Source organism: Chenopodium quinoa, unplaced genomic scaffold (assembly GCF_001683475.1).
Source record: "Chenopodium quinoa cultivar QQ74 unplaced genomic scaffold, ASM168347v1, whole genome shotgun sequence".
NCBI lineage: Eukaryota > Viridiplantae > Streptophyta > Magnoliopsida > Caryophyllales > Amaranthaceae > Chenopodium > Chenopodium quinoa.
In genome coordinates, this window is record NW_018744878.1 from 5,050,064 (window position 1) to 5,314,820 (window position 264,757).

Below are 264,757 nucleotides of genomic sequence, written 5' to 3' on the forward strand. Positions count from 1 at the left end.
TGATTTTAATTTCTATGTTTTTGTTGTTTAATTATCTGGGGATTCTGAAAATAGTGTTATTTTGGTGAATCTGATAGTGGAAGTGAGACTTGATTTGGATTATAAGGGAAGTTTATTGATTAAGCTAATAATTGGACTGATCTTATTATTCTTAATTAAGGAGCTTTAAACTCGAGTTTTCGAGCTCGTATCGCCTGATATTTTCTTGTTCGATCACTATACAAATCATGTTTAAGGGGTTTAAGTCTTTTGTCTACCCTAGCAACATAATTTGACAACTTTGGTAATGTAACCGTGAAAATTGTTTATGCCCTGATAATGCTATATTACCATTTTTTGGGTTCATTATTTGATCTATATGTTGTATGAGTTATATCCTTGCTTTTTTTTTTTTTGGTGCAGGTTATATTCGATTTCCGATTCTTGGCACTTCTTGCTATTGCAGGATCACTAGCTGGTTCAGTCCTATGTTTCATGAATGTAATTTTCTTTCTACCTTTCTTATACACTTTTAGGATCATGTAAAATCTTTATGGTGGATGAACTCATTCGACGAAATAATGAATGAAACATAGAGTACATTTGATGTCTGCAGGGTTGTGTTTATGTTTGGGAAGCATATAAAGTGTATTGGTCATCCTGTCTTAAAGGAGTTCACACTGGAAATATGGTTCTTCGATTGGTTGAAGCTATTGGTGAGAGATTTTTTTCCCCTGTATACTACTGCTCTTCTTAATAAGAACTTATTTCTTATTTCTTCTTTCCTGTTTATTGTCCTGCAGGCTATTGTCGGCCTTAAGATCATATATTAAGATTCTATTATTTTTAATTTCTTGACGTTCTTGGTATGCAGATGTCTATCTAGCTGGAACTGTTATGTTGGTGTTTGCTATGGGTTTATATGGATTATTCATCAGTAATTCCTCTTCCGATCTGCCTCCTGATGCTGATCGGGCTCTGAATGGCTCATCTTTGTTTGGAATGTTCGCTCTGAAGGTGATTGCAAATTGAAAACTCCTATTCCTTTTGTTTTCTTTTCAAATAACTTAAAATGTAACTAGGGTGGACTAATGCAAGGAAACATATATATACTACTTTGTTCCAGAGCTAAGCTAAGCTTATATAGAAGGAAGATCATGGAGGGAGCTAAATAAGTAAGGGGGGATCGGAGGGGGGATATATAGATGAGTATGTGTGGCTCTCGAGTCTAAGATATGTGAACTGTAGGACAAGGGGAGTACAGCTTAATACATCTAAAGCATATATGTATGCCTCAAAATGAATAGATGAGTACATCTAAAGCATATATGTATGCCTCAAAATGAATAGATGAGTAGGTTTGGCTCAAAATGGTGACAATATGTGAACTCTGGAACAAGGGGAGTACAGCTTAATACATCTAGAGCATGTATATATGCCTCGAAATGAATTGATCATCTCTCAAATTCCTTTATCATGTACTCATGTGATTGATTAGATGGAGCTGCTTCTTACAAAAACATTTTTGCATCTTTCTTCATTGCTGTTCATAAGCATGGCTGAACTTACAATGCTTTCTACAATTTAAATTTCAGGAGAGACCTCAGTGGATGAAAATTAGCTCCCTTGATGAGCTGAAAACAAAAGTTGGACACGTTATTGTGATGATTCTCATTGTAAAGATGTTTGAAAGGAGCAAAATGGTGACAATAGCCACCGGCTTGGATCTGCTGAGTTATGCTTTCTGTATTTTCCTGTCGTCTGCTTCGTTGTACATCCTTCACAATCTGCACAGGCCTGATGAACATGGCCATGACATCCCTGCTTAATAGATGGAATTGTTCATGGATTATTTTCAACTTCTGAGATAAAAAGAAAAGGCAGAGGAAAAAGGCAGATGCGTTTGCCGGGAGTCGAACCCGGGTCTATTGCTTGGAAGGCAATTATCCTAACCGTTGGACTACAAACGCTTGTTGTATACCTATGCTTGTATAATGCTATGTTTTATAACACATCAAATTTCTGTATCTTTATGATTCTTATCTACCTTGATGTGGAGTAATAAAGATTAGAGATGACACACGTATTGTTCGGAAAAAAGGTTCGAGCCATATTTATGTAGATTTGACATACGAAGTATATAGTTTTAAATCTTTTGATTTAGGCATATCTTATTGTTACGGGGTCAATTTCCTCATTAATGCAAGTAACAATAGATGTTTGATCTTTGTATTGATCATTTTGTTTTTAAAGGTAAGAATAAAATATTAAGAAGCCCATTTCTTCACCAAAAAAAAAAAAAAAAAAAAAAAAAAAAAAAGCCCAAAGTTAGATGTTTGATTATTCAGTGTGTTCCACTATAAAATAAATAAATAAAATTAGAAAATAATTTATAATGCAGAAATAATTATATAATGTTAGAAAATAATTTATAATATTTCAATAAAATTAGAGATTCATACATTTAGATTAAGTACTACGTACTTTGTATCATACTTAGGATATTATGCTAGTCAAATAATCACTAGTCTAATATTATGTTATTATAAGAGGTATTTGATTTCTAAACAAACATAGAAGAGTTTTACTGGTATGATGCTTTTGACAGTAGTGAGAATGTGGTTTGGAGAGTTCGAGAAAGGTTGGGATCATGGATTAGATGAGCAAGGGGAGAAGGTTCTTATATAATTATACAAGGCCTTGAGCCTAAAAGCAAACTCGTCTAATTAATGTGTCAACGTTTTCTAAATAGCTCAACCATACATAGTTTTAGGACTTGCTGCATACGAGTATCATTTAAAAGTAGAAATAATTAATAGTTTGTTTGAAATTTTTGCGTTGATTGTTGTCAAAGACATAGACAATAGATGCACAAAATATGCTTCTAACACGATTATCAAATTTTGAGATCTTGGTCCCCAAGAGAGCAAGAAAGCTCACTAGAGAATTTTGCATTAGTTGGTAAGGAAAACTACTGAAAATACGTAGAATTATAAGAAGTCCACATTTTAACAACTCCACATTCTACAATGATTAATTTGTAGGCAAGACATTCCCATTTTCCATTTTCTCTGTGATTTCCTCTGTTTCAGCCTGAGGTCTCAAACTTGCAGCATCCTCTGCTTCGATTTTCTTCCTCTTTAGCAGCTCGACGACCCCTTGAAGAGAGGCATCAACATCCTCACTTCTCATAAGTTCCTCGGCAACTTCAGCAGGAGTTGCATTTACAACTTCCAATAGTCCTTTGATCTCTCCAAACAGCGGATGGTTGCCAGTAACTAGGAGATAATTATAGGCTAAGACTTTGAAGCCCTCCATAGTAAGATAGGACATGTGAATGTGCATATCCATACGACCAGGCTGTAATAAAGCTGGTTCAAGCCTTTCCTTGTGATTTGTGGTGAATATGATCAACCTCTCATCTCCGCAACAAGACCACAATCCATCAGCAAAGTTCAGCAATGCAGCCAGCGACATCTGCAGTAACAAACAGCAGTTAGTAAAAAAAAAATCATACAAGGCTACTGTCAACTGTGTCAAGTATGCTGAAAACATTATTTTTTTTGTCATATACATGAAACTATCCTAACAAATCGATTATGATTTATGTTTCACAGGGGTTATGAATAGATTAAGTCCAAGTTGAACATGCAAAAACCATGTAAGATATATCAAAAAAATCAGAGAGGAGAAACTGAAAACAACAAACCTCAGGCTTCTTTATGGCCTTCTTCAGAGAGTCCTCATATCCTTGATACATAGTGTGGTATAATTCTCGTCTTGGAAGCTCTCCAGTGCAATCGATATCCTCAATAACGATAATAGTTTTACTTGGTATAACACGCAACAGCTGTCTCAAGCTAGAGTCCTGCATCCGTCTCAGTTGCAAATCATAGATGACAAATTTGAGATAGTTAGCCATAGCAGCTATCAGACTCGACTTGCCAGTACCCGGAGGACCATACAGTAAGTAGCCTCGTTTCCAGGGCTTCCCTACCCTCTTATAAAACTCCTTTCTCCTCACAAATCTGTCTAAATCATCCATTATCGCCTTCTTCAACTCGAGATCCATAGCCAAATTCTCAAACTTAAAGGGATGAACCATATTGACTGATTGCTTGCTACTTGAGCCACCAGGCATACCATAATATTCTGAATTACCATCAAATAGTTTCAAGTGTTTCTCCTCGCGAACAACTTCTTTTGATGCCTCCACAACATATGGCAAGTAATCAGTACAAACCTTTTTCTTATGTTCTCTGTCAAATATCAATGAGAAGCAGGAATTTTCTTGATGATGACTACGTGATCGACCTGATCGTTTGTCGTGTACAAGAACAGGATCACTTTGATCATCAGCCGATGAATTAGCCTTGCAACTAAAAATCCATTTCAGATGTATTCCTTCAAAAGTCTCAGAGAATGTGACTCCTTCAGCAAGCTTGAAGTTCATAGTCTCTTCAGTGTGCCCTTTGCTCACCTAAAAGGACCAAAATTAATTTCATTTCAAGATTGTTTAAAACTAAACAACACTAACATCTTGTTCACTCCCCCTTATAAAAATAATATTAAGTAAAAATAATTTCAATTTAGCAAAAATAATTTTACTTCACTAAAAATAAATTAAGTTCAGCAAATATAACTTTGTTTCAGTAAAAAAAAATCAGTTCAACAAAAATAAGGTTAAGTGAACGGGACCTGAGATTGGATTAAGGCGTTCAACCAAGCTAGCTACTAAGATTGAATTACTTAACTTGTTTAAAAGTTAAGTTGCAACTAACCATATATATATATATATGCATGAACATTATTTATTAGCAATTGGCTCATTACAAAATAACCCTCACTATTTCACCAACTATACTTTATACTGCAATAGTTTAGGCCTACAAATAAAGCCGTATCCATACCCACAAAATAGTGTCGGACTTTAGTAAAAGCAGGTATTTGGGCGTTTTTCCTTAGTCAAGCTCTGGTTTTGTTCTAAAATTACTCCATCCCTTTTTTTTTTGTAATTGTATTGGTTAGGAATAGATGAAAGGAGTGAAATTATTAAATACTCCACGTGTTCCATAATAATCACAATCACGACACTTTTTTTTACTGTACATCTATTTCATAATAAATCCAACATTTTCTTATTTGGTAATAACTCACTACTACTTTATAAGTATTTTTTTTTTACCCCTACCAACCCCATGTACAGTAACACACACTTTTTTTATTCATTATTTCTTTCTCTTAATCACAATTAAGTAAATCACCACTAAGGGCGTGTTCTCATTTAGTGAACTGAGCTGAAGTGAAGTGAATATTTTATAAGAGAAAGAATTTCAACGTATGAGAACAGACCCTAAGTAACTATACTTAATATTACAACTTTACGAGTATAAAATTCACTTTTTAGTACCTTACTTATAATTCTCCTAAAACTTCTTATGAAACAAAGGGAGTACATTTTAATATGAATTTACAGATCTATATTACTACTTATTTTGGATGTGACTTGTTTGGGTCCAATTTATCTAATTGGGCCTAGTCATGTATTTGGGTCCAATTATCTTATTGGGCCTGGTCACTAAATGACTTCATATTTCAAGGTCAAGGCCCGAGCCTCCAATCAAGCCAAGTCAACCAAGAGTCCTTTGGTCCGAATTGCCATGGTCAGCCCATGACCATTTAAAGGCCCAATTGCTCTCCTCTCATCAGGGGCAAAGGTATAAAGTGTTCAATTCATTCATTTGTAGATAACAACACAACAAAGCCTCAAGCATCAAATCTCTTGCATAGCTTTCTCTCTCTAAACACTGTTTGACTTCGGCATCGGAGGGGTCTTCCTCGGATCCACCCCCGAGGCCAGTTTACGTGTTTTAGTTGTGCAGGAAACCTTCGGCCCAACATCAATTGGACCGGACCAGTCTTCAGCCACTTCAGCGGGCCTTCGGCAAGACCCCATTGTTTTCATCCGAAACATGACTTATTATTAAGGAAACTATTTTTTCCATTAAAAAAAAAATACCTTAAGCACATTGGCAGAGTCACTAAGCTTGTTGCAAAGGTAGATCTGACAAGCTTGAAAAACTTGGTTATTAGTGAAATCATTAGCAACTTCTTCAATGATGAGCTTAAAAACATCTGGAGGAGGAGGTTGTTTTGGTGAGAACCATTGTTTGAAAATGTCAGAAATGTATTGTTGTACAAGTAGTGGAACAAACTGATAAAATGCTTGTTGAACCAAAGTGAAGGTTGCACTCAGTGAAGCATATGTTGAAAACAGTGATGCTCCGCTTGGTAACCCCATTCTTCTTCTCTCTCCTCCTACAAACTCCATTCTTTTTCTTCTAAACAAACCAGTGTTTTTTTTTTTAAGAGAAGTAAAGGTATAATTGTGGTATAGTACGAGTAGCAGACTAGCAGTTCATTGGTTTAAGACATTTATTTATAAAAAGTAGATAGGGACGAGAAAGGAAATTCCAAGGATATTTACATTCGGTCTTTATTTATCTATTTTTTTTTAAGTGTAAGACTTATGAGGTAAGGGTCTGTTCTCTTTCGTTGAAATTCAGTTCAGTTCTGTTCAGCTTAATTCAGTTCAGTTTAGTTCAGTTCAGTTCAGCTCTTAATTTACGTCTAATGATATTCCTAATGATATAAAGCCAAATTTCATTCTTTTAAGCTCTTATTACAACAACGACAACAACAATAATAATAATAATAATAATAATAATATTAACAATAATAATAATAATAATAATAATAATCAATAAGTAATAAATAATAATAATAATAATCATCAATAAATAATAATAATAATAATAAAAACTATAATAATTGAAATAATAATACTAATAATAATAAGGAAAATTTGCCAAAAATAATACCACCTTTCACTCATCTTCCAATAATGGAACCACCTTTGATTTATTTCAAAATAAAACCACCTTTGACACCACTCTTCCAATAATGGAACGGTTTACTGGTAACCGGCTAATAATTTGGTGTAGGTGGAAGTCAATGCTTGACTTGTATTCCCCCCTAAAGAAGCCTACGTGGCAGTAATTAATCCTAACTACCTCCTCTTTCCCTCTTTAATTTAATTTCCCTCCCTCTCACAGTCTCTCTCCTCTTTCATTTCACTTCTCTGTTACTCCATTGAAGTAGACATTCAACCACATTTCATCATCATAATTGACTGCCATTAATCGCCCATTTTTGCTTGATAAGGAAGGTAGAGTTGATTGCAGTACGAAAGTGGCAAGCTTGGCTTCTTTATTTGCGCAAAAAAGGTACGATTTTTTCCTCTTCTTGTATTGAAACAATGTCGAATTGCAATGTGGTGCATTGATTGTTGAACTGTGAGTTAGACGCGTTTGATTTTGACTGTACTGTGATCCAATTTAAGTGTATGTGGTATTTTCGTGTTTGAATTTAGGGAATTTCATATGAATAGCATGAACATTGAATTGTGATTGATTTCTGGGTTAGGGTTCATGATGGGGTTAATTGCTGAGTTGTTGTTGATCTTGTTGCATTTGTTAGTAATTTTGGTTGAATTTCCTGTTTATTTATTCCTAAATATGTTGTATAATTCTAGGTTGCAATGAGCACGTTCTTTGACAATGTTACAATAAGGTTTTGGCATGGTGGTAGTTTTAAGCATCAAGATAATGGGGAATTGGTGTATGTGGGTGGTAAGGGTAGGAATATCAAGGTAGATACAGATTTGTTGTGTTACTGGGAGTTATTCGAATTTGCTAATCAGTGTGGGTACATTACTGTGGATGGGTTTTATTACCTAGTTTCTGGTTTAAGTTTGGAGAATGGTTTGAGGAAAATAGAGGGGGATGAAGAAGTGGTGGAGTTGATTAAAATTGCAAATGAATATAGGCATGTTGATGTGTATTTCTTGCACAATGAGAATGTAGTGTGCAATCCTATTCAAAGGGAGGAGGGAGTTGGGAAAGATGGAGAATCTTTACCAAAATCTACCCCATCCCAAATTACAGATAAAGTACATGAAACCCCCCAGCCAAAGTCAACAAGAGGAAAAAAATGACCCCACAGAAGGGACCACAAACAAAGCTTCTCACACCCCTCAGGATGAGCCCTAGAAAACATAAAGATAAAGATGCTGCCACATCATCAAAAACAGATTCAACCACATGCAAAAAAGCACCATACTCTCTTTCTTATCAACATTTGACTGACCCAACTACCACATTAAAACCCTTAGAACCAAATCTCAGTGACAAACAAGTTGCACCCCCCTTAAAACCCCCTTCTGAAGTTCCAATAGGGGAGAATCTCTCTCAGAACCTTTCTCTTAACCTCTCTCAGTTTCCTAACATAGAGTTTGTCTCCACTACTGATTTGCCAAATGCTGACTCAAACTTTGTTGATGATTATGATTGGGAGGACAATAGAGGAGATAGCCCTTTGAGGTGGATTGAGTTGTTGAGTGGTTTTGAGTCAAGTGATGGGGAAGATCCAACTTATGTACCAGAGATTAATTTAGGGGAAGATGATAATGATTTAGGGGAAGATATTGGAAGAGACAAAGAAAAGGAGGGTGAATTTGATTTTGGTAGCTTAGATCTTGAAGTAGAGCCAACTGATGAACTTGAGGGGACTGACTTCATTGCTCCTGAATCTGATGAGAGTGATGATGAGCTGAGAGAAGCAAGGGAAAGAGTTAAATCTTGTAACTCTAAGTTATTTGAAGTAGCAGTACAGTTGCAAAAGGAAGCAAGTGAGGGAAATCTTGGAGAGAAACCTAGTTCTGTACCCACAACATCAGAACCTGGTGGTAATTCTGATTTAGATGATGATGACATTCACACACCAACTGGAAGTGATGATGAGTATGCTGAACCCAACAAGGTTGTAAAGGGGGAGTTAATCAAGGGGGACACAGATTTCAGTAAGTTTACATGGAGAGTGGGGCAGAGGTTTGCTAACAGGACAGATTTTAAGGATGTTGTTAGTAAGTATGCTGTGCTACAAGGGAGAGATGTCAGATATGTCATAAGCAACAAAGGCAAACATAGGTTAGGAGTCAAATGTGTTGCAAATTGTCCTTTCTACCTGTACTGCTCTCTGCATACTAGGGAAGCAACTTGGATAGTGAAGAGAGTAGTAGATTCCCATACCTGCCATAGAAATATGAACAAAAATAGGCAACTGAAATCCACTTGGGTTGCAAGGCAGCTTCTTGATGTGTTCAAAGCAAGGCCACATTGGCCTGCAAAGGAGATAGTAGAAACTGTAAGAAGAGCTTACAGAGTAATTGTTACCCCAAACTTTGCTTACAAGGTCAAGTACCATGCACATAGGATGCTTCATGGCTCCATGAAGGAGCATTACATGAAGGTTGAAAGGTACATAAAGGCAGTGCAACTGGCTAGCCCTGAAAGTGTAGTGGAGTTGGTTGTTGCTCCTTAAAAAAACACATCTACCCCAGTATTTAAGAGATTGTTTACTTGTTTTGATGGTGTGAAGGAAGGTTGGAAAGTTGGATGTAGGAAAGTCATTTGTGTGGATGCTGCATTTCTGAAGACCTTCTTAGGTGGGCAGATTATGACTGCAGTTTCAAGGGACCCTAATGAACAAATGTTCCCAATTTGTTGGGCAGCTGTGGAAGGGGAGAATACTCTGTCATGGGAATGGTTCTTCACCCATCTGAAGACATGCCTTGACTTAGGAGATGGAACAGGAATTGCAATAATCTCAGATGAGCACCAGGTACAAAACTCATGTTATATAATTTGGTTTATGTCAGTTACAAGTTCATTTTGTCATTATATATGTCAATGCTGCTTTTGAATTCCATTGCTTTATTGTTTGTTGTTTGTGTGTAGGCTATCTTAAGTGCTGCTGCTTCTGTACTTCCCAAAGCAGTGCACAGGCACTGTGCACGCCATATTTTTGCACATTGGCATAGGACTTACAAAGGGGAAGAAATGAAGCTACAATTCTGGAAGATTGCCAAAGCATATAACTTGGCTGATTTCAATGAGTACATTGATGAATTAACTGAGATGAATGAAGAAGCAGCCCTAGCATTTAGGAGGTACAACCCTAATTTTTTCTGTAGAGCTTACTTAGATGCATCCATCAAAACAAATGCAATAACTAACAACATGGCTGAAACATTCAATGCCTATATAATCAATGCTAGGACTAAACACTTAATTCACATGCTAGAGGATATTAAGGTAGCAATGATGCAGAGATTAGTGAAGAAGAGAAAAGAAATGGAGAAATGGAGGTCTGTCCTATGCCCTAGAATACAAGCTAGACTAGACAAAGAAAAGGAGAAGGCTGCAAACTGTGAAGTGATGCCTTCTTCTGACAGCATGTTCAATGTCATATATTATACAGATCAGGTTAATGTTGATTTAGTATCTAGGACTTGTAGTTGTAGAAAATGGAATATGGTAGGCATACCTTGCAAACATGTCATAGCTTGCATTTACTTCCAGAATAAAGAAGCTGAGGATTATGTTGATGAATGCTATAGGGTTGAGACTTATGTCAAAGCATATAGTGGTATAATTCCTCCTTGTGAAGGAGAAAGGTATTGTCCAAGGGTACCTTGCAACTTGGACCCTCCCCCCATAAAGATTGGTCCTGGCAGGCCTAGGAAGAACAGAATCAAACACCCCCAAGAAAATCCTAAGAAGCCAGGATCACTAAGTAGATCAGGCATTGAGATGACATGCACCCTATGTAAATCAAAGGGTCATAATAAAAGGGGTTGCCCTAATAAAGGATCATCTGCAGCAACTGAACCAGCACCTAAGAAAGCCAGAGGGAGGCCAAGAATTGAAGCTTCTATGCCAGAAGAACAACCCTCTCAGATGGCTTCTTCATCAACTCCTGCAACAGTTGCTACTGCAACACCATCCTCTGCCCATCACAATACACCTGTACTACCAACTGCACTAGGCAAAGGGGGGAGAATGATTCTTGGAGGTCAGGGTGCTAAATCTGCAGGCACAGGTAGAGGAAGGGGAAGGGGTGATACTGGGAGTGAGTCTGGTGCTGCTACCACTTGAAGCCTTGGCAGGGGAAGAGGTAGAGGAAGGGGAAGGGGTGCTGCTGGGAGTGAATCTAGTGTTGCTACTACTTCAGGTGCTTCCAAGGGAAGGGGTATAGGAAGGGCAAGGGGAAGAGGCAAAAATCAAACACCTGTAGGAGTTGGTGTCCTGTTTGGTGCAGATGGTACTCCATTGGTATGTCTTGTTATTTTGTTGTGCTCATTTGCTCAGTTTAATTTTTTTTTTCTTCCAAATTTCAATTCTGATATATATTTCTTGTATTGGTGACATGGTCCATATACCAGAGGGAGGACAAGAGGAAGCACACAGTCAAGCCAAAGATCCACCATTGACCACCAAACACAATGAAGCATCTCAATTAGCCCCACTATTAGCTAACTACTGTTTACTAGACTGTCTCTGTAATATTTCTGACTGTTTTTAGAAGTTTTTTTGGAACTTAAGAACTTTAACTTTAACTTTGTAAGTGTGGTGTTTAAATAAGGGCACCATTTGGATTTGGATCATAATTAAGTAATTTCAATCTTTTGTGAAGTTATGCTGCCAAGTGTTGAGGTTTTCTTGATTTTATTTTTTCCAATTCCAATTGCAACCTTATACAAAACTTGTGAAACCTTTTATGCAAAATAAAACTTTCTCATTCTCATTCCATAAAAACCATCCCATTACAAACTCATGCATGTCAAACCTATACTGCATAACTAAGATACATAAACAACAACAAACACAATCCATGAAACAAACAAAGCCATGTACAGATTTCTCTCATTCCTTGAACAATTCATTATCTCAGACTTCATTTGAAACACCTCGTTCTTCATGTCTTTAAGTTCCTCCTCCAAATTTTGTTTCTTCAACTGCAACTTCTTAATTTTCTCATCTCTGATTTTTTGTTCAACCTCCATCTCTAACAACAAAGTATCTTTCTCTGACAATTTCATCTGCTGCTCCTCCATATCAATTTGCTCATTCACCCATTTAAAGAACTCTCATTGTGTATCCTACACAGTACAACAATCGTACTCAATTTGCTCAACATACAAGTAATTAACTTATCATTAGTTAAAGTACGTAACTAAACTAGTTAAATTAGGAAACTTACTGGCCATAAAGGGCAACCATAGAATTTCATCCCCAAATTTGGCCCATTTCTGACAGTCTTGATAAGGGCTTCCCTTCCACAATCACATCGAATTTTTGAACTTCCACCCCTTTTGCTGGTGGAAGAACACCCTGATGTGTACGAATTTCTCTTTCTTGATGCCGTTGGGGTGAAGTATATGACCTTAGATGAGAAATTCAGGCAGAGGAAGCCAAGAGTGATACAGGGAAACAGAAAATTGAAAGGGAATGGTGTAATCGATTAGAAGGGGGATTAATTATTAAATTAAGGGAACATAACATAACGGTCATATGCCACGTCACCAGTTCACCTTCAGAATCCGGTCACCAAAGTAAACCGTTCCATTATTGGAAGAGTGGTGTCAAAGGTGGTTTTATTTTGAAATAAATCAAAGGTGGTTCCATTATTGGAAGATGAGTGAAAGGTGGTTTTATTTTTGGCAAATTTTCCTAATAATAATCAATAAATAATAATAATAATCATCAATAAATAATAATAATAATAATAATAATAATAATAATAATAATAACAATAATAATAATAATAATAATAATAATCAATAAATAATAATAATAATAATAATAATAATAATAATAATAATAATAATTCAGTTCAGTTCAGCTGAGTTTAGTTAATCGGAACATGCCCTAAAACTTACCTTGACTTCTTTATCACAAGAATATTAGGGGTCATAGGGGGTTAGTAGTAGTAAGTATAGGCCCACGCCTAATATATTCCATTTCGATATCACTTACAATATAAAAATTTATACCATCCCTTACTCTGTTCCACTTTCTCACTTTTCCACGTCATCTTTACCACAATATAATATAATTTCTCCAAAATTCATCTCACTCGTAATGCAAAAAAAATTTACCACCACACTTTCTCTCTCTTATTTATATTAATAATACACTTAATTTAATTATAATTATATTTCATTTTATTTTTGGAAATAACTAATTAGTGTTTGTAAAGTTAATTAAATAAAATAAGCAATTTAGGTAGTAAAAAGCGAATTCAAAAAAATATATAGAATTATATCAATATGGGTGTCTATGTGTAGTCTTGAAAAATTATGAACAATGTAATTTTTTCATAATTTTTTACTTTATAATTTTTTCTTAAAATGCAATTGAAAAAAAAAACATGATAACCAGGCCACATGGCGTGACCGGGTTGGTTCATGTTTCACGGGGACCAAAACAAATGTTTACCATGGAATGGTATATACCATCAAATGGTATAGTTTTATACCACCAATGTAGTAAAATATTGCAGGTTTTTGATGAGTTTATACACCGTAATATAAAATTGTACCACGAGTGTTGATGCTCTAATAGTAGGAATATCACATAGTTTTAGGAGATTTGTATAGAGTGGCGACAAGAGGAGATTTTATATTCTCACTTCGGTTTTTATTAGGTGCCCCATAGTGACATGACACGCATGCTGGTGCAAAATTTAATCAATAATATATTTAATTATCAATAATTATAAACGATAACAATTGATGATTGAATACTAATGATCTAATCATTGAGACAATTCTAACAAGTACTTATAAGACTATAATTTTTCTTATATATAAATCACAAACATTAATCAAATGCGCTCAAATGAATATTGCCAGAATTTGCTAATGTGGCACATAAAAAAAATGGAGGGAGTAAAGTGTAGTTAACACAGAAATACTAAAAAAAATAGTGTAAGTGAGTCCTTACCAAATAAGGAAATGTAGCATTTATTATGATGAAATGGATGAAAAAAAAGTGTTGCGACTATTACTAAACGGATGGAGTATTTTATATTGTGATTATTCCAGCGAGATTTCTTATCAAGAAACAAGGAAAGAGGAAAAGAGTATTTTTTTTATTACACCGTTATTGTTGATTTTATACTGTTTTCGCCATTTGATATGATCCATACCTAATAGCGGTTCATCACGCCTCGATTAGTAGTCTTAGATCACACGACGAGGCTAAAAAATGGATTCCTTATTGCTCTATAATATAGGTGATCATTGGACAAGCCGACCAGGACCCAAAAAATTAGACCACTTCTCGGGATAGGCCTGATCGGGCCAAGCTTCGGGTCGAATTTTATGTGCTCAAACCCGCCCAAAAAGGTCGGGTTGTGTGGGCTTTTCAGGCCATTTTTCAGGCCAAAAAAAAACAACAAAACTTGTATAAAAACGCATTCCCAAACGGCAAAACCTATTCGAAAATAAAAGGAAAAATCTGCCCAAAATCCGCCTAAAATTGGGTCGGTCCGAGCTTACTTTGATCCGCTTTACTTTATTCTTACTTTTCTCTCTCCCTCTGTTCATTAGCATTTTGATGATCATTTTAATCCCATCAATGATAATTTTTTCTCACTATTCTCTACTTACCACACCATTATCTCTTACATTAACTAATACCCACCTATATTTCTCCATAGTTCATCGAATTTTTATTTCCTTACTTACCTTATGGGACCCACATAGTTACTAACTTAGTACTCTGTAATAATCCTTATAATGGTCATCTTATGAGAAAATTTTGTTTTTTGCTCATTGAGTAAGTCATTTTTTAAAAAATATTTCACCTATATTTTGTTCATGAGTTTTTTTTGTTTTTTGTTTTTTTTTTAAAAAAAAAATAAATTGTTGAATGTGCTCTTAGAAACCGTTTGGTTGGTAGAGGCGCAATTTCTATCTTACTTCTGGAATACATGGTACACCAGGTTTGTAAAATTCATGTTATTTTGATGTTATCTTCTTATTATTTCAATTTATATATAATGTTATGTATGTTATTTCGCCTTTTTTCTCATACATCTTCCTCCCACTCACTCTCTCTTAATCTTAGCTACTATACTCTAACTCGAAATCACACACTTTTTCTCTCCTCTCTTCTTTCAATTTTATGGGTTTACCAGAAATCAACCTTCCACATGCACTCTCCTTCTTATCTACTCCAACTCAAAATCAATCACATTTTTCTCTTTCCTCTTTTCTTCTTCCAATTTTTTGGGTTTCTTTGAAATCAATGGATTTGAAGCCATTATAGGGTTCAAATGTCTTCATGTCTAGAAATTTAGTACCACTTGATGTGTTCGATTCTCTTCATGATGCCATAAAACTCAACGCTGCTAATGTTATTTTGATGTGAAATTATTATTTCAATTTATACATATGTTATTTTTTCATAAATACCTGTTATTATTTTAGGTAAATTATAATAGCATGAGCCGAGGTTTAACTAAATAAAAAAATAACATATCGTTGTAACAAAATAACATAAATATTTAAGCAAAATAACATAAAGTGTAGGCAAAATAACTCAAATGTATAGTGTATGGAGTACCATGATCCATAGTATTCCAGGAGTATATGATGTGTCTATTTTATACAGTATTTTACCCCGTCCATTGGTCATAATTAGTAGTGTTTTTGGCTCTTTAGAGCCACTTTTATTACTAATTGGTGTTTTATAGTGTTTTTGTAGATTTGGTTGACTTTTGCAGGGATTTATACTTTTGGAGTATTTTTCTGAGATATTTTGGAGCAATCACGAACATTGGAGAAGCACAACCAGAGTTTATAGCCTAGGGCCGGTTAGAGCCATCGAGCCGGTGATTAAGGGCTTGGTATGTGTGATACCGGGGCATTTGGACCGAGTATTCAAGACCCAAAGAGGAAACCCAGATTGGCCCGAAAAATTGGAGCCCAATCGTAGTCCAAATAGTGGCCCAAGAGAGCCGCCCGGCCAAAAAGGCTGGCGCTCGGCCGGGCGGGAGAAGCAAAGGTCGGCGCCCGGCCAAAGAGGCTGGCGCCCGGAGGCGCGCCTGGCCGGGCGAGGGAAGCAAAGGCTGGCGCCCGATCGGGCGCGTGTTTTTGTTAGGAGACGATTGGCGTCGTTTAAGTTTGTTTTAATTTAGGATTTTTACGGAGTATAAATACTTCTCCGTAAAACGAATTTAGTACTTCTTTTTTTACCTTCTCTTTACTCTTTCTTAATTTTTCTGAGACTTTCTCTCTCTAACTCTTTTCTCTCTCCTCTAAAACTCTTAGTATTATTTTCTCTCTATATAACTCTTGGTTTAATTTCAGTAATTTATTCTCTTTCTTTGATCATGTCTCCTCTAATTGTCTTGATTAGTTTAGTTTTAATTATGTGTGAGTAGTTTTATTTCTAGGGTTTATGGGGATCCATAAATAATATGAAGGGATAACTTATTATTGTTAATTGTCAATGTTAGATTAATTTCCTATTGATTGATTTAATGCTCTGTGACTAGATTTGCGCAGATCTTTTATGCATGAGTTTGGCAATATTGATTCGAGATTCGACAGATGAGAATTGATGTTTAGGTCTAGTTTCAATAGGCAGGTTAATTTATAAATGGTTAGGTCGAGATGCGAAAGATGAGATTTAATACCGGTAAATTAATTGTGTGATTATAATACGTAGCGAAAACCCTTTATAATCTGATTAATATTTGCATTGATGAATGATTATTATATTTTACCCTGGAAATATTATTTATTGGTGAACCTATGCCCTAGAACCTTTTATATATTATTTTCTCTTTATTCTTGATCTCCGTAGTTTAGTTTATTATTCAAATATAAATATTGGTTACCTCATAATCTAGATTATAATAGTTAATTAGGAATAGAAAGATCCGTTTCTCTGTGGATTCGACTATACTTCCCTATCTACATTAGTTAGAGGATTTAGGTATTACTTCTGATTTGGGGATACGATTTTGCCCTGTCAATATATAAGACTAACTGGATAGAGGGGAAAGGAAAAGACATTTATAAAGGGAATGAGAGAAAAAGGAAAATATCTTACGTTGTTATTAATATTTTTTTTTTAAAAGAATGAGAATCAAGTTTTTAATACCACTATATATACAACAATCATTATTCTTCTCCACCATTACGATTCCATGTTTAGTGGAGTTGGTGGGGAACTCATCTTGTGACATTGAGGTCAGAAGTTCGAGCCCACCAACTATAAAATGCTTGAAAATAGGGGAGATTTTCCTATGGGCTGACTTAGCCTGTGAGAGGTGAGTAAGGTGACTCGTAGTACAAGCATACCAAGGTGTAGTGGATACACAAGTTAGACTTAGACCTATGATTTTGGCGCCATTTCTACAGTTTCCCTTCAAAGTAGGTCCACTCTCTCTCTCTCTCCTCTCTCACACTTCCCCATTTTATTTAACCAAACCCCTAATTATATCTCCAAACTTTCCATGAATTCCACCAATTAGGGTTTTCAATCGAAGTTCACATTCTTCAATTGACAATCCTCAATGTCTGAACGACGTGCTAAACGCCCAAAAATCGTTAGGTTTGTTCTTTCATTCTTCTCAATTTTGCCTTTTTTTGTTCAGTAATTTGTTCATTTAGCATAATTCTAGGGTTTCTAAGTTTCTAATTCCAGCATTTTGATTTTTCAAGCGTATGCACAGTCATAATTCACATCACTGAGTCATAATTTTGAAGGATTATTATTTGATTTCAAATTTTCAAAATTTTAAATTTTCAGAGGGGAAGATGATTATTTGCCTGGAAATATTACTAAGATTGAGCTTCATAATTTCATGACCTTTGAGGATGTGACTTGTACGCCTTATTCGCGTTTAAACCTAGTGATCGGTCCGAACGGGTCCGGTAAAAGCTCAATTGTGTGTGCTATTGCACTTGGTCTTGGTGGTGATCCTCAGGTCTGTTCATTCTAACCAATTCTACAAGAATGCTGCTCTTTTCTGCTGTAATGTTAATAAATACTCGTATTTGTAATTTGTCCGTGTACAATACTCAACCCCGTCCCTAAATTTTAGACCACATTGTAAGGGAAGTATGTTTTTGTAGTTACTTGGGAGAGCGGGAAGTGTTGGAGCATATGTAAAGCGGGGAGAGGAATCTGGATACATCAAGATCACTTTGAGAGGCGAGTCTAGGGATGAGCGGATTGTCATCACTCGTAAAATTGACACAAGCAACAAGTCTGAGTGGCTGTTGAATGGTAAGGTGATGCTTTAAATGCTTGATTTGATTGTTGATACTTGGAAAATTAGTTGTTTATGTTAGTTTAAAGTACGTTTCATGGGCATCCTTTGCATATACCACGGAGTATTGTTTTGGCTTGCTTATCACCCCCCAAATCCGCTGTGACTGCTTTGTATATGTTTTCTCTCGTAGCTCTTGGCAATAAGGCTGTGTTATATTTACTATCTAGACTTTAAAGCCCTACTTTTCATGAGATTCTTGTTATCCTGTTGCTGTAGATGAAAAGGCATTGTCTTTTCTTCCATTTATGGAAATAATACTATTTCATTTTCCAGCTTCCCTTATCATGCATTCATGCTGTAAAGGAAGTTTATTCCTTGGGGTTGTTGCAAAACAAAACTGGTATGATGCATGTTTGTCACAAGAGAACATAAAATAATTTTAACAGCAAACAAAGAGTACATATTTGTCAGGGTCTTTTTTCTTTTAAATTTCTCCAAACTGTTTATTTTGACTCTTTGAGTTCCCTACCCTGTTCTTGTTGCAAACTCCATTTGGAAGGCAAGGGTTTATCTTAAAGTGATGACATTTAGGGAAGAATAATAATAATTACATGCTCCAAAACTAAAGGCCAGGTTTGGCTATTTTTCTAGGTAATTGCTTGCTTTCCCTGTTTGAATTTAGTTACATAACCTATGAAGAATTTTCGCCATAATTCCCTATGCCCAACAAAGTAGTGACTTGAGACATAAGGATCTCATCCATGCAAGTGTCTGCTTCTACTTGTTGCAAGCTTGCAACTTGTTAGATCTGTATAGTACAAGGCAAAGTAGTTCCTTTTAAAGTTTAATTTTGGCAAGCAATGCTTTTCTGATTACTTGCTGGCATCAGATTTCTTTCTCTTATCTGAGTGTTGTCCTGATTTTAAAGTAGGGGCTTCTCGGCTTCTGGCCTTTTGACATATAAGGTCCTTCATGGGCAACAAATTTAAAAGATTCCTCCTTAATATTTTTCCCGGTCTTTTCTTAGTATTCATGTGTCATCCTACAATCATTATTTTATTTAATTTATACATGCTTTTAGCCTTTGTGAACGTGCTTGGATGATATTTAGCATGATATTTAGCAAGATAAACTTGATAAGTATTAGTTTTGTGCATTTATTTTATTGCTTGATATTTTTGACTTGAGCTTACAGTGCCTCATGTAAGCTGTGCTTCTTATTAAGTAAGAGATTCAATCAAAGAAGCTGTACGCAAATAGAATTTGCTTTTTTTTTTTGTTCAATTCTACGGCAACAAAAACAACATTAAGAGCTTTAGTCCTAAAGAATAGGCTACACGTACCCTAGAAATGCAGAAAGTGATTTTTATTTATTTTTTCCCCAAAACATGTTTTTATCATTTTATACGCAGAGAGCAACTGAGAAAATGAAATTTCTGTTTTGTGTCTGTGAACCTATGGGAATTAACTGTGAATGCTGATGCAATATGTTTTGGTTGTAGGCAACATGGCAGCAAAGAAAGATGTTATTGAAGTTGTTCAAAAATTCAATATCCAAGTTAATAATTTGACTCAGGTGTGTCTTCATTTTAGAGTAATCTACATGCTTATATTTGATGCTTGGAGATTTATAAAATCTAGTTATGTTGAAAGTTTCTTTATTGTCAAAAAATCCTAGCAGACAAGTTCATCTAGTTATTTCCTTTCCACTTCTACCAGCATTTCCCTAGTGCTTGTACATGTCCTCATTTCTGCTGATGACTTCATTGGTCAGTCCTTGTTTCACACTGTCATGGCTTAGGGTTTACCAAATGAGTAGACTCAAGTTCAGATTTGTTGATGTACTTGTAGGGAGAGGTTTCAGCAATCTTTAAGGGGAAAGCCTTGTCCGTGCAGGAGTATATGATCATGCACAGGTCCATGTGTTTTGGGCTTTGACTTTGTTTTGTCCATATGTTAAGTTACTGGCCTTCCTTTAGTAAAGTGTAGAAACCCCCTTGGTGGCTTGGTGTCCTGATATAATTGTCAATACCTATCAAAATATTAAGTTAGGATTCCTGGAATCTAGCTCCTGTTTTCATTGTGCACAATATTGCTAAGTGCTGATGAAGAAAATGACACACATTTCTGATTCATCCTCAGAAACAACTTATATTCAATGATTTTGAAAGACATCCTTTTACCTTGCTCTCACTTCATGGCTCACATTCTAGTGGTAGCAGATATATGGCCTTTGCTTTTGAACTACAATGAGTTTAATTTTAAATTTTTCTTTAGTGACAATCAACTAGAAATTGGGCCCTATACTAGGCCTGATTGGTTGGTGATAGGGTCACATGCATCTTGACTCCTCAGGATTCGGAGTGTTGGACCTCCCCAACAATGGGCATCATGCTGGTTTGTTGTTGTATTTTGTATTATAAATGGCTATGTGAGGTGCGAAGCGAGCTAAGAGGCCACCTTTGATGTGAAGCATATAATGGAAACATTGAGTCAGAAATTGTTAATAATAAATATCAAGAAGCATGTGATTATTGGTTTTCTGGCTGTCTCTTTAACTTGAAGTCAATACAAGACTAATCTATCCTACTCGCCTTTTCATCATCTGTTCCTGTTATGCATATTCTTTTACTTTTTTTTCACTCTTCTGCTTGTCTGTTTTTAACTGTTGTTGCATCTAACCCCCCCGTTTTTTTTTTTTTTTTTTTTTTTTTTGGTGGTGTCATGTTGGTGGGCTTCACAGTTTCTACCACAAGACAAAGTGTGTGAGTTTGCCAAGTTAAGTCCTGTTGACCTGTTACGTGCAACAGAAAATGCTATTGGTGATCCTCAACTAGCAATACAACATGATGCTCTTATAGAGAAAAGTAGTCAGCTGGGAAGACTCCAAAGAGTAAGGTTTTGGTCTAATTTACTGGAGATGATAATCTCTTATAGTGTTGTCATTTAATCAACAACTACCTATTCTGTTATAGGCTGTTGATGGGAATAAAGTGACATTAAACCAACTTAAGGCTCAACATGCTGAACAAGAAAGAGATGTTGAACGTGTTCGTCAGAGACAAGACCTTTTAGCTCAGGTTCACATTTTCTGATTGGTATTTAGGGCCAGGAAGACATTGTTTACCTTTTTGTATCCTTTCTATAATGGCTTTTTTCTTAAATTACTTGTAGGTTGATTTGTTGAAGAAAAAATTACCTTGGTTGAAGTATGATCAGAACAAGGCTGAATATCTTGAAGCTAAAAAGCAGGTTGATGATGCTAATAAGAAATATGATGAAGCTGCAAAGATCTTGAATGATCTCCAACAACCTATTAAGTAATTTTCTAGTCTTAATATTTTTTATTTGATTGTCACTTAAGTTTTTACACTAATATACCCATTGATTTCTTACTATGCCAACATCTTGGTCAATACTTGACCAGACACCAACCTAGCTCATGTACCTTGTGGGTGGGCTCATGTTGAGTTGTTGCCCATTTTATTCGTGCCATTGAGTACTCCCTCTATTATTATTATTATTATTATTATTATTATTATTATTATTATTATTATTATTATTATTATTATTATTATTATTATTATTAAAGTGTCCAATTGGAACTTTTTGCAGTATAACTTCATCCGGTTTGACAATTTTTTTTAATATAAGAAAAAATACAGTTGTGTGAGTACTTGTTAGAATTGTCTCAATGAATAAATTATTTATATTCAATGTTGTAATCTATTTATAAATAAAGATATGATTGGTCAAAATTTTGCATCAGCATGTTCCAACGGGGCACTAAAAAAACAGGTTTTATTATTGTTTAGTATTTCTGAAATAATTATTGGTTTGATCTTATTAATTTTGAGTCTTATAACTACTGCTTTTGAATGTTTTCTTGTGTTATAGTCTAAAAATTACTAGAACAAAGTCTTGTATTGGTTTTAAGATTCTTTTGCAATTTTTAAACAATGACTAAGTAATAAAATCACTACTTTATTGAATAAACTAGTTTTTAGCCCATGCATAATAATCTTTTTGTCTATATATATGTATTAAGATTTGTTATTTAAATAAAAAGCTTTTGTAAATATAAATTGTATTTTTTTTAGTAAATTAAAATGTAATACTACAAACATAACTGTAATGCAATATATTCTTAATGGGAAAAAATGCATCATATCATATATAAACTTAAGTAATACAAATTGTATCAGGTGGAAAGATACAAATGAAAATTGGTCATTTTTTTTGGAGATTGAAAACGTTTGGGAGGGTATTTTTTTTTCCCCCTAAAATTAGCTTGCTTAATGTAAAATTATGATTAGAAAATGAAATTTGAAACATAGAATTAAAATCCAATAGTTCGCAAATTTGCACTCTAAAAAAAAAAAAACAAAATCCAACAACCAATAAAATAATAGTATCAAAAACTTGAAAATCCACAAATTTTATTTTCCAAATTGTTAAAGTTGGATAAATAGATTCAACCAACTGCTATATACAAAGTAGTACTACGTATTTAAGAATTTTGGCTCTATGAAATGTTGGAATTTTTTTAAAAAATTACACATGATTGATTTTGCAAAAGTAGTATTCACCAATTTTAAAGACCTAACCAATATTCAATATTTATAGAATAATAACATTTTGTCATAAATTTTGTGTACTCCATATAAATTATTCAATTTATCACAATATTTATAATTGAGATAAAAATTGTAAAATTGCAAATTGGAAAGAAAAAAAAAGAAAACGAGGGAGTTGAACTTGGAGAAAACAAACCTTTTGTGACAAATTTGATGAAAGTATGAAACCTGAGACATAATTTGGCCAAATAGTCTTACAAAACTATGAAATCGACTTATATGTGTAAGGTTTTTTTAAAATCAAATTAGAGAAGTAAGAAGGAAGGAAATCAACACAATTGCGGTGAAAGGTTATATAATTCGTATTAGACAAATTGGAAGGAAAATAGATTTTAGACATGAAATTAAAATGGGGAAAGGAAGAGAATTTATCATTTTGGACGAGAATTAGAATTTGGTAACTATAATAGGAGTAAGCATTGAAAGAGTACGATTGTTCAAGAAAATAGGAAACTATATGATGAAATGACATGAATGAAAAGGTTTCTTGTAAAGTAATAAAAAATTATAAAAATATTTAACTACAAATGGATGTTATGGAAATGCCACACGGCACTTTGTATGACCTGCAAAAGTTCTTGTTTTAAAATATTAGTATAGATTTGGAAGTATATGTGCTAGTGTAATGCATTATTATTATGTTGAAAATATTTTTAACTCATCCATCCAAAATTTCAAATCATCTTAATGCCCAAGTATGATATTGTAATGGTCTATATGAAAGATTGCACGCCAAGGTTTCTATGTAATATAGAAGGCAGTATGGCTTACGATATGCTCAATTGTTTTTCCCACTGCTTGCATACTTTAGCATTGTGTGTATGGTTTAAGTTTGTGAATCTAGAAACTTTTACTACCTCTATTTGTTTATGCTCTACTTAGTTATTGGCCTTATTGCAGATATGCAAATTAAGAGTTTTTTTGAAAAAGGTGAGTGGGCATATTTTACACAGTAGGATAAAGTAAGAGGTTGGAAAAATACCGGTGGGGGCAAGCATAAGGTGAGTAAAGTAAGAGAGTGTGTATGGAAAAGCATAATTATTGTGGGGAAAAAGGGGTAATATGGTAATACCACTAGTGTATTTGGGGAGTTATGGTTAGTACAAAATATGAAAATTGAAATTTGCAAAACATGTAAAGCTACATGGCTTATGCATTGAAGGTCATATGGTTTTCATATCTCTTGATTTGTCTATGTGAGGTATTTGGAGACATCATACAGTCTTATATATTTGATATTAATGAGCACTGATTGTATCGTAGTGCTTTGACATTGATACTTGACAGTATCCAACATAATTGAAATTTTTAGCTTCTTTCCCACTTATTAAACAGTTCACCTCTTAATTGGCAATTATAATAATTTCAGAAAGCAGAAGGAGGAAAAAGCACTGCAAGACTCAAAGTGGAAAAAATTGGAGGATATTTTGAGTAAGAAGTCCGAAAAGTGCAAGAAACTTCAGGAGAATGAAACTCATTGGGTTGTGTTTCTTTCCTATCTTTCTTGTCATTTGGTACTTCATTAATGTCCTATCTTTCTCAATATCCATTTTGGACAATTCTAGGGAGTCAAAGTATCTGGAGTGTACAAGGACATGGAAAAACTGAAGAGGGATGAAGAATCACGTCAACAAAGAATGTTGGAAGCTAAAGAGCAGCTTGCAGCTGCTGAACTGGAACTGGCAAACTTGCCACCTTATAAACTTCCAAAGGATGAGTTTGTATGTTATGCAGTTTTTTTAGCTGCTTTTTTATATGCAATATGCTATATAAGTCTCAATTATATTGCATGCAATCCTTCCCAAACCTTTTATATGGTAGTATGAATTTAAATTTGTCCTTTTTGCTATCATTCATTTTCTTTCAGTAATCTGTTTCTCTTTTTGCGTAGCTCTTATTGTGTGGATGAGTGTATATTTGTATGTTTTCATTCATTCTTTATTCTTCTTTCTCTTCCTTTCTTAGCAAACTTTTTTATTAGGATATTTGTAATATATTAGTTCTTGCTATAATTCAGGAAAGGTTGGAGGCCAAAATTGTAGAACTTGAAGACAGTGCAAGGGAGGTTATGCAGCAAAAGACTGATATTGGTAAAATTTTATCTGAACACAAAAAAAAACGGATACAGTTGGTTGACAGGTATATATTTCTGTACATGCCTTATTTGGATTTGATTATGTAGCATTTCATTCTCAGATACAGAATGGTTGCAGGTTAAAAGATATGGAAAATAGAAATTACAAGCTCCTGAATGAGCTGAAAAATAGTGGAGCAGACAGGATTTACGAAGCTCATCGTTGGTTGCAAGAACATCGTGATCAACTGAAGAGAGAGGTTTATGGACCTGTTCTGCTTGAGGTATGTATGCTTTGCTGGGCCTCATTGCAAGATTATGAATTATCCCTGTTAGCAAGCTTGCATCTTCAAAATTTCTGTAAATGAGTGCTAATTTTGCTCAACATGTTGAACTTAGGGGCTTTATTATTTGGACTAACACTATCGAATAGCCAAAGCTTTGACTTATTGGAAATTGCTAAAGATCACTTTAAAGAAATAGGCCCTTCATTGGGGGCTTTACAGCCTCATTTTTTATGGCATGCCTCTATCTGTAAAGCAATACAGTTCAGAACTTGTAGGCATGGACATAGATACTTTTTCTTAGATCGACTGTCTGACCTGCCTCTTATATATTAAGTTGATCATGTGACATATAACTACTCCAAAAGAAATGATTGAACTTTAAACATCATTTGAGGATAAGTTAGTTGTGAATTTGTCCATTTTGCTCTGTCTTCAACTTTGTACCCTGATTTTAATATTATTCATTTGGACGGAGTATAAAGCCTGGTGATGAAGCATTTTGTGCATACATTCAAACTTCTAATAAGGAATTATGCATTTTAGAGACTTGACATTGCCACATGTGTGTTTTTTTCCTTTCTCCTTCAGGTCTGGTTAAGATTTTCCAGATGATGTGATTTTCTTTGTTGTGGAGGCCATGGCTCTCAAATCTCACTAGTTATACCTTTGTTACTGTTATTTGAATGCAACTAGCAGCAAGTTACAGATATAATGCAATGAAATGATGCTTGAGTTATACATGGATTATACATTTTAGATGATGACATTTTGAAAGTAATTATCGTCTATGCTGTGTGATTGTAGGTTACTGTCAAGGATCAATCTCATGCTGATTACTTGGGAGGCCAAGTTCCATATTACATATGGAAGGTATGTTTAGTCTCATTGCCCTCAACATAAGAAAATGTAGAAATGAGTTTGGGGAAAATGTTGATAATTTTTTGTTAGGTGCAATAATTTTTTTTTTTTTTTTCTATTGCCTCGTTTGCACGATTGCACGTGCATAAGATAAATGTGGCAGTGATGTGTATGTCTTGATGGATGTGTGGCCATACAAGAAAGGAGGTTGACTGGTTGAGGAATGAGATAATTAGGAAGAAAGTATGGGTTACATGCATTGAATACACTATAAGGGAGAATTACTTAAGGTGGTTTGTTCATGTAAAAAGGAGACCAAGTGAGAGCCTGCAAAGTGGCAATGCATTGGGATCGCGTGAGGTAGAGGCATATCTAAGAACATTTGGAAGAGGGTAATTGAAAGTGATAGTACGTTGGGGATTAAGGAAAATATGGTATTAGATAGATCGGAGTGGAGGGAGAAATTTCACGTTTATTTATATATACGTGGGCTACATGAACCAAAAGTGATTATTTCGTGTAGTCATCGACAAAAATCTTCCTCTGTACCATAGATCAACATTGCTCTTATGGCACTCTTGTAGTATTTTCCCTTCAACTCTAAGAAAATGCTTTGGTCACATAACACTCCCGTGGCCGCTCTCCATTTACAACACCCGACTTAATCGTATGGGCTACGTCTTGATCAATGTCACCCCGACTTAAAACATTCTTTCATGATCAAGTCTTTCCATCCAAACTCACCACGTCATCACTATCCCCCTCTGAGTACTAAAGCGGCATATCAAATATTGAGTCTTACTCCGACTTAGCTTGAACCCTCCAGATTCCAACCTTTGCCTCCATTGCTCCAATTTGACATTAACCTCATCTTTAGTTTCAACCACCAAAACGATATCATCCACAAACAACATACACTATGGAACCTCATTTTAAATTGGTCTAGTTACTTCATCTAGAACCGTTGCAAAAAGAAAAGGGCTTAATGCACACCGTCGATGCAATCCAATTGTAATAAGAAAATCTTTTGTCAACCCCCACGGGTCCTCACATTTGTTGACACATTCCGTTACATATCCTTAACCAGGTCCACATACCTTTGTGGGATACCTTTCTTCAACATTGCCCACCAAAGCACCTCTCTTGGCACCTTGTCATATGCTTTATCTAAATCAATAAAGACCATATCTTTATCAGTATTTACTTTTATTATTTGTTCAACTCGTGTTTTCAAACTCTACTTATTTAATTTTCTAAGATAATCTCAAAGCTTTATGTATTGTATTCACATAAATTTCTTTTTTTTTTTGTACCCTTTACAATTCTTTTAACACCTTTTTGTTTCACTCTTGTCTCATTTTCAATTAATTATCTTGCTATGCTCTATTTTCTCTACGAACATCTTATGACGATTCATGTTAGCCGACCCCAATAATATTGGGAGTAAGGCTTTGTTGTTGTTGTTGCCTCTTTATATTGGACGTCATGGCTTTGGGTTCGATGGTAACAAAGGAACCCACAAAAAAAGTTCAGATCTAACACCATGATAAAATTTAATGTTTATAATGAGAACTTGAGAAGTGAAGGGGAGCAGGGGAAGAAGGCAAAGTTTCTTCAAGTAATTTTAGAATGTTTTAGTATTGGTTTAGACACAGTTTAGTATTTTGGAAAATTGCTCTTGTGGAATGCTTTCTCTGCATGTATTCAGTGCTTTAGGGTAGAATAGAACTCAAAAGTTTGTTTCAACAGATATATCTTTGTCCGTTTTCCTTTGAGCATTGCATAAAACTAGCTAGCTGGTGTTCATTAATATCTTGATCGGGATTAGTGAAACTTTTTCCTTCCTCTTCTGTTAGAAGATATGCTGCCTTCTAATCATTTTTTTTTGTGTTATTTTTACTACATGATTAATTGAGCTTAATGTTTTCTGGTAATAAATAATGTTTTTGATATGTACTGTCCTCGTATTTATGAGTGGTTTCTTATAAATGTTCTTCATCTCTAAGCTCAATTTTCTTATGCTTAAACACATGGAGGCTGTGTTACTCCAGCACCTGCCTTGGCCATGGGTGTCGCGTGTCGACACGGCACGACCCTTGACATGGTTCCGGGAAAGTGTTGACTCGGGAATCGGAAAAGTGTCTGAAACAAGTGTCGCCGATTTCAGATATTTAAGATTTGTAATTTAAAATTTTAGGGTTTAGTTCAAAAATCTACCAAAATTTCGTGAATTGCTGAATTGCAGGACACATACAGACAATAAAAGTATAGGGCTTTTGGTCACCTGAAAATTTCGATTTCACCGATGTTTTTTCCGGCACATTTAACAGATTGCCGGCGAGTTGTGGTTGCCATTCGTGGTGGCTGGTTGTTGAATGAAAGAACAAAGAAGTGTTTGCAAAAATAAGTGACATGCCGCCTTTGAAATTTGAAAGAGAAGAGAAAGAGGGGTTTGAAGCATGCATCTGATTTAATGGAGGAGAGAGAAGATAGAAAGATAAGACCATAGTTTGAAACAGTGTTTTGGAATTTGTAACAGAAGAATGCGTAGAAAGAGAAGAAAGGAAACAAAAGAAGACTAAAAAAAGTGTATTGGAATATGTTTAGACTTTAGATGTTCCCCATGTATTACTCCGTATTATTTTTTTATTTAATTTTTATTTTTTGACTTTTATCTATTTTTTATTTTTAAGTGTCGGATTAAATTTTTTAGGACAATTTATACAGTAGCCGTATCCTAAATATTAGCCAAGACACTCCCTTTACCGTGTCGAAGTGTCGACACTTATAGACGAGTCCAAGTAACATTGCATGGAGGTATATATGCTTGTATGTGGCAATAAAGCTTGTTGTTCAAGTTTTAAATTTGAATATCTTGCACATTCTACAGTGTGATCCATACTTTGATTTGCTGTAGAGTCCATCCTTGTATTTTCCTATATAGAACTAGACAGTGCAAAATTATCACAGTTTAGCTAATTTGTTAAGTTATCTTTGCATTTGTCTGCTTCAGCTGTAGTTTACTTCAGTATTCTTGCTTTCCAACCTCTTGTCTTTCAGAAAGTGTAAACACCTAATCTCTTTTGCCTTTTGCTTTGACATTGTAGTCTTTCATCACTCAAGATCCTAATGATCGGGACTTTTTGGTGAAACACATGAAATCATTTGATGTCCCAATTCTAAATTATGTTCAAACTGAAGGACAAAGTAGAGATCCCCCTCGAATATCTGAAGAGGTATGTGCTTTGAAGGCTGTAGTTTTTTTCTACACTGAGATGCTAGAGTTTCTACCTCTTTTTATTGTTTTCTTATGATTTGGCAGATGCGTAAGCTTGGGATACATGCTAGGCTTGACCAAATTTTTGATGCTCCAGCTGCTGTCAAGGAGGTTTTGATTAGTCAGTTTAACCTTGATAACTCAGTATGCTTGCTGCCCCTCATGTTTGACCTTTTTTTTTTTTTTTCGCGATCTAAGCATAGGATGTTATTTTTTTTTTATAATTTTGATTTTAGCATTATTTTTATGTGTTATTGGTACTTCCAATTCAATTCCTTAACATCATTCACAATTTTCCAGTACATTGGTACTGTGGAAACTGATCGAAGGGCAGATGAGGTTGAAAAGCTGAAAATAATGGATTTTTGGACCCCACTTAACCACTATATCTGGTCCAGATCTAGATATAGTGATTATGTGTCTGCTAGTGTGATGCCAGTTTCAAGATCTAAACTTCTTTCATGCGGTAAGTTTATGCTTTTGAATGCTTATCATGCGTTTGATGGTTCAGATCACTTAGACTACATTGAATCATGCTTGCAGGTTCAGACAATTCAGAAATTGAGAGTCTTAGGTCCAAGATAATTGAGCTTGAACAGACAATCAATGAATACGACAGCCAATCTAAATCTCTGCAGTCTGAGCTAAGCCAGATCGAAAATGAAGCTTCTAAATATCACAAACAGCGGGTATAGCTGTTATGCTTGAACAAAGTGGAAATTATCTAGTGTTTTCTCTTTTTCTGAGGAGTATTAAGTCTTACCTAGGATCCTTTGCAGGAGGAAGTAACAGAGAGGGTAAATATTGAGAAGAGGAGGAGGAAGGTTCTGGAAAACATCATTAGTAAGCATTCCTTAATTATATTTGCTTACAAGACCTTGTCTGGCAGTCAACATGTATAATATAGCTTTTCTATGATAAATTGTGGTCTAGATCAGAAGAAGTGTCGTGTGAACAACATTGAGAAGGAGGGGGATGTTGATAGTCAGATTGCCAGCCTTTTTGATCAAGCTGTAAATTTGAATATCCAGCGGTTTCATAACGCGATGGAGATTAAGGTGAAACTCTCTTTTGTTGATTTAGACATTTAGTATCATGGATCCCAAGCTTTTTTTTTTCTTTATAATTAATTTCTCTGTTTTCTCTTACCGCTTTTCAGAATTCACTTATGGAGGCTCTTTTAAACAAATGGAGTCTTGCTGAAAAACGGCTCTCTGCATTTGAAATTGATGTAAAGGTAGTTATTCCTTTAATTATTTTCAATCAAGTTTAATAATGTACTTATAATGTCTGATTAGGTAGACTCATGCCCTTCTTGTGCTTTGATTTGAATATTTAAGTAAACATGTATTTGCCTGATGGTTTTGGCAAAAGGGGCCTGCAGTCCAGGAAAGAAAATTTGAGAGCCTAGTATCCTGCTTCAGTGTTCTGGGGGAACCATAATTAATTATAATAGTCCCTGTTGATTACCGATAGAGATTTAGAGAACAATAAATATTATAATTGGTGATTTCTATATTGTGAGTGTCCTTTAAAATACAAATACCTAAGTAGCCGATCTCTGTTTTTCTTTCCTGTGATTCTCATATCTATGTTTTGATAACGTTACTCACAATGCAGTTCTATAGCATCTCAGTTAATTTTTACTATTTGTGCATCTTGGGTGTTTTCTTGCTGACCTTTTATTTTCCATCCTTTACTTTTCATATGTAGTAATTCCTTGCTCCCATCCTGTCGGTGTTTTTTTTTTTTTTTTTTTTTTTTTTTTTTTTTAAAAAATTTTAATTTTTTTTTTAATTTTTATATTTCTTAGTTACGTGGAAGTTGAATCTACTAAGGTACCTATATGGACATCTCTGTTACATATATACCCATGCACATGAAGTTTATGATTTGGGAATGAGCTCCTTAATTTATATTAGTAATTTGAAAGCTAAAATTAGTAAAGCTAAAATTAGTAAGCTAAAGCGTGATTGCTGTGATGAGTTGAACTTTTCCTGAGTGCTGGCTTCTCTGTCTTGCTTAAGAAGTTCTGTGCAAATTTAGTTCTTTCGGATGACATTCCTAATTTTTGTTTCTAATAAAGTGTTCAGTTCTAAATCTCTAATTCTACCATGACCGTCTTTCTTTCTGATCTATTCTATTTGATGAAGAATGATCTATGAGATTATGTGATCATGGAACAATATTTTAAAATTTGTATACTTGAACTTGCTGCGCATGCTTGTTTTTCCAGACCTGGCTGTGTCATGCTTTTTCTTTCCCAGCGATATATTTATACATACTATGCTAGGCAGTTTGGTTTTATTGTATTTTATGTTATCAACTCTTGTAAAATCTTAACTGTGCTATTCTTCCTTAGATACAAGAATCTGAAATGGAAATTAAGCATCAAGAGAGATCTGCTGTGGAAGCAAGCATGCATGTGCAGCAATGTATGTGTAATTAGCCCTCTAACTTGTTTGTTCTTTTATTGCCAAATCCTGGATGTGTATGTTTCCTATATTTTCTGATAGTAATGGAAATGATGTTTTCATTTCTGACTTTCTGTTAAAGTTTTAATTTGTTTACCATACCTGTTTTCATGCATTATGAAAAAGAGTTGTAAGGTAACCTATTTATGTCCTTTCTAGTGTATGTATTTTGGTTGTAGAAAGCTGAAACTGTTTGTTGCTCATTTTATTGGATTTTTTTTACTCAAGAAAAAGTACTAAGTTTTAATTTATTTGCTGTGAACCTGAAGATTACTTATCAGTTGGCTTTGGGAGATGATGGACCAGAACAATGTAGCATTTTAAATCTAGGTCTTATAATAGGTTGTCTGCCTAGTACAGGTTGTCTCAACCTAAATCCCAAATTTGATGACCTGAATCAGTCTGTGAATGAATGAAGCTATCATTGATCTGTTTACAATAATAATTTAATTAGCATCAGAGACTCATCCCCAATACAATAGACGTCTTATCTGAAAATGATTTGACCCAAATGGACTTGATCCATACCAAATCAAATAGCCTGCTTGCCACCTTTATAAACATCTAACCTCTTCGTAAACTATCGTGCTGGGATCTTCTATATAGGGGGCTCTTATTGATGTTGTTGATATAGAAAAATACAATGTGGCTTTTTCCTGTTGATTGCCTCACTAGATTTATAGTAAAAGGCCAACCTCAAATGTGATATCAAAGATCAAACAAATCTAAGATGTGTCACTGCTTAAATTAAGTCAAGGTCCTTTATTGTGAAATTGAGAGCCATACCCTGACATGAGAAGAACTGTATGATTTGGTAAAAGTGTTCCAACTTGGTGGTAGAGGTCTGAAGGATGTGTTGAAGGTATTAGTTCAAATTCCTCACATATAAAGGCTGGGCCAATTCTTCTCTTTCTTTCAGTAGTTGATCTCCCAAATTTTGTTCCAGGGGTTTTATACCGTTCAGATGTTATCCCTTCAAGTGTGTTATTTCTGTTTCTGTTTGTCCTTATTTTGGTCTTCTAGTCATATTTCATTTTCTTAAATTTTTGTTTTAGGCCAACTTGTATTTTCAGACTTTAATACGTTAAATCTAGGGTTATCTATAGGGGTTTGTGATTTTCTTTAATCTCTGCTACTGTTTGTGAGTGATTGAGATTATAGACTTTGTAGTTTTGTAAAAGTGTTAATTTCCTTTTCCTCTCTTCACTAATCAGGTAAAAAAGAAGTGGAACGGCACAAGGAGCGACTTACAGATGCCAAGAAATATGCTGAATCTATTGCAAAGATCACTCCTGAAATTAAAGAGGCCTTTGTTAAGGTTGGTTTTTTTTTATACATTTATTTTTGTTTCAACTCTAACAGTGTGCCTTCCCTTAGTTAACTAGAATACATTTTCGTCTGAGGTAGAGGTGATCATGAGCAAAATTGGGCTTTTCAGGATAGAATTTTGAGTGGTGCCAGATTTTGTGTCATTACCATAATGGTCCAAATTGGCTGGTTGGGGCAGACCTAGAACTGAGTGTAGGATAAATTTTCCTGGCAATTAATTTCAGCAGTGCATGTAGATTTCTGAATCTTGAGTTGTTGGACACCTGCATATCCCTGAGGATGGGTTTGCTTTTAAGTCTGGGGTATCAGATTTCTTTATGCCATTAGGCTGCATGTAAGCTCTCTTGAATGCACATGTCCCAGTGTATTAGATTTATGCCTTTTTTGTGCTGCTAGTGATGTTGGCTTTCTTTTATCCACCGGACTAACTAACTGTACAAAATTAATGTGGAAACCAAATATATTTCTTCAAAGATTAATGAAACATTTTACTATGCATTGGTTGGGTTGTTTACCTTTACTGACTCAATTCCTTTTTGCAATTTTTAGTGTATTTTCCACATTTTCTATCATGTCAGCATAACGTTATTTACCCTGATTTAAACAGCTTTTTTTAGCAGAAGGGAGCTTTGCTAATGTTGTTTCAAGAAAAAAGTGGTATTTCATAAATAAAATTTGTAATGGCCTTGGAGATTTAGGGTTAAGGTCTTAAGGCTGTCCACATTTAGCTTCCTAGGCTCTTTTGCTTGAGGGCTAATTAATTGTCTTACGTTTTCCTTCTGTTGCATCAGTTTTAGAGGAGCTGTTGATTGACGCCTTGGATTAATCTCCAGGTCACCCTTTTTAAATAGTTGATTAGCAGTGGCGGATCCAGGAATCCTAACCAGGGGTGCACTGGACAATTAAAAAAACAATTTAACATTGTTGTAAAGTTATATAATATAATCAGCAAAACAAACTATGTTAAATTTTGGATATAATGCGTTGTGTAGTCGTATAATAATTAACAATCAAATTCAAAGATTTATATTCTAGATATCGATTATGATTATACTGTGATAAACTTTCCACAATTCAATCTATTTATTTATAATTTTGTACGTCAAATTAATGTTATACATGAATTTCTATGGAAAACTTTGGTATAAATTTTTCTTGTGCACGTATGCTAATGTAAAACTTTGACTCAAAATATCTTTAATAATAAAAATTATAACAATTGGATGTAAATAAATTTTTCATTGAGACGATTCCAACAAGTACCTACATGGCTATATATTATGTATAAATCACAAACATTAGTCAAACTGAATTAGATGAATTTTGCAAAAAGTCAAAACGTTTCGTTTACTTAAGCACATATGCCGCACGATATTTTAATATTCATTTTAGTGTAAATTTTCATACTAATATAAACAAGATATAATAATGGCCAAATAAATGCAATAAATATTATGCAATGAAAATTAGAAGAATGTCATCGAATATAATGGAGAGAGTATTTCATATTAATAAGGAGTGTTTATAAAAGCTGTGAAAATTGAAAAAAGAAATTTATCATGAAAAGATAGTAGAGTAATAGCTTATCCTTTTGTTGATGAAAGTGGAAATTCATTTGGGTTAAAAGCAAAAAAAAAAAGGGAGCTATGGGGTCTTGAACCACTGACTTCTAGTACAACACAATTCACCATATTGCTCCCTTACCTGAAGCAATGCTGAAGGTACTAAATATAAGTATGGATTATAATCTTTATATAAATATAATTGACGCTTTTTTCAGAATTTTTTTTTTTTTTTATACCGTGGGGGTAGCACGTGCCCCCCAGGCATCAACGTGGATCAGCCACTGTTGATTAGCCTTTCATATCTCGATATGTTTTACATGATATTTATATCTGTTAGGGATGGGATAACATATGTATTGCTACTTTCTATTAGAAATAATTCAGTAGTATAATTATGGTTCATTCTTTTGATAAGGTTGCAATTATTGAATAAGCTTGTAATTGAGAAGGTAAAGAGAGTAAAATGAGAGGGTTGGTGTTCAATTGATAGAGGGGAAGAGGATTCTGACTGAGGAAGCCCTATTTTTGCCCTTGATTATTGCAAGATAAATTGACTCATTCTCTTATGTTCTTTAATTATCCTGTTGGATCAAGCAGCTAGCTTTAGCTCCATTTTATCCAAGAGCTTTCCTAGTTTTCATTTTAGTCCTTACATCTGAATAGAGAACACTACTTGACTGCTACCAAGTGCAAATTTAGGTAGCTAAATCCTTTCTTTACTTCTGTTTTGAAGAGTCAAATAATATAACCTGAATACACAAGTAGTTTTGGTTACAGCTTCAATTCTCGAAGAACCTAAATTTCCTGGCAGAGTTTAAGGCTGGCAGTCTTCAGGTCTGTTGATAGTCATTTGGTTATGCCTATTTCATAATCACTCAGCTTCTTGAAGAAAGAGCTCATCCCTAATCTTATGATTCGCGATCCTCATTCCCAGAATTTGATCCTATTATGTGGATTCCCTGGAGTCGTGATGTTTAGATTCTCCATCACCCAGAGCTGTTAAACAACATTATGCTGAGAGAGTGAATCTTAAATTTGCCCCAGCTCTGATTCAATATTGATAGTTTTACATGCTTTAGCAAATTAGCACATGCATCCACTAGCTTTTGCTTTCATTGCTTTTTCCTGGGGTATATTTGTCCTCTGTAAATGTTTTTTTTTTTTTTTTTTTTTTTTTTTTTTTTTTTTTTTTTTTTTTTTGCTTGATTTAAGAAATAGCTATATAACTTTACGTAATATTGATGATATTTCGATATAAGCTTATAAAGTTTCTGCCAAACTCTCAACATGCTTAATCTATAAGAACTCTATATAGATTTCATTGATTTGAAACATATCCTCATATGTTGCATACATGCATTTTTCCCTGCCTTCAGATGCCTAGTACTATTGAGGAACTTGAGGCTGCTATTCAAGATAATTTGGATCAAGCTAGTTCCATTCTCTTGCTCAATCAAAATGTTTTGGCAGAGTATGAAATGCGGCAAAGAAAGGTAATGCCTTCCATAGATTACATCGAACATTCATCTGGTTGCACTTATATTAAATTTTAATTGTGTGCTTTTATCCATGGCAGATTGAAGCTTTGGAAAGAACACTTGAAGAGGAAGAATATGGACTCAGGACCCTCTTGGCTGAAATAGATGCCTTGAAGGTAGTTCTCTTTTACTGAAATTTCAGCCATAAGCTGGCCTACTTGCTCACTAATCATTCTTTTATCTCTAGTTCTCTCTAGCATGAACTTGTAGCTGACAACCATAATCTTTTGGCTTCAGGCTAGTTGGCTTCCAACATTGCAGAATCTTGTTTCTCAGATCAATGGAACATTTGGTCATAATTTCCAGGAGATGGCTGTTGCTGGAGAAGTATCATTAGGTATCAACTGAGATGTCTGTCTTGAATTGAAGATATTTAGTGGTAGAGAGAATGGTTGTCTATTTTGATAGTCTGATAAATCTTTTATGCATTATTAGATGAGCGTGACATGGACTTTGGAGCATACGGTATAGTTATAAAAGTAAAGTTCAGGTAACTACTTTCAAACTTGTCTTGCCTTAATGCTATCTGTTGGACATGCTTTCAGTATAACCTTTAAAGTGTGTTTCTCTGCACTTCTTTCCTCTGGGTATTTCTTGTTCACTGGGCACCAGGGTCCAGGGAAGATACTAGAGAGCAAGAGGATGACACTTGGACAGTGTGACAAGTCTCTAAACAAACTCTTGAGTTCAGCTCGAGTTATTTGCTGTGGACCCAAACAACTACAATTTCCACTATGTACTTGAAGAGCCTCGCAGTTGCTGAGAAATTAGTCGTTAAAGAAATACTTATGAAGTTGTATTACTGTAAAGATATGCATGGGTTAGTGTGAGCTTAAATTTTATGGCTTGTGTTGCTTATATTTGAAATCCTTACATGGTAAAGACTACAAATAATACTGGGGACCTCCAATAATTCGCAAATTTTTGTCACATATAAAGTCAATAAGACCACTGCTGACAAATAACAAGCATAAGTGGAGAGTAGTCATTGGGAATGATGCACATGGTCATTATTAAAGTTGCCACACGTCCATACTCACTACTTTATTGTTTGTGACACCATATTTTTTAAGTTTATTGTGTGTGTGCAGAGATGATATTTACGAATAAAAATAAGGGTCAGAGCTCTATCTCAAAACACATCTGTAGTACGAAGTAGTTTTTATGATGTTTTCAGTTTCCACTAATCTCAGTGGAAGAGCATAATGCTTGTGCTTGTATGACTTTCCTTCTAATAGTGTTCTATCTGATGAATTGCTGTTTCGGGAATGCTTTTGAAATGGTGTGGGGGAAGCAGGGATGGTTTTGTAAAAGCCTAAGAATCTAAATAAAAGATAACTTTTTTTTTTTTTGACAGGAAAAGGATGTCTTTTTCTACTATTCTATTTATATATCTCCTTTCTGACCATTAATCCGTATTGAAAGTTTTGAAACCGCATTTATTTTGATATTATGCCAATTTAATTAATTCCTTGTGTTTGTTAGGCAAACTGGACAACTTCAAGTCCTTAGTGCTCATCATCAATCTGGAGGGGTACTTCATCTATCCAAGTTATTTCCATGAGTACCACATTTAAACACTGTATACCTTATGGCACCTTGTATTTGTACATGCAGGAGCGTTCAGTTTCAACCATATTGTACCTTGTTTCTCTACAAGATCTTACTATATGCCCCTTTAGAGTAGTAGATGAAATTAATCAAGGTAATTTCTGCTATCGAACTTCAAGAATTTATTGATCTAACAAATATTTTCCCTTTAGAGTAGTTGATGAAATTAATCAAGGTGATTTCTGCTATCTAATTTCAAGAATTCACTGATCTAATTAATAATTTCTTAACTTTGTTCCTGTTCTACTCCAGGAATGGACCCCATCAATGAAAGAAAGATGTTTCAGCAGTTGGTGAGAGCTGCTAGTCAACCTAATACACCACAGTAAGTTTATTTGTTTTTACCAAGTTTCTTCTCTGACATGGCTATATGGCTTTGGTTAATTATTTTGTTGCGGAATAATATGGAAAAGTTGCATCTGTTTGCTTGCTAGACTTCTTGTAATGGAGTTGTCATGGTCATTTGTGCCTTCTGAGTTTAGAGTTTTAGTGGGAAGTTACGTCTCTGTTATGATAGTAGTTCTATCTAGTTTAGTGTAATCTGTACTATGGCATGTGGTTATTTTTAGGCTGCACTAATGGCTTTTACTAGCTGCACGTCTGCACGACGTATCAGCAGACTGGTTTCACATGCCTTTTCCCTGTCTTGGTTGGTTGGCAGTACTAGAAGGGGTATTTCATGTGGACATGGGAGGTTAAACCATCTAAGCAGAGGATATAATGCTTTATTTTGTAGAAATGCAACATTTTATTAGGCTCCTTCCCATGAAACTTTTCGATCATCACTGGAAAGTACGGTTTCCTGTCTCTACTTCTGATATCCACCGTATAGTCAACTTAGCTAGTGACTCCATTTTGAGATTATTTTAATATGGAATTGCTTTGAGGCTAAGTGGCAAACCAAAATAGGTGTTGTGACTTTAGGCAATTTATCAAGAAGCATGTCTTGATCAAACTATTAAAACAACCCTCCTCCTTAGTTCCTTATGAAATCTGTCAGACACAGTTCAAGGTGAGCTTCAATGGAATTCCTGTAGCACTCTCATACAACTATGGCCAATTTTCACTATTCATGAGTTATGATAATAAGTGAGGTATATACGAGGTAGGTAGACAGATTTATTATTGAATTTTAGAGGGTCCAGTATTAGCACTATCTGAGATGAAGATATGCAGTAACTTCTGCAAAGTCCTTGGAGATATGCTGCAAAATATGATACCAAAGGAAAATCAAGTTCATCTGATGATTTTCTAGCCTTCTCAATTTACCATCTATGAACCTACTGTACTGTATTTTGTAATTCAGTAGTATATTGCATAACTTGCTGCTGGCACACTTCGATGCTTATCTGCCTCTTATGGACTTTCTATTTTTGTTTTTGCGTGACAATTCTAGATAACTGCGGCTTTCCTTCACAGGTGTTTTTTGCTTACACCCAAATTGCTGCCTGACCTAGAGTATAGTGATGCATGTAGCGTCCTGAATATCATGAATGGACCATATATTGAGGGGCCTGCTAAAGGTTAGTATCCATCAGATAGAGCAATGTAGAATCATTTCATTTACTGGCTGTTCAAGCTGAAGATTTTTTTTCCCTCTGCTTTTAGTGTGGAGCAAGGGAGAAAGTTGGCGTACAATCATATCTCAACTTGGCCAAGCTCAATGCTGAAAAGATCTATGTTCACTGTACTTGTGGCTAACGATGCAGATCAACTCCTATGAAGGTTTTGGTTTTCCTTTTGGGACATAGATCATATAATTGCTTCAGGCAAAATGTTTCATTAAGTTCTCAATGCAAACATATTTATGTAATTTGAAGAACTATGATCACACATTTAAGCTGTAAACAGACCCTAAAAGCACATCTTTATGCTTGATTTGTAAGTTCAATGATGATGAGTAGCCTCTAAAATTTACTCATTAAAATCCTTGCTTTACAGTTGCTAAGGGAGTTTTATCTCAAAGTAGAAGTTTATTCTTGTGTAGTTTCTAATTACAACCCCTCCTTTTGAAGATATGATGAGTACTTCTATATCTTTTAACTTATTGGCAAAGATCTTGCACTTCGAAGCTATACATGAGCCACAATCAAACTATTTTCATTTAAGAGTCCAAAACTACAAAGCGTTTTCACTAGTTAAGTACCAACCGTGAATACAAAATTACAATAATAATTCGTCAGCCTGCTAGTGAACATCCATGTCACTGAAGAATTCTGATTCATACGATGTCTTTTCAGTCCCGAATTCCTCATCCTTGAAGTGCTGCTTCTAAATTTATTGAAGAGCTCCAAAAATTCACGTAGCAAATGTAGAAAGTAGTAAAACAAAATTTACACTAGGCTGTCTTAAGCATTTGAAGGAAGCTTATAATCAAGCATCTCCCTAATGTTTAACCGAACAGATGGTCCCATAGATGAGCTGATATGGGCACTTTTCCAGTATACCCCCTTAGCCCCGGATGGCTTATTGGTCTCCACTGATTTCTGGAACATAATAACGAAAGGTTAAAATTTTTTGACATAAGGTACATGTTTAACAGTGATGGATTGAAAGATCAAAGTACATACAATAGTGGCAAGCAAGTTTATGAGAAGATCCTCCTCCTCGAAGTCTAACTTTCCAAAGGGAATGTGAACGATTCCTGTTTTATCAACTCTAAACTCCACCTTCCCTTTCTTGAATTCCTCCACTGCCTGGAAGATCATAGAGCACAACAATTTAGTTTTCAGTCTCACTATTTCCACAGCGTCATGTCCAGCTCAAAAACCCCTCCCTCAAAGTATCCTCCCCGCTTTCTATGTTAGCAATGAATTTTTTTTCTTTTTCTATATTAAGGTGCAGGGAGCGGGCAGATGCCACTGGCCAACAATGCAAAGGAGTCCAGGATGAAACATCTATTTATTTCCTTGAATATAAGTTAATAGGGCACAATTGTTTTACCTGAGCTACGTTTGGTGTGACTGTACCAGCTTTTGGAGTTGGCATGAGCCCTCGTGGCCCCAGAATCCTTCCTAGACTGGCAACCTACGGCAAATACCAAAGCAGATAAGTTTAGGAGCTCTGAATTAGAGTGGGGAAGAGGGAGGCAAAAAGACAATCTTTCGAATAGCTCTGAAGTCTATCTTGACCAATCAATTTGATCAAAACATCATACTCAGAAGCCATCAAGCATGAAGCACAAAAGAGATTCAGTAGCAGAGTTCTGGCATATTTCACACATAATGACAGAAATCAACAGAAAAAGAGCATCACCTTAGCCATCATGTCAGATGTTGCAATCAATTTATCGAAGTCCATGAAACCCCCCTTTATCTGTTCTATTAGTTCTTCTCCACCAACTATATCTGCTCCCGCAGCTTTGGCTTCATCAATTTTATCACCTGCCATTACATACATCTGGGATGAGATGAAAATCTTTGAGAAACTCTAAGTAGAAGCACAAGGAAAGAAATTAATAAAAGCTCTGTCCAACTCAAAACTATCCTCTTACTTCCCAGATGAAAATGCCCCAATCTAGGGAAGGTCTGACATCCTATCACTCTTTAACTTCTTTCTCATTTAGTGAATAGAATTTTCCAAATGTTTCTACAAGCTGATGTTGACATTAACTAGCATCATACTCTGTAATTCATATAATTGATGTCTACAGCCTATATAAATTCTCTTTTCCCACAAGTACAATCCTCTTATTTTTGAGTATCTTGATTATTTGTGTACAGCAATAACAATAGTCCACAACATAACTGCAAGAAGGCCTAAAGTCGAACATAACTCCTAAAATCCAACTCTTCAATCTACCACACAACCGTTTGGGCAACTTTACGGGGGATAATAATTGTTCTGCATATATTTACTCTTCTAGCTCCCCTTATATGTTGATAATAGCTTTTTACAAAGTCTTTGTAGCCCATGCTACTACACAGGTACCATCCACACCAAGTAAAATCAGCATAAAATGCACTCTACCTTTCATAAGCAACTAAAACAGATGAATCCCAACAAATCATTATAATTAATACCTTGGGCAAGCACAGCTATTTTAACAGTTTTTCCAGTTCCCTTGGGCAAACTCACCTGTGTAAAACTACCTTTTAGAATACAAACTTACATAATAAATATAAAAAAAATCCAAAACTTAAAAGGAGATAATCAAGGGACGACAGTGGTTATCTTGGAGACATACAGTTGCTCTCAGCTGTTGATCATTGTATTTAGGATCAAGATTCAAGCGAAAGTGGGCCTCAGCAGTCTCTACAAACTTTGTAGATGACATTTGCTTCATCAATGATATCGCCGTCTTCAAGTCATATTCTTGCTTGATTTCTCTGAGCTTTTGAGTCTCTAAGAACCTCTTTGACCTCGTCTGACAATTAATCAAATAAATATCAGTACATAATTGATAGAAGTCCAACCCTAAATGATCCAATGAACTAACATATTAAACATCCATCTGATACAGGGCATACAATCCCTATGAAGGAAAACTCATTCATATAGACTGATACTAGGCATCTTTTCTAGAAGGAAACAACCACATAATACTCAATCCTATTAGACAAGCATTGAGAATTGAATCCCCACCTCATGATTGAAAGGTCAGAGGTTCGGACCGCCACCATGACTAAGGTTTTATACTCCGAACCCGAATTGTGCTTATATAACACTCAACTTCTTTTCAGCCAGAAAGTACTAATCACAATCCACTACATTCAAAGAGTAGCCTCATATACTCATACAGATGCAATTAAAAAGAGATTTGGAGGGAAAATCACCCAATTATAAATATATATAACAGCAAATGAAGCATATTTAGAGACATAAAATTATCAATGAATGCACTTAAATTCTAAGAAATTTCAGAAAAGTCTAAGATACCCAGAAAGCAGAGTTAATCATTAAGCACATAATTCACCAATTTCAAACTTAAAACAAAGAGAAGAAAAGAGAAAAATGATACTCGTACTCGATTAAGAAAAGAAAAAAAACTCAATTATAAATTATACAATGACAAATGAAGCACAAATAGAGACATAACTAATCACATTAATTTTCTAAGAAATTCCAGAAAACAGAATTAATCACTAAGCATAAAATTCACCAATTTCGAAAATAAAAAGAAAGCAGAAAAGAGAAAATTGATACTCTGTCTCTCTTCAAGGGCAAAGCAGCCTTTCCCTTCTTAGGCTTTGAAGGCAGAGGCTGAGGCAAAGTCGCAACACCGCCACCCTCTCCGTCCTCTTCCGACGAGTCAGCAACAACAGCTTCCGCCGCAACAGCCGCAACAACATGAAAATTACCAAATTTGGGTGAATTTTTGTGGGAATTGAAATCAACCCACTTGAGACATCTTCTTTCCCTTTGATTGAGAGAGAAATTGAGAAAAAGGGGTTTAGAGTGGGTCTGAAAAGAGGGGTAAAAGGCGAGGTCTTGCTGGTAATGGCAGGAGGAAGAGGCGTAACAGAGGGTTAGAGATGGTGGTGCAACAGAAGCCATTGTTGCTCGCAGAAAAGAGAGTGATGGAAGTGCAAAGAAAGGAGAGTGAATTGGCTATCCAAATAATAATCAGATAAGAAGAAAGGAAGAGATACTAGAGAGAGAAAATGACAAAGGGTGAGGATGAGAGGAACACACTTGGATTGTAGAGAAAGATTGAGGTGATTATAGCTTTTGGAATGAAAACCTCTTTCTTTTTGGGTATGAGGATTGAGGATACATAAACCCATAAACTAAATATGGGCCAAATGTGCAAAGAGTAGCCACACATTAGGTCGTCTCATAAGTTATAACCAATTAACCATATGTTGTGATTTCGTGACTCTTGACTGCAATTTAATTCTTTTAAACGGTTAATGTAACTTCTAAACGGTCATTGAAATGACTGAACCCATACTTGGAGCTCTCTCAACCTAAGGTTGAAAGCGTGGATTATAGCTTGTAAATCATTATCGGGTTAACTTTGTAGACCTAATGTTCTAAATTAACTATATAACTCTTGGTGACACCACATACATTCACTTTAGATTTGGAAAATTTGCAGCATTAGCTCTGAATGAAGGGTCATAAGCCTTTGATTTTGCACAATTTTTTTACTTTTCGAGCCCATAAATAAATAAGGTTGGGATGTTTCCTAAGGACCCCGCAAGACCATAGGAGCTCATTGAACAGAACTCATTCATGTAAACTTGTAGCATGTAGGTCTATTATTTAGTCTGTTATGGTTCCAAACCAACGTCAACGTTTATGACCAGGGGAAAAGGGGAAACCCCATGCGTTTAGTTCAAGTACAAAAAAGAATTTTGAAATTAGTGTGAAAGCGTGGATTATAGCCTTCAATTTAAGATGATTTTTGACATTTTCTAAACGTGGCAAGGATAGAGGTCGGGGCGTTTCCATGGTTCCTATGAGACCCCAACATACCATTTTGGGTGGCTCGAATCTTATGTTGCAACGTTGGACTATAATTGCAACGGACTTCCAAAATAGCTACAAAAATGAATCGAATCCATTCTCAAAACTCAGTAGACCTACTGATAAGCCTGCTATGGTTAGATTTACTAAAAATAAATTAGTTGACTCCTCAAAATGACCATATTCGGCTTGAACCGGCAGCTCACAGTCGTATTTAGATCGGAAAACCCGAAAGAGGCGTGTGGGAATGTGGGATGGCCTTTACTAAACAACGGCTTGCATTGTTTGGGTGTGGCAATTAGTTGTTATTATGTGCCCCACTTTATAGCTAACATAATGCATAATGGTTGGCCTTTTCACTCTTTTATTTTTTCTGTTACTTCTTCTAAACCACACCTTTCTTTCTTGCTCCAAATCCCCTGTCTTCTCACTCACTCAAACAGTCAAACTCTCTAAAAACATACCATCACTTTGAAGCTCACCCAAATATCTTCAAGAGAGAGATGGCAACCATGGTTGTTCTCTCTCTCCTTCCTTCTCACTCCTCTCCATTATTCCCACATCATAAATTTCAAACTCACCATAATTTTCCATCCATTAAACACCTCTCTATCACCTACACCCCACCAAAATTCTCACTCACCCGCCTCGAAAGACACCGCCTTTCATCAACCCAAATATTTTCTAGTGGTGGTGGTGATGGAGGAATTCACGGAGGAGGTGGTGGTGGAAGTGGTGGTGGTGGTGGTGGAGATGGTGGCGATGGAGATGCAGGGGAGAGAAACAGAGCAGAAGCAATTCTTGCTCTTGCAGAGGTAGGGAGGTCATTGGAAAGCTTGCCTAAAGACTTATCAATGGCGGTTGAAGCCGGTCGGATACCGGGTTCGATTCTTCGTCGTTACTTTGAGCTTGAGAAGTCTCCAATTTTCCGGTGGTTGCTTCAGTTTGGTGGGTTTAAAGAAAGGTTGCTTGCTGATGATCTTTTCTTGACTAAAGTTGGCATTGAATGTGGTATTGGAATGTTTACTAAGGTTGGCATTCTAAATTACATTATTTTCATGTGGATTTATTTCATGTAAATGGGATTTTTTGAAAATTAGAAAGTACATAATATATTTATTTGCATCCATAAATCTTCGTACAAAGTACTAAATGAAGCTAAACATGTTCCTATTTTTGGAGTTTTAAAGTAGTCATGTCATCGTGTGGATGTATTTTTTTGGTCATGGGCACATATATTAACTCGTTAGTTACACTTACACATTAGTATTTTAAATGACTAGGCTTTAAGTGACACATAACATGAAATAACTTATAAGTATTGTTAATTAGTATAATTTCGATATAATGACTGTTATGACTTCAAGTCACTGAAATTATATTGATTTTTTCTGATCTATAGACAGCTGCAGAATTGGAGAAACGTAAGGAAAATTTTAAAAAGGAATTGGACTTTGTTACAGCTGATGTGGTATGGATGCTAAAACTTTCAATTCTGTTTACATTTTTGGGAAACAGCTTAATTGCGTAGTAGATAACACATGAATCAAATTGTGTTTGCTGTTAGATAATGGCTCTGGTTGCAGATTTCCTGCTTGTATGGCTTCCTGCACCCACAGTCTCTTTACGACCTGCACTTGCACGCAGTGTAGGACCTGTGGCGAAGTTTTTCTATGGGTGCCCTGACAACGCATTTCAGGTTAATTTAACATAAGCTATAAAATATATATCCAGGCTAGTAACAATATTTTTGTATCAGTATAAATTGACATTCTGAGTCCTACTGCACACAGGTTGCTGTTGCAGGAACTACATACTCAATTCTACAGAGAATTGGTGCTCTCGCGGTATGTTGGCAGCTCATCATAATCAGTATACTTTGTACATACATGGCCTGATCCGCCTTCTAACTAGCAGATCGAACACATTATGATCTTATAATCAATGATTTTGTTTGTTTTGCAGCGAAATGGAGCAAAACTTTTTGCTGTTGGAGCCACATCGTCTGTGGTTAGTTCAATTCATTAGTTACCAATTATACACCTTCTAGAGTTCTAGACTTCTAGTAACATCATTTTGAAACAAGATCAATAAGATTTCACATAGTTTTCAACTAAATTTAACCAATTGTATATACTTTTTCAGATTGGTACAGGAGTTACAAATCTGCTGTTAAATGCAAGGAAGACTATTGATAAAACCTTTACGACTGATGGAGAAGACATTCCAATGCTGGCAACCAGCATAGCCTACGGTGTATATTTATCAGTATCTGCCAACCTTAGGTAACACAGACAATATCCCGAAATTCATATTGGATCAACACATAGTTGTGTCATACAATATAGTCAATAATCTTGTCTCCTTATCTTTATAGGTACCAAATCATAGCAGGAGTAATCGAACAAAGAATTCTGGAGCCATTCCTACATGATCAAAAGCTTATATTAAGCGCGGTCTGCTTTGCAGTACGGACAGGAAACACATTTTTAGGCTCATTGATGTAAGATCATTAGTACTTAAAACATTTTTTCATAGTATATAGAGTTGATTATATATTCTTTCCTAACTCGATCTCTTTCTCTAATGTATTCCTTGTTATGTCATTGGTGATAGGTGGGTGGATTTTGCTCGATTCATTGGAGTTCAAAGGACACGCGAATAGTTAACATTTGAGCCATGGATCATTTTTTGATCTTGATCCTAGGCTAATTTTTGCTTATTGTTTCGATGGCCTTGATCATCTTTCATTAGCAAATAGTTATTTCTTCCTATTTCTCTTGAATTGTAGGATGCAATAGTTCATTCTAGCATTGTAGATTTGCCCTATTCGATCTTGAACTGGAGATCAGTCAAGCTTTTGATTGTATAGTATTAGTGTATTCAGACTTGTTATACAATCCCCGAGTTCTTTTTATATTCGGGTAGTAATAAGCTTTGTAATGTTTCTTGAATTTTTGTATTGAATTACATGCGAAGTTTTTGGCCCTTCATAATATGATCAACAAGAATTAAGAAGTAACCATACATCTATGATTTAACTCTCAAATATATCTCAAATAATACTCACTTATCTGAACTCCTTTTAGTTTCTTTGATCATGAAATTTGTAATATTATCATATTTATTACGAGACTTAGCTTGGATGTTGTACTAATACGACAATTACAACAAAAGGCTAAGGCTAGAATATTCAATTCGTGTTAAAAATAGTTTAAGGAGGTTCAAAAAAAATATACATTAGCTAAGGTTTCGATGTTTCTATACATAGCTTCATCAATCATTAATGTGCACAAGACAAGTACTACCTCCGTTAACTATTATTTGCAACAAAGGAATATTTGATATCTCACAAATAATACCTCTTTGTTGCAAATAATAGTTAACGGAGGTAAAACTAATTTTTGCTTTAATTCTTTAAGTTAGCATGATCCTAATACCTTAAAGTCTTAAATAAACATTAGGTCACTTATACCTTAAAATGATATCACATTCTTGTAAATCCGTAGAGTTCCTATAGGTCACTTATCTGGTGATAGGGAAATGAAGATGATATATGTGGTTCGCACGTTTTTGTTAATATCATTTTAGAAAGTATAAAATTTGCCATTGTATTATAGGTTGTGAACAATAATCAAATAAGTTTTTTTTAAAAGCAAAGAATTGAAAGATAATTTAATAAAAAAAAATATACTAGTAGTTTACATGTAAACCCTAATTTAGGAATTGATTTTGGTATATATATTGTGAGAGCACAATTCTCTATACGCTCCCAACATAAATGTGTGCTAAAATCAATTCTTTTGCCTCTGTAAATCTGTAATTTAGAATAAATTAAAAGTTAGGTTAAGAAATAAAAAAAGTGAAGAAAAATTGGGAAGAAAAAAACTTGGTAGGAGAGAGAGTGTAGTAGTAATTGTTGCAGAGATGAAAACAAAGGGAAGTTCAAAGCAGAGGATCAACAACTTTGAATTACTCGACCAAGATATTCTCTGTGTTGTCTTCGCTTTCCTCGACCTCTTCGATATCGTTCGCTGCTCTGTCGTCTGCAAATCATGGTTTTTTTTTTTTAATTTCACTTTCATTCTTTTTATACCCAATTTCATCTCTTTTCTGGGGTCCAATTCATTTATATGTTGGTGTTTTTACCTAATTATGTGGGAATTCTTCAGTTTCTGTTGATTTTTATATGAATTTTCGATGAAAGTTTAATTCTTTTGTTTTTTTTTTGTTTTGTTATTTATGATTGAATTTGATTAATTGAAATGAATGAATGGGTATGTTGTTTTGAATCTTGGAGTTGCCTTAAAAGTTTAATTCTTTTGTTTTTTTTTTTTTTTTTTTTTTTTTTTTTTTTTTTTTTTTTTGTGTTTTGTTATTTATGATTGAATTTGATTAATTGAAATGAATGAATGGGTATGTTGTTTTGAATCTTGGAGTTGCCTTAATTATTGGTAGTTTGATTGTTCTTACAAGTATTAATTTTAGCCCAATTTCATCGAAAAATTGATTACTTTGTAATTTTTGTGTAATTAAGTAAAATAAATGATGAAGCAAATGGTTGTTTCTCTTGAGTTTTTTCTTGAACTTTCCTTAGCTGTGAATATGATAGGATAACATATTTTGCAGTACTTTATTTTTTATTGTTAAATGTCGAGGATCATCAATTCATGGATACTGGATATCACAATCCACGTTTAAATAACCCGAATTTTCATCATCTGACTTGTACTGCTCAAGTTAGTATTCAAAGCGTCAAGTTTGTCTAGGTTCACCGCTGTTACGGGTACTGGTTGGAGTGTTGAATTATTATGTTGTATTTGAGTGTCCCAAGGGTCAGACATGGTTATAATGTTGTGGAATGTAGTTTTCAAATAATCGAGGTCAATAAGTCGTATGTGCCCAATGTGGCTAGTTGCTCTTGCTGTCACACTGTTCTTAATGTTGTGGAATAAAAATAGATACTTAGTTTCTTATTGGGTTATGAACACTGAATACATTTCACCACAAGCATGCTTCGCGTAGTAACTTTTGGAATTGTGTGTGTATGTGTGGGTGGGTTTGTATTAGTATATCTTTAACTGATTGATACTGAACTAGCTTTTACTCATTTGCTGAAGGCATCTTATCATAAGCAAATCAAGATTAATGCATTCATTGTACCTTAAGCAATGGAGTAATGAGGCCTCCAGCTCGTCAATTGATGTGGCGAAATCATTGAACATGGTACTTGAGGATCTGGCAACACGGCGTCATAGGTCTGCTCTTGTTGATGGTTCTTTTATTGTTGATCAATGGAAAGGTCATACATCCGGGTAAAGTCATCCATCTCTCCTTATAATTCATTCCTTGTTACTGAATATATATTTCCTGTAAGACCCATCATGAAAATTTGTTGATGATTGAGTTAAAATGCTTCCTTAACCGAAAGGGAATAATAAACTGTCTTGCATCTTCATTGGGTGGTAGATGCTCTATTCATTAATATGATTAGATGCAATGTCTTTGTCTCACACTTTTGGATTTTCTCTACAAAGGACACTAATTTTTATCATTTACGCATTTAGGATTGACAAATGCCGTATGAAGATGGGTTTGATCCTGACTGGTGGAGGTGACAAGGTATTGTTCCCTTAGTCATATTGCACTTTGCTCACATTCTATTATGGTCACAGATGTAATTATGGTGACTATCATCACAATCTAACGATTTTGACTGGAGTGATTAATTCCTTTGTGTAGCTTTTCGCTTAGTATCTTCTTTCCTTGGATGCTTCCTTACTTTTACAGCTTACAGACTACTTACTTTCTTTTCTTTTAACGCCAGTTTATGCGTCTATGGTCATCAGCAAATTACAAATGCTTGGAAGAGTACTCTCTCTCTGATTTGGGTCCGCTAGTTGACTTTGATTTTGATGAAAGCAAGGTAAAGTAGAAGACTAGATGTGCAGTTATGCTTTAACCAGTGGCCAAAGTCAATGTTGTCAAGTAATTCATTAAGAGGCCACTGAACTTAAGTAGTGCTATAATCACGCAGTAGGTTCTCACCTTCTGTTGTTTTCTTTTCCCCTGTTGTAGAATCTAGTTTCTGTCGGTTATACATATATTTGTTGACATATATATCTTTAATTTACAAGTTTGTGACCTCTTCAAATCCTCACCATATTTTTATAGGTTGTTGGTTTGGCTGGGACCCGTATATGTATATGGAGGCGCCATGGAAACCGTAGTATATTTCCTTCACGTGAAGGCACATTCACAAAGGGCTTATGTATGAGGTAGGCTGTGCCCTCTGATTGATAATTTATATTTTTGTTTTTAGTTGGCTAAGGCATGCCCTTTTTAATTTCTATCTGATGATGAAAGAAATCTAAGGTCTTATCATGTATAATTGGAATTGTGTTATTTTCATAATGACCACTGACCAGTTTCTAGAATCCAGGTGCATTTTAAATCTATAATTGTTTGCTTAAAATCTAGTTTTAGGCGATCTCTTGGACTAATTGCTAAATTCTACATTACTACTATTGCACTATTTGGATGACTTTCATGCTGAGAAAACTTGATAATACATATACATACATACATACATACATACATACATACATACATACATACATACATACATTAAAATGAAAAGGATGTGAAGGATTTTATGTGCATAAAATTTTCACTAAATGTGCATATTTTTTGAATAAAATGTGCAAAAAAAATCTGACCGAAATTGAATGTGCATATTTTTTGCGCATAATGTGCATAAGTTCTCGTTTTTCCAGAAATTGCAAAAAAAGTATCAGGTCAAAGATCAAATATGCACATTTTGTAGAAAGTATATGCACATTTAGTTCAAAATAAATGCATATTTCATCCTTCTCATTCTTCTCATTATAAGATCCTTCTTAATGGATCTCAACCCTATATATATATTTTTTGCGCATAAATGCATATTACTATAGCTCTAGTGTTTGAACTCTTTGAAGCATGTTTTGACCATTGCCTCTAGAATTTAGCTTAAATGTCATATACTTGTACATATCAGTGACTGCTAGGAATTTTTCTGTAATCTACTTATGGCTTGAGCCCTGAAAATTGCTTTAATAACTAGGCAACAAGAGATAGGAAATAACCTGTTGCTCATCTATGACTAATATGAGTTTGTTTCTTTTTTAACTGATGAGTCTATGTTTAGTGTCAGTAATGTTAAGAAATCCCATTATTTCATGATTAGTTGTGCATTTCATGCTTGCTGTTAGTTGTAATTGTGTGATGAATCAACGAGGCTGAAATTCTCAAAATATTTTCAGCTATTTTATATATGCAGCTTTGTTGTGCTGTGCAAGCAACTCAGTGCTTGACTGCAAGTGAGGTCCTTTTTTCAAAGGTGTCAATTGTCGCAAATAATGGTGATACAAACTTATGTTGAGTATTCTTAAAATTCTTGTAAATGAAAGGGAATTTTTTTTTTTCTTGTAATGTATATTCTTTTTCCGAAATGTATCCAATACTATTCTTCACACTTTTATAGCTTTTCTTTGTGGTCCTTACGTGTGTTATTATATTGTGTTCATGAAGGTACATGGATCCAGAGGCTATGGTTGGATGCGCGGATGGCACAGTTAGGGTATTTGACATGTATAGTAAAAGTTGTTCTCGAATAATCCGGTAATTTGACCCATGCTCCCTCCAGTATTTTTTAAATTTTCTCATAAGAAGTATACAGTTAGTCTAAGTGACATACATCAATTTTGCCTCCATTCAGTTCTGACCTAAAGTCCTCAACATAGCAAAAGTTTGAACCTTGATGCAGCGTCCTTTTTCAGGAAATCAACCGGACATTTCCAACCAAAATTATAATTTACAGCTGTAATTTTTACTTTTGCAATGTTTTTTATGTCAGATTGTTCTTCTACAGTGTCACTGGCTGTTACTTTGAGATCTTTGGTGTTGTCTTCTATACCCTCCAGGGGGTAGAGAATGTTATATACAATAAACTTCTCATCATTTTTCTTTTGGCTATCACCTTTTCTTGAAATTGAAATTTCTGCAACTAACTTTGTTCTTGATCTGCAGAATGCATGCTTCTCAAGTAAATTGTTTGGCTGTGGGAGAGGACCAGTTGGTTCTGAGCGGCTCATCTAATGGAAACATAACTGCATATGGTCTATTGTCTGATCAGCGAGTTGCTAGTTTACAGCCACCCAATCTTAGAGGAGGTTTGATTTTGTCTTCCTTCTATACTGTGATTAGTGTGATTAATCACGAAATTTGGAAGATTATTAGCATGAAGGAAGGCTTGTTGTTAAAATATTGGTCTTGATGGGAAAAAGATCCTTTAGTGTTGTCATTTTCCTCTACCTTTTTTACAGTAATCGTAAATTTTTGAGATGGTATACTTTCGTCCCTAAATAACAGACCACATCTGCTTTGGAGTCCTGTATTACGGAAAATAGCTGAGGGCGGTTCAAATAAGGCAATGTAAGCTTAATTAATTTAAGTTTAGGGCTACTAAGGGCTACCCAATTGTAAATTCACAACTACTATAAGTTCTTAAGTTAGTGAATTCACAACTACTATAAGTTCTTAAGTTAGATAGTTAATACAGGAAAACTCAGGTGTCTAAAATCCATAATTATCTGTCACAATTTAATTATTTATTTTCCACCTTACCCATGTAATCTTTCTCTGGAATTGTTATGAGGTGCCTAAGGGTAATGAGGGATTGTTGATCTTCCGAACTTTATAATGGCCTATCATTTTGGGATGAAAATAGATGAGAAATGTTGCTTTTTTTTATGGGACAAAGGAGTTTAATATAGCCTCAAAGTACGATTAATTAATGCTATATATTGCTCACCAGGTATACATACCTTGTGCTACAATCCCCCTTCTCATTTGGTTTTTGCTGGATCATCGAATGGTTATGCAGCTTGTTGGGACCTTAGGTATTGCTTTCCTAGCTCTGTCAATTTTCCTAGATTAGCAACTTATTTCAGTTTGATGTAATTATAACCTGCTCACTAAATTGTAGGAAAATGCAATCACTGTGGAATTTACGGGTGAGCCCTAACGCAATCTATTCAATGCAACATCTCCGACATGACAAATTGACACTGGTTGTTGGTGGCGTTGATGGTGTTCTGAGAATTCTGGATCAGAATACCGGTGAGATCCTCACAAAGTGTGTAATGGACCAAAGCAACCCCAAACTGACTTCAACAAGAAGCTTGTACGGTTCAGTTGAAAGAAGGAAGGTGAAGAGATTAACTGAAAATGCTATCATTGGTCTTATTCCTGTCACTGCTCGGCCACCCGTAAAATGCTTAGCCGTGGGAATGGGAAAAGTTGTCACCGTTCATAGTACAGAGTACATCAGAATGTGGAAGTTCAACGTGTAAAGTGGAAATTTATGGTACATATGATTTTTGTTCCCTTTCTTCCTCTTGTGCAGTAGTAGTCTCGGCCTAGGAGATCATGTAATCTTGAATCTTATTCACAATTTTTTGCAAGGATTCGCCTTGAATGGCTGAATCATTAGAAAACAAATTCAGAATGTAGCTGAAAGGCAGAAATGATATCAGATGTTGCCTCTTCATTTTCAGTGCTCATTGCTCAGGTCTAATAATGTTTCCTCTATAGCAAATGAAACCTACCTTGTGTATTTGGGTGTATATATATGTATGATCATCATTTACCAATGTGTAAAACGCCAAAGTTGTGAACAAGACGTACATTACACTTTATTGTGCATGGCGTGCACGCGCTGGCTGTATTGACGAGATCCAATGGTACCCTATGTTCACTGAGGAGTGAGGACATAGGGGTACTCAAACTAGTTCTAGAATCATCTCGAAATCACAAGGTGGAGATCAAATAGAACTCGTTGCATTAATCATTGTACTTTCCATTAAATTTTTTATTCATTTTCTTGTAAATTCTAAACAGTACTCGTCGAGGTTGTTGGTAACTTTTTGTTTTAGAAAATATATTTTTAAACTAAAATAATCTTTTCCAAATCCGTGAATATTGCAAATTGAAAATTTTAACCTATCTAGTTCATATGTCGATTTGATTGCAAAACACGTTACTCCTATTAAATCTGGTTCCTATTCCTATATTGATTTGATTAAATAACACATTTTTATGTCAATTACTTTGGTTAGAATTTTTTACAATATCTAAGATATAAGATCAATTAGACAATTATTCAATTTGGTAATACTTTGTAAAAAATAAAAGATAGAAAATTAAAAATAAAATGGGTAAGAATATATTCTTCAGCCCAAACAAAAAAGCCCAATCTAATCAATATAACGCTCCTACGACACTCTCACTATCTTTAGTTCAAGCTTCTTCCCCAAATTCTTCCCAATTTCACAAACCCTAACCCTAGAACTCCAATTCTCACCCAAATCTCCCAATCAAGAATCCAAAAATGGTGTGCATTAGGAAAGCAACAGTCGACGATCTTCTCCAGATGCAAGCTTGCAATCTCCTTTGTTTACCAGAAAACTACCAGATGAAATACTACCTCTACCACATCCTTTCATGGCCGCAACTTCTGTATGTTGCTGAAGATTACAACGGCAAAATCGTTGGTTATGTGTTAGCGAAAATGGAGGAAGAAAGCTCGGAATGCCATGGACATATCACTTCACTGGCTGTTCTTCGAACTCATCGCAAATTAGGGTTAGCGACGAAGCTAATGTCGGCTGCTCAAGCTGCAATGGAACATGTTTATGGTTCTGAGTATGTTTCTCTTCATGTTAGGAAGAGTAATCGTGCTGCTTTTAGGTTGTATACTGAAACTTTGGGTTACAAGATTCATGATATTGAGGCTAAGTATTATGCTGATGGGGAGGATGCTTATGATATGAGGAAGCAATTGAAGGCGAAATCGGGACACGGGCACGGTCACGGTCATGGGCATGGGCATCATCATCATGGTGGAGAATGCTGCTCTGGTGGTGGTGGTGGTGGTGGACGTAGTATCGAGGCGGGGAAGGCGACCGGTAGCCTTCAGACGGCGGAGTGAGCTTACGAGGTAATAATGGTATTGTTTTTGTTGGTGATCATGTTGAAAAGAGTATTGGTGAATGCCAACATATTTTGGTTGTAATAATACTGTTGAAGGTTTCTTATGATCATGTGATTAATGTTACAATTATTGTGTTATTGTACTTCAAATTGTGGTTTATGAAAGGTTATTGATTGATTTTACATCTATTATGTTGATGATGCTTGTAGAATTATGAAATTTTGGTTGTTGGTTCAATTGGCTATTGATTTGAGTAATTGGTTTTCATATGTTATCTTTAGTAAGGTTCTTTGTGGGGGTATTTGGTTCAAATATTGGAAATGGAACGGTAAGAAAACAAGGGTGCTAATGAATCATTAAACTCTTACCTTTCCAATTGTTTGGTTTAATCGTGGAAATGAATCACTTAAAGTTGTGTGTTTGAGGCGGATAGTGGTAATTGATACCATAGGTTGTAGAGTAGTAACAATTCGGTGGAAACTATTACCTCTAAGTAAGGTACCTCCTAACCAAACACTCAATAACGGTTATAGTTATTGAATCCGTTTCTTGACAAAACAATGCTTTCATTAAACATGCTCTTTGAGTGGTTTGAATTGTGATTAGGAATATATGATGTAGGTTCTTGTGCATTGTGTGGCCATGTAGTTGCTTTTTTTATTTGGTGTAGTAATTGGTATCAAGTATTATTTCTGTTTGAATTTTGTGTTTATATGAGTGTTCAGTGTTTGTTGATTGTTCAATCGTACAAGGTTAACACATACACTGGGTGTACACACTATCACCAGGTTTCAGTAAGGATGATGTTCCCTTTCTAAACACATTTTGTTTTATTGTCATGGTAGTGGATTGCTTCTGCTAATTTTCTGTTGGGGAGAACATCTTCATTCACCTGATTCACGCCATTTTGCTTTTATCGCTCTCAATTTCAGCACTTGGGACAATTTGGGTATCATCATTTTATCGTTTTACACTTTCACCCTTAATTTCATAACCCCTTTCCCCCAACATCATTTTTTCTTTATGTGTACGTTAATGTCAAGAAATCAAAGTCAAAATTCTGAGTGTTTGTAGCTTTGGGATCTTCTTTTTATTAGTGGTGGGATTAGGGTTGATTGAAAAATTTAAAGAGCATTTGATGAAGGTGGCAGTAATGGCTGCGTCGGCTGCGTCATGCAGCTAACGGTGTTGGGTGAAAGTGTGGTGGTTGACAATGGTTGAAATGCCAAAGTGGTTGGCATGATGAGCATTAGTGATTACTGATTAGTGTGACTATATGCATCAAAATGTGATTATATTAGCCTATCGAAGATACTATTATATTAATGACGAGGTTGTGAGTTTGCATTAAGAGTTGAACTGTGAATTTATGTGTACCTGAGTTTTATTAGACTAAAGAGTGACTGCATGATTATAATAATGAGAGTATATGTATTAAAGAGTGACTATATTTTTTTTTATTATGTGTCTAGGCTAAGTCATTATAGTACGGAATAGTGACTATACGATTACAGTGTTTTGAGTGACTATGTCACTACAATCAAATCAGATCAAATCGTGAACATGATAATAAAATGTTGACTATATTACAGTGGGACGGCTACTGGCTACATGGATCAAAGATTGATTATATTTGTATTATATCATTATAATTGTGATTATCTAAATAATTGAAGAAGTAAGTCTTTTGCAATAACATTCATGATAGACTTTGGTTTCATTGTATTTATCCTCTTTGCCTTAATTTCCCTTATTGTATGTCAAAATTAGTCGTCGTTTGAATTATACCTAAACTTGCATTTGAATCGAACATGCCCTTATTCAGTTATTTGAGCACCTATTGTGGATGATGAAAAGAGTTGGTTCTACATTTCTACTCTCTGATTAGTCTCTTTTGAACCCTTGATAATTTTACAAGTGGTGCTCACTGTTCAGAAATTTCAAAGTACTTTTGGCTTCATTTCTGAACGATTCTGTACATTCTACTTGGTTTTATTTACATTAAGTTGCCATTGGTACCAGCATGAAGTAGCTTCATGCTTCACGTTTCAAAACTCCTCAAAGATCCAGGCGTCTAGATTTCTCTCATGAAGTATGTAATCTTGTCAACTCCATTTGACTGTTGCAACTCCTTTCATTATTTTTGAATTATGCATTTTCCTAAGCCTTTTAGCTAATTAAAACTGGTTCGTGATTGGGTAAATTAACACTTGAATTAAGATAATCCGTATATTGTTTGACTTGATGAGTCAAAATAAGTTGAACAAAACACCTCCTAAAGTTTTCTAAATAAAATCTATTAATATAAGTGATCTTATTATCGATCTCAAGTTTCATCCCTCCGGGAGAGACTTGGACAGTTTACATGTTTGGTCTAGAACAGGTTTGGGGGAGAATCATTATCCTAGTGAGGTTTCTTCGTATGTATTGATGGATAATCTAAAAATATAAGGCACCGTTTAACTCTGTCTCAAAAAAAAAAAAAAAAAAAAGTTTCATCCCTCAAGATTCAAGAACAAATAAGGTAGTAACTTGTACAATCATTTAGGTTTTTTTTTTTTTTTTTTTTTTTTTTTTTTTTTTTTTTTTAAACATACGGAGCTATTTTTTGTGGACAAATGTAAGTTCAAAAATCTGAAATACTTATATGTAACAGAATTAACATTTAATTAAACTGACCCTTTGTATGGAGGACCATAAACAAGTCTTAAAACTAATCATAATAACATACGCTATGATCTTTGCAACTTCCCATGCCATCCAAAGCCATGTACCATATAATAAGAATCCAAAAATAGTATAATCCACCAAGTACATTATGGATGTTAATTTAATTTAAGCAAGACAAAGTTACGTTTGTTTTTTAATACAAATTAGTGAGACAAACTTGACCTAACTAGTTAATCAAATTATAAATAGTTAGCTTTATTTTTCAAAAATAAACATTTTTCGATTATATTTTAAACGTAACATTTTATATTTTGCACTATTTGCACACTCCTTTTACTGTCTTTTGTGATTTATATATACTTAAGGTAAAAATATAGTTATATAATGGAGTTTGGTTAGATTCGTCTCAGTTTTTTTAAAAACTTTTTTTTTGAAAGATCGTCTCAATTAAAACTTTTAAAGTAACAACTTTTTATAAATTTACTTATAAAACATAAATTTTTGTTAACAAGCATCAAAACTCCAACATAATTTTACTTATAATTATACCGCGATATTAATGGAATGCATTTCATTAAATATGCCAATAATATTAATGGAGTATCTCTTGGTAAAGGAAAAGAAAAATAAATTATTCACTACAAAGGTACTTTTTTTTTTTTTAGCTTTGTAGCATTGTTAAATGGAATCAAAGTGGGGGACTTTTCTTTGATACATTTGGCATATTTGCCCCAAATTTTCAAAAGAAAAAGAAGTCACTAAATTAAATAAATAAATACTTTGTTCACAAGTCACAATCATCCTACTCAGCCATTTCCCTACCACATTCACTATGATTTGTATGTATGGTAGTTGCTGCACTAGAATTAGCTCAGATTCAATCTATAATCCTTTTGTGATCATTTATGACAAAATATATAGTACTATCCCACCAATTGAATCCACATATTTTACTAGTTTCAAATCTTAGAACTATTATCATCTTGTTACCAAATTTATAGAATCATTATTATCTATTTCGACTCAATTATGTATATGTCAACTAGCTCAAATGATAATTATCAAGAATTAATATTTAATTTTCCGTACTTGGAATTAAGATCAAAGCATCTACTCCGTATTATGTATGTCTTCTCCTATGAAGGAATGTATTGTGCGTTTATTATGTTTTAATAACATTAGAAATGGCTAATAAAGAATTGGTCAACATATTACATACACAAGAAAGAAAAAGGAGGTTTTTTTTTTTCTTTGGAGTTGGAATTGGAATTCTAAAATAATTAATGTCATCAAAATTCAAAGAAGTACAAAGTAAAAAACATTGTTCAACATTAACTCTTAGCAACTATATGATGAAATTTCTTGTCCTTTGTTTATAGGTTATTGATAACATATGACGTACGGAATATAATAAATAACAAAATCAAAATCAATAAATAGTAAGAGCAATTAATCGTAGACAACCATTCCATTCAGAACAAGGTTTGAATATGATTATCAAAAAAAAAAAAAAAAAAAAAAAAAAAGGTTTGAATGTTCAAATACATGTAACCTTATTTAATTACCTTAAAATACTTGTGATTAATACTACAATAATGGTTGTTCCACATGTAACTTTCGCATTAACATTATTGATTAAGACCAAAAAATTCTTATATGTACAAAAAAGAATTCCTAAAAAAAAAATATACAAGGGGAAGAAATAATTAAAATTAGTCAAACTACCTAACTATATTAAATTATCAATTAAACAACCCATTTGCAACAAGCTCCCTTGTTTAATGTTTACTCACATGCTTGATGTTTCACCATCAAATATGAATCTCAAAGATTGACAAAAATATTTAGTGGGAAAAGCTTCCAATAATAAACTTACTTCGTCTCAGAATTGAATATTGCATCATTTGGACTTGTACACTATTCACACGTTAAAAATATGTTCATATCCACCTGTTACGTTGTCTATCATCGTGTTGATCTATTGAAACGATGAGGAACTCTTGGTGTTGGAGCAGCTACATCTCGACCAGATTTGATTAATTCTAATCTTTCAGATATTGTCTTATCAAACAGCCTGTTCTCTGGATTCTCAGCATAGCATACGAAGTAACAGCTCACACAAGCATGAGGCAATGCCATTGCTATCCTTGTCTGAATTAATTAAACAAAAAGGGTTTAATTATTAATTTGGTTCATTATATTTGATCTTTAAAGCAAATAATATAAGTGTCTGTTAGTTGAATTTATTTATTCAACTACAACAAGCATGAATTAAAAAAATTAGGTGAATCGGGGTATAGTTGTTTTTTAATAATGAAGTTTGTTGTTTTCGATTAACTTTTTAATAACTAAATAGAACTAGACTTAACTGTTTGTCGCGGATTGATAATGATCTTCACTCGATACTTACGATTTAAAACTGAATTATACTTCATTTTAAATGTCGTATAAAATCTTATGGTAGGGCCTAACGGTGATATAAAGAAGACTCTTAAAAGTTTATATATTTAATTGGTTAGTTGGCTACCCTAAAAGGTGGCATGAACTTGCAGCATGATTAAAGAATGTAGTACTAGTGAACTTTTGATAGTAAAAGACAATGGTATGCATAAAAAGATTAAAAACATAATACTAAGGTAGGTAAAAGGTATAAAGACTAGTACTAACCATGAGGTAACCAACATAGAAGGCCAAGAGGGAGAGGGTGGCTGTGTAGCCTTGGTGCACTTGATGAGTCCACGCCGCCACCATTATCACGCAGACTGAGCCACTGCATACACCGGAGAGGAAGCAAACCGCGCTTATGATATCCGAATCAACTATTTCTTCCATCCCTTGCCTCTCAAAGGCTGCCCAAGTATCTATTGATGACTTGGTAAAGTTTTTACCATAAGCAGCAATCTACAAGGAAGTTGATAATATAAGTGTTAGTTAAGTGGTTAGATATAATAACATGTAATTGGGGGATTTTCTTTTTTATATAATTGAGTCATTATCAATCCAATAATGTCTAATGTATGTATCATTGAATAAATAAAAAACATATAATGAATAAGTCCAAGTGCCAAATTAGCTTAAGAAAATTTATCATTTTGAGCAACAAACAAGTAGTTGTTGTGTAAGCATAAGATTATGCCATTTACAAGGATAACATAATTATGAGGCGTTACGCTTGTTCTATAGTCACAAGTTAGAAAAGAGGCTTAATCTCATAAATGCATAGAAAATGGCATTGAACAAATGTCCAATATAAGCAAATTGGTGTGATTGTCTTACCAATAAGTTTCAAATTGAACAAGCAAATGCCTAATTAAGTCTCATGAAGTAACAATTAGGTGAGAACTATTTAAGAATAAGGAAATTACCTGAACATAGGCCCAACCATTGCCATATCTAAAGATAGAGTTCATGATGTTCAAGCAACAATGAGCACAAGAGAACATGAATTCATCCTCCCCCTCGACAAGATTCAACCCTCGCGATATGATCCTCAAGGCTTCGATTGTAGGAACGAAGAGTGAACCGAGACAAGCACTCCCAAGATTCCTAGTGAGTGCTCTATGGAAGCAAAAATGAGTGCTAGACTGCATTCCTCTAAGGTAATACAGAGCAATTACTCTGCTTACTGTCAAATTCGCCACATTTCTCATGACCTCAGTAGTCCAAGCTAAGCTCAAAACTAGTCCTATTATAACCAATGGTGTCAAATAAAAATTCAATGATCCAATCACAGCCAGTATCCAAAGAGACATCCACAAGAACCCGGCGACAAGCATATAGTATGTAGGATGATTTAAGTCATGAAATTTCGATACTGGTTCGAGTGATTTTATCAAGACTTTGGTAGCAAAACCTGTTCTTTGAGTAACCCAACAAGAATATAAACCATTCCCAATAGCAAATGCAATAAGGGCAGCTCCACAAGCATCAGTAGTAGGCTTTTGGAAACAAATAAGGAGAATTCCAGCTGAAAATGACATAGCAAAACTACTCCATAATATGAAATGGATCATAAATTGAGGCCAAACCCTAACAGCTTTTTGCCATAAAAATGCCAAAACAATGCTCAAAAAAGATGCAGCTTCAACTTGAGGCAAATAATGCTTCAATATATCTTGCTCTTTTCTTCTAAATGATCCACCTCTAAGAAACCCTTCAATTGCTTTGTATATTAGAAATCCAACCAACCCAATTGCTGCTATTTTGTGAACCACAAATAGAAATAGAGATATTTTGTTGGTGTACCCTCTTGAGTTCAATGAAACTACTGATTGCTGAAATTAATCCCAAAAAAAAAAAAAAAAACCTCATTAAGAAAAAGACAATAACAAGACGTATGTCCATCTAATAATAAAAATTCTTAGTTGTTCTCGTGTACACGTCCCCCTAAGTGTACCTTAGGGGAAACTAGCCCCAAACGACTAAAATAACGATACCTTTGATACACCTAACTCTAGTATGCTCGAAAACATACTAATTTAATTAATCAACATAAAATAAACAAAATGGAAGTTACTACTAGACATTTAAGAAAAGAGAGGAAGATAAATTAATTACTTGAGGAGTTGGGGTGGTGGTAGGAATAAATCGAGGTTGCGACGAAGGAGGAGGAGGAGGAGGATGAACACTAGGAGGAATATGAACATTCGGAGGAGGAGGATGAGGATGATGAAGAGAACGAGGAATTGGTGGTGTTGTTAATGGAGTTCTTAAATTTCCATTAATAACAACTCTTAAAGGATTAGTAGGATTTAATGTTCTTAACATTGAAGCATTAAAATTTGTATTATGTGGGTTATTTGTTTCAAACATTTTTTCTTCATTACCACCTTTCTCAATATTTTTTCCTCCCATTTCCCCTGTTTCCTCCTCTGTTTCTCTCTCCTCCTTTGATTCCTGCCACCAAAACAAACAAACAAAAAAAAAAGTCAGTCTAGTTTAATACTGTAACAATATGATAGGGTCGGCTACATGAACCAACATTTTATCTCGACTAGTCGTCGAGAATAATAAAAAGGAAAGAAATGGTGATTACATGAAAAGCTCCCATGGATGGATGCTTGAATTTTGGAGTGAGAAAGAAGGATGGGATAGGAGAAGGAAGTCGTTATTAGAAACGTTTTTTTTTTTAATTTGTTGTTGTTGTAAGAATATTTGGGTGTTAAATTTTGAAGAGGATAGTATTTTAATTTAATTTGTTGTTAAAGTTTTTTATTTTTATTTTGTGTAACACCATGTAGAAGTGGACAAAACGTAGGACGCCACGTGGTGTTAAGGTGAGTTTTTGCTTTTATTTACCACGCTCTAAGGTGGCGCGTTTAGTCAATTTTGTGCACGGTCAATTTTTTGTAATCAACGCTGTCAATTTTGTTGTGCTACTATATCTAAGCTTCTAGGTTGCTTCTGTTAGATGGTGTGGTTGCTCTATAAACATATGGGAGGAGCTCATGAGCATATTTCGAAAGGGTGAAATTTTCACTAAGGGCGTGTACTAATGGACTGAAATCAACTGAACTGAATTGAATTAAACTACTAAGCTAAATTGAACTGAATATTTTATAAGAGAAGCATATTAGGAGCTGAACTGAACTAAATTGAAAATAAACGCATGAGAACAGGCCCTAAAACGTTTGGTTAGACCGTTGAAGAATAGGATTTAAATATCGATTTCATTAATTGTATACTTTTTACATTATTATGGTTGTACGGTCGTAATTAATTTTTTTTTTTTTGAAAGAAAGAAGGTCGTAATTAATATTGAGAGACCTATATAAATTGAAAAAAAATGAAGAAATTCTAATTATTAAGCATAAGATTGGATCGAACTATCAAAGGTGACCTCTTAAGAAATACGGAGTATTTTAAATGAATAACAATGTTTTTAACCGTATGAAATTCAACATGTGGAATAAATTTATGTAAAGGTTATTATATTGTGCTCAAACTTTTTAATTTTTTTGTTATGCTTCAACTTAAGGTTATTACTTATTCCTTATCACTTTACGCATTATAGGTTATAGGTCCACATAAGCAAAATTCAACTTTACCTTGAAAAAAGAGTAGAAACAAAAATTAAAAAGGGAAAGGAAAAAAAAACAAAAACAAAACAAAAAGAGGTGGGATTATGGGAAGAAAGAGAGAGAAAGTGGAAAGAAGTTGGAAACATAATATGCTTGTAGTGCGCGTGGCATCATGCGAATACGGAATACCCTCACTTAGAGAAGATACGGTACAGGCGCGTGCAGCATTTATATGGTGCACTCCATATGATTGATGATTAATCAGATGGCTGAGATTCAATCATAGGCTAAACAAAGCCACGCATACAATAATTACGTAAAGCACAAAAGGTCAAAAGTTGGCAGTGGACCCCACATCAGCAAAAAGTCTAAATCAATTAACAGTTTGGATATGCTCTTACATAAGCTCAAATTTAGATAAAATAAAAATGATGAGCTACATTTATTTATTTATTTAAACCATGTGACTTTGCTATTAACTTTATTATTGGGCCCAAACTGTCTAACTGACATAGGCCCACGGCCCAAAAACTGATGACTGAACAGAGTAGAGGGAATAAAACATTGTTAATGGCCTAATGGGATGTGCAGGTGTTGGAAAACGTGCTGATGCTACAACGGTCACCTGCATAATGTAGGATAATCCAAGTAATCTGGCCATATTGAGTGCTTAAATAGGTTAATTATGCTAAAACTTGAAGGAATTGTATAAATTATGATTAGAAAATAAAGGTACATTACATCAAAAACAAACGACAAAATTTGGACTCAATAAAAAAAAAAAATTTAAAAAAAAGGCAAAAATCACTTCTTTTAACCACCAGATTAAACTCTGAAGGCAGTGAGAGTTGGAGAAAGTAGCAGGCGAGTTGAATCGAGAAGGAAATGATAACACACGCTATTTTTCCGAGTTGTATGATGATATAACCCAGCTCCAAAAACTTCATTTACATGTTATATGATGACTATGATCTTCAATCCTTGACAAGTTGTTTCATAAATCATCGCCAAAGCTAGCTCGCCTATTCCTTCTTACTGCCTGATTGTTCTAGTGATGTTTTAACAATGCTAAGGTGTCCACCATCCTTGCAAGCCACTGTGGCTGCTTTTACTTCGTTGCAGTAATTAATGAATTTGCTTACATCCTGGTTGAGCACAAGAGACAAGGTATGCGAGTTGAGTGACAGTAATTAGAAAATACAATTTTATAAGATTTTGAGGGTCATTTCATTGAGCATGGCCACATAGAAAATATTTCACACGAGACTATGAGAGCATTTATTCCCTTGTAGTTACAAATCTTACAATCCTACAAGTGCGACAAATATTGTTTAATAGGTAATGGAAATATATCTTCAACTATAGTGTGGGAAGTAATACTTCCTAAAAAGTACAAATCTCTATGTTCTAGCCAACCATAACTCCGCATTCATCCATTTTCTAGAAATTTAACTTTCCATTTTTTTGTCAACCAAACACACACTTGAACAAACATCTAAAGCATTCTAAATGTTTCAATGGTGTTTCAAAAACAACTTTTTTTTTAAAATGAAAAGGGAAAATGGAAGACAATCCAAATATGAAAGTGATAAGACTTGCCTATAAATGATTCTGCAATATACAAATGCAAGAAAGTAAATTCTTAACAGTAAAGCTCTGAAAACTGTATAGGATAATTGGCTTGCAACTCTTTACTTGAACACTGATTATGCAGCAAAAGTGTTGTACTAAAGAAAAAAGAGAGAAGCGACTCTACATATTAATCAAAATTATCCATGATGCTTGCCTCTTTTCCATCAACATATCAGATAAAGTTATGGTACCAATTAATGAATAACCAAGCAAAAGCATGATTAGCTTCATAGTGAAGATAGAAAGGCAATACATCTAACAGGAGGAAGCAATACTTCCAAGGAATCCCTATTTTGTCAAGCAGTTCTTCCTAGGAGCCTGGCATCTAAAAGGAATAGCCGAAAGTAGTGTAAATCCCTATAGATACCCTCAAAAGTGATTATCACGGTCTACTGGAAGTGAAAAACATTTCAGGGCTAATAGGCATAGCCTAATAGAGTAAAATAAATTAGCACGCCACTCTACAGATCCAATAATCCCTCTGTTGTAACATTTACCAATCAACACAAGCAAAACTCAGCTTCCTAATTAAGTATCATCAATCTTAGGACCTTGCGAAATATTAAAGCCTTAAAAAAAAAACATCTACTACTTGAATGTCCACCGGAGTTGAAAACTGTGGTGGGTTTCTTCAAAAATTTTAATTACAGGACAGACAAGTCACAATCATGAAAGACAAAAGCAGATGTAGCGAAAACATATGACCTAGTTGGTGCACGTTCGATTGTACCAAATACTAAAAGATGAGCCCTCTGCCATCAAACAAAATAGGTGAGCAAACTTGTACAATTACACCATTGAACACCCCATGTGATTATTTTTATCATTAATAACTACTAACAATGTCGATTTATAGCTAATAGTGTAACTACTACACTACAGCTCAAGCAAGCACCTTTCCCTGAGCTCAATTTCATCACAATTTTCACAAAAATTATGAGAAAGGTACACCCTTTGTCCCACAATGTTCACCGAACCACGCAAGATTACGAATCGAGCAAACATTGTGCAAGTGACAGGATGATTAGTATCTTTGTTTTGGAAATCTTATCATATAACACCAAGTCGCCAATTGCTAAACATATAAATTGAATATGATATGTTATCATAGAATAAGAATATAATAAACAATGAGATTCAATCAATCAAACAACCCAGCAACACCCCACAAGAAAATTTTGCACAATCAATCATAAACCCTAAAAAAATTGCCCATTCAAAACAAAATTAAGTAATCAATTAAACAATAGCAAGGGTAAAATTACAATACCCGACTATCATCCATTTCCTTGGTGAGCTTCGACGGCTTAATTGCTCTCTTCCCTGAAATTCAACCACGGAAATTAGGGTTTAAGAAAGCAGGTTTAATGGCGTTTGAAGAGAGAGAAAATGGGGTTTAATTGAATTACCTTTGCGAATGTGAGAAGCTTTGCCATGTCGACTAGGAGGAGCAGCCTTCTTCTTCGATTGACCTTTGAACATGTTCGCCTTTTGCGTCATCTTCTACTGCTTGATTTCTGCAACTCTAGCCCTAATTTCACAATCTCAAGAGTCAAAATTCTTAATTAGGGTTTTTCTGCAAAATCGTTGTTTTGGTTTGTGAGTCTACAATCTCGAGTTTTGTTTCATTGGGTTGGGAAAGGTTAGGTTAGCCCTGAGCCCTGGCTGGGACACAAACCCACAATCCACCAAAATAGAGTTTTCAACTACCGTTATTAACCTTTTTTTTTTTTTTTTTTGAAATAATCCGTTGTTAACCCATTAACGTTATTAGTTTTGGTACTATGCAATACACGAATTTATATGTCTATTATTTAAATTTTTTAATAGAATTTTTAAAAAATAATTAGAGCATTCTGGAAAGAATTTTTTTCACAAAATCATGCAAGTGTCCCCTTCGGACTTTGGTGATTACTTTAATATATATTATACTACGTAGATATATGTTATACCAATTGGTTGTTGGTGTAGTGGTGATTGGGACTACACTTGGTAGGGGGGACTCGTGTTCGATCCCTCGCAACAACAATCGGGAGTGAACTGGAACCTAACCACCCAGAAAATTGATCCCCGACCAGAAAGATAGTGGGGTTAATAGTTTATTAAAAAATAATGAATGTGAGAGGAGAGATATAAAATAAAAAGTAGGGGTTTGGGTGAGGACCGTGAGAGGAGAGAGATATAATATTTTAATGTAACTTTTTGCAAAAAAAAAAATAAAATAAAATTGTAACACTTATTAAAACACGGCCGGATTTGATAAGTATAACACTTAAAAAAATACGGAGAGAGTATTCAATATGGGTAGATCTTCTTGAAGTACCTAAAATAGTTTTTATTATTATTATTATTATTATTATTATTATTAGGATACCTAAAATAGTATATGGGTACTAATATGAACTCATCCTCCAAATTTGAGTGAACTTTGTTCATAATTGGTCTCTCTCTTATAAGGGGGTGTTTGATTTATGAGTTGGTATGAGTTTGGATTTAAAAATGAGTTTATGTTGAAATTGATTTGGAACTAAATAGTTACCACATATTGCGTACTTAATAAATATTTTTAAATCCCATAATTTGAGATTTGAGGTATGAGTTTTACATTTAAAAGTCTTATAATTTGTTATGTACACCGAGGTGTACAATATACCCAGGGTCATTTGCTCATTAAATCAGCAAATGAGCTAATAATATTTCTACTCATTTGTTGGTTGAATGAGCCAATGACCCGAGTGTATGGTACACCCGGTTGTACATAATAGACTCTTTCAAACAAACACGAGATATGAATTTAAGTTTCTATAAACTTATACCTTAACCAAAATTTCATTAACCAAACACCCCCCATTAGAATACATATATTTTATTAATGTTGAATGTTTTTGGCAATTCTAAATTGACTAGGGATTCTTACGCGCTCGATGCGCACAAATAGCAAGTCCTTTAAGGAAAATTATTATCGGTAGTCTTTATGCCTTATGCATATTTGCATGGTATTTTATTATATCTATTTGCATAGTAATCTTTAAGTACTTATTGATGAGACGAATTGAATAAATGAAACAAGTCATCATATAATTAAATACTTTGTAGAAAATTATTGAGGATATATTTTAGGAAGATATATTTGTTTCTATCTTTTATATTGTTTCCTTATTTCTAGTAACCTAATTAAGGTAACACTAGGAATAAGAGTTGTATATATACGTTTTACCCCGATTAATGAAGGTTAAGCCGTGTGTTTCCGTAATTCTACATGGTATCGGAGCAAGGTTAATTTTTTTCTCTGTTTTTCCTCTGTGTGTTCGACAATGTCTGGGGAGCCTCCATTGCCTCCTACCAAAATTGAATCTAATTCCCCGTTTTACCTTGGACCGCAAGATCGGCCCGGGAATTAAATTACATCACAACGACTCAAGCTTGATAATTTTCATGAGTGGGCACATGCTGTACGAATTTCTCTGTCTTCCCGGAGGAAATTCGGCTTTCTTGATGGAAGCATCACCTCCTTCTCACCGCCGTGTACGAAGGACAATTGGGTTACAATTCACTGTATGCTTGTTTCTTGGCTTATGAACACCATTGATCCCGAGGTAAAATCCATGCTTTCTCAATATGATAATGCCAAGAAATTGTGGGATGATTTACATGAGCGATTTTGTTTAGTTAATGGTCCGAGAATACAGCAAATTAAATCGGATATTAATCGCTGTGAACAATTAAGAAATATGTCAGTGGCCGTGTATTATAGCAAATTGGCAGTGTTGTGGGATGAACTTGATAAATTAGAACCTTTAATTGCTTGCAATTGTGGAAAGTGCACATGTAATGTAGGTCGTCAACATGCTGATCGGCGTGATGGAGATCGCCTCCAGCAGTTCCTGCTCGGTTTATATTCCGAGTACTATGCGTCTGTTAGGTCCAATTTGCTAGCTCAGGACCCCCTGCCCTCCTTGCTTAGGGCGTTTCAACAGGTGGCTCAAGAAGAGAAGGTGCGGGGTATCTCTCGCCAGAAGGAGGAGGCCCCTGCTCTCGGGTTTGCTGTTCGTACGAGTGCTGGAAGAGGCCGTGGTGGAGTTTCTGACCGCCAGTTGCCTGTGTGTGAAAAGTGTAAAAAGGTGGGACATGAAACCTCGAAGTGTTGGTCCTATAAAAATTGCAATTTCTGTAAAAAGCGTGGGCATGAGGAAACTCGATGCTATGACAAGTATGGGTGGCCGAAAGGTGCTGCTAGCAGCCAGGGGGGGCAGCCACCTGCTGGTCGTGGTCGCGGGGGTCCGGTGAAGGCCAACGCGGTTGTTGGTGGTAGTTCAAGCTCGGTTGATTCGGGTACTTTTGCCTCGGGTCGTTTATTCTCAAGTGAACAGTGGAAAGCGATTACGGGATTGATGGGTAACGCAACAATTTCCGATAATCGGTTGAGTGGTAAGATTGATGAAACCTCTTGGATTATTGACACTGGGGCTACTCATCACGTGACCGGAGAAAAACATTGGCTTTTTGATACAAAAAGCTTTGAATGTCCGGTTGGTTTGCCTAATGGGGACACGGTGTTGGCATCTCTTATTGGCTCTGTGTGTATATCGGACAAGATTACTCTCACCGGAGTACTCTATATTCCTAATTTGAGTTGTAACTTAGTTTCTGTTTCGCAACTCAATGATGATCTTAATTGTACAGTCCAATTTAACTCTTATATTTGTGCTATAAAGGACCAAACGAAGGAGCTGATTGGAACGGGAACTAGGAGGGACGGATTGTATTACTTTAGCAAAACGGATTTGGTGCATCATGTGAGCGTTGCAAATTCAGAGTTGGAGTTGTGGCATCGTCGTATGGGTCATCCTTCCGAGAAAGTAGTTAAGTTGTTTCCCACAGTTAGTAATAAAGCTTGTTTAGATAAAGGATGTGAAGTATGTATGCGTGCTAAGCATCCTAGAAATAGTTTTCCTCTGAGTGATAATAAAGCATCTAGAATTTTTGAGAAAATTCATTGTGATTTGTGGGGCCCGTATAGACATGTTTCCTCATGCGGAGCTTGTTATTTTTTGACAATAGTTGACGATTATTCTAGAGCTGTATGGATTTATTTATTGAATGATAAAACAGAGGTTTTTCGTATGATTTTGATGTTTGTTGCTATGGTAGATAGACAGTTCTCTCAAACCATAAAAATTGTGCAAAGTGATAATGGTACAGAGTTTAATTGTTTGCGTGATTTCTTTGATACTACGGGTATTATTTTTCAAACTTCTTGTGTGGGAACTTCGCAACAAAACGGGAGGGTTGAGAGAAAACATAAACATATTTTGTCTGTTGGGAGAGCTTTGAGATTTCAAGCCAAATTACCCATTTATTTTTGGGGTGAGTGCGTTCTTGCTGCAGCTCACCTTATTAACCGCACTCCCACTCCGTTGCTACAAAATAAAACTCCATTCAAAATTTTATATGATAAACCCCCTATGTTTGATGCCATTTGTATTTTTGGGTGTTTATGCTTTGCACATAATCAGAAAACTAATGGAGATAAGTTTGCTAGTAGAAGTCGAAAGTATGTTTTTGTGGGTTATCCTTTTGGGAAGAAAGGGTGGCGTTTGTATGACCTTGAATCTAAGGTATTTTTTGTGTCTCGGGATGTTAAGTTTGTTGAAAATGTGTTCCCATTTGCTACTCCCGAGGATGTAAATATTGAGCCCCATATGTTTGATTCGGGTCACGAAGTTCATGATGATTTTGTTGAATTTGAGGATTCTCAAATTGATGAGGGGATTCGTGGCAAAGTATGTGATAATGTGGGTGGCTCGGGGTTAGACCCGCAGGTGAATCCCGCGGGCGCGGGTTCGGCAGCCACTCCTACTGCCAGCCCGCAGGTCCAGCCCGCGGGCGCGGGGTCTTCATTTGTCCAGCAGCACGACGCTGCTGCCACTCCACAGCACGTGGAGCAGCCCGTGTTGCTGGACGATGTTGCTGCCACTCCACAGCCCGTGGAGCAGCCTCGTGATGACAGCAGTAGCGCAGGGGCAGCTGCTCCCTTGGGGCGCGGGTTCCGAGAAAAGTTTTTGAATGTTCGACATCGAGATTTTGTGACTCACTCCGTTTTTGCTAACAATCCGGCTCTCTCTACTCCGTCTTCCAACACTCCTTCAGGTACTCCGTATCCTTTAGCACATTATATAAATTGTGACAAGTTTTCCGTGAATTATTGTAAGTTTTTAGCAGCTATTGTTGGTGGTCATGATCCGAAATCTTTTAAAGAGGCCATGAAACATGAAGGTTGGAGGAAATATATGCAAGAGGAGATAAGAGCTTTGGAAGATAATGGTACATGGACCTTAGTGCATCTTCCCCCCGGTAAACGTGCACTAGGGAGTCAATGGGTGTTTAAGACAAAATATTTGTCTAATGGTGATATTGAGCGTTTCAAATCTCGGCTAGTTGTTTTTGGCAATCATGAGCAGGAAGGCATAGATTATGGTGAAACATTTGCTCCAGTTGCAAAGATGACTACGGTTCGAGCTTTTCTTGCAATTGCAGCATCCAAGAATTGGGAACTTCATCAAATGGATGTGCATAATGCTTTCTTGCATGGTGATCTAAATGAAGAGGTATACATGAAATTACCTCCCGGGTTTGAAAGTGAGGATCCTACTTTAGTGTGTCGCCTGGATAAGTCCTTGTATGGGTTGAAGCAAGCACCGAGGTGTTGGTTTGCAAAGTTAACTGCGGCTTTGAAAGGGTATGGTTTCATTCAATCTTACTCGGATTATTCCCTTTTTACGTGTACAAAAGGCACCGTTCAGATTAATGTCTTAGTATATGTTGATGATCTTATAATTTCTGGTAATCATTCCGCTGCATTAGTTGGTTTCAAGGCGTATCTGAGTGATTGTTTCAAAATGAAGGATCTAGGTCCTTTGAAATATTTTTTGGGCATAGAAGTTGCTCGTAGTGCTTCAGGTTTATTTTTGTGTCAACGAAAATATACGTTGGATATCATTTCTGAAGCAGGTTTGTTAGGGGAAAAGCCGAGTGGTTTTCCCATGGAGCAAAACCACAAGCTCGGTCGTGCCACAGGTGCGTTTCTTGAGGATCCGGAGGCATATCGTAGGTTGGTTGGTCGTTTGATTTATCTAGGGGTCACTAGACCTGATCTAGCATACTCCGTTCATATTTTGTCTCAATTTATGAAAGAGCCACGCATTGAGCATTGGGAAGCAGCTCTTAGAGTTGTTCGTTATTTGAAAGGCACCCCGGGTCAGGGTATTTTGTTGAGTGCTACTAGTTATCTTACTTTGGAAGGTTGGTGTGATGCAGATTGGGCGGCGTGTCCTCTTACCCGTCGTTCTATCACAGGTTGGTTGATATTTTTAGGCCATTCTCCTATCTCTTGGAAGACTAAAAAGCAACCAACAGTGGCGACTTCGTCTTGTGATGCCGAGTACAGGTCTATGTATGCAGCTACTTGTGAGCTCAAGTGGCTTAAGGGTTTGTTGCTAAGTTTGGGTGTCCATCATCCTAAGCCAATCAAGTTATTTTGTGACAGTCAATCTGCTTTGCACATTGCAAAGAATCCGGTCTTCCATGAAAGGACCAAACATATTGAAGTTGATTGTCACTTTGTGTGAGATGCAATTATAGACGGCTTAATTTCTCCATCGTATGTTCCTACGACTACTCAATTGGCCGACATATTCATGAAGGCTCTTGGGAAGTCTCAGTTTGATGGTGTTTTGTCCAAGTTGGGCACTTTTGATCCTAGTGCTCCAACTTGAGGGGGGGTATTGAGGATATATTTTAGGAAGATATATTTGTTTCTATCTTTTATATTGTTTCCTTATTTCTAGTAACCTAGTTAAGGTAACACTAGGAATAAGAGTTGTATATATATGTTTTACCCCGATTAATGAAGGTTAAGCCGTGTGTTTCCGTAATTCTACAAAAATGGAGAATTTTAAAAATGGTTTAGATAGATATATATTTAAATAAATACAGCTAATTAATCAATTTTTATGATTCAAAAGACAATTTTAAGTCGTTTGAATTCAAAGGGAGTAAATATGTAAAAGAACGTTTTTAGGGATATAAATGTTCACGCACTATTCATAAGAGTTTTTTTAAAAACTTTTTATAAAGTGAGATAAATATCCAAGCGAGTTTTTTTTAAAAGCTTTTTATAAGGTAGAGAAAAGGATATTAACATTGACAAATTTTTTATTTATTTATTTTTTTTTTTCACAAGATCATTGACAATAAACTAATTGTTTGATTTGTTTCAATTGAAAATCATATTATTGATACTTCAATATGACAACGTTTCTTTTAATAATGTGTGTAGGATAAATTTGAGTGGGAAAGCTTGATTTAGTGGACCACACTATAGTGTAGTTTACACCTTATAAATATAATATGACAACTAATGAGCTTAAGTTTTCAGCAAAATTAAAGTAATAATAATTTTGTTACTTTTTCATCAATAATGCAAATTTCCATCAAACAATATGAACACTTTTTTTTTTGGTGAGACAATATATGAACATGTGTTTACTCATATGAACATATTTAAGACATTATATAAACCTTTTTTTTTTTTTTTTGTTTGTATGCACATCAGGTCATCAACACATTTTTTTTTTTTGGTGTTCTACCCAGGTCAACAACACATGTGTTTACAAACAATTTAAAATAAATTAAAACTCCCTAACAAACGGTTTCTTTATACAGAGTAATAGTATTCATAATTTTTTTTATTTTTATTTTTTATTGTTGACATATTCATAATTGCATACAAGTACTTGCTACGCCTACCATTATATGAAATACTTCGTATTAACACCAACACCATAATGTCAATTCACAAGTCATATAGTTAATACGGAGTAAACAACGGAGTACGAGTAGTAGATTTGTATTCAGTATGTATTTAATTATTTTTAAACATCATACTACATACAACTTCTTCTTATTATATATTTTATATGCAAATGTATTGACTTGTTATACATAAAAGTCAATGATTTTCATATAAAACTACTTGTATAATATATTATCGAATATAAAATAATAATAAAATAAAATTCATTATTTAATCATTTCCTCTCTATATAAGTAGTCAAATCCGACTTAACCCCAAAACCCAAATCCCAAAATAAAGTTGATACAAAACTAAAGAGAGAAATTAAGATAAAAAAATAAATAAATAAAAAATGTGTGGGATATTTGGGTACATAAACTACAATGTTAATAGGAAGAGTAGGGATGTCAATGGGGCGGGGCAGGGCAGATGTTAGCCTTCCCATCCCCACCTAATATTTTCATCCCCATTCCCGCGGCGGGTTCAATTTTCATCCTCATCCCCGCCTCACCGGGTACAACTCCAAAACCATCCCTGCCCCACCCCCACTTGGATATCCATCCCCACCTAACCCCCACCAAAGACCCGCCTAATCCCCACCCAAAATCCACCTAATATCCGTATCTCAAAATACACAATCTTACATAATTAATACGAATTATACATAAAACATTTTATACACATTTTTGTGTTATAATATAAGTGTCGTACAAAGTATTATAATTAATATTGTATTTCATGTAATTATTTTATAAATAGAATATAAGTATGTAATTTTGTTTTAAAAGATATATAGATGTGGGTATGAGGTGGGGATGGGGCGGGTACGAAGTGGGGCGGGTGGGGCAGGGCGGGGATGGGGCGGGTACAACTTAAAATCCACCCCCGCCCCATTACCCATGGCGAGTATGGTTTTTATCCCCATTCCCACCCCACCACCCGCCAAACCGAGACCCATCCCCGCCCCATTGGGGCGGAGATGGGGTGGGTCTCCTACTTGACCCGCCCCATTGACATCCCTAAGGAAGAGGTCTTACATTCTTCAACTTCTTTTGAATGCTCTGCGTCGTTTGGAATATCGTGGTTATGATTCAGCTGGCCTTTCCTTTGATTCTTCTTCATCTCTTCAACATTATAATTCTAATAAAAATGGAGGCATATTAATAAGTTCTTGTCTTAATCCTTTCCCATTAGTTTTTCGCAATCAAGGCAATGTTGATGCACTCGTTAAATCCGTTTATGAAGGTATTATCATTTTTCCTACCCATTTCGTTTTAATATATAATTGAAATTTGGATAAGTTATACGATAACTGATGATGACTTAAGCTCGAGTTATTGTATTGTTTATGATGCGAATTTGACTGCTTAAACTATATGTTTAAATCACAATAGCTTATATTTAATTAAGCTAGTCAATTTTTAAAATTCTAGGCTTAACTTGGCTAACAAGTTATAAAAATAATACTCGGTTGAATAGGTCAACTCCCTCGGTTTATGACTCTTTTTAGTCTTTTAGCTAGAAATTTTCAAGTTCCAGCTACAAAAATTCAAGTTCATGTTATACCATTTACATTATATTGATCAATGGTATTATTTTATTATTTAGATAAGTAATGTTTTAGTGCCATATAAGATATAATTGTACTTGCTAGTTGCTACGAGAACATATTACTAGTATATGTAGATCCATCCTACTAAGATTATCTCATATTTTATAGCTTTTATGGTCTATTTTCTTCAGCTTATTTTCAGTTCAGTTCAGTTTCCAATTTCCTTCACTCATAAAAAGTTCAGTTCACTTCAGTCTTCAGACCTTATACTTCGTAGTTTTATGAGCTAAGTTAAAAAGTGGCCGGTTATCCGGCCGGTATGGTCAATAATCCTAAGTTTTGGATTAAATTAGTTTTATTGATCATATGAATCAGAGTGGTTTAATTTAATCATGATATATTAAGTACTTGATTTAGGGCAGAGATCACATGGAATGGCGAAACTTAACCAACCAAAAGCTAAATAAACAATTCAAGTTCACATGATGCATGATTTCATGCACTAGCATTATTTATCTTATTAATTGTTAAGTACCACAGGATAGTGAAGTATTATACTCGTGTATTGCTCCACTAATACTATAACAATATATGGTCATCAATTATTTCCTGACTCTTATCTTGAAAAACAAACAAGATCATCAAATTCATCATCCATCCACCACCTTGATCGTGTTGTTTCTGTTTCTATCAATTTACTACAATATCTCAGTTTAGATTTTTTTAAAATCATATCTGGATTTAGATTTAGTTGTTGCAATACTAGTTTTTCACGTTAATAGTTTGAATCATTATTCAATTTACAATTAATGTGATAATTTTTTGAGAATGGGAAATTGAAGTATGAGTATATGTCAAAATAAAAATTCAAAGTTAATAATGAAGATGGTGAAAATTTTTGAGTATAAGTCAAAATGAGCAATTTCATAATTTACTCTTGTTCAAAGTCTTACCCATAATTCCATTAAGCTAAGAAAAGCTAAAATTTATTTATGACCGGCCATATTAATTGTTCAATGTACACTAATTACACTACTGGATAAGACTTGATTTTTTTTTTTTTTTTTTGAATAAAACGGATGGGCAATAATATTAATTAAATCAAGTTACATCAAGATCCGCAATAGCCACAACACCATGCGGATAAGACTTGAATTTGAAACTTTTGCAATTTGATTAGGGGGTGCTTTTCATACGTCCACTCAATTTCAGATATTTGGCCATTTCAGAATAATTGACATATTACCATAAATTTAAAAGAATATCACTATCATTAAATGTATTTACCTTGCTTACCATGATCTTTTAGCCTTCTAGGCCTCTCAAACTCTTACGTGTCTCATTTTAATCAGAAACGATTCCCCTTTATGATTTAACAATGTACTTCGTAATAAAAGTACCCAAATTCGGATTAGATTTGATTAGTCGGAAACTCATGACTTATTAAATGATATGGATCAAAGCACGGAAAGGGATATTAGCAATTAGGGTAAACCTAATCCAATAAAGATGTGATCTTTTCGACTAAAACAAGAAGAAAAGCAACGTAAATTTTAGCAACGTTGACTCGAACTAACTCACATTTTTCATATTTTCTTAAACTCAATCAATCTCTCTATTCTCATTAATAAAACAAATATTTATAGGCATAAAATCCCATGCCTTATAGGATAAACAAATCTAAAAAATAAAATTAAATCCGAACACTCTAACAATATCTTCTAACAAGATAAATCTAATCTATCTAATATATATATATATAAAGGGGAGTTTTTTCCCGAGTTTTTAGAGAGCAATGTAGAATTTAATTTTCTTAGCGCACCACGTAAGACTATAAATAGTTGTAGCCAATCAAATAAGAGATTATTATTTTCTTTTTGAATTAAATAATTCAAATGCCATGTAAGAAAAATTGGCGAATGTGATTTTTTAATTTAATTTAATTAAATATAAAATATTATATTTTGATATTAGGAATTTTATTTAAATATGTAACAAATTTTAGCACATAAATAAAAGAAAAAATGTTTTAAAAAATTCAAACAAACCGTGCATCGCACGGACTTTGTCACCTATATTTAATTTTAATTTCTTTTAGAATTAAATAATTCAAATGTCACATAAGCAAAATTGGCCAATGAGATTTTTAATTTTAAATTAATTAAATATTATCTTTTAATTTTAGGAATTTTATCTAAATATATAATAAATTTTAGCTCATAAATACAAAAAAAAAAAAAAAAAAAAATCAAACAAATCGTGCACATGAGTTTCTTCTAGTATTATCCTAAGTAAATCATATGAATACGATAAAATAAATCCTAAAGAAAATAAATCAAGAATCTTAAATTATTAATACTTGATTCGCATCATTAAATCACTGTAAATCTATAATTCTATAAAGAGTATGAAATCTAAACCGTCTAATTCATGGGTCCATGTCAATTACATATCCATGCTACATACCAAGTTTGAACATTTTTAGTAAGCCAAATTCATATTCCATTCCCTTAGAATTTTCCCAATCTATAAACCTCAAAAATCAGTTAAAATTCCCAGGAAATTACTGTTCATATTATAGTCAAAAAGTCAAAATTGACATCCCTTCTTCTTCTTCTTCATTCCTTTCTCTCTCCTCTGTATACAAATATCCTTCGATCTCCGACCAATTCCTTGATAAGAGAACCGGAATTCACGAACAAATCAAAGAATAATGTGTGGGATCTTTGCATATTTGAACTTCAATGTTAACAGAGAAAGACGTTACATTGTTGAAGTTCTCTTCAACGGATTACGGCGTTTGGAGTATCGAGGTTATGATTCCGCCGGGATTTCAATTGATTCTTCTCTTTCTTCTGACATTTCATCAACTCTCTCTCCTTCTCCCCTCGTTTTTCGTCAAGAGGGCAACATTGAATCCCTCGTTAAATCCGTCTATCAAGGTTAAATTTTTCACATTTTTCTACTGTTCTGAATTCTGGGTTTTTCTGGGTTTGAGGATTTTTCTGGGAATTTCATTTGTTTTGGGTGTTTTGAATTGTGGGAATTTCTGGGTTTGATTGAATTTCATCAGTTTCTACTCTTGAGTATTAGTGTAACGTTTTTTTTTTTTTTATGGGATTTTATTTTTTAAAAATTCTATAGATCATGATCAGGAATTTAGATCATAAAATTATGAATTCAATTGGGTTGTTTGGGGTTTTAGTGGTTTATGATCTTTTAGAATGTTTAAGTTTATTGTATGACAATTATGATGGTTGTTTTAGCAATTGAATCTTGTTATGATCATATGCTGCTGTTCTGTGCAGTGTGCTTTATTATATGGTGCTGAAAATGCAAGTATTAGGGTATATTGAAATTGTTGCTTTAATCATGTGATTCTACACAATGCAATAGTACACAATAGATGCTACAAGCTTATTAATTAAGTCCATTGCGTTTCTATTGGTGCTTCCGGTTTCGGTTTGCAACATCTTTACTGGAGTGTTAATAACTAATGAACATGCACGTCTTACTCCGGTCAGGATGTGAACTTTTAACATAGCGGGGCTACTGATGCTGTTGTTTATTGTGTGTGGGAAAGAACCTCATGACTAAAGAGCCTCATGGGGTTTGGGGATGAGGGTGTGGGGCATTAAGAATTATGAGCTGAGCGGGATCATGTAATAATTCGATGAAATATGCATATTGTAAATTTGTAACTGATAGTAGATTTGCTTGTTACAGAGGTTGCAGCCACAGAGTTGAACCTAGAGGAGTCATTTTCTGTTCATGCTGGAATTGCCCACACTCGATGGGCAACTCATGGCGAGCCTGCACCAAGAAATAGTCATCCACAGACCTCTGGTCCTGAAAATGAGTTTGTGGTTGTTCATAATGGGGTTATTACTAATTATGAGGTTTGTTTGAATTTTTTCTCAAGGGTCCTCTTTGTACTTTACCATTGATTTTAAAATTGCAAATATTTTATGCTTCGTTTTACATATGCTTCATGCTTTATATAAGCTATCACCTCATGTTCATAAAGTTTTGCCAAGCTCAACATTTAGCTTATTAAAGTTTCTTTACCGCCTTTAAATGTCTGAAAATGGATCAACAATGCCAATAGCTTAATCTTTTTTGCGGGGAAATTCCATACAGTCGACAATAATTACTACAGAGGCTATTTTTTTGTGACCTTGTTAGGGATTGATATAAGCTAATTTTATTTTATAAGAAACGTGTAAAAGTAACTATCTGTTTGGTAGGTTTAGTTGTTTCTTCTTGTTACCAATGCTTACTGACTGCTTTCCTTTGCATGTTTAGGTATTGAAAGAAACTCTAGTTCGACATGGTTTTACATTCGAATCTGATACTGATACTGAAGTAATACCGAAGCTTGCTAAGTATGTTTATGACAAAGCAAATGAAGGAGAAGGTATTTATTTCTTTTTAGGTTGATGATGGTATGGTGATGCTATACTCGCCACTGTTTTAATTTCATTTCAATATGATAGAGTTATTCCCAGCCTTATAATTTGAGACTCTTGATAATGAATTGTATTTGAATGTTCTTACTTCATAGGATTGATTTATCATAACTTTCTTCTTTTCCATTATTTTGGGCATGGAGATGTTGCTAACAGAATGGGGTGAAATCAGGGAGGCCATGCATAAAATATCAATATCTTTTAGAAACTATGCATCTCTTAATTGTGTGATTTTTAATCATCCTTCCTTTTCACTTCTTCCCCGTTTCTGGTAAATAGATGATTTAAATCTTAGACTATGATCCCCTTAAATTTTTAAAAAAAAGTTATATACTTAAATTTGAGGCATTAAGTTTTTCTAATAAACTAATGACTTGAAGTTATCATATTCCATTTTTCGTTTCGCAGCAGAGAACAAAATCTCATTCAGTGATGTTGTCCTTGAGGTTATGCGGCATCTTGATGGTGCTTATGCACTAATATTTAAAAGCAGACATTATCCAAATGAGTTGATTGCTTGCAAACGTGGTGGCCCATTGCTTATTGGTGTTAAAGTAAGTTAAAAATGCAATTTTGTTGTGTTTAACGGTTTGACTTTACCAATTTCTACACATGTTTAACCAAGTTCTACACATGTCTCTGTGTTGTTAATGTCATGGAGCAATTGACCATATAGATTCCCAATATCGTGCGTTATGGTAAGTATAAGAGGCAAGTGTGTCTGCAATATTTTGCAGATTTTTGTCGTCGTTGATACTAAGAAAATCATGAGAATGCCATGGGGAATTAATTGAGCGCAGAGATCATATAAGGATATAACTCATACACTTAAGTATTTTTTGAAGTAATAAATACTACTACCAAGATTTTTTATTACGAATTATAGGCTTGGTATAACTTACCTAAAAAGGGTATGATTTATTAAGGATTTAGACCAGTTAGAAGATTGGAAATCTAAGGGAATCAAGGATACCATTCCCCTTGATTTATTAATCAATAAAAAACTGGCATTTTCATCCCCAGCTCCCCACTTTTAAGTTTTAAATAGATGATGATCTTGTTTGATGTTTGATGAGCTTCATGTTTTATATTTTGAATTGCTTATAATGTCCTGTCATTTGTTGTCTTGACATCGGAGTCCACCATGCTCTATAATCATATCTTCTACCTTATATCTTGAAGTTTGAATTCAGTAAGAAGTCTTATTATTAAAATTAATAAAATTATAAATACAAGGTAGTAGGCTTTGCTTCTCTATTATGGAAGTTGTGCTGGAAGTTTTACCGTTTCAAACAGATACTATGCATTGTGAACGAATTTCATGGTTTCCATTTGCCAACTTGCAATATTATATTTACTGTCTGGCAGATAGACGTTTTGGCTTCACTTGAAAATTTGGTCTTCCATATCTACGTGTCCTAGGAAATTAGTTTGACATGAGTGACGATTAGTGCCAGACTTCTTCTGGTGTATGGAAATTGCTCTATCAGTATTTTAAAAAACCCCTCTTGCTGCTTTGTGAAGGTTTCCAATTGCAAGTTTGTATGCATACTTGCTTCAGCTTCATTTTTTTTCGATGTCGCTGGCTATTTGTTTGGGGTTTATTGTTACTCTCACAACAATCTCTGTATGTAACCATTGTTGGTGGAGTGTCAAATTTGAACCCATAAATTTTATTTTATTTGATAAGGACTTTTAATCATGTTGGGAGTTATTCAGCCTATCTTTTGGTAGGTAGAATCAGTGATTGCGTAGATTTGTGGATTTTCTTTGATAATTTCTCCTGATGCTACAATTATCTGCGATTAACACTTATTCAGGAACTAACAGAAGATGTGAGTGCTGGAGCATCATTTCCTGACTTCAAAATTTTGAGGAATGGGCAGCCAAAAGAACTTTTTATCTCAAGTGATCCTAATGCTCTTGTTGAGCACACAAAGAAGGTTTTGGTTATTGAGGATGGTGAAGTAGTTCATATAAAGGTAATTCTGTGGTTATTTTATATGATGTTCAAGTGCTATATAGTTACTAGGGAAAGCATGCGTTTTCACCACTTTAAGTGTCTAGTGCTAGAGCTTTCTCGAATTCTCGGTCATTTTGAAATTTTGAACTTGATTATCCGTTTGAAATGCCCTAATGAACATCTCAAGGAAAGAGGACCTTGAAGGGTCTAGATAATGTGCATGTTGTTAGAGGACATCTCTGGTAATGAAGAAATACTTTCAAGAGGTCCAAGATAATGATTTTTTCTGTCTTTCAGCTTCATGAACAAAGTTTGGACCTCTATAATGTATGTCTAGGCAGGGGATGTAGACAAAGAAGTCATTAACATTTCTTAATCTTGATTGAACATTGATTCTTTTATTTGGCAATGGTTAATTTTTGGCTCAGTGAATTGGTTCAAGATAAAGTTAAATATGTATTGTTTCAGGATGGAGGGGTGACAATTCTCAAATTTGAAAATGAGAAAGGGAAGAGTAGTGGCACTCTCTGTCGACCTTCTTCTGTGCAACGGGCGCTTTCCATTCTTGAGATGGAAGTTGAACAAATAAACAAAGGAAAATATGAACATTATATGCAAAAAGAGATTCATGAACAACCAGAGTCCTTGAGAACAACAATGAGGGGAAGACTTATTCGTGGAGGTTCTTGCAAAGCGAAGTCTGTACTGTTGGGTGGAATCAAAGATCATTTAAAAACTATCAGGAGAAGTAGGCGTATCCTTTTTATTGGATGTGGTACAAGTTACAATGCCGCTCTAGCCGCAAGGCCCATTTTAGAAGAACTTTCTGGTTTGTGTATATGGTGCTTTGTGCATTTAGTTACTCCTCTGAACTGTTTTATCAATCTGTGACCATACCTCTTTGTTTCTCAGGGATTCCTGTTACAATGGAAATTGCTAGTGATCTGGTTGATAGGCAGGGGCCAATATATAGGGAAGATACAGCTGTCTTTGTCAGCCAGTCTGGTGAAACTGCCGATACCTTGCAAGCCCTGGAATACGCGTTAGAAAATGGGGCACTATGTGTTGGTATAACAAATACAGTTGGCAGTGCAATTGCGAGAAACACACATTGTGGTGTGCATATAAATGCTGGTGCTGAAATTGGTGTGGCAAGTACTAAGGTATTTTCATGTCTCTACTATCTGATTTCAGCAAGTAGTTGCTCTGTTTTCTTCTTTGCATCTGATTGCCAAAGTTATCATGATGAGCAGGCGTATACAAGTCAAATTGCTGTGATGGCTATGTTAGCTCTAGCTATTGCTGATGACACAATCTCTAATCAAGGCAGAAGAGAAGCTATTATCGAAGGTTTATATGAATTGCCAAGTACGTTATAATTCCTCTCTCTATTAAAATGATTCTTTTGTGAGTCTTTTGGGAAGTTTCCCTATCACTTGTCAGTGCTGTCATCAGCAGAATCCATCCTGATTTGTTTCTTTTACCACATTTACTACCTGTTCACCATGTATTATTGTGTAAAAGTTTTTTTTGTGTATTGCAGGTCGGGTAAAAGAGGTACTTCAACTAGACCAAGAAATGGAGGAGCTTGCTCAACTACTTATTCATGAGCAGTCTCTCCTTGTTTTTGGAAGAGGTTACAACTATGCAACAGCTTTAGAAGGTGCTTTGAAAGTAAAGGAGGTCTCTCTGATGCACAGTGAAGGAATGCTTGCTGGGGAAATGAAGCATGGTCCTTTGGCTCTTGTTGACGAAAACCTTCCTATTGTTGTGATTGCTACTCGTGATGCTTGCTTCAGGTTAGTCTTCAAGCTTTTCAAAAGATAGGTTACCAACTGAATTCCTATCCCTCCCCCCCCCCCCTTCTCTCTCTTTTTGTGCTACGGTGCTGAAGTTCTATAATATATTCTGTTGGTCGAATATCTTCCTACAGCAAGCAACAGTCAGTAATCCAGCAACTTCATGCTCGCAAAGGTCGTCTGATCGTGTTGTGCTCCAAAGGTGATGCAGCAGCTGTCTCCCTAGGTGGCTCATGTCGTGTAATTGAAGTTCCTCAGGTTTCAGATTGCCTTCAGCCTGTGATCAACATCATTCCATTACAGGTATGTAAATGGATCATTTGACTTTGAGTGAATAGTTGTGAAATTTGAGTATAATTTAATAAGGATTGCCTAGCCTGAAAGTCATTACTTTCTTGAATTAATACCGCTCTATACAACAACTCCTCTCCGCCCATCCCTTCTCCCAGGGTGTGGTTTTATCATCTTTGTATCCCACGTGTATATACCATTCTTATTAATATATATAGTGTAATTGACATCGAATGCTTTCTTTGGAAATTGTGGTTCTACAGTATTTGAAATGTATAGCTAGTTCAAACATACTAGCCAGGATCATGATAAAATGTTTTCTGAAATTGTTTTGTTTGTTACAATCTTATTGAACTTGAGAATGTTTAATAATTTTGTTGACACTATATTGTATCTTCCTTGCAGCTGTTAGCTTATCACCTGACAGTGTTACGAGGCTTTAATGTTGATCAACCTCGAAATTTGGCAAAAAGTGTGACAACGCAGTAGTTAGAATTTGTATAGAAAGTGGCTCCAATATGTTCCTTGTTTAGTGAATGTTTAGAGTCTTTCCTGACAGTGACCATGTAAGTTCTGTTCTGATGCACTATAATATGTTAGCTTGAATGTAAAATCTGAGAATATGTTTTTCCCAATGTTGTCTGTATTCTTTCCAACTCTCATTTCTAAGGTTAAGTAGCTTAAGTTGGTTCTCAGCAGTGTACATGTGTGACTTTTCCTGTGTGAGAACTGGATAACATAGTTTCATTAGTTTGTTCTTGTCATCTGATATCTTTTGGGCATTTTCTTATTTTATGAAATTCTTCTAGATTTTTCATTCCAGGTTAGTGCAAGATGTTTCGTCGTCCGCATCTTCAAGGCTTTTTTTTTAACAAACTAATCATGTTCTTCACAGCATCAAATGTAATGAATGATTGTTATCAAGAGTATTAATTGTTCTCCTTTATAATCCTTGTATAGTGATTGAATCTTACATATATCCCATACGGCCATACCCCTACAACCATCAAGCAATCTTTCCTGATCACTTTCAAATTGAATCCAATTATCCATAGTGAAATGGAGATAGAAAGGTATTTACTATTTTCGGTGGTGGGTTTTTGAACAATTTAACTTCCTTTGAGATAAAACACTGAATTGGTTTCAATAATTTCTTTTATGAAAAAAAAATTACTTTATGAATAGCCATGATCAGGGATTGGGATGAAAAAAAAAATTATTTTCTCGAATAGGCATGATTAGGGGATTGAGATGGAAGAGATGTATGGTTTTTCTATTTAAAAAATATTTTCTTGAATTGACATGATTTTGGGATTGGGATGGAAAGAATGTATGATTTTTATTTTATTTATTTTTATAATTAAGCAAGATAGACTACACAAAAGAGAAAAGACCATTGAAGAGCTGTATGATAAATTATTGTTAAATATGGTGTTCTGGCAAATGCAACATACTCCTGCAGTCTTACTAGCTGTGCACGAACCGAAATCAAGAGCATCTTCATTACCTTAATGACACAAAACTCGTTTCTTCGATCATACCTTCTAACAGAATCTGGTCTGACAAATTCTCAAAACAGAATGAAGTGGTAATGACAGTAGCTTTACGAGTTCTGGTAAGCTGTATGTGACAGAACGATGGATTGATATGTCTTATGAGTTAACACAGTTTTTGCAACGATTTCGTGTATATGCACAAGATCTGGCATTTTTATAGCTTGAGCGTATTTGATTCGTTACATCAGTAAGTAACTAGCAAGACTTAGTACAATAACGAGAAAATGTCAAAAGATTGATGATTCTTACCAAAAACTTCTTATCATAACAATTTGTTGCAAGTATTTGTTTATGTAAGGATTAAATATCTAAGGTAAGCCAACTTCTAACCTCTAAGCAACAAACTTGCCATGCATCTATACTACCACACCAAGAACTTATGCTTCTTAGTTATTCCATGCTCCCATCCAGGGCCCAGGGGTGACGCCATTCGCGGGGCTGGCGGAGACCTTCCCCCCACCCCAAACACACACACTTAACTCCAAAGCCACAACTATTATCATAATTGGCTGCTAGGGTTGTTCATATTGCACTTTGATAAATTCGGTTCAAGAATTGAAAATTGTGATATGCTTATGATCATGTTAGGAATGAATTCTAATCGTTGATATCTTTTGAAATTTAAGGGTTTATAATTTATATTATACGCCTGTCATTAATCATTCACCTATATGGAGTATGGGCTATGTTTTGTTACATTAACTAGTACTTGTAGAGTTGTAGTCTTGTAGACTCTCATACATTGTACTCATACTTCCTCTTTCTTTTAAGTTTAGCTGTATCACTTTTTTAAACATAAAGTTTTAAATTTGTTGCATTATTTTCCTTATTAGTTAAATAAATTCACAATCTATCTTCTATCCCACGAGTCCATTCTTTTATTCTCTCTATAACAGTCATCTCTAAAAAATTCTTTAAGAGTCTGCAATTTGCAAAGTGATGCAACTTAAAGCAACTTAAAACACGAACAAAATACGGAATACATTTTTTTTTTTTTTTTTTTTTTTTTTTTTTGGGTATACGAAAGACAAAACGGTTGCTCAACTAATTTCCTCCAAAGTACTAGTAGAGAATAAATTAAAGTTAGCATAGGAATCACCGAAGATTTGGGATGCTGCTGACTAGAAATTTATTTCTCTTTTTCTCTCTCTCCTCCATTGAAGCCCAACTCTGAATTCTCCATTGAAGCAGTTTCTAAGCTTTCTCACCTCCATTGAACCAGCTTTTGTGGTAAGATTTTATGAATTATCGAATATTAATTTCACAATCTAGGGTTTTGTTTCACACTGTCGTTAATTTTGATTTTCAGTATAATCAATTTAGGGCTCTTCTAAGCTGGATTATTGAATCATTGTTATACTCCGTAGTATTTACTCAAGTTATGAAAGATTATAACAAGATAAGAGGTTAATTAGTAAAATATTGATTTGATTTTGATTTTTAGTTAATTAAAGAAATTTATGCTCAATTTTATGTTATTTTCTCTTTATTATCACTACTTTCATTGAATGTACCTAATTGTGCAATTGAATTTAGATTTTTTAGGTTTGGCATTGTGTTCTTCTAATTTGATTGAGAATTCGTGGTACAAATCGAATAAATCAGCAAATTTCTACGAATTTTGAATCTGAGAAATGATGATTTTGTTCTGTAGAATGCGAATTAGATAGTAGCTTGAGTAATGTAGTGTGTTGTGAACTTGTGATAGTCATTTTTTGAGTTGCATTTGGTAAATCTTAAGTTATGATATTGTGCTAGTTTTTGACAAAAGTATATTTCTCCAGAAATTTTTGCTTGCTCATTGAATTGGTTGTGAAGAGAATGCAATGGAGCTTCCATTGTCGCGATATCAGAATATATCCTTAGGACAGATCCTAGATAGTTCTTCTTCATCAGCTTTTGATTCCAAAGCCTTTTTCTTTTCCGGTTCTCAATTATATTGGACTAACGGTAGAAAACGAAGCACATCCTTTTCTCCATTACGGTGCTCTTTGGTGAAGCAGACTTTACGCCCCAAACCCAATTATAAACCTTCAAAACCCCATGAAGATACTGAAGAAAAGACCAACATTAAGCATACAAAGGAAAATAAATTTTCTTTTGGTCTATGTGATCAAATAGAGAAATTAGTTTTTAAACGACGGTATCAAGAAGCTCTTGAGCTGTTTGATTTTTTGGAGATTGAGGATGGTCATGGAGTCACTAGTAGCACTTATGATAGCTTGGTGAATGCATGCATTGGAGCAAAATCAATTAAAGGGGTAAAAAGGGTAACTAATCACATGTTTAATAATGGGTTTGTCCCAGATCAATATATGAGCAATAGGGTGTTGTTGATGCATGTGAGATGTAATATGTTAATGGACGCACGTATACTTTTTGACGAAATGCCTCAGAGAAACTTGGTTTCGTGGAATATAATGATTGCCGGGTTAGTGGATGTAGGAGATTATGTTGAGGCTTATCGATTGTTTCTTACGATGTGGTCAGAATATTCTGAGGCTGACTCACGAACTTTTGCTACTATGATTCGGGCAACTGCAGGTTTGGGGTTGTTATATCCGGGAAGACAATTGCATTCATGTGTATTGAAAATGGGTGTTAGTGATGATATTTTTGTAGCTTGTGCATTGATTGATATGTATAGTAAGTGTGGGAGCATTGAGGATGCTCAATTTGTCTTTGATGCAATGCCACAAAAGACTACTGTTGGGTGGAACACGATTATTGCAGGCTATGCACTTCATGGTTATAGTGAGGAAGCTTTAAGTTTGTATTATGAAATGCAAGATGCTAATGTTCCTATGGACCATTTTACATTTTCGATTGTTGTAAGGATATGCGCTAGGCTGGGGTCACTTGAACATGCAAAACAAGCTCATGCAAGTTTAGTTCGTCATGGATTTAGCTTAGATACAGTAGCTAATACAACCCTTATAGACTTGTATAGCAAATGGGGGAGGATAGAAGATGCTCGAAATGTTTTTGATAGAATGCCCTGCAAAAACCTCATATCATGGAATGCTCTAATTGCTGGATATGCCAATCATGGTAGAGGAGAAGATGCAGTTGAGTTGTTTGACAAAATGCTTTGTGAAGGAATGAGACCTAACCATGTTACATTTCTTGCTGTTTTATCTGCATGCAGTAATTTAGGCTTGTCAGATCGTGGGTGGGATATTTTTTACTCAATGGACAGCATACATAACATCAATCCAAGGGCAATGCATTATGCATGTATGATAGAGCTATTAGGCCGGGAGGGGCTCTTGGATGAAGCTTTGGCTTTGATAAGAAATGCACCCTTTGAGCCCACAATGAATATGTGGGCGGCGTTGCTAACTGCTTGCAGGATCCACAAGAACTTAGAGCTTGGGGTTTTTGCTGCGGAGAAACTTTATGGAATGGGACCAGAAAAGCTTAGCAACTATATTGTTCTTTTGAATATATACAACAACATGGGGAAGATGGAGGAAGCTGCTTCTGTCATTCATAACTTAAAGCAAAAAGGTTTAAGATTACTACCGTCGTGTACTTGGATTGAAATAAAGAAACAGTCACATGCGTTTTGTTCTGGTGATAAGTCACATGCTCAGACAAAGGAGATATACCAGTATTTGGATGGTTTGCTTGTGGAGATCTCGAAACATGGGTATGTTCCTGAAAATAGATATTTGCTTCCAGACGTAGATGAGAAAGAAGAGCATATGCTTTTGTACCATAGTGAAAAGTTGGCTGTGACTTTTGGGCTTATGAATACTCCTGATTATGTCCCACTTCAACTTGTTCAGAGCCATCGGATATGCCACGATTGTCATAATGCACTTAAGCTGATATCAAAAGTCAAAGATCGTGAGATTGTTGTGAGAGACGCTAGCAAATTTCACCATTTTAAGAATGGTAGTTGCTCGTGTGGGGATTATTGGTAAATACGTTATACGTATACTCCCTCTTTTGGAGGACTGTAATTTGTATCACTTCATTTTTTATATTGTTTCACATCATAATATTATTATGAATCAATAATCATAATTTTAGGCATTTAGAGAAAATTAGCACTATAGTTTTGGTAGCTATACTTTTAGCTTATATTTTCGGATGTCAACAATAATGTAGCACTACAGAGTATGATTTTTTATTTATATAATGGAGTTCTTGATCTTAGTTCTTTCTGAAGCTCTGTTTCAAATTTGATTCTTTTTTATAGGATATAGGTTTAGGTGAATGGCCGTTTGGTTACTATTGGATTCATATGCAGTTTCTTCAAGATTCTAGACGCAACTAGATTACTTTCTTTATTTAATTTAGCACATATGCTTTACTTATAATTTTGAGTGATAATATAACTTGGAACTGTACTGAAAATCTCCAACTGAGAAGAGGAGATTGATGATTGTCAGGAACTTCCTGTTGTACAAAGTACTTAATTGCATTTATATGCTCCTTAACACTGTAGACAGAATCTTACCGTGTATCATTTGTTATAAATTTTCCTGTTGATTTTATTGATACTTAGTTGCAATTTTGTATATTGAAAAGTGAATTTGATCTTTGTTGGATTGGTTAATGATAACATAGTTATTATTTTTAATGTATATTTTGAAGTCATTATGAATTTCAGATGATTGTGCAACATTCACATTGGAGGGCTTACAAAAAAGATGACCAGATACTGTTATTGCTTATCAAGGTACTTCTGGTTTGTCACTACTTAGGTTATGTTTCAATTTAGTGTACACATCTATACTTATAGACTGAGTAGAAATCCACATTTGTTGCTTTTGGATTTTGTATCCATTGATGCTTTTAAAGTTCAGTTGATGATTGTTCATCACCAGACTTTACTCTTCCCAAAACTTGCTCTCTCATTTTGGTTCAGCGTGCTTATCTTATACAGTACATTGGATAGCATGAGTTTCAGTGTCTTTCCTTTAGCACACACAGAGTACTTGTAATCTTCTGCTGGAAGTGTTCATAAAAGGAGACTTTGCTAGACGAAATAAATATCTGATCTAAATACTAAAATTCTATTGTTTAGAATTGGAAGTTATCTTATAACACTTCTCACTACCTCTTCTTTGAGACAGTGCTTTCATCTGGACACTGTAAATGCAGTTTCAGAACTGCAGAAAGCATATCTTGTTAGTTTCGCACTTTCATCTACCTCTCATGTTTTCTCACCATTTGTTGACAAAGCCTGTAAGTGCTTAGATGGTTTCTCCTTGTTTCAAGTTTGGCTCATTGTAGATACTGCGTAGCTGATAGGTCAAAATATAAGATTTTCTAGGTACATGAAGTTAGTAGTAATGTGGTATACATAGTTGGCAGTTTGGCATTAGTTTAAATGTCTTTTCTAATTACAAATGATTCTCTTTTACAGATTGGCTGGAGGTAGAGAACATAAAAGGAAGTCGTATTTGAAAAAAGGTAGTTTATACAGGGTAGATAACTTTTTTGTAAGTGCTGAATGTTGTGTTAGAATTTTTTTTGTTCTTCACACTGCTGATTTAATGAGGAATTTTGTGTTTCTTGAGTGGCCAAAGGCACCAAAATTACAAGAGATACTGAGAGAATGTCAAAACATACTGTCCCTTGGTGTCTTTAGCCATTAAATGAAGGTCTATGGTAAAGCATTGCCCTTGTTTAAATATCCTTACCATTTCCCAAGTGTAAGAAACCAAAGTTATCGGTCTAAAATGACCTCTCTCAATTCTCTTGTGGTTTCCCAAATTTCCTTTCCATATCTATCTCATCCTCTCTCTTCACTTAGAATTCCCTTCATCTCTTCTTCTCCCAGCTCTTGCACCTCTTCTCTGCAGGTATAGTGTCTTCAAATTTTCATTCTTTATTAAATTGATTTTCTCCTTGTGCTTTTATTGCTGTAGTTTCTGCAAGCTTAAAGATTTAAAAAAAAAGGTATTAACCGTGAATTATGGTGCAAATTTATGAATTGTACTTCACATTGAATTTCAATTTTGTGTACTGCCACTTCTCTCTCTCTTTTATAGTGTTTCTTGTGTATTACATTATCACTTCATTTAAAGGTTTATTGGTAATTGCTGTTGCTCTGGTCTGAATTCTTATATTCATTGTTCACAATTCATGATTTCAGTTCTAATTACTGCTACTAGTTTAAGCTCAGTTCTAATTTATGTAATCTTTGACAAATTTGCTAATTAGGTCTCTCTCCCCTACAATATGAGGCTTTGTAATTCTTTGTTGTGTTTATTTGTTCTATCTTTGAGTTTTTGAAACTACATGTTGCTACATAATGGCTTAGTTTATCATTATTTCAACAATTTTGATGTTATGTACTTTCAATTGCTCTGAGTTGTATATGTTATGTACTTTCAATTGCTCTGAGTTGTATACTTGTATGGAATGATGTTTCCAATTTTCAAAGTACTTTTTGATTTAAGGCATTATATGGAATTCATCTTGCAAGTTACAATGATTTATGCTCAAATCTATTTGAATTTTGGGAAGGTGCAGTTAATATGATTGATAGGAGATGGGTAGGCCCAAATGAAGAATGGAGTTTCCTGGTGATATCTGCAACTTACGGAGCTCTTCAATTCTATAAGGGATACTCGTACTGTAATCAGGCTGCTCTGGTATAGTGCCTTGAAATTGGTTGGCTCATACTACTTACTCCGTATTCCATAATTGAAGTTGCTCTAACCCCTTGAATTTTTCACATTGATATGATGCACACACAATCTTCTGTTTTTTCCTTGATCATACAGTTCGCAGATCTTGAGTTTAGCAATTTAGATTAATTCAGGTTGGGGAGAAATAATGCCCTCTTGAGCTGGAAACGTGGACGGTCAGTTCTAAGCCGATGAAGGGGCTAAACCTCAAAACCTGATGTTTGGACTGCCATGGTGGCATCACCAAAAAATTTCACCTATCTTCAAGTCATAATGTTATCATGTAAAGTAGCTAGCCTAAAACCTGAGTTAACTTGCCAATTTGAAATTTACGTATGATTCAAATCTCCTTTTTTTTTTTTTTGAATAGTGATCCAAATCTCCACTGTTTTTTTTTTTTTTTTTTTTTTTTTTTTTTTTTTTTTTTGGCTGCAATGCTGTGGGCGCCTAGGGTCCGGCAGGAGGAAGACTTTTGAGGGCTCCTTTACTTCTATTTGCTTCCGGTCATTAGGATAGGATGTGGTGAATTTGGAGTTGTATGAAATAATTCATTCTACTGCAGGATTCTTCTGTGTAAAGAACAAATTGACTGGCTGATTTGTTTGTAGTATATTACATTGGGAAATTTACCCTAGTCTCAAAGAATGTAGTAAAGATATTGAACGGATGACCAAAAATCATTTGGATGTAAAAGAATTAGCTAGTACTCGTCGTGCTTGAATATTAAATTAGGTGTAGCTCATATAAACTGTAGTACTGTACAATGTGATGTTTTAATGGCCACCAACAACAATTTTGGACCAAAAAAAAAAAAAAAAAGAAATACAATTCCTTAGGAATAATCTAGAGAAAAAAACAAAAGATATTAATACATTTTGGTTCTTGAAGTATTAGGTAGAGGTGTTCCAGAAAGGAAGTGTGAGATCAATGAAAGTCCCCTTAATGGTTGAAAGCTTGGCACTTGATGGCCTGCTCCTCTTACTGTTGCAAATGTCAAATTCCCTTCATATACTTGTGTGTATCCACCAACCTGACCAACACGAATACGATTATTAATATTGAATATAATGTCCCTTTACAAATTGCGTTGCCATTAAATAATACTCCGGTGTCTTCAGTAACTAATCCGTCATTTATAGCCTAATCATTTGTTGTTTCAGTATTGATCGCAATTTAGTACATACTATAAAGATCCATAACCTTAACTAAATCCGCCATATTTTTTTTCAATCTAATACGATAGTAAGAGTTAAAATATGAATAATATTCACCTCTCCCTTGATGAACCAAGGATGCCATTTAGTCTTGATTTGAAGTCCCATTTTATTTAAGGATTCCCTTGTTGATGTAACTGGTATCCTTCCATCTGTGTCACCACTGCATTATATTCACAGTTTATAATGTTTGATTAGACCAAATCGGTGCACAAATCATGCTTCAACAACAATCCATAGTTATTGGCAATTATAACATTAAATATAACAACCACCAAAAATCAAGTAAATTAATTTGTTTCTTGTTAAATGTACCCTACATTATTTGAAAAGATTGATTGATAATTGTGACCAAATTGGAAGACTTGTACTTGTAACATTCCAATGGCAGTAAGCTTGCAAGATAAATTAATCGAATTGATGTGATTTTGAGTCCGGTCTTTGACAGAGTAAAGAGCAGTAAAAGGTCTTTGTTTTTTCTCTTAACCTTTGGCCCCATTTAAAAAGAAAATATGAACAAAAGTAAACTTCTGCACTAAGGATCATGATGATCATTATTGCACCATTCATCACTTCAAAGTTCAAATAAGGAGTTTTAGTGGTTCGAGTTGAGTCAAGTTAGGATTCTAGGATGTAAGTAATTAAGTCATTATAAGCCAATTTCTTATATCTCAGGAATAATTAGAAATGTTGTATTAATCAGAAGCACATACTCGTAGATGCATATAATAATAGTATGGATGGTGGTTAACTGATATTATGAATTTTACATTGATTTCACGAGTTCACTTTAAATATTTAGGTCATGATTTCTAACCTAAAACAAATGATTCACAAATGTTGTTAGACATGTGCAGGTCCATTTTCTAGCAAAATTGTCACAACGATAAAAAGTAAATATAATGATATCATAAAAAATGATGGTTAGATCACTATAATAATCCTAATAATAAAGATTGGATTTTTACCTATAAATCCACACTCGAAGGTTCTTAGCCATTAGCTCCTTTAGAATTGGGATAATTGTTGATGGACTGTCTGCCCAATTATTAATAACCGCACTGAAAAAAAAATCATTGTTACCAATTTAAGTGAAAATGAGTTACTGATTATTACTGTGTACAACATTGCAAAATGATAACATTAATCACTTTCTAAAGCAATATCTAAATTAATGCTCAAGTCTTTCTTTTAGATGTGTATGTATTCATAACAACAAAAAGTTTTAATCTTAGTTGGCTCATTAATAATTTAATATGTTAATAATAGTGACTGTGAATTGATACAAAGGTTAAGGTATACACGATTGTACAACAATAATATGTGGTTGTTTATAATTGATCATTTATCTAACTAATATCGTGATTTGTAACAAATGTGTACTCGTATTATTACTCCGTACTTCAATATATATAGTCGATGTTTTCAATTAATAAAATTATTTAAAGATTAACATACCTGCAAGGTTGCCAATCATAATAAAGATTGGTCACATTTGCATGAAGAGCCTTTTGGACTTCAGGATTATTCATATAAGCCGTCACATAATGATCACTGCATGGATCCAATTCATGCTGCACACGAAAATAAACTATTAAGTTATGTTCGTATCCTCGTATCAAAAAACTAAACGTGATAATAAAGTAATGGTCAGAATTGAATCTCAAATTCGTGAAATGCCATTGTGACCATCTTTCCCACACAAGGGAAGGATTTCGTAGCAAGTCGTTTTATTATTGACAATTTGATTGAGATACATGATTAAGAATGAGATTAATTAATACGATGAACTTACAGTGAGTTTCTTGGGTTTGAGAGTAAGATTAGTGGAGTGGCACACAGGAGCATAGATGTTGTAAACGTCTAGGTATTGAATATCAATCTCAACTTGATCAGCAGCTGAATTGCATTTTAAACTCTGGTTGCTGGTATTTGGAGTAAAATTGCAATGCCCCATTATATCATTTCGTACTTGGTCCGATATTATAGCATGTGTCCAAAAATACTCGTACATTGCCTTCAAATCTGTTTCATCATTTATCACTGCGTTTCCAATCTACATTGAAAAATTTAAATTAGGGTTAATAAGTTCATATAAGTAAAACCACATGGTCCTTAAACTATGTAAATAAAATAAAAATATACGTAACTTTAATTTTGCAAAATTAAAGTAGTAAAAACTTTTATTCCAATCTTCTGAATAAATTCCAAAAACCAATCCCAAAATTAGACATCCAAAGATGTGGCCATTAAATATTTCACATGTAATATTAGCTAAATGTCAGAGAATTTTGCTAGTGGAATTGAAAAAGGCATCTGAACTTTGTATTTAAGTCAAACACTTAATTATCGTATACTCCAAATATACTTCGTATAAATTATAAGTAGGAAATGCAAACACATGGTCTAACTTCAGAGCTTTTTATGTCAATTATAGAATAATTAAGGCCAAAATTCCAATTATTGGTGATACACTACTATATAGTCTTATCATGTCCTGTTTCTATTAGGCACCTTGTTTGTATACACTCATTATTAGAATATACCACAACATGTGTCGAGCATCTCATATCACATAAAAATCAACTTCGTTAATGGGAGATTATTGTTTAATTTTTATACATAAAGTTGTTAACAATTCAATTCGATACACCTGTTTTATAAAAGAACTACATAAGATAGATGAAATCATATAAATGTGGTAAACATACGTAATCATAAGTGTGCTCGAGAGAGAGAGAGTAGGAAAAGAAACATACAATGATGCCCTTGAGGTTGATCATTGAACTTTTAGGCTTGGTGTTGTGTTGAAGAATAGCATGAGCAAGCTGAGGAACATAATGTCCAGCATAACTTTCACCAGAAATGTAAAAATCTCTGCCTTTGTACTCAGGAAATCTCTCAAACCAATTCAATAAAAATACATAATTATCTTCAGCTGTTTTAGTATCTCCATTTGTATCATAATCTGATGTTGTATTCGAGTAAGAAAATCCAACTCCAACAGGGGATTCCAAGAACAAAACATTTGCAACTACATACACAAATTTTACGCGAAAATATTAGTTTTTTTTTTCGGGTTTTAAGTGGTAATTAATCAAATTTGGAGACAAAAATTAGGATAAAATTATTAATTACCATGATTCCATGCAAATTTGTTCCTATATAATGTTTTGCCGTTACTTCTAACTCGGAATGGTCCTAACTCTTCCATAGCTCCATAAGCCAAAGATGAACAACCAGGACCTGCAAAATTTAAATTCACTTAATTAATCAATCAATGAAAACTTGATTAGTACAATCCTTTGTAATTTCACCTATAAATTGGACCATGTTACTTCTTCAATAAAGAGTTAGGGCATGTTCTCATTGACTGAACTGAACTGAATTGAATTGAACTGAAATAAATATTTTATAAGAGAAGGAAATTAGAAGTTGAACTGAACTGAACTGAATTGAACTGAACTGAGCTGAGCTGAACTGAACTGAACTGAATTTCAACGTATGAGAACAGACGATTAGTTGATACTTCATCTCAATCCTCCAACGGTTAATTACAACTCCAAATTACATTTAAATTTAGTTTTCCATGGCTATATCGCCACGTCTTTTCTTTTATATATGTCTATATGACATGTTTAAAGAACTTAATCATAAACCAATACTATAAAGTACTCTGTACTATTTTAGAAAAAATGACAAAAAAAAAATTGACATTGTTATGAACAAATGGATATGTTATTTGTCACTAATGTCTATTAATACTAATATTATACTTCTATTTAAATGGATCACATTTATCAACTCCTCGCAATAAAAAAAATTTAATCATATGAAAAACAAAAATTATGAAAACATATCCATGCAATATTCCGTAGCAATTTGCAGCACTACATTTAATTATGTATACATATAAATACTTGGTATAAAAAATTATGGTCAAGGTGAGTTATTTGAACAATATAAAAAAAGAAATAATTAAGATAATGAAGGATGAAGCAAGAAACAAGTGTTAAAACTGCAGGGAATGAATGAATTTTAGGATTAAAATCAGTATTATAACCATTTTGTTTTCTGAAATTTGATTCTTATTAATGTTGCTGTTTACAATAATTCAGAGAACGGTGGAAGAATATTTTTAATAATAATAAAATAACTACCTTGAAACGGTGTATTTTTTTATTGAAAAAATTAAGGTAAGTAATAATGATAGAGGAAGTTGTTGGTTAAATTTAGGGTATCTTCTGATTTACTGAAAATAACTTAACTGAACTGAATAGAATTGAAATGAATTGTTTATGAGAGAAGGAAATTAGGAAGTGAAATGAACTAAACTTATTAGAGCTAAACTGAATTAAGCTGAACATAATAGGCCCTCTCTCAAATGACCGTTCAGAAAATCTTACAAGTATAAATATCCTCAGATTATTTTTATTTGTTTTTGTTAAAAATAATACCCTAATTTTTTAATTTTTTTTTTTTTTGACAAAATATCCTTATTACTTATACATAGACAATTATTTATATATTTGCGCGTAGGCCATACAAATTTGTCCATGTCCTAAATCATTAGTCTAGCCTGTAATTATAAAAATGTCACTATATAATAATTCCAAGTTATTTTTGTGCTCAACATATTCGAAAAGTAGGGACCAAGCCTACACACAAACACATGCAATATCTATCAATTGAATTGGCTACATAATATCAATGAAATGTAATGCTTCTAGTATAAGAGACAATGATGCTACGAATTTAAATCTAAGTGCTTGTTTGATTGACATCAAATTTAACAAACATAATTTTGCTTTGCGTTACGCAACAACGAAGGAAACTGCCTTCCTTACTACATTCCCTACAACAAATTAAATCGAATTGAACATTAATACTCTTTTACTGGTAAAGTCGTAGTCATCAGTTTTAGAGAAATAATATGTAAATATGTTAAATTATAACTTACTATGTAAACGAACAAATAATATCCTAATACAAGATAGGGACGAAGAATTACAATATATGTTACTCAATAGGTTTATTCTAATGATAATTGATGATTCAATTAGTGACGTGTATGCTATTATGCATGTCTAGTAGAGTAGTAGCAACTAGCAATTTTCTAACCTAAAAAATAAAATTATTATTTTTAATTAGAAGGGAAAAAAAATAATAATAAAAGGATAAATGGTGTACAGATGGTACAAACTGATAAGATAAACACAGAAGCAAACAAATCGAGATTACTACCCGAGAATCGAGCCTTTGTTTGTTCCGCAAATAATGGTAATTAAATTACTAATTAGCTACTGCATTTTTGTTCAAGGTCAAAGAATTTAGTTAATTAAAACAAACTCCAAATCATATTAATACAGTATATTCCCTTAGTAATAAAAATAACAATCCCTCTCAAGTTTGAGATATATGACCAAATATGCAATTTAATTTAATGTACTTCGTATTTAAGAAGAGAAATGAAACAAATAATAATTCGAGTTGAATTAACTTGTTTATATGTCAATATGTCATATATGATCATTAAGAAAGTAACATTAATAAGTATTAGATTAGTACATTGTGAGTATTATAAACTATTATACGTAAATTAATTTTCAATTAGCTTAATTATGTTCAATTTTGAAATGAAATTAAAACAAGTGATGTATTGTCGATTTTCATTATATCAAACAAAATAAAATAAAATTAATAATACCTTATCTCTTCAGCTATTCCATAAAGGGAAAGAAAAGAAAAAAAAACAGTGTAAAGGGAGTGAACTTTCTACTCAATTAAAGGCCTCATACACCTTTTGCATTAACAAAACACAAAGTTCACACCTTCACAATTACTGACCTACAGTTTTGCAAAAATTAACCAATAATTACGCGAGTTCTTGGCCTAGTGTCAAAGACGAATAAACTATTTAATTAATTACATACACGAATATTATATCAATTCTCTTTTTATAATTTGTAATGTCTTTACTGACCGATAAAAAAAAATTAAAAAAAAAATCGAATATAATACATTAAGTAATAAAAATACTCAAAAACAGAATGAAACAGAACTAGAATATAATGTTATAGTGATTAATTAGGGAGTAAAATTAAAGGAATGAATGAATTACCTCCATTAAGCCAAAGAAGAAGAGGCAAAGAAGTGTGATTAGTAGGAGCTTCAACAAAATAATAATAAAAAGCTTTTCCAGCTTTTTTATCAATTGTAACATAACCACCATATTGTGAGAAATTCACTGGTGGTTGTCCTGGAAGCTTCACTATTCTATCCCTTTCCTTCTGATGATCACGACGACTACGACGAATATGGTGCTGATGATGGTGTTGTTTGTGGTGTTCATGGTGGCGTTTATCAACTATACCATCCATTAGCATTGTATCATAAGGTTGCTTGTTAATTTCATTAAACTCTTCATTGTTGTTATGGTATTTGGTCTTGTATAATTTGCTAAGTTGCACATTTTGTGACTTTGCATTTGTAATAAATGGTAATAAAAATAATAATGTTGAAATTATAAGAAAAATTGTTGGTTTTTTTTGGTTTATTTCTTCCATTTTTTTGGTTTGGAAGAGAAGTAAAGCTAGGAAGAGTTTAGTTGGAAGTGAAAATTTAATATCAAATGAGATTATATAAAGGGTATATATTGAGGGGATTTTGGTTAATTATTATTATGGAATTATTTAAAAATAAAGAAAAGTCCAAAAAAAAATTAAATAATTATAATAATTGATAAATCCCTAAAAATGTGGATTCTGAAACATTGTTAATGGGCAGTGGACCAATAATTTTCTCTCTCATGGGCTCATTTTCTGTGATCATCTTCGCTCTGAGTGTGTATATGGGCTTTTTTTGTTTTTATTTTTGTATTTTTTTTATAGGGAGAATTTAAATTTATTGGTTTTATTTTATTTTAGTTTTCTTTAAGATTTGTCACATAATGTATTGGTAGATCTAGTGTAATTTGAGCTTCTTAGATTCATCCTGAAAATAAACTAATAAGCATCAAATCCAAAATTAAATCTAATTTGCTCGTAATCTTTGAAAAATTAAATAAATTCTGCTACAGATTATTTTTGTTTGGATTATAGAAGTTAAAACTTTTTAATTTTGTGTGTATATGGTTTAATTTTATGCTATTGGAAATCATTGTCTTTTGAAGATTATTAGCACAACATTAATCTCCATAGTATATACATATATTCCAACCAAATTCTAGCATAAAACATTAAAACGGTTTTGTGTCATGTATGAGTCATAAAATATCACTGAACATTCCTTAGAAACTTCTAAAAGTTTTTTTGTTTTTATTAATAAAATATCACATGGCAACTACAAATGTGATGAATTAGATTTATAAATTTGAGTTAAGCTAGATAATAATGAATTTTATCATTAAAACTACAATATAAATGTTGATTTCATCTTGCACTAAGAATTGCACATTACTAGGATGATCCTTTATAGCATTTGAAAAATTAAACTTGGTGTACACTCGCTATATGTTCTCACATATTTCTCTATCAATGAACAATAATCCTTTAAAACTAACAAAAATAAATAGTATAATGAAATGGTTGAGCATAATTCCTCTATAATTTATGAGTAATTTCGTACCTCCAAAAGTTTATTTTTTTTTGTTTTTTTTGAACATCAAAAGAGAAATAATGAAAAATTGAGCATAATTTCATAGAAACATGTGGGCTAATCACATGCATGGGGACAATAAAATGGCCCCAATTAAGGATTAGTACATGTTAAAATCACACAATTAAGTCAACATCATCAACATCACCATCACATCAACAGCCCATCATTTTATTTTCTTATTTCTCTCAATTCAACAAATCTTGCAGCCTCGTGAACCTGATTATGGTCAACGGTGAGAGAAATTATACCTGTTTTTTTACAGCACACAAACATACATACTATTTTGACCCACAATGTATGTTTACAGCTTCAAACATACTCGTGATCGTACCAACTTGTACCATTAATTAGGGAAATATTGCTCATTTAACAATTGATTATGTTTATTATGAGTTTGTTTAGTCTTGATAACTAGATTGCGTTATATGTCAACTATCTTACTCCGTGTTTGGTTAAAAGGTTGAACATAAATTAGAACCCTCGCATTATATAAAACAATCATTTTATACATGTATAATATTATCAATTAAGTTATTTTTGTAAAAAAACAAAAAAAATTGTTTTGTTATGAACGGAATATATTGTATTAGAAGTCAGTATACTTATTTGGTTAAAATGTTGAGTGTGATTTAGCTACATTCTCAACGTAAATTAATATTTGACATGCATTAAGTTGAAAATTTTATCGATTTACCTAATGATTAACATTTAATTCTCCGTATTGGCCTATAGCAATCCTTTGAGAAAAGGATTATACATGTTAGTTACTATTACAATATTACTCGTATCAAATTAGGAAACTGAAAATTAGAGGTAATTGCATAGGACAAAAAAAAACAATTTAAAAAAAAAAAAAATCTTCCTTAAGAAAGTTCAATTAATTTGTATGATCTGAAAAAAAACATATTGTATTTGTCGCACATATCTTTGAGACACCAATTAACTGACAAGAATAAACCAATTAAAAATCTTATGGGCTTTGCTCCTTAATATTTTATTATGGGCCTAAGGCACTTAAGTGGTTCCGGCTCGGCCCACGAAAGTCCAATTAAAAAGTATCTGAAATTGACAGATTTGAACTGTCGTAGCACATTCTTCGTATGTTTGAGACATAAATAGATTGAAACACTTGTAATGTTTTTTTTTTTTTGATAAAAAAACACTTGTAATGTTTTGGTTAAAACATTACAAATAAAATGGGAGCTACAAGCCTACAAGGTTATAATTTAGGATTGATAACTCTAATTTTAACTCTAAGTATTTATAAAATCAATTAAGGTTAGCAGTGCATAATAGTGAAATACTTAACAATAATTTGTTATTCATTACAGTAAATTGTACCCAATTTTATCGCAGTATTACATATCGTAAATAAAATTCAATGTTGAATAATAAAAGTTTTAAAATCAATATAATTTTTTATGAAGTTTATAAATTTTTGAATGATTTTTTTGTTTTCTTAAAATATAGTTAAGTAAAAAATTTCAAATAATTAATAATCTGAATTTTATAAAATATTTATTTAAATAATATATTTTACTATAATTAATTAGCCATATCTGTATCTTCTATCTTACCAACAACCGTATTGCATACCTGTTTCGTATCCGTACTCGATCCCGTATTGGCGTACCCGTAGTATTTCTTTTACCATGGGTACCTCTAATATCATTTTAGCCGTACTTGTACCAAATACGCAATTTACACCCGTGTTTTATGAGTAATAAGTACATTGATATATAGTTTCATTATATTTTCAAATAACTTTCTTAAAACTTTGATTTAAATTTGATTAATTTTTGAATGTTTTTTTTTGTTTACTTAAAATGTACATCGTATTTTATAAAATATTTTACATAATTATCAACTTCTATTATTTTCTTACATACATTATATTAAAAAACATTGAAACAAAAATATCGAAGGATTCACTTTTACTTTTGACAAGAAGAAAAAGGATTTACTTATTATGACTCGTATCAAAATAGTATTACTTACATATTCTATATATCAAATTTCACCCTAAGTATTTAGTAAATTATAAAAATTATAAAATATATTTATAATTTTATATTATATCATTATATATAATATTTTGATTTTGTTGATATACTAAGGGGCAAAAAATTATGTTTAGAAATTTTTAGTTAACTAATTTTTTTAATTATGTTTTTAGTCATAGGAATGTCCTACATTTAATATACAATCAATAATACTCCGTATCTTTTATTAAAATGTAATATAACCTTGACTAAAATAAGTAGGATATAATTAGTTAAACTAGTGTTTGGCCCAGGGTATTTGTATCAAAATTATTATTAAAGAGATTGAAAGAATTTTTTTACTGTCGAAAATTATAATATTACAATAACAATAATAAATAGTTTTGAATGATTTTCCTTTTATTTCTAATATGTATTTATATATTTATGTGCATAGATTGAACAACATTAGCTTATAGGTTGAATGGTAATAAGTTGGTCTTCATTCAATGAGGTCTTGTGTTCAATACAGTACATAATAAATAAGTGATGAAAAGAACGGTGCGTAATTGTAAAAAGATGACCACAAAAAATCGTTGAAAATAGAAGTAACACAAAAATTTACTATTTTTGTATGTAGTAATATTCTTTTATTTATAATCATTTAAAAATTTTAAATGATTACATAATGGCCAAATAAATTTTAACAACGTCGTAATTCAAATTATTTTAGTATATACGTAGTATATATTATTGGTTTAAATAAGATTACTAAATTATACAAGTATATGATTATTTATTGTTGTCAAATATGATTGAAATTTATTTAGGTAAATATAATTTCTTGATCCAAAAAATATATTTCTAAGATTTTATAGGAAATAAAAAGATGCAAGATACATACACTATTAAAATTGCTTTATTATGATTGTAAAATAAATGAGTGGGAAAATTTTCAAATTTGCTTCGTAGCCACTAAAAAATATTAAGTACCACTTTATCAATGGAGTATAATGCTTGGTGTGACTTACTTTTGTATTTCTTAGTTTGAAATATTGACTCGTAATAGAATTATAACTAATCAATAATTCAATATCCGCAATTATTTTAGAGTAATGAAAAGTGTTTTGAATAAAAGTTTAGGAACGATTTCCTTAAATATTGCTGAAATCAAAATTAATTCCTACTTTGCATTGTTTTAAAAATTTATTCCCTGAATGGTGTCCACGTAGGATTGGATATTAGCTTTGTTTTTTTTTTTTTTTTTTGTTATGAGTAGAACCGCAATTAATATAGCGGTTTTACATGTATTTTGAACCAATATTGCTAATTTGGTATTGGCGTTTCTTTTTGCAAGTTTGTTAGCCATCCCACCGATAATCTGATATAATCTCACCATTTACACTGCAAGTTTTTTTAACAGCCCTACAGCAAAAAATTACAAAGAAAAACAGGAAGAACAAAAAAGTACATGAAATTGGAGTTCTTGAGGTTGAATGCTGAGGTATTCCCTTAAATTCATAATGGTGTGAAATTACCCAGAAAATAAAAACAAAATTACAATTAAAAGTTGGGTTTAGAGAGAGGAAGAACCTAACAGAGAAGATCAAAGAAAACTTGATGTTTACAGAATGAAAGTAGAGGAGAGAGAAAATAGGAAGATAGAGATTTTTTTTTTGTATAGGGCCCAATTTTAAGTTTTATCACCATTATAATCGTATTTTACTACTACAGCAGTATACTAGATTACTAGTCATCTAGTATCATGTAAATCATTAAATGTAAAAATAAAAAAAAAAGGGCTAATATCCACATAAACAAACAAAACAAAACAAAAAAATTAATAAAACAAAGCTATCTCCAATTCTACATGGACACTATTCAGGGAATAAGTTTTTTAAACGACCCAAATTAGGAATTAATTTTGATTTAAACAATTTCTAAGGAAATCGTTCAAAGTTTAGAGCGAGCATGCCGAGCAACCCAAGATGCTATATAAAACACATTTTCAAAACTCTAGCATAACTAAATGAGTTCTTTTGGTAACTTTCTACCAACCTTCCTAACATATGCTAAATGCTTTTGCTTGGCAACTATGGCAAGCCAAGCATCAAAAATCAGTACACGAAATTCTTAACACTCCTTTCTTTGTCATTAATTTAGTCATGGATTAGAAGCGTGTTTTATCATAATTTTATTCAATTTTTGAACAAAATTAGTAAAATTAATAAAAAAAAAAGATAGAGACGTGTTTGATGACAACTAAAAAAAACATTCTTACACACTTTGCTACACAACTAAGATAACCACAATTTGACTAATCCACCTTAAAATAGAGACTATATAAAACAAAACATTTTGCACAAACTTTCACACAATTTTCCAAAATTCTCCATTTTTATTAATTGAATTCAAAAATCCAACTTTTTTATTTTTAATTCTTCAAATTTCCACCCGAAAGATTTGAGCTTTCTTGTGAAATTGGGTGAATTTTCTATGGTATTGTTCACCAAGAGATCAACCAAATTTCCTCGAAAATCAGACCCAAAACTGGATAATTCTCAATCAGTTGCTTTGAAATCTTTCCAATCTTACTTATCAGAGAGCTTGAATCGATTGCTCTCTGATAAAAGATATGGATCTCTCTCCTGGTTCATCCCCTGTTTCAAATTTTTACAGGATAAAAACAGAGCATTTGCAAAATTGGTGAAAGATTTAGACTACCCACTTTCAAAATGGAAGGGAAATTTAGCCGAAGATTATCTTTCACATACTTTGAACATGTTAGATGCTTTGAATTCAATCAGTTCATCGATTTCTCATCTGGGTATTTCTCGTCTTACTCTCTGTCATGCTGTAAGTTTAATCCCAAATTCTCCCTCTTCAGCTCTTCATCATTTAAAACCAATCAAACCCAGAAAATTTGAGGCTGGGAATTGCAAGAAAAAGGGTGTTGAAAGCTTCAATTGTGACAAAGAAAGGGTGATTTATGAAGCTATGGTGAAATCAAAAGGGATTGATTTGGCAATTTCTAGGGTTTGTTTATGTGGGTTAAGTGAAGGAAGTGAGGATCATCTGGGTTTGTTGAATTCTGCAGAATTTGAGGGTTTTGATTTGGGGTTTGCTGAAAATTTGATGGTTAAAGAGATTGAAGAGGTAAATGTTGCAGTAAAAGAGATTGAAGCTGATTTGATTGAAGGAATAAGTTGCAGTAAAAAGAAGTTGGATGCAGAGGAATTGAAGAAGATGTTAGGGAAACTTGAGAATTTACTGGAATTGGTTAATAAAGAGGTTAATTGCTTCTTCTCTGAGGTTTTGGCTAAGAGAAGTGAGTTAATTGATTGTCTTAGGCTTTCAAAAAGTAGTAGTTAGGGTTAATTTTTCTTGTATAATGTCTAGAAATCAATAAAGAATAATGTTTAGTAAAAACAAGTGTTTTTTTTTTTCTTTGTATCAATGTATAGTTGCTTGCCTCAAAGTTTGTTAAGTAGTTTGAGAGGTTTGAGTATATTGTTTCATGAAAATTGTAGCGACCTTGGTGAATTGTACATGTCAATCTAGTTCAACTTTGTAGGTTAGACTCATTTGGAGTGAGGGGAGGAAGAAAATATCAACTCCTAAAGAACTCCAGTGTAGAATTTAGGTCCAGGGTTGCTAAGTAAAGAAGTGTAGTGTTTGTACTTTGTAGTAAAGAATGTTTTGTGAAAAATATTGTAATGCAGTATATGCATAAAGTTAATGAAATTTCGATTGCAAAGAGTCCAAAGTTTTTGCTTTCAGTGTTCATACAGGTTACTTGAGTTCGATTGCAAAGTTCTGCACATGTACATTTAACCATCATACTCCACCATGAATGGGATTCTGGATTGCTGTTTTTTTTTATGATATTCACTTAAAAAGACACAAGTTTAGTGACACACTAATATATCATTCACATAGGCTTTGATAAAGCTCTTTCTGTACGACATACAGATAGCTCTTCATCTGTAGAGGAGTAGACTATTCGATACTAGAAGTAGTTAACTAAATATTTACAACTTATTTAATATATGATGTCAAGTTGTCGACTAAGTGCCAATAGATATCCGGCTGGCTATAATATATTACCAAAATGTGCTATATCTGGTGCCAATTTGAGCAGCAGCTAGCAATGAGGCAGAGAAAGATGATCAAGGAGAAGCTGCTGGACTTCCACAGTCGCTCTCTGTTGCTTTCCTCTTTCGAATGCTGTCACATGGTGGCTTGAATGTAAGAAACAACAAAGATTTTATATTAAGTGTAGAGAAGTAATCTATGAAATCTTATGAAATTTGGGGAACAGAAAAGTACCCTAGGTGCAAGGTAACATCTGTATCTGTTTTGTCGTATTCACTGTTGCAGATTGCATCTGAACCTGAAGTAGCATTTGTCTCAGAGGAAACCTTTGCTGCTATGGGATAGTACTCAAGATACATAGGTTCCGGACGGTCAGATGGTGTATGAAATCCTCTAAGTTCAGCAATCTACATATCAGACAAAAGCAGAGTTAACACTGATTTAATCAGCACAGTAAAACTTGATCCGTGAGGATTAGAAAAGAAAGTTACTTGTCTGCGTAGACTCTCATTCTCTAGCATGGCCCTGTGCTCCTAGATTACAAGGTAAAATCCGCGTCATTAGTCTCAAGAAGAACACATCATGAACCACGCATAAAGGCCACCATCATACATCAAACAGAAAATTCTAACTTCAAATTTGTATTGGTTTTTTAATCAGCATCAAATACTAACAAATTTTCAGCTACTGTGAAGTACCTGTACGCGTGAATGCTCTAGTTGATCCATCAGTAATTGGTCCTGCAGTAGAAAGTGTTCACAGAAATTTCTATTGATGTAGGCGCGTGTCAAACAATAATACAAGTAGCCTCAAATAGAAGACAGAGATAAACAAAAGGCACCACAAAACTAAAGCCACCTTCTTAGCTTTTATGGACAGTAGGCTTTCATTGAGTTGCTTTTCCAGCTGCTGCAATTCTTTCATGCTCAAGCCTGACAAATCTTTACCCAGCAACCTCCTGTAAATTGATAATGGTTTTTACTAACTCAAGTGATTTAAGTTTACAATAGTATAGCACAGGCTAGAATCAATGACAAGTTCAAGGAAATATACATTTGTTTCACTTGGAGCCTAGATATTTCATCTTTCAGACTATCAATCTCCTTCAAATCTTCGATCTGCTAATAAGAGCATAGTTCGATAAGAAAGGCTTGCTTATACAAAATAGGCTAACGACTGTGCAGTTGGCCATAAACAACCACCGTTGTCCAGATACTTTAACATTATCCATCCCTACTGTCTCAAGATAATATTCGAAGGCTCTACTAGTAAAAGATGTCAAACTATGCAACAGAAAGAAAGGGAGAAATCTTTTTAATCATCAGTTAAGTATCAATGTAATGTCATCCCTGAGAACTAAAAACAGAATTCGAGTTTCAGACCCCTATACCTGAAGCTTTGGTTTTCCTACTGAAACATCAGAAGTTTCCAGAGCATTCTTGTACCTTGCAATTGTTCTCTTCATGCTGCACATAATGAAACATAAGTACAAAACACTTGAACACATAACAAAAAGCAGAAGTTGTAGCAATAATTAAACATTAAGCATTAATTCAGATCAGAAGTGCATATTCTGCTACTCACCTCAGTTATAACTATATAAGTGATCAATTACAGTGCTCAGCCCATATATATGTGGTGTTAATCTCCCCAAATCAAGGTTAGTAGAATAGTATTACTATTTGTTATTGTAAGAAAGAAAAAAAAGATGGACTTGAAAGTCCAATTGTGGCAGAAGGTTTGTAATAAACCTTCACTTTGGTGTATTGAGTTTTGTGGACTAAAAGTCCAATAGATGGCAGAAGGTTTAATGTGGAATAGTAATCCACATTAAATAATGGTCGGCAGTGCAAGTATACATGGATGTTCTAAATAATGGTCGGCAGTGCAAGTATACATGGATGTTCTTGCATTTGTATTGTGCGTGTATGAGAAGACACACAACCGAGCAAGGTGAAGCTAGCTAATGAGAGTAGAAGCAGTGAGTGCATCTCAAGACGAAGGAGAGCACTATTGACATCAACTCTTCCCAACTTTTTTTTCAATATACAAACATTATATCTATGGTATAATTTTGTGAAAGTTTATGGTATAACATTTCATACGTCATACCCGTATTCAAGTAATTAATGATTTTTCACAACAAATGTACATGTAAAAGTGCAATTGAAATGAATTAGCCACCATGTAAATAAAGCATAACTAAAATAAAAGTTTAAAGCACTTTTTTCACACTAAAGCTTTGCTTCTTCAAAATGACAAGGCTAATTGTGTGGACTCACATGCATGGTTCAATTTCAGCCACACCACATAGGAGTGCTCAAAAACCACACCACACCACACCATCCCGGTTCGAGGTTTAAAGGGGCAAAATATGTTAGGAGTATATTTACAAACTTTTAAACTAAGGGTAATGCTATCTTATAAGCATTTAATATCCTTCATTTTTTGGTAATAAGTTGGAAATTTATCGATAATTCACGAGTAAATCGGTGTAATAAATGTTTATTTATTGTCTATTCTTTCCACTTTTAAGGGATGCATATATCTTTTTCCTTAAAATAAATTTCGATTTTTTTTATTTTTATTTTTATCATTACGAATATTAAATTTATGCTTCCTAATTTTTTACTCATTTATGACATGCTTCGTATGATACACATGCTTAGTTACTAATTATGCTATTTCACCTAATATGGTAAATAATCATGCACTTCAACAAAAAAGGTATGCAATTAACTTCACTTTCTTAGAAAGAAGAAAAGATAAAAAAAAATACATAAATGCTTTACTTTTTAATATTTTTTTCTTATTTATAATTTTTGCACCAAAATATAATCGTGCAAGGAAAGGAGTAGAAGAGTCTTTCCGGGGCTTAAAATTAAATAGTGGATATTTTTAGAAATAGCTTTGCAATTCAACCCAAAAATAGGAAGTTTATTCGTACAAAAAATTAAAAGCAATGGAAAAGAAGAAAACACAAAATTTGTTTTTACTATTCAAATTTTGACGATCAAAACAAGTTGAATGTTCTAACTTGTTATTAATTTCAAGGAAATTACTTGGAAAAAAACAAGACTAGCAGTCAACAAGGTCAAACAAATTAAACATGACATGCAATGGAAAATAGAAAACACATAATTTTCTACCGACAAACGACAATCAAACTTAAAAATCAAACATTTGTAATAATAATCCCAGAAATTTCAACATGCAACATACTAAAGATAACATTTTTCTTATTCTTAAATAAAAAAGCTCCCTTTTTTAGTGTTTTTGGATAAAATATAAATTATATATTCAAGATAAATTATCTAAAAAAAAATTTAAAAAAAAATTAAAGAGAAGAAGATTAATTAATAATTACCTAGAGCTAGAAAACTCAAAGAGTCTTCCAGTACTAGAGAAGATGATAAGAGCAACCTCAGCATCACAAAGAACAGCAAGTTCATGAGCTTTTTTAAGCAACCCAGAACGACGTTTTGAGAATGTAACTTGTCTGCTATTTGCATTTTCGATCTTCTTAATTTCAATCTTACCACGACCCATTTCAATTCAACAAAAACCCAGAAATACCCACAATTTAATTTCTATAAAACCCTAAAAAAAATGAAGATAAAAATCAACAATCCCCTGTTTTTTCTCCCCTGTTTTTCTGCTTAAGAATATATATAAAAAAGCTTCCTTTTTTGTAATTGTTCTAAACTTAGAAAAAGAAGAAAATGGGGGTTGCTAAAAATGGAGAGAGAAAGAGAAAGAAGAGGGAGAATGAAGGAGATCAAAAGAGGAGAAGAGAGAGATTATAAAGAAAGAATACAACTCCTTTGATCTCCAATTGGAGAGAAGGTTAGAGAGAGAAACTAGAGAAAGAAAGAGAACGCCTAGAAATGGTAAGTCTGCATGGCAAAGTCTACACTGTTGCATGACCCTTTTTGCCACATTTAGAGCGTTTTCTGTATTTTTTGTGCCTACTTGTGGGCCACCCAGACCTTTTTTTTTTATTTCCTTTGAAGGGGTACCAAAATTATTTTAGGGAAATTTATAAATTCATATAAACCTAAATAAATACGAGCATTAATTAATTACGCAAATTCTAATATCAGACGGTTTGTAAAGTGCGATTAGAAAGTGAGTATAGATTTTTAGAGAATGTTGCACCGTTGGGTGTATTGTATACAAAGTGGTATATATGTATATTCAAAAGATAATAATCATCAAAGAAATTAAGAAAAGTAAACTACTCCGTGTAGATGAACCTGAATGCATAAAAAGAACTCTTAGTAAAATATAATTATATAAAATTTGAAAATAATAAGCTTTTATAAGAGAAGGATATTAGAAATTAAACTGAAATTATTCTGAAGTGAACATGATTTACATTAAATTAGTCATAAGTTTATAATTTGTATGATACGAGCCCTACTTAATAGAATTAATAGGAAACAAAATCAATTTCCACATTTGTTCCCTTTTTTTAAAATATATGAAAAGGGATTTGTTGATGTGATATACTCCATATGATGGTACCAAAATTGTGGGAAATCTTGGTGACTACGTTTAAATATGGAGTTAATGGTTTAAATTTTTACCTTTTTTTTTAGGTGAAGAAGAGAAAGAGAGTGATGAGATTTATCATTTGTTGTACGAGGGGACACATCACTACATCAGTAAATTTTGTAAATGCTGACTACGTGTTTTACACTTTTGCTTAATTTAAATTTCTTTTTTCTCTCAATAATGTTTCAAAATATAAAGCCACTTGCAAATTTAAGCTTAAATTTCCCTTAACTAGAGATTTCCTTCTCTAATGAGATGATTAACTACCAGAAGTATAAAAAAATTATTCATTTATATATTAATCAAATTTCCTTAGCTATAGGTAGATATTCTTTACAAATTAAAAATCATTATATTGAACTACAAATTTTTTTTCTTTAATAATGAGATGATTAACTAGCTTTGAATATATTGGTTTTTTCAATTCATTCGTAACTTTAATGTACGAGCAGCTACCGATATAATCAGAATATCACGTCTTATTTGGTGTTATTATATACTCATTTAACATTTTTACATATAGTTACTTTTATAGTTTTATTACCTTCTTTTCCACGTATCCCTTACAAATGCATCTAAGATATTCCAAATGTTGGTAAAATACCTGTTGATTCCAATAACAAAATAGAGAAGATGAAAGGGAAAATACTTGATTGAAGATCTCAAACTCACAGTCGCGCCGTGGAACAAAATCCACTGCCTTAGAAGCGAAATACGCCACCACCGGTACAGGTTTCCCGATGACGCACGCCCTCCAAGTTTAACGCAACTCTCTCCGTAATCCGTGCACCCGAACTCGAAGAGTGGAATTGCTCAAGAACTGTTCAGATCTCAAAAGGTAGGTTTGTGTTTTCGGCTAGAAAGTGAATAAATCTCATGAAAAGGTAAGACTCGTATTTATATGAGTCCTGGAAAAAGGAAACACGTAAACAAACCGACCTAGGAAAAAGGCGGGCCCGATCGGGCGAGCTGCCGCCCGATCGGGCGCGAGATCAAGTTTTTCCAGACGTAGTGTCGCGCCCGGTCGGGCGGACACCGCCTGGTCGGGCGATCTGAAATCCCCATTCCGAGCGAGCCATCGGGCGAAACCGCCCGATCGGGCTCGTCAAAACTTGAGTCCGCCGCCCGGTCGGGCGCGGGAGATCTCTATTTTTCCTTGACCACCTCCGCCCGATCGGGCGCGAGTCATCCGTTGTTCATTCAATCATTGTCTCTTTTAGAATTTACTGGATAGGTACTTGAGAAACTTTATCACATTAACCTTCATCCCTATACTATCTGAAACTCAAACAATAATTGAGTAATTCTCTCTTGACAAACAGAATGAACAATATAGTTTACAACAAAACCACTACACGTCAAGAATAGTTTGTTCATCATTTAGATTGCAAAACATTAGCACATTTGAATCAAACATCAAGGCCAAATCATGAAAACAACTCTGGCTTAGACATGATAAATATAATTTACCAAACCACTTTCTCTACATCACAATAATGAGATTAATGCGTACCTTTATTAGTTCATTGGCACCTGTGCATGTGTTTTAAAGTACACACCCTTGATTTACAATCAATCATGCTAGAAAGCTTAAGCAACCTTACTGCAAATCAGACAAGCTTAGAACAAACCAAGTGAGTCATAAGAGTTGGTCAGCACCAAACTTATAGAGTAAATCCTAACAACATAGTATTTTACCTTTAGCCCATTTCCAATCAACCACCTTTCAACTCACCTTGAAAGATACTTACAACAGATGGATTTCTAATAGCAAGGCAAGATATACTCTTCTCAAACATATCAGACTCAAAGAGAGTGCACAACTCGCGTTAACATGCTTCTTTCCACAACTAGTCAATCAGGTTTATGATAGGACGTCGTCAACCTATCAAGAAATAAGACCTAACTCGATCCTACTAAACTAGTAGCAAGGGCAAGAAAGGGTCGAACCCATGAGAGGCGTTGAATCAACCACCAAATGTTATTGTTTAAACAAGCTAGATTAAGTCGGGGGTTTTAAGTTGGTATTACGTCACACTATTCTAATTCAAATCAACTAATTCTAAGAGGTGATTAACAATATTAAGAAGGCCTAGGGCATGGGTTACACCACTCAACTTCATCACGGACCACAAGTAGCATGCATAGAAATGGTGATTTAGGGGATAAATTAGGGGAAGTTATCAAATGCACCCAACTACTCTCTCAAGCTAGAGGGATTACTTGACATCAAAACCATAACCTACTCTCGTGATTATGGGCAAGAAACAAGTGTTAAAACATCCTCACGATAACATGCAAATTCCCTTGACTAGAAATTCCTATTCTCATGGCAAATCAAGTCAATCAAGCATAAGGGAGCTTCCTCAAGTTCATCTCTCGATCCTTCGTTGAGGAAGCTAGATAAATAATTCAAGCAATGGCCAATTACAAGAATTAACAATGAAACCTCTTAAACTCAACTAATTAACACCCCACAATTAACAAATTAGTACATGCAACAAGTGTTGGTGATTACATTGAGGGTTCACCCAAACCCTAGAAATTAGACTACTCACAATCCATGGAAGTTAAAGCAATTAAAGATTTCAAGGAATTCATGAACAAATTAAAACTAAGAATTAAGTAGAATCTGACAATTAAACATGCAAAGAACAACCAAACAATTAATAAAAAGCAAGAATTAAAGATAGAAGAGAGAAAGAAAGAGTAAGAAAAATTACTAGAAACTTCAATAATTGACTAACAATGGTGGAACTTGTCTTCTACAATGATTGGATTGAAAACCTTCAAAACAAGAACTAAAATCTATGCTAATTTGAGGATTTTTGTGTTTCAAACTAAGAGGAGTATGAAAATCTGGAAAAAAATTGGGAACCCCTCTAAAATGGTCCAAAGGGGCTATTTATACTACCCCCTAAAATAAGAGGACGGAGAAAACAAGAAACGGGTAAACTGTAGGTCTGCACGGACGTGCTGAAGTTGGCACGTCCGTGCAGACCAAGGCAGAAACTCAGTTTAAGACGACCTGCTGCAGCACAGGCGTGCACCTTTGGCACGTCCGTGCTGCATCATCTGCACGGACGTGCAATATTTGGCACGTCCGTGCAGGCCTTGGCAGAAAGATGGGTTCAGGTCTGCACTCCTGCACGGACGTGCAACATCTTGCACGGCCGTGCAGGGTCTTCTGGGCCCTTTTCTTCGTGTTTTCTTCTACGATGCTCTTGTACTTGGATTCTTTCCATCATTTCCTTGCTTCTAACCTCGGTTTGGTAACCATGGGCTTCATTTGGTCGTCTTTGGACCTAAAATCTCAACAAAAACACTAACAACCCGTGAAGCATAGGATACACAAAAATTGCATAATAATAGGGTAAAAGTGAACCAAAACACAAATTTGTTCAGGTAAACTAGGTTCAAATACGCCCTAAAACCGCATAAAATAGCAAGTTATCAAATCCCCCCAAGCTAAGCTTTTGCTCGTCCTCGAGCAAACTAGTCATGACAAAACAAATAGAGGGAACTAACTTGTTATAGAAGGTTAAAGCAAAAGTTAAACCAAGAAAGGGTAGGCATACACAATAAACCGAACGATCACTTTTAGCAAAAGTGAGAATCCGTTTAAACCTACAAGTCGCCTAGTAGGACGAGTCCATCTCTCGTGAGGGTTTCCAAAGAGAATCACCCACAACTCCCACAAACACAACACACGATTTTTATTTTTTTTATAGCCCAAGTCAACTCATCGGGATGTGATTCAAAAGCAAGACAAGTGAACAACATTCAAAAATCAACATCATAATAATGTACACATGAGTTAGAGACCAAGAAGGATGCTGAACAAGATTGCAATGGAACACTTCCTTAGGCTTTTTACTAGTTCATTAAAGCACATTTGCTCATTCCTAAGTCATAGCACATTTTTATTTTCGGTTATAAAATAGTGAAATACAAGTCCACCTCCCAAGATGCACAAACAAACTCCCTCCACTACACTCTACTATGAGATTTTTACAAGAGGAAACTAAAGATAAAGGGTGTGGGAGGCATCCACAAATTGACCTCAAAAGGGAAATGTAAATTTTTTTTTCATAAGATAAAGCCCTTGAATTTGAGACTTTATTTATTTGCTCCGCCTTTTTTTACTGTTGAGCGGCATTTTTTTTTTTTTTTTTTTAGTAAGAAAAATTACTAAAATACTTGGGTTGCCTCCCGGAAGCGCTTCTTTATTGTCACTAGCTTGACCATATTACGTTTTCAATCACGAGGGATATCAAATTCATCTAAATGAACTACCTTTGTTTCTTCTTGCACGAAACCATCGAAGTATGCTTTCAACCTTTGGCCATTAACTTTGAATGGTTCACCTTTGTCGTTGGAAATCTCAATGGCGCCATATGGGAATACCTTTGTAATGGTGAAAGGGCCACTCCATCTTGATTTTAGCTTTCCCGGAAACAACTTCAACCGGGAGTTAAATAGCAAGACCTTGTCACCCTCCTTGAACTCTCTCTTGTTGATGTGCTTGTCGTGCCATGCTTTAGTCTTCTCCTTGTAGATCTTTGCACTCTCATATGCATCTAACCTCAACTCTTCCAAGGCATGGAGGTCAAGCATCCTCTTTTCTCCGGCGGATTGGATATCAAAATTCAAGGTTTTGATAGCCCAGTGCGCACGATGTTCCAGTTCCACCGGTAGATGGCATGATTTCCCATAAACGAGCTTGTAAGGGGTGGTGCCAATAGGAGTCTTGAAGGCGGTGCGGTAGGCCCATAGAGCATCATCCAACCTTGATGACCAATCCTTCCTTGACCTATTCACCGTCTTCTCTAGTATCAACTTAATCTCCCTATTTGAAATTTCAGCTTGACCACTTGTTTGAGGGTGGTAAGCCAATGACACCTTGTGCCTCACTCCGTATTTTTCAAGGAGAGCCTTGAAAGATCGCTTTGCAAAGTGCGATCCTCCATCACTTATTACGGCACGTGGCACACCAAACCTAGGGAAAATGACTTTCTTGAACAACTTGACCACTACCTTAGCATCATTTGTAGGAGATGCAACCGCTTCAACCCACTTTGATACATAGTCGACGGCCACCAAAATGTATTTGTTCCCAAAAGAGGATGGGAAAGGTCCCATAAAATCTATTCCCCACACATCGAAAATTTCCAGCTCTAAAATGTTATTCAAAGGCATTTCATTCTTTCTTGACAAATTACCGGTCCTTTGACACCGGTCACAAGCTTTAACAACTCCCCATACGTCCTTGAACATAGAGGGCCAATAGAAACCGCATTGCAATATTCTCGCCAATGTCTTGTTAGCACTCATATGTCCTCCACAAGGTGAGGAGTGACACATTGTGATAACTTCATGAATTTCATCGTCGGGGACACACCTTCTAAAAAGACCATCAACACCTTGTTTGAAGAGCAAGGGGTCATCCCAAAAGTATTGGCGGACATCATGGAGGAACTTCCGCTTTTGTTGATAGGTGAGGTCGGGAGGAAGGATGGAGCAAGCCAAGTAATTTGCAATATCCGCAAATCATGGGGCCGGGGCTTGAATGATTGCGAATAATTGATCATCCGGGAATGAATCATCAATTGGCAAAGCTTCAATTTCACCTTCTACGATCGGTAGCCGTGAGAGATGATCGGCTACTACATTCTCGGCACCCTTCTTGTCCTGAATTTCTATATCGTAGTCTTGTAAGAGCAAGACCCACCTAATCAACCTTGGTTTAGCGTCCTTCTTGGACAGCAAGTACTTCAAAGCCGCATGGTCGGTGAAGACTATAACTTTGGAGCCCACCAAGTAAGACCTAAACTTTTCGATAGCATGGACGATGGCTAGGAGCTCTTTTTCAGTCGTTGTGTAGTTTCTTTGTGCTTCATCAAGAGTTTTGCTAGTGTAATAGATGGCATGGAGCTTTTTATCCTTCCTTTTCCCAAGCACAGATCCAACGGCATAGTCCGAAGCATCACACATGAGTTCAAAAGGGAGCTCCCAATTCGGTGGTTGAATGATGGGAGTCGTGATCAAAGCTTCCTTCAACCTATCAAAGGCTAGCAAACAATCATTAGAAAACACAAAAGGGCATCCTTTACCAACAATTGAGTGAGCGGCTTAGCGATTTTGGAAAAATCTTTAATGAACCGGCGGTAAAAACCCGCGTGTCCAAGAAAACTCCTTATACCCTTCACATTAGTGGGGGGAGGGAAGCGCTCAATAACCTCAATTTTGGCACGATCAACCTCAATGCCCCTACTAGAAACAACATGTCCCAACACAATACCCTCTTCAACCATGAAATGACATTTTTCCCAATTAAGCACAAGGTTCACCTTTTGACATCTTTTTAACACTTTAATCAAATTACTTAGGCAAGTGTCAAAAGATGAACCGCAAACAGAAAAGTCATCCATAAATACCTCGATTGATGATTCAAGCATGTCGGAAAAGATAGACATCATACACCTTTGAAATGTAGAAGGTGCATTACATAATCCAAATGGCATCCTTCGATAAGCAAAGGTGCCAAAAGGGCATGTGAATGTAGTCTTCTCTTGATCCTCGGGTAGGATAGGGATTTGGAGGAATCCCGAATACCCATCCAAGAAGCAATAGTGACTATGTGATGCCAACCTTTCCAAGATTTGATCGATAAAGGGGAGAGGGAAGTGGTCCTTCCGAGTGGATTTGTTCAATTTTCGATAGTCTATGCACATTCTCCACCTGGTGACCGACCTTGTAGAAATGGTCTCACCCTTATCGTTCTTGATAATGGTCATGCCCCCTTTTTTTGGAACAACTTGAACCGGGCTAACCCACTTGCTATCGGAGATAGGGTAGATTATGCCCGCTTCAAGAAGTTTCAAAACCTCTTTTTTAACAACTTCTTTCATGTTGGGGTTGAGCCTTCTTTGGTGCTCAATTGAGGAGTCATGATCATTATCAAGCAAAATCTTGTGCATGCATATCGTGGGACTTATCCCCTTAATGTCATCAATGGCATACCCAATGACACTCCTATACTCCCTCAACACAAGTAGGAGTTTCTCAAGGGAAGTGTCATCAAGGTTGGTATTGACAATAACGGGATAAGTCTCATTATCATCAAGAAAAACGTATTTAAGTGAAGGGGGAAGGGGTTTAAGTTCAACCTTAGGAGGAGGCGTAGACCTCTCCTCTTTTACCTCCACCTTAAGTGCTTCAAACTCCCTTGCCTTGCCATGTAGGGGTTGGTCTAGCAACAACTTGTACCCCTTAGCTTCATCATCATCATTGTACAAACTTTCCGTGAGGATCGCTTGTAGAGTATCTTTGCTATTGTTCATCATCTTCAATTCCTCCACTTCTCGGTCAAGAGTATCGATTCTATTGATATCCTCATACATAGGCTTCCTCATGGCTTGCGAGAATGAGAAAGAAATTTTCTCATCTCCCACATTCAATGTTAGTTTGCCTTGTTTCATATCAATTACCACTCCCGCCGTGTTCAAGAACGGCCTTCCCAAAATGAGAGGAACCTTGTTGTCCTCCTCCATTTCCATCACCACAAAGTCACAAGGTACAAAAACTCTTCCCACTTGTACCGGTACATCTTCAAGTATTCCCATTGGTAATCTAACCGAACGATCGGCTAATTGTATTGAGATTCTTGTTGGCTTCATCTCACCAACTTTTAAATTTTTCGCAATTGAGAAGGGCATCAAGCTTACACTTGCCCCAAGATCACAAAGAGCATCCATGGCTTCCATATCTCCAATCTTCACCGGAATTGCATAGCTACCCGGGTCACCAAGCTTTCGGGGAAGCTTGTTTTGAATGATTGCGCTCACCTCCATTGGAAGGGAGATGGTTGCACTCTCTTCAAGCCTACTTTTGTTGGACAAGAGATCTTTTAAAAATTTTGCATATGTAGGCATTTGTGACATAGCATGAAGAAAGGGAATGTTCACTTGGAGCCCTCTCATGACCTCAAGGAACTTTGAAAACTTCTCATTCAATTTTTTCTCTACCAACCTATGAGGGAAAGGAATAGGTGGCTTGTAGACTCTCATTGGGGGTTTCTCCACTTCAACTTCAACTCCCTCTCCTTTCTTTGTGTCTCCCTCAACACTCTTTTCTTTTTCTTTTCTCTCAACTTCTACCACCTCATTTTCAACATCATTCTCACTTCTCACCTCCACACCCTCATCTCTCTTTTGTGGCACATCTTCACTCATTACCGGACCTTCATACCCTCTCCCGGACCTCAATGTGATAGCCTTGACATGCTCCTTCGGGTTCACAACCGTTGAGCTTGGAAATTGACCACTAGCATTGGAGGTAGAACTCCCAACTTGTTGTGCAATTTGAGCTAGTTGATTCTCAATTATTTTGTTGTGCGCTTGAAGTTGTTGGATGTTGGAGCTCATTTCTGCATTGCTCTTCCCTTGTTGATTTATGAAAGACTCAAGAGCGGCCTCAAGGGAAGTCTTTTGGGGTGGAGGAGGTTGTTGGTTGAATTGTTGTCTTTGTTGGTTTGGATGGCGGTATGGGGCTTGGTGATTTTGTTGATTTTGGTTGTAGATGTTTTGAGGAGGGTTGTTGTAGTTGGATTGTTGGTTTTGATTGGGTTGTCTCCACCCTTGGTTTTGTTGCCTCCAACCTTGATTGAAAGTTTGCTCATTTCTTTGGTTCACGGCCGCAACTTGCTCATTAGTAGCATTGCAATATGAAGCCATGTGATCATTACCCCCACAAGTCTCACAAGACATGACTTGTGGTTGTGGTTGTGAAGAGGAGGTACCGCTTGAGGAGGTTGCTTGGTCTAGCTTGTGAGCTAGCATATCAAACTTTGAGGCAATGAGATCTATTGCACTCAACTCATGCATACCTTTCTTCTTCGGTTGACTTTCTCTTCTATCATATCTATAGGCGTAATGCCTTGCAACTTCTTCAATCATATTCTCGGCTTCTTCCACCGGTAGCTTTTTAAGACTACCACCGGCTCCGTTGTCAAGATTGGCCCTTGAGGTAGGAGTGAGACCGTCGTAGAAGCTTTGAATAATCATCCATAAAGGCAACCCATGGTGTGGACACTTCCTCTTTAGATCCTTGAATCTTTCCCATGCTTCACCTAAGGTTTCATCATCCTCTTGAGTGAAGCTTGTAATCTTCCTTCTCAATTCCGCGGTCTTTTCGGGCGGACAAAACTTCCCAAGAAATGCTTTGGTAACCTCTTCCCATGTTGTTAAGGATCCTTCTTTCACGGACCTCAACCAACACTTAGCCTTGTCCCTAAGAGAGAACCGAAACATATGCATCCAAATGAATTCCTCCGTGAGGTTGTTTTGCTTGATGGTAGTGCATAACTCAAGGAAGTTGTCTAAATGAGCTAGAGAGCACTCATTTGCACTCCCCCCGAACTGTTCACTTTGGATCATCCTTATGAGTTGAGGAGAGAACTCATAGTTGTTTGCATTGGTGGTGGGAAGAAGTATGCCACTCCGAAGTTGGAATGCATCGGGGTGGTCATAGTCTTGTAGAAGTGGAGGAGGCGGTGGGTTGGCCATCTCTTGCTCGTTGTCAAGATTATCCTCCGACTCGGAATCCGTATAAGCTAGAGAAAAATCCGGCGTGCCTTGTAGGAGCCTTCTTACGTTCCTCAAAGTTCTATTTAACTCCGGATCTACGGGGATAAGCGGTGATTGCTTACTCCTCCGTGTCATGCACAGTCAAACAAAGCTAAGAAAAACGTTAGCAATGACTATCACAAAGTAAACACGCTTAAACAAAAACAAAATAAGAAGATTATATACATATACACAAATCTAGACTCATTCAACAATAACTTATTCAATGTGACTTTGCCTCCCCGGCAACGGCGCCAAAACTTGATAGGACGTCGTCAACCTATCAAGAAATAAGACCTAACTCGATCCTACTAAACTAGTAGCAAGGGCAAGAAAGGGTCGAACCCATGAGAGGCGTTGAATCAACCACCAAATGTTATTGTTTAAACAAGCTAGATTAAGTCGGGGGTTTTAAGTTGGTATTACGTCACACTATTCTAATTCAAATCAACTAATTCTAAGAGGTGATTAACAATATTAAGAAGGCCTAGGGCATGGGTTACACCACTCAACTTCATCACGGACCACAAGTAGCATGCATAGAAATGGTGATTTAGGGGATAAATTAGGGGAAGTTATCAAATGCACCCAACTACTCTCTCAAGCTAGAGGGATTACTTGACATCAAAACCATAACCTACTCTCGTGATTATGGGCAAGAAACAAGTGTTAAAACATCCTCACGATAACATGCAAATTCCCTTGACTAGAAATTCCTATTCTCATGGCAAATCAAGTCAATCAAGCATAAGGGAGCTTCCTCAAGTTCATCTCTCGATCCTTCGTTGAGGAAGCTAGATAAATAATTCAAGCAATGGCCAATTACAAGAATTAACAATGAAACCTCTTAAACTCAACTAATTAACACCCCACAATTAACAAATTAGTACATGCAACAAGTGTTGGTGATTACATTGAGGGTTCACCCAAACCCTAGAAATTAGACTACTCACAATCCATGGAAGTTAAAGCAATTAAAGATTTCAAGGAATTCATGAACAAATTAAAACTAAGAATTAAGTAGAATCTGACAATTAAACATGCAAAGAACAACCAAACAATTAATAAAAAGCAAGAATTAAAGATAGAAGAGAGAAAGAAAGAGTAAGAAAAATTACTAGAAACTTCAATAATTGACTAACAATGGTGGAACTTGTCTTCTACAATGATTGGATTGAAAACCTTCAAAACAAGAACTAAAATCTATGCTAATTTGAGGATTTTTGTGTTTCAAACTAAGAGGAGTATGAAAATCTGGAAAAAAATTGGGAACCCCTCTAAAATGGTCCAAAGGGGCTATTTATACTACCCCCTAAAATAAGAGGACGGAGAAAACAAGAAACGGGTAAACTGTAGGTCTGCACGGACGTGCTGAAGTTGGCACGTCCGTGCAGACCAAGGCAGAAACTCAGTTTAAGACGACCTGCTGCAGCACAGGCGTGCACCTTTGGCACGTCCGTGCTGCATCATCTGCACGGACGTGCAATATTTGGCACGTCCGTGCTGCCTCATAATCACGGAAGCACGTCCGTGCTGCATCATCTGCACGGACGTGCAATATTTGGCACGTCCGTGCAGGCCTTGGCAGAAAGATGGGTTCAGGTCTGCACTCCTGCACGGACGTGCAACATCTTGCACGGCCGTGCAGGGTCTTCTGGGCCCTTTTCTTCGTGTTTTCTTCTACGATGCTCTTGTACTTGGATTCTTTCCATCATTTCCTTGCTTCTAACCTCGGTTTGGTAACCATGGGCTTCATTTGGTCGTCTTTGGACCTAAAATCTCAACAAAAACACTAACAACCCGTGAAGCATAGGATACACAAAAATTGCATAATAATAGGGTAAAAGTGAACCAAAACACAAATTTGTTCAGGTAAACTAGGTTCAAATACGCCCTAAAACCGCATAAAATAGCAAGTTATCAGTTTATCCATATGGTTCAGGAATTTTCCATTCACCACTACATGAATATATAAACCACACAACAAACATCTAAATACAACTTTCGATCAAGAAAGTAAAACCAAGATGATACACAACTAGTTTAAGCTTTAATCCAATACACCTTAGATGATGAACTCATCAACTTTACTAGCAGAATAAAGCTTAGGAAGCAAGAACAAATCCTATGAACGAGCAAAACTAACATGTCATGTCATAGGAAAACATATACTTGAGACATTTCAAGGATTTAACATATCAAGCTCGCACATGATAAACGTAGCAGATATTTAGCATACATATCACCCACAGTCCCACAAGCCTTCATGTTTTATGTGAAACATATACAGAAGTCAATTCTTCATTATTGGAAAACCCCACATCACATATACCACCTGAAAATAATCATGAATCAGGTAACAAATTAGGGAGTATCAACCAAATTCTTGGGTGAAATACTTACTAAACAAATAAACAGCTGATACATATCTGCAACCCCCACAATACTAACATTCACAGAATATTAATAGTGTTTAAAGACATATAGAATGTTAATTCCCATCCTTACCTCATGTGGGGCACTTACACTTCAAATTTGCACGGCCATTCTAGCTTTGCTAAGTCAAGCCTTTTTAATTCTGCTAATAAGCCCGGAAATCAACTTGGTCTCATCTAGACCATCAACAAGGAAAAATAATTTGCTACACCTCTAGAAAATTAAATACATTTCAAGTTCGTGAACAAAGCTAATTAAGATCACAAGAATTAAAAGAAACAATAATTCTAAATCCCTTTTTTAATCTAAAAAAGAGACACTTACAAGCTTATCACATACTCCGTGCTCAACAAAACATTGTCCATGATTAGGAAAAATAACAATTTAAAAACACTATCATAAGATAGAACTCATGTCATCCCTAATCTACTAGGACAAAACACATTAAAGTCCATGAACATAAATAGAATACCATTGGACAAAATATACATTAGCAGAAATAAATTACTTGCAAAACAACAAGCAAATAGCCACAGATAAACATCTTTTACGGAGACCTTTCTCCTCAATGCCACTCCTTTACAAGAGTAAAACCAACATACTAGTCAGTTACAAGATCTAACTCACCTCACCCCCACATAGCATTGCATTAGCTCATAATAATAAAATTATGCACACTTGGGGCACATAATAAACAATATTATGCAGAGTTAAAAAATTAATTACATAAACTGAGGAGGACTTATCTGATTTTGTGCATGTACCAAAGCTATTGACGAGCCTCGCTAGATGATTATATTCTGAAACATCTAGCAGCAACATCTTTAATGTCGCAATACCCACAGACGTATGGAGTCGGCTAACTCCAGCTTCGGCTCAAACAAACTTGAAATTAATCCACTTGATGCAGGAACATCAACTATTATATTTCATGAATTTACAATCACGAGACCATGCGACACAGTTGACTTTTCAATAATTTCATTATTTATCATCAACACAAGCACTACCGCTCCTCTTTGATTCACAAACTCACTTGAGTGCCATTAAACTATAATTTAACCAATAAATTAAATCCACCAACTTAATGGAAATTTTGCCTTATTAGGCATATATTCTTGAAGCTTAATTCAACTCCAATATCAAAAACAATTTGACGGCATATCTCCTATTCAGAGAGTTGATTGATAAAAACTCCATGATTAACCGACTTAAATACCAAGAATGATTCTTGATTGAATCGATCAAAAAATACTGCACCCAAAATTAATCTTGATACTCGCTAAGTTGAGTACAAAAAAAAAACCGTAAATCCAAAAGAGTTCCTAAAAAAAGATTATTCTTTTTCGAGTAGTACACGATGATTAATATCTCAATCTCCAAAACAATATTTTTCCCAAATTCAAGAAATCAACAGTATAGAAATTTAATATATTTCGCTTCTAAATTGTTGGTAAAATACCTGTTGATTCCAATAACAAAATAGAGAAGATGAAAGGGAAAATACTTGATTGAAGATCTCAAACTCACAGTCGCGCCGTGGAACAAAATCCACTGCCTTAGAAGCGAAATACGCCACCACCGGTACAGGTTTCCCGATGACGCACGCCCCCCAAGTTTAACGCAACTCTCTTCGTAATCCGTGCACCCGAACTCGAAGAGTGGAATTGCTCAAGAACTGTTCAGATCTCAAAAGGTAGGTTTGTGTTTTCAGCTAGAAAGTGAATAAATCTCATGAAAAGGTAAGACTCGTATTTATATGATTCCTGGAAAAAGGAAACACGTAAACAAACCGACCTAGGAAAAAGGCGAGCCCGATCGGGCGAGCTACCGCCCGATCGGGCGCGAGATCAAGTTTTTCCAGACGTAGTGTCGCGCCCGGTCGGGCAGACACCGCCCGGTCGGGCGATCTGAAATCCCCATTCCGGGCGAGCCATCGGGCGAAACCGCCCGATCGGGCTCGTCAAAACTTGAGTCCGCCGCCCGGTCGGGCGAAGCTCGCCCGATCGGGCGCGAGAGATCTCTATTTTTCCTTGACCACCTCCACCCGATCGGGCGCGAGTCATCCGTTTGCATTACTATTTCCAACACCAAAAACATATATAAGGTTGTATGACATATATAGTATGAATAGTGTGAACTTAGTTCTTGTGGAAAAAGCAATATTTCCAATGTGATATGCTTTTCAAATCTAAAATAAAAAGAGTATGCATGTGCACTCATAAGGATTAGTAGCTTAAAGTGGAATATCAGTACTAGAAATAGAGTAAGGCAAAAATTAAAGAAAGGAAAAAAAACAAGGGAAGCATGATCTACCAATTACATTTATTCAACTAAATGAAACTACGTAGTTCCTCTTTAAAAAAAAGGGGAAATTACCTAAATTAGGGGATGTTTGTATTATGAGAATAATATAGGGTTGAGATTGGAGATTATTACATCAAGGGCATGGGATCAACATCCCAAAATAGGATAAAATATGGACGTGAATGGGTAATGAAATGGACGGCCAAATATAAAATAAATTCTTTTTTCGAAGTTTTTATATAATTAGTTTTATGAATATATATATTTATAGAGTATATATTTACCTCATCTGTCAAAAATAAATTATCTTATTAATAGTATAATATGAACTAGCAATTAAATTTTTAATATATATGAGCGAAGAAAAAAATAGCTTTTTTTTTTTGAAGAAAAAGAAAAGAAAAAAAAAATAACTTAGGTATTACTTCGTATATGTTTTTTAACATGGCTCTATTAATAAGCTCAATGGAAATAGAAAAACTTTGTGGTACTTGTTTATATTAAATATCACCATTTTAACGAAGATTATTAGGCAAAAACGTCGTTGTGATATTAAAATTATTTTATTCTCTTTAATCACACTATTTTTTTCTTAGAAAGTGATGACTCTAATCCTAATTTAGTCCTATTAAAGTTGTCTTGACTCAAGTCTATATCGTGACATCGGTACCAAAGAAATTTTGTTTCTCTTCTCTTTTGTTGACAACTAAACAAGAAAAAGGCAAACACAAGTATCATTTCTTTGATTTTTTTAAAAATTGGTGTTTATATATTATGCATTTTAATTAGTTAAGTGAGTGAAAAATAAAATACTTAAATATTTAATTCCTAACGAGCATTGTTGTAGTCTTGTAGATATGTTGGAGTATTTCCAATAATAATGTTATGTGTGGGAGGTTATCCCGAATAGAAAGAATAAGAAGGTGATGTATTGTTTATATTGAAAATAATTGGATATGAGTTATGAAATGGGTCTTAGTGGTGGTTTGCACAAGTGGGCTAAGTGACTTATATATATATTTGTAATCAAAGAATTATCACTTTGGCCACTTGACACGGACACTGAAAATAAAAACCCTTATACGATAATTTATTTTTATCATTTTAGAAAAGTGTTTTTTGTACACGCCTAGATCCATTATTTGTTTTTTGTTGTTCCAATTATTTTCCACCAACAGATCGATCAGACTGAAAAGAAAACTTAATACATACGTATATTGGGGCTAAAATTTAGCTACCTAACATTTAGGTAAATGACAATTTATCGTAGGAATAATGCATAAATGCCATTGAGATCTTGTTATTTCATTTTTAAAAAGTAAACAAGCAAAGGGTGAGTATGAATGAAGAAAAGCTAATTTGTTTAATTTGCTCTATTTACTCCTATCAAGTGCCTAATTAGTCAATTATAGCAACTATACGGGTACTCATGTTCTCATTATATTTAAAATGCGATGAAAAAAAAGAAGATTTATTTAAGCAAAAGAAATATAATAGCCAATTAAACACTAAAATTGCTTGAATCTTTAACAAGAACAAGTATAAGACTCACAACTCACAAAAAGGTACTTCCTTCGTTTTTTTTAATGCCCCATAATGACATTTTATGCATGTCGATGTAAAACTTAAACCAATAAATCAATAATATATTTAATGATCATCAATTATATATAAATTACGTATAAGAATTGAACATTAATAATTTAATCATTGAGACGATTCCAATAGGTACCCACAATACTTTTTTTTCTTAAGTAAAAATTCACAAATATTGGTTTAAATATGTTTAATGAATAGTTCCAAAAAAAAAATGGAGGGATTAGTAATTAAAATGCAAGTTTTGGGGGGAAAAAACGGAAAAGGGCAATCTAAGATTCATAGGCTATCCCTAAATAAACTAAAAAAAGAAAGGAAGCAGAAAATGCGCATAAACCCACTTTAAGAAATTGGTTAAATATTATTCTAAGAACAACTTGCTGAAATGCTAAAGTTTCTAGTTCCATTAACATTTCCTAATTTGGGTTGATCTTTAAATTCCAAGAATATATTTTAACCAAGTTTAGAAACTCCACTTGTAATACTCTTTCCTCTTCAACAAGTGGGATTATAAAATAATCATATTAATAGTTATTAGTTTATTACTTTATTAGGATGATTTTCTTTTTGTGGGTGAGAATTCATAGCAACACACTTACACACTCATTTCTAGTTAAATAGGTACTAGCTAGGGTTATTATATAAGGGGGAAAAATTATAGGAGTATAGGATCCTCCAACAAAGATGAAAGAATTGGACATATGTATCTTAATTGAGAGAATATCCACTCTTACTCTAATATTCCAAAACTACACCATAGTAAAGCATTATGCTATCCAAAATTACTAGTGCCAAACTTATAACTTGGACGGTGAACATCTTAGTCGAGAAGATGGTGGTGGATCGTGATGGTACGTGTTTCATATAGTCTGCATGACTTGAAGCTAATTGTAAGGTTGTCTCCAGTCATTTTAATGTGTTACATGTGAATGTGTGTCCTGATGCGTTAATTCAGACGTTTCTATCATGAAGTTTCACAAACATGAGTTCTTCGTAATTGCTTTGTTATTATAACTAGAAGTTATTGCTGATTTTCTCTCCTTGTTGCTTGTAGCTCACATCATTAGAACCTTCTATCTGGGTAAGGAAAGAACTGGAATTGCCTTCCATGTCTCCGCACAAGAACCTTAAAGAGGTCAAGTTGTTAGAATTAATGTTGTACTCACCTACAAGTACGACACTTCAATATAAATCACGCGATTACTATACAGGGAATAACAGTTACATAAGCTAAATTAGCTCACGACAACTCTCTCTTCTTGGAGGAAAACAGATTATTACAATGACAATTTTTCAAAACAAAAATAACAAACCACATCAAAGCTTTATTAACATAGAAAACACCTCACTTACATAGGCTACGAGGCTCTGAATTGAGGCTTCACTTATTTCATAACTCTCAACTTTTTGTAACAAGAATTATACACATCTAATGTTACAATGATTGGTATAGCAATATAACCTAATGACTATGTTAGGTTGTATATAAATAGGTATAGAGGATCATAGCTTGTCACCAGCTAAAGGATGTGACGCTATGTTAGCCGGCTCCTCATTCTTTCTGCAGATATATATGAAGTGACAATCTGGATCTTGCAAGACAAAATCAGGTGGAATCAGGCCATCCTCAGACAGAGGGATAGGCTCCAAGCATGATTTGATGGAAGCAACAGCTGAGCCTTCAAACCCAGGTCTTGCTGTAGAATCAAAATAAATTCAAACTACTTTAAACATGGATCAATAAAGGCTTAATTGCAGGGAAAAGGTAAAGAGCAATTAAGCTCAAAGAAGTCATTAAGCAATTAGGAGACATTATACATCATGAATTTATGACAAATAGGTCTTCATCTATTTTTGAGGAACAACCAACAGCAGCAAGCACACTATCATAAAGATACTGGATGCCTAGGTTTAACAACTATTTGAGATCTTTTATTATCGGATTTTCTAGTCCTTTTAGTCATCTCTTAAAGTTGGGTCTTCTAATCCTTTAAGTAATTTAGGTCAGCAAAACAAAAACAAAAACAAAAACAAAAAATGGAAAAAAGAAATGGCATGCCATGCCAAAAAGAATGTCCCTAAAGCACACGCGCATACTTTTGTACAACGTGGATACATGTAGTTTTGTCAAGGATTTCTGCTACTTGTGAAGGATCATATTAATGTCTAAAACAAATAAGAGAAGGGGATGAGACCATTATGGCATGGCAGGTGAAGGATTTGAGTAATGCAGCACCAAACACCATCATAGTCAACTACTTTCTTTACTTTTCCCTAAGCAACTCTCCTATGCTCCCAAAGTCAATACAGATATGAGGTCGGATGTCTCCAACCAACTAGCACCAAAAAGGCCACGTTTTCACCTAGTGTCAGGCATATCTAGCATGACGGAGTTACTGAATAAAGCATAAACAATTTACGGACAAAATTTCGAGTACTCAAATGAAAAGTCTCCAAAGTGAGCAATTCAAAATTTTGCCATAGGCATCATAGACCAAAGCCAATATTGATCAGTGCTATCCTGCATAAATAGACTCAATACCTCATCATAGCACAATATCACACAATATCAGTGTGGAACAGCAAGAGGGATGGAGCACAATATGTGTACAGATCACCCTCACACGTCACCCTAACCAGACAGGATATAATACCTCATTAATATGCAAAACCTTCTAGCCAAAGTCACCATATAACTAAGCATATGCTTGATTTTCTGGAGAGTAAAACCTCATGCAATGCAACACGGTTTGCATATATTGCCTATAAATAAATGATGTTGAGGATGATAATAGCACTTACATAACTTATCAGATCATCAAAAGTCCATCTATTATTTCAAACCAGTCTAAATAACATACTAGGACAGAACTAAAGATACGAAAATAGGAATATAATTAGATAGTAGTAATTCTAGTAAGGCCCTTAGCCCTAGCAACCAAAGGTCTCTAATACACATTCCAGGTAGGTGTTATAATCAGCCTACGGTGCTATATTCCTTTTAGGATGAAATATTCTCCAGCTCCAGTGAGTGGCTTAAGAAGTTAAGACTAAAGAGCATTTGAAAAATATGATTCAGAATGATCTCAAGATCTCTTGTCCTGGCAACTCACCAACTACTAATAATCTATCTACAAAAAACAGCATACATCAATAGACTGCGAACTGAACAGTTAGCGTCAACAACATTCCAGTGTCCTCATAGGGGAAGGGGGGTAAGGGGGGCAGAACTGGGTGCCATGGATACCCTTGGTTCCTTTCCAAGAGCTAAGGACAATGATTTGATATCACCATAAATACGGAGGCCGTGTATAATAGCTTCTATATTATCCACATTTGAACTAGCTTCATTATTATGCACAACATCCCAGTTCACGTGTTTACAATGTACATAATGATGATGTTGATCAAAGCAACCCGAGCTAATTTGTCAAAGAGACTGATCATGCTGTGGTGGTTCTTTGGTACACAAAAAGCTGCCGTACACAGCTCGCACTGCTTATAGGGAGTGGGGGGGTGATAATTCATGGAATAGCCAGGTGGGGCTTTTAAATCTCCTAAGGCAAGGACCTAGGGTCAATTCTCAGTACTCATTACAAATAAGGTAGGAGTTAGAGCACCAACTTTCCAAGGGCATAACACGCCATTGGTATCCCCTAGCCCCATAAAACTGTCCTCTGGTTTACTTTACTTTCTCCCATTTTATTGCCCACTATCTACCAAATGCACATTCAAGCAATCACAATTCACTAGTCCTATGCTAACACACTATTGGTTATACTGAGAATCCAACTCATTATTTACACTCTTTAATATCAGTAAAAAGTCAGCAGGACAATTTTGGTGGAACTAAGTTAGTACTTAAATGTTTGAATTCAGCATTGAGCCTACATAAAACAATGTCAAACTTAAAACACATCAAGGAGGTACAGAACAACAACCTCTATTGCTAAATCATAAACAAGTGGCAGCATCAGGTTCTATGGCTAAATCATTTCATCCTATTAGGCTCATTAGCTAATAACAGACAAAAAGGGCTCTCAATTCTTATCTTACTTAAAACTTCTAAGCGCTGAATTACTACAATAATACTACAACTAAAGTGAAATCAAGCTAGAAAAAAGAAAAAATAAATTATCTGAAACTATGGAAAACACATCTCAATTGTTCTCAAAACATTGACCAAAAGAAATTCGGCAGCATAGCTTGAACACTAACAAAAAAGAGAGTTGATGTTACAAGTAAAAACTTACGTATAATGTACAGTTCAATTTTCCAATTGTACACTGATCGGTTTATATAAGGCATCCTCACATGTGGATCACCATACGTAATCTGCAAAAGGGAAAAACGAAAATGGATTATCTGTCTAGAAATTGATATGCTTTCAGCAAAAGCCAAGTGCAAGACATGGACAAAGATAACAGAGTATATGGTTACCAACATATATACTCCTCCAGGCTTAAGTAGCCTGCAAGAAAACATTATCCTCTAATCAAGGAAATTTAGGACATAAAAGTTTGAATGAAAATAAAAAAGACTAAATATTGGCAACTTAAAGTAACGATCTCAAACCTGCTGACTTCACCCAACATCCGAGAAGCACTTATTATAGCTTCAGTACCGCACTTCAAAAAAAAAGGTCAAAATTAAAAAATGAATGATTAAAACAATAAATAATCACGCCTTTAAGTAGTTGAAGCAAGGAGTTTCTCACCATCAAAGAATCAAGAGTTCCTATTTTGCCGACAGTAACATATAAGATGGAGGAAAAAAAACATTGTTAATGCTACAGTACTTCAGTAGAGAACACAACCATGAATTCAATACGTTCACATATGATAAAAATTACCTTTATCAATAACACTGCCAAATGAATCATCTTGGAAAAAACTCATATCTCTAACATCCATCTGCATATCTATAAGACCAGATAAGGAAGCTATTCTGTAGAACTTACAATTGTGAACTTAATGGAGATGAATAGATGATATTGCAGGATATTAAATAATCTCTTAGCAAAAGTACAGAACAGTTGACATAATAAAATAGTCCAAAGTAAATAACAAAAAAAAAAAAGGCTGCAAGAATACATTTCAGTTGAGGTATGTGTGCATGCTTCCCTCTCATCATGTCAATGGCAACCGTAGAAATGTCAACGTTCATAATCTCCTCATACCCATCTTTCACCATATCCTCTGATATGACTAAAAAAAAAGATTGAAAAACTAGAATCAGCAACTTTGGTCATGAGGAGCAAAATTTAATTTTACAGAAATTAAATGTTGATCTTTAAGTAGCTAATAGGCTTTATTTTTATATAAGGATATGTTCAATAGAAAATCAAAGAACTGGATAAAATTGGAAGAATAGCTCCTCCTTGTGAAAACATTGAATAATAAGAAACAGTTAACACTTTGAGAATATGTCACCAACACAGGGAGTCAATGGATAAACAAACTTCCATTAGCTTACTATCCACTAACTTCAGTGACTTGTCAACCCAGGAACTCTAACACATAGAGCACAAACAGTAAATACCATTAAGCATATAAAATTGACCAAAGTTTCGTAGTCAAACATAACATGGTAAAAGCATGTAAGATGATATAAGTCCGACATCCTAGCGTAGCATGCCTACTAGCCTTCAAGTAAAAGCTATTCCACAAGTGAATCGACTGAAGTCTTTCATATATAAGTATATAACATACTATGGCCATAAATCTTCCTCTAAGGAACAACTTAGAGAAATCACACCTTCCCAAACAAAGCTGCCTTCATTGAAGTATTTCAGTGCAGCAAAGTCCATACTAAACCTTAAGATAAGATTATAAGAACTATAGATGGTACCGATTGCTAAAAAATCGATGCAAAAATTAAGCCATACCATCTCCCCTCACCCACATAGACAATTAAATACCAGACAGCATACCGGTGCAAATAATTCCCAGATTCACCAACTCACAAGTATTTGACTTTAATGCCCTAAGTAACCTCAAGATCCATTACTTCACAGTTCATACTACGCATCTCACCAAGTCAACTCCGATCACAATTATGCAAAAGAAACCCTATACTAAACACAAGATAAGACATGATTTACATTAATCTTGTAATTTCGGGTACTGTATCAATCCTGAATTAAATTGCTAGAGTAGCCAAGTCCAATCACTCCTTGAATTAATCATCAAAAGTATCCATTCCATAAAATTCCAAGTCAAATCTATGCCACCATTCTACCTCACTCAAAAGTCAAACTGACATAAGAACCAGCATTATAGCAGCCTAAACATTAATCTAACCAAACATTATAAAAGAATACAATATATTCACCAGAAATCCACCCATATACAATTGGCTATCAATCAAATAATTTCAAATTTCTAATAAAGCTGTAATTTTTTTCAGTTAAAAGCATTTCTTGTTGCATTAATGACAATCAGTCAATCACCACTAATACAAAACAAAATCAAACAGTTCAAAACACTCGATTTCAACATTAAAAACCCAAAATCATTATCCAAACCATCAAAACAAAAAACCCCAGAATTCCTTAATAAGTTTATCCAGCTTAAATCGACAAAATCACAAATAAAATTTTTTTAAAAAAAATTACCAGCATTTCCACAACCAACCATGAGAACACGAGAAGAAGTGGGGACAAATCTGCGAACAAAAGGACGAAGAGCAGAGTAACGTTGATACCAATCAAAGGAGCCGGATTCTTGAATGTAACGAGCATCCCAATACAGGGAATTGCCATAGTCGTAAGTGTTACAGCTTGAAACGTCTCTGAACATGGTGGTATTGTTATAGTTATTCATAGAAGAAGAAGAAGAAGAAGAAGAAGAAGACGAATAGGGAGGAGAGAGAAATGGTGTGTTGTGTTGGTCAATCCCAATATTTGGTGGCAGGGGATCTGGGTAATGGGTACTGTACTACAGTGTAATGTGTGGCCAACTGGAATTTTTTAGGGATTTTTTTTATTGAAATTGATTGGCTTTGGTTTGGGTAGAAATGTTTAACACCATATAATTGCAATTACTTTGGGGCTGTTTGGTTGAGTTAAGCCTCTTAGAGCATTGCTATTAATGGGCATTTTTTTTGTTGCCCAATCTTTCTCTAACCACTTTCTCACTCCTCCTCCCCATGTGCATTTTCTTGGTCATTTTTTTTCTACACCAATGGTCAAAAATTATAATCCCCACCATTCTCTCTCCTATTTTTAACCCTATACCCCACCAATATTTATCTCTCCTACCCATCATTAAATTTGTAATTTAGTATTTCTTAATTTTATTGTTAACAAAATTTTGTATTCATTAAATTATTTAATTATTTTTATTATTAATTTATGCAAAATGTATTTTTTAATAAAAAAATAATATTTATTCTTTAAGTAATACTTATTCGATCTGTAAAAAAAATATAATAAAAATAAATAAATAAATCATTTTAACTAAATTTTTTTATTGATTAAATTATGTATGAGTACAATATTAATTATTTTTATAATTATTTTATGCGAAATTTCATTTTTCATTAGTACAACATTAACGATTACAACATTGGAACATAATGATCGTACACCTATCATACAAACCAAATAAATTAACGATTACAAAACTATTTATTCATTTGTACGACCGTATTTTTGCCAAATATGCTCAACTAAATCATCTTTCAAAGAAAAATGGGTTTGGCTATCACGCAGGGTAATTCTTCTTTGAATATACCCGTCAAAATCAACGTTTGGTGGTCGGCCAACGTCAAATTTGAAAGGCTCGTTGTTATTCACTGTGGCACTTGTACTCGGACCGGACCTTGCTCTATGAAGCTGAGGGCGATCTTCTTCATAATACCTTCTCAAAACTTCGGCACGAGTGTAATTGTGCCGTTCATCCTCTACAATGATGTTGTGCATAATGATACAAGCTATCATTATGTCGCTCAAAATGTCTTCGTCGAAAGCAAGTGAGGGTTGTCGTAATATGGCAAACATAGCCTGTAGAACTCCAAACGCACGTTCAACGTCTTTCCGAGCTGCAGCTTGTTTATCTGCAAATAACTTGTCCTTCTGGTGTTGAGGATATGTGATACCTTGTATAAAAGTTGCCCAGTTCGGATATATACCATTTGTTAAGTAGTATCCCATGTTGTACTCATGGCCATTTACCATAAAACTAATTGGTGGTGCCCGACCTTTCAAAACATCGTCAAACACCGGAGAGCGGTATAGGACGTTAAGATCATTACAAGAGCCGGGTATTCCAAATAATGCATGCCAAATCCATAAATCTTGATCCGCAACAGCTTCGAGGATAAGGGTTGCGTTCTTGCTACGACCTGCGTATTGTGCTTTCCAAGCCATAGGACAGTTCTTCCACTCCCAGTGCATGCAGTCGATGCTACCGATCATGCCCGGGAATCCACGCATTTCATTTTGGTGAAGGATTCTCCTTAAATCTTCATCTGTTGGACTTCTTAAGTACTCGGCCTCAAAATGCTTGATCACCCCTTGAGTAAAATGTTGCATTGATTTTCTAGATGTTGTTTGACCCATGCGTATGTATTCATCTACGGCATCCGGAGCAACACCGTACGCTAACATTCTTATTGCAGCGGTGCATTTCTGCAGAGGTGATAAGCCAAGCCTACCAGCTGCATTCCTACGCTGCTCGAAGAACGGATCGCCCTCAACCACTTTATTCATAATCCGACAGAATAAAGGTTTGTGCATTCAAAATCGACGACGAAACTGATTTTCGGAATACACAGAATTTATTGCGGAGTAATCATTGTACAATTGCAAATGCCCTTTATCCCTTTCTCTATTTCCCCTACGCTGCGGGACAGTTTCATCTTCATTTACAATTTTGATCTCGGATGGAGGTGGTTGAGGAAGCATTATGTTAGGTAAGTGATTTGTGACAAATTCGTCAACTAGATTATCAAATTCCGCATATTGATCTGAATCAGAAGAATTTGAGCTTGAGGTTGAGCTTATGGAAAACATTTTCTGTGTTTGGTTTTTGAATGTTTTGGTGTTGTGATCAATTTATGGATTTCACACCTTTAAATAGGAAAGCTTTTCAGTGCATGTCCTTCAACTGAGTGTGAAAAGACTACTCAATGTATAGTAAAAACAAAATACATGACTACTCAATTCTTAATAATCAATACCAATGCTTGTCATACGGTTCAAGTTATGTATGAAATGACTACTCAATGCTTGTATAAAACAAAAACTACAATTGGACTTGACTACTTTTTGGGATTTGACAGTTCAATGGTTGATAAAACCAACCACTTGACTCATAATTGTATAAGACAAAATCTACACACACTAGCTAGTACTTGACTCATAATTGAACAAAATATATGAAAATGTAATATAAATTGATTAATTTTTGGATAAAATTAATAATAAAAATTAATTCATTGCAACATAATAAACAAAATACTTGAAATCATAATGCATAATAAACTACTCTACTTTCCACCATATACTTCTTGAATTAGTTCCTCCTTCCACGCTTCTTCAGCTGGTGTAAGTGGCGTCGTTTTTGACATAATGGCTTGCAACATATCAAATTTCATCTTCTTCTCTTGTAATTCGACTTGTTTGTTTTTCCTCTTTTCCTTTTCCCTTTCAAGGTCCAACCTTTGTTGCCATAAATTTGCCTCAAAGCTTCTAACTTCAGTACAAGCCTGTATCTGTTTACCAGTACTTAAAATTGCACTATCATGAGCAATAGCTTTTCCCTTACGCTTAGCCTTTGCTTTTTTTACCCCGTCGAGTCTGGGTATACCTCCTGATGAAAACCCACCAACGGGAACATCTCCTTCAGCTTCACTCTCAGTTCTCGATCTCTTTCCACTTTCACTGCTATCCTCGGTGTCTCCTTCCGAACGCAGTTGACAATCATGTCGTTCCTTTAGTGACAATGCCCATCTGAGTTTCGGCCTCCACTTTGGGTCATTCTTTATCATTTCCCAAGTGTGGGGAAAAACAAAATTGTGTGGTGGTTTGGATGATATATGGAACAACTTCGAGGCCTTTTGAATTCGATCAACTTCGTTGAATCCACTTCCAATTAACGGACCCGCTTCATCATAACAACTTGTCCATAACAGTACATCTGCCGCCATCCTTCTCCAATGGTTCTCCAAACTCTTCGCATATTGGGTGGTAGTATTTCTGGCTGCCTAGCTTGAACCATGTCGTACGCCACAGATATTTGTCGCCAAAGTTCAGCTGCTTTCATGCCCGTACCCACTATCACATTTCCACTGTATTTTAAATATAGCCCAATAAGAGCTTCATCTTCTGCGACTGACCAAATACGACTAGCTTTAGCGAGTTGTTGGTTGGAACCCACCGGCATTCTTTGAGTCGACGGAGGGTATTGAGGTGTCTCAGTCACATTTTCTTCTTGGCTATCATCGTACTGAGAGTTACTTCCTTGGTAGACAGGAGGTGATTGCTCGTAATCAGTGTTTTCAGTTGGAATTTGTGGAGGTATTTGTTGTTGTGGAGGGTTTTGCAGAGAGGTGTTGCTCAATCTTTGTAGGAAAAGTTGAAATTGAGGTTGATTCATGAAATTCTCATCTAAATCATTACAATTTTGAGAAATTATTGAGTAAAAGGGGTTATTGGGATCCATATCTATTTTTTTTTTATTAATTTCAAAAACTAACACAATAATAATAATAATAACACAAATAAAAAATAATAATAATAATAACAAAAATAATGATAACAACAATAATAATTTTAATAACAATACTGCTAAAATAATAACAATAATAATTATACTTCCAATAATAATAATAATAATAATATTTATTTTAATAATAATAATTATAATAATATTAATAATAATAATAATAATAATACTAATATTAAAAGGATGACTAATTATGAGGGAGAAATTGAGAGAAAATGTAAATACAATAAATTTATGTGAATTTTGGAAATATGAAAATATAGGCAAAATGGGTCTCTATTTGTAGGGATTTTTTTTCTAGCCGTTGGTAAATTTTTTTTTATTTTATTTTAAAAGCACAAAATACCCGTTAAAAAAATATAACCGTTGCAATAATCAGGAATTTCCTGATTGGTCCAAGCTACCTGACAGGACGCGTGTCAGCGCCTGATTGGGCGTGCTGACGCGCCCGTCAGGGCTGCAAGTAGTATTTTTTTTTTGCTTTTCCTTTCCTCAAAACGCTGCGTTTTGAGGTAAGGTGAGCAAAAAAAAGTTAATGGAAGATATGCACGTGGGGCCCACTAGTTGTTGATCTGATTTTAATTTTGCCCAAACTTTGATCATAAAATGATTTGCCCATGGGCATTTTTTATTTAGCCCATTGATGGGGACTTTTTTTTTTATTAAAACCCAAAAACTACCCATGGGCATTTTTCTCCCCATTGGTGGCAATGCTCTTACAAGGGATTGAACTTTCAAGAAAATTAAAAGGAGGGGACTACAGTTACGAAATGTAAATGTAGGGGACTGAAACCGGTTGTTTAAGTAAACACCGGTGTGGTAACCTGTTGTAGGGAGTTGGAAGCTACCTCCTTTTCCTATAAAAGTAGTACTTTCATCTTCTTTAATGCCTACACTACCATTTTCAGAAAGCTCCAACTAAAAAAAAATTCCTTTATTCTCTGTTCAGCTCATAAATCACTACATGTATGGAAAAAATAATTAACTTACTGCAACTCAACCTTTTCTGCAAGATCAAATTCAGAGGCACACAAAGGCTCCCTTGGTTGTTTGACAAACCTAGATTTTAGATGCTTGTTTGAAGAAAAAAAAAACAAATTTTTTGAGAACTCAGTGCTTATTGTTCTTCAAATTAAGTTTTTGTCCTAGAAAATCCTCTGTGTTAAATACTTGTATAACGGGTACTTTTGTTTGCAAAACTTTTTCTGTTTCCAATGCACTTAAAAGCTTGTCAGTGATTCAAAAAAAAAATCTTAAAATACATGGAAACCGGTTGTAGGAGGTTACCTTGGCCAGAGTTATAGGCATAGTCCCCTGCTTTTAACTTCCAAAACTGTAGTCCCTTCCTTTTAAATTTCGTGAAAGTTCAGTCCCTTGTAAGAGGCTTAACTCCTGTCTGGTTCGTTAAAGCGTGAGGAAATACATGTTCATCAGCCTTTGGTAAATTAGGAGGCATATAAGACATTTCACTTACTATGTACGAGTATTTATTTGGGGGCAAGTTTGTACTTTCCTTTTCTTTCTCCTCCATTACAGCTCACTAGACTTTCTTCCTCCCTTCCTCCTCCTTTATCAGTCCATCACAACAACGCTATCACCACCTAAGGTGGTTGAAATTGCTTCAACGTAGAAGATGCTACCCCTAAGGCCCTAAGGGGTAGATTTGGCTCTAATTTACACCCTTTTGCTACTAGGGTTTTTTTTGTTACCGTCGCGAAACGGTGTTGGAGTGGTTGTTGAGAAAGAAGGAAGAAGGGAAGAAGAAAAGGAACGCGAAAAGGATGATTGTGGTGGCTCGTGGTTGATTAGCGAGATGACAAGGGGTAGACGGAGATGGTGCTGGTTCATCATTCTTGAACCATTATACTAAATCTAAGTTTTTTAATAATAAAAAAATGTACTATATTGCAAAGCTGGCCCACAAAGGTGTTGATTTACAATGGTTCGTCAATCAGTCTGATTGGTTAGGGCGGCCTCTTAAACTGGAATGTATTGGTATGAAATCTCATATTATAGAGATATAGATTCAAACTCCCATACCATCTTGAATTTGTTTGGTTTATATTTATTTTATGCAAAGGTGTCAATACCATTAGCGATTTAGCTCTTGTATCAATTAGATTAGAACCTCTACCATTTTAGTGTGCACAACACGCTTTATAAACGGAAAATTAACCCATTATATCCCAAGGCGGTTAACAGCTCGATTGTACTATCCCTTGTTTTGAAGTATGCGATGCCTTATTATCACTTATAAAACACAAACAAACCTTGCAAAAAATATTTTTCTAGTTGAAGCATATAGAGAGGTTATAAGTCTAGCATTATCCATAACAATACATGACACATTTTCAAGATTCTCCCACTAAGTGTAGCTACTAATAGCATGAACATTTCTTCATATATTAAGGGCCTGTTCTAATAGACTGAAATCAGCTGAACTGAACTGAAATGAATATTTTATAATAGAAGGAAATTAGGAGCTGAACTGAACTGGAATGAATATTTTATAAGAGAAGGAAATTAGGAGCTGAACTGAACTGAAATGAATATTTTATAAGAGAAGGAAATTAGGAGCTGAACTGAACTGTGAGCTGAACTGAACTGAAAATAAACGTATGAGAACATGCCCTAACTCTAGCCTTTCTTCTATTCTTATTTCCGATGTTATTAAGGCCGCTGCACACGTTCACACACCCACCGATATGATATTGTCCGCTTTAGGCCGGCCAAGCCCGTACATATTTGTTTTTGGGCACAACCCAAAAGGCCTCATACTAGTAAAGTGAACATCTCATTAATAAGGAGCTCACCTCCTTATTTCTTCCATGTGGGACTTGGGATGCATATTCCCACCAAATGCATTAAGAATTCTCCTTGTGAAAAGGACCTCCTAATGTTAACTCTTTTTCTTACCTTTCAAAAAAATAAAATAAAATAAATAAAAATAAAATAAAATAAAACATCTACTGATGGTAACCATTTCATATTAACTACAACTTGTATTAGCATTCATTAAATTAATTCACTAACATTTTAGCGGATTTTAGCTTTGAATTCTTCCCTTAATTTTTAATCTTATATTTCTTATTTAAGATTATCTATAGAAATCATTCTACAAAACTAACTCACTATACATATTATTTTGATTTGTTATCTAATTGGTTAAAGTCATAAGCAGTGGTATTAAGAACATGAGATCAAATGAGAAACTCACCTTTGTGATTTTGGGGGATTCACTTACACTTTCACTGCTCACTATATTCTCAAGAGTTGACATGAATAATTTTATATTGTACTAGTCCCGTTCGAAGTTTTATAATTATTTGGTGTTTGTCTTGACGAACGGGAGTTTGACAATTGACTTTTTACCTAGCTTTTGGCTTTTTAGTTTGGTTAACAACCGAAAAATATATTCGGTAGCTGGCTTTTTTTGTTGGCTTTTAAGCTGGCTTTTCCGCAAAAAACCAAAATATAACAGGAGTGGTTTTTTTTATTGACTTTTGGCTTATTGACCTACGTTATCACTAATAAACAGCTAACAACCACTAATAGATTTCCAAATTATTTTTGTAAACAAGTGGCTTAAACAACTAACTTAAAATGCCAATCCATACAACTAATACTTCCAGCTAGTCAAACAAGCCAACAGCCAACCGCCGATTACCAAACAACCCCTAAATCTTGACTTTATTTTTACATCTGATGTACAAGAAAAGATATAATAAAATGAAATCTACTCAATTAATGATCACAAATTCTTATATGTGGCTGGCCACATGTTGTGACCAACCACACATGAGTTACTCTTTAGTTTTATAAGGTTTACTTGGTCAGTGTTACATGGGTTATTTCGTCAGTGGCACACATGTTATTTTGTCAATATTATAAGGGTTACTCGGTCAAAGTTATCGGTCAATATTACAGAGGTTTTTCAATTAGTGTTATTAAAATTACTTTGTTCTTTTACAAGCGGCTCACATACAGTGATAAATTACACACAAAACACACTAATTATAAATTTTTTAGAATAAATAGCAACTACACACAAAACACACTAATTAAGATACCCTAAAAAATAGCAAAATTTATTTCGTATTTTGTAATATTTATTTATTATTTTTACTACCAGTATTTGTTGTAGCATTCTTGAGTACGAGTGACAATAACTCTTCATCACAATTCGCCCAATGTCGTCACCAAGTCCTCCTCATTTGTAAACAACCATTGTCAAAACTCCAAAATCTTAAAAAAAAAAAAAAAAAAAAATAAAAAAAATAATGCAATTTCAAAGAAAAATAGACAAACACTAATAACAATCCACTCTCTTTCTCCATAAACACAAACATCTTCTCTTTTCTTCTCCTCCCCTCCTCCCGATCTAAATCTCTTTCTCCATTTCTTCCCACTCTTCTAAATTTCCCCCAATTTCATTTATTTCTTTACCCATAAACCCTAACCCTACCCCCAATTTCTCACTCTTTCTGCGTCAATCGATCCACAATGGCGTGCATTAAGAGCGTCAATAGATCGGCATCGGTGGCGATGTCGCCGGATTCGCCGTACTTTGCTGCCGGAACAATGGCGGGTGCTGTCGATCTGTCTTTTAGCACTTCCTCTAATCTCGAGATTTTCAAGCTCGATTTCAACTCTGATGATCATGATATTCCTATGGTTGCGCAATCTCCTAGCTCCGAGAGGTTTAATCGCCTTTCTTGGGGGAAAAATGGATCTAATTCTGAAGAGTATTCTATGGGTCTGATTGCTGGTGGTCTTATTGATGGGACTATTGGTCTTTGGAATCCTCTTCCTTTGATTAGGTATATGAATCTTTGTTTGATCGTCATTTGTTTTGGTTTGAATTGCGGAGTTTCTGAATTGGGATGATTGAATTGATTAGTTATGTCAATGTAATTGAGATTATAGCTAATTATTTTTGTTTGTGGAAAATTGGATTGTTAAATATAGCCTAATGTGATTAAATTGTTTGCTAGTTTCTTGTGGATGTGAAAACTATTGTTTTGTAATTCTGAAAATTTGGTTACAAAATAATTGTTGAATAATTGCTAATTATTTCAGAAAATGCATTGATTTCTCTTGCATAGATGAAATGTATGAGTGGTTCCTCAAGTTGTAGGTATGGCAGGAGTTTTGGGCCTGATGTGGATCTGTGTATTTTAATGATGGGATTATCTATCTAGCGGTGTTGGGTTGTTTATTATGTCTGGCGATGTGCATTGACACCAGTTTATCATTCGAAAGGCTGGCAGAAGTTACTTGATGATGGGAATTTGGATTTATGATGTATATGCATATTGACAGGAGTAACACTGTTTCTCCACAACTCCACACCGCAAAATGCATCAGGAAATTCATGTTTGTTGTTTGTTGCTTGAGAAGTTTTATTCACATTTGCTTATTTGACTTTGAGTCTGTGATATATCATATATGTAACATGGAAAGATTTTATAGCTGACTTGTAAATTTTCCTACCATTAAGAATCTTAGGGTGAAATAAGTCTTTTCTATAGCGTTGTCTGTACAGGGATTAACTAGTTGGTATATTTTGTTTGGTACAAATTTGGAACATAGTCCATGGTAGGTCTAAACTTAGACAAGATTCGCGAGGGTGGGAGCGAATTGGGTAAAATTAGGCAGTCTGGTATTTTATTAACAATAATATATCCGGTTAGAGTGAGCTATATGTGCCACCTCAATCATTGTCTTCTGGGTATTCAAAATGCTGATCTGATCTAGCTGGGTGTTAAATTTTACCATCAATTTGTATCCTTTTCCTTTAGTGCTGTTCTTTGGCCAACCTGTTAGATGCTGCATTGCATGCTCTTGAGCTATGTGTTTGATACGATGAGATTTTCCTTCACTTGATTCCAGGTTGTAATACTATATGACTATACGTTGTGTAGATCTTTGGTTGCTTGTAGCACGATGCTTACTCATCTGTTGTTTCGTTTCTTTTCTCCTTGGATTTTTTTTATCCATTTAGCTCTGAAGCAAGTGGTAATGCAGTTGTTGGACAGTTGACACAGCATACAGGGCCTGTAAGTCTTATATATTGATTTCTCATATACTATCTATTTCAGCGGGTAGCTTTTGCCTTGTCACCACTGACATTTTTCTTTTAATAATTGTAGGTTCGTGGTTTGGAATTTAGTGCGCTTCAGCCAAACCTGCTTGCTTCTGGAGGCGATGATGGCGAAATTTGCATATGGGATTTGGCATCACCAAATGAGCCTCGACATCCCCCTCCTCTTAAGGCATGATCCTCCTTTTGGCTTTTCCAATGAGTTCAGACTTTAAGCTTTCTATGTCATAGCTTCTTGTAAGAGGCAAATGACCTTTAGTGGAACTAAAAAGTAATGATCAAATTTGTTTACGCTGTGTTAAGTCACATTACCAAAACATATTATTTGATTCATTGCTCTGGATTATGACATCGTTTGCTATGTTTCATATGATTGTGTTTACCTGCTTAAAAAAATTATTGGATTAGCAATAAAGCGGTTGATGTTTCAAGTTTGTATTTGATTCTTGGTCCATGTATCTCCAGTATGGTTGATAGTTTGTTTGTTTGTTTGTTTTTTTTTTTTTTAAATTATTATTTATATTAAGAAATATCTCATTTAAGCCTTTTTTATTTTCACCTTCTTGACATGTCTTCTCTACCCCTGACCTGGCAGTCAAACTGTTTCTCATGTTGATAACTATCTCTATTTGAAGCAGGGTTATTATGAACACCTGACAGATTAGTAACAATGGTTACCTAATTAATATTATACTTTAACCTTTCATTAAGATTCCGCCAATCAAGAGGCAAACCTTCTATTAAGTGAGGGAAAGGAAATTAGGACAGAGATAGTAGGAAGGTGAAATAGTGTGTTTTGTTTGCAAATTTCCATGCAACTGCTTCATGTGTTACATCACTACATGTTTATGACAAATGTTTGTGCAGGGTACTGGTTCAGCTTCGCAAAATGAAATATCTTACTTATCTTGGAATGTCAAGGTGCCAATTATCCTGGCTTCTACTTCATACAATGGGCTAACTGGTAAGTAGGAATTTCATGCATTGTTTTCTTGGCCTTCAAGCATTTGGGTGCTGCTCACTTTCTACAAATGATCATCTTAATGTTGCTATTTTTTCTAGTTATTTGGGACTTGAGGAAGCAGAAGTCAGTTATCAGGCCAGTAATACACTCATATATGTTATTTCTACTGTCTCTCCTTATAGATTTTTTTTAAAAAAAAAAAAATAGTTTTACGACTGATTAATGGTGTGCTTTGCCATATGACAGTTTTTATTCAGATTCAAACCGAAGGCGCTCCTCTGTTTTGCAGTGGCATCCTGAAATAGCAACTCAGCTTGTTGTTGCGTCAGATGATGATAGCTCACCTTCTCTTAAGGTAATGCCTTTTTACATTGTAAATTTGTAATATATGAATTTGTTTTGAAATTCATGTTTTATGATATAATGCGGTTGCTGCAGCTTTGGGATATGAGGAATACTATGTCACCTGTGAGAGAGTTTGTAGGGCACACAAAAGGTAACCATCTGGTTTTGTACTACTGTGTTTATAGTGCTCCACAGCTGTTATTTCTTTAAATTGCATTGGGGGCAGGGTGTGCATAGTTGTAGGATAGGGTGGTTATTGATACCATTTTATCTACACTTTTCATGTAATTTAAAGCTGTTGTTCAATTCGCCAATGCCACTTTTAGAGATGTCTTGAATATAAGTTCTCATTGAATATAACTATTTTTGTGCTGAGAATTAAAAATTCCATCTCTTCCTGCTTCCTGCATTGTTTGCTTGCAGCTTTTAGAAAATCTGTAAAGATATGTTGGTTATTATGCTTATATCTACTCTGTTCTTTTCCAATGAAATAGGTGTAATTTCAATGGCATGGTCCCCCAGCGACAGCACCTACTTGCTTACATGTGCCAAGGATAACCGTACAATTTGTTGGGATACTGTTACTGGAGAGGTTTGACCTTTTTTTTTTTTTTTTTTTTTCCTTTTTCCCGGACATGCACCATTATCTTGTATAATCTGGTGTTTTCAGCTGATGTCAGTTTCTTATGCCTTGTGGTGTTCCTGTCTTAAATTATTGTAGATAGTCAGTGAATTGCCTGCTAGCACTAACTGGAATTTTGATGTACACTGGTACCCAAAGATACCAGGGGTCATATCAGCGTCTTCGTTTGATGGAAAAATTGGCTTGTACAATATTGAGGTATGTGCTTATAGCTTGTTCTGTGGATCTCCCTGCTTTGAAGTATTTGACCTTGTTTAGCAGAAGACTAGAAATATGAGATCTGGATGTAGTAACAAATCACTTGTAGAGTTGTAGATATATAAAAAGGTTTAGATTTAATCCGTTCATTTTAAGATATTAAGGTGCTTTAGCCTTTTGTTTCTAGGTATCAAAACACTATTCATTTTTACAATAGTGATGCAATATTAATGTCAGTTTATGATATGATTATCAAATATCAGTGCATTGTTATTATGTACCAATGCTATTTATTTAAATTTTACCAAGTTAATACATGTAAGATTGGTTAAATGTCTTCATTTTGAACAGAAGGATTTTTTACTCTGTAGCTGGTTAAAGTTTTAAAATTGCAATCCTGACCTTAGAGTATCTCCAATGGTTAGCTACAGGGGCCTTGTAGCTTGCTTTGCCACATCAATTTTTAAGCTACAACACTTTTTGGCCACAAAGTGTTCAAATGGTGAGCTACAAGGGCCTTGTAGCTTGCAAAAAATAAAATATAAACAAATTAAAAGTTGTACACATGTTACAATGTGAGCGGAGTTTACTTGTCTCTTTTCTAATCAAGCAACCTAGCTTGTTTGGGCTACAATAGCTTTTATGTTGCTCATTTGTTTTTTCTCCTATGGCAAGCACGTTGTTAGACATTTTATTTGTATTGCAAAAGTCCTTATTATGAAATCATTGGAGTTGCTCTTAGAACCTCACAAGCCAGGAAAAATTTTATAGAAATAGTGCCTCATTTCAGTCAGTTTAGCCAGTCTTATATTGATGTAGATTAGATGTAAGGATATTGCTAGTGTCATGAAGTTGCTTGACAACCTGTGTGTAACTTGATTTGAATTAGTAAAGTGCCAACATTAAATATGAAGTTCCAGCAGGTCAAATCTCATCTTGCCTGGGTTGCGTGGCTGAAAGCTTCTTGAACCAATTCATCCGAGTGTGGTTGTACTTAATATTATTTTGTAACTTTCTTTTGTGTTTTAGTTTTCTCTATTTATGGTTCTCTATCTTCACAGCATTCTCTTGCTGGACATATCATATGTCTTGTACCTTTTTCTTGCTTTATTGACTGACTTGTACTTTATTGATTTATCTCCTTTTGTGGTTCATAGGCTTGCAATCGTTACGGGGTTTCAGAAACTGATTTTGGTGCTGGTATAATCTCTTGAACAAGCTTCTGTCCTTTTCTTGTAGTGCTATTAGATCAGCCATAGTGTCTTTATTTTATGTTCTATAGGTTTTATTTGTATCTATTTTGGATTCTTATATTTTATCTACTGTAAAATTTATGCAGCACCCTTGAAAGCTCCAAAATGGTATAAACGACCAGTTGGTGTTTCTTTTGGTTTTGGAGGAAAGCTTGTTTCATTTCATCCGAAAGCAGCACCTGCTGGTGCACCAGGAGGATCTTCGGAGGTACTGAATTGTCCACTGCCTTTTTGCTCTATTTGTATGATTGCATTTGATGACTTCATCATTATTATCCAGGTTTATGTCCATAACGTGGTTACTGAAGATAGTTTGGTGAGTCGTTCATCTGAATTTGAAGCTGCCATCCAAAAGGGAGAAAGATCTTCTCTGAGAGCTTTATGTAAAAAGAAATCACAAGAGTCTGAGTATGTTTCCGGGCTAATTATGGAGTTCTATGTTTCTATTAAATAGGATGTGTTGTTGCTAATATTATTTTTTTTGGTTGGGTGTCGTGCTCTTGCATATATGCAGGTCTGAAGATGATAGGGAAACTTGGGGCTTTTTGAAAATCATGTTTGAAGATGATGGATCTGCACGATCAAAGCTTCTTGCACATCTAGGTTTCAGTGTGCCAGAGGACGTGAAAGAGACTGTTCAAGATGATTTATCTCAGCAAGTCAATGCTCTTGGGCTTGAAGACAATGATGCAGATAAAGAGGGCTTTGTAGCTGAGAAGGAATCTGCTTCTTTCTCTTTTGACACTGGGGAAGACTTTTTCAATAATCTTCCTAGCCCGAAAGCTGAAACTCCAGTATCAAGTGCTAGCAACAACTTTGTTAGTGAAGTTGTACCAAGTGAGGAGCCGAAACAGGCAGAATCTGATGGACTTGAAGAGAGTACTGATCCAGCATTTGATGATGCAGTTCAGCGTGCCTTGGTAGTTGGAGACTACAAGGAGGCAGTTGCTTTATGTATATCTGCAAACAAAATGGCTGATGCCCTTGTGATTGCTCATGTCGGCAGTGTCTCTCTGTGGGAAAGTACTCTTGATCAGTACCTGAAGACTAGTCGCTTGCCTTATCTCAAGGTGTTTTATAATTAATTCTTGGCTCAGTTTCCTTGTTATATCTTTTGGATCTGATTGATGGATGATATACTTAATTTAGTTATCTTTGGTGTAAAATTTTTTATTTTTTATTTTTTTCATATAGCTTAATTCTGAATGTATATTGGGGTTTGTTATGGCAGGTTGTTTCTGCAATGGTAAATCATGACCTCATGAGCCTTGTGAACACTAGACCTTTGAAATCATGGAAGGAGACATTGGCTCTTATTTGCTCTGTAAGCTACCTGACCATCCATATGTTGCTGTATATTTTATGTAGGGTTGAATAGGAATTCAGATAGCATAAGAAGATGAAAAAAGCTAATAAGGCCTATGCCTTAGTACCTGGTATTTTGAAGAATATATATAGTAGTGCCCCCAGGATTGTTTTTTCCTTTTTTTTAGCAAATTATTTTCCTTCAACGAGTGAAGTATGACTTAGGCTGGTATCATAGGAATATTGTGAACCATATGTACTTCAGTAACTTATGCAAGTATGCTATATGAACATTGTTGCTTAATTGCTTGTGGCAGTTTGCACAAGGTGAGGAGTGGACAACACTATGTGACACACTTGCCTCAAAACTCTTTGTTGCTGGGAACACATTAGCTGCAACTCTTTGTTATATCTGTGCTGGAAACATCGACAAAACTGTGGAGATATGGTCACATTGTCTGTCAATAGAGCCCGAGGGAAAGCCATATGTTGATCGTCTACAGGTAAGTTTTTTGTTTGTTACTCGCAATTGAAGCGGCTTTCCTTGAACACTTAGTGATAAGTATTTCCATGTTTTCTTTTTATATTTTTATTTTGCAGGATTTAATGGAAAAGACAATAGTTTTTTGCCTTAGCCTCTGGACAAAAGCGATTCAGTTCATTTTTGTGCAAGCTGGTTGAAAAATATGCTGAAATTTTGGCCAGTCAAGGGCAATTGTCTACCGCAATGGAGTTCTTGAAGCTTTTGGGGGAAGATATATCTCCTGAGCTTGTCATCTTGAGAGACTGCATTGCATTATCTTCACAACCAGGTATTTAATTTAAAAAAAAATATTTTGGCCAATTTTCTTTTAGAGTGTCCAGCAGCAGCTTTGGAGTTGGTGCTCTGATTCCTGTCAGTACTGTCTTCTTTTTTCTGGGTGATGTGCTGTTTCTCTTTGGGAGAAATCATGTTGTATTTCTGGAACATACATGCAGTTTAGATCATAATGATGATAATTTTTTTGGAAGTGGTTTGTGGTTCTATTAAACTATGACCCTGACCACCATGGGTCTTCGTATTGGCTATTGCAATTTGCAAATGCTAAAACAATGGTTGCGACTAGTAAAGTAGATGTTTTCAAGTTCAGTGATGTGAAAGTGAAAGTCAAATTGAAACCAGTCAAAAATCAATCAAATTAGCTTGAGCCCTCCCCTTTGCTGTGCCTGGGCGGTTTTCTCAAAACAGCTTAAGCATGGCGGGTGGTTTTCCGGCCAGCACATGTAGGAATTTAGAACTCAAAACACAAGGCGGCTCTTGAGGTGACTTGGAGATAGGACCTATGTTACTTGGACTAGGGTATTTGTGTTGGACACCATTAGGTGTTTAATTTGGCTTTAATTGTGAAATTATTCCATCATATTGTCCCAAAGTCAATTGAAGGGTTTGAGTGACATAATTAGATAAGATGACAGTGGTCTCTGCTTTATGTTGGCTTGGTTCCTTAGTGGGATGGTGTTACTCCACAAACTGACTGCCATGCCTGGGTGACCAGGTCTGCTTGACCGCTACATTTTTTTTTTGATGAAGCATGGAGGTTCTGAGTTCTGACTAAGCTTTCTTGGTTGCTGTCTACCTAGAAAATGGGGAATGGACCTTGAGGAGAATGGAGGAGGGAGACATGAGATACATTATGTCTTGGTTCACTTATTTTGTTCTCTTATATTTTAAGCAAGTTTGCCTGTTACCATATACAGGAGGGCCTAGATGTCACTGGTTGGAGAGCAAGACAAACCTAAATGTACAAAGATATAGAGTAGGGCTGAAGACAGCATTAAAGTAACTTATGGCTGAAACTTGGAGCAACTGAATTTACTATGTGTAGTTTTGTTTTTCTGCTATTCTCTGTTGCTGTGGAGCCAGTAGTTCATGTTGTATAATGTGCTCAGAATGCTTAATCTTATCTCTCTCTTTCTCTCTCTCTCTCTCTCTCTCTCTCTCTCTCTCTCTCTCTCTCTCTTTTAATCAGTTGGGGGAAGAATGTATTAGTTGCAACAAAATAATGAGTGACTTTTTTATGCTGAATGTTCCTGTTCTCTCATATATCCCAGCCTTCCTTTTTTTTATAATCGTTTTTGATACACATCATTCTTTTTTTAGAGAAAGAAGCAGAAAAGGCTATGACTTATGAGAATCCACAAGCGTCCTCAGGAGCTGTGTATGGTGCTGATCCTGGCAGTTATGGTGTTGACAGTACTCAACAATATTACCAAGTAATTTCCCTCACTTTCCTATGTTTGGTATATCCTTCTTATGGCACAGGCCAGCGTTTACTTGATATAACCAAACCAGCAATTTATCTGTCTCCTATCTAACTCTTACTTATGTGACAGGGTACTGCTACAGCTCATGTCCAGCCTAGTGCTGGTCCTGGTCATTATGGTGGGAACTATCAGCAGCCTTATCAATTGGATAGAAACCATGCAACCCCTGCAACTTATCAGCCAACAACACAACCCGCTCCATATGTTCCGTCTCAATCGCCACAAGTTCCTCAGGTTTTTTTTTTTTTTTTTTTTTTTTTTTTTTTTTGGTTTGGTTCATGACTCCTGGTATTGATAGAGTGCACTGCTTGAGAGTTCTGATGTTTGTGTTATATGCTCATTATCAGCTCGCCTTTTGCTGAAATCTAGAATTGAGATAGCTATATACGTTGTTTTAGCCAGTTGCCTTGGGATGAGAGGGGGGGGGAGTTAGTTATATATAAAAGGCTCATTTTACAGGTTGAGTCCTATTGCAGTCGTATGATTAGTTTTTGAGTGATGATTGTTTCTTTTCACATTTCTAGTCTAAAGGCATTGTCTTCTTCTTGACTAGGCATTTTCCGGTGACATTATCAATGTCAATATACCTTTTTCCTTCCTTAAACAAATATTTTTATTTTGATATTTGTGAAATATATGGTTGGAGGAATATTTTCTTTGCAAGTTCTTGAATATAATTTAATTATGTTATTTCGACCATAGACTTGCATACTCATGTGATTATACACTGTTTTTTGTCCAGCTGGTTTTGTACAGATTTAAATTTTTAAAAAATTTAGAGATAATTAGCCTCCATGCTACAGCTACACTATCTGGTAATTCTGGTGTTGCTGAGATGGTGGCATTGGAATGTTAATAGATCTGTTTTTTCTTAATGCTGCTAGACATTGAGCTGGTCATAATGGATTTCTTTTGTTTTCATTCTAGCCAAACTTTCCTCCCCCCGTCAGTGCTCAACCTGCTGTGAGACCATTTTTCCCAGCTCCTGCCCCAGTCTTGAAAAATGCAGAGCAATATCAACAGCCTCCAACATTGGGTTCTCAGCTTTATCCAGTCAGTGCATCCCTGTCTTGTTTATTTTTCATATGAAGGGTTTGTTGAATTTGTCTTATTGTAACTTTTGAAGCATGATGCAGGGATCTTCTACAAACTCCAGCTATCAATCTGGGCCAACAGGACCTGGTTCAATGGCTTCTATTCCACCTCCCATGGGAGGTATCCCTGGTCCAAGGATGCCTCAGGTTGTGGCTCCTACCTCAAACCCACGGGGGTTTATGCCAGTGAACAGCCCTGCTGCTGTCCCTCATAGACCTGGGATGGGTTCGGCACAACCATCAAGTCCTAGTCAGTCTGCACCTGCACAGACTGCTGTTGAACCTCCAGCTCCACCGCCAACAGTCCAAACTGTAGATACTTCAAATGTCCCGGGTAATTTAAATTTGAACTAGATGTCCATTTGCATTAAGGCCGACCTTTGTAATTCTGTATCCCATTAACTTTAGTTATATCCTTTGTCGACTATTTGTTGCATTTTTTTTTAAGGATTAATGGTTGCTTAATCTTGTGATGCATTATTTGTTTGAGTGAAAATTAATGGGCTAGAAGGGTGTCAAAAGTCAAATTTAAGTCATAGCTGGGTAAAGGATAAGGTTCTTTTATTTGTAATGTCATTTACATTTTGTGTTTTTATGCGGGTTTAAAGTAGTTAATGTTGTCTTTAGGAGTACATCAGTGGTCTATGATTTTAGAGTAAAGCTTATACAAGACCTTCAGTTGAACTGAACTGTGCAAAATTTTCCAGAAAATTTAGGCATTTCATGTAGTCACTCTCGTTTTATTCTATAGAATCTATGAAAAGTGCTTCTAACTCTTGGTTAGATGTCGTGGATAGGATGTGAACTTTATTGTGGCATAGACTTTTATGGCTCATAAACAGCTATGCATGAGACCTTTTTATGCAGATGATGAACCTTTAGTGTTTCAATTATTATTCCTTTTGGAAACTTTTACACATGTGATACTTTCATGGCTTATAATGTCATCATTTGATTGTTTCAATTATTATCCCTCATGGAAACTTGTATATCTGTGTTACTCTCATGGATCATTGGATTGTAATGCCATCATTTGATGACATTTATTTCAATGAGCTGAGACTTGTCTCTGCTCAAGGCAAGTTTTCTTAGATATGAAATTGAGGCAACAAAAGTTGATGTACTTGTATCAAGTGCTATTAAGTAATCAAGTAAACATTCCAAGTTAGGCACTAACACCATTGTAGGTAATCTGCAAAATTGAATTTTTTTTTTTTTTTTTTTTTTAATTTTGATTTTTTTAAAGTGCCCCATTGGGGATTTTGACACTATTCACTAAACATACTTTGACCAATGTTTGTGAAAATACATAAGAAAAAGGAAATATAGTCTTTTGGGTACTTGTTGAATCAGACAATGATTAGATATTTAATATTCAGTTGTTATAATTTATAGTTAATAATAATTAAAAATATTACTACGTATTAGTAAAAGTTTTGCATCGACATGTGTATCATGTCACTATGGGGCACTTGAAAAAAAACTGGAGGGAATATAAGTTTTAACTCAACTGATTCTTGAATAACTGAATTATATGTTATTTTATTGCTCTTGCAGCACTCCAGAAGCCTGTTATTACTACATTGACAAGGTTATTCAATGAGACATCAGAAGCGCTTGGTGGTGCTCGTGCAGTCCCTGCCAAGAAGCGGGAAATCGAAGATAATTCAAGGAAGTTGGGTGCTTTGTTTGCAAAGCTCAACACTGGAGACATATCTCAAAATGCTGCTGAGAAGCTTATTCAACTCTGCCAGGCTTTAGATAATGGTGATTATAGCACTGCTTTACAGATCCAGGTATCCTCTCGCTAACTGACTAAACTTAACTAATTCTGATATAAAGCTGGTGAAAATTACGATTCATTATAATGTTCCATTTCCTGTTTTGGTTCAGGTACTCCTTACTACAAGTGAATGGGACGAATGCAGCCTATGGCTAGGGAATCTAAAGAGAATGATTAAGACTAGGCAGAGTGTGAGATCATGAGTTAGAACAGCGAAAACAGAATCTTGTCTATGTTTGGAAAGTTTACATTGTGGGACTGATTTTTCCTTTCGTGCATACAGGCATTCGTTTTTCCTAGGTTGGGATATAAGAGAGTTTTTGTTACTTTTTTCACTATTATAGGTCTTAAACAAAGCCCTTCGACTGTCTTCTCAGCAGTGTATTAGTTTTTTTTTTTTGGCTCGAGGCATGTAGAAAGGTAGATACCAGGACATCATCAGTACATTTTTTCAGATTGATTTACCTCCAAACACTTTTGTAGCATCATAGACTTCAGGTTTCATCAAAAAATTATATTATTGATTTTCTTTTTCTTTTTACCTACAACGTGAGTTTTACGGATACTCTGATATAGTGTCGTAGTTGAGGTTTCTTGATTTTGGATTATGGAGATTTAAAGGTGTCAAAATCATATCTGACCCGATTTGATCGGAAAATATCTGATTGATTTTGACTTACTCTACTCCCTTTGTCCCTTAATCTTAGTCACTTATGGGCAATATTTAGTGAAATTAATAAACATAATATTTAGTAAAAGTATATTGGGAAGGTAAATTTACATTGGGTATGCAAAAAAGTGAAGACAAAAAGTAATAAAAGTATATGGAAAAACAAAACTTACATAGAAAGTTAAATTTGCAAAAATGTTATTGCAAATTATTTTGCTAATTAGAGGGAATTTTGGTAAAAAATTAATATTAATGGTATTTGAAAAAAAGAAATTGGATTATAATTTTGGGACTTAAAATTGATTATAAGGAACTATCAATAATGAACGGTGGGAGTAATAAATTATTATGACTCAATTTTATAGATAGACCTGATCTCATGAACACAACCCAGACACCCAAATTATGGTATCTTGTCAATTTTGCTATAGAAAAAACAAAAAAAAATTGATTACAAGCTCCCCTACATTTTGCTGTAGAAATATTTTATCCAATATCAATAATGGACAAGATTTTTTTTTTAATTTTTTTTTTTAAAAAATTTACCAATTGCATTAAAGTTTGTATTTTGCAAATTGCAGCCATTTAAATAAATTTACAAATTGCAGCCCAAAAGTTCTTATAAATTGTAAATTACAGGGATTCAACGTTTTCATCGGTTTACATGTCGAAAAATATCCAGTTAAGGTTTTAGGGGTCATTTTAGGAATTAAGGAACCGAATTGAGTTTGGAATTAACAAAAAAAATAACGTAAGTGTCTCATTTTACGTAGCAAAAAATATCGATTTGCGAACAACTATTTTTATACTGTAAGAATGAGGCACGCAATTACGTTAGTTTTTTGCTAGTTCCGAGCTCAATTTGCCTATGTTGAGCTAAAATGACCTACGTAATACGAAATATAAAATGGAGTATGTATGAAGTAATTGTCAAATGTTACCAAAATCAAAATCAAAATCCATTTTTCTCTCTCTGCCATTGCTGGAGCTCCTGGCACCATTTTCTTCATCTCCATTTTCATGGAGTTCATCTTTCAAACCTATTCACTCTCTCACCTCTACATTCAAACCCAATCATCCCCTTTCAACAACAATTATCAAATCAAATTCTGCAAATTCAACCAATTTTGACGATAAATTAGAAGAGGGCAAAATTATGACCAGACAATTCAAATTGTCCCGTACATTTCGATCTATTAAGCCACATTCTACTCCAAACCCTAACCCTAATTCCAAAATTGAGCTTGTAAATGTGTCGGAAACCGCCATTGAATCATCTATTAAGAATCCCTCTTGGTGTGTTTATCTTATCGCTTCTACAAATCCTCCTTTCAAGACTTACGTTGGCGTTTCTACGGATTTTTCTCGCCGGTATACCCACTTTCTCTCTCTAAAACTGTCTTGAAATTTTGTATAAATCTTGTATATTTGCAAATATTTATGAATTTCATATTGAATTTTTTGAAAAAAATAATCTGTGAAATGTTAGTGCTTTTTAATGTGGCTGTAATATTATTGATGAATAATGTTGGAGTGTGTTAGTAATTTGTGTAATATGCACTTTGATCCATTAAAAGACGAGAATTTTGCTCAATTTGATGTTGAATTTGAAAGTTGCAGAAGATTAGCATGTTTGTGGGATAATGTATATGTTTAAATCTAATTCTCGTACTAGCTCTTGTAGTCTTGTACCATGTATGCTATTATCCGACATCGAATATTAGAGGCAAAGAATTTGATACTCTGTAGTACTTTTGTTCAGCAATCTGATACTCAGCATTTGGGACATGGTAAGAATGTCGAACTAGATCGGAATAGCTTGGATTGTGTCGTCATCTTGATCTTTGCATATGATGAATGTGGTTAGGCACTTGTATTGAACATTAAAAACTAAAAATTACCAAGAGTTGAGACACTGGCACGGTGCTGTTCGAGAATTTGATGGTAGTTTGTACTTATATAGGATTTGTTGATTTTAATATCTCAAGATATGCTCATACAGCTTGTAAGTTAGGGTAGTATGAGTGAAAGGGTGCGAATGTGGATGACAATGTGACCGGAGAGTCAGACCCACGAGGATGAAAATCTAAAATCTGATGGACAAGTTTAAAATCCACAAACCAAAAGTACATACAAGTCACCGAACCCATGATCATGCCAAACATTGAAATACGAAAGTCGGTTAGGGTAGTATTATGGTCATAAAGTGTAGCGTCTTTGCTGACCTAGGGCAACTTCAGAGAGTATGAGCATGAGCCAAGGCAATGCATGGCCAGGGTAGGAAACTGCTAATCTAATGCCATGGTTCTTTTGCTTGTTTTAATTGTTGTGATAGTGCTACTATACCAAGATTTCATTTGTTTGAAATGACTATATATGGTATCAGTTATAAAGGTCAATGCGTGTGCAGGGAAATGGAAGCACAGGATCTTGAGCTGACTTGAATTGGTAGTTTCTGTATTGTGTTTTTCTAAGTCAAATAAGAATTTCAGTTGCGTTTCTATTAAAAACATGAAAAGCCTGTCCATTGGTAACACTGCAATGTCCTAGATGGTTTCTTTCATAGAAAATTTGAACTCATGAAAGTGTTCTAATTTTGCAATATGCTTTAGAATAGGCTCATTGATTCTTATTTCTTAGGCAAAGTGTATGTTTGACCACGAGTTGTAGTATTCTTTTTGGGCGTTCAAGAAATCTTCTGAGAGTTAATGTTTCTACGTAGTCTGAAACAACACAATGGTGAGCTTAAAGGAGGGGCTAAAGCATCTCGGGCTGGAAGACCTTGGATTTGTGCTTGCCTTGTGCAAGGTTTCAAAAGTCAGAGTGAAGGTATCTACTTACATGCATGCACTGATTCATTCCATCCGCTCCTGTTAGAAACTTTACATGCCATACTATGTTTTCTTACGTACGCTGTACTTGCTAAATGGGTGGTTCATTTATTTTGTGATGAAGATTATTGTTGGTGCTGCAACCCATTACTATTAGAAAATCATTGCCTTTTCCGATAAGTGAGTAGTTATCTATAGGTTTTTAAATATTGCATATATCAGATACACTATCTGATGGCATTCTGAGTAATTAAAAGAGCAATAGGTGCTTCAACCAGTCGTTTTTGTCTATTTACTTAATCTGAAAGCTTGAAACTTCATAACCTTAGTTGGCAAAAGCATTCTGTTTGCTGCTGTTATGTCTCTGAAATGCTTCTGGTCTTGGTCATGCTGGTTCTGAGCTGCTGTTAATCTCCTTGTAGCTTGCGAGTTTGAATCAAAATGGAAAATTATTTCAAGGAAATTGCCCCGTAAGCAGAAATCTGAAGACAAAGAGGGGCTAGAGGATAAGGGTCGGCTTTTGTTGTTGCAACACAGACATGCAGCTATGGAAAAATTAAAGCAGTCATTTGACTGCGATCATTTAGAAGTCGACTGGCAATTAAATCCTTCTTTATAAGTTGTTTTCATATTTATTTTACTTGTAAATCATTTAGTATAGGGGCCCTTTTAATTATTCTTCATTACTTCGTATTTTTATATTTATTCTCTTCTCCATCTCTCTGCCATTTTTTGTTGGCCAATCAGGAGATGAAGTGGCTTGAGATTCATCAGATACTACTCCGTAATAGCGGAAAACTGTTGATGTTGTACACTTACAAGAATTTGATAAGCTTGTAAATTTGTAATCCAATGTCTTAATTGAAGTGTTTGGACAACGTTACTAGTTGTATTTGAGCAAAAATCTAGAGTATCCAAGTTTCATACGTGTGTACTTTGCAGTCACATCCAACAGAGGGTGGATATTTGTGCACGTTTGGTCAAACATTGAACATTTGTGTTCTTGTATTGTTCATTTGCACGTATTATTGTGTTCGTGATCCACTAACCATTTTGTTGATGTACTTTATATTTAGTTACTAACCAAGACTCCATTTGGTAGGGCGTAAAACACTTTCACTGAAAAGTGTTTTCCCATTTTACATTATTTGGTTTGGTGTAAAACATTAAAATGTACAAAGTAAGATTTGGGATGGAAAATCATTTTCCGCCTTATTGATGACATTTTCCCCCCAATTTTGAAGGAAAACATTTTCCATCACAAGTGGAGGGAAAACATTTTCCCTAATAATTGAAGTAATTAATTTCAGTTTAACTAAACAATGAAAAATGTTTAACATGAAAAATTATTTTACATGCAACCAAACAATGAAAAACCTTCATAAAAATGAAATTTCCAATGTAAAAGGTTTTCATGAAATTTCATCTGAAAATATTTTACACCCTACCAAACGAGACCCAAATGTCCAAATGGTACATGCATGTGAGCTTGTTCACAAAGCTTAAGAATTTGGATTATGTTTTAGTCAAAAGTTTTTGATTAATATACTAGGTTTATAACCCTAAATCATAATATGTTTGTTTGTATGTAGAGTATAATATTGAATGCGTTATCAAATTTTCTCAAATATGAGCCTTAATTGATTATTTTTCTGTTTGAAATCGAGGCAAGTTTTTATGCATAATAAAATAATAACCTAGCAACTCATCAATTCTTTGATTACATATTTTCATAGAGTAGGCGGGTGATTTTTTGGGGGTGCAAAAGAGGGGCAAAGCTCTGAGCATATGTTTATTAAGACAAAACAATTAGGGTAAGCAAATCAAGTTACAAGGTCATGCTCAACAAAATAGAGTTATCAAATCACATTTACGCTTGAGTTGACCCGATTTGGGTTATATCAGATAATGGAAATCTCTATTCTTCATACTGATGAATGAATTATCACTCCAATTTGGTCATTAGACTTGCTATTGATACGCAGAGATGTCAATTCGGCTGCTTAGATTGGGTTGTGACTGTTTCAAACTATAATCACGTACAAGTCAAAATCTGAATCGATTTTTATTAGGGTCGGTTTCGGCTGGTGTTGGATTTTGATCCCTTTAATTCATGTGTTTTTACAGCCCTAGGCACACCTCTTTTAACAGTAAAACATGTCCAAATCCAAATACCAAAACCAAACCCATATAACAATTAGAATTCAAACCGAATCCATGAAGACGAACACATCTACGAATTCTGTCTTCCTTACCACTTTCCCTCCCTTCGTTTTTCTTCTTTGTTCTTCTCCAATGAACCGCCTGCTTCTAGCAACTCACTAGAAGCAGAAAAAACAGAGCTTTTCCTCTCTCTCTCTTCAATCCAACATCCCCAATTTTAATGGGAATTTCAATCAATTCTTAATCCCAAAACCCAATTGAAAAACACCATTTTTGTATCTCAATCTTAAACCCCAGAAGAAGAAAAAGACACCTTTTTTGTCAATCTTTATGCCATTAAAAATTCAATCTTTATTATCAAATTATGCTGTCACCAAAACTCAGATACATTACCAGAACCAGGCCTTTTCTCTCTCCTCTTTTCCTCACAAATTCCTTCACTTCTTCATCTTCTGCGCATCCTGTTTCAAACCCATCTATAATTCGATACCAATTTGCAGACCCATCTGCAGAATCTAAAGAAATTGCTTCTACTTTTAGTGATTGGTTCAGAACCTCAAAAAACCCGGTTTTTGACAGGATTTTTTCGATTTTGAATAGAAGTGATGAAGATCTTATTTCTTCCAGAAAGATGGATTTGGGCATTAAAGATATGGGTATTTCTTTGACAGAATCGTTCGTTTTACAGGTACTTAATTATAAGAAAGATGATATTTTAAGTTGTTTGAAATTCTTTGATTGGGCTGGTAGACAACCTTATTTTAATCACACTCAAGCTACTTGTGTTTCACTATTTAAGATTTTGGGTCGTGCTAAGCTTACTTCTATGATGGTAGATTTGTTAGATAGTTTTACTAAGCAGAGAACTATGCATAGAGTTAGGTTTAATGATATGCTTGTGATAGGGTATGCTTTAGCTGGTAAAATTGATGTTGCACTCCAAGTGTTTGGTAAAATGCGCTTTCACGGGCTCGATTTGAATGAGGTTGCTTACCATATTTTGTTGAATTCGTTGGTGGAGGAAGGGTGTTTCGATGTAATGAATGTCGTGTTGGAGCAAATTAGGATGAGGGGGCATCAGAATGTGGTTACTCATGGTATTGTGATGAAAAGCTTGTTTAAGCAGGGACAAATAGAAGAGGCGGAGAAGTATTTTCGCGAGTTGTTGAATGATGATGAGGTGTATCTAGGGCGTATTTTTGGTGTTCTTGTGAATGCACTTTGTAAAGAGAAGATGTTTTCACATGCTGGTATGTTGATCCAGGAGTTTGGGGAGAAGGGAGCTTTTCCTTTGCAAGAGGCATATGGTGTTTGGATCAAGAATCTTGCGCAAGCTGGGAAATTAGATTCTGCTGTGGATTTTTTCCGCACCAAAAAGTGTGAGGAAGGGTACATTCCTGAAGTGTTCAGGTACAATGTTTTGATATGTAGGCTTCTTAAGGAAAATCGTCTTAAAGAGGTTTGTGATTTGTTGTTGGATATGAAGGAGTGCCAAATTGTGCCTGATAAGGTGACCATGAATGCTGTTTTGTGCTTTTTTTGCAAGGCTGGAATGATGGATGTTGTTCTGGAATTGTATGAGATGAGGGCTGAATTTGGGCTTACTCCACATAGTCTGGTGTATAATTATGTTATAAACACTCTGTGTGGTGATGGAAGTACTGATGAAGCATATCAAATGCTGAAGAACTCAATGAAACAGGGTTACTTTCCTGGCAAGAGGACCTTCTCTGTACTTGCAGATGCATTATGTAGGGAGGGCAAGCTTGATAAAATGAAGGACCTAATTGTGTTTGCCTTGGAACGTAAATTTATTCCATCTAACGCTGCATATGAGAAATTTATTAGAGCCCTTTGTCTAGCTAAAAGGGTTGAAGATGGTTACTTGATCCATGCAGAGCTAAACAGATTAAATAAAACACCCAGTGAAAGTTCATATTCATACTTGATATGTGGTTTCAACAAGGCCAGCAGGGGAGATCTTACTTCTAGACTTATCCTTGAAATGCAAGATAAAGGTTATGCACCATCACACAAATTGTTTAAAGCTGCCATTCGTTGTGTTTGTGAAATGGATAATCCTGAGAAGCACTTTCTGAATTTTTTGGAAAAGCAGCTGTCTCGCTTTGGATGTGACCAGCGTATTTTCAGTTACTTTATCTATGGGGCAGGGCATGCCAGAAGGCCTGAGCTTGGTAGAGCAGTTTATGAAATGATGGAGAAAATTGGCATTGTCCCTAATTTGAACTCAGATCTTTTTATGCTAAAGTGTTACCTGAAAAGCGGAAGGATAGCTGATGCACTAAGCTTCTTTGATGACCTCAGCAGAAAAAGATGGGCGGGAAGGAAGATGTACAATACCATGGTGGTTGGCCTTTGCAAATCTGGGAAAACCGACTTTGCAACAGCCTTATTGAAGCAAGCGAGGAACAATGGCCTGATCCCTAGCCTGCAAAGTTACGAGGAGCTTGTAAAGTTGTGTTGCTCTGAAAAGAGATATGATGACGCGATTGAATTAATTAATGACCTTGAGAAAGCCGGACGTAAGGTTTCATCATTCCTTGGCAATATACTTTTGTTGCATGCTATGCGTTCTGGAGATTTATACAAGGCTTGGCTTCGCTCAAGGGATGTGTCTAATGAGACACCTAGTAGTGCAATGCTTGGCCAATTAATTGATGTGTTTTCTGGCCATGTTTCATTGGATTCTAAGGCTGAGGACTTGGAAGAAGTTATTCAGAAATGCTTTCCTCTTGATCTTTTCTCTTATAACATGATGTTGAGAAAATTAAGCATCAATAAGATAGATGAAGCCTGTCAATTGTTTAAGCGGTTGTGTTTCAAAGGGTATCAACCAAACAGATGGACTTATGACATAATTGTACATGGCCTCTACAAACATGGTAGGGTTGCTGAAGCTGAACTGTGGGCAGACCAAATGTTACGGCAAGGATATGTTCCAACTGAATGTACACACCTGTTCATTTGAAGAAAATTATGCGGTTAGAAACCAATAAAGCACAGGTAACTAGTTTTTTTTTTTTTTTTTTGGTAGTAGATTTTTGTGCCTCTTACTATCTGCGCCATTTTATGTCTTGTTTAAGTGATACTCCATATTGCACTAGATCCTTTTAAGCTGGGGCCACTCAAAGATAATAAGGGACCATATGCAGCTTCTTTTAAATTGAGCCCTCCGTTCATAGTTTAAAATGTACAGTACATTACAAATGCTAATCAAATATCAAAATAGAAATAGATATTCCAATTGAACTTGATAGTATCATCTGAAAGAACTAGATATAACCACAACAATTCTCAAGCTGGTGCTGTAGTTATGTTGCATCAGCCACAAATTGTCTATCCACTTCAAAGAATAATTAATGCTTAGCAATACAAACTGCATTTGATACACCCATTTTCCAGTGCGATTCTGCTAATGTGTAATCTATGATTACTAACTATTTCATCATTACACCTTAAAAAAATACCATCAAGTCATCAACCTTTTTAAGTCAATTCACTACATTCTCCTATGTATGGTATTAGTTACATCTTTTGGTTTCTGACACCAACTCAGCAAAGAATGCTCTTTTAGTAAACAGTCAGTAGCTGCTGGTTAAAAGCAGATTATGGATAGACTGGTTTAGGAATCTTTGGGTAATCGATACTTCTAAATTGGTTTAGATGGTAGCCTACGTTGGTCTGATAAACGATGTACAAATAAATCCTGTTTAAGATGAGAGCCGTAGCTCATGTAAATCTTAGATTGCATGGCTTTGACCTTGATATTGAGTATGCTGAGAATCAAAGTCCTAGTAGGGGACAGTTGAGCTATTCTGTATTGATAGCATGGGGAAGGGATTCTTTGTTATGCTGGGATCCTGGTGCCTTGTTTAGGTAATAAAATAATTCAGGTTATGGTCCATGATCTGACTTGTGTTTCAAGATCCTTATTTGATTAAAGTTGTCCTAGTGAGTGTGCCTCAAAAATGTTATTGAACAAAGCTCGTGTACCCCTGAAATGTTTAAGGAGAATGTAATTTAGCTATCCAACGGAGTATGTAGAAGTGTATGATGAGCATATGAATTAGATGTTAAGTTTTGAACGTTCTCTTTTGTGTTTGTTTTAGTGGAACCTGTGTCATGTGCTTACTCAGGAAGTTCCATATATCAATAGCATGTTTAAACTCAATAATAGGGCTTTCCTAGGGAGACTTTCATAGGGAGACTTCTTTCGTTCTTTGTCTATTGCTTGTTTCATGAAATGTATCAATTTTGGCAGCACTTCAAGATGCTTGTAATGATTGGAAAAGGAAACTAAAGGCGTATGATGAGCATAAACAAAGGGGATAAAAGGCATGGCCATCATAGTGCAAATTCAAATTGGTTACATTTCAAAATGTGCATCAATGATAATTACTCTTATAATTTATAAATTAGTTTTTTGAATGTAGAAAAGCATGCTAAGGTGTACTTGAGGCTCTTCATCAAAATTAGGGTGGGAAAAGGGGGAAGGAGTGTCTGGAGATGCTGTCTAACCTAACTACTGAATCCCAACAAACTGATATAGCTCCTCACCTTCTCTTTCACAACCAAAATCTTGAGAAGTATGCATTGATGAGCTTAAGTAGCCTGTTTGGTTACTACTATATTCTGATCCACAAGTTACTCTGTTTCTTGAGCTGTCACTTTCCAGATATTATTCCTTTGAATTTTCATAGACTTGTCCTTTTGTTTTGATGTCCTAAATTCTCTGTAGGTAGGTGTAGGGGCTGTCCTAAGTACCGTAAAATAGTCTCTTTTGATGGTAGATAGATGCTGTCTAAAAGAATTGGAACTGAAATGGATGTAATTAGAATGCTTCAGGTCCTGAGTTTGACACTTTGACCTGCCTCTTTTCAGCTCTTGATTTTCTCTTGTGGGCTATAGCATCCTCTTTAAGTTAATTTTCAGGTTTCCACTGAGGTGGCCCTGTTGGGGATAATAACCAGCTGAAGTTTGGTCTGAATGGCTTGATGTTAGGACGAGGGGGAGGATCACTCGATTGACTTGGACATTGGAGATTATGCATGGTGGCATCCTCTAGTGCATCTCACCACCCTCATTTTTTGGACTTTAATATATTAGGAGCTTGTTTATCTGGATTTCTAAATTTAGTCTGATGTTTTGCCTTTCCTCTTCTGTTTCCCAAAGAGAATATGAACTACTTGTATTATTTATTCCCCCGCTTGGAGGCTGTGTATTATTCACCGGGTCTTCATAATTGGAACAGTTGTTTTTTTGCACAAAGAACTTTCTCTGAAGTGACCTTTTTCTTTTGAGTGGTATATATTCAGGCACATTATCATTTACCTTGATTCTAGCAATTGTCTTTACTTCCTAGTTTTCTTCTTTCTTTATACTAATAGAAAATGGCATTGACTTTAAGCCTGACCAAAACAAATTTCCAGCTTACTGGTAAGGGACAACTTTTAAGGGTTTTTTTTTTTTTTTTTTTTTTTTTTTTTTTTTTTTTTTTTTGTGTGTGTGTGTGTGTGTGTGTGGGGGGGGGGGGGAGGAGGGGAGAAAACTAAAATTTGATTTTAGGAAGTCATAATCTGAAGGCAACTACCAAGGAACTGTAGGAAGTTTAGTTGAATCTGCATATCTTCAAGTTTTTGGACGCTTGCATTATGTAACCTTTTTGGTATTTCTTCTCAACTATTCCTTTCTTTCTTTTAGAAAATACAGTACTCTATTACTTTGCTGCTGTACTGTTTAGTATTCTTTTGCTGATTTCATGAATCTTAACTTTTATATACAGGCAAATGAAAAAACTCGTATTTTACTTGCTGGAGGAAGCTCTTTGGATGACTATTGGATCCAAATAGGTCTCTTTGTTAGAAAAAAAAATTGTTATTACAAGGCAGAAAGGTGAAACTCATGTTTTCCTTTACTTCAGTGGTACATAATTAGTTATACGAGTTTTTGTAGCGATTGTGAGACCTTGCTTGCCCATGCTTGTCCAAGAACTAGAATGTTTTTGGAGTTCTTGATCAGCATCCCAAAAGAATTTTAACTTGTTACACTCTTCTACTAATTATGGCGTATTGGAATCATACTGGTGTCGGGGCCTGATAGTTGAGCATGGTGTCAGATCATTCTCCATTTCTTTGAAATAGCTCTTTTGAATTTTGACACTGGATATACAAGTGCTTCTTCCAAGTGTTCAACCTGTCATTCAGATTCAAGCTAATACAGATGGTGAACTTTTTCTGGATACTGCTTCTGGTAATTGTATCAGGATTTTTTTTTGCCCTATTGACAAGATTTTGCTATTACAAACTTGTGAATAGCTGATTTTTGTTGTATTTATATTAGCTTCAGGAATATCTAGGCAACAGTTAAAGTCCTATTCTTTTAGATGGATAATTCTTCTAGTTACACATGCAAACAACATATGATTAGTATTGAATAGGCTAGACATTTTGTTGGAAGAAGAAAATGGGCTTAAATAAAAAAGGAGTGACATGTCCTCAAATTTCTCATTGGAGTGTGCATTCTCTACCCCAAATCATTTTGGGACCAAGGCTTTATTGTTGTTGTTGTTGTTGTAGTGTGCATTTTCTCTCGTTTGTTATCATCTTAGGTTTCTGATGTAATTGCAGTCCTGTTAACTTAATAGAGGATGTGAATTGTTTTCAAAACTTTAGATGTTATAATTATGGGCATGAAATGCAAATTTATTGTAGTTTACTTTTGCCAATGGTAATTTGTTTACATAATATCTCCGGAACGAAAGGGCAGATTACATTTGGAAAGTGAGAAACATGGTGTTCTTTGCTTAGGGCTAATCCCTTCTGATAAATTGGGAAAGAATCCTCTATTTCTGGTACAAATGAAATGGATATTTCTGTTAAGCTTTCAAGTGACTCCTAACCAAACATTTGGACCACCATTTTCCTTTAGGGTATGATTATCAGTTCCTTTGGTCACTTAAGCAAGCTCAAATCAGAAGCATATTCATTTCTGATATCACTGTCAGTAGGTTAGAGAGAGCTGGGGACCCTGCAACATTGCCAAACCAAGGACGATAGGAAGTGGCGGTTGCCATCAGTATTAATACGTACTTGTATTCAACATCATTATCGTAGTGACATCTACTCAGGATCGAAAAAATACGATCAAATGCATTACAGTTCTGGAACAATAATGGATCACTAATTAGTATTACGTAGTTCTGAAAACTGGAAGGTGAAATGTGAAAGGTTGTTGTAAGCAAGAAATTCAATGGAAGATGATGATTACTTTTGCTTCATTTAGTAGAAAGATTTTCTTTAGACGAGTTGATTGTTTTCATGCATGGTCTGACTAAGACTTTAGTGCTGGTTGTTCAACTGAGGAATAAAGACCAAACTCAAAGTTGCAAATTCAAGTAAACATTCTTGTCCTTTCAATCTTTTTGTCAAGTCCAAACTTGTTTGTCTACCGCGTAATGAAACTAGTGTTTGGCCAACAATGTTTGGAAATTTCCTGATATGGGTTATGACTATGGAAGTTTGATGTTATCTGTAACTAGCTTTATTAACATAACTTCCTACGCAAACTAGTTGGTAGTCCACATGATTGTGGAATTTATGAGAATTAGAACTTCCCATAGATTGTAAGTTTATGAGGATTCATGAATTGTTTGGTTAACAACGAGGGAAGTAATTTTTTATGAGAATTTTTACTTACATCTGAGGGGATTAGGTAAATATATTTCTACATTTTGTGAGAACTCAAAATTCATAGGAAGTTCCACCTCCCTTATTTCACCAAATTTTTGTTAGTTAAACATCACACAAAACTTGCAATTTCTTGGAAGTCTCATTTTTCACATGTTTTTATGTCAACCAAACAATCCATTTGTGAGATATTTTGATTTCAATATTAAACAATTGCCCAAATCACAAGTCAAGTGTATTGTGCAAAACTTATGTACTTAGGACTTGTTCTGATTTAACTGAATATTTTATGAGAGATAAATCAAACTGAACTGAACCGAACCGGACCGAACTAAGCTGATTGGAGCTAAACTGAAAATAAACCAAAGAGAATTGACCCTTAGAAATGTAAAATAAAAATAAATTTCCATGCCAAAATTTTGCACCTTCAAACCAATTTTGGATCACATACTATTAAAACAATTTCAAATTACACTTTTACTTTTTTGAATCTTTTAATTTTTTTTAAAGTACTAGTGCTACAATCTACTAGAGAGTCAACAAATACAAATTACCTATTCAAACAATATCCACGATGTCTTTATGACCACAATATTTTACTACAACCATTCTCTTGCATGGCCACAGTACAGCCTCAACACTAGTAACACTAAATTGACTTGCAGAAACTATTTCAGTAAAATGTATTCCATGAAATTAATTCCAATGAATATTTTTTTTTTAAGGAAGCTGTAAATTAATTTTCATTTATTTCCAGTATACTCAGTTATAATTAAAGCAAACAAACAACAAAATAGCAATGAATTACGAAGTATTAATGATGATAGATTGTTAAATATCGTATACCCGAAAACACCTGAAAATTTTTATAATAAACCCCATCAATTTTTTTAAACTAAATGGGACATATACTTAATTACTCCTACCATCAGCAAATATTTTGGAATTTTAATTTGGTAAAAATGGTACCCCACCTTATTCCACCCTCCCCTCCTAAAGGCAACAGCTGAGCAAAATTAAAGTCATTCCCCTTTCTCTCTGCTCCCAAAAACAGAGATAAAACAGGGAAAAAAATTAATAAAAATACAATCTTTATTCACAAAAATCCCAGAAAATTAAATAAATTCCACAATCCCCATGAATTCTTGAATTTTATAAAACCCAGTTCTTCAATTTTCCTCTTTCTCCAAAAAGATTGGTTCTTGATGGGTTATCTCTCTTGCAAAGCTGAATCATCCATTGAAGTTTCAAATTCCCAGAAAAACCCATCTTCCAACAGACAAAAACAAGAAATCCCAGATAAAAATTCCCATGAAAAACCCATCAAAATCACAGAATTTAAGTACAGTGATCTTGTAGCTGCTACAAATAATTTTTCAGACCAGAAACTTCTAGGAAGAGGAAGCCATGGCCTTGTTTATAAAGCTCTTCTTCCTTCTGGTCGTCTTTTAGCTGTCAAGAAACCTTCTAGAAGACCCCAACAATCTTCTTCATCATCATTTAATGATGAATTTGATAATGAAATCAACATTTTGTCGAATATTCATAACCCCAGGTTTGTAAATTTAGTGGGTTTTACTGCAATTAATAATAATGTTAATGAAGCTTCTAGATTACTTGTTGTTGAATTTATGTGTAATGGTACTTTATATGATTATTTGCACAAGAATTCAAAGGTACCCAATTGGGGTCGTAGGATTAAATTAGCATTGCAAATTGCAAAAGCTGTTGAAACCCTACATTCACAATTTCCACCTGTGATTCATAGAGATATAAAGTCTGCAAATGTGTTGCTTGATAGAAATTACAATGCTAGATTAGGGGATTTTGGGCTTGCATTAAGGTGTAATGTAGACGATTTTCGACTCCGGTCCACGCCTCCGGCCGGAACAATTGGTTATTTGGATCCATGTTATGTGACTCCTGATAATTTGAGTACAAAAACTGATGTATTTAGTTTTGGAATATTGTTGTTGGAGATTATAAGTGGTAGAAAAGCTATTGATATTGGGTATTCACCACCCTCAGTAGTGGATTGGGCTATCCCTTTGGTAAGAAAAGGGAAGCTTTTAGCTATTTATGATCCTAAGATCCCTCCTCCAAAGGATCAGATGGTTAGGAAGCAATTGGCTGTGATTGCGGCGAAATGTGTGAGGTCTAATAGGGAGAGAAGGCCGTCGATGAGGGAGGTTGTTGAGGCACTTGATAGATTGAGTAAGTTGGTTCCTTTGCATTCGTGGAACGGGTTGGTTAATCCGTGCTTGATGGTGGAGAATGTAGGGCAGCCTGTTGGGTTGACAAATGGGAATTTGAGTTCAAGGTTTAGGGGGTTGGAGTGTGGGAATTTGGTTGATGTGGATGGTAAATTTGCAAAGCCATTGAAGAATCCGAGGAGGGTTTATTCGGATTTGGGGATCAGGAACAATTTGTTGGATTTGTTGGCCGAGCCTGACTTGGATTCTGAATATGGAGAGGATGTGAATAAGCAACAACAGCAGACTGCTAAACATAGTTCAAGTTTAAGATTTGGAAGTGAAAGATATAGTGACATGGGACGGAATTCTTCTCTTGTTCGTTACCATGATGGTGGAAGTCTTTCTCAATTGCGAAGGAGTATAAGGGACAATAAAAGATCATGATTTGGTCACTGAGACGGATTGGTATGTTTTCTTCACCATGTTAATGAGATTCAGTGATTGAACTACATCTATCTCGGATGTCTTTCATCATTAAACTCGAGTGTAAGCTTGTATTCTTGTATTGCTTGTTGATGTTGTAGATTAATCTTGTGTTCTTTGTGTATGTTTCCATCAGCTGTTAATTTGTTCATTACTTCATTGTTTGCTGAGGCAGCCTGTTCATTGAAATATTGATAGATTTATTAGCTCAATATATATAGTTTTGGGATACAATGTAGAAAAATGTCCCATCCGAGTATCCATGGTTGAGCTGTTGTATAGTCTATTGCACGATTTGCTCGATTGAACATTGGCTAGAGATGTAGAGTGCGACTATTGTAATCAGTGTTTTGTAGCATGTAATCAGTTTTTCATTTCCCCTTCAATCCATAGAAAATGAAATTTGAAACATCTTATTGATTTGCTCTTCTGTATAGTTGATTATATGGTATAAAACACGCGCAATAGAGACAGATCAGTGTCCTTCAGATGAACTTCATTGTGGTCAAGATTCAAGAAGCCAACACTATTTGTTTAAATACTTAACAAAATGAACCTATTTGATATTTACAACTCCCCCAAATAATCCCTCCGTATCATAATATAATACACGATACCCTGCAAATGCAATTACAAACTCGTACTTTGACTACTATTCGATAAAATTTTGGATCTGTATAGGTGATTTTTAGCTGCTGTTTTTTTAAGAGGAAAGATACACAATTGTTAATGGTTTGTATTTTTTGAGTTGCCTCATCCGGATTGCATAGCTTGGCGTATGGTGGGTGAGTCTCCCAGCAAGAGTTTTCTGCATTCTGTGAGGCTCGAACTTAAGACCTTCTTTAAACGACATTAAGTTGCTTAATAATTTATTATGTTTAATCGAATATGCATATTTTTCCTTAGTCTAAACTCTTGATTTAGTTGTAATTATGGAGACCATAAGAAAACAGGTGAATAATTCAAATTAGTAATAATGTCAGCAGCAAGAAGCATAATGGGAAGAGATTAAGTAGCACCTCCTATAATCAAGGCTTTACAGCTCATTTATCTCCTATTGGTCACGTGCTTCTTCTTCTTGATTTGTGTTGAGTTTTCAAGTTATGTTGAGTAAGATGCACTCATATTATGGGTCAATGTTTTTTTTTCCCTTTTCATGGATCTATCCTGAACAAATGGTCATATTAGTTTACACTAGTCCTAAAAAGCAATTATTTCTTTTTGTTCTTTTCATTTCAGATTAGTCGCAAAAATTTAACTTTTATGCAATTTATATTGTAAATTTACAACAGTAATTATTGTTCTAATAATATACGAAGTACTTCGTATAATTAAATGTTACTATCGTGTTAAATTTTGAAAATTCATATTGTAATTATTTTTATTATTATATAATTGCAAATTTAATGTTTACACTTGTGAAGTAATAAATATAATAGTTAAACTGTTGCAATTATTCTAAAATGAAATGAGTTTGCTACCAAGTCTACTCGATTTAAAATCAATGCATCAAGTGATTGATCAATCAAAGAAAGTTATTTTGTCAAAAGAGAGTTTTACACTTTTACCCCACACCCCCCCCAAAAAAAAAAGGAAAAAAAATAAATAAAGGAACCAAATAAAGTAATATATTGTTACAAAGTACAAATAAAAAAGCTAAGCCTTATATTCTTTCTCGATGTACTAAGCACAATCATGAAAATAAAATGGTACAATTAGAAGGGCCAACATTTGCATGATTGATGGAATAAAATAATTAGATTTGGGTAAAAAAATCAACAACAAAATGTCAAAAGGCACTCAATTTAACCTTTCTCCTGCAGTCTACAGAGGGTTGTTTACTTTTTGTCTCGACTTTGATTGGCTTTTTCTTTGTTAAACTCTTCTTAAAATTTGTATAACGATTAATTAATTAATTACATCCATTTAAGTTGTCTAACTCTCAATTATTTTAAGTTAATGGATAATAATATTGAATTGTCAATTTTTGTGTAGGTAAGCTTTAGATGTCACTAGATAAGATCATAAGAGTATAGGATGGTTTTTATATTTGAATTTGATTTTTATGCAAATGATTTGCCATTTTTTCTGCCTAAATGCTAACTACTATCCTCCTTTAATTTAAACTTCATCCTGTTGATTTCCCAACTACTAGAATGTGATTATTGTAAGTTGTCATGTACTCATGTATAAGTGTATATTATATACCTGCAAAGAAAACGCTCCGTAAAATTTGAATGTGAATTATAATCTTTAATTTTAAAGAATTATTAACTATTTCACGTCTAAAAAATAGAGGACGAAACACTTTCTATAAAACCTAAGAGATACCAAGCAATCATTTGAGTAGTTGAAACCATCCATTTTGCTTTATAACTAATTAACTATCAATACAATTGATTACATGCACACGACCCGCCATTGATTCAATGCCACCCCAAGGCTTTACGTAACTAAATATTGAGCATACATAGTTCTAAACTAAAAATTATGACCACAAAACCCTCACATCCACTTTAGTTTAGAAAAAAAATTTACGAAATTGATTCGAAACAATTGATTATAAATTTATAGCCTTCAATTTAGAGAATGCTTGACTTTTGTATGACTAAAAGGATAGCGAACGAGACGCTTTTCAAGGACCCCATGTGACCTAGAAGGCCATTTGGATGCTTAAACCATCCACTTTGCTTTATAACTATCAATATAGTCAGCTAAAGACATGCTTCGATTCAAGGCCACCTCAAGTGTTTATGTGCTCAATTAGTGAGCATACGTGGTTCTAAACCAAAATTTGTGGCCCTATGAGGCACCTCCTACATCAACTTTAGTTTTTTGGAATTTTTTTTTTATCAAAATTGACTTTTTCAGAGCTCGAAAGATTAAAGGATAAGACACTTCTCTTGGATCTTGCAAAACCCTAAGAGGGTATTAAGGTGGCAAGAAGTTAAGAACATCCACTTTGCTTCAAAATATCAATATAGTCGGTCTAAGACAAAATATAATTAATTGACTCAAGGCCCACGAACCTCTTTGGGACGGACTAGTGAGCGTCATGATTCCAAACTAACTTTTATGACCCAAAAAAATCTTTCACCTACTTTAGTTTGGAAAAAACAAATTCCGTAAATGTAGAATATATCCCTTAATTATAGATAACTTTACACTTTTTCAAAGCTGAAGAATAGAAGACAAGACGTTTTCCATGGATTCCATGATACTTTGGAAGGCCATTTAGGTGGTTGAAACCATTCAATATGTCCTACATGATTCCAAACAACTTTATGACCCCAAAATACATTCTACACCTAAGAACAAATTTAAGTGTGATTGTTTGCAAAACTTGATTTTACATCAACAAAATCCCCGCCTAAATTGTGAATTAAAATAGTGTAACAAGGCACATGTTACTCGACTGTAATTCCTTCTCTGAGATTGGGATTGTGTAAGTTCATCACTGAGATTGAGCAATATAGAGCTCAAAGCCCAGAAATGTATTCAATATTTTCCGACTAGCATTTATCATTAGGAAAATCGCCCCGTCACCGTGATGAGAGGCTCAACACATGAAACAATTATCGTTCTATAAAGTAGTCATTTGCCCAGATCATGTAGATTTGGAGCATGTGGTTCTACCCAACAACTAGTCAACATAGTATCCTAACAGATCATTATACTAACAAGAACAAATTACAAATATACTCTTCCTTGATCTCCCTTACACTAAGAATCATCTGTACATAAACGTATTAATTTCACAAGCATCAATTACTAATCAGTAATACACCCTGTTTGTTCAATTACAAGAATAAGGCAAATTTACGTATCTACAAGAAGTCGCAATTAAATCACATACATGGCTTCATCATCGAGGTTTCAATCTTAAGTTCCTTAACCTATCTTTGATCTGAGATTGTATTAGCTTCCCAAGCGAATAATGTGAGCCAAGGAAGCATACTCTTACCAACTTTTTAGATCCTTCCCTGATAAACTCCAAGTCCTTAGTGAGATCATATTGGACAACCTCTGGATCATCAAGCAGAGCTGCAGAGGCAGTGTGCCTGAGCCTTCGATTCTACACTTTTGATCCAACAGTGCAGTAAATAGTTCAACTTCACCACCTACATACACAGTATAGAATTAACAACTCGTTCATAAAATCATTATACAACTTCCCAGGATTAATGGGTGATCAAGCCTGTACATTAATTGGGTAGCAGAGGCATACCTCGAGAACTTCATCATGAGGGAAATGACCTGCCGGGCTAATTTAATAGTTATGGGGCTTCTGCAAGTTGCTTCTTCACCTGTTGGCCCCTGATGGGCTTCACCCATGGATCCTCTTTCACATACACGAGACAAACAGGAACATTGCTTTCTCGACATCTGCACATTTACAAATTAGGCAGTCTAAACATTTGGTGCCATGAGATCAAAACTGGCGGATAATCTAGTTGTACCTACCTTGTTAGAGACTCGTCAAAAGATAGTTGACTTGAATGGTCTGCATTACTGCATATACCTGCATGAGTAGCTCTGCTATAATTTCTGGATCACTCATATTCTGCCAACTACAATAACAAAAGGTGACCTTAAAGGCATAAGCAGCAGTCAAAAAATTATTCTAACAAGTAATGAACAAAATATAGGGATGCCAGAATTGGGGAGGGGAAGTTCCATAAAAACCAAGAGTTACAAATGGAATATGAAGGTTACACACTACGTCCATATTCCATGAGCAACAGTGTGTTGATTTAGGGGCCGGAGTATTATCATACATGAACCAGTTCAAAACTAATTAAAAGCTATAGGATGAAGATTTTTCCACTTTCAGATTAAGAGCACCAGCAGCTTAGTCTGAAATGTGAAGTATTGGATGTTATCATGTGAAACTCAAAAGCAGTCATGTAAATAACAAACTAATCACTAAACTTATCCGTAAAAATACAAGCTCCTCAAGTTCAAGACAATTGCAAAATATATATTTCAAAAATTAATCACTCTTACCAACTCTGGTATAACTGAACTGACCTGGTAATAACAATGATCCATCAACTTTATCCTTTGGGGCATATGACAGATTGTGAAATCATCCCAAACCAGAGCTTACAGAGTATCGCACAGTTCCCTGAAAATACATCATGTTCTGTGGCATAGCATATTAGGTTCCTGAACCCTTTTAATACACCTTGCTTTCAATTCCATCTACTCTTCGTTTAATTATATTCATAATTCACCTTGCATCAATATTCCATAGAATCAAGTCAACTAAGCAGTCATCCAGTGGCTCAAATATATTCCCCCATCATTGCCTACTCTCTGCAGTCCTGCAAATTCCGTCGATTCTGTTCATCCAATTTCAACATTCAGAGAAAAGTCTCTCTCAGGTAAATATTCAAGCTCTCTCATCTCATTGTAAAGCAAATTAAGTTCTTCCATTATTGCTTCACGGCTAGGATGAGCCTTTTCATTAGCCAAGAATGTGTGGACATCTCCTGTCACCTCTATCCAACTACAACCTGGCTCCTTTTTAACCTTATTTTTCCTCATGGTCTTCCTCATCAAAGAAACCTCATCCCACATACCTGCATCAGCATATACATTTGCAAGGAGAATATAGACTGAGGAATCCTCGGGATCTAGTTGAAGGATGGAATTTGCAGCCTTTTCTGCAATCTCTACATTTCCAAACATCTTGCAGACGCTCAACAAGGTTCTCCAAATAACGTCATCAGCCTCAAATGGCATATCTTCAATAAGCTGTAAAGCTTTTCCAACCTGCCCCGACTTCCCCAGCATATCTACCATGCACGAATAATGATCCAGTTGAGGATCCAATCCATAGCTTTGCATTGAGCAAAAGTAATCCCAGCCATTTTCAACTAGCCCCATATGACCACAAGCTCGGAGAACTGCAATAAAAGTTGCATGGTTTGGCTTTACTTTCTCTCTCTTCATATCTTCAAAGACTTGGAGAGCCTCTTCCGCAAAACCATGATAAGCATAACCACATATCATTGCGTTCCATGTCACAAAATCCCGCTCTAAAGCCCTTTCAAACATGAGCTGAGAGTCTTGCATATTGCCACATTTTGAATACATGTCGACGAGAGTGCTTACAATATATACATCGGCTTGCAGTTCATGCTTAATGATTTGAGCATGGATTTGCTTCCCAAGTCCCACGGTTGCCAGGTTAGCACAGGTATCTAGAACTGTTGCATAAGTAAAATTATCAGGTTCAATGCCCGTTCCCAACATCAAAGAAAAAATTCGCAGGGCTTCATCTTCCATATTTTGCTGTAAACAGCCTGAAATAATTGCATTCCATGAAACAATGTTTTGTTTTCCTAGTCGGTCACGAAGCTTCATAGCCTCATCAATCAATCCATACTTGCAGTACATATCCACCAAAGTACTTCCCACAAAAGGGTGAAAGCCCATTCCAGATTTGATAACTCGGGTATGAAGCTCCATGCCATATTTTGCAAAATGCTTTCCAGCTGTAGCTTTCAAAACACTGCCATAAGTAAATTCGTCAGGTTCCATCCCACAAGCCAGCATTTCAACAAACAGGCGTAGAGTTCCCTCTTCCAGACCATTTTGCTCACAAGCTGCAATTATCGCATTCCAAGACACAGCATCCCTTCTAATCATCTCATCAAAAACACCTTTTGCTCCTAAAATATCTCCACATTTTCCGTACATGTCCAAAATTGCATTTGTTACACAAACATTAGACTGAAATTTGCTCTTCATAACCAGACCATGCAGTTGACAACCTGTTGATAATTGTTTAGCCACAGCACAGGCACTAAAAGCACCTGACAGAGTAACTTCATCAAAGCCAAGGTCAGATTTTATCAGATTTACAAACAACTTTAATGCTTCAGGACCTTGATTACTTTGCACGTAACCAACTAGCATGGCATTATAGGATTGCACACTATGTTTGGGCATAGAGTTAAATACCTTCCTAGAATCTACTAAACTCTTACTTTTCGCATACATATCTAAAGTAGCAGTTGCGACGATGATGTCAGTACCAAAGTTAGTCTTCAAAGCATGAGCATGCAGTTGATGGCCTAAACTAAGTGCAGATAGCCCTGCACATGACCTAAAGACACTAGCATAAGTTGATTGGCTTACAACCAATCCTTGACTCTGCATCTCCTTAAACAATTCCAAACCATTAGTAAACTGATGATTCTGCACAAAACCCGCGATTAATGCACTCCAACAAACCCAATTCTTTTCAGGCATTGCATAGAAGAACCTCAAGGACTCGTCCAAATATTTGCATTTTGCATACATATCAACTAAAGCACTTCCTGTCACCATATCACTCTCCAAACCCGATTTCACCGCAAGCCCGTGAATTTGTATACCTAGTATAAAGTCCTCCAAAAATGAGCAACATTTCAGAACCACAGCTAAGGTAGTGTGATCAAAACACACGCCTTCTTTAACAATCTGCAAGAAAATCTCCACACATTTATGATGATTCCTACTCTGCAAATAACTCGAAATCAAGGTATTCCATGACACTACATCCCTCTCTGGCATTGAATCAAAAAGAAGCTGCGCAACTTCCATATTGCCTTCCCCAGAATACGCAAAAATCATGGAGTTCCAAGAGATTGTATCTCGTTGAGGCATTTGGTCAAACACCTTGCGTGCATACCCTAACCGCGAGCATTTTACATACATTTGAATCAAACAATTGGTAACAAAGATTGTGGGTTCGAACCCAGAAATTATCATCTGGGAATGTGCTTGTTTGCCCGGATTTATAGCTCTTTGATGAGTACATTCTTGGAAAATGTGAGAAAAAGTCTTCTTCTTGGTGATTGCTGCTTGTTTCCAGTCACCAGTAGAAAATGTATTGATGAATGATAATCGTATAGAATATACATGAAAAATTACAAGAGATCTTTTGAAGAAACAACTGGAAAATATTTGCGTCATGAAAGGTTTGAAGTAATGGTTTTTCCAGTTTTTTGGTCGTTATATTTCGGCAGTTGAGTTCTCAATTGGTAATTTGTATCAATGCAAACATGTGTTCCTTATATTTGCTAAACTAACAGATATTTTTATTAAACTGAAATTATTTTTTAATAAATTGAAATTAGTGAAATTAATTTTATTGAACTGAATTATTTTTTTGCTGAACTAAAATTATTATTATTTTTTAATTATTTTTTTAAGGTAAAGCGAACACAATCTTACAATTTTACTCGGAAAGGAAAATTTTTGCCATATACATATCTTTTCTTTGAATCGGTGGCTGAAAACGCCAGTATTTCTCGTTTTCACCTACAAGTAAGACCCGTTCACCTCACTTTACTTTATTTTTGCTAAAATAAAATTAATTTTAATGAACTAAAGTTAATTTTGTTAAAGTGAAATTATCTTTGCTAAACTAAAATTATTTTTACTGATTTTCTGAAATTATTTTTGCTACTGAACAGAGATTATTATTACTTCTTTTTTTTTTTTTTTTTTTTGAAGTGAAGTGAACAACGTCTAAATCTGTAATAAGAAATCCAGCGTAATATTTACTACAGTATTTAAGTTTCTAACAAACCAAAGAAGTGAAAGAACTAAAGGAGACCGAGGGAGTATTAAACATTTTAAATAGTTCCATTCAAAGTAGTCCTATTAGGTTTCGCACATGGGGTTCTTGCGAGTTGTGACTACTCAACAATTGGTCAACATTATATTCTAACAAATCACTGTACATACAAACTTGGACAGATTACAAATACACTCTTCCTTGATTCATCACACTAAGCAATTTATCTGCACAAGCGTAAGAATTTCACAGGCATTGATTACTAATCAGTAATACATCCTGTATGTTCAATTACAAGAATAAGGCAAATTTACATATCTACAAGAGGTTGCAGCTATGACTCGTGCATGACTTCGTCATTGAGGTTTCAATCTTAAGTTCCTAAATCTATCTTTGATCTGAGATTGTATTAGCTTCCAAAGCGAAAATTGTGAGCCAAAAAAGCGTACTCTTACTAACTTTTTAGAGTCTTCCCTTATAAATTCCACGTCCTTAGTGAGATTATCTTGGACAGCCTCTGGATCATCAAGCAAAGGCAGTGTGACAGACCCCTTCGCTTCTACACTTTTGATCCAACCACGTAGTAAATAGTTCACCACCTACATATACAATGAAAAAATTCTGTAATTTAGAAAGGCGGATACAAAGAATAGGGTACATCCAGGATTAATGACTAATGAGTAATCAAGCATGTACAGAAATTGGGTAGCAGAGGCATACCTCAGGAACTTCATCATGAGGGCAATGACCTGCAGGGCTAATTTCATAGTACGAAGCTTCTGGAAGTTGCTTCTTCACATGTTGTCCCCAAAAGGGCTTCACCCATGGATCTTCTTTCCCATACACGAGACAAACAGGAACATTGCTTTCTCGACATCTACACATTTACAAAATAAAGGATCTCAACATTTGAAGCCATGAGATCTAAACTGATATACGCAGGTGAAGATACAAGGAGGATAATCTAGGTGTACCTACCTTAATAAAGACTCGTCAAAAGATAGTTCACCAGTGGGGGCACACATGATTGAGGCAAATGCAGCAGCAGCAGCAGGATGTTCTGTTGTCTCCACTATCTGAGAAAAGACTTTATCAACATTTGTTGAATGGTCTGCATAAACCTGCCTGAGCAGCTCTGCTATGGTTTCCGGATCACTCATTTTTTGCCAACTACAATAACAAAAGGCGAAATTAAAGGCTTGCACTCATAAGCAGCAGTTAAAATTTTATTCTAGTAAGCAATGAACAGAATATGGGGTTGCCAAGGGAAGTTGCATAAAAATCAATTATTAGAGATGGGATATGAAGCTTACACTATGTCCATGAGCTTAGTTACATTAGCAGGCAGAGGAAAAGTTCCAGCTGGAGGAAACATCCTAGATAGCAAAGGAGATTTTGTAGGATTTGGAAGAAATCCCCAAAAAGGTGTTGCATTGAGCAGAGTAACACCCTTTACTAACTGAGGGTTACATGCTGCAAAATAGGTGGCAACATATCCTCCAAGTGAATTCCCCACAATATAAACTGGTTCACCAATGACCTGCAATCATTTAAGTAGGGTTCATTAAATCCGTGTTCGATAGTTCTTGAAGGGGTTTCGGGAAGTAATGATGATAATGGTATGCAAGAATAAGGAGAAAGTGCTACACATGGCTGCGACTAATTGAAAAAGGCAGCAAGCAGCAGCATTTACATACTAAGGCCCTGTTTGATTCACCTTAAAAAAATAATATTAAGTAAAAATAATTTCAGTTCAGTAAAAATAAGTTCAGTTCAGTAAAATTAATTTCAATTCAGTAAAAATAATTTCAATTCAGTAAAAATAAGTTCAGTTCAGTATAATTCAGTTTTCTTAAAGAAGAATTATAATAGAAAATCAGTAAAAATAATTTAAGTTCAGTAAAATTAAGTTCAGTTCAGTAAAAATAAGTTCAGTTCAGTAAAAATAATTTCAGTTCAGCAAAATTAAGGTGAATCAAACAGGGCCTAAGTCAGTAGAACATGTGAGTTCCATAGAAAAAGTACAGCTAAAGTCTCTTATTGGGTCTAGTCAAATAGAGAAAGGATTTTTTCCGAAATAAAAAGCCAATAATATGGGCCAAGTTCTCAGAGGCTCAGAGCTATGGTATGCACCATAATCTTAGCTCTTTGTCATCTAAGTGAGCAAATTGGGTAATGTATGATCAATAAAGTAATGATCAGACAGCTTTATCCAGAAATCTTGGAACATTAAATAGTTTACCTGCTCAATAAAAGACTGCACTTGCTCCCTCCATAAATCAACAGAGTAAACAAGTTCTTCTGCCCATGGTTCAGCTTTCTCTCCAAACCCCCATATCTCATCCTTCTGTTTAGAGAGATTTACTTCCTTCAACAAAGGAGCAGGATCTTCAAAAGGCAATGACTTGCCTTGGCCAAGAAAATCCAGAGCAAATACTCTAAAGTCACGCCCTAAATCTTTCAGCTGCTTTTCATAATGAAAGCTGCCAACACCAAATCCAGGAAGGAAAAGAACTGGTGGGGAATTTACATTCTCACATCCAGCTTTCTCATAATGCACGTTAAGTTTTGGTTTCCATTCCCAATAACAACTACTAACGGAAGTACTTGATTCACCCGTTGAATAATCTGGCAACCCTGGGATCAGAACCTTTGGCACTGAATCTGCTCTATCTGATATATCTTCCAAACTCTGTTCCCCACCAACCACAGTCCCACTAAAACTTTCATTGAAAGCTCTTGGTGCAATCTGACGATTTTGAATAGAGTTAAGTGACCCTGAAGCTTCTTGATGATGTAGGTTTTTCACTAAATAATGTTTCCTTGGGGTACATAGGACTTGTGTTTTTTCCCCTAAAAAAGGCTGCAATCCTGGTGAAGTTGATTTTTTCTCTATCAACTGTGATCGTACATGAGAAGGTGCTGCATGGTAGAGAAGAACATCCATGTGAAAGATAAACGGTTTCTGCACAAGTGAACCATAACACAATTTTATGAAATTAAGGATGTCACATAGTCAGATCTTCAGGGAAAACGGTTGAAAGGAAGCAAGAAATCACAAAGAATGCATGTCTAGTAGCTAATAGTATTTCAATGAAAAACATGAGAAGAAAATCACTCGAGTTATGACTATTAATGTATACATATCTTTCCCTAAGAGTCAGTACTCAGTACTGGAATACATTGACGTACAACAACAGTTCAATGAGAAATGAGTTCTATTATCCTACATGGCCACATCCTTCTTATGTTTCACGACAAAAAAACATAACCTCAATTTTTTATTAGGTTGAATTTGGCCACTTTCATACAAGCTTCATTCTTTACATCTCAAACTCTTCAGTATATATGCTTTTCCATTAAAACGACTTTAAATGAAATACACAAGTCCCTAAATCACCATCTGAAAACTGTCATCCTCTCCCATCACCCCAACCCCAAATCAAAGCAAATGGATCAAATGTCCATGATCACTGACCAATCTTTGTTAAGATGGACACCAACTAACTCAACTATGTTAATCGCAAGATTTCCAGCTTTGGAAAATTATAATTTCTCCTATTCTGTATAAATCAACTATTGTAAGGCCAGAGTATAATGCAATAACAAATAGAAGGAATCATTCGGTTTGGGTTTGGTTAGTTTGTTAACGAGCCAAACTTGAGCACAAAGTTTGAATTTGATGTTTAAGTTCAAGGTGAGTCCGGCTTTGAGATCGAATTCTGTATAATTCAATCAACCCAAGCTGAGCCATGTTAGAGTTCGGTCCGGCTCGTTGCCAGCCTTACTCCCAAAGTCCCAAGTCCCACTGTAAGGCTAACTATAAAACTACCTAGCAACATAAAATACTATACTTTCTTTTCAATAGAATCGTTACATCAGAAACCAATTATGCTAATTCCTCCAAAATATCATCAATCATTACTCTCCTTCTTTTCAACCATCAAAACCCTAGCTATTGACAAAAAAACTACTGAACTTACTTCAATCAATGATTTCTCACACCAATAATAAACTATCAAATACACTTTCCCAAATTAAGCATAATAACAACATGATTTATCAATCAGCATAATCTGACATTATTCTAATACAATTTGTATCAGTATAAACCAATTGTAGATTTGCATACTAGTTAAAAAACATTAGATCAATAAACAAATAAAAAGTCAAAAGATCTGTCTGAACCAATTAAATTAATGGAGTATAATTTAAATACTCCAAGATATTAAATAAGCATAAAAATAAAACAAATTAAAAAGAAAAATTATTTAATTTGCAGAAAAAAGAAGAAAAAATCAAAAGCAAAAATTATACTTACCTCACTCAAAAAATAGTAAATATCATTGAACGAAGAAATCCCAAGAGAAAGATTGAATCTTTGAATCCGATAATTGAGGAAACTTTAGAGAGAGAAAATAGAAGAGAGAGAAAATGGAAGAGAGAAATGCGTTGGAAAGATTGTGCAAGGTGCTTAAATGGACCCTCGCCTTCATTCGTCCAGTCGTTCAACACATATATTAAACGTGTCTAAATGGAACTTCACTGCTACAACTTTGGCGCCTTATAATAATGCGAGAACTACTGGTTTTAACGGTTTTACTCTAGATGATTCACGAGTCATGCTTAAATTTTAATGGATGAACAATTACTCAACTTAGAAGCTGAAATTTCAAGAATTAAGATATTAAATTGTGTCTGCATTCAAAAAAAATAAAATAAAATTGTGTCTTATTAGATTTTGGTTTGATTTAGGTTTTTATTACTTTATTGTAAGTCTTAATTTGGTTTATATTTTAAATGAACATGCACGTTACAGGGAAAATTGAAAACCTATTCTTCCTCGAGAAGTATTCATCAATAAAATGGAACATGTTTCACACTTGAAGTCACAAAATTTCTTCTAAATAGACACAATTTAATATCTTGGTATTTAAAGATCTAGAGTTGGGTATGACTAACAGATTTAATGTTTGAGTCTAGCAAAAAATTGACCTAGTAGATGTGATTATGTGAAGTCCACATTGATGGACCATAGACTATATAGAGACATTATTACCAAAATTTGGCATAAGCACGATAAGTCATCGTGCATGCTAATTCCTTAAGTTTTAAACCGATTAACCAATGACACAATGAAATTCTGTATATTGGCTAGGACCCAAGGTCCCAAATTGTGTATGAGCCTTATTTATGAAATATCGTCATAACATAACTTTGCCTTGACCCCGGAATTGCCATAGGTAAACTTATACGACCTAGCCCATGCCAAGCATTTTTATCTTACTACTCCCTAGAACTTTAATTCAAATTCACCAGAGTGGCTGATTAGAATCCATTCATTTCACCAGGTGGGGCATCAATGCTTAATTAGATGCCAAGTATAGTAATCGCTTTCTTTTTCCTGAAAAATCTACCAAACAAAGAAGAAGTTCTCTTTACGCAAAAGCTTGTTCAATTAAAGGGGTATTCTTTCTTGACCTCTTGCAAATAATGACAAAAGTTAACATCAATATCCCTCGTTTTCAATAACTGGTTGTTAATTAATTTCAGAATTGACAAATTTGAACTGTACCCACAGCCCACTGTTTAATTTCAAGCATGGGTAATTGTGAGCCGTTAGATTCAGTCAAAGAGATGGAATGATTGATGAGAGGGGGTGGAGCAGAGGATGCATATCAGGTGTTCGACGAAATGCTCAAGTGAGAATAGGGTTAGTTTATTTCTTCTATTTACAGGACATACCATTTGTTTATGAAATACCCAACTCAAAAAGCTCTTTACTTTCTGGAGTATAATTTCTGGTGATTGACCAGTGATTAAAAAATGAAAATTAATGTGATTCTTGGATGATTACTGTACCCAGAAAAGCCCAAATCTTGATGCTTTGATCTTGGTTTCAGTAGTGGCCTGGCTCAAGTAAATTTTGCTTTGCTGATTACTATTTGAGAAATCTATGGCAAAAAGAAAGATTGAACTGTTAGTTTGAGCCTGTATATTTGCCTAATTCTTGTCAAACCGAGTTATGTTAAGGAAAACCTATATGTGAGTTTGGACACATTCCCATACTAGGAAGGATTATGACCAACTCTGGTGATTGGTTTTAGGGTAGAACTTTGTTGGTCTTGTATGTGGTCAGACACTCCGTTGTAGCCTTTTATAAAGCGATTTCTTATTACTTCGTCTGTGTTTGTAAGAGGACTGCTTCCATAAGTGGAAGTGAGGTGAATAGAGTTAGTAGATATCAAGTTTTGCTTCTAAGGAGGTTATGAAGTTGATGTTTGTTAGTTGTTGCACAATGCAGCGGCATCCCTTATGCCACCCCTGTATCTCATTTTCTGTATGAGTCAGCTGGGACATGGGAGGATTAACAATGTTACAAACTTGGATTCTGGCTGGATGGAGTATCAACAGCAACATTCACTGTGGACTGTGGGGACACTGGAAAAGGTTTGTGTTGATAGATTTTCTACAAAAGTTTTTTTTTTTCCTACTTTAGGAGCTTCCATATAAAATATATGTTTTCTATTTAAGTTCCTAGATTCTGTTTAATATTGTATTTCCTAATAAGAAGACATTGGAAGACAATGACCATCAAGCTTAGCTTATTCTAGAGCTAAATACGTAGGTGCAAATTATAAATATGCAAGTATGATTCTCACATAGTCTCACCCAAAAACAACGTAAGCATATTTCATCTCGAGTTTCAATCCTAGTGCTTTACTTTCTCTCCATGAAGGCTACTAATATTTGAAGGCGTGATTGTTATTATGATCCACGTGATACTAATACAATTGGGCTGTGCAAATGGACTAAGTCAATACTTGTTTATATTTTTTTGACATATGATAGATCTTTACTTATACGTGATGTGTTGTACTATATCATATAATTGTACTGCATTAAACGTCATTCTCTTTTCTTTTCTAATGTTGTTTAATGTCAATTTGCATAATGCAGCCCAAAAAATTCCTTAAATTTAAGTTCTTTAAACCTGCAGATTCGGAGTATTCTGTCTATATAATAATGTCCTGAAGATTAAAATATTGTACTCCATATTAGGAAAATGTTTAATCATACACAACATCTGTACTATGGAGAAGACCAAGACTTCATCAACAACACAAGTAGACCTATCTAAAATTTCTGTCAGAGATCCCATTATCATTGCTATAACCTATAATGCTATGTTAGATGAGCTTTTTGAAGTAGCAGCAGGATGTTTCTCTATGTTTAATGTCCTGTCCATTTATGTGTTAAGTGTTTTGGGCCTGCTTATCCATTGCATCGTTACATCAGCAAATCAGCAAAACTTTCTATTAAACAATGCAACCTAATGAACAAGTAATCCTTGGTTGAGGATAATAAAGTCCTTTATGAGTGCCACTAGCTAGTCAATTTACTTTTGAAGTTACTAAATTTAGGATCTTGGCAGTGATTTGACTTTTTGCAAGTTGAACATAGCCAAGTGGTTTTAAATTAAAGTCTCTTATAATTATGCCACTTTATCTTCATGAAAAAAATATAGCAAGCTTTCATCCCCATCTAGTTGAATATTCCGTATTCTAGTATTGGATAATATAGAATTGACTAGCTGCATGTGATTTTTCCTGTTTGCTGATAGAATACTCATAGTAAAAGTTTAGATGAAGATTATAAATACTAAAGAACAAGTAATGCTGTCTATAGAACAAAGTTTATAGCGGAAAGAAAGGTGAAGGGAAGAAATGAGAGATCAACATGCTAGGCTTCGTGTCCTTTTTGGATTCCAGTTGTATCTCTCAATGCTAGTAATTCTTCCTGCACTGGGGTTGGCTCACTCAAACTGTGTTCTCTTCAATTTTGGGGATTCAAACTCTGACCCGGGAGCTCTTATGACTGCTCTTGGCCTCTATCTAGGCCCCCCATCTGGTCAGCAGTTCTTCCACAGGCCCACTGGTCGCTTCTGTAATGGTCGACTATACATCGATTTCGTTTGTACGCCTTTTTCTTATATCAAACAGCTAATTGATGTATTGTTGTACAGATACTTTTAGTTGGGTTTTGTTCAGATTTTGGTATAAACTGAGTGGTGTTCAGTAAAAGTTTATGTAGAAGATAAATTTTTTGCTTATCTTACAGGTCAGAACTTGAAGATGGATCTTCTAAGCGCATACCTAGAATCTTCAGGGTCAGATTTTAGCCATGGTGTAAATTTTGCTGTAGCTGGTGCTTCTACTGAAGTTAGTCTGTACAACCCTTTCTCAATATCCACTCAGGCAGGGCAATTTGGCCACTTCCAGAATCGCACAAGAGAGCTCAGGGGACGAGGTACTTTCGGTGTGTTGCTGTTTGTTTTATTCAGTGTTTACAAGAAACTGTTTGAGTGTGTTGTTACAGTGCTTGTTTTTATGTTAGTCACTTCTGGCTCAGTCAACGCTTTGAAATTTACCATTGCTTATCTAGAAATTATATCATACTACCCTGCTTTACATTGTCACAGGTAAAGGATCAATGATCAATGAAAAGGAGTTCAGGAATGCTGTTTATTCAATAGACATTGGGCAGAATGATGTTAATCTTGCTCTTGTAGCAAACTCAAGATATCAAGTAGTTGTCAACAAAATTCCAATCATCCTCGAGAGGATTGAAAATTCTACTAAGGTCTGCTTACATAGTTGTTGCATGAGTGTTAGTTAATTTTTTTGTATTTACTTTACAGCTTTCATTTCTATTAAATTAAATTTAGTCACTGCCTCAAGGAAATACCTCCCTGTTTCTTTTTCATCTATACTGACTGATTCAACCGTCTCATTCCGCTTTGTTTGAGCAATACTTAACACAATAATCTACAAGTCTCATGATTGGTTCACCTGTTCATATTACAGGCATTATACAAACTTGGTGCTAGAAAATTTTGGATATACAATACTGGGCCCTTAGGCTGCTTACCACAAACTCTAGCATTGCGAAAGAAGAATGACAGTGAACTGGATGAATTGGGGTGCCTGGCACTTTATAACAATGGTGCAAAGGCTTTCAATGACGGTTTGAGCAACCTCTGTGATAAATTAAGAACCGAACTCAAGGAGGCTTTAGTTGTGCACGTTGATATGTATGCTATCAAATATGATCTGTTTGCCAATCCTGGGAGATATGGTGAGTTCTAATAAATGTTTTCAAAATTGAAGCTATATTTTACTGAACTGAAAGGTTACAGATTAATGTTGCATTATAATTACATCCAGGCTTTGAAAACCCATTAATGGCTTGCTGTGGCAACGGAGGGCCTCCCTATAACTATGTGGACAAGAAGACTTGTGGTGAACCGACAGCAACTGCTTGCGCTGATCCATCTCATTCTGTGAGCTGGGATGGAGTTCATTACACTGAAGCTGCCAATGCTGTCATTGCATCCAAGATAATGTCAGGCGAGTACTCCAGGCCATCTATTAATCTGAAAAATTTCTGCAAGGAAGTGCTTGTTTAGGCTGCATATTGGAAGTTCCTCATAATAAATTAAGAGGCTAGAGTTGTATGATTACTGGCACAGCATGTCTTTAGGATGATCATCCACTTTACCTCTATTTCTGACTAAGTGGTCGAGCTGGAAGTGTTTGATATTGCGCGTATTTTCGTATTAACAATGTATTATTATGGACACCTCATTGATTTTTCTAATCTACATAATGCTTATAATACAAAATTTCCAATGAAGTCACACTGGATCAAGGATATCATTTCTTAAGTTTCATTGCAGATTAGAAAATTTCGTATTTCATCAAGTAAACTCAACAGTCTTTTTCTAATTATATACGTAGTACCAATCATATCTAGTCAAAGTCTATAATTCTAATTTGTTTGCTAGTTTCAAGTCTTTCAACCTAAGCAAAAAGCAATTGTGACCATTAACATAATATAGTTTGCCAGACTGCCAGCTACTCAGGAAGTATTCCAAGTCTTTTTATCTAAGAAATAGTCACCTTCTTAGCCTAAAAGTTTTCTTACCAAGTTACCAAATATCATCATCTACAACTAGAAAGGTTGAACATGTCTTGTATGAACATATTGGAGTTACCTGAAGAGTGCCTGTCGCATATCCTTTCTTTGACGTCCCCTGTCGATGTCCTCCGATCACAGCTGGTGTCTAAGCAATTCTATTTGGCTTCGGGATCCAATACCGTGTGGGAGAAATTTCTGCCGTCGGCTTGTGCTGATGAAATAATCTCTCGATCTTCTGTATCTTCTATAGTTCATCAACTTACTTCTAAGAAGGACCTCTTTACACATCTCTGCCGTTCTATTCTCCTCAACAATAATACTCAGGTAAACTTTTCATTTTCATATCTTAGTCATCTGCTTTATTTTGTTGTTCATCGATCAAGTTTTTGACTTTTATAGCACTATTTGTTAGATCAAGTAAATTTTTCTTGGTTATGTGAATACTTTAACTATATTGCAATGATGTGGACCAGATGTCAGCTAAATTAGTTAGTCAATCTTATTCGAGTTTTCAAAAAGGAAATGATGGAAATTAAGGGGCGGAAGGGGTAACATATATTATGCCTGGAAACATTGTAAAACGAGTATGACAAGGATAATCAACCTTTTGTCAACTTTAAAAATTGTACACTTCAATTTTTCCTTGTTAATTTGCTATTGTGAATTATATTTAATGCTTTTTATATATGTGTACACACATGAATTAGAGCTTTGGCTTGGATAAATGGATTGGAAAGAATTGCTACATGCTTGGGGCTAGGGCCCTGATGATTACATGGGGAGGCACACCTCAGTATTGGAGTTGGAGTGCAGTACCTGAATCAAGGTGTCTCTCTCTGTCTCTTTCCATTTATGCAATCATCCGATGTTGTGAAATGCTGTATGGCATAAAAACTATGTACTCTGTATATAGATGAAATGAACTAGCGCATGATTTCATACTTGCAACAAACTGTCACGCATTAGGATCAGATTTGGTTCGAGTCATGTTTGAGTTGGGACTAGCTCAGTTTGTTTCAAATGCAGGTTGGTTGGATCGATTTATATTCAGTTCATTTCATGGCTTATTATGAGAAATTACTCTTTGTTGGATACAGTAATTGTTAAATCCATTCAAGTTTAGGTCAGCAAGTTGCCAATTGGACTTCAGGTATATGTAACGAACTTTGCCATGTGTAGATTTAATGAACTTTTTTCAACTCTGTAGTATAAAGTCTTTTAAATCGCAATGCCTACTTGCTTAGCATCTGTTCAACCAGATTTTTCTATTGCATATATCTTCTAGCCGATCACTTGTGAATTTCAATGCATTTAAATCAACAAATCATGAATGTATGTGCATACCCTTTGATAAATCTTGTTAGTTGTTACGACTACTAAGTAAATTGAGTTATTGTTGTGCATATGTGCTATATGCATTCTTATTCTTTAGGTTTCCAGAAGCTGCTGTGCTCGAAAATGTATGCTGGCTAGACATAAAAGGGAAAATGCACACCAAAGTCCTTTCACCAAAGACAACTTATGGTGCATATTTTGTGTTTAAAATGGATGATGACAATCATCAAGGATTTGAATATACACCAGTGAATGTATCTATTTCAGAGGTTACCGAAGAAGGGCTACCTACACAAGATTACACCGTGGTTGTTAAGAAATTCTATCTTAAGGAACCCTCAGTTAGGAGACTTTCGAGGAGGCCTGAAGAGCTTCCGGTTACAAGAGGTGATGGGTGGATGGAAATAGAGATGGGTAGGTATCAAGTTGGTGCTGATGCTGATCAAGGAGTGGTATTAGAGATGAGTTTAAGGCAGGTTGAAGATCTCAATTGGAAACGTGGTCTTATTGTTCATGGTATTGAACTTCGTCCTTTGGATTGATTACTAGGATACATTCTATGATCAGGGGGCGAATTGAAGCTAGCAAAGTATGCAATAATGGATTCACTTGAACTAATTGGTTGTTTATGATGAATAATTTGTATATCTATTTTCATGAATTTCTATACACGTAGTATAATTTGACTTTGTTTTAGACTAAATAATACTTCATACTTGGAGTTGGTAAATGGTAATTGGTATAAGGTTTATGACTTGTGTTTTAAGATTTTGGCCATGTTTGGTAATTTGCTTTTAAATGGCTTTTTGGTTAGCTTTTGGCTTTTGGCTTTTTAAGGTGGTCAAACAGCCAAAAAATGTGTTTGGTAATTGGCTTTTTAGTCAGCGAAAAAGCTGGCTTTTAAGCCAAAATGAAAAAGCTGCTTTGAGTAGCTTTTTGTTGGCTTTTGGCTTGTTGGCCCACAAATTATCTAATAAACAGCCAACAACCACCAATTAATTTACCAAACACTTTTGTAAACAGCCAATTTCAAAAGCCATTATAAACAGCCAAACATTTAGCCAAGTGAACCAGCCAACCGCCAACAGCCATTTGCCAAACAAGGTTTTTATGTGTTCTTCATCTTACAAAGTTACTCTCTCTTCACTTCTTTGTAAAAGTGAGAGTTTTCTGCAAGTTGGAAGTTCCTCATTGAATGGCACTGTAAGTCTTTAGGATATATGGATGATCAACCACAAATCCACTTTAACTCTATTTCTGACTTTAGTGATGGAGCTAGAAACGCTTGATATTGGGTGTACTTTAGAGGAATTGAGTGTATGAAGCTATGAATGTTGCTCGTACTAATGTATTGTAGTGAAGTGTTGATTTTAGAACTATTACTCTGAATTATGTTAACTTGTGTCTTCGTAGTCTAAATTTCGTCTAAACTTTAGTGATACCCCCAAGAATCAAATTTATGGTATTGGTGTTTGAATAATAACTACGTACTAACTATACTTGTTTGTCTTAAACCATTCAATTTAGTATTCACCACCTACCTAATCCCCATCTTAGACCCGTCAAATCCCCATCTCAAACTTATCTCATAATAATGAAAGCTCGACCTTAAATTTGAGGCTTAAGAGGCCAAAATGATCCTCAAAACATGAACCGGGCAAAAATGATGTCTTGGAATTGAAACGCGCAAATTGAGACAATTCCACCCACTCAAAATGAGACATGTATTTATTTATTTATAATTTTTTTTTGCTAATATCGACCTTAGCTTTGATCATGAAGGGCCAAATGATCTCTAACACTTTAACACAACAATTTCCGTGACTCAAAAATCGAAGCGTGCAAACTGAGACGATTCCATGCAAACAAATTTAGATGTTTATCCTCTTACTTGATCTTTACGAGTCAAATTGATCCCAACCTTAACTAAGCACTTTTGTATCTTGGAAACCGAAGCACGCAATGTAAGGTAATTCTATGCACTCGAAGCCGAGGCTTTTCTATTTATTTTTTTTGTTGCCAATTTTTCAATCAATCTCAAATCTGAGTATTTGACCCATAGGGATCACAATGATCCCCAAAAGTCCAAAACCTTATCAAAGTAAGTTATCCTCTCAAGTACCAAAACACGCAAACCGAGGCAAATTTGAGTTAATGTCAATTTCCCATCAAGCAGCTAAGGGTTTATTCTGTTCAGCTTAATTTCAGTTTAGTTCAGCTCCAATCAATTCAATTCTTAATTTTCTTCTCTCATTAGCAATTCATTTTAGCTCTATTGAGTTCAATTCACTTCATTTTAATTAGTTCATTTTAGTAAATCGAAACAGGCCCTAAACGGAGCAGCAGTAACAAACCCAAATTCAATTACTCGTCAAATCAATAGGCCCATTTTAACATCTGATAGCCCAACACTTTTCCAACTAAAATCTCCCCCAAAAACCCTACACTTCTTTCTTCTCTCTCTCTCCAAAAAATTCATCTCAAATTTCAGTTCGAAGCTCTGCAACATGAGAAATCAATGGCGTCTTCTTCTTCGTAATCGTCACTTTCTCTCTCCAACATCCGTCTCCAGACCACTCTCTCACCTCCAGGTAACTTCCACTCCCAAATCTTCTCTATCTACTTCCTCCTTTTCCCCTCATTTCAACCATTTTGAGCACCCTTTTCTGCGTCATTTTTCATCTATTCATGAAAAATCACCTGAATCTTTGACTTTACTCAGTATCTTCAATAAACCCATTAATGGGGATGAGATTAAGAACGAATTAGATGCTAATAATGTTGTTATTACTCGTGATCTGCTTGTAAATGTGCTTAGAGATCTTAATTCGGATCCTAAAGCTGCAATTAAGTTATTTGATTGGGTTTTGGAAAGGGAAAATGGTAGTTTGAGCTCGAAAGCTTATAATTTCATGTTAGGGATTCTGGGTAGTAATGCGCTTGTTAAGGAATTCTGGGAAATGGTTGAATCTATGAGGAAAAGGGGTTATGGGGTTAGGAAGGGTGCTTTTGATAAGGTATTAGAGAGGTTTGAGAAAGATGGTTTGCAATCTGATGTTGAGAAATTGAAGGGTTTGTATTCAAAGGACCTAACTGGGGCATCGGTCGATACGGCTTCGGCTAGGGTTAGTAAGATTGTTAGGAGGGAAGCTTGGGATGAGAATGTTGAGAAGGAGTTGAGTGCATTAGGTGTTGAGTATACTACTGAATTGGTTAAAATGGTATTGGAGAAGCTTAGTGAAGAACCTATGAAGGGTTTGATCTTTTTTAGGTGGGTGGAAGAGAGTGGTTTGTTTAAACATGATCAGCAAACTTATAACGCGATGGCGGTCGTATTGGGTAGACAAGAATGCTTGTATAGGTTTTGGATTGTAATTGAGGATATGAAAAATGCAGGGTATGAGATAGAGTTGGATACTTATGTTAAGGTCTTGGAAAGGTTTGTCAAAAAGAGAATGATGAAGGATTCGGTTAGCCTATATGAGGTTGCGATGAATGGGGCAAACAGGCCTTCTCGACGGGACTGCACGTTTCTTTTGAAGAAAATAGCTGTTGCCAAGGTGCTTGACATGGAACTGTTTTCCAGAGTTGTTAAGGCCTTTACGGATAAGGGTTATGCTTTGGATGATTCTATGCTGGATGCTGTGCTCAAATCATTGACCAGTGTTGGGAGGATGAGGATGTATAACAATGTCTTAGATGCTATGGTTAAAGGTGGGTATAATCCGAGTGGGGCTATGCAAAATAGGGTTGCTTTTGATCTAAGTAGTTCTAGGATGAAAGATGAAGCGAATGAGTTTATGGTGAAACTAGAGGAGTGTGGTATGACCCCTGATCACAGGACATGGGTATCGGTGATTGAAGGACATTGTATTGGTGGTGATCTTGAAAAGGCAAAGGACTGTTTCGAAAAGATGGTTGAAAAGGAGGAAGCCACTTCTGCTGGATATGCGCTTGATTTGTTGGTAAATGCTTACTGCAACAGAGACAGAGCTGCTGAAGCTTTCAAGGTACTATCTGATATTGTTAACAAAGTGGACATAAAGCCGGGGCATACTACATACAAGACTCTAATTAGCAAGCTCTTGGTTCAGAAGGGTTTCCAAGAAGCCTGTAGTCTTCTTGGTTTGATGAAGAATAATGGGTTCCCTCCATTCTTGGATCCATTTATAACTTACCTTGTGAAGAGAGGAACTGCGAATGAGGCCATGGTCTTTTTCAAGGCTATGACTGTGAACAAGTATCCATCCACCAACGTTTTCCTCCGAGTATTTGAAGCACTTTTGAAGGCTGGAAGGCATAGCAAAGCTCAAAATCTGCTGGCCATGTGCCCACAATATATCAGGAATCATGCAGATGTTCTTAATCTCTTTTGTTCAATGAAGCCTGAAAAACCTGCTAAACCAGCTGCTTTTGCTACATAAGATTGGTAAACTGTAATTTGATTATATGTTGTGAAAAATATTTACTGGCAAATTTTTTCCAAATTTTGCAGTGTAGCTCATGTTTACTTTTTGTTGAGGATTTGAGCTGAAACAGCGGTTCATTTACAATAAATTTTATTTCGTAGAGTTTATGTAGTTAATCACTCCAGCCTTATGCCTGTATATTGACAATAAATTTTTTAACTTTGAAAAAATGTTACGATAGAGTTTTAGACTTTTAGGCATTGAGCCAAATATGTATTGAACATGTAATCTAATACGTACATCATAACTTTATGAGAAGAATTGCTACTCTATTCTTCGTGCAAGGACTCGTTTCCATTGACAAGTTAGGTTCTTACACAAGAAGAATATGCAAGACAGCAAGAGTAAACTATCCACGTTGTTGAATCTACGAGTAACAATGGGGTGTTAGGTTAAATTGCAGATCTTCCCCTGATCAGCTGTACTTCTCATCATCGGCCTGTGTAGCTACTATATGTTCAATACATTGCATGTATGTTTTAAACCTTACCACTAAATTATCATGCTTTTCCTGCCAATACTTGTAGCTCAAAATTTGCATTTTTGCGCCTGTTTGATTTGTGATGCAATTGGTAACAAATTGTGCTATCGCCTTATCGAGTTATCTGTATGGTATGTATATACATTTTGCAGCTTCATAACTTCATTCACCATTTTCTTCTGGAGTATTACTAGTCATATATCTCCAAATTTTGTATGTAGTTCATCTCTTGATTCTGATTTTTTATGCTGAATTTTTGCCCTTTGGGCTCAATATACACAAGTTAAGGTGAGGTGACACAGACATCCAAATAATAGTTTTCAATTTTTAAGTATAGTTTAGGCCCATATAGTCCAGCCCATATCAAACTTAACTTCTAGACTAAAGCGAGGCTCAATCTACAAGTTAGATTTCCATTTTTTAAAAACCTCCTTTATACTACCTGTTTAATAAATTTAATCAACACTTTAAATTTTGCATTATTCACAAACTTTATTTAACCATCTTTAGTAATTTATAGATAAAATTATTTTGTAATTTCGGGGTACCAACCTCTTAAAACTCTCACAAATACAAAACATAGTACAAATATCGAAAAACAACCTGATAACCTTGAATAGTACTCTTTAATTTTATGAAAACAAGAGAATACATCTTAAGATATGGTGATGAAGGGTGAATCAAAGCATGAAGGAGATGGTTTTGGACACTAAATACTAAATAGGCCACCTAAGGCCCTTTTGGAAACCCTAGGTAACACCTTGTTCTCTAGGTCAATTTTGAAGCTTTCGAGATCCCATGTTAGAAACATCACCAAATTGTAAAGGTTGTATTTTGGGACCATATAATGTTGTTTTGAAACATATATATTTTTATTAACCGATCACATAAAGGCCCATGGTGTGACTTTAGCCAATGGAAGGAGGCATATACAAAACAATCATATTGATTGTTTAAAGGCAAAGTGGATGGTTTCAACCACTCACATGGCCTTTAGGGGTGTCAAGGGATCCATAAGAAACACCTTGACCTATTTCCTTTCCAAGTTCGGAAAATTCCAAAATTATCTAAAATTTATGGTTAAATACACGAAATATGACCAATTTCAGAAGTATCTGGGCCCGTTGTCAAAAAATCTCAAGATTGTAGGGGATTTGTTATGGGATCATATAATATTGTTTGGAACCATAAATGACCACTAGTTGGTTATATAAGGCCCACGGTGGCCTTGAGTTGATTAAGGGAGGTGTACTTACAAATGGCTAAATTAATGGTCTATAGGCAAGTGGATGATTCCAACCACCTAAATGGTCTCCTGAGGTGTTGCGGCCCTTGCGGGGTCCATGGGAACAACCCCAATCACTTTTCTCTTATGGGTCCTATAAAGTCAACAATTTTACCAAATTAAAGGCTATAATACACGAAATCGAAATTCTTTTGGGCTTCGACATTAAAAAAATCTCGAGATTGTAGGAAATACATTTCATGTCATATTATATTGTTTGGAACCATATATGACTCAATTAGTCGATCATATAAAGGTTCATGGTGGCTTTGAGACAATGAAGAGGGCGTAAGTTGTAAATAGATAAATTGACATTTTAAGGCAAAGTGAATATTTTTAAACATTTGAGTCCCGGGGTGTTTTAGGGTCAAAGGAAACACTTCAACCTTTCCTTTTTAGGTCCTAAAAAGTCGAAAGTAGTCCAAAACTAATGGCAATCCACACTTTAAAGGCTAGCCTTTTGAAATCTTAACAAAATTCAAGTGAAAGTGTGGGGTATCCCCTTTGAGTCATATAAGTTGGTTTGGAATCAAAAGAGTCTTATCATAGTCTAAAAATTCCCAAGAACGAGTTTGATACAATTATGTGATTATTTTAGAATCATGTTGCATTGGTAGGAAAAAGTTACAAGAGATTGTTATTTATATAATCTACTTGCTATCTTGGGATTCTATTAAGGTAATTTCGTGTATGGAGTCTTTTATCTTCATTAGTGTTGTTGATTATTTCCAAATTTATTACTTAACACAACATTCCATTATGATACAGTTGTATATTAGATAACAAATTAAATCAAACGTTGTAGCCGGTTGGTGAATCACTGAATCATTTTACAATATAACATTATATCTCTAATCATTAGTGTAATCATGGATTAGTAGTGCATAATTACATACAAGTATGTAGTAAGCAAATGGGAAGCACGTATATTTAGAAAAATACTTAAAAAATTACGTTGCAAAATTAAAAATGATTGAGCGAGTGCTATATATATATATATATCATCAGTAGAATTCCAGTTTTCATACGTAGTATAACCAATCATCCTCCATTGAGTCCATTATATACTCCTAAAGGCTAAAGCTAATTATTAGTGTTACACTTACTAAAAATGGTTGTGCATAAGCCAAAGTCGCAGGGCGTAGGAATGTTGTGTGTGGTGGTGCTAATTGTGCTAACCATTAGCGTTGCCAATGCCAAGCCTTCACCAAATGTCAATGCCCAGCTTACACCAAAGTGCCAGAAGCACATCGACGAGGCACTCGAAACTTTGGGTACCGAAGAAAAAGGGTTAGAAACCGACTATTTTGGTACAAGTCAAGACCGGTTATCCCAGTTTACTGAGGCCGAGCATTCAAAGTTAATAGACGAGTGCCTATCATTCCCTATACCAGTCATTCCATACACTGAGGAGTGTGGGCGTCAATTCATCAAGGTGTTAAACACCTTGAAAGAGGCCAACCGGAAGATACAACGCGAAGGGATTAGTTCTTCGGAGGTTATAGAATCCCCCAGAAAGCAATACCAACTCCTACGTACTAAATGCTCAACTCCATACAAGAGCCTTCCATGACGATCATATTTCAGATATCAATTTCTTGTATTGTTTGCATTTTATGTGTGTTCAAATAATAATTACTAAGCTTTAAACTCTGTTAAATCAAGCTATGTTGGTTAAGTTAGAAAACATTTAATTTAGTATTTTTTTTGTTTGCCTAATATTGAAGTATCAACTTCTTATGTATGTTCACTTTGGAGTTTGTCATTAGCCTTTAATTGCCTTTTTTTTTTCTTTAAAAAAAAAAACTACTCATTTACAATCTTATTTACAAGATTAAGATCAGCATCTTCTAATTAATAACAATATCATGATATATATATTAGAACAATCTTAATAAACTTTGATCTACATGCTTTTATAATAGAAGAGCATAAGGAATGAAATGGAAAGCACGTAAAATTATTACTATATTGAAACATAATTAAGATAATCACATGTACTCAAGAGTAAATGAAGGATGTAAATATATAACAGGTGCACAGGTAATAAAGTCAGTCTCAGAGTTTCAGATTCCAAATGCTCTAAAATTTGCGGCAGTTCTAATTGTGCTAACCACAAGCAGTACTGCTGCAGTGCTGCCCTATTCAGACATAACATTGTATCGAGTTTGTTCACAAGGTCGTTACATTTACAGGTTCAGTCATATATAGGTTGTGAGCTAACCCCATGGAAGCAGCACTAACAACCAAAGCACTTGTTGAATATGCAACTGCCTACAGGGGCTTTCTGTCAGAACAGACAACTATATCGGCAGAACATCACCCACAGAAGTTTCGAAAAATCTAAAGAACCCACACCTATGATATTTTCCAAGATACTTTACGATTCCTCATTAAACAGAACATACATACTCAATGCTCCTATCCTAACTTACTTCTACTCTACTTCTTCCTATAAAGAGGCTAACATAAGGCCATGAATATCCTCATGTTCTCATCTATTGTTTGCTTTTTGTGCACGACTGTTTATGATATTCATGCCTTAAACCATCCTGATTTCTTTGTCCCTGCACAGCTGTAAAGACTGGGCACTCGCCCACTTCCATGTATTTTTATTCTGTTCTACTATATCTGTCAAAAATGTGCCATTTTCTCAACCTGCACTACTTATCTAAAACTAGTGTTGAACTGTGCTAATAATTAGATGTAGGCAAATTCACAACTAACAAATCACAAGGACTGAACACTATGAAGTTTATGTGATAATAGTCAAGGACATGACGCCATACTATAGGCTTCCTAATGATCCCATTTTCTCTCTCTACTCTTCATGCCTGAGTTTTTCCTTCCTACCAAGAAATTTTGCCCTAGCCAATTAGCCCTAATTGAAATGGGCAGTGACTAAGAATCTAAAATCATGCTACTCCAAAAATCACGGAAATTTACTTAAGAGGTAGTCTTCTAAGAAATCAATCACATAGCTGTAAACAAGTTCGAGAAGAACTAGATCTAGAGGCCTGAAAATAAGGTCATATCAAGTTACGCCGGTGTTCAAAGCTACTCCTTACTACCATTTACATTAAACAAAACAATACCTTCATAAACCTGCATTAATTATAACCAAGCAAAATTCAATCAAAAGGTAATACATAACCACACAGCAATAACATGAAAATATCTTCCCATATTCCCAACTGAGGAAAAAAATTCATCAAAACACAGTAATATATGGAAAAGGGGACGCATTACTTTTTAAGTTTTGACTAAAAATAAAAGTACGAAATCAATAAATATTTATGGAAAATCAACCAAACTATTGTCTAGTAAGTTCATCAAGATTGCATTTATTAGAAAAAAAAAAAAGTGTTGCTGAATACCATATAGCTTTCAAAAGCAATGGCTCATAAACATGGGATGAGTCATCTTCAGCAAACTTGTTTGATGGATATCACAGATTAATTTGTTGGCTGTCATGGTTGATATTGAATTGAAGCTTGAGGGCTTAGCTTTGTCAGCCGTGAGAGCACATTGGAAACCCGAGTAGCGTTCATCTCATGCTTCCCTCCCTTTTTAATGGTTAAAGCCTTGAGGTTTGGGGAATGAGCACAAAGAAATTCAAGGAAGTTCACAGTACAACCCATGCCAGCAGGAGATGTCACCAAAATAGAATCTAGCTGCGGAAAGGAGAATCGTCCATGATTTTCCATTAAGAACGCAGTGATCAGCTTTGGACCTTTGGCTGCTTCAACCTAGAGCACATTATGAAAAGTCACATAAAAAACAAGTACTTCCAAACAAAGAAAGGAGGAAGCGAAAAAGAAAGGTGACATACCGTAAATTGGAAAGATTTGATGTTTGAACAGGAGCTTAACAGAGAAAGGCAAACCCTGAACACATTAAGAGTCTCAAATCTTAGGTTGAAAAGGGAAAGACATGACAGAGTATCGTTCCTCAATGGATAAGTTTCAAGTGCATAATCTGCAGCCAAAATCTAAGAAAAGATCCAGTAATGTTTGGACATTAGAGAGAGAAAACATGTAAAGTCACCAGAAAATATAAATAAACATGAAGCAGTATGTAAATCACATTAGCTCAATAAGAAATAGAATATCAAATTACCTCGATAAAATTTCGAAATAAAACCAAAGTTTGAAGGATATCCAAACTAGATAAACTACAAGTAACGCTCCGCCAGTTTTGCATCATCCTGTCACTGTAGGAATTATCACTAATACAAACTGAAACCAAACATGCAGAATCTTTAATCATAATGTCCCCAATTGTGTTGTCTATTTCTAATTCTTCTAATAATGGAGAACTTATTCTTAAATGCTCTAACCGGGACATCTCAAACAATTTCAACTTCACCAGGAGAGGGCACTCAAGAATCAAACGATGCAGCTCATCGTCATTAATTAAAACATTGCAGAATGAGAGTTCGCGAAGGGAGTTGAATCCACGACAAGTAGAGGGAAATTGCAAAGCACAACGTTTGAGAAACAAACATTGTAGCTTCTCAAAGAGGAAGAGATACGAGGGCATCTCAAAATTCTGTTTATACCCAAGCTCTTCTATTGACAGTACCTCGACATCTCGTGTCAACAGATGTTGAAGCCAAGGATATATAGCAGAATAACGTGGTCTGCAATATGCTTTCAAGTAGAACTTCCTGATTGAAAGGGAGTGATGAAGTAGGAATCTGTTTATGATGCATGCAAGTGCATTCCACCTGTTAGCTGCACCACTCGCAGGAGAAATAAGTTCATAATCTATGGAAAAGTCAGAAATGCAGAGCCATTTGTATTGCCAATCCTTAGCCAAAACACAAGTCCTGGCAGCCTCAGTTATCGACAACTTCCCAAGAATAATATCAAGGATATTCGAAGGAAGAGAGCTTAACCTATCCACAGGCAAATCAGATGGAACCTGCTCTGCCGAACTCAAAACACTGCTCACAACCGCCATTTTCCTGTTCACTGTATACACACATTCAGGCAACAGAAATTAGCCAAACCTCCTATATATTTTTTTTGAAAAACCTCCTATATTATTCGGCAATCAATACTCGTTATTTTGTTTCTAAAATTTATTTCTTCAATATAAAGTATTTGCAAACTGAAACGGTGATGTAATGCTAAAATGCCTACATATATCAATTTTCTAAAAAGTCCACATGAGAAGGTGAAATACAGAAAAGGAAACAGACAGGACACAATATGACAACAAATTCTGGTCACAACATAGAGCAAAAAAGGTAGATATTGTATAAAATATCTGATAACTTAGTACTATATTTCCCGTTTCATAGAAATACGATGCCATGTTTAATTAGCGCACAAATAACTGAATAAATGCATATTCAATATTCACAAATCAATGCAGGTGGAGATATAGAGTTGGGACAGTGAAAAGATACTTTATTATGCCAGAAGCAATAACAACAGACATTCAGCTGCATGGCGACTAAACATTGCATTATTTATTCAGAAGTAAAATAAGTATTAACTTAGAGGATAAAGTTATCAAAAAATTAATTGATTTGGCCAATAAAAAATGTTTTATTCTGAAACATTAGCTACAAATGACACAAGGTTTTCAAGCATAGAGGTGCTTATGAGGCAGCCAATGTGTGTAAGCTGACAAGTGGGATAAAGAAGAACATAGGGACTAAGATCAGTGCATTGAGGCCTTTGAGGGTGGTGGATATATATTCTAGTATCTATAAGATCTTTAATGAGCAAGAGGGGGAAAAAAAAAAAGGGATAGTGTTATTTCTTATGTGCTAGAAGGATTATATAATCTTGGAAAAGGGTACCAAATGTCAAAACTACATTAAACTTCTAAATTGACAATATAGATGTAGTTGATCAGGTCAAGATCTCGAATCATAGTTGACCCAAGAGTCTCTCAAGAGTCAACTATGATTCAAGATCTTGACTTGATTAATTATAGTTGAGATTTGGAGAGACCGAAATGGATTATGTCTAGGTCAGGATTAAATTACATAAATCTTCAATAAAAGTTCATACATGTGCCTGAAAAGTATCATAGCTAGATCATTCAGAAAAGTGAATTGTGACGTGAATAAGGATATCACCTTCATAGTAAGGCTAATTGGCCGAAATCTAAATTACTACATGGTATTATTATATGCCACCCAAATTCTGCTTGAAAATGATCTAGATATTATATTCATGTAGCTTTATTAAAGCAAATATCTTAGCTTACCCTATTTGAAAAGACATTCTGGAAATTAACAGTAAAACAAACATCTCTTGAAGGTCAACAGTGACTGAAAAATTAATATAGAGAATAAATATCTCATAAGTATACTCAACACAATTTCTACATTTTGCAAATTTATGAGGGATTCTAGGACATACCCGTGATGGCGTGATGTATCATGCTATATGAGAATCATACAGCACGGGGTATTTTGGTCAAATTTAATGGTATTACAAATATCATTAGTACATATATTTCAATGGTACTAATGGATATTTGATAGTACATTAAAACTTCAATGGTACTATGAATGATTCAAATGGTACATAAAGTCTATTGAAATATAAAATTTTACAGAAAACGACGAACATACCCTGGTATGTACTAATACTTCCCCCAAATTTATAGACATCTGATTAAAAGCATATGGACTTTTACCATTTAGAAACAGGAACACGCATATTCATGATGTGTCTCAAATGTGCCTATATTTTTGCAATTAAGCAGCATAACACAGTAAATGCAGTTAATGGGAGTACAAAAAATCCTTTTCTTATCTAACTTCTGAGGGCAATTAAGTGTCAAAGGTTCCTCTGTCACAAAAATAAAAATATTCAACATATAAAATAATCTAAATTAAAGAACAAACAAAAGAAAAGGAACAATTCATAAAGAGGACAAAATTAGTTTAGCCTGATCTTTGTGTTCATATGACCAACTGTTAATCTGAAGAAAATACGTAAACTATAACACAAAAAGGACAACTCCCTATGATTCTTATAAATTGCACCATCATATTCATATATAAAAAGAGCGAATTAATCATGCTATATTTCACAGATATAATTTGTAAAGACAAATCAAATTAACAAGAAATGACAGAAATACCAAGTGACAGTCTTTGTAGGTATCACCACCACACACCAAAAAGTATGCCAGAGAGAGAATGAAAGTTTTTTTTTAAAGAGAGAGCAGATGAAAGCTCAAAGGCTCATCAATAGAAAATGTAACAAAGGTTTTATCATAATTCTTTGTCTTAAGAAAAGCAACGTAAACACAATCAATAAGATTTTGAAAGCAATCAATAATATGAAAGCAATCAATAAGATTAAGATAACAATCAATAAGATTAAGAAAATAATCAATCACATAAGGAAAGAAATCTCATTTCCTTTCCCAGGATATCACAGTCATTAACTTCCCCCCCCCCCCCCCACCCCACCTCACCCCCAAAAAAAAAAAGAAAAAAAAACCTCCCTAAGCCCAAGCCCAAAATAAAAAAGGAATTACAATTATTTTAAATGAGCATGTTAGGTTGTTAGAACTTTGTAGATAGCTATGTTGCACAGACTCGGAGTTGGGTGTCATGTCCGTGTCGGATCCTTCGACTCTCCAAATTCATATAAGGCCACTATATATGGGTGTCGTGTCGTGTCGAAGTGTCAGAGGATCCGATACCAAACACTTAATGTACAATAGGGTGTCGGAGTAACATAGGTAGATAGTAATATAGTATGTACTTGAACGCTAATTATGTGCCTTTTGGTTTTCCAATGCATGTATCCAACCGTAAATCTCTAATTATCAATAAATAAAATTATTAGAAGTTGAAATTTTGATAATACATATCTGGATTAATTTAAGACCTCACATGACTATGGTATTTATTGTTTGTATATCATAAAAGTTAGTAAAATTAAAATTTTTAAATAGTGCCAAAGTCAATGTGTATCAACTAATTTGAAACGGAGGAAGTATCACACCTAAGCGTCGGGCGTTGGATGATGCTTTCCCGCATAGGCTTAGGGCATGTGCACAAGGACAAGAAAAAAAAAAAAAAAAAAAAAAAAAAAAAAAAACACCTATTTGAAGTTAGCATCTTGGCTTGCCACCATAGCAAGTAGCACAGGCCACGAAGAAGGCAAGGTAACAAGGCAGACATCTTAAATCGTGATAATAAAGGGCTGACCAAGGCATGAATGAGAAGGTTCCGACACCAAGTAAGCCTCATGGGGCCCTTTGGAACCCCATGAAGCACCTTAATGTATAAACTTGTTGGGTGAAAATATATTCTATGGAAGCTAAATTTGAAGGTTAATACATGAAAGGACCAGACGTTGGATTGCTAATAGGCCTTGTTGCTCAAGTAGTCTAACCTCTGAAGCACACAACCCTTGCATGATCGTGACACATGTTAGGACCACCATGATCTGTAGGACTACACTCGAAGTTTAAAATACGTCTCCGCCAGGCAAAACACTAGAAGTACCCATCGAGCCGGAGAGGAAATTGTGCACATTATTTGGCACGCCGCCATCCTGGTTGGACTAATAACTTTCTAGTCGGCCACCTGTCAGACCGACTCACAACCAGGGATTCCCCACTACCCCCCCCCCCCCCCCCCCGCGAACTCCAAGTCGTATAGCTCATTCTTAACACAACAATAATATCAATTTTGGGGCAGACACGATGTCAAATACTCACGGAAACAAAGGGGACACATTCCAGGGTCACATTTTTTTTTTTTTTTAAAAAGGTCACATAATGTTGTTTTGAACCATATAGGTACATCAGTCGGTCACATAAAGGCCCTAGGTGGCCTTAGCTAGTAAAAAGAGGCTTACAAAAAAAAAAAGTCAAATTGATTGTTCAAAAGCAAAGTAGACGGTTCCAACCACTCAAATGGCCCCATGAGGTGTCGTAGGATCCATGGGAAAAACCTCGAACTCTTTCCTTTCTAGATCCAAAAAATGTAAAATAAATGTCCAATTGAAGGCTATAATCCATGCTTTTGGCCTATTTTGGAGATTTTGGGACCCAAAGTAAAAAAAATCTCGGAATTGTAGAGGAAGCACCTTGAGGTCATATAACCTTGTTTGGAACCAAACATGACCACTAGTTAGTCATATAAAGACATGTATTATCCTCGATTAAATTAAGGCTTGTATATAAATGGTTGTTTAAAAGCGAAGTTAATAGTTCCAATCACTCAAATGACCTCACCAATGTTGTGAGATCCATGGGAACACCCCAATCTCTTTTCTTTTCAAATGCGAAAAAGTGAAAATTGTCAAAAAGACTAAAGGAAAAGGCTAATACACGAAATCAAACCAATTTTAAAGATTTCGATAACTAGCGTCAACAAACCTCGAGATTGTAAGGGATACATCTCGAGATCATATAATATTGTTTAGAACCATATATAAGCACTAATCGATCACACATATTCTCGTGTTGGCGTTGAGTTAATGAAGTGAGTCACAAGTAGTAAACTGGCAATTAAAGGCAAAGAAGAAGGTTCCAATCAACCAAATGGAAATTTAGAGTGTCGTGGTCTCGTAGGTCTACGGAAGGCACCCTAACTTGTTCAGTTCTAAAATTTCGCCAAATTGTCCATAACTTTAAGGTTATTTTTTTGGCCAATTCTTGGAAATTAATTACAAAATTGAAGTGAAAGTGCGGGGTATACATGGGTCATCTCAACAGGGATTAAGGTTATATTTCCATACTCTACACATTACGTCCAAATTTTGAAAAATAATTTTTCTAAAACTATAGCGAAGGTGTGGGATTAAGGCGTTGATTGATTGATTAAAATGAATGTGTGGGTGTCCACCAGGGTTAATAAGTTAGTTTGGTATCATAACATGCCTGCCAATTAATCTATGTTCCTCTTTTGAAGATATGTTGCATTAGTAGTGAAAAGTTGTAAGGGATGATTAACCTCCAATTGTGACCTCAAGATTGTAATGAATTGGAGACTAATCAATGACATTAATCTCCATTTAAGCCACCCTGAATTAATCCGGTGGGCCACATCTTGATCACTATCACCATTTTTCTGGATGATCAACCCAAGATATTTATAACATTCACTCATAGTCAAATCATTTCCATCCAAGCTCACTACATCACTGCTTGTCCCCCACTGTGTACCAAAGCGGCATACCAAATATTAAGTCTTACTCCGACTTAGCTTGAAACCCTCTAGGTTCCAACCTTTGCCTCCATTGCTCCAATTTGTCATTAACCCCATCTTTACTTTCATCCACCAAACTAATATCATCCACAAACAACATACACCATGGTATCTCATCTTAAATTGGTCTAGTTACTGCATCTAGAACCGTTGCAAAAAGAAAAGGACTTAATGCAGACCCTTGATACAATCCAAATGTGAACAAACTATTTATGTAAATACCATGTCTTATCTTATGCAAATAAATACCTTAATCCCTTTATCGAAATTGTCACCAACTACACAAACAACCCATAATCATCCTACTCCCTAGTCCCGTGTCTAAACAACCCCGAACCTCAACAAACGTGCAAAATAGGCAATTTGGGATAAGAAAAAAAGAGTAAGAGGAAAAAAAAAACCCACCTATTGGGTTAAAATTTCAGACATTAACATCTGAATTTCGGAACATATATCAACATTGTCTTAAATTGAACTCCTGCTATTTTAATTTAACATTTGACAAGAAAATTTCCACATCAAATACTCCTAATCATCATACCTCACTTATGGGATTAAGACTTTGATTGATTGATTGATTGCTTGAAATACTCCTAATCATCTATGTTGTTCTATTCATACAAATAAAGTAATTGTTTTTAAAATCAAGTATCATAATAATATGCCATGCAGAGATTATAGGTAAATGTTTAACAAACTAAGGTAAGTCTTGTTACAAACTACAAGTATTGACAGGATTCCTAAAGAGATGTCAAAAACATGCATTTTGCAGCTCCATTCATAAATTCACTGGCCAATAATTTAAAAAATCAGGCAGTTTAAATCCACTGGGTTTTTTTTTTGCTTGTATTTTTAGCTAGTAAGATAGTGGCTATCAACTAGAATAAACCTATCACTGCTTGCCTACTAGGTATAGAGGTATTGTAAAAGATGATTAACAAACAATTAAAACAACACCTTGAATATTCTATACATCCTACCATTGAAGTGATTGAAAAGGTGCAAGTCCCATTTTTTCAACTTTCACACAAGTGAGGAAGTGGCAGTCTGGTGATTCTTCATCCAATAACATTGATTTTTATCTGAATTGCACACCTAAAACATCACATTGGTGGTTAAAAGCGTTAGACTCTGAAGCCAATGTTATTAAATAAAAGATATGTACTGAAAAAAAACTTACCAAAGGAGAGATATAGAGAATGCTTCTTAACTTGAGAAGCTTGAAAGAAGACATGCAACTCATGGTGCCTTTTGAGTAAGCCAAATTTATCCCCATAATTTATTCTTCAGACTGTGTTATCTACAACCAGGGGCAATATATAACATATAGATTACTAGAAAGAATAGAAAACATAAAGGATTGACATACGAGATAAAATGCACAGGGGCAGCTTTAGCCCCAGAAATTGCAAACAATAATACTCTTTGACAACTGTATGTATCATACACTGATACAATCAGAAGTACATAATGTAGCTTAATAAGTTTGAACCCCCAGGCTGCACCAAGTTGCGAGCCAGAGCTATCCTCATGGAAGGTCATTGGTCATATACATTACTACTTGCATATATTCCTGATTTTACAATCATCCTCAAAAAGACAAAAAGTCAGAACCTTCCACATTCAAGTAAGACATTTGGTCTCATAAACTTATTAATGTCTAGCTTCTTTGGTTCACAAATCACAAGTCCAATGAGCCCAAAATTATAGGCCGCTATACAGGGATTAGAGTCCAAATATCAAGCATTGTCCAAGATTTTAATCCATTTAGTATTCCCCAATTAAAACAATCATCCTTACTAAGTCACCTTCCATTCAAGAAAGATATAACATCTCACAAACTAATTAATGTCTAGCTTCTTGAGTTAAGTCAAAAAATCCCAAGATTACTAGCCGTTACAGTGTTACACTCAAGATGTCGGAAATAAATTAGCTAAGTCCTTAAGTTTATTAAAGATAATCCAAGCATACTAATCCATTTAGGAACATGGTTTAAAATCTCTAATAAATTTATTAAAGACAATGGTTATAAAAACCTTAAATACAAAAATTCCATTGAGGAAGCTGATATCTTTCCCAAATTCCACAGTAATAATATTCGCTACAATTATCTAGCTCGACTTAAGAATAGCAATGAGAGAAAATGTTCCATACATCCACTTAGTAAATTTTGTTTGTAACATTTTCATCCATCTAGCATTGAAATTTGAAAGCATAAATATATTCATTCATGTTAAACAAGCTCCTCACTTGATAAAACAATTCTGCCATCTTAACCAAATTGTTTCCAGATTTTCTGCATGCTCAATTATTCTTCAAATTCTCAACAAAAACACATTGTCCCAGAGTATCATTCATTGTAATTGTTAAAAAAAAAAAAAAAAAAAAAAAAAAAAAAAAAAAAAAAAAAAAAATCTTCAAATTATCTTCATAGTTAGAATTTCAAAGAAAACACCCAAAAAAACCCCACAAACGAAACCCATGTCAAAATTATATGAACATGAAATATACAAATGAATCATCAACAAAAAAAAACACAATAATTTCCAAATTTAGCCAAAATAACAAATAAAATTGACCTAAAAATTGCTTATTTATGAACCCCAAAAGGGTAATAAGTTAGAGAAAGATATAGAAATTACCGTCGATAATTCGTGACCGGAGAAACTCAAGCTCGAGTTTGTGACAGTAAAGGAAAACAGTGAACTCTACACCTCTCCCTGTTTCAGGCAGTCTTTTCAAACTTCTCTTGATTTATTTATGTTCCTATTCATAATCCTGGCGTAGGGGACTCGGTGGTGTTTAACCATTTAACAGATCAAGTCTGGTTTGTGTCCGGAATGATAATAAACAGATTTAAAAACCCGCAATCCTAACTCAATTGATTTATTGAGTACGGTTTGTGGCCGGGGTTCATAATAAATGGATTAAAATTCCTCGATCTTAGCTTAATTGATTTATCAAATGAGTTTTATAACTCGTATAAAACTAGTTATTTAAAATTAATTCGATCTTAAACTGATTGATTTATCAAATTATTATCATCACTAAGTTAAAAACGATTGCAACAGCATGATTTAGTTTGAATGTTTATTAGGTTTTTAATTGTTTCATTATTTTCATTGTAAATTTTGGTTGAAAATGTTAGCCTTACAATTATGGAGTGAATGTTAACCCTAACGAGAAAGTCTTCTACGGAGTAAGAAAGCAACATAGCTCTACGAAGTTTGACAAGAACCCGAGCTAGAAGCTTTAAAAGGGTAAAGCTGCGCTAGATTGGTGTTTAAAATATACATTATACAAAAGCAATCCTTTCATAAAACCGCAACAAAAATTACCAAGACAAATTCAGTCAAAAGGTAATGCATAATAACACAGCAATAAGTCAATAACATGACACTGTCTTCCATCAAGAAAAGGTTTACATCAAAACACAGTAACATAAGCACTTCAAGTAATTAATTATTGTCTAGAAGTTCATCAAGATTGTATTTATTCGGAAAAAAAAAAGTTTCGCTGACTACCAAATAGCTTTCAAAAGCGATGGCTGATAAGATTGGGACGGACTTTTTTCTGTAAACTTGTTTGATGGAGATCACAAATTAGGTTCTTGGTCATCAAAGGTATACAGAACTGAAGCATGAGGACACAATTTCCTGAGCTGTGAGAGCATCTTGTTAGCCCGAGTGATATTTAATTCACATGCTCCTTCTGTTTCAATGCTTAACAACTTAAGGTTTGGGCAGTGAGTGACAAGAAATTCTATGAACTTCACAGAACATCCCATGCCAGTGCCAGGAGGATAGATCACATTCAGTGTTTCGAGCTCCAAAAAAGAGTACTGCCCTGGATTCTCTTTTAAGAATGATTTGATAAGCTTGGGACCTTTGGCTGATGTAACCTACAGCATAGAAGAATAAATGTCATAACAGAAAAATTACTTCCAAAGAACTAGTAATACAGAAAAATAATAAGGGGCATAAACATACCGTAATTCTGAAAGTTTTCATCTTTGGGCAGAATTTTAGTAGAGAAAGGCAAACCCTGAAAACTTCAATTTTATCAAAACTTACTTCCCGAAGGATAAGAAACGCCAGAGTATTGTTCCTCAAAGGAAAGTCTTTAAGTGCACATTCAGCAACCAAAAGCTAAGAAACCATCCGATATAGTTGAAAAAGAAAAGACATCAAGTCAGTAACAAATATTAGTAGAAGGTTCTGGTCATCACAAAACCTCATTGAGAGACGGAACATAAAGTTACCTTAAAAATTATTTCTGATAAAGCCAAACTTTGAAGAGAAATCAAACCAGATAATGAACGCGTAACACTGCGCCAGTTGAGAATCACACTTTGTGGTGTGAATGATCTGTAATCATTTATAATACTAACTGTTGACAAACATGGAGCAAATTCAACATCAATACCCACAAACCCGGTATCTACTTCTAACATAGTCAGCCTGGCTGAGTGAATTCTCAAATTCTGAATTCCAGAAATGGTCACCAGTGTCAGATTCAGCAGGAGAGGACACGCTAGAATCAATCGATATAAGTCACCGCTACTGATTGAAACTTCGTTGAGAGAAAGTTCTTCCAGGAATTTAAAACTTCTAAAAGAAGATGGAATCTGTAAAGAAAAAGATTCGATGACCAAAACCTTCAGCTTCTCAAAGGAGAATAGATGTGTGGGCATTTTTAAGTATTGATCCCCAAACTCTATAAGTTCTAAAACTTCAACACCCTTTTTCGAGAGAAATTCAATCCAATTGCTCAAATCAGAAAAATGTGAGCAAAAAAATGATTGCAGGATGAATGTCATAATTGAAGTGGTGGTGTGATGAAGTAGGAAGTTGCTAACTATACTAGATAATATATCCCACCTAGGATCCCTAAAATCAAGTACTTCACCAATCTCTTCCGAACTTAGGGAAAACTTGGACATGGTAAGCCAACTATATCGCCAATCCTTTGCCAAAACACTTGTCCTGACAGCTTCAGTTATTGATAGCTTCCCGAGAATAATGTCTAGGACATTCCATGGAAGATTACTTATCCGATCTGCATTCAAATCAGAGGGATCCTGTTCTCCTGAACTAAATACACGACTCATGCCAGCCATGGTCTTGCTCACTGGGTACACAAATTCAGAAAACACAAATTATGCAAATCTCCTAAGCTGATCCAATGCTGTAAATTGAAATTTTATAAAATCTCCAGAAGGTGAAGCAAAGAAAAAGAAATAGTCAGATCACAATTGACAATAGGTAGATATAGTAGACAAAAAAGACATACCACTTAATTTAAGACTTTTTTTTTTCCATGTTTCAAAGAAATGGTATGCCATAAAAACATATTACAAATCATGAATAAATGCATAATCACGTATCAACACAGGTGGAGATATTTTTTAAGCCAGATACCACAATGTCAGCAGACACTCAGCCAGCCGATGGCTTCCTGTTACAAAAAAATTCAGAAATGAAATATGAAACGAGAAAATGTATCATGTCACATCTCCATAGAACAGAGGCAAGATTAATTCAGGAAACCAATGAATGATGCTCTCTGCTAAACATTGACTCCAAATGACATTGAAGATTTTCTGGCATTTAGATGCTTCAAAGGCAGTCAACATGTTAATTTCTGCTCCAAAAACAATGTCAGGCTGCATGTATTTGAGATAAGAGTGCTAGGCAGCAAAAGAAGAGTAAAAAAATGTATGTAAGCTGGCGAGTGGGAGAAAGAAGAACAAGGGGGTTAAGATCTGAGGTAGTAAAGGATGGAGAAAATAGGTTATTATTTCTTTAAGTTCTTTAATGAAAATGACAACATAGATATCCTTTTGAAAAATCTAGGCTATTATAGGGAAACTAAATTCAACTTCTAGAGTTGCATGGAAGGGAGGGGGAGTAATGGTTATGGACTCATCTTCATCAAACCTATTAGAAAGAAGATGGTGGGGGATTGTTAAACCAGATCGTCACCAAAGAGGGTAAGAAATCCCATATAACCTTCATTAGTGTGATTTCTAGTGCTCATGAGACCCTTACACCAATCCCTCCCCCCCCCCACCACACACACACACACACACAGCGGCCAATCCCAAAAAAAAAAAAAAAAAAAAAAAAGAGGAAATTTCCAGACTATGATGTTCTGAAAATGGTTTCCCGAGAAGACATAAAGAAGGGAAAAAGTTAAATTTTAAGAACTTATTTGTCCAATGACAAGAAAAACTGATATTTGATAATGATGCAGAGCCCTAGGAATGAAAAATTATTCGTATGGCCTCTGTCAATATACAGAAGATCAACAGAAATGCCCAAACGGTTTAGAGAGAGAGAGAGAGAGAAACGTCCAAACAGGTTAATTGAATTTGCACAAGCAATGCTGCACTACATTAGTCCTTTAACAATTAAGTGAGCCATGTATAATTCGAGCAAAGCCTGACAATGAACCATGGGAATGTGGGGATAGGTGCTACACCAAATATGCAAACCACCAACAAACAATAATGACATACATGATAATAAAGACCATAAACAGTTTTGAAGGCACGGGTGTACTACAATGCAGGAGAAATTCACAAGAACAATGCTCTAGAACTTTGATATGACTGATGCACAAGAACTTGATGAGAAGACAGTAATCAGACTCACAAACTCTCTGAATCTAATCAGTAAGATTATTAATGAACTAAGATTATCTCCTTTACTCACACACAAAATGCAATCAGAAATAACATCCTAATAACAACTGCTGGATTAATTAACACATTATGCAAATAAATCCTGAACAAGCCGGCATCAAATCCCCTAGGTGTGCCAGTCACACAAATTCAAACTCACAGGACACAACTTCATGACCCCCCTAGTGCAGCCCACGTGGAGCTTTTGTTCACAAGAAGCACGGGCGTGCATTTAAGTTATGAAAGTGCCATGCCACTGCACAGTTGACTAACATCCCCCACAAGACAAACCCACAAGCCTTCTAATGGCCATGAGAGATCCCTTAAAATTTCTTAGAGTTCCGACACCTCTACAGGGAAGACAGAACCTCCCTCACTTCATATTTGCCCCATTATCTTTGTTTATGGCTAAGCTAGAGGATAATATAGGCCGGTGTTATTTCTTGTGTGCCAGGGGATTATATTATCTGGGTGAACAAGAGTACACAGAGTGCCAACACTTAAGTGAATCTTTGGAAAGTACACTTAAAATTGATGAGCTTCAGTTCAAGCAGCTAGAAGATTCTGAATAATAATTGACTCTCATAAGAGCAAAAGATATAGTTGACATGAAAGTCAAGACTATGTCACAGAATATACTATAGTATGTCTGCAATGAATCTAGCAAGACTATTCAGATAAACCTCGATATTAAATAGGATACCAAATATCATAGTAAGGCTCAATGGCTGAGCCAAAGCACCTATATGATGTTAAATGCCACCAAAAAATTTCTTAACAATGCTTTAGATCTTATCTTCATTCTTAGCCTATTCGAAAAGCTTGGTCAAGGAAAAAAATTGTAAAACAAGTACATCTCTTCAAGGTCAACAGTGACTGATTATCTTATTAAGAGACAAACAAGGCATAAGAATCTCAACACTATTTTAAATTTCACAGGACACTAAATTTAAAAAATAAGCAAACTTTACCATAATGGGAACAAGCACACGTGCATTTTTGTGACATATCTTAGCTGTGCCTACATATTTACAAAAGAGCAGCCCAACACAATGGGTGGGAGCACAAAAAAAAATTCCCACCTAAATCCTTCTTAACAACAGCCTAGATCCTATAATTATTTGACTTCGTTAACATCACAATTTACTCTACTAAAAGAGCTTGGTCTATAGAATTAAATTGAAAATGCAAGAATATCTCCTGAAGGACAACAGTGGCAGATTACCTACTTAATAGACAAGCATAACATAAGGCCTTTCAACACTAACTCCAAGTTACACAAACACTAAACACGAAAAACATTGAAATTTGAAGCCAGAACATGCATACTTGTTATGCATCTTGTGAATACCTGCATACTATTAATGTTTTTTTTAATAAGAAGCAAAAGTAGATAGGAATTAGGAGTAGAAATTTTAATTTAGGATCTGAGGCCAAACTAACATCAAAGGTTGTCTTATCAAAATCATAGCCATAGGTAAATATTTTGATACAGGCATTCTGCAATTAAATAATTTGAAATCAAGAAATGTTAAAGAAAAAGGGAAAGCTTCAAATTGAGGACCAAACCAGTCAAACACCAACTTTTGTGTTCACGTAACCAATTGTTTAATCCAAAGCAAAAATAAAACTATATAACACAGAAATTGACAATTAACAACAGCTTAACTAGTTAAAGAGGCAAATTATTGACTAACTAAAAACATAGTATGAACCAATTGATGACATCATGAACACATTTCTGGATCGTACTACATTATTGAGATCCTTGAATTGCACCATGATAAATAAACAAATTTACCCAAAAAAAAAAAAAAAAAAAAAATCTTTAAGGAACTGATCATGCTAACTCCACAATTTAGATCTGTTAAGAAAAATCAATTCAACAAGAGAAAACAATATAATATCATGACGTAGATATACAAATTACCAAGTGATTGTCTTTGTCAGTATCACCACCATGCACCAGGGAAGTATGCCAAAGAGAGGATTTTTATTACGGGGTATTTGATTTGACTGAGAGAAATGGAAGTTCAAGTCAACAGAAAACATATTATAAATTATGTGACATTATTCTTAGATAAGTAATGGTAAAGTAATAAATCGGAGTAAGAAAGAAATCAATCTGATTAGGATAGAATCAATCTGATTAGGATAGAATCAACAAGATTAGGAAAGAAATCAATTGGATCAAAAAAAATCTTACTATCTATAGAAGTAATTTTCCAGCAAAGCACGCGTCATCCACGCCACCCACACATCCCCCTGCCCCCCCCAAAAAAAAATGAGTATAAATTAATAAGTTTAGTAATTATAAATTACTATATAGTAAATAACTTACCACCAAAGTAATAGGATTAGATTTTTAAGAGAAAAAAAGTATTAAAAATAGAAGTTTGCTTTGTATTAGCACATAGATACTTCAGGCACTCACTTTGAAGCGTAAACTGGAGCTAGGGGACAGGTGATAAAAGCTCCACTTATTAGACTAAATCTCAGCCATTTATCATTCAAACATTTCACAGAATAGTACAAAATTGCATTATTGAATGATCCTCATGGCATTTTAATTTGACATCTTAAGAAAATTCTCGCTTCAAATACAAAATTCTCAAGTGTTTTATCTTTTTTGCTCTATTCAATGAGTAAGGTGTGAGGTGAAGTAATTAACTATGAACCGTAATAATAAGTCAAACAGAGATGATGACACGATACTGGGTAAATTTAGAACAAACTAGAAAATCGGATTCCCAAAGAAAGATTAAGAACATGAATTGCATAACTCGGTCCACAAATTCACTGACAGAAATATTACATCAGACATACGTCATGTGTAACGAACAGCAGAATACATGAACTACCTGAGTGACGTAAACCTATCCCGGATATCCAAGTAGTTTGAGTGGGATCCAAACCTCAAACATTCATAATAAAAATAACTACTAGATTAGAAGGTTAAATATAGGAGTAGTGTGATGGTAATTGTTCAAAAATAATAATAAAATTACAAACAGCAGCTAGAACTGAGTGAGTATGTTACCATTCAAATAACTGTACAAGTGCAACTCGCATCCTTTAACTTCTGGACAAGTAAAGAAGTATCCATCCAAATATCCTTGAACCATTGATTTCTACCAAAACTGCACAATTAAAACATTGCACATCAATGGTTAACAGCATCGGACACTTAAGACAATGTTATCACGTATAAAATATGACTGAGAAAATCTCACTCAAAAAAAATAACGCTTCAAAACTATAGAAGCTTAAAAAATGACAGATGAAATTCATGGTGTCTTTTGAGTAAGCCAAACTTATTCCAATAACATATTCTTTTAAGTGTAAAAATAATTTACCAGCTGCAGTGTTAACTGGAAAATTTAGACAAGGGCAGCTTCAGCCAATGGTTTTGCAAATTACTCCATAGTGGCTCCATACTTAAGAACCAGTCTACAACCATACACTTTGTATATCACACACCGATTTAAACAGAAGTACATAATCTAGCATTAATATTAGAGCCTCCACCAGGTTGCAAGCCAGGGCTTCCCTCATGTATGCATTATACATCGTCTGACAACACAATAACAATTCCCCATTAGGAACATCATCCCCCACAAAATCACAACCTTCCACATCCAAGTAAGATTGTCTCACAACTTACTAAGTTCTAGCTTCCTGGCTTAGTAAATCCAATAAAGCTCGATATTCTTGGCTGTTATACTCACTCTCCATAGCACAAAACACCAAATTAAGATGAGAGTGAAAGACAAAATTTTGTACCAACCTTAATCTTGAACTACTAAATAATTTTTATTTATGGAGAAATAATGAATTCATAATGCAAAAGACAAAGTCCAAGACTCCAAGTCACAACAATTATTCTAACTTAAACAGAAATCTTGAGCAAACAATGAAAAAAGGAGCACTTTTAGTCATTCACATCCACTACACCAATCAAATTATTAAACAGGTTAAATAACATTGTTCAATACAAATTTATTTATTTTCCTTAAATGTAGTACTATCATGAAAAGTTTTTGTACCTACAATCTTTAATCTATAATAATAATATATTACAAAGCATTCCAACAAAAGTTCATGTGACACATGGCGCTCTCCCAATACGATTTATGTTGCATTTCACATCATTAACATACAATTAAAACAATGAAGATATGCTATACAGTATACATTATATTTGATCATGTGACCTCAAGTGGATGTGTTAAAACCTTCACCATTAAACCATGCAATATTTGATATTAAGACTTCAAAAGAAAAATAATGAAAATGCATTGACCAGGCATTGCCAGGCCCAAAAACTAGTTTCTTCTATAATTCACATATTCTTTAAAATCCTCGAGAAAAATAATATTCTTGTTCAATTATGTTCTAGTGGATACGCAATTTTAGAACATATTGAATAATTTGAGTGGGTGTAAGAAAAGTAGGATAATGTTTAAGAAAATGTAAAAATGTGTATGTGTAACAAAATTGTGAAAAAAATAAAATAAGTCAAGAGTGTGAGGAAAGGTGTAATTATTGTGGTCTTGAAATGGTAAGATGGTAAAGGAGTTAAGCCAAAAATAGAATATAGCAAAGTGAATTAAACAAAAAAAGATCAGACTAAATTAAAAGTGGGTAGAACTAAAAAGAGCGGAAAGAGTAATAAATAAAGTAAATAAAAACACAAATCAACACACTCCTGCTTTAAGTTTGTCTCATTATCCTTTGCACACAATTTCCCATGCATATAACTAAACATCTATATCTTCAAATAAGCATTATAAAAAGTCGAAATCTAGAAAGTACACATCATGATGAATCTAACAAGATCCCATGTGAATTTATTTATTTTTAAAAAATATTTACAAAAAATTCTTAATAGTTAAATTTTCCCTTTGAAGATTCCAAATAGGACAAACAAAAGGAATAGAAGGAATAATAAGTAGCAAAAACCTATCATCAAACCTAACATCACATATAGAAATTCAAGCAAAAAGACAAAAAAACCCCACAAAATTACGTCAAAAAATGGTCTATAACAAGCCACCAATAGTAGTTTCCAACATAAGCCATGGCCAACAAAAATGACCAAAAGATTGCAAAATGCAAATTTATTTTACACCCCCAAAAAGAGTAATAATGATGAGAGAGACATACCATCAATGCTGAACTCCACAGTAATCTGTTGCCGGATAATAGTGCTAACTTGGTGATGATAAAGGGTACAATAATTCTTTAATCTTAAATCATAGTATTGGGCCAGTTTCTCATAGAAATTCCAAATTGAGAAATTAATCTATAAGGCAATGTCATAATAAAATCAAAAAAATAAAATTGAAATGATTGAACTTTTTTTAGGGGGAAATTGGTTAAATATAGTTTTAAAACAATTACTTCAAGTTGATGGTATACATTAAAACAATTACCTCCAGTGTATTGTAAACAAATCTCGATATAAGATATGTAACAACACAACATTGTCCTCCATACATACCAAGGAAAATTATAAACAGTAATAGAAACAAAAGGGACATAATATTCTAAGTGATCAGCCTATTGTCTAAAAGTTCATCTAGACTAAATTTTGAGAAGAATTAGTTTCTCTGACAACCAGATAGCTTGCAAAAGCAATGGGCTCATAAACATGAGCTCATTTCCCAACTATAAACTTATTAGATAAAGGACACAGATAGACTTATTGTTTTTGTATATATTTAATGTTAGCATTAGGACAAATTTTATCAAACCGGGAGAGCATCTTGTGAGTCCGGTCGGTATGCAGCTTCCCTCCCTTTACAATGCAGATGTCCTTGAGGTTAGGGGAATGAGCGCAAAGAAATTCGATGAAGTTCACAGCACATCCCATTCCTTTAAATATGTAGTGATCCGCTTTGGACCTTTGGCTGCTTCAATCTAGAGCACAGAAGAAGAAAAGTCAAATTAGAACAAGTACCTTCAAAGAAACAGTAATATGATGAAAATGGAAAAGGAAAGTGGCATACCGAAAATTGGAAAGATTTGATGTTTATGCAGGAGCTTAGTAAAGAAAGGCAAACCCTGAGCACTTCAATAGTCTCAAATCTTACATCACAAAGGGAAAGACAAATCAGAGTATCATTCCTCAATGGAAAATTCTCAAGTGCACAATCAGCAGCCAAGATCTAAGAAGGAATAGATCCATTAAAATTGTGAAAGCAAAAAAATTAGAGTCAGCAACAAATACAACTAAAGATACAAACCTTTTTTCGTGAATCACAAAAGTTAAAAAATTCAATAAGAGATAGAATATCAAATTACCGTGATAAATTCTCCATATAAAACCAGACGTTGAAGGGAGTCAAGACCAGATAGGCAACAAATAACACTCCGCCAGGATCGAACCATCCCTGGATATCTGAAAGAATTCTTGATACAAACTAAAACCAAACACGCAAAGGATTCAATAACAACGTCCTCAATTCGGGTGTCTATTTCTAGCATGGTCAGTGAAGGGGAATGAATTCTTAAATGATCTAATCCATGTATCCTCAACAATGTTAACTTCACCAGTAACGGGCACCTAAGAAGCAAATGATGAAGATCGTTGTCATTGATTGAAACATCTCTGAGGGAGAGCTCAAACAGAGTGCTGAAACTCCCAATTGTAGATGGTATGCGCAAAGTGCAATTTCCAAGGAATAAAGATCGCAGCTTCTTGAAACGGAACATATAAGAAGGCATCTCAAATGGCTGACTTCCAAGCTCTTCGAGCAACAGCACCTCTAGATCAAGTTTTGAAAGATATAGGAGCCACTGATACAATTCAGGATAGTGTGGCCAGCATAATGTTCTCAGGTAAAAGGTTTTGATTGTGCCTGTGTGATTAAGCAAGTAATTGTTGGTGACAAAAAAAATCATATCCCATTTAAGATCCTTAGTATCATCAGAAATAAGTTCATAATCTAGAAAGAGCTTAGAAAGCATAAGCCATTTGTATCGCCAACCCTTTGCCAAAACACATGTCCTTACAGCATCAAATAAAGGCAACTTCTCAAGAATAATGTTGAGGACTTTGCATGGAAGGCAACTTATGCTATCAATAAGAAACTCAGATGGAACCTGTTCTCCCAAATTCGCCAGAAAACTCATGCCTGATATCTTCTTGTTCACTGGTTACATAAATTTAGAAAACAAAAAAAAGGTCAAATAAAAACATGATTTTGTTTCCATATGATCACAAGAAAAAGATTTGCAAACTGAATAAGTGATCCAATGCTACATTGAGATAAGGGAAACAGTCAGATCACAATTCTCAAAGGGTAATTATTGTATATAGCTATATACCTCTTGATATAAACATTTCTTTGAAATCTTTTCGTAAAACTATTATTCCATAAATAAGTTAAAATAACATAACAAATTCATGATCACAAATTAACACATTTGATGAGATAGAGTTACAAACAGCAGTAGAGTTACAAATTCACAACAGTTTCCAGCCTGCCACAATGTAAGCGTACAGTCAACCAAGTGGTGGCTTCCCAAGAAATATTTTTCATCAGTGAAAAGTGAATGAACTTAGAGGGAAAAGATATCAATTCAAACCTCCATTAACATTGTCGCAATCTCACAAATACTGAACTTAGAGGGAAAAGATATCAATTCAAACCTCCGTTAACACACTTCAAGAATGTAAACTCTGCTAGCACGTCAATCTCACAAATTAAAAATCATAAAAACACGACCTACATGCTCCCACACACACACACACACCCCAACACAGTCCATATAGGGCAGTTGTCCTCATGTAACACAGATGTGTCAAGCCCTTAATTGCTTTTCTTAGCCTTCTGGGCCTTCTGGCTTAGTGTCTTGCCACTCATCCCCCACCAATCATGTCCATGAGCATTCTGATGGTCATGAACTCATGAACAATTACTTTAACCTTCCTACAGCTTGAACTACATGGTCCTCAGACCACACCCAACAGGGAAGACAGAACCTTTTGTCACAACATTCTTGCCTCATAATTTCTGTTTTAGTTTGATTATGGATATGCAAGAGGAGCAGATAAGAAAGTGTTGTGGAATGATAAAATAAAGGAAAACCAACTATGATGGTATGAGCATGTGAAGCGGAAACCAGAAGAAGTGAGAAGATACATGGGTAAGGAAATTGAACAGATGGGATCATAGGAGTTTTAGAAGAAGATGACTAAGAAAATTAAAGTTGAAGAATAGCACTTGATGGAAGGGAATGGTGAGAGGGGATCTTTGTCAACGACCACCAGAGGTAAAATATCGGTTTATAAAGCAATTCCATCATATCGAGAAAGAATGATTTAGATTTTAGAATAATAATTGAGTCGTAGGAGATTGAATGAAAAGCCTGACATCAAAGTCAGTATAATGTCACAAAACATTCCAATGAATCGTAAATACATCTAAAATTTATCTAGTGTACATCATTCATAAAAACAATGATATTAAAGAAATTATCAAATATTATAGTAAGGCTGCCGGTCCGAGTCAAAGCAACTACATGATGTTATATGACACTGAAATTCTGCTAAACATCAACCTAGATCTTATCTTTATTCAACTTCAAAATAGCTAATATTAGATTTAACCCCTTTACCCTAATAGATCGGTCTGGAAATCTTAATTGCACAGCAAGAACATCTCTTACAGGTTAATAGTGACTGGATAATCAACTAAGAGTTAAATTTGACATAAGAACACTCAACACTAATTCTAAATTGAAAGATGATAGAAACCATGCATAATAAAAAAAAAAGACTTTTTACCAATTTGAACACAGAGCAAAGTAATTGTGATATAACTCAAATGTGCTTTTGTAATTAAGTAGCCTGACAATTGAACTATAAATTAAGATATGAGGCCACAACATCAAAGATTCATTCTCTCAGTCACAACCATAGAAATATACTTTAGATTCGGTCAATCAGCAAATTAAACGATCTGAATTTGGGTAAAGTCAAAAAAGAAAGAGGGAAAGCTCCAAAAAGTGGACAGTAAAAGTCTGACACCAGCCTTAGTGTTTACGCAACCAATTGTGCAATCCAAAGCAAATTCAAATACTACAGCACAAAAAGATAATTTTCGACAATTTTACTAGTCAAAGGCCAACTTATAGACCTTTACACAAACATACATCATCTGAAACAATCAATGATATACAGAGCATCATTTCTAAGGCCTTAATAGGTGTCTATGCCCTATTATTATAAATAAACATGTACCATCACATAAACACGGAAAACATGCTAAAGTTCACAAATTAAATCTGTCAAAAATAATTAATTCAACAAGAGAAAAGATTACATCGTAACAGAGATATACCAAGGGACAGTCTCGGTATTCGGTATCACCACCATGCGCCAAGAAGTATGCCAAAGAGTAATGAAAGGAGTTTTTTTTGTGTGTAAGACAGAGAGATGAAAGTTCAAAGACTATTCAATAACCATACAAAAGAGGTTTTTATTAGAATGTGTCTAGAGAAAATAATAATGAAATTATTGATTAGATTAGGAAAAAAATCAATTAAATAAGGAAATAAATCATCTTTTAAATGTAATTTTCCTAATAAGCACAAGCCATTAATGCCCACCAACCCCTCAACCCCCCTAGAACGGCACAACACAACAACACGACCGTAACCAGCATGATACGAACACGAAATTACTAAGAAGAAACACAAAGTCAACATGACACGACACGAAACCAACGTGAACACAACCCATTTAATTATATTGGTCAAATCATGCAATTATATAATGTTATAAAATAACATATTTTAAGAGCAACACGAGATGAAACACAAATACAATACGATACAACATTTTGCCAACTTCCCGTACACACAAAAATAAGTACTTTCTCCATCCCAAAATATAGTGCCCATTTGCCCTTTTTTTCTTTTTTTCACGAGAATTAAGGACTGTGTACCATTTTCTAGTCAAGTGTACCATTTTCTGTTTTTTTTTTTCTTTTTTTTTTTCTTGTACGTCTTTTTTTTTTAATTTTTTTTTTGTTCCAAGATAACCAAACATGCATTTAAATATTTAATGAAGCTTTGGATACAGGATTATTTTGTATTGGAATAATAAAAAAGTAAATAATGGTACGGAAATGTTAGGGGAACTTCGTACGGAGTATTTTATATGGGAAAGGTATAAAAATCGATATATTATGGTAAATATGTACTACATCCGTTCCGGAAAGATTGCTACACTTAATTAGCGTGGTTATACAGAAAGATGAGATAGTGGAAAGCAATGAATAATTGTCATATATATATCAAGTCATTAAGTCAACTTTGTAAAATAAGAATATTTATGTTGGGGGTAGGTAAATTTCCCTAGGAATAGTTGCTTTAAGAGTAGGGAAACTTTTTGATAAATGAGAATAGTTGCATTGAAGTATGTATAGAGAAAAGTGTGTAAAAAAAATTATTTTAATACAGGAAATCATTAAAACCAAACCAACAAAGGGGAACGCTCAAAATGGCAATGTAATTAATTAATTAAGAACAAGGGTGATAGAAAAAAATTGAGATAGGCACAGCATTTTGGGACACCTAAAATGAAATACAAACACTATACTACAGGACAAGGGAGTAAAAAATTTAGATGAAAAAAAGGGGGAAAATAAAGTTCTCAGAAGCATTCCTTAGGCCTTGTTTAGTTCACCTTATTTTTACTTATTTCAGAAAAAATAAGTTTAGATTAAATCAGAAAAAATAATTTCGGATCAGATCATCGTTTTATGTACAGTTTTTTATCGCTAAATATCTTTAATTTCGTAATTAATAAAATTCTGAAAATCTTTTTTTTTTTGACGAAATAAAATTCTGAAAATCACATATTAATAAAATACACATTATTATGAATCTAACAAGACCCCACTTGATATACTTTTTTCCGTATAGATTATCGTATATTTAAGTTCAAAGTTTGGTCAAATCTAACATGTATTCAGATCAGACCAGATTAGATAAGCAAATATAAGGCGAACTAAACAGGCCTTAATGTCTTTGCCTAACATTGCAGTTTGATATTTTGTCCTAAAGTAGAACTTGTCATCTAAATTTTTTTTTTCATTGTGGTTCTATTTATTACAAAAGGTAAGATAACCCTGAGTCCCTGATCATAACATATTTCAATAGTGCTATCATACACGATGAAAAAAATAGAAATGGCAACTAGAACTGTTTGAATATATTACCGTTCTAGTGATTGAACAAGCACAACTCTTATCCTTCTAACTTCTGGAAAAGTGATGAAGTAGCATCAAGAAACTCTCCATCCAAAATCCCCTGGATATATTCATTTTTACCAAAACAGCACACCTAAAACATTGCACATCGTTGGTTAGAGGCATTGGATAGTTACAGCCAAAGTTATCCCCAAAAGAATAGTGTACAAAGAAAAACTCACCAAATCAAATAATACTTTTGAACTTGGGATGATTGAAAGAATACAAAAGAAATCCATTGGCCAAACTTCTCCCTTAACTTATTCTTTGACCTGAATGCTTCAATAATCAACTGCAGTGTTAGTTTGGAACGGGTAAAAAAAAAATATGTGCCACATGGCACCTTCCAATATCTTTCACCAACAAACATCTTCTAATGAAGTTAAAAATGCTTATCATAAGTTTGAAAACAAGATCACTGAAATATAAATTAGAAGTCTTACCATCTTAATTTTTTATCATTCATTAATCATACTTTTATATTCTGACTCATATATATACACTTTTATATACAGATTTTGATGCGGTTCCAAGGCATCAATATTGTTATAATAATTATAATAACAATATGGCATCAGATTTGGATAGTTATTTTTTAAAATCAATTCTATTATTTGCTAATATTCATTGAGGTAATGAATGCATGTAAAATTAAACATAGTAATAAATTAATTTAATTGTTTAATTATTTTAATAATGTTTTCAACACTTCATTACATAACATGTTTACTAGATAACTAGTCAATAGTTGTTAGACGTACTTGAATCATAACATACAAGACAGTGAATGTGTATGGTTCTCCATGTACATAAACCACCCAAAAAGATTATGATCAAAATTACTGAAAATCAGAAAATTTACAAGTTAAGCTAGAATTTCTAACCTCAGAATTATTGGTCGTTATACTTACTTTCTGTAGCACGAATCTAAACAATAACTAACTTTGAAGAGTCCCAATGCTATATGAGACCAAATTCACGACGAAAAGAGCAAAAGAGCCCATTTGGGACCAAATCCGATCGTGAAATTCCAACAAATAATGCAAAGTCCAAGTCATAGTAACAAGTCTGCTTAAAACAAAAAAACATGAACAGACAAAGAAATATGAGCGTTTTGATCCAATACTGCTTCCCAATTACGGCATATATCAGCCAAAAACATCAAATAGCAATGTTCAATGTGGTTTAAAATCAAGATAAAGAGCCACTGCATTTTTTCTTCAATCCTATATTCTGTAAAATCCTCCATAAACCACATCGTCGGAATCACATTTCTCAGTAACAAAACTGACTACCCAACAGTCAGTTCCTTTTTCAGTTTTTTGCCTACCCTTCTCTTGTTCCGATAATCATATAAATCTAACATGCAAGTCCCGGGCTTCAATGACATATATGAAAGTCGAAACCCACATGGTTAATTTCACATTATGTAATCTCTTGATCATCACATGAAGGGTATTTTACTGTATTTATAGAACCAATCTTCTAATTCTCAATCAACACATAATTGATTCAAACACCCACAAAGAATTATTATCACAATAAACTGAATTTTACATACACTTAATTCCCATATTAAATTATTAATAACCCATATAACCAATATCAACTCTATCTGCCCTCAACAAGCATCAAAAACTTCTTAAAAATTACAAAAACAAACAACATGAACACAACAACAGCATAAAACACAATTCAGATTAATCTTTTGAGCAAAGACCCATCATCAAATATAGCATCAAAATCTCAACTTATAGAGAAACTCAACGAAACCCATAAAACCCCACAAACGAAATCCATGTCTAATTTACATAAATTTATAACAAAATCAAAATCACAAATTTCTAATTTTGGCAACACCAATCAACAAAAAATGACATAAAGATTGCTATTATATAAAGAGGAAGAGATATTCTACCCATTGGAGCCATGTTTGTGACCGGAGAACAGTGAATAGTTCGGCATGGTGACTAAAACGGAAACACCCACATCTGCCATTGCCGCATTTTCAGTTTGGATGATGTGTTTTCGACTTTTGGGTTTTTTTATGTAAAGTTCATATTTTTCCTATTTGGGCCATATTCTACAATTTAATTAAAGCTCGTTCAGTTCACCTTATATTTGCTAAATTAAAATTATTTTTATTGAATTAATTTGTGATATATGTTTTCAAAAAAAAAAAAAAAAATTGTGATATATTTTTATTTTACCGAAATTATTTTTACATTTTATACTTCGTATTATATTTGCTAATCTAAATTAATTTTATAAAATATTAATTTTTTTAAAATGAATTGAACAGGTTCTAAATCTTGTTTGATAAGTAAATGTGAACTTATTACTTTTTCCATTCCTATTTTTTTACCCATTGTTTGGATTACACTTTGAAAACTGTAATTAAAACTTGTCACCGAAAATTTAAGAAATGATATTTTTTTATATATAATTTAGGTGCCTATAGAGTTGAAAATACTTAAATTTTAATACTCTATGTATTTTGAAGGAGGAAATAATTTGGATAGCGGTACCTACAGGAATGTTAATACCTTAGTGATATGAATTGAAAGATAATTAATAGGGGTATTTCATATATGAAAACTACTACATCTTATATTATATTAAAAAAAAATGTAAATGTTATTGTTTATGAATTGTCCTTCTTCAAAAAGATGAAAAACTATAACTATTTGCATAATTCGTGCATGATACAAAAATTTAATCTTTTTTTCTCTAAGATTTTTATTAATATTTAACATAGATTTTGTAAGGTACCCCCATTATATATTAATGATTATAATTGTGGAACAATAGATGTGAATTACACCAATAGATTATTATTATTATTATTATTATTATTATTATTATTATTATTATTATTATTTAATAACATAGATTTTGTAAAGGTAACCTGTTAACATATCAATTTAATGATTATAATTGCGGATCAATAAATGTGAATTGCACCAATTGATGATTCATATCTTACTTGTCTATACAAAAAAGTCCCGTTAAACAAAAAAAAACTATACAAAAAAGTTAATAATATAAGTGCAGTTCATATTATCAAAGAGCATGCAATTCTTATATGTTAGTAGACCACACAATGTGGTTAGTCATTTGAAGGTTTTATGCTTAGGAGAAGTTTTAGTATGCCTCCTCTTGAAGCAAAAAGCTTCTTTGATGAGAATTCAAATGTTGGTACAAAAAAATAACATTATTTTAAATAAGCTATACTATTCTTTTTCTGCTACACTTAACATAAGATTTATTTTTCTATTTTTAATGAATTTAGTGAGGTTGCAATTTTCTCGGGCCAGCAACGTACAAGGCCTAATCGAAGGCCCATTTGTCTACAGAAAATTAATGGGCTTGGTATGCAACACCATTAAATGTGAACATATAGTACGTTAAAATGAACATACATTTTTTTTCTTCCTTATATCTTAATTCTCTTTCTTCTTCTTCCTTAGCTCTATTATTTTTCTCTCTCTTCAGTTTTCTTCTCAATTTAACATTTTCTCTCTCCTCTTTACCTCATTTCCCTTCAATCCTTAAAGTTTTCTTCTTTTTTATATAAATTTTTGAGTTATTAATTCATGTTTTGATGGGTATACTTCTTTCTTTCTAAATCTATGAGTTTCAGATTCAATCATTTGGCTTTATCAAAGAGGAAAGAAAAAAAAATGGAGGAGAGAGAAAGTTGAAGGTCAAAGAAAACAATGGAGGTTAGATTTTATCAATTTGTAATTGTATTTTGTATGATTTTGTTGACCATGCATGATGATTTATTGTTTGATTGTTTGAAATTATTATGAGTTTGTGATGAATATCAATTAAATTGCTTAATTGTTAATGAATATCTATTGTATTGCTTAATTTGTAGTTATTTTCTCTCTCCCTCCCCCCCCCCCCCCCTCTCCCTCTTTCTCTTTCTCTTTCTCTCTCTCTTTTTCTTTTGATTTTTTTTTTCTTTTGATTTCTAATCATGTTACAAATCAATAATTAATTTCTCCATGATGAATCAAGATTAGATTTAAGGTGTATATTCAATTTTTTAGAGTTTCAATAATTACAATCGGTCTTGAATATAATTTCTGTAAAAAAAAAAATGAACACGTAGGAATTTAAAAATGAACAACTTTTACAAAATGAGCATTTAGTACACCGAAAATGAACATATTTCAACAATTTATTTTATCATTATTTTTCATTAATAATTATATACAATGAATTTGAACCTTTATGAAAATCATGTTCATTTTAATATCCTAAATGTTCATAACTTTTTGTTACATGTTCATTTTATAAGTGTTTATTTTTTAATACTAAATGTTCATTTTTATTAAGTTGAAAGTAAAATATAATACGTTGAAAGTTAAATTATCTGAACATTTAGTGTTGAAATTCTGAACAATTTATTATGAATATATATGTTTCGTTATTCATTATGAACATATCTGTTATTGATTATGAACACATATGACGTATAAAGCGATAATTATTTATATTTTTAACTAATGTATTGATGATTATATATTATGAACATTCTAAATAATTATTATGAACATATGTTGTGATGGTTATAAATTTTGATTATTTGTTATAAATTAGTGAGTACAGATTAATTGTATTTGCAAAAGACAAAGACTTTGAATTAGTGAAGAAACAAGTAAGAAGTGATGAAGAAGTATATGATATTACAACGAATTTGCCTTTAAGTTGGAGAATTTCTGATGTATATGATCCCAATCTTATGGCTGTATGATAAATGTTCATTTCTAATATATTAAATGTTCATTTTTTTTTTTGACATGTTCACTTTTTATTACTAAATGTTCATTTTTTTACGTGTTCATTTTTATTACTATATATTCTTTTTTTTTCTTTTTCTTTTTATGTGTTCATTTTTCTAACTAAATGTTCATTTTTAAGGTCGTGGTATAGCAAATTTATGATTATATGATAATCAGATTCATTTTTAATAAATGATCATTTCCTTATAACATATAAACTTTTTAGTATTAAATGTTCATTTTTTTACGTGTTCATTTTTTGTTATTAAATATTCATTTTTTTCATGTTCATATTTTTTAACTAAATGTTCATTTTTTATTTGGGCTGCGCATTTTGGGCCTCACTTGTTGTAGCTATCTTGGCTGCACTAGAGTGTAGCCAAGACCAATTGGTCTTGGTATCTATCTCCATTCTCCAACAGCACCATGCAAATTATTGTAGAGTAGCTCTAATACATAGACTTTTGCACTCTAATATAATATTTTATTTTATTTTTTTTGATAGATACTCTATATAATTCCTTTCATGTACTTCGTATTAAGTACAAATTATATAATCCCTTTAGTGATAAATGATTTCATTTTAATGAAAAATATATTTTTTTCCTTCTCATTTTCGGACATTCAACTCAAATCTAGGTTCATAACTCAACCAGTCTTCTAAACTAAATGTAAGGGAAACTTTAATCAAATACATGGTAAAATAAGACAATATCTAAACATTTAACATGTTGGATATCTAAAATTCTTTAAACAACGAAGCATCTTTATATGAGTTGATTATAAAAATACATGGTTGAAGGAAAGTGATGTTTAAACTTTAAAAGAATAAATTTATCATTTTGATATGCTGCCATGTGGCAGTTAAGCACATTTTTTTAATGATAAGGAAAATGGACATGACAACTTGACAAGATATCAACCTTCTCATGTTCTTTGGTTTTGTATTTTCAGGCTAGACATTTTTTAGTAAAGGGGAAGGTAAAAACATATTTACCCTAAACCACCCTTACTTGATAATATTTGAACCCTATACCTCTAAGATCTGAGGTAAGAATCATAATCGATAGTCCTTCTTGGTTGAGTTGGTTTTGACAATTAATTACATGGTATTTTTAAAAGAAAAATATAGGGAATCAAAAGGAAAAAGATACCATGATACAATTTGTATTAGTAACCATTTTGATAAGGTTATTCAATTCTATCTCATTTTGTGTCTTTTTTCTTCAATGTACTCGGTGATGTGTACAATAAAGAGATAGCATTATATAAGGCATATAAGTGATATGACCTACCTCAAGATGTATTAATCATAGCTACTACCTCCGTTTCTTTTTAGTTGACACGTATTCTTTTTTAGAAAGTTTTTTTTTTAATTGACACATTTTTTTTTGGGGTAAATTTTTTTCCTTTCATTTACAAGCTACTCCACTTGTTTTTTCATTCTCTCTCACTCTTTCTCCTCTCCTTAATTTATGTGCCTAAATCAAACGCGTCAATTAAATAGAAATGAAGGAAGTATATCATAACATTCCTACTATAACCTTCAAAGAAAAGTAGAAAATACTACAAATCATCTAATCTAGAAACAAGAACTAGAATTATTTACTTCAACAACAACAATTGCTTGGAATAATACCAACTTAAAAATCATAGCTATTCATAACAAATGGTGCATTAATAATAACACTTAGGCTAAGGGCATGTTCACATTTACTGAACTGAACTGAACTGATTGGAGCTGAACTGAACTGAATTGAGCAAAAATGAATATTTTATGAGAGAGGGAAATTAAGAGCTGAACTGATTGGAGCTGAACTGAACTGAATTGAGCAGAAATGAATATTTTACGAGAGGGAAATTTAGAGCTGAACTAAACTGAACTGATTGGAGTTGAACTGAACTGAATTGAGCAAAAATGAATATTTTATGAAAGAGGGAAATTAAGATCTGAACTGAACTGAACTAAACTGATTGGAGCTGAACTGAACTGAACTGAAATTAATTAAATGTGAACAGGCCCTAAGAAAGGTGTAGTTTTAAACTAATACTCGCTTTTGTTGAGTAAAAGAATCAGTTTTTTTTTTTTTTGAAAACACCCACAAAGGGGAACTTAGATTAAAAGATCATTGTTTGCAACATCCAAAATGTGAGCCGGGAAATTATGTTTGAGATTTTTAATTTGCATATATGTTTGAGTTTTTGACTAAATTATTCATACCTTTCCCGTTTTATGTTCATAAGTACAAATTATTTTATGTTGAGTTTCTAATTAACATTACTCGTAATTTTATGTATTTAATTAGTTTGTTGAGGTTCTTTTCTGGCTTTATCACCAGTTGAAGTATCACTTTACTTTACTTTTTTTTTTTTTTTTTTTACACAAACTTTTATAATACTCGTATATTGTACAATTATAAAACAATACAATTCGATTTTTTGTTAATTTTTATTTTTTATTTTTATTCTTTTTGGTCAATTAGCTTTGGTCAGATCTTGCCCATCTTAGTAATATATGGTTCTTTTGTTATGTAATTGTCAGCTTTATGAACCGTAACTTTTCCACAATTTCCAGCATATATAAGATGATTAAGCATATACTTATATGCTAAATGCTAATGTGCATGCTACGATTATATAAGAACTTAGAAGCATCAAGGAATAACTAATTATCCAAATGAAAGAAATTTGTACCTATTCATTCTCTGAGTTCTTACAAATGAATGTGATGCGAATATAATTCAATCTCAAAATTTAGGTACCAACCGTACCACTTTTGAACTTTAAAACTTGTTCACATTCTATTAATTTAAGTTAAACTTTAATATACATGACTTAATTCTCATTTGTATTGATCTGACCTTAGCTAATCTAACTAGAAACTTTAATATACATGACTTAATCAATACTTGAACCGTCCCAAAACAATTTGGATTCTTTTTTTTTTTTTTTTTTTTTTTTTTTTTTTTTTTTTTTGTCACCTCTAATGACTTCCCATGATTTTACCAACTAAAAAAAATGTACTCATTTTTTTTCCAAGAAAGTTATATGATTGGATGATCCTTATCCTATTACGCCACATGATTTGACAATAGCATAAATAAAAGTATGAAACACCCCATCCAAGTAATTTTCTGCCAAGCAATCAAACTTATTAGGTTGAAAGCCTTATCCAAACATATTTGTGGTCTAAATATCACCTCCCCAATTGTTGATTTTCTGGGTTAGAAATCTATCAATTTACACTCTAATATCTGGTTTATGGATGAAAATAATTCAATTATCAATGTCATGTTTTCATGTCTTTTTTTTGCAGGTGTTAATAAAACAAAACTCCCTTAAATTGACTCAAAGAAAATGAAATTAGATATCTTCCCTCTTTTGTAGGCTTGTATAATATAAGATGAAAAAAAAAAAATCCAAAACTTGTGCCTAGGAGATAGGAAATTTATAGTTTTTCCACAAATTATTGAGTCAAGCTAATTAATTGATTAACAAGGAGCTCCAAGAATGTTTTAATCAATCATCATAACACATAATACTAAAACAAACACCAAGAATGACACGTGTCACTTATTGGTGCTGTTTTTTTTTTCCTCCAAAATTTTTTTTCTTTGTTTTTTTATTCACTTTCTAAAAAAAAATATTTATTTCTTTTATATAATTGTGATTCACTTCCTAAATAAATATTCACGTATTTTTCATATTTTTATTGTATAAAATATTATTCTACATCTTAACTTTGTTTTTTGGTGTTCTACGTTTGGTCTAATCCGGATTCAAGACTCAATTCCGAATATAAATTAAGATTCAAATCAGTGCGAGCTAGGCTCAAAGTGGACAATCATCAATAACATAATACTAAAACAGAAACCAAGAATGACACGTGTCACTTCTTGATGCTGTTTTTTTCCTTTCAAAAATTTTTTTTCTTTGTTTTGTTTTTCACTTCCTAAGAAAAAATATTCATTTCTTTATATAATTGTGATTCGCTACCTAAAAAAAATTGACATATAAAAATATTCACATATATTTCATATTTTCATTGTATAAAATATTTTTCTACATCTTTTACTTTTTTTGGTGTTCTACTTTTGGTAAAATCTGAATTCGAGGCTCAATTCTGAGTATAAAGTAAGATTCAAACCTTTTCAATTTTATTTTAAAATATGAGGATTACTTTTTGATAGATTTTGAATTAATATTATAATATTTTGTTAAATCCGTGTGTGACACGAGACTTAATCTAGTTAATTTAATTTGTTTTCTTTGAACTTTGATAAAATATGGTCGTATACATGCTTAGCTTGTAGGCTTGTAGCTCTTTCAAACTTGGCATTTATATTGAAGGGGACAATTCAAATGAATTATAGTGATAATTTTAATAAATGCAAACTAATAGTTTGATTTATAAATCATGTCTATTTAAAAAAAGAAATCGTAGTATAAATTAGTTAGTTTTTTTTTTTTTTTTGAAACAATAAATTAGTTAGCTAATCCGTTCCATTCAAAAAGTTAGCTAATGAGAGTATTTTTATGAAGAATGGATATAAATTAGATTTTTTTAAAAGGAAAATTAGATTCCATTTTAAAATTAAGAATGTTATTCAAAACTGTTAAATTGGTCATTCATTACCCTTTTCACCCTTTTTGCAAGGAAATTATCTTCTTAATATCAAAGACTCCTCTTTTTTTTTTTTTCCTTTTTTTTTTCATTTTTTTTTTTGAAACCAGTTACAGAAATTATTAATTAGTGAATTTACCAATTTCTATGTCCAAAAAAAAAAAAAAAGAAAAAAAAAGAAAAGAAAAAAAAAAGTGGAATAAAAAAACAAAAATGTGATGAAAGATTTATGATTATCCAGGCTGACAAGAATAGGTAGGGTATATGATAAACATGAATGTCAATATCAAAGTATGATGAACAAACTTGTGGTAAGAAAGAATCCTAATCTTGTAGTTGCCTACATGGCATGATAATATTGATTTTAAACCTCTCTTGTCCAAGTAAAATTGTCTGACTCAGCAATTTTTTCAACACCAACTCTTTTATGAAAATTAATTCGCTTTTATTTGTGTTTAAAGGCATAAATTCGAAATTTTATGAGAATATTCATTTTATAACCGGTTGTATAATATAACTTAGGACATGTTTTCTTACGTTGAAATTCAATTCAGTTCAGTTCAGCTAAGCTCAGCTCAGTTCCTATTTTTCTTCTTTTATAAAATATTCATTTCAGCTCAGCTCAATTTAGTCAATGAGAACAGGCCCTTAGAGTATCTATTTTGTCTAGGTGCTCACAAGGTAAAAAAGCAAGTAGCCGAAGAAAGAACATTCATTGTATCATGTTCAAAGTATAACTAGTTGTATATAGAAAATTGCAGAATCCCACTCATATATTCTTTTTTTTTTTTTTAATCAAACTAATTTTAAAAAATTACTCCATAACATTTATTTTATTTTATTTTTTTTTGAATAGACTCCATAACAAATTTGGAAAAGGTTAGTCATGTCGGTATCAAAAATCACCTTTTTTACCAATCAAATTTTTTTTCTACAAAAATAAAAATCATACATATTATTGGAAAAGCCAAGCCCTTTTATTTTACTTTTCTGACTCACTTTTTATTTCATTTTAACCCTTGCAGAACTAACTGTATCTTAACAGTCATTCCCACTGAATTCCTGTGATTGTTGAAGGTAAACTGTAGGTTGTCAGCAATTCAGCATAAACTTCAAAATCATGGTAGTTGCCATTCAAGATAATCATTAAATTCATCTTTTTTAAAGTAAATCACATTCAATAAGTTCATAGAAGAAATCTCCACCACAAAAATTGTCTCCTAACAAATCGTGACTGATTAGATGCAGAATTGAGTACATATAACGATATAAGTAGTAAGACACTAAGACATTCCATAGACCTGATTCAGAAAATCCAAGTTTACTTGTGTTTAAGAGCTGATCATGGACTAGGCCGCGGCCAACAAAGGAAATCATGTCTTGGCCTGAAACAGTGTACCTGGTTATATTATAGGCCGAAAATTGGGAAAAGTCCTCCCAAGCCTGGTAGTATGAGAACTCATATACCACAATAGAGTTTCTCTAACAAGGTCGGTCTCCATAGCTTGAAGATGTGTTATGGAAACATCTATTATTCACCTGTGACATGACATAGATTCATATGGATCAAAAATAAACAATCTAGCTGTGTGTATATACATATATATTCAAAGATCATGAATTAGGCCAAAACAGTCATAAATGTATTCAAAAAGCTATGACACAATCCGTTTACGGCAAACAACCAGATATGATGCAGAGGATAAGATAGAAGAAGAAATGAGTGCTGCAAGCAAACCATTGTAGAAATACAACTAAAATTCCAATAATTGAACTAAAAAATTATACTCTAGTTTTAACCAAATTTAGTCCAACTAACATAACTTTCCTAGCAACCTACACTGCAACTGACACAAAAACCTTAAACAACACCACGTGGTAAGAGAGTGTCAATATGCAGGATATGGTATGGGCAGTCAGCTGCCTACAAACAAAGAGGAATCCTTGTGTCACTCCAAAGGGTCCAAGAGACACACTTAAAGAGAAAAAGGAAAAATAAAGCATTGCATCTTTCATGCCCTTAAGTATGCCTTTTGTGGTCCTCATATAATCAAATAGTTCCACAAGGCAGGCCATACTAGCAAAATTGTAGGACCTTATGAACACCAATACCTGTGGCTCCCACTTAAAGCATAGCCAGCCACAAGATAAAGCAACAGCTTTCTACCGCCACTACGTACTTGCCACGTGTCGCTTGCTGGATTCTCCCCTCCCCACTTGAGTCATTGCATAACAGTCGCTTCCCCCCCTCTTTTCTAGCTAAACACATTTGCTTAGAATTCACATCAGGGATAACAAGCAAAAAAAAAAAAGAGAGGGAAAGAAAAAAAGAAAGAGAGACAGATAAAAAGAGTAAGAGAGATGATGAAGAAGGAAATACCAGGAGGGGATACCAATAGCTGGGCACGTGCTTGTGACACGTGCCGTTCAGCGCCGTGCACCGTGTACTGCAAAGCAGACTCTGCATACCTTTGCACCAGCTGCGACGCGCGGATTCACGCTGCCAATCAGTTGGCATCGAGGCATGAGCGGGTTTGGGTGTGTGAAGCGTGTGAACGTGCACCAGCAGCCTTTTTGTGCAAGGCTGATGCAGCATCACTCTGTGCTACCTGTGATGCTGACATTCACTCAGCTAACCCATTGGCTCGCCGCCACCACCGGGTCCCAATTATGCCCGTCGGTTGTACATATGGCCCCTCAGATGGAAGGATGTCTGAGGACGGATTCCTGGACCTGGCAGAGGGAGATGATCAGACCACTGATCATGAAGGGGACGAGGATGAAGCTGCTTCATGGTTGCTACTTAATCCAGGTAAGAACAGCAACAAGCTAACTACAAATGGGTTTTTAACTGGAGGAGGAGAGGTTGACGAGTACCTGGACCTCTTTGAGTATAATTCAGGTGCTGCAGACAATCAATTTTGTGAGCAGTATAACCAGCAGCAGGAATTCAGTGTCCCTGAGAAGAGCTGTGGAGGCGACAGCGTCGTACCAGTTCAGTGTAGAGAAGGAAAAGATCACCAAATACAGTATCAGAACTTTTTGTTTGGGATGGAATGTGAGACCAAATCTGAGTACAATTACAACACATCAATTAGTCACAGTGTAAGTAGATTCTCTGCTTAAATAGAAAGCTTTCCATTTTCTGCAAATCCTGCCATCTATATATAGTCAACTTCTAACATAGCATTATTCTATTATAAAATTATGTCTTTAACTCATTATGTTATATGTCAACCTTAAAAGTATATTACAGAAAGTTACAAGAATTAGCTCTCACCAGAAAATTATTATATTACACAAAAAGAAAAAAGATGAGAAACAATTAACTAAATGAAATAAGATAGAGCATCAACAGAACTGCTGTGTTATATCCTTCTTTTTTAACCACAATTAGAATTATTCTTGATCACTGTAGTTCCTTCCTTTGAAGGAATACATCTTGCAGAAATAATCTAACTGGTCCATTAGGCATACTTTATGTGTTGTTTGTGACAGATCTTACAATTGTTGAATACATCTGTCACATGAAAGATTCAGTGTCAATACTGAGTTCAAATTTGATGTTTTAAAAGAATATTCTGTAGTTACAAATGGGTTAATTCAATATCTCCAACTCAAAGATAAAAACTTAATAGATCTAACAAAAGGATATCACTAGTCAGTAGTTACAGCTCCCCACATCTTCTTGATCTTTATGAGTTTATGTTAGTCGTTAACTTGATTAAAGATGAATTGTTATGCATCAGAAATCAGCCAAAGTAGAACTTCTCTCTAGGATAAGAATTTCCTTGTATTCCTCACATGATATACATATGCTAGTTTTCAGTCTTTTCACTTCTCAGTAATCTGACCAAGAATTTTATGACTTGCAGGTTTCAGTTTCCTCACTAGATGTGGGTGTCGTACCAGAATCCACCATGAGCGATATGTCTGTGTCACATCCAAGGCCCCCCAAAGGAACAATCGACCTATTTTCTAGCCCTCCAATGCAAGTGCCAACTCAATTATCACCACTGGACAGAGAGGCCAGGGTCATGAGATACAGAGAAAAGAAGAAGAATAGAAAGTTTGAGAAGACTATCCGTTATGCTTCAAGAAAGGCCTATGCAGAGACTAGACCTCGGATCAAAGGCCGGTTCGCGAAGAGAACAGATGTTGAAGCAGAAATGGACCAGATGTTCACCAACTCATTGATGTCAGACGGTGGATATGGCATTGTGCCATCCTTCTGATCAATCTAGGTGATATTTTAAATGGAGTTGGTTGTGCTACCATTAAATCTTCATTATTTTTTATCAGTCTTGACCTATATGTTCTTAGTTACTAATATGTTGTCTTGTTATTCTTACGTCTTTTTTGTGTAAAATTGTACAAAACAAGTATATATAACATGCTTTCTTCATTAAATCAATCACTCAAGAGGAGCCACAGAACAAGCAATTGCTAGGTTATGACAGTACATTAAAGGATTAATTCAAGGCAATATACAAGAAGCTGCGAGTCCTGAAATATTTACTTTTAAATTTAGGGTTGCGAAGAGCATGTTGATGTTATCGCAGAGGTAAGGATGTGTGCATGCGCTTCACTCCTCTCCCAGAGTAATTGGTGTAATTTAATGTAGATGTTTACAATATTAACAAGCGCAACACTTGAAATAGTTCACTTACATATTACCTTTCACAGTTCGGAAGAAACTTCATACTGAACAGGCCTTCAATATTAGACCCCTGCAATGAATCAGATAAACCTAGTTACATTTAATTTCTTTTTTCATTGGTACAGAAATGCTTTGATAAAAAAATATGTCTCTTCAAAACAGATAGTGCCTAAGTGACAATAACTAGTGTGTGAAGACTGAGAACAGAAGCAGAGGTATTACAGAAAACATGTTAACCCCCCTACAGCCATAAATTAGCTTTAAGAATAAAGTGCACTATGAAAACTTTGCCACTGAATTTTACAGAATAATCAATATCAATATTCAGAATAGAAGCAAATGCAGATAACCAAAAGCTATCTAAAGGAACAAAAATCCACAACTCAGTGGAGATAAGGTATAATGCTAAAAATCTCAATGTAAACAGTGGAAAAATTGACTTTCTTTTCTGTAAAATTTGGCTTTTAACCACCAAATGCCCTCCTCAAGAAAATCCAAGGCCACTTTATTTTACTTTTACATAGTTCTTACTCTAGATAGGAAAAATATATTTGCATCCATCCTCTATAGTTAACAATACTAAGAGAATATGTCAATCAGTCAATGCATGTGATACCAAGTCCAGCAAACTACAGAAGCTATTTCATATTGTCACAGACATCCAAGATGACTTCAGAAGAACCATTAACTGCTGCAACAATTTCAGTGTGTATAGAAGATGAGAATCTGCAGAACGGTGAATTGATGAGGCTATATGCTCCACTAAAAATGTTTCTTTTCGAAAAATACGAAGGTTGCTTAAACTTTGTCAACTGCAATGGATAAAGGGCATTTTATCGACATTCTGAGAGACTCGTACAATCTGTCAGACTTTGCAACTTGATCATTTAAGCTCCCATATTTACCCTAATCACCAAGTTTACGCTGCTGGAAAGCATTCAGGATCCTTAAGATCCAGGACATCCAGTGCAACCAACTTACTCAAATACCTGTGAAGTGGCATACACTTTTTACCAGGTGACCGGCCTTTGGACAATGGCTTTTTTCAGTGGTGAACAAGATACGAACCGTCAATTGCAGCAAGTGGCAGGAGTTGAAAAGAAAAGGAACTTTATACCAAAACCAAAGTGATATGTAAGCTAGATGGAATAATATCCACAAAAGGGAAAAACAGCAGAAATCCAAAACCGATGATGTACCAAAGAGGCAAATTTAAAGTTAAGTTCACCACTACTGTGCCTAAAGATGGACATCCATTGACAACTTCATCTATACTCAAAGCATGACTACCAGTTCCAACTTAATATCCTGCTAGCCCATATGCTGTAAGGATATTGTTTATCTAACCTTGTGTCATTTGGGAAGTTCATATTCTCAATCTACCAAAATTATTCCTGGGCCATTCCTAGGTCACTGAAGCAACACATGCATATTTAATTGAGGATAGCCATAACAGGATTGGTCTTACCAATTTCGAGCAAACAAAAAGCATGATTAAAGAACTGGCTAAGACACAAAGGAAAATTTCAAATTACTTTAATTTAAGGGAGAGCACACGAACTTTCTCAATGTCAATTAAAGCAACGTTTCAAGTTATGCACAAATGCAATAGCTAAACTCAATCACTCTTCACTGGTATATCGTCCACAATGACTCTTATCCTCTCACTTAATGGTGGTCACATGTAGACATTATACAGCCTTGCTCCTGCAACTCGGGACCGGCTCTTCATTAACATTATAGTGAATAAGTCAATCTTCTATGAGCCAAACAGACAAATAAATTAAAACTAGCACTCTACCACCACAATATCTAGTTCATATTGCCAAATCACCTATTTGAAAACATCAATAAACACTATAGTGAACAAGTTATTCTTCTATGAGCTATACATGCAAATAATCTCAAACTAGCAAGCTACCTGCTACCACCACAATTTCTAGTTCATATTACAAAATTACCTATTCAAAACATCAATTAACATCGATCAAACATGAATAATTTCAAGTTGAAATTCGAAGAAATTCTTACACAAGGTAGCATATCAAATAGGATATATGATCTCAACGCGCTCCAATTTGCCTTCGTTATCATCAGGGGAATCAAGTTGCTCCTTTCAGTAACCTGATCATATTAACCCCCTTCTTTTTTGAGTTTGAAGACTTTGAGCTTGACATCTATACCAAAAATTACAAAATCATCATTATATGACTTTTTCTTTCCCTTAATAGCAACTTACTAGTGTATTCCCCTTTCCAATTTCTCAATTAGGTCATCAACATTCTAATTGACAAACATTGTAATATGATTATACAAGTATAAAATACCAAAACCCTAGATAAATAATCAAATACCCATGTAATATAAATCATTTCCCACAATTAAATAAACCAAACCCAATTGAGAGGCTGCTGATTCTTTTGGATTATTCAACAAACAACAGAAATTGGTTCAGAGTAGGACAGAATCAGTTAACTAGCTGATTTTTTTTTTTTTTGGCCAATTGAGTATAAAACTGTTCATACTAAAACACAAGAATGAAGAATTATTTCCACAAATCACCGCTAAAACATGGACTATGCAAATTTGAGTAAGCAATGAATCAAAGATTTTACCTTTTGGTTTCTGGGAATTTTTTAGATTTCGTGAATCGTGAATGTTTGATAACTTTGATTGTAATTTTCATCAGCAAGTACCTTCAGTATACTCTGAGTCATCTGTCATGCTGTTCATGCACAGTACGTTTGCGGTTTGCCCCGTTTTCCAAAAATAATCATCAATTTTTCATCGTTTTATTCTCACTTTCACTTTTTTTTTTTTTTTTTTTGAAAACCTCACTTTCACTCTTTAATCTCATTGAATTTCTGGAAATTGATTTTGACGCATCGTTAATTGATTTAGGCACACCCTCATATGAGAAGAGTATAGAAAATGTCAAAATTAATTTTGGTGTACCAAAATCATTTCCCAAATTTTTGTTTCATTAACTCTAGGATTATTTTTCAATCTTTATACCCTTAATTTAATCTTGATCGCCTTCTTTTCTTTTACTTGGTCTCATTCATGCCTTTTACTCCGTATATGGTTATTATCTCATTCTTCTGGCACATTTCGTACTTGATCGACCGCTCTTAATCTTGATCGACTTCTTTTACTTGGTCTCGTTCATGCCTTTTACTCCGTATATGGTTATTATCTCATTCTTCTGGCACATTTCGTAGTTGATCGACCGCTCTTGTTCTTTCAACTTATATCAAAAGGGTCTTTTAAGCCTCTAATATTCGAGGAATTATCATAGACTCTATCTATTATGTTACCAAATTATTATATTGAACAGATTTAAATAACATATTTTAGATTTGACTATAGCACATAAACTTCGCTTAAAGATGTGATTTTATTCAACCATATAGGAGATTTAATCATATTAGACATTTTCACCGAGCAAAATAATGCAATTAGGCCACATACAAGAGACACAATCATACTAATAAGGAGTATGTTATTTATGAAATTTACAATGTAGTGTACTCAATAATTGAAAATTCTTTTTTATTTTTAGGATAGCTCAAAGTATAATGGTGATTTAGGACAAAGGTCCGCAAATCTAAAGTGTTGATTAGAAAGAAATGATGAATCTTAGCTTGGAATAAAAATTGAATTATATTCGATGACGGTAATCAAAACTAACCTAATACAATAAACCATTAAGCTGGTTAAATTGTAGAATATATTGTATATAACACCGATCATATATACCAAGAAGCTAACCGTGAAGCAAATTATGCATCCATTAGTCATCCCATGCATGCTCACCAAAATTTTGATCCTTTCTTAAATGATCAAAAAATTTATTATCTTTAAGCTAGCCTAACCTAGTGCAATGGGCAACGGCTATGTTGGTGGCCCAACGAACAATCATATGCCTATTGTATTGTATATTGGGCTCATCCAATATCTCTCATTATCTCATTTATAATTGTTACAATTGGTGATGATAATTTAATTTTCATTCTTTCTTTTTTGAACCTTCATTAATCGGTTCATCCTTATCCCAAATCCTACGCACTTTTCCACTCAAAATAATTGTTGTTCATCATTGGCTATAATTTTATTGTCAACTTGTCTACTTTCGGCCAACAATTTTCCCATGGGACTATGGGAGCACCTTGTTTTTTATACACCATTTAATCTACCAACTAAATGTTCTTTATTTTGCATAAACTTATACTCAAAGTCATCTTTAGTAAATATGAAAAACGGATTCCATTAAACCAACAAATGCATATTCTATTGGCTACAGGTATTCGTTTGAGAAATTAACGTAATTTATTATCAAAAAGTATGTGTTATGTGTCTCGTAATTAAATTGGACCGTCATAAATCATACCATTATAAGTCGAGTACGGCTTGATGATTAAGGATTCGATATCAAAAGATTATTATAATTCTGTTTCATTATATTAGCTCCATTAAAAGGCCAAATAAATCGAATAATTAGTCACTAGAAATATCTCAAATCAATTTGTTTATCTATGTTCCAAGCTACTAACTAGTCCATATAAACCTACTATATTATTAATAAGTTATTATACGCTTTTGTTGTCAATGAAATTTTTTCCAATTGATTAGCTGTATTTTAAAATTCATTTTTCAATTAGATAAGCTCAACAATAAATCAACATATATAAAATGTATCAAGATCTTATCAAATGACCTTCAACAATAGATTGGTTGTCACTTTAAGACATCGATTATATTATGGTTTTAAATTGAGGAATTGAAAATGAAAGATACCTTTTAGTGCCATAAAACTATTAGTGAATTGTAAAATGGATTATAATCTAAAATTGAATCAAATCATTTGCGTAAGCAAATCAACATGAAATTATATGCTTCGACCCAAAAAACACGTCTAGTGGGTCCAATTAATTTGGATATGTAGTGTATAGGTTAAAGCAAATTCTACAAGCTTCTTAGACTTTTTAGGGACCTAAATCAAAATTATATTCATACTTGATTCCTCTTTATTATTTTCCGTTGTTGTTTTGCATCATTCAAGCAACATGAAATTTCTTTCATTCTTAATTAATTAACAAACAATTAAAATCTAATAAAAAGACGGAGGGAGTAATAAGTATGGAAATGGTTTGATTAATGTAATTGGCGTATTGAACACATGACATGCAAGACATAATAAAAATGTACGTTCATGTTAGTATCAATTATTGTAATTGAGGTTATTAAATTATAAATCTCTGATTAATTGATATAATTTGATATTCATTGTTAATCAAGTGACAAAATAATTGGTTAATTGGTCGATTTAGTAGTACTATATGTATCATCTTGATTAAAAGCATTGCACATAATAAGTACTCCCTCCATCTCTTAATTATATGCCTACTTCACTCTATTACGTGAGTAATAAATGAAAGAAATAGACATATAATTAAGGACGGAGGAAATACTAAATTACAAAGTTTTTTTTTTTTTTTTTTTCAAAATTCAACATACAGTCCGTAATTTTACAGTTCCTATTAATTGTTTTTCCATAAAATAAATTCCTTAAATATAGGACAACAAATGTGGCGATACGATCATGTTTTTGCAATGATCATTAATTTCAAATACGGAGTATTCAATTTTTTTTTTTTTAACAACCAAATTTCATCAAATGTGGCAACTTCTTAGAAATTTCCAAGGGTCGTTAATACCAAAGAATGAGTAGTGCCCAAGTAAGAATCCTCCTTTCCTTATTAATCTCATCTTACATGTATACAAGGGTAATTCAGTAATTCTCATAAATAATCACGTCTCTAATACTTGTACAACATTCTAACAATAAACCCTCTATAAAAAGCTAGCAAAGTAATTATTAACAAATCATTTTGATTACATAAAAAAAATCATCATTTCTCCTAAATACATTACCATCTTATTATTCACCTTAATTAGAGAAAAAAATTAAGACGATTAAGAAAGGGAAAGAGAACGACAGTATGATAATGAAGAATGCAACCATGACGACCTCTAAGGGCAACAACACCACGGTAGATGACGCCGCGACAGCTATACAACGTTCGTGGAACAACCCCGTACCATTTCTATTTGGTGGTTTAGCACTTATGTTATGTCTTATTGCTATGGCTTTACTTATCTTAGCTTGTTCTTTCAGAAAATATTCTTCCTCAAATGGCAACAATAATGTAGATGGAACTCGAAAAACGACGTCGAATTTACCGGCCCCGGCGAGCCAAAATGAGTCTAAATTTGTTGTGATTATGGCCGGTAATGATAACCCTACTTACTTTGCTAAGCCTCTTCCTTCTCCTATGATTATTCCTTATTCTACCAATCATCACATTGTTATAGGAAGAGTGTAACGACTTATTAGGTGCGTCGTGTTTTTTTATTAGTCTTAGGTTTTAGGAAAAAAAAAATAGTGGATGAGTAACGTATAATGTAAACCAAAATTATAATTATATGTTCACTACCGAAGTATTCTTTGATACAAATCCGAGCATTTTTGTTCCAGCCTTTTGTGTGTAGTAGATTGTTTCCATTACGATATTATGTGCAACGAACTTTAATGTTGTTTTCGACAATTATGTGTAATAGTTATAGGTGAGATAAATTATGTGAATAATATAGCTAGCTAACTTAGTTATGGAGTAATAATATTACCATTATGTGGTTCGAAAATGACCTAGTTTATAACAATATATGGACTATAGGGAATGATTGAGGCCCAAGAAAGGATCAACTAGTAAACAACTAGGGCAACTACACATAGCAATATACAGCTGGAAATTAACCAAAAAGAGTAAAGTTATTATTAGGAATTGCATTCAGATTATTTCTATTTTGAGACTTTGAGTATTGACTCACTAGCTGGAACATTTATTAGAGATAATACAGCTGACAATTTACAGATATCCGATTACAAGCATGATTTCATGAATTAAAATAAATGTACATCAATATATTCCTGGCAGATAAAATATTGGTGGCGTTTTATTTAAAAACAAAAATGACCATGGCGAAATAAGAGTATAAAAAACTGACATACGGACAATACCACCTTTTTTTTCAAGGTAAGAAAAATAAAGGAACATTGAAAAGCTCTCTTCACAAGGAAAATTCCTAATGTAACGACAATACGATATAATTGGTTGAAACAACAAAGTCAATAAATGTTGTACACTCATATCAAAGTGAAGTTAAGGTTCTTTTGAGCAGAGGCAGATCAAGTTGATGGTCAATACGAGGCTACGAGCTGGTAGCATGTTAATAATTCTATTACCATTAAATAAAATTAATAGAGATAACTCGTGCGAGATTTACAAATTCTCATATTAAAATAAATCATAATTGATGGTGAAACAAGAATACATAAATAGCTCGTGAAAAAATTAAACAAAGAGGTATAATATTTCTAGGAGTCATCAAGAAAATAAAAAGATGTGAATCATGTTTTCATGGGAGCATGTTATTTGGCAAGAAAAGAGTAGGAAAATTTGCAAATTGCAGCCATTTAAAGTTCTTATTTTGCAAATTGCAGCCATTTAAATTTTTTTTTTGCAAATTGCAGCCCAAAAATTCGTATAAATTGTAAATTGCAGCCCGATTCAATTTTTTCATCAGTTTACATGTTGAAAAATCTTCGGTTTAGGTTTTAGGGGTCATTTTGTCCCTTAGGGATCCGAATTGAGCTCGGAATTAGCAAAAAAATAACGTAAGTGTCTCATATTTACAGTTTCCCACAAATCGATACATTTTTGTTATGCAAAACGAGATATTTACGTTATTTTTTTGCTAATTCTGAGCTCAATTCAGGCCCCTAAGGGCTAAAATGACCCCTAAAACCTTAACCGAAGATTTTTCAACTTGTAAACCGATGAAAAAATTGAATCGGGCTGCAATTTACAATTTATACGAACTTTTGGGCTGTAATTTGTAAAAAAAAAATTTAAATGACTGCAATTTACAAAACACGAACTTTAAATGGCTACAATTTGCAAATTTTCCAAAAAGAGTAAGATGTGAATGTTTGATACTTGTACACTTGTACTTTAGAACTAGAAGTCCGCAAATTATTTATCAACGCTCACGTTACGCCGCGTACTTGGAAAATAGGTCCAAGTGTCCTTGAGGCCTTGACGCCAAAGTTAATTTGGTTGGTTGTGAGTTTGTGACACGCTTTAAATTTGTCTTTATTTGGAATTGCGTATATTAAGGAAATTGATTTTGACACACCCCTATGTGAGAAAAACATAAAAAAAATTGTGCTCTCATATAGGGATGTGCCAAAATCAATTAAGGGTGTGCCTAAATCATTTCCCGTATACTAAGCTTCATTATTGCAATTTTTATGGTCCAAACACAACAGTATGGACTAACATTAATTAACCCGTATATTTTAACCTAAGATCAAGTACATCTGGTGAGTTCAATTTTGATTACTCCAATTAAAGTAAATATATACAGTACCATGCTTGGTGGAGTTGAAGGACACAAATTTGTAGGAGGAGGGGGATTTCCTTACCTCTCCTTCTCCATCTGCTCTCAAGCATTGATCAGTGTAATTGAGCTGGCATGAGATGAAAGGTCGATGCATGTTAATACATTAGTTTGTATATGCTTGTTATTTTAATTTATGTATCTTTAAAAACAATTAGTAGCTTGTAATCCTTGTAAATGCTTGTTACTTTATATCACCAACACACAATGAGCAAGAAACATGTTTCAATGCAATGAAGAAGTCAACACCTTAAATGTGTACCATTGGTCTATTATTAGTGTGTACAAAGTTGTACTCCAAGTACACAATAAGGTCATTTTTCCATCAAAAAAAGCCAACAAATTAAATTCCTAGAAATGATGACTTTTTTTCTACTTAATTGCACCATTGGTCCATCACTTTGATTGGTGGCATTAATATTATTTTTATATTTATAATGGAAGGATTAGGTACAATAATTGATATAGATGTAGCAACTCGGAGATGTTTTTATTAATTGGGTGGATTATTTGGACTTTAAAATCACCATCTTACTTTAAATTTATAGAGACTAGTGGAAAAGTGCGTGGTAGCGGGTTTGCCACCACAAAAGATATCCCACTTTAGTTTGAAGTTAACTCATGCATAATTAAGCCTTAAACCAAGGTTTATTATATGTAGTTAATCCCTCAATGTTCTACAAACTATGATTAATTGATTAGTTATATAATACTAAGATAATATATGCTTTATTTTTGTATTACTCCGTGCATCTTTTTCATCTACTAGAAGAATTCGTGATGTGTAGTCAATCAAGTAAATTATCATTATTTATGTCATTAATCTCTATTATAGAAATTAGTGCGAAAGAATGAACATGTTGCATATATATAGTATCACTTATTAGCTACGAGTAGCTTATAGTAAATTTGCAAATAAGTGACATTGATCTTTGATCTATTTTGTAAAATTATGCCATCTATCCTTAATTGTGATTTGTGAGGTGTATGTCATGTCGATTATGTGAGAATCAATACTTAATAGACAGGCCAGAGACTATTAGGATTAAAATTATTTAATAATCTAAAGAAACGATTCCCTACAACAAAATAAGGGATCTTAACAAAGCCGATCTGTAATTAATGAAATTTTATAGTTCGTACTTAACAGAATCTTCGATCATTGGACATTGACATATGCATTATTAAAAGATAAACAATGAGAATAGAAGCTTTAATTTATTTTTCTAAGAAAAGAAGAATAGAAGATTTAATTAAGAATAAGTGTATAGTATATGATCCGATACATTATTTATAAAATAATAAATAGCATCATATTTATATATATATGGAAATTGTGGTAGAAAGTAGCAACGGCTTTTGATAAAAGCTAGCTAAGCTAAGGTATGTATTTGTTAGAAATTAGATTAGTGTTTTCTTAACACCAATACAATTCAAGAAATTAAGGTGGATTCCTTGTCCTTAAGATCCATCAAGAAGACAATAATATTTTTTTAGTAGTTGCCTATTTCTAATTCTAGGAGACATTTATATTAATTAAACAAACACATATCTATTTGGTGCAACAAAAGTAAAGCTAAAGTTTATGTATCTTATGCCGTTATTCTAAATATTTCATACATATATATAATCTAAATAAATAAATTTCTCTAAACAAATGATATTTTTTTTTTATTTTTTTTTATCTATCTATTTATTTGAAACAAAGAGGCAAGGGCTAGCCAAATGGAGGTATTGAAATTGATATAGGTAATCGAATAGGACACGGATCTCTTAAAACAAAAGTTATTACATCTAGATTTTCAAAGAGTTGGTAGCTTGTTGAAATTATATTGATAATTATAAAGGGTAATACTCGGTATTAATTAGTTTGTTGATCAAAGAAGCATATTTACATTATAAATACATGTTGATGGACCACGTTGGTGTTGCAAATGGTTAAATGCACCCCATCATATGCTCCTAGGAAAACACAATTCACAATAAAAGAACATACTATAATGCATCAAAAAGATAAAATAAAATATTGTACAAACTTGTTTACTCAGTTTAAAATGAAAATACAATTCATGCTAATAGAATATACTACTCCTAAAAGTTAAGTTAAAAACTTAAAATGTTTTTTAGTTATTCAATTTGAAAACTAAAACATCAACTGTGTAGTGCATATATATTGATTTATTTTCCATGTATAGTCATATATATTTATTTGATTATAATATTATATAGAACATATAAACTTATTACGACTCTTAAATAATAAATACTACGTATAACTTTTTTTTAAAAAAAAATAGGAGTACTTAACTAGTTACACATACTCCCCCTTTTTAGACCCAACTTCAAAATTTGCATAAATAAGGTGAAGACTTTAGATGTGTACATAGCACTAAATTATGGTTCATGATTACTAATACGGCTAGCTGATCTGATTAACACCATTTAAACTCAACTAAATAACTAAAAATAAAATAAAATAAAATAGAGAAATGGACAAATTATTGGACGCGACGGCTCGATTACGCAAAAGTAAAAGCATCCAATTGTGAGAAAGGAGTCCCTTGTATTCGATGTTATGAGTAGAATGTTTTTGACAATTGGGTTTAACTTTTGTTTTGTGGAATATTTGGTGCATGCATTATCGATTATTTATGGGTGCTGACAACATCAAATTATTACACTTTGTCTTTAATTTATTGGGGAAACACTTGATTTTTATGTGACCATTTTTTTTATATGTTGGGAGGCACTATTTTCTCATGATAAATAATGTAGCTTGCCATCTTTACAACACAATCAATATATTCACGTCTATAAAATCTATTAGCAATATGTATATGTCCCCTGAACAATATTTTTCTTAAGCCGATCCATATATAAATTCTGATACAATATGTTAAAGTGATAGTACCAATTGATTGTTAGTGCAGTGGTGATTGGGACTGCACTTGGTAGGGAGGATCTGTATTTGATCTTCCATAACAACAATTGGGAGGTGACTGAAACCTAACTACCCAAAACTGATCTCCGAATCCGAATTAGCCCAAAGAGTAAACCGGGTAGAATCGTAGAACACAAAAAAAAAAAAAAAAAAAAAAAAAAAAAAAAAAAAAAAAAAAAAAAAAAAAAAAAAAAACAGCTGAAGTGAGTGCATCATATTTTATGCTCTGATTAAGACAAGTTAAAATCTCTTCAATCTAACTATTTTATTATTATTATTTTTTTTCATCACTAAAATCAGTTCATTAATGAAAATCATATTTGACTTGACTCCGTTTTTCCGACGCATTATACACAAGTATTAGACATTGTTTTCCTAGAAGCATCATAAAGCAAGGCTTCTAAATGCTTTCCGTCCTATGTAGAAAAAGGCCTAGTTAGGACTTAGGAGACAATATTAATACTCCAATTGACTAATCACGATGAAGAAATACAAGAATTAAGACACTATCTACCATGAGATCATCGTGGTTCATAAGATTATAGATGGGTACACCTAATAACTTTTGGAGGTAGTCAATAACCCACAAGTGTCAACACATAAAGAATTTTGGCTGACACGTTACAGTGTTTCAAAATAAATACAACAATTTAACGGAGAAATTTTGGCTGACACGTTTTCAAAATAATTACTTTTGGAGGTACAAATTTGATCACAAATATCTTTTTTATGTCCAAAAAGATATCTTAATTATAATAATTCCGCTCTTTTCAATAATTCTTGTTGTTTAGTGGGCGAAATTTAATAAAATATGAAAACTTAGAGATGGAGTAGTAAAAATAATACGGAGTACAAGTACATTTTAAATGAATATTGTGAAAGTTAAATTAAAACAAATCAAGGAAGCACCCAATTTCTCAAACAAATCACAACCTATAAAATGTACTCCCTCCGTCCCAAAAAGAACGACCCATTTGGGTTGATTACGCTGGTATTAAGGAAGTTAAGTAAAAAGAAGTAAAAGTATATCGGAAAGATAAATTTACATGGGGTTTGTAAAAAAAATCGAAAGAGAAAGTAATAAAATAACATGGAAAATGAAATTTTTATATGGGGAAGCTAATTTTGCACAAATATTGTTGCAAATTGGTGGTGTTTTAATGCAAATGGGTCATTCTTTTTGGGACAAAGTTTTGGCCAAATGGGTCGTTCTTTTAAGACGGAGGGAATAGTTAATTGTGATGACCCCAAAAACATGCATCATCATACACTAAAATCAAAAGCATTATACACTATACGGCATATTTATTGTGGTTTTTATTTAAATAATAACCCAAGATATTACAATTAAAAGTTCATTCCACTTTCCACCATATCTCTAAAGGATCATTAAACACTGTTGTTAGTGCAAATTATTTATTGGACTACTACTATTAAATTACTTACCAGTTGTATTAATTAATACTTTTTGTACTATATATACTCTTAATCTCTGTCGCATTTCTCAAACTTCCATTCATTTTTACAAACTCAAAATCAAGAGCAAGAATATCAGAGAGAAATAAAACCATAGAAAAATGTCATCAATGACAAACACAACTTCTTCTTCTTCATCAACACAAATTATGAGATGGAATTCACCAACCCCATATTTATTTGGTGGGTTGGCTCTTATACTAGGCATTATTGTTGTAGCACTAGCAACATTAGCTTGCTCTTACATTTACAAAAAGAAGCATCAACCCTCTTCGTCCTTTGACGATACCACGGGAAAACCCGTGACCACAAACGACGACTACGATGACAAGCCAAAATTTGTTGTGATCATGGCTGGAGACGACAAGCCAACTTATATAGCCATGCCTATCAACGCCGTCTTGCCCTCTCACGACGATTCCATAAATCATCCTCCTCCTCCTCCTCCAGCCGCGGCTGCTGATACTCAAGTCTAGTCGACTAGTCATATGTATGTGCTATAAATGCATAGCAACAAAATTTTGTCCTTGGAATTTTATTTTATTTTTGTGTTTTTGGGTTTGTTTTATTGGTCCTTTGTTGGGCTACAATTTTGCTGAGATATGTATATTGAAGAGCATATACATGCTCTTGGATTAAAACGGTAAATTATTTTTGATAATATGTTATTAGACCTTTAGATATAGAAAAGCAATATAATTAAAAGATTTTGTGATATCCAACATATTTTGTTTCATGGATACATCCATGCAATGTAACTCTTGATATTTATGATGAGTTTCGAAATTTTGAGCTAATTAAGTGGATTATTTGTACCTTTGTTAAATTAATTTTATGTTTAGAAATTGAATCTAGAGTGAATTACATACCTCCCTTTATAAGAATTACTTGTATAAAACTGTTATCAAAATTAAATTCATATATTCTTCTCATCTGTATTACGAGTAATAAACATTTAAAATCTTGAATTCACATATTTATTGAAGCTTGGTATTTAGACTTCAAAAAGATTTTTAAAAAAAGTGTATACTTAGTTCTTTTGATTAGCATCTTTTTACACGTATGAATATAAACAAAAGATATTGGAAAATGAAAATTAAAAATAATAATAATAATTACTAGTAGTTTTTTCATTCTTTTGGAAAAAGTTATTCAAGATATTTGATTGGTTAAAAGAGCATACGCGACAACTCGACCATGTAACTATGTAAGGTTGGTATTTGGTAACTACTGAAAACTATACACTTTAATTTTTCTCCTGTATTCCTCCTTGTTCTAGGAAAGTAAGGAACAGTAATAGGGGGAAAGTTGATGCTTAATATTGTGCTTAAACATACTGAATTTGTATTGAACACCCTACATACTACATAGCCACGAAAATATAACTTCAAGCGTTTTTTAATATTTGCAACACTTTTCAAAAAAAATGGAAATGTCACAATACGTGCAACACATTATAAATGGAAAGTTTTTTAGAAAAAAGTTGTACTCCCTCCGTTCTATAATATAGTTCCTGTTTTACTATTTTGGAGATTTAAAATGTTGTTCCTGTTTCTATTTTTGGATAGCATGTAAAGACTATTATATCCTTTTTTTTTAAAAAACTTTATTCATTATACTCCCTAATTTATTCTTGAATTTGTACATGCCTTGTACTTTTTTCCACTTTTTCTCTCTAACTTTTGTTTATAATTTTACTTTTCACTTTTATTTATGTACTTCATCCACTTTCTCATCCTATTTCTTAAATTTAATACTTTATTTTTATTTAAATACTTTTCTTTTTTATTTATATAAAAATGGAAAAAATATTTTCTAAATTTGATATCTACTAGCTACAAGTAATTAAACAAGATTATATATACATGAAAGTTATAATAAAAAAAATATATATCTCTTTTAGATTATTGGAAATTTATATCCTATACTCCATAGCCAGAGTAATTAAAATTTGTCCCAAATATTGTCTAGAAATAAAGGGAGTATTATTTTTGGTAGTTTATTTATTTTAGGAAACTAACCTTTGAAAAAAAAAAAACTAGTTATATGATTTACTCCGTAGTAAACTAGTACTAGGTTTCCTAATCCTCGTACAAGTAGTGTTTATCTTGTTATTATAGCTAGCGTTATTTTGGTTTCGCTATTTAATCAAGTTCAATTGACATAAATTCCAAGTAACCTTTAAAAAAAAAAAAAAAAGTTACCTTCAAAAGTCGAGGAATTTCTTTTTTATTTCATTATCAGATCTTCAGCATTAATTTATTGATCGAAGATTTTTGTATAAATTCGGAAGGCATGGCCAACTCAGGTGATCTGGGTCATCCTCTATTTTCTAATTTAAAGGTCAGTTTAGCTTTTAATTTTATTGGTATTTTTTAACAACAAAATTTATAGTATTATGGTTACAATTTTGTGCTTTGAATCTAATTTATCGTATTATGGTTTAATTTTTGTGCTTTGTTACAAACAAAAAAAAATTAAAAAACAAAAATAAAAATAAAAATCGAGGGTTATGGTTGAATTTTTATGGTTTGCAACATATTTTAATTTAGGGTAACAGTTGTGTGGTTTGCAAATTATTGCAATACGATTAATGGAATTATGGTTAAAGTTTTGTTCTTTGCAAGAAACAAAAGTGATAGTATTATGATTAAATATTTGTGCATTGCAAGATGATTGATGTTTTGTGTATGAATTGTGTTTGGATTATACAGAAATTGAAAAGAATTGAAGAGAAAGACCGGATTAGTGAATTGCCAGATGAACTCCTGTCAGATATGTTGGTAAAATAACTGTTGAAATCAATAACAAACAAAAGATTAGAACTTTCCTGGATTGAAGATCCCAAACTCACAGTCGCGCCGTGGAACAAAATCCACTGCCTTAGAAGCAAAATACGCCACCACCGGTACAAGTTTCCTAGTGACGCAACTCTCTCCGTAATACGTGCACCCGAACTCGAAGAGTGGAATTGCTCAAGAATTGTTCAGATCTCAAAAGGTAGGTTTGTGTTTTCGGCTAGAAAGTGAATGATTCTCATGAAAAGGCAAGGCTCGTATTTATATGAGTCCCGAAAAAGGAAACACGCAAAGCAAACCGACCTAGGAAAAAAGGCGGGCCCGATCGGGCGAGCTGGCGCCCGATCGGGCGCGAGATTAAGTTTCTCAAGACCTGGTGTCGCGCCCGATCGGGCGATCTAGAAACCCCATCCCGGGCGAGCCATCGGGCGAAGCCGCCCGATCGGGCTCGTCAAAAACTCGAGTCCGCCGCCCGGTCGGGCGAGGGCCGCCCGATCGGGCTTGTCAAAAACTCTAGTCCGCCGCCCGGTCGGGCAAGGGCCGCCCGATCGGGTGCGAGAGTTCTCCTATTTTCCTTGGCCACCTCCGCCCGATCGGGCGAGGGCCGCCCGATCGGGCGCGAGCATCCGTTTGCATTACCTATTTCCAACAATCCCCCACTAATGCGAGCGGATCTTCAACATGAAATCTGAACAGTAAAAGAAAGTCTTAGTACTTAAATGCTAGTATCCAAAGGTTTGAACTAACACATTAGTGCACAAGGTTTTCAACATTTCCCTAGTGAGTATCCTAAGATTTAAACTCCTAGGAGCGAGGAAGGGACCTTGAATACACATACCTTGACTTTAGAGCTTAAGCAACTCCGCCAATCTTGGCCAACACTTGGGCTCTCATACTCCAGTCTTCCCTTGAGAGAGGCCACCTCTCGTACTCACGTAGGTGTTCATCCTATGTGTTATTCACACACGTTCCCAGCAAATTCAAAGGTCTTTCCCTGCAGGCTTAAACACGTTTAAGCACCTTGCAAACCAGAGAATTACATGCAATGGAACTAGAACATTAAAAACATAAGTTCAACCCTTCAACTTTCGGTGTCATTATCTATCCTGTTTTAAGAACTACTGGGACAAAGGTCTTAACTCTCTTAAGAACCTCCATCTATCCCTGCTCAGAAAACAATTGGACTAATGACATTAAGAGACAAACTCATCCTAGCAGAATCTAACTGGTAAAACTTACCACTCTTATAGAGTAATAGATTCAAACACATGATACATAAATAACAAATCCACATGATTTATGCCAATGAAACAAACAAACCAAAACAGGTTCCATATTTATTAAAACCAATGTATCATGTCACATAGCTAGTATAGCTACCATTTCAAGTCATTACAACATAGGTCCTAAACCCATACCAGTTGATGACTCCACCACTAGTCTACGACTTAATCCCTTAGTAAAAGGATCTGCCAGGTTTTTCTCTGTTCGAACATAGTCCAACGAAATAACCCCATTCACAATAAACTGCCTCACAGACTCGTGTCTGACTCTTATGTGTCTTTTCTTACTATTGTAAACGCTGTTTTTAGCAACACATATAGCAGCTTGTGAATCACAATGCATCGACACAGGTGGTGACGGCTTCCCCCACAAGGGAATATCAATAAGCAAATTTCTCAACCAATCTGCCTCTTGTGTAGCAAGATCCAATGCGATGAACTCAGCTTCCATTGTTGATCTAGCTATACACGTCTGCTTACCAGACTTCCATGAAACTGCACCCCCACTAAGGGTAAACACATAGCCACTTGTAGAGCTTGTTTCATCACTATCCGTTACCCAATTTGCATCACAATACCCTTCAAGAACCAAAGGATGACCAACAAAATTCAATCCCCAAGACACGATTCCACATAGATATCTGAGCACACGCCTCAAAGCAACCCAATGTTGCTCACTAGGACAATGAGTATAGCGACTAAGTCTACTAACAGCAAAAGCAATATCAGGGCGAGTGCAGTTCATCAAAAACATCAGACTACCAAGCACCTTAGCATATTCAGTTTGAGACACACCGTTCCCCACATTTTTCACCAAAGTTCCAGAAGGGTCAAAGGGAGTTCTCAATGGAGGAAAATCAAAACAATTAAAGTTATTCAGAATTTTCTCCACATAATGAGACTGAGACAGAAAATACCCTTTCTTGGTTTTAGTAACTTTAACACCAAGGATCACATCTACCTCTCCCAAATCCTTCATCTCGAACTTTGAATTTAAATACTTCTTAGTTTCATTTATGACATACATGTTTGTGCCAAACAGGAGCATGTCGTCAACGTACGGTCATAATATCACACATTGCGCACCAAACATCTTAGAGTACACACATGCATCACTATCATTGACAACAAAACCAAAACTAAGAACAGTTTTATGAAATTTTTCATACCATTGCTTCGGAGCTTGTTTCAAGCCATACAAGGATTTATTTAGTCTGCACACCTTATTCTCCATCCCAGGAACTACAAAACCCGGAGGTTGCTCCATGTAGATCTCCTCCTCCAAATCGCCATTCAGAAAAGCTGTCTTAACATCCATCTGATGCACAATCAAGTTGTAAGATGAAGCTAAGGCAAACAAAACACGAATAGTGGCAATTTTAGTCACAGGAGAATAAGTATAAAAATAATCAAGGCCAAATTTTTGAGTGAATCCTCTTATCACCAATCTAGCTTTGAACCTTTCCACGGTGCCGTCGGTTCTCATTTTTCTCTTGAAAATCCACTTGCACCCATTAGCTCTGCTCCCTTTTGGCAGGTCCACAAGCTCCCAGGTTCCATTTGACATGATTGAGTCAAGCTCACTGTTCACAGCTTCCTTCCAGAAGGTTGCATCTACTGAACTCATAGCTTCTTCAAACGATTTCGGATCTTCATCCACAACTTGTAGACACAACATGATCTCATCAAGATCATATTCGAATTCACCTAGATTTCCGCACTCTGCTATAAAGGCTGTTAGGAAATTAGGTCCAAAGCTTGTCTCCACTCTTTGCCTTTTACTTCTCCTAGATTGAATCTCACTATCAATCCTAGGGGAAGCATCTTCTGGCTCTGCAGATGAAGAAACTGAAGAAACATCGTTAGTAACTAAGTTTTTCTTCAAAGGAAATACCTGTTCAAAGAACTCTGCATCACGAGATTCAGATATAGAGCGATCTTCCAGACTCATAAACCTGTATGCGGCACTATTCTCAGCATAGCCAATGAATACTGTATCATAGGTACTAGAACCTATAGTTGATCGCTTGAACGATGGATAGCCCACCTTAGCTAGACACCCCCACACTTTCATGTTATTCAAGTTTGGGGCATAACCCTTCCATATTTCATATGGAGTCTTGTCTAACTTCTTGTGAGTTACTCCGTTCTGTACATAATTAGCTGATAGAACCGCTTCACCCCATAAATTGTCTGGAAACCCGAAACTTAGGAGCATTGCATTCATCATTTCCTTCAAGGTCCTATTTTTCCTCTCTGCCACACCATTTTGCTGCGGAGTATACGGGGCCGATACTTCGTGAATGATTCCCTCACTTTCACATAAGTCCTTGAGGAAATCGGAGCCATATTCTCCACCCCTATCTGAGCGAACTCTCTTTAATTTCCGCTCCAACTGATTTTCTACCTCTGCCTTATACACAAGAAACTTGGACTCAGCTTCATCCTTCGTCCTTAAAAGATACACCTTGCTATATCTCGAACAATCATCAATGAAGGTGATATAGTAGCGTTTCCCGCCTCTACTTTCCAAGTTCTTAAAGTCTGCTAAATCTGAATGAATTAGCTCAAGTGGTGTGGTCTCTCTCTTCGTGACAGATTTGTAGGGTTTCTTCACGAATTTAGACTCCGTACACACTTCATCCATCTAATGACATATTTGGGAGCAAATTTAAACTTTTCATTTGTTTTAATTTTGTTGCACCAACATGACCCAATCTACTATGCCATAATTCAAAGGACTCAACAATATAAGCAGAAGTAGAAATCTTATTCATTGAAGGAACAGTTACAATCTCAAGAACAAATAGGCCCCCACTAAGGTAACCCTTTCCAACATACTCCCCATTACGGGTTAACACAAGTTTATTAGCATCAAAGACTAACTTAACTCCTACTTTGTTCAACAAAGCACCAGAAATTAAATTTCTACGAAGAGAAGGAACATACAGCACATTGTGAACAGCCAAGGTCTTTCCTGAAGTCAGCTTCATAACCACTTTGCCCTTTCCAAGTACCTCAGAGCTGCTTGAATTTCCCATGTAGACTTGTTCACCTTCCTTTGCTTCTTCCATACTGACAAACAGGTCCTTGTCAGCACAGAAGTGCTTAGATGCACCAGTGTCCACGATCCATTCATTGTTGTTCTCAACCAGGTTGACTTCAGAAACAACTGCAGCAATGACATCTTCATCCTCATTCTCAACCAAATGAGCCTGACCCTTGGTTCCTCCACTCGATTTCAGATTTTTTTCTTCTTGTTTTTGCATTGTGAATCAAAGTGCCCCACTTCACCACATGACCAACACTTGACAGTGACTTTCTTCCCAATCTTGCCCTTAGCTTGGAGATTTCCCTTCTTCTCAGAGCTCCCCTTCTTGGCACGATTATCACCTGCTTTCTTGTTAGAGTCGGCACCAGATTCAACAAGGTTAGCCTTGATTGCTAACACATTCTTTGGCTTAGAGGAAACATCCTTAAGCCTGTTGGCTTCCTCAATCTTCATGTGGCTCACAAGTTCTTCTAGGGTTAAATCCCTCTTTTTATGCTTGAGGTGATTTCTATAATCAGACCAGGAATCAGGTAATTTTTCAATCAAAACATTAGCCTGAAAGATTTCACACATCTTCATACCCTAAGCAATAATTTCAGCAACATAATTTTCATACACATGGACTTGGTCCATAATAGGCTTTGTATCAACCAATTTGAAATTCAACCAATTTCCAGTCACATACTTCTTTTCCCAGCATCATCAGCACCATATTTCTTCTCTAAAGACTCCCACATATCCTTAGCAGATTTCATATTAACATACAAATCAAATATGTTGTTTTTCATGCTGTTCAAAAGATGACCTCTAACAAATTTATTATCACGATCAAATTTATTGATTTCAGATTCATTAGCAATAACAGTAGTGGTCCTTTGACTAGAGCTAGATTCTTTATTCCCAGGAACAGGAGTACTAGGAATTTCAATCATGGTATTGGTTTGCTCAATAGGTTTTGGAGCATCCCTAAACAAAACATAATCAATTTCTACTTGTTCAAAAGCAATCAACATCCTTTGTGACCATCTCTTATAATTAATTCCATCAAGAGACTCAACCTTAGACAGATCTAGGTATAGACGAGTTTGAGAATTGCTAGTCATGATATTAACAGAATAAATCAAAATATTTCGCTTCTAAATTGTTGGTAAAATAACAGTTGAAATCAATAACAAACAAAAGATTAGAACTTTCCTAGATTGAAGATCCCAAACTCACAGTCGCGCCGTGGAACAAAATCCACTGCCTTAGAAGCGAAATACGCCACCACCGGTACAAGTTTCCTAGTGACGCACGCCCCCCAATTTAACGCAACTCTCTCCGTAATCCGTGCACCCGAACTCGAAGAGTGGAATTGCTCAAGAACTATTCAGATCTCAAAAGGTAGGTTTGTGTTTTCGGCTAGAAAGTGAATGATTCTCATGAAAAGGCAAGGCTCGTATTTATATGAGTCCCGGAAAAGGAAACACGCAAAGCAAACCGACCTAGGAAAAAAGGCGGGCCCGATCGGGCGCGAGATTAAGTTTCTCAAGACCTGGTGTCGCGCCCGATCGGGCGAACACCGCCCGGTCGGGCGATCTAGAAACCCCATCCCGGGCGAGCCATCCGTTTTCATTACCTATTTCCAACAAGATATTGTATCAAGATTAACATTGAAGGAAGCAATAACAACTAGCATCCTTTCAAAGAGATGGACTGATGTTTGGGTATCATACCCTTTTCTTAACTTTGGAAATTCTGGAAATGGCTATATCAGGTATGATCTTGAAATGGCTGACAGACTTGTGCATCGAGTCAACAAAGCTTTGGAGGAATTTAATGGTGGAAAGTTAAATACTTTCAGGATTGTGCACCCAGTGTGTAAGAGATCTAAGTCTGATATAGATGAATGGATTTCTTTTGCAATTCGAAATCGTGTTTCCGAGCTTGAACTAGACTTTGAAGGTGGTGCTAGAAGGGATGGTTTTGGCAATTATGATGTTCCTCTCAATGCGTTTGCTCGAGAAGAGAGGATGCACCAAATTGTTCATCTCTGAGAAGCTTTGTGTCTTTAAAAGATCTCTGTCTCACGTGTGTAACCCTTTCGGACCAATTATTTGACTTAATATTAAACAGTTACTCCTCTCTAGAAAATCTTCGTGTGTGTTGTACTTGTGGACTAGTTAATGCTAAGAATACAGCTCCTCACCAAAAGCTGAAATCACTCAAGCTTTACAATTGTTATGGCATGAAAAACTTGGAACTTTTGGCCCCAAATCTTGTATCATTCAACTTTGAAGCAGGTTTTAAGAGATTTCTATGTATCAAGGATGCTCCGCGGCTTGCATCCCTAAGCCTATCAGTTTATCGTTGTTTACAAGCAGAGTTGCACCCGACTTTTCCTAGAGAAAAAGACTTTATTTTTGACCAGTTTTCCTCTTATCTCCCTAAGCTGGAATCTATGGTTGTCACAGTTGCTCTTTTTGAGGTAAGCACTAAGCAGAACCAAATTTATTGATTTTTCCTTATCTTTTGGCTACTGATTACTGATGATGGGTCTGTTATCTATGCAGGATATGAGTAATTTTACGAAACTTTGTGTATTTAGTAATCTAAAAACTCTGGTGTTGCCAAGTAGCGGCTTTTATAATCAGTGCAACCCCATACTTGGAGCTACTTGAGCTAAATGTAAGTATTTAATTAATTTCCTTGTATATGTCAGTCTGAAATCTGAATCCCTTATTCATTTCTGATCATAATTCATTAATTTTGTAGTTTCCATCAAGAAAAGCTTCTCTCGAGGCAATGGAAGCATTTGAATTGCCAATTATGTCTCCGCATAAGAACCTTAAAGAGGTCAAGTTGTCTGGCTTTAAAGCCGATGTATATACCAGATACTTTCTTGTCTATCTTGTTGAATGTACCTATTCTCTCCAGAAGATTAATTTCAGTCCATATGGTACTCGAAGGGTACGTGACTCTTTAATTGCGCGAACACAGTTTGAATGGAGTGCAGATGATGCTGAAAATTACAAGATATGCGTACAAGAACTCAGGAAAATTTTGAATACAAACGTCCAGCTCATATTTCATGATTAATAGTAGCTGAATTGCACACTTTTTCTTAAGTGTATTGTTTGATACTTTGATGTATTATACGAAGTATTACATACAGTAGTTTGTATGTATCAAGTTTTTCAAAGTAATTTTTTTTTATTTTTTTTTTAATTTGAATCACTAGAGCACTTTGAAGTTTGAAGTTATCCCACCATCATCTTAAACGTACTTTTTGTACATTTGTTGTATTGTAGTCTGTGTTGGGTATCATACATATGGCCCAATTCTTGAGAAGCCCACCTTCATATAGATATATCGGTGATGATCAAGTGATCAACCACCTTAATTTCTCTAGAAATAGTCCACTTGCAATTTTATCTAGAAAGTTTGACAGGGTAAAGTCGTATCCCCTAATCAAAAATAATTACCTAAATCACTAACTAAGGTAGATAGGGAAGTAGGGTCGAACTCCACAGGGAAACAAGTCTTTTTAATTCTAATTAATTATTATACTCTAAATTATCTAAGTAACCAATGTTTTTAAGTATGAATTCTATACTACGAAGAATAAGTTTAGGGAGAAAAGAATCAATGATAAGGAAACCTAGGGTCACAGGTTCACCAATAATTAATATTCCGGGACAGAACGAAGTAATTAATAATTAACAACGCATAGATAACATGATTAACAGGCTCTCGCAATTTATTAATCAACATAGATCTAACAGGCTCTCGCAATTTACTAGACCTAAGTTCCTATTAAAAATAGTCGTTAATATTAAATCAACATCTGCTCGATTCATCAATTCAATATTGCTAAACATTCACAATCAAATTACATCTGCTCGATTCATAATCTAATTGCAAAGAATTAAAACAATTCAATAGGAAATTATCATGCAATATCAACAATCAATAATAACAAACTATCCCTTCATATTAATTATGGATCCCCATAAACCCTAGAATTAAACTACTCACTAATCATCATAACTAAACCAATCAAGTAAATAATTAAAAACATAATCAAGAAAACAATTAAAATAGCTGAAATTAAAAAGGGAAGAAATTGTACCAAAGTAAATCTGGAATTAATGAAGGAATTAAGAACAAAAGTTTAGAGAGAATTTAAGAGAGAGAAAAAAATACTAAGTAGAGAGGGAAAGTCTAAGAGAGAAGGTAAGTAAAAATTCCGTACAAATCGTATTTAAACCTTTCCTAAAACACAAATTAAAACTAAACTAATCAGACTCTAGGAAAACACGCGCCCGATCGGGCGAAGGGTCGCCCGATCGGGCCCGCCTTTTCCACAACTCCTATACTAATGTGCCGCGCCCGATCGAGCCTACGCTCACCCGATCGGGCGCGCCTCTCCCTTGAGAGTGCCTTTGCGCGCATCCGCCCGATCGGGCGTATGCTTGCCCGATCGGGCCCGGCCTTCTTATTCGAGGCTTGGACTTCGATTGGGCTAGATTTCTCGGCCCAATCCATATTTCCTCTCGGGTCTCGAATACATGGTCCAAATGCCTCGTGATCCCAATTACCGAGCCCTTAATCACCGGCTCTCACCGATTTTGGGCTCCAAAAGTGGTCGTGTCCCTCTAGCTTCTGTAGTCGATCCAATAAAGCCCGGGAAAATGCTCCAAGAGTACAATTTCCTGTAAAATACAACTAAAACTACGAAAACACTAGAACACACAAATTAGTAATAAAAGTGGCCCGAAAGAGCCAAAAACATACTAATAACGACCAAGGGACGGGGATAAAACACTATATAAAATAGACATATCAATAGCATACTTAGTATTTAAGGAAAGAGGGAAAGGGAATTATTATGCAAGTTTTGCTATCGCAATAGACTAGTAGTAGTAGTATTTGAAGAGAGTTCCAAAACTCCATTTTTATTTTATCAGTAGTAGTAGCATATTGTAACCGTTGCCTTAATATTCCTTCTTCAATCAAATCACTTAAGCTTTCCCCTGATATTCATCTGTTTGCTGTTCATAATAGTTGCTGAAGTATATTTGAGAGGCTAGTCTATTGCACTTTTACACCTTTGGGAGAAAAAGTATAATCTCCCTTTTCCCTTTTTTAGGAATACTATCTTCTTCTTGTTTGGAACTTTCTTCATCTTGTAATAAGAAATCAACAATATATGCAGTCTCTTCTGTTGCAGGGATCGGTACATATGTATAGTCCATATTATTTTTCTGTATAATCTTCTAGTCCTCTTCTGTTCAAATCATACACATTCTGTAACTCGCTAGGAGCTCCTTCGCGTCAGCAGCTATACACAATGAAAGGTCCATGTACAGCCTACTTTC

The 264,757-nt window shown here is 34.6% G+C and overlaps 29 protein-coding genes, 1 long non-coding RNA gene and 1 other non-coding gene across 41 annotated transcripts in view; 16 read left to right on the forward strand and 15 right to left on the reverse strand.

Annotated features, from left to right (window-relative positions):
* The window catches only part of LOC110705705, a 2,537-nt gene extending 419 nt beyond the window's left edge, over positions 1–2,118 (forward strand). The window contains exons 2-5 of the mRNA XM_021883615.1: positions 403–480; positions 596–695; positions 854–996; positions 1,575–2,118. Of these exons, the coding sequence (XP_021739307.1) occupies positions 403–480; positions 596–695; positions 854–996; positions 1,575–1,808 (555 nt within the window). The 3' untranslated portion in view covers positions 1,809–2,118. The remainder of the gene's footprint in view (positions 1–402; positions 481–595; positions 696–853; positions 997–1,574) is intronic.
* On the reverse strand, positions 1,878–1,949 carry TRNAG-UCC. The gene has a single exon. It is a non-coding gene; the product is annotated as a tRNA-Gly (tRNA).
* Positions 2,119–2,272: 154 nt separating the features above from the next.
* LOC110705704 (AAA-ATPase At5g17760-like) lies at positions 2,273–4,519 on the reverse strand. Its single transcript, XM_021883614.1, has 2 exons — positions 3,689–4,519; positions 2,273–3,456 (listed from the first exon to the last, which is right to left on the reverse strand). Exons 1-2 carry the CDS (start codon positions 4,430–4,432, stop codon positions 3,013–3,015), a joined length of 1,188 nt encoding a protein of 395 aa, XP_021739306.1. The 5' UTR covers positions 4,433–4,519; the 3' UTR covers positions 2,273–3,012.
* A 12,772-nt stretch (positions 4,520–17,291) lies between these two features.
* On the forward strand, positions 17,292–39,789 carry LOC110705706 (structural maintenance of chromosomes protein 5-like). 3 transcript variants are annotated; one of them, XM_021883616.1, is made up of 30 exons: positions 17,292–17,510; positions 17,709–17,886; positions 18,035–18,188; positions 19,677–19,750; positions 20,918–21,067; positions 21,150–21,254; positions 21,349–21,494; positions 24,181–24,292; positions 24,377–24,532; positions 24,829–24,950; positions 25,025–25,169; positions 25,977–26,042; positions 29,138–29,266; positions 29,353–29,451; positions 29,608–29,773; positions 29,851–29,996; positions 30,087–30,150; positions 30,241–30,365; positions 30,467–30,544; positions 31,670–31,742; positions 32,996–33,099; positions 36,052–36,168; positions 36,252–36,329; positions 36,451–36,550; positions 36,649–36,703; positions 37,699–37,747; positions 37,831–37,918; positions 38,077–38,149; positions 39,244–39,347; positions 39,433–39,789. In XM_021883616.1, exons 1-30 carry the CDS (start codon positions 17,473–17,475, stop codon positions 39,492–39,494), a joined length of 3,156 nt encoding a protein of 1,051 aa, XP_021739308.1. In that variant the 5' UTR covers positions 17,292–17,472; the 3' UTR covers positions 39,495–39,789. The 3 variants fall into 3 exon arrangements, with proteins under 3 accessions (XP_021739308.1, XP_021739310.1, XP_021739311.1); XM_021883619.1 differs by lacking the exons at positions 17,292–17,510; positions 17,709–17,886 and having other exon boundaries at positions 18,105–18,193; XM_021883618.1 differs by lacking the exons at positions 37,699–37,747; positions 37,831–37,918; positions 38,077–38,149; positions 39,244–39,347; positions 39,433–39,789 and adding an exon at positions 36,826–36,955.
* Positions 39,790–39,903: 114 nt separating this feature from the next.
* On the reverse strand, positions 39,904–43,496 carry LOC110705707 (50S ribosomal protein L1, chloroplastic-like). The gene is made up of 7 exons (XM_021883620.1): positions 42,970–43,496; positions 42,011–42,190; positions 41,847–41,901; positions 41,080–41,207; positions 40,768–40,851; positions 40,395–40,520; positions 39,904–40,310 (listed from the first exon to the last, which is right to left on the reverse strand). Exons 1-7 carry the CDS (start codon positions 43,318–43,320, stop codon positions 40,173–40,175), a joined length of 1,062 nt encoding a protein of 353 aa, XP_021739312.1. The 5' UTR covers positions 43,321–43,496; the 3' UTR covers positions 39,904–40,172.
* Positions 43,497–44,603: 1,107 nt separating this feature from the next.
* On the forward strand, positions 44,604–47,228 carry LOC110705708 (protein RETICULATA-RELATED 4, chloroplastic-like). The gene is made up of 8 exons (XM_021883621.1): positions 44,604–45,266; positions 45,638–45,706; positions 45,803–45,934; positions 46,029–46,082; positions 46,201–46,245; positions 46,381–46,520; positions 46,613–46,738; positions 46,852–47,228. Exons 1-8 carry the CDS (start codon positions 44,739–44,741, stop codon positions 46,898–46,900), a joined length of 1,143 nt encoding a protein of 380 aa, XP_021739313.1. The 5' UTR covers positions 44,604–44,738; the 3' UTR covers positions 46,901–47,228.
* A 658-nt stretch (positions 47,229–47,886) lies between these two features.
* Positions 47,887–53,903, forward strand: LOC110705709 (F-box/WD-40 repeat-containing protein At3g52030-like). The gene is made up of 9 exons (XM_021883622.1): positions 47,887–48,293; positions 49,356–49,550; positions 49,803–49,857; positions 50,063–50,161; positions 50,410–50,513; positions 51,808–51,897; positions 52,306–52,448; positions 53,093–53,177; positions 53,264–53,903. Exons 1-9 carry the CDS (start codon positions 48,163–48,165, stop codon positions 53,628–53,630), a joined length of 1,269 nt encoding a protein of 422 aa, XP_021739314.1. The 5' UTR covers positions 47,887–48,162; the 3' UTR covers positions 53,631–53,903.
* Positions 53,904–54,460: 557 nt separating this feature from the next.
* On the forward strand, positions 54,461–55,454 carry LOC110705710 (N-terminal acetyltransferase A complex catalytic subunit NAA10-like). Its single transcript, XM_021883623.1, has one exon. The coding sequence runs from the start codon at positions 54,668–54,670 to the stop codon at positions 55,265–55,267; it is 600 nt and encodes a 199-aa protein (XP_021739315.1). The 5' UTR covers positions 54,461–54,667; the 3' UTR covers positions 55,268–55,454.
* Positions 55,455–59,646: 4,192 nt separating this feature from the next.
* On the reverse strand, positions 59,647–63,488 carry LOC110705711 (protein PNS1-like). Its single transcript, XM_021883624.1, has 5 exons — positions 62,976–63,488; positions 62,498–62,836; positions 61,306–62,214; positions 60,608–60,841; positions 59,647–60,091 (listed from the first exon to the last, which is right to left on the reverse strand). The coding sequence occupies exons 1-5, from the start codon at positions 62,988–62,990 to the stop codon at positions 59,906–59,908; spliced, it is 1,683 nt and encodes a 560-aa protein (XP_021739316.1). The 5' UTR covers positions 62,991–63,488; the 3' UTR covers positions 59,647–59,905.
* A 1,155-nt stretch (positions 63,489–64,643) lies between these two features.
* Positions 64,644–67,282, reverse strand: LOC110705712. Its single transcript, XM_021883626.1, has 3 exons — positions 67,002–67,282; positions 66,863–66,915; positions 64,644–65,105 (listed from the first exon to the last, which is right to left on the reverse strand). The coding sequence occupies exons 1-3, from the start codon at positions 67,090–67,092 to the stop codon at positions 64,983–64,985; spliced, it is 267 nt and encodes an 88-aa protein (XP_021739318.1). The 5' UTR covers positions 67,093–67,282; the 3' UTR covers positions 64,644–64,982.
* An 11,178-nt stretch (positions 67,283–78,460) lies between these two features.
* LOC110705713 (glutamine--fructose-6-phosphate aminotransferase [isomerizing] 2-like) lies at positions 78,461–85,347 on the forward strand. 2 transcript variants are annotated; one of them, XM_021883628.1, is made up of 11 exons: positions 78,461–78,940; positions 79,725–79,897; positions 80,304–80,415; positions 80,879–81,021; positions 82,288–82,449; positions 82,899–83,259; positions 83,343–83,593; positions 83,684–83,798; positions 83,974–84,229; positions 84,364–84,532; positions 84,926–85,347. In XM_021883628.1, exons 1-11 carry the CDS (start codon positions 78,712–78,714, stop codon positions 85,007–85,009), a joined length of 2,055 nt encoding a protein of 684 aa, XP_021739320.1. In that variant the 5' UTR covers positions 78,461–78,711; the 3' UTR covers positions 85,010–85,347. The 2 variants fall into 2 exon arrangements, with proteins under 2 accessions (XP_021739320.1, XP_021739319.1); XM_021883627.1 differs by having other exon boundaries at positions 78,463–78,940; positions 80,876–81,021.
* Positions 85,348–87,078: 1,731 nt separating this feature from the next.
* LOC110705714 (pentatricopeptide repeat-containing protein At5g50390, chloroplastic-like) lies at positions 87,079–90,525 on the forward strand. The gene is made up of 2 exons (XM_021883629.1): positions 87,079–87,306; positions 87,861–90,525. Exon 2 carries the CDS (start codon positions 87,903–87,905, stop codon positions 90,003–90,005), a length of 2,103 nt encoding a protein of 700 aa, XP_021739321.1. The 5' UTR covers positions 87,079–87,306; positions 87,861–87,902; the 3' UTR covers positions 90,006–90,525.
* Positions 90,526–93,419: 2,894 nt separating this feature from the next.
* LOC110705715 (serine carboxypeptidase-like 40) lies at positions 93,420–101,105 on the reverse strand. Its single transcript, XM_021883630.1, has 8 exons — positions 100,062–101,105; positions 97,079–97,186; positions 96,700–96,974; positions 95,736–95,996; positions 95,399–95,514; positions 94,909–95,001; positions 93,998–94,103; positions 93,420–93,756 (listed from the first exon to the last, which is right to left on the reverse strand). Exons 1-8 carry the CDS (start codon positions 100,504–100,506, stop codon positions 93,592–93,594), a joined length of 1,569 nt encoding a protein of 522 aa, XP_021739322.1. The 5' UTR covers positions 100,507–101,105; the 3' UTR covers positions 93,420–93,591.
* Positions 101,106–106,077: 4,972 nt separating this feature from the next.
* LOC110705265 lies at positions 106,078–106,953 on the forward strand. Its single transcript, XM_021883108.1, has one exon. The coding sequence runs from the start codon at positions 106,078–106,080 to the stop codon at positions 106,951–106,953; it is 876 nt and encodes a 291-aa protein (XP_021738800.1).
* Positions 106,954–107,408: 455 nt separating this feature from the next.
* Positions 107,409–111,874, reverse strand: LOC110705716 (agamous-like MADS-box protein AGL15). 2 transcript variants are annotated; one of them, XM_021883632.1, is made up of 8 exons: positions 111,044–111,874; positions 109,067–109,142; positions 108,730–108,794; positions 108,535–108,634; positions 108,375–108,416; positions 108,168–108,209; positions 107,911–108,083; positions 107,409–107,808 (listed from the first exon to the last, which is right to left on the reverse strand). In XM_021883632.1, exons 1-8 carry the CDS (start codon positions 111,223–111,225, stop codon positions 107,751–107,753), a joined length of 738 nt encoding a protein of 245 aa, XP_021739324.1. In that variant the 5' UTR covers positions 111,226–111,874; the 3' UTR covers positions 107,409–107,750. The 2 variants fall into 2 exon arrangements, with proteins under 2 accessions (XP_021739324.1, XP_021739323.1); XM_021883631.1 differs by having other exon boundaries at positions 108,730–108,797.
* A 17,505-nt stretch (positions 111,875–129,379) lies between these two features.
* On the reverse strand, positions 129,380–135,299 carry LOC110705718 (methyltransferase-like protein 13). Its single transcript, XM_021883633.1, has 8 exons — positions 134,815–135,299; positions 133,292–133,405; positions 133,051–133,119; positions 132,916–132,935; positions 132,774–132,826; positions 132,639–132,669; positions 132,452–132,533; positions 129,380–129,895 (listed from the first exon to the last, which is right to left on the reverse strand). The coding sequence occupies exons 1-8, from the start codon at positions 135,020–135,022 to the stop codon at positions 129,702–129,704; spliced, it is 771 nt and encodes a 256-aa protein (XP_021739325.1). The 5' UTR covers positions 135,023–135,299; the 3' UTR covers positions 129,380–129,701.
* A 529-nt stretch (positions 135,300–135,828) lies between these two features.
* On the reverse strand, positions 135,829–136,911 carry LOC110705266 (protein ALP1-like). The gene has a single exon (XM_021883109.1). It carries the CDS (start codon positions 136,909–136,911, stop codon positions 135,829–135,831), a length of 1,083 nt encoding a protein of 360 aa, XP_021738801.1.
* Positions 136,912–143,084: 6,173 nt separating this feature from the next.
* On the forward strand, positions 143,085–155,449 carry LOC110705719 (protein transport protein SEC31 homolog B-like). The gene is given in 23 exon segments (XM_021883634.1): positions 143,085–143,748; positions 144,933–144,987; positions 145,081–145,203; positions 145,899–145,995; positions 146,094–146,130; positions 146,242–146,350; positions 146,434–146,491; positions 146,835–146,932; positions 147,062–147,181; positions 148,339–148,381; positions 148,521–148,642; positions 148,715–148,842; positions 148,949–149,504; positions 149,666–149,758; positions 150,057–150,242; positions 150,340–150,363; positions 150,365–150,551; positions 151,880–151,992; positions 152,113–152,277; positions 152,971–153,096; positions 153,180–153,471; positions 154,695–154,933; positions 155,031–155,449. Coding segments are annotated over 23 exon segments (3,381 nt in total). The 5' UTR covers positions 143,085–143,431; the 3' UTR covers positions 155,124–155,449.
* Positions 155,450–156,525: 1,076 nt separating this feature from the next.
* LOC110705720 (structure-specific endonuclease subunit slx1-like) lies at positions 156,526–159,299 on the forward strand. Its single transcript, XM_021883636.1, has 3 exons — positions 156,526–156,961; positions 158,313–158,419; positions 158,844–159,299. The coding sequence occupies exons 1-3, from the start codon at positions 156,747–156,749 to the stop codon at positions 159,038–159,040; spliced, it is 519 nt and encodes a 172-aa protein (XP_021739328.1). The 5' UTR covers positions 156,526–156,746; the 3' UTR covers positions 159,041–159,299.
* A 998-nt stretch (positions 159,300–160,297) lies between these two features.
* Positions 160,298–167,111, forward strand: LOC110705721 (pentatricopeptide repeat-containing protein At1g71210-like). Its single transcript, XM_021883637.1, has 2 exons — positions 160,298–163,608; positions 166,388–167,111. Exon 1 carries the CDS (start codon positions 160,949–160,951, stop codon positions 163,571–163,573), a length of 2,625 nt encoding a protein of 874 aa, XP_021739329.1. The 5' UTR covers positions 160,298–160,948; the 3' UTR covers positions 163,574–163,608; positions 166,388–167,111.
* A 2,115-nt stretch (positions 167,112–169,226) lies between these two features.
* On the forward strand, positions 169,227–171,379 carry LOC110705722 (serine/threonine-protein kinase-like protein At3g51990). Its single transcript, XM_021883638.1, has one exon. The coding sequence runs from the start codon at positions 169,496–169,498 to the stop codon at positions 170,927–170,929; it is 1,434 nt and encodes a 477-aa protein (XP_021739330.1). The 5' UTR covers positions 169,227–169,495; the 3' UTR covers positions 170,930–171,379.
* Positions 171,380–174,665: 3,286 nt separating this feature from the next.
* Positions 174,666–179,057, reverse strand: LOC110705723 (pentatricopeptide repeat-containing protein At3g02330, mitochondrial-like). The gene is made up of 4 exons (XM_021883639.1): positions 176,000–179,057; positions 175,433–175,539; positions 175,197–175,354; positions 174,666–175,089 (listed from the first exon to the last, which is right to left on the reverse strand). Exon 1 carries the CDS (start codon positions 178,934–178,936, stop codon positions 176,318–176,320), a length of 2,619 nt encoding a protein of 872 aa, XP_021739331.1. The 5' UTR covers positions 178,937–179,057; the 3' UTR covers positions 174,666–175,089; positions 175,197–175,354; positions 175,433–175,539; positions 176,000–176,317.
* A 530-nt stretch (positions 179,058–179,587) lies between these two features.
* Positions 179,588–184,043, reverse strand: LOC110705724 (pheophytinase, chloroplastic-like). Its single transcript, XM_021883640.1, has 6 exons — positions 183,865–184,043; positions 181,786–182,508; positions 180,857–181,083; positions 180,522–180,713; positions 180,264–180,420; positions 179,588–180,142 (listed from the first exon to the last, which is right to left on the reverse strand). The coding sequence occupies exons 2-6, from the start codon at positions 182,488–182,490 to the stop codon at positions 179,900–179,902; spliced, it is 1,524 nt and encodes a 507-aa protein (XP_021739332.1). The 5' UTR covers positions 182,491–182,508; positions 183,865–184,043; the 3' UTR covers positions 179,588–179,899.
* A 2,436-nt stretch (positions 184,044–186,479) lies between these two features.
* On the forward strand, positions 186,480–189,239 carry LOC110705726 (GDSL esterase/lipase At1g09390-like). Of its 2 annotated transcripts, none has more exons than XM_021883642.1 (5): positions 186,480–187,520; positions 187,665–187,862; positions 188,026–188,186; positions 188,411–188,681; positions 188,771–189,239. In XM_021883642.1, exons 1-5 carry the CDS (start codon positions 187,271–187,273, stop codon positions 189,010–189,012), a joined length of 1,122 nt encoding a protein of 373 aa, XP_021739334.1. In that variant the 5' UTR covers positions 186,480–187,270; the 3' UTR covers positions 189,013–189,239. The 2 variants fall into 2 exon arrangements, with proteins under 2 accessions (XP_021739334.1, XP_021739335.1); XM_021883643.1 differs by having other exon boundaries at positions 186,908–187,520; positions 187,665–187,853.
* A 120-nt stretch (positions 189,240–189,359) lies between these two features.
* On the forward strand, positions 189,360–191,613 carry LOC110705728 (putative F-box protein PP2-B12). Its single transcript, XM_021883644.1, has 3 exons — positions 189,360–189,848; positions 190,232–190,350; positions 190,957–191,613. Exons 1-3 carry the CDS (start codon positions 189,573–189,575, stop codon positions 191,399–191,401), a joined length of 840 nt encoding a protein of 279 aa, XP_021739336.1. The 5' UTR covers positions 189,360–189,572; the 3' UTR covers positions 191,402–191,613.
* A 1,640-nt stretch (positions 191,614–193,253) lies between these two features.
* Positions 193,254–195,430, forward strand: LOC110705725 (pentatricopeptide repeat-containing protein At3g02490, mitochondrial-like). The gene has a single exon (XM_021883641.1). It carries the CDS (start codon positions 193,367–193,369, stop codon positions 195,281–195,283), a length of 1,917 nt encoding a protein of 638 aa, XP_021739333.1. The 5' UTR covers positions 193,254–193,366; the 3' UTR covers positions 195,284–195,430.
* A 4,730-nt stretch (positions 195,431–200,160) lies between these two features.
* Positions 200,161–210,189, reverse strand: LOC110705729 (F-box protein At3g03040-like). Its single transcript, XM_021883645.1, has 6 exons — positions 209,941–210,189; positions 208,479–208,598; positions 208,279–208,393; positions 201,214–202,070; positions 200,927–201,085; positions 200,161–200,843 (listed from the first exon to the last, which is right to left on the reverse strand). Exons 4-6 carry the CDS (start codon positions 202,057–202,059, stop codon positions 200,565–200,567), a joined length of 1,284 nt encoding a protein of 427 aa, XP_021739337.1. The 5' UTR covers positions 202,060–202,070; positions 208,279–208,393; positions 208,479–208,598; positions 209,941–210,189; the 3' UTR covers positions 200,161–200,564.
* A 456-nt stretch (positions 210,190–210,645) lies between these two features.
* LOC110705730 (F-box/FBD/LRR-repeat protein At1g13570-like) lies at positions 210,646–227,338 on the reverse strand. Of its 5 annotated transcripts, XM_021883648.1 has the most exons (13): positions 227,166–227,338; positions 226,132–226,315; positions 225,430–225,526; positions 225,218–225,341; positions 221,001–221,140; positions 220,290–220,846; positions 219,995–220,153; positions 217,648–219,905; positions 217,340–217,556; positions 217,024–217,123; positions 211,560–212,428; positions 211,288–211,446; positions 210,646–211,199 (listed from the first exon to the last, which is right to left on the reverse strand). In XM_021883648.1, exons 10-13 carry the CDS (start codon positions 217,106–217,108, stop codon positions 210,894–210,896), a joined length of 1,419 nt encoding a protein of 472 aa, XP_021739340.1. In that variant the 5' UTR covers positions 217,109–217,123; positions 217,340–217,556; positions 217,648–219,905; positions 219,995–220,153; positions 220,290–220,846; positions 221,001–221,140; positions 225,218–225,341; positions 225,430–225,526; positions 226,132–226,315; positions 227,166–227,338; the 3' UTR covers positions 210,646–210,893. The 5 variants fall into 5 exon arrangements, with proteins under 5 accessions (XP_021739340.1, XP_021739339.1, XP_021739341.1 ...); XM_021883647.1 differs by having other exon boundaries at positions 220,290–221,140; positions 225,430–225,519; XM_021883649.1 differs by having other exon boundaries at positions 219,995–220,073; positions 220,290–221,140.
* Positions 219,843–227,245, reverse strand: LOC110705269 (F-box/FBD/LRR-repeat protein At1g13570-like). The gene is made up of 7 exons (XM_021883110.1): positions 227,166–227,245; positions 226,191–226,315; positions 221,316–221,354; positions 221,229–221,246; positions 220,290–221,140; positions 219,995–220,153; positions 219,843–219,905 (listed from the first exon to the last, which is right to left on the reverse strand). Exons 1-7 carry the CDS (start codon positions 227,243–227,245, stop codon positions 219,843–219,845), a joined length of 1,335 nt encoding a protein of 444 aa, XP_021738802.1.
* A 9,593-nt stretch (positions 227,339–236,931) lies between the features above and the next one.
* On the forward strand, positions 236,932–239,074 carry LOC110705731 (zinc finger protein CONSTANS-LIKE 2-like). Of its 2 annotated transcripts, XM_021883652.1 has the most exons (3): positions 236,932–237,476; positions 237,567–237,769; positions 238,540–239,074. In XM_021883652.1, exons 1-3 carry the CDS (start codon positions 237,026–237,028, stop codon positions 238,897–238,899), a joined length of 1,014 nt encoding a protein of 337 aa, XP_021739344.1. In that variant the 5' UTR covers positions 236,932–237,025; the 3' UTR covers positions 238,900–239,074. The 2 variants fall into 2 exon arrangements, with proteins under 2 accessions (XP_021739344.1, XP_021739343.1); XM_021883651.1 differs by having other exon boundaries at positions 236,932–237,769.
* A 101-nt stretch (positions 239,075–239,175) lies between these two features.
* Positions 239,176–242,570, reverse strand: LOC110705733. The gene is made up of 3 exons (XR_002508121.1): positions 241,940–242,570; positions 241,356–241,501; positions 239,176–239,394 (listed from the first exon to the last, which is right to left on the reverse strand). It is a non-coding gene; the product is annotated as an uncharacterized LOC110705733 (long non-coding RNA).
* Positions 242,571–264,757: the final 22,187 nt, after the last annotated feature.

Excerpts from the sequence above, each read along its gene's own strand:
- LOC110705707 (XM_021883620.1), bottom strand. The coding sequence starts at position 43,320 with ATGGCTTCTGTTGCACCACCATCTCTAACCCTCTGTTACGCCTCTTCC. Across the intron at positions 42,191-42,969 it reads TGCCCTTGAAGAGAGACAGA|ACGAGGTCAAAGAGGTTCTT; the intron begins GTATCAATTTTC and ends ATTAATTGTCAG. Across the intron at positions 40,852-41,079 it reads CATCTGACATGATGGCTAAG|GTTGCCAGTCTAGGAAGGAT; the intron begins GTGATGCTCTTT and ends TATTTGCCGTAG.
- LOC110705721 (XM_021883637.1), top strand. The coding sequence starts at position 160,949 with ATGCTGTCACCAAAACTCAGATACATTACCAGAACCAGGCCTTTTCTC.
- LOC110705266 (XM_021883109.1), bottom strand. The coding sequence starts at position 136,911 with ATGAATAAAGTGGTTGAGGGCGATCCGTTCTTCGAGCAGCGTAGGAAT.
- LOC110705704 (XM_021883614.1), bottom strand. The coding sequence starts at position 4,432 with ATGAACTTCAAGCTTGCTGAAGGAGTCACATTCTCTGAGACTTTTGAA. Across the intron at positions 3,457-3,688 it reads AGGCCATAAAGAAGCCTGAG|ATGTCGCTGGCTGCATTGCT; the intron begins GTTTGTTGTTTT and ends TTGTTACTGCAG.
- LOC110705709 (XM_021883622.1), top strand. The coding sequence starts at position 48,163 with ATGAAAACAAAGGGAAGTTCAAAGCAGAGGATCAACAACTTTGAATTA. Across the intron at positions 50,162-50,409 it reads TTGATTTTGATGAAAGCAAG|GTTGTTGGTTTGGCTGGGAC; the intron begins GTAAAGTAGAAG and ends ATATTTTTATAG. Across the intron at positions 51,898-52,305 it reads AGTTGTTCTCGAATAATCCG|AATGCATGCTTCTCAAGTAA; the intron begins GTAATTTGACCC and ends CTTGATCTGCAG.
- LOC110705710 (XM_021883623.1), top strand. The coding sequence starts at position 54,668 with ATGGTGTGCATTAGGAAAGCAACAGTCGACGATCTTCTCCAGATGCAA.
- LOC110705269 (XM_021883110.1), bottom strand. The coding sequence starts at position 227,245 with ATGGCAGATGTGGGTGTTTCCGTTTTAGTCACCATGCCGAACTATTCA. Across the intron at positions 226,316-227,165 it reads CACAAACATGGCTCCAATGG|ACTTGTTACTATGACTTGGA; the intron begins GTAGAATATCTC and ends TGTTTTAAGCAG. Across the intron at positions 220,154-220,289 it reads TATATGGAGAATTTATCACG|ATCTTGGCTGCTGATTGTGC; the intron begins GTAATTTGATAT and ends ATTCCTTCTTAG.
- LOC110705720 (XM_021883636.1), top strand. The coding sequence starts at position 156,747 with ATGACCAGACAATTCAAATTGTCCCGTACATTTCGATCTATTAAGCCA. Across the intron at positions 156,962-158,312 it reads TCTACGGATTTTTCTCGCCG|TCTGAAACAACACAATGGTG; the intron begins GTATACCCACTT and ends GTTTCTACGTAG. Across the intron at positions 158,420-158,843 it reads TTTCAAAAGTCAGAGTGAAG|CTTGCGAGTTTGAATCAAAA; the intron begins GTATCTACTTAC and ends ATCTCCTTGTAG.
- LOC110705725 (XM_021883641.1), top strand. The coding sequence starts at position 193,367 with ATGAGAAATCAATGGCGTCTTCTTCTTCGTAATCGTCACTTTCTCTCT.
- LOC110705718 (XM_021883633.1), bottom strand. The coding sequence starts at position 135,022 with ATGAATAACTATAACAATACCACCATGTTCAGAGACGTTTCAAGCTGT. Across the intron at positions 132,827-132,915 it reads GAACTCTTGATTCTTTGATG|TGCGGTACTGAAGCTATAAT; the intron begins GTGAGAAACTCC and ends TTTTTTTTGAAG. Across the intron at positions 132,534-132,638 it reads CTGGAGGAGTATATATGTTG|ATTACGTATGGTGATCCACA; the intron begins GTAACCATATAC and ends TCCCTTTTGCAG.
- LOC110705265 (XM_021883108.1), top strand. The coding sequence starts at position 106,078 with ATGGTATTGTTCACCAAGAGATCAACCAAATTTCCTCGAAAATCAGAC.
- LOC110705722 (XM_021883638.1), top strand. The coding sequence starts at position 169,496 with ATGGGTTATCTCTCTTGCAAAGCTGAATCATCCATTGAAGTTTCAAAT.
- LOC110705728 (XM_021883644.1), top strand. The coding sequence starts at position 189,573 with ATGTCTTGTATGAACATATTGGAGTTACCTGAAGAGTGCCTGTCGCAT. Across the intron at positions 189,849-190,231 it reads TCCTCAACAATAATACTCAG|AGCTTTGGCTTGGATAAATG; the intron begins GTAAACTTTTCA and ends CACATGAATTAG. Across the intron at positions 190,351-190,956 it reads AGTGCAGTACCTGAATCAAG|GTTTCCAGAAGCTGCTGTGC; the intron begins GTGTCTCTCTCT and ends CTTATTCTTTAG.
- LOC110705716 (XM_021883631.1), bottom strand. The coding sequence starts at position 111,225 with ATGGGTCGTGGTAAGATTGAAATTAAGAAGATCGAAAATGCAAATAGC. Across the intron at positions 108,798-109,066 it reads TAGGAAAACCAAAGCTTCAG|CAGATCGAAGATTTGAAGGA; the intron begins GTATAGGGGTCT and ends TGCTCTTATTAG. Across the intron at positions 108,084-108,167 it reads ATGAGAGTCTACGCAGACAA|ATTGCTGAACTTAGAGGATT; the intron begins GTAACTTTCTTT and ends TCTGATATGTAG.
- LOC110705729 (XM_021883645.1), bottom strand. The coding sequence starts at position 202,059 with ATGGCGGTTGTGAGCAGTGTTTTGAGTTCGGCAGAGCAGGTTCCATCT. Across the intron at positions 201,086-201,213 it reads TATTTCGAAATTTTATCGAG|ATTTTGGCTGCAGATTATGC; the intron begins GTAATTTGATAT and ends ATCTTTTCTTAG. Across the intron at positions 200,844-200,926 it reads TCAAATCTTTCCAATTTACG|GTTGAAGCAGCCAAAGGTCC; the intron begins GTATGTCACCTT and ends AATGTGCTCTAG.
- LOC110705711 (XM_021883624.1), bottom strand. Across the intron at positions 60,842-61,305 it reads ATGGTTGGGCCTATGTTCAG|ATTGCTGCTTATGGTAAAAA; the intron begins GTAATTTCCTTA and ends ACTTCCTTGTAG. Across the intron at positions 60,092-60,607 it reads TCTATGTTGGTTACCTCATG|ACAAGGATAGCAATGGCATT; the intron begins GTTAGTACTAGT and ends TAATTAATTCAG.
- LOC110705723 (XM_021883639.1), bottom strand. The coding sequence starts at position 178,936 with ATGACGCAAATATTTTCCAGTTGTTTCTTCAAAAGATCTCTTGTAATT.
- LOC110705730 (XM_021883647.1), bottom strand. The coding sequence starts at position 217,108 with ATGGTTCAAGGATATTTGGATGGATACTTCTTTACTTGTCCAGAAGTT. Across the intron at positions 211,447-211,559 it reads TATCAGAAATAATTTTTAAG|CTTTTGGTTGCTGAATGTGC; the intron begins GTAACTTTATGT and ends ATGGTTTCTTAG. Across the intron at positions 211,200-211,287 it reads TGAAAACTTTCAGAATTACG|GTTACATCAGCCAAAGGTCC; the intron begins GTATGTTTATGC and ends TCTATGCTGTAG.
- LOC110705713 (XM_021883627.1), top strand. The coding sequence starts at position 78,712 with ATGTGTGGGATCTTTGCATATTTGAACTTCAATGTTAACAGAGAAAGA. Across the intron at positions 78,941-79,724 it reads CGTTAAATCCGTCTATCAAG|AGGTTGCAGCCACAGAGTTG; the intron begins GTTAAATTTTTC and ends TGCTTGTTACAG. Across the intron at positions 82,450-82,898 it reads GTGAAGTAGTTCATATAAAG|GATGGAGGGGTGACAATTCT; the intron begins GTAATTCTGTGG and ends GTATTGTTTCAG.
- LOC110705726 (XM_021883642.1), top strand. The coding sequence starts at position 187,271 with ATGAGAGATCAACATGCTAGGCTTCGTGTCCTTTTTGGATTCCAGTTG. Across the intron at positions 187,521-187,664 it reads ACTATACATCGATTTCGTTT|GTCAGAACTTGAAGATGGAT; the intron begins GTACGCCTTTTT and ends CTTATCTTACAG. Across the intron at positions 187,863-188,025 it reads CAGGGGACGAGGTACTTTCG|GTAAAGGATCAATGATCAAT; the intron begins GTGTGTTGCTGT and ends ACATTGTCACAG.
- LOC110705708 (XM_021883621.1), top strand. The coding sequence starts at position 44,739 with ATGGCAACCATGGTTGTTCTCTCTCTCCTTCCTTCTCACTCCTCTCCA. Across the intron at positions 45,935-46,028 it reads GCCCTGACAACGCATTTCAG|GTTGCTGTTGCAGGAACTAC; the intron begins GTTAATTTAACA and ends TACTGCACACAG. Across the intron at positions 46,246-46,380 it reads TTGGAGCCACATCGTCTGTG|ATTGGTACAGGAGTTACAAA; the intron begins GTTAGTTCAATT and ends ATACTTTTTCAG.
- LOC110705706 (XM_021883616.1), top strand. The coding sequence starts at position 17,473 with ATGTCTGAACGACGTGCTAAACGCCCAAAAATCGTTAG. Across the intron at positions 30,151-30,240 it reads GGTTCTGGAAAACATCATTA|ATCAGAAGAAGTGTCGTGTG; the intron begins GTAAGCATTCCT and ends ATTGTGGTCTAG. Across the intron at positions 37,748-37,830 it reads CTCATCATCAATCTGGAGGG|GAGCGTTCAGTTTCAACCAT; the intron begins GTACTTCATCTA and ends TTGTACATGCAG.
- LOC110705724 (XM_021883640.1), bottom strand. The coding sequence starts at position 182,490 with ATGGATGTTCTTCTCTACCATGCAGCACCTTCTCATGTACGATCACAG. Across the intron at positions 180,421-180,521 it reads TTTGACGAGTCTTTATTAAG|ATGTCGAGAAAGCAATGTTC; the intron begins GTAGGTACACCT and ends GTAAATGTGTAG. Across the intron at positions 180,143-180,263 it reads CTCATGATGAAGTTCCTGAG|GTGGTGAACTATTTACTACG; the intron begins GTATGCCTCTGC and ends TTGTATATGTAG.
- LOC110705714 (XM_021883629.1), top strand. The coding sequence starts at position 87,903 with ATGGAGCTTCCATTGTCGCGATATCAGAATATATCCTTAGGACAGATC.
- LOC110705731 (XM_021883651.1), top strand. The coding sequence starts at position 237,026 with ATGATGAAGAAGGAAATACCAGGAGGGGATACCAATAGCTGGGCACGT. Across the intron at positions 237,770-238,539 it reads ACACATCAATTAGTCACAGT|GTTTCAGTTTCCTCACTAGA; the intron begins GTAAGTAGATTC and ends TATGACTTGCAG.
- LOC110705712 (XM_021883626.1), bottom strand. The coding sequence starts at position 67,092 with ATGACGCAAAAGGCGAACATGTTCAAAGGTCAATCGAAGAAGAAGGCT. Across the intron at positions 66,916-67,001 it reads AGCTTCTCACATTCGCAAAG|GGAAGAGAGCAATTAAGCCG; the intron begins GTAATTCAATTA and ends GTTGAATTTCAG. Across the intron at positions 65,106-66,862 it reads AGGAAATGGATGATAGTCGG|GATGTAAGCAAATTCATTAA; the intron begins GTATTGTAATTT and ends GTGCTCAACCAG.
- LOC110705715 (XM_021883630.1), bottom strand. The coding sequence starts at position 100,506 with ATGGAAGAAATAAACCAAAAAAAACCAACAATTTTTCTTATAATTTCA. Across the intron at positions 96,975-97,078 it reads CAAATTTGCATGGAATCATG|TTGCAAATGTTTTGTTCTTG; the intron begins GTAATTAATAAT and ends TTGTGTATGTAG. Across the intron at positions 93,757-93,997 it reads CTTGGTTCATCAAGGGAGAG|GTTGGTGGATACACACAAGT; the intron begins GTGAATATTATT and ends CGTGTTGGTCAG.